Genomic DNA, 288358 nt, shown 5'->3' with positions numbered 1-288358 from the left:
GATGGAACATACTACTGGGAGTGGTGGTGTACTGGTAAGTAGATGGAACATACTACTGGGAGTGGTGGTATACTGGTAAGTTGATAGAATGTACTACTGGGAGTGGTGGTGTACTGGTAAGTAGATGGAACATACTACTGGGGGTGGTGGTATAGGCAGATACGTTGGGGCACGTGAGAGACTTTTGGATAGGTACATGGTTGAAAGAAAAATGGAGGGCAATGTAGGAGGGAAGGATTAGGTTCATGTCAGAGTAAGTTAAAGGGTTGACACAACATAGTGGGCCAAAAGCCTGTACTGTGCTGTAGTGTTCTATGTTCTATGCTTTATGTAAACATTAACTTCACTAGAGAGGATCGGAGTGGGGAAAACTGAGAAAAGAGAATTTTGTTTGTACAAACACAAGAAAATCTGCAGATGCTGGAAGCCCAAGCGACACACACAAAATGCTGGAGGAGCTCAGCAGGCCAGGCAGCATCGTTTCGGGCCGGGACCCTGCATCAGGACTCTTCTATTTGTTATTTGCATCTAGTCTCAACTTGAAAGACAACTGCAGAAAATGATCAGTGCTAAGGAGCTGCTGTTGACATGTGAGACAGATAATATCATGTCATGACACGGAGATGTCACTGCCTGATTTTATTTAAGTCCTTTGTCTGCATTACTTGAAAGTGGAAATTCCCCTGTGAAGTATCACGTCAAAGCGGTTGTTCCACATGCAGAACTGAAAATGGTAGTTTGGATTTAAATGTTATCAGCGATCTCCAGCATGGATTGCTCTGGGATATATACACAAAAATTGATTTGCTGTCACTTTTTCCAGGGTGCACTTTTTGACTACCTAACTGACTGCGATTTATTGCTGGATTAGACATCTGAGAGGGTTTCAATGCAGTTCTTGAATTGGTGAGTGTTACAGCAATGGCATGCACCAGACTAGGCACAGAAAGAGCTGATACTGTGCTCATTTGGAACAGGGAGATTTACTTTTTAATCTCCAAATTTGATAAAAATGTAAGCCAACTAGTAGGCATAATTCTAAATAAAATCACTATAGTAAACCTTGAATCAAATCAAGTCAAGCCAGGTCAAGTTTAATGTCACACGCACAAGCAGGGTGAGGTACATGTACAGCTAAAAGCTTGCTTGCAGCAACATCACAGACACATAGGTAGAGATAATGCACAGAATGCAAATTAGCCATAAATTACACAAGACGGCGAAGAAAGTGAATGAAAAAGACTGTGCAACAAGGCCTTAGTGCAAAGTAAAACAACGACACAATCAAAGATAGGTCTATGGTGGTGCAAAGGACGGTCCATAGTGTTTCATTCCTGAGGTAGGGTTTGGGCTGTGTAGGTCAGTTCAAGAACTTGATGGTTGTACCAAAGTAGGTGTTCCTGACCCTGGTGGTGTGGGACTTCAGGTTTCTGTACCTCCTGCCTGACGGCAGCAGTGAGAGCAGGGCCTGAGCCGAATTGTGGGGGTGCATGATGATAGATGCTGATGTCTTGAGTCACCACTTCTTGTAGTTGGCTGTGCCCATAATGCACCACAGGCACCTATGATTCTGCTTACCAGTTATAGAAAGCAATGGAAATGATCCCAAAAAAAATATCTACAAGGATGTTACCAGATATGGAGCTAAAGTTGTGATGGAAGTTTAGGTCACTTTTTGATTTATGTTTACTCTGCTGAAATCTATTATAATTTTAAAGATTGGTCATTGGTCCAACGGATGATTTTCTAAATATCTTTAAAATTACTGAAAGTTTTAATGGAGTAGACTTGCAGAGTCTAATAGAGTTAAAAGAGTGTCACCTTAATAGTGTTTGTGAAGTTCTATAAGGATCACAGTCTTCATTAGCAAGGTCCACAGAAGTAAGCTTTCTTAGTGTAGTCCTTTGCTATGGCATTCTATTCCTCTACCTCAAGGACTCATGGATGCCAGCATTCAGTCTGGTAGTTGTGATCACGGCAACTAATTCTTAAAGGGATATTCTACAATGCAAGTAATACTCAGTCTGCTCCAGGGAAAGCTGCAAAGTAACAAATGGAGGCTGAAGATGTGGTTTGAATATTTGAAATACTGTATGTTATTTGTCTATGCACCTGGGACCTGCATTTGCCCAGTGCACTCCCCCCTTCACTTGCTGATGGGGTATTGAGACAGCAGATCAACCACAAATGACTCAAATGCTGAATATCTGTGTTAGGGAGCATCCTAGAGTCATGTGAATATAGCAGATATTAATTCAAACAAGAACCAGGCTTCTGTTTTTATTATAAATGTAAAGAGTTCAGGAAGCCTGTAATTAGCCTTCAGTTATTTTGGTGATTGCAAGAAGTAAATTAAAATTGAAAGGATGAGCTTCTCCACAGACCAAGTGCCAAACATCAAGACAATGGGGTTGTGTTAATTGGCTTGCATCAAACCAGGCAACACAGTGAAGTTATTTGCACCATTGTGACCTGGGTGGAAACTGACAAATGTTGTCACTTAGCATATAAATCATGGCTAAAGGTACAGACAATCAATAGTTCTTTTTAATATTTACCGTATTTGTGTACTCGGAGACAGCCCTGACTACATTAGTCTGTAGGTGTCTGGCTCTCTGCCATCAAAAGGTTTTAGAATATTTGTGTTAATTAGTTTCTGACAAAGGCATTTGGGACCTTCAGAGGGGACTTATCAATTACAATGTGCTTCCACTATGTATCTCAAAGGAATCATTTGATAACAATATCATTGTAACTATTGACATTGTATTGAATCACCTGCTGTTGCCTTTGACCTTAAGGGTATAAAAATGTGATGTACCTTTGGGTCTGTGAGCCGCTACAGAGAGGGTCTCCAGTATGATGCCTGCTTCAGTATCAGCAACTTCAGTCTCTCTCTGGTGACTTCATTCAAATTAACAACACCTGAATGGCTTCTCTTCTCTTGCTCTCATTTTTCTGTGTTCTTTTATCAGAGAATTTCACAGGAGGCTTACTAAATGGTGGTGGGGGGTGGGGGACATGGGGGGAGGAGATTCTAATGGGAGAGAGCTCCTAGGGGAAGGAGGGAAATTAGATTAGATTAGATTAGATTATGAGGACACGCAGTCCTTTTTTATTGTCATTTAGTAATGCATGCATTAAGAAATGATACTATGTTTTTCCAGAATGATATCACAGAAAACACATGACAAACCAACTTAAAAGCTAACAAAAACCACATAATTATAACATATAGTTACAACAGTGCAAAGCAATACCGTAATTTGATAAGAACAGATCATGGCACGGTAAAAGTCTCAAAGTCTCTCGAAAGTCCCATCATCTCACGCAGACGGTAAACCTCCAGCGCCGCAAACTTGCCGATGCAGCATCCTGGAAGCATCCGACCACAGTCCGACTCCGAGTCCGTCTGAAAACTCCGAGCCTCTGACCAGCTCTCCGACACCGAGCACCGAGCACCACCTCTGCCGAGTGCTTCAACCCCGGCCCCGGCAACAAGCAATAGGCAAAGCCAAGGATTTGGGGCCTTCCCCTCCGGAGATTCTCGATCACACAGTAGCAGCAGCAGTGAAGCAGGCATTTTAGAAGTTCCTCCAGGTGTTCCTCCTTGCTTCTCACTGCTGTCTCCATCAAATCCGGATTGAGCACTGCCCCTAGTTAACGCATACGATATTCATTCGGAATGGCCACGCATACTGCGTCGTGCCACCATCTTCTCTCCCTCACCACAATGAAAAAGTGCCCACAAGACAAATGTAAGGTAACCAGAGAAGCAATCAGGTGCTTCCGGTAGGAAGATGCCAGGGAGATCCTTATAAGCGGAAAGACCACATGGATATAGTCCATAAATATTTGCACTTTGGGAAGCAGGGGAAACAGGAACCTCTTTTCTGCCTGCTTCTGTGGAGTGAAGGAAAAATAGATAAAGTCTCCTGTTCTTTAGTATGGAGTTAGCTGACCTCTCTAATGCATTGGGGTGCACTAAAATTTGGGATGTGGCAGTAATTACCAGTACCAGCCTGCATTGATGCTGAAAGTAGGAACCTGAGAACCCCCAGACAAAGCTGTCCAAGTGCCCACAGGGCCACTTTGTATGATCACACGTGGATGCAGGGCTCGGGGAACAAAGAATACAATTTGAACATTGGCCCTTCGAATGGGACATTTTCAGGAGAAATAAAGGTAGAAAGTGCTGGTTGTTCTGCTCGTAAACACACCAGAAAGGTTGACAATCACCCTGGAGTAGAATTTATTCCATTGTGTTGTTTGGGAAGAGAGTCACATCAGTCAAAAGGGTCTTGTGAAAAGTCATGACTTGAATTTTACAAATGGACTGGGTCCCAGAAACAAGTGCAGTACTTCTCTGGTTAGTGTTTCCCGTGAAGTTATGAGAAGAATTTCCAGTCCAAGAAAGTTTCTTTTTGTTGGGAAGAACAAACCACAGAAAAGGGAGTTTTGACGAAGTACTTCTAGTGGGCAGTGAATTCCCTGCCAGAGGCTGGCTGAGGCTAGTAGGAGTGATGGATTCAAACGGAAGCTGGATAAACAAAAGAACAGAGGCTCACGCTGATATGGTTAGATAAGGAAAGACAGGAGGAGGGAACAGAATCACTGGTGCGGATGATTGAACCAGATAGCCTGTTTCCATGTAAATTGTGTTATGATGAAAACTTTGTCCTCAATGTCCACTCTCCATACTAAAGAATGATTAAAAGTAAAAAAAGACTTTTTTAGTTCTATCAGCATGAGTGATAATTTTCCTCTTTTAAATGTTTAAATATTTTTCATATATTTTTGTCTATAAACAAACCTGCATTTTGTCAGTGCACCTCCAACAAGGTAGACCCTCACTGGACCCAGAGTCCTGCACTCCTTACTTGAGTGCTGAGTTTTAATGTCTAAACCAATGCAGGGAGTTTCAGAGGGATACTTGAGAACGGGGTGTGTGTGTGTGTCATGGTCATAGTCATAGTCATACTTTATTGATCCCAGGGGAAATTGGTTTTCGTTACAGTTGCACCATAAATAATAAATAGTAATAAAACCATAAATAGTTAAACAGTAATATGTAAATTATGCCAGGAAATAAGACTAGCCTATTGGCTCAGGGTGTCTGACACTCCAAGGGAGGAGTTGTAAAGTTTGATGGCCACAGGCAGGAATGACTTCCTATGACGCTCTGTGTTGCATCTCAGTGGAATGAGTCTCTGGCTGAATGTTCTCCTGTGCCCAACCAGTACATTATGTAGTGGATGGACAGGTGAGTGTGTGTGTGTGATCTGTTCACACAGGAAAGGGAATTATCTGTTAGAGACAATCCTGTTTTCAATACCTTTCTCAGAAGAGTCACCTGTTTGAAATCAGAATACAAACTTTAGTCAATTATTTTCTCCAAGACTTCTGCCTTAACCATGAGAATGAACATACAGAACAGTACAGGCCCTCTGGCTCATCGTGAACACGAGGAATTCTGCAGATGCTGGAAATTCAAACAACACGCATCAAAGTTGCTGGTGAACGCAGCAGGCCAGGCAGCATCTCTAGGAAGAGGTACAGTCGATGTTTCGGGCCGAGACCTTTCGTCAGGACTAACTGAAGGAAGAGCTAGTAAGAGATTTGAAAGTGGGAGGGGGAGGGGAATATCCAAAATGATAGGAGAAGACAGGAGGGGGAGGGATGGAGCCAAGAGCTGGACAGCTGATTGGCAAAAGGGATATGAGAGGATCATGGGACAGGAGGCCCAGGGAGAAGGAAAAGGTGGAGGGGGGGAAACCCTGAGGATGGCAAGGGGTATAGTCAGAGGGACAGAGGGAGAAAAGGGAGAGAGAGAGAAAGAATGTGTGTATATAAATAAATAACGGATAGGGTACGAGGGGGAGGTGGGGCATTAGCAGAAGTTCGAGAAGTCAATGTTCATGCCATCAGGTCGGAGGCTACCCAGACAGAATATAAGGTGTTGTTCCTCCAGCCTGAGTGTGGCTTCATCTTTGCAGTAGAGAAGGCCGTGATGTGCACCAGAATTACTGGTTATATTGTTATAACTCAGTGAAGGTTCCCCTTTATGGGATGAAATAATATTTTAATAGAACTTTAACACATTTAAGCAAACACAGAATATTTACATCTGTATTGCCAAAAAGTGATATTGCCCTATCCATTAAAACAAAATAAACTCCTAGAAGTTGAGTTCTTTGTTCTGTTGATAAGTATTGAGTCTGTTCATACGTTCACGTTTATTTAAGTTTAACTATTGATGTTTGCGCATGTGACTGTTCTGCTAATTGTTGATTGCTCATCGCTTTTTGCACTATTGTCTTGTAAGTTATTGGTTCCTATTGTGTTGTCTGTCATGGTATTGTCCTGTGTTTTATGCTTGGCACAACCAATTCTGGTATATTTCACATACTTGCAATAAAGTGGTTCTTATTCTAAAAGTAAGCATGCTTCTGTCGCACAACATAATCCAGTTAGGAGACAGGCTAAGAATTGATTCCTTCCCCATACCTCTAGCTACAGGCCATGCAATTATGCTCCAGGGGAGGTCTGACCATCACTTTACCAACAGTTAAGTGTAGCAAAAATCATATAATAGTGGATCTCATCTCTATTTATTCATATAAATGTGAGTTCATGACTGTTAGCATTCAAATATACATTGCAAACTGTGAGTTCAATTCCAAAAAGAGTAGGAAGATCATTATTCACATTTCTTGTTTTCCCACATAATTGCTCACATTTCAACTTTATGTCCATGTACATAACAGTAATTTCTATGAAAATGCTGAAATGTTTGACTGCATATGATTTTGTAAATCAATTCTAAGGGATGCATTAATATATTTCAGCTGAAGCTAATCTGAAAATCTGCATCTGATGCTTTCATATGTGAGCTATGCTCTAAATTAAATATTACGGGAATCCCACTAGGGAATTGCTGTTTCAATAGCTAGATCTCATCCTACATTCTATCATTACCTGATTTCACATTAAACAAATCCCACACATTGAACTGACATTTTGATGTCAATTATCAAGTTGATGACTCAGCAGATTCATTTTGCAAATAAGAAGGAAAGTACTTTAAGCTATTTATGCGTTTAAAAGTCATGAATATAATCACAACTAACGGTATTGAAACAAATCTATGTGGGAGTGTTTGTGGTATTACATTTGAAATAAATCAGGCGAGCCGCATCAGAATGAAAGGGATAATGTAGCTCAATATATGTGCAGAAAATCTCTTTGAGATATATATTATAATACCTCGCTGTTCTGGGAAAAACCATGTTGACAACCTACTTTAAAAGAAACACTTTTCTACAACACATTAAGTATACTTTCTGTTGCAGCAGAGCGCCTATTCCCCCTGAATGTAATCCATGAAATAATTTTAACGTAATTAATTTCCCGCGGCATGCTTTATAACTTCTCAACTGGGCCAGTGATTGAGAATCAAGTATCAGTTTTATTCGTTATATATGTTTTCATTTATTAGGAATTTGCTGTGGTGTGCTGTCTTGAAGTGCAACAAAAACAATATTAAACAATTACAAAGAATAAAGAGCTATATAAAAAAAACAAGGAGACTGAAGTCCGGATATGGAATACAATGAGCATAAATACTGGTACTTACAATGTAAACAGCATTATAAAAACTGAAGTAATAGATAAATGGGGGAGGGAGGATCCCCCACTTTTCACACAATCTCAGTACCCCCTCCCTAAATACAAGGACATCTAAATTTTTGCAATTTGTTTTCTATCTTATGCCAAGGCTGATACACACATGGCCTATATCGGCTCCTTCATCAAAAACTTCATCGTTTTAAAATCTTCTGTGATTTTACTCATTTATAATATTTGACACCTTTACAGCTCCCAGATCTGATTATTTCTCCTCTTCTACTGCTCATGTACCCATGATATCATTTATGCTACTATTATCAGATGCGTAGACTGGGTAGATTGCAGGAAACTTTTCCCTGTAGCTATGATGTCAAAAACCAGGGGGCAGATGCTTAAGAAAAAGGGTAAGAGATTTTGAGGGAAACTGAGAAGTTTTTCTCCCAAAGGGAGAAACTTTGCCCAAGGGGGTGGTGGAGGCAGATATTCTCACAACAGTTAAGAAGTATCTAGATGAGCACTTGAATCACCAGAGCACAGGAGACAACAGACTAAGTGCGTGGTTAATAATCAGCATGGATGTGATGGGCCAAGGGGCCTGTTTCTGTGCTAGTGACTTGATGACTCTATGACCATTGGGGACTACGTTTTCAGCTCCTAATAACTCAAGTCTGAAATTACCTCCCTAAAGTATTTGACCTCTTTACCTTTCTTTGGATGCTCCTTAAAATCTACCACTTGATCAAATATCTGCCTTATTATCTCCTGATGTGGAACAAGGTTAAATGTTAAGTAATAATACTCCCACTAAGTATCTTGGGATGTTTTACTCTGTAAGCAGTGCTTTGCAATTATAATTGTGAGAGGTTGTTGATGATGAGTCACACGGCTGCACTGTCAGCTCCGCTTCAGCTCCTATATCAGCAATGATCCCTGCAATTGCTGAAAAAGATAAGCTGCCTGATGAGTCAAACGAGCTGACAAACCGTGATAGGGAAACAATTTAAAACAATATGCTATCAGAAATACTCAGCAGGTCAGCTGCCTCTGTGGAGGGAGAAACAGAGTTAATGCTTCAGATCAAGGGTCTTTCTGAATTCAGATGAAAGATCATCAGCTGGACCTGGTAATCAATACAGATTCAGCCTGACCTACTTACAACACTGTGCTTTTATTCCAGATTTCCAGCACTTGATTGTTTTTATTTTGCTCAATGACAGGGAATTATGCTGGCTTGGAAAGAGAGTATGAGCTAATTGGGGAGTGGACACGTGACGGATTGGAGAAAGAAGCTGGAATTAAACGTCATGTCCATAATATCAATGTAGGGACATTAGAAGCAAGGATAGGCCATTTAGCTCCTCCACTCATTTTATCATTTAGTTAGATCATAAGCAAATTTATGAATCTACCTTTGCCCTTAATTGATGAGTTTATCTCACATAACCTACACTAATCTTAAAAGTTTCAAATATCCCAGCAATTATAAAACACTGTGTAGTTAGAAGTCTGGAACCTATGTCATTTGTCTGAAGGATTACTTCTTGATTTTGTCTTACCACTTCTTACCTGGAATGTGCAAAGAATAATATACTGTTCCCAGGACAGGACTTTCCATTCCAGGACATCGGAGATGTCCTCCTTCTTCAAAGAACGGGGTTTCCCTCCCTCCACTATCCGATGTTGTCCTTACCAGCATTTTGTCCATTTTCCAATCATCCGCGCTCACCCTATCTTCCCACCACTTCAACAGTGATAGAGTTCCGCTTGTCCTTACCTACCACCTCATGAACCTTCACATCCAGCACATTATCCTCCGCAACTTCTGCCATCTCCAAAGGGATCCTACCACAAAACATATCTTTACACCCGCTCCCTCTTCCATAGGAAACACTCCCTCCATGATTCTCTTGCCCACTCTTCCTTCCCCACTAACCTTCCTTCAGGCACTTATCCCTGAAAGTGGTCTAAGTGCTACACCTGCCCATTCACCTCCTCCCTCACCTCCATTCAGGACCCCAAACTTAAAGGTGAGGCAACACTTCACCTGCAAAACTGCTGGTGTCTTCTATTGTGTCCGGTGTTCCAGATGCAGCCTCCTCTACATTGGTGAGACTTGTAAATTGGGGGACCACTTCAAAGAGCACTTCCACACTATCCGCCACAAGTGGAACATCCCGGTGGCCAAACATTTTAATTCCAATCCTCATTCCCATTCCAACATGTCGGTCCATAGATTCCTCTTGTGGCAAGATGAGGCCACCCTATAAGCAACACTTTATATTCCAGCTGGGTAGACTCAAACCTGATGGCATGAAAATCAGTTTCTCCTTTTGGTAAATAAACTTCACCCCCCCCCCCGCCATTCTCTATTTCCCACTCTGACCTTTTAGCTCCTCTCACCTGCCTATCATGTCTAGCTGGTTCCCTTCCTCCTTCCCTTTCTCCTATGCTCCATTCTCCTCTCCTATCTGCTTACTTCTTCTCCAGCCCTTGACTGTTCCCATCCACCTGGCTTCACCTATCACCTTCTAGCTGTTCTCCTTCTCCTCCCCCCACCTTTTTATCCTGGCATGTTCCACCCCGCTTCTCAGTCCCGAAGAAGGGTCTTGGCTCAAAACCTCGACTGTTTTTTTCATTTTCATAGATCCTGCTGAGTTTCTCCAGCACTTTGTGTGTGTGCTTTGGGTTTCCCTCATCTGCAGAATTTCTTGTGTTTATAGTGTACTGTTGAAGGCCATTTGGCCCATTGTGTCCATACCGGTTTCCCAATCCATGCCCTTTCAGGTAGAATGAACAAGGCCACGGGGTGAATTTGAACTTACGGTAGTTTGTCACTTTAATTCTCCATCTGATTCTCAACTGGACCTGTCTTTCTTTGCCTCCTACACTGTTCAAATAAAACCTTCTATGAGCTCAAGGAATCCCATCTTCAGTTTAGGCAGCTCTCAAGACTCAACATTGAGTTCAAAGATTTCAAATAATTGTTTCACATCACATGGCTAATTCAGAGGTGAATCTTTCCAGCATTCTCTTTTATTCCAGATTTCCAGAAACCCCTGGGTAGTACATCTTACAGAAGCTCTCTTTTTCTCTAAGTGCTGTCATGTACCTCTCTCTATCCATAATCTCCAAGAAAGATCAGCTCTGATTATTCAGTTCCTTTAATTCAATGGCACCAAAAGTGATTGTGTCAGCTGAACAACCTTTCACAGACATTTGCTTTGTTCTCTCTGGACACCCCCTCAAATCAGTGATGCTTGCTTTCTCCCTTTTCGATTTATGAAAGAATATTAATGTACTTTCTCTCTCTACAGATGTGACCTGCCTTACTAAGAATTCCCAACATTTTTAGTTTTTAATACATCACTCATTTCATTTATATCAACAATAAATGCATTAACTCCAATTTCCCAGACAACCTACGGCATTGTCGATAATAAATTAATTTTTAAAAAGTAACTAATACTAACTGGGCCCAGAACCCACAAACTCTTACAACTCGAACATAATTTTATTTTACTTGTGCACAAGAGACCAGCATGGCTCCTTTCACCCACACTGTACTGAAGCCAGGACAGATACCTACTAGTTTTATACAGAATTGCCTTATCAGTTAGGAATATTAACCATTTGATAAATTGTACCTGTGTGTGTTTGAATTCCTTACATGCACAATCAATTGCCATTCAGAATAAATATGCTAAAAGTCAATCAAACTTCAAGCTGTCAACTGATGGTATTTTCAAGTCAGTAACACAATTGTCCCTTAGATATTGGATGTGTTTCACATCCTTCCATTATTCTTATTTTGTCTGTCTCTGGCACACCCTATTGTGTAAAGGGACGCTATGCTTCAGAAAGACCTTTCTGAAAGTCTCACAACAGAAGCCTCATTTTTCTGGCTTAAGTACACACTGTCGCAGTCATCCTGCCTATCTGTCTGCAATGGGCAAGGTTGACACTGGTGGTCTCACTTTAAAGGTCTCCCTTGTCTGGATTTGACTGCACAACACTGCAGTCGTCCTCGCCTTGGTGTTGTCTTTAACTATTGCCTCACGGCATTTCCCACACCTACACCCACTGTAATTTGCCTACCACTGAAACAGGTCTGCAGAGGACGCCATCTCCCTGGCTCTGCACTCATCTTCTGAGCATCTGGCCAGTAAAAACTATTGTTTATTGACTACAGTTCTGCTGTCAATACTATTACTCCAAGCAAACTCATCACCAAACTCTGGACCCAGCTCTACCGCTATCTACAAGCTTGCAGATGAAACCCGTGTAGTGAGCCTCCTCTCAAATAACAGTGAGTCAGAGTGCAGGAAGGAGATGGTGACATAGTGACCTTTCCCTCATTGCCAACAAAACAAAACAGCTGGTCCTCGACTTCAGAAACTGGGACCATATACATTCTCCTGTCTCTGTCAATGTTGTTGAGATTTAGAGAGTTGAGTGCTTTAGGTTACTAGGTGCGAACATCATCGATCAAGTCCAACCAGGAAAGCTCACCCTTGCCTTTATGTCCTCAGAAGTTTAAAGAAATTCGGCATGTCCCCATCAGCACTTCCCAGTTTTTACAGATACAACGTAGAACGCATTCTGTCTGGAGGCATAATAACTCGATATGGCAATAGTTCAGCATGTACAAGGAACTGCGGAAAGTTGTGGATACAATTTACTCCAGCACCACGGTGTCATCGTAGCATAGCGGTGAGCGTGACTTTATTACAACTGGGGACGTCGGAGCTGGGAGTTCCACTCCGGCGCCCTCTGTAAGGAGTCTCTGCAGTCCTCCCTGTGGAATATATGGGTTTCCCCTGGGTGCTCTGATTTCCTCCCACAGTCCAAAGATGTACCGGGTAGGTTAGTTGGTCTTTATAAATTGTCCCATAACTAGGTTGGGGTTAATCGGGTTTGTCAGGGGTTGTGGGTTTGCGTGGCTGGAAGGGCCGGAAGGGACGACTCTGCGCTGTATCACTAAATAAACAATAAATAAAATCACAGGAACCAGTCTCCACTTTATGCACTCGGTCTATACTTATCAGCACCTCAGTAAAAGCAGCCAGCATAATCAAAGACCCCTACCCACCCCAGGCATTCTCTCTTCTTCCCCCTCCCACTGGGCAAAAGCTACATCAGCCTGAAAGTACCTAGCAGCAGCCTCAAGGACAGCTTCTATCCCACTGTTATCAGACTTGTAACGGACCCCTTGTGCGATAAAATAAACTCTTGGACTTACAATCTTCCTCGTTATGATCTTGCACTTCATTGTTCACCTGCACTGCACTTTTTTCAGCAGCTTTTAAACTTTATTCTGCATTGTTATTATTTTACCTTATTCTAGTTCAATGCACTGTGCAATGATTTAATCTGTATAAACAGTATGCTAGACGAACTTTTCACTGTATCTTGGTATAAGTAACAATAATAAACCGATACCTATAACATTTGTTTATAACTGTTTTTCTGTGACTTTTGAGTGAACAACTGATGTAGATATTTTAAAAATAGTTTTAGTGTAGAAGCGAAATTTCTGTTTTCAATGCATGGTACAGAAATCGATCTCAGAGTCATTAGGTCTCTACTAATCACATAACTGAATTTACCAGTGGCTGACAAGAATTAATTAGAAAGCAAATTATTAACACTACTATTTGACGTTAATTTCAAACTGAAATATTATTAGGGTAGTTATCCTATTATACCATTAGTAATTTTGTGTCCCGGACGTTAAACATGAGCCTCCTTTGGTGTATTGTGTAATATTGAATCAGGTTTGCAGGTCTGGTGAGTGAGACAGAAAGCACTCTCTGCTAGTAGGTATATTAATCATTTATTTACAAACAGTAAAAATTTGACCAAACATTCATGTTCCCCAAGTTACAGACACTACAAAGCTGAATATTCAATAAGCATACATTCAACAAACAACACTTGATTAAAAGCGCGTGCAGAGCATACCTTCCCAATGGTCATGTGTGCTGCTTGCCTGAAAGCAAAGGGAGAGAGGCAGAACCTTCCAATCATCCTCTCTATATACCCAGGATATTTGAAACTGGACACCAGACAGTTAACCAATTGGAAAAGCAACTGCAGTTTCTAAACTAGCCAATCACGATAAAGTAACTTTCAAAATCAGGCACCCTTCCCACAGGACATATGGACAATGATGTGAGTCTGAAACCCACTAAGACTACGGGAAATTTAACATTTCTACAGTTCTTCTATAAGACAATGCCATGGCGGATGACAAAAGGAATTTACCAGTGGTTGACAAGAATTAATTAGAAAGCAAATTATTAACACTACTATTTGACATTAATTTCAAACTGAAATAATGTCTCAGAACCATTCTTATGACCTTCGTTTCTGGGATTTTTTTAACCTAACCATCTCAGACAACTCCTGGACTCAATATACTTCCCAAGTACACACAAGAGATTCTGCAGATGGTGGAAATCTATAGACTTACCTTCTCAAGTAGGTTGGTCTACATTGAAATAATTCCAGCTTCTTGCTAAGGCTGCAGAATTAATCGTGTGAGGAGGTCCATCATTCTGATCTTTGATACATAAAAGAGTCCAGCAATCCATATCTCTTTTGCACCTCTGATTACTCAGTTTGAGTCCAGCTTTAGAAGTCTCACGCAAATTTCTCGCAATTCTGTGGAATGCTCTGCCTCAGAAGGCAGTAGAGGCCAATTCTCTGGATTCTCTCAAGAAAGAGTTAGATAGAGCTCTTAAAGATAGCGGAGTGAAGGGATATGGGGAGAAGGCAGGAAAAGGGTACTGATTGTGGATGATCAGGCATGATCACAGTGAATGGTGGTGCTGGCTCGAAGGGCTGAATGGCCTACTCCAGCACCTGTTGTCTATTGTCTTTCTACAAGATGAATATCAATACAAAACCCAAGACAAAAAACAAATCCAACAATTCCTTTTCACTCATACCCAATTTTTAACATGAATAATTATGAACCACTTGGCTCCAGTCTCTGTATTTATCTACATATTCTAGAACATCTATAAGCCTCCTTAGTGGCTACACCTTGGGAGGACTTTCTGCCGCTGAGGGAATAGTCTCCCTCCAACTCTCCACACTTGGACTAGTAGAGATTGTGGCCTTTCTCAGACTTCTGTGCTGTTTCTTTCCTTGTGAAATTTCCTCCTGTTTCTCTGTGGCCTTAAGTGCACTTCCCCTATAAGATTCATCAGATGGTTTTAAGCTAAATTTTACCAGCAATAGATAAGACCACAAGATATCAGAGCAGAATTAAGCAATTTGGCCCATCGAATCCGCCCTGCCATTCAATCATGGTTGATTTTGTTGATTTTGATTTTCAGTCCCATTCCTCTTACTTCACCCCATAACTTTTAATTCCCAGTCTAGAACCTATCAATCTCTGGGCCCTGTGGGCACAAGGATGGCATTATCAGCTGCCTTCTTGAGTGAGGGTAAACCTGAGCTGGCACTGCATTCACCTGTTGTGTGTAGCGTAGTGGTTAGCAGAATGCTTTACAGTACCGGGTTCAATTCCCACCGCTGTCTGGGAAGAGTTTGTACATCTTCTCTGTGACCGCATGGGTTTCCTCCGGGTGCTCTGGTTTCCTCCCACGTTCAAAGACGTACTGGTTTGTAGGTTAATTTGTCATTGTAAATTTCCCATGATTAGCCTAGGATTAAATCGGGAGTTGCTGGGCAGCGTGTCTTGAGGGGCCAGAAAGACCCATTCCATGCTGTATCTCAATAAATAAATAAAGTCGTACATATGTACCTTTGACCCATGCACAATGTTCTTGGGCATTATTGAATTTCCAAATCTCAAATTCTTCTGCTTGGAGTATATTAATAGAATGTAAATTAACCTGCTGTGGCTAATGGGAACTTTATCTAGTATAAGTGGAAAATTATTACAATTGCGAAAATGGGTACATGCTCATTGCTTCATTGTCCGATAACTTGATTGCCATGTGACAGGCTCATAACTTGAATCAAAAGCCGATAGGGAGACAATTACACAGCTGTGTGTAATGTTCCCATGCTGACACAGGAGCATTTCAACTGCAAAACCACTCTTTGCATTTCAATCTTGCTTTACTATTGGCTAAAACAGAGTAGGTTTTGTTCAATTGTTTCAGCCTTTGACATTGTCCTGGAGCCAACTGTAAGCCTTCTGTAGATGTACACAATGTAAGATTCTGTTCCACTGACTCCAACGTGGATCCTATTGAAATTAAAAGGGAAAACACAGATACGTTGTTTTGCAATTGTTTCTTATCGGTTGACGAAAACAATGTATGGTTTGAACAGACGGCAGATTTCTCTGTGCACACCACAGGAGATGTTCAACACTCCCAGAAGGTCAGTGCTTGGCAGACCTTGTGGAAATAAGAACTGTCCTCATCACAGTGGATTGACTAAGACAAAGCACAAAAGGAAATAAGGGTTCAGAAAGATACGACAATTAGGCTGAATTTAAATACATCCGTCCATTAGCAATGCAGACACCAGTGCCATCAACTGTTTGTCACGGACTCCACTGGATTGGTTCCCCCAGCCGGCTCAGATCTACAGTCAACAGGACAAGAAAAAAGATGTAGTTCTGATTTTCTAGAAACTGTTCCTATAACGTTGATGACCATTGATCTTGCTAGCTGCCCACATTTATTTTGATTGTCAGTACCGTTTGAAATTCCTGTGCATTTGTAGAAGCCTTTTCCACAGGTATAGGTGCATATGAACATTGCATCCTGAGTGTTTTAAACAGCACGACAGACACTCAGCCACTGCAGCATAGTACCTGTGGGTCTGTGGTGCAGCAGGTAGTGCTGAAACCTCACAGCTCCAGTGGTCTGACTGCAGGCCTGACCGCCAATACTGTCCGCAGGGACTTTGCACATTCCTTTCTGGGACCACATGACATTTCCATTTTTACTCCCACAACCTAAAGACATGATTTTCAGTAAGTAAATCAGCCCTTGTCGATGATCCCTATTGTGCCCGGTTGTCACGGGAGCAGGGTTGATGAGTGGGCGACAGAGATTAGATTACCGGGAAATAAATTGAGCAATAGGATTATTTTAAGAGCAAGCACAGGCTCAGTGGGAAGAACGAACTCCCATATTGACAGAAAACTAAACAGAGAAAAACAATAACACAGAAATGTAATGAAGTCACAATGCCTCAACTGTTCTGTTAGAGCAACTGGATATTCCAAATCACCTCTCCTGACCTCTGGTTACATGACCAGCTTTAAACTTTCCACAATCTTTGATGACATCCGATTGAAACAATTTTGAAAATTTCCTGTCAGTGTATAAAATGGAATTAATAGCAAGTACAGTACATTTGCTAAGTATATAAGTATCAAGCACTACTGTTACTCACAAGATCTCATGTTCAGTTATGGCTTCATTCCAAGTATCTCTGCCCTTGCCTTCTATTTCAATAATGTTGTCTGTTTAATACAACATTCCCATGAAGTAACCTGTTTGTGACTGGCCTGCTAGTTTGCTGTGCCTCCCACTGCAACAGCTGCTGGGCTTGATTATTTCTCATATTCGATTCTGCATGCATTACCTTTCTCGTTCTTTGTGGTCAGGCCCACGCATTAATCCTGCCATCATCATCAACTTCTAATGGCTGTGGTTATTTGCTTCTTGTTCATTTGGTTATTCATCTTGAACACAGTCCACTGCAGAGCGAACACGTTTACACATCGAATTGAATAAGGTTTATTTAAAGGCTCTTTGCAGACCCTTTTTGGGGTGCAACAATGCTAAAGTGCAATTTTTCAACACAGAGAGCTGGCAGTTGGTCACATGACAGCCTTAAAAGAATAATCTTTGTCCACAACCAATATTACAGTTTCAACAGAGTTGGATAAAGTGATGTTATAAGACGAAGGAGGAAGATCTCCAGGAGATCTGAGGATACAGTCTGAGAAACAGCAGCTACAGCAGCTTGAAAATTGGCAGTAGAATGGTTGCCCTGAAGTGTCAAAAAGTTGCTGCTGAGGCTCTACATGATTGAGTCTGTAGGAGTGGCATGGTCTGAACTTGTGCCTTTGGCAAGGATCAGTTCAAACGCCTTCTAAGCAAAACCTGAAGGACATCATCAAGATGGAAAGATTGCAAAGATTTACAAGAAAGTTGTCAGAACCTGTGGGCCTGAACTATAAGGAGAGAATTATATGATGTTGTAGTCATTAGTGAAACTTGGTTGCAGGAGGGGCAGAACTGGCAGCTCAATGTTCAAGGTTTTGTAGTTTTAGACATGGTAGAGGGGAAGGTATTAAAGAAGAGGAATGTCATTCATCAGAAAAAAATGTCACGGTAGTGCTCAGAAAGTATATACTGGAAGTTTCATCTATTGAGGTAATTTGGTTGGACCTGAGGAATAAAAAAGGGATGACCATGTTAATGGGACTATATCATAGACTTCCCAATAGTCAGTGGGATTTAGGAGTGCAAATTTATAGAGAGGTAGCACAGTTACAGGAAATATAAAGCTAAGATAGCATGTGATTTTAACTTTTCACTTATTGACTAGGAATCCCATACTGTAAAAGGACAGATGGGATAGAGTTTGTCAGACGTATTCAGAAAAATTTTCTAAATCCATATGTAGAAGTTCCAACTCGAAGGGGGGCAATACTGGATCTATTAAGGAATGAGACAGGACAGGTGGCAGAAGTGAGAGTAGGGGAACACTTGGGATCTAGTGATCATAATGCCATTAGTTTCAATATAATTATGGAGAAGGATAGGTTTGGTCCTTGGGTTGAGATTCTAAATTGGAGAAAGGCCAGTTTTGATGGTAAATGTGGATTGGGGCAAGATGTTATGTGGCAAAGTTGTACTTGGTAAGTGGGAAGCCTTCAAAGGTGAAATTTTAAGACTACAGAGTTTGTGTGTTCCTGTTATTAAAAAAAACAAGGATAACATGTTTAGAGAAACTTGGATTTCAAGAAATATTTAGACCCTGGATGGAAATGGATAACAGGTATAGGCAAGAAGGAGCAACTGAGGTACTTGAGGACTATAAAAAATAGAAGAGAACATTAAGAAGGAAATCAGGAGGGCTTAAAGAAGGCACGAGGTTGCTCTAGAAACAAGCTGAAGGAGAATCTCAAAGGCTTCTACAGATTATGTAAGACCAAAAGGATAGCAAGGGACAAATTTAGTCATCTGGAAGATCAAAGTGGTAATTATGCATGGAGCCAAAATAGATGGGGGAAGATCTTAAAATGGACTTTTTGCATCTGTATTTACTCACAAGATGGATGCATATGTAACACCCTGGGAAAGGGTTCACTGCTAATGTAATGGTTTCTCTGTAGCAGTAGTGTTTGGGTTATGACTAGAGATAATGGAGGGTTTGGAATGTGTGCTGGCAGATGAGGGGAGGTATTTTTCTTTCTTATGTGCCTGAGAGAAGGGAATTCCTGGGTTTTTGGTTCGGGAGAAGATGGAGAGAGGATATGCCAGAACGGGGAAGTCGTAGTCTGCAGGACTGAAGGGACGTGGAATGGGGTCAGGAGTCGATGACACCCAGGGGGAAATCGATGGAGAACAAACAGATGGGAAATCACGAGCTCCAACGTGCATATTAGACTGTTTCACTAAAATATGCCCTTTTTCTTTTTGTTTCTTTACTAACCCTATAGTAAAATTAAGAATTATAAACCTCAGTCATTTAATTGCATATTGTGTACTGTTTGTTATTTCATGGTACTGATTTGTAACAGGGAACACTTCACGCAGCATCCACCCAAACAAGATTTCTCAAGTTTTGCCGGGCCAGAGGCTGTCTCCCCCTAGATGGGCACAGCTGGCTGAACCCAAGGGTTACACAGAGTATATAGAAGTGAGGCAAAGCAGAAGTGAGCTCATGGCTGTAAACAGATTACAGAGCCTCAGGTGTTTGCTGTCTTGAAGAAAATTAGAGGGTAAATATTGGTTGACCTAGACAGACTTGGCTGAAGGTACTATTTAAGTTCAAAGTACATTAATAATCAAAGTATGAATACTTCATACATCCTTGAGATTTGTCTCCTTACTGACAGCCACAAACAAGGAAACCCAATATACCCATTAAAACAAAAGAAGAACATAGAACAGCCAATGTGCAGAGAGAAAATAAAAACAAATTGTGCAAACAATTAAAGTAAGCAAATAGTATTCAAAATAGAGGTTTACAAAAGTGAGTTAGTTGCAAGTCACAGCCTCAGTTCAGCGCAGAGAGGAGTAAACCTTGCCAAGCAGCAAACTGAATGCCAGCCCAACACTCGACTCCAGCACCAACACCCTGACCTTTTCAATCGGGCCCGGTGCTAAAATCGTCCAAACCTCGGGCCGTTCCTCTCTCTCAGACCCAGGATCCATCTCGACTCTTCTACTGTACTATATATAGTACTTTCTGTACTGTAATACTCTGACTCAGTGGTAAAATCCACTTGCAACATGTCAAGGTTTTCAGATAACGACCAGCTTATATGCCACAGTGTCAATCCTGCAATGGAGATCAATTTTTTCTTTGTTAAATTTGGATGTGAATAAACCTACAAAAGAATTGTGCCTGTGGCTATTGTTCACATGAACCTTCGCTCATTTTGGTGTCAATGAATATATAATACTGAGCACAGTGCACAATATTTGCTTCAGCTTACACTTGCCCACAAGCTATTGCACGTACATAACAGAGAAAAGAACAATCTTCCTATATTTTCAATCATGTTTTTAACACCAGCCTGGTTACATTTTCCCCTGGAATGCAACTTGTTTTTATTCAGATAACCAAAGCACTAATGCACATCTCTATAACCAGAATATTTAATTTAAAGTCAAGGTACAAACTGTGGAGGCACAGTTCATGTTCATCAATCAAAGCAGATATTTGATGTAGTGGAAGGTCATATCTCACTAAGGGAAGATGTCTGCGGCAGCACCTAAAGCTGTGATTAATCTGTTTACAATTCAGTGTAGGCCAGCCACTTGCCTTGCTGATCCTCAATCTGTATTGAAGTGTTTCCATGGATCTCCTGGACTTTATGTAATGGGAAGGGATGTCTATCTGTAGAATGCAAACCACAGGACTGCTTAGTTTCAATAACTGCATTAACTGAAGGTAAAATGGTTATGATTCCTAACCATCTCACAATAGTACTGTATATTGAGGGTGAATTGCTGGAATTGTATTATTTTCCTCTGTGCTGCCTAAATTCAGAGATTTTTGACGTTGATTATGTTTTTTTTATTGTTCTTTCTCTTGTTTTATTTCCTTCTCCTTTGGGTTTCCATCCCGCATTCTTCACACCCAATCCCCTATGTTCTCAGGCATCTGCTCTGACTGTGTGCAAGCAAACAACAAAGAGCGGGACTTCAGTCTAATAATCCCGTTTTCCCTTCTCACTGTGGAGAAGGCAGGCCAGGCAACACAACCAGATCAAGCTCCTGTCTGGGAAGGTGTAAACATGAACCTGCATTCTTGTAGACTTGAGTTGCAACAGTAGAGAGTGTCACAGTTTAAAATCTCCAAAAAACAATCAAATCCTTCCCTTCTGCCAATCAGCTAATAAAGAATGCATTGCAGCATTTACCCTCCTCAAACAGTTTAAACTAACTGAAAAGCGTATGTCAATTAAACTTCTGTAAATGTGCTAAATAATAGTTTGTCTGATACAGTTTTCTTTTATTATCTATGAAAGCACAAGCAGAATGAATCAGAGCTCTGAGTGACAGAATGCAGAATTGTTTAACAGAAGGGGAGACAGATGTTGTGCCAGTAGATGCCCACAGACTAAGCATTGAGCAGCTAAACTGCATGCACACACATTCCCCATCAGGACCATTATATCTTTCTCAAGATGGGACTGGGAATTACCTCATGTGGTCATGAAATCTGTCAAAATATTCATGACTGCAGTGACTAGAATGATCAGATGCCAATTTTTTACATCTGAGTTAAATTAAAATAGGATCCATTAGACCTGGCATGTTTTATGATCAAGGCTATGTTAAGCACAAAATATTCTTTTTTCTATTATTTCTTCCATGCTTATTTTTCTGAAATTATAATTAAAATTGCATAGAAAGATGATGAAAGCACAAACCCTATGCAAATTTCCCATATGTTTCTTTTGTAACCAAGTTCTAATGACGTCGTAAGTGTTTTTTTCCAGAAAAAAATCTAACTACTTGACAAGAATCTTAAGGCTGAGACAAGTACAAGAAAACATTACAATTGTTAGGTCAATAGAAGTTTTGCAAATAAGCCCGGTCAGCTTAGAAAATGCAAAGTTAAACAAAGTTTGCTGTAAATAGTCACAAATAGGCCAATGAACATAATCTATCCTAACATTATTGAATATTATTTTTCCTTTTATACTATATTATGTTCCTGTTGAGAAGTTGCTAAGTCCAATATAGAGCTACCAGAAGTGATGCAACTAACAAGAGACATTTCACTTGGGTAGAGCTGGTGAGTATCAAATATTTTTAATTGAAGTCATAAATTTGAGGGGCTTAGAGTATTTATTTCATTTTATTCAACCAATCGAGTTGTGTGGATCACAATATATAATGATATTTGTTCCCTTCAATTAATCTGTGATATTCCTTTGATCTGAAAGATCAATTTGAATATATTATGATGATTTGCATTTGCATGTTGGATTCTGAGATGAAAGATATTTCATAATTTGACAAAGCAGCCTAAATATTTACCAATGTTCTTACCAAAGGAGTTTCTATCATCAACAGTTAAATGTTGGAAATAATTTTTGAATTTTGTCTCCAAATAACATTAAATGCATCGGTTGGCAAAGCTTTGGTTCATACAGCAAGGTGACAGCATTGGCTGGCAACTGAGGGGTTAAAAGGTGAGAACTGGAAAAGAACCATTTGTTTTAAGGATGGTCACTTACTGAACATGAAGCTGGGAGGTTGAAAACATTCACCATGCCATGATAAAAATAATGACAACAGAAAGAAGCCAGGTCAACAATAGGCAGTTTACTCAATGCAGACCTTTTCATGCAACCTCCTAGTAATTACTGATTGTCATACTTCATATTTGTTAATGCTATTTGTTAATAATTTTGTCTAATTTACCCATGCCCCATCCTGCACCACACTTTTCTCCTTTCTTTGCCTCCAATACCAGACAAAGATCTTTCGGTAGCCACCCTGCCTCCCTCAGTCTTTCCGCATTCCGAAAACCAAAAGCCTGTATGTTTGATCATGTTGTAAATCAGCAACCAGAATCCCCTTCGCTCAGTATCTGGTGACATTTGTCTCTGCATAACGTTGTGGGATATTCCATTAGTTTAAAGAGCCATATGAGAGCACACTGTTGTTTGGTGCTTTATATTTTATCAGCTGGTTGGGAAAAATCTGCTACTTTCGTAAACAAGCCAGAAGCATGGCAAGTGTGCTGCTGAGATAGGTACCTCTACAAGGAGAGGAAACAGGAAGGGCGCAACCTTTGAAAAGGATGAGGTCAACATAAAGGAATGGCTGTGAGTACCTTCGAGAAGAATGGTGACCAGGACTATAAAATGGGCAAAGTAAATGTCTATAAATTGCACATTGGTCCTTTTTAATACCTCGAACTTCTCACAGGGGAAGTGCCCCTTCTCCATCCCCCCACCCCCAACAATATATGAAGGACAGCTGGAGGCTCCAAAACTCAGTAATCAATGGCAAACAAATCCACAAACCAAGGCTTCTATGAAATGCCTGGCGTGAGTAAAGAAGTCCCCCTCATGTTGCCCCTAATCCTCTAATTCTCAACCCATGTCCTCGTGTTTGAATCTTCCCCACTCTCAATGGAAATAGTCTAACCACGTCAACTCTATCAATCCCCCTCATAATTTCAAATACCTCTATCAAGTCCCCCCTCAACCTTCTATGCTCCAAAGAATAAAGACCTAACTTGTTCAACCTTTCTCTGTAACTTAGGAGATGAAACCCAGGCAACATTTTAGTAAACCTCCTCTGTACTCTCTCAATTTTATTGACATCTTTCTTATAATTCGGTGACCAGAACTGTACACAATACTCCAGATTTGGCCTTACCAATGCCTTATACAAATTCAACATTACATCCCAACTCCTATACTCAATGCTCTGATTAATAAAGGCCAGCAAACCAAAAGCTTTCTTCACCACCCTATCCACATGAGATTCCATCTTCAGGGAACTATGCACCATTATTCCTAGATCCCTCTGTTATAAAGCATTCTTTAATGCCCTACCATTTACCATGTATGTCCTATTTTGATTAGTTCTACCAAAATGTAGCACCTCACATTTTTCGGCATTAAACTCCATCTGCCATCTTCCAGCCCACTCTTCTAACTGTCCTAAATCTCTCTGCAAGTTTTGAAAACCTACCTCATCACCCACAACACCACCTATCTTAGTATCATCTGCATACTTACTAATCCAATTTACCACCCCATCATCCAGATCATTAATATATATGACAAAAAACATTGGACCCAGTACACCGCTGAGGCACACCGCTATACACCGTCCTCCAACCTGACACACAGTTATCCACCACTACTCTCTGGCGTCTCCCACCTAGCCACTGCTAAATCCATTTTACTACTTCCATATTAATGCCTAATGATTGAACCTTCCGAACTAACCTAACATAGGGTTGAAACCTGAGAGGGAACTGTAAATCAAGTATTGTTCACTCCTTTCAGCATGGTGTACTTGTTTTATTATGAGTTAGTTACAAAGTATGTTGGTTGTGATCCAATTTCCATCATTAAGAAACACCTCAGCACCCATGTACCCTGGGTCAAGCTCCCCAGCAAATGGGACTTGTTATGCTTTGTTACTCCAAATCGTTAAACTAAGTGCAAGAGAGAGATGGGGTCCAGGAAAACCTGCCTAGGTTTCATTCTTACTTTTAGTGAAGCACTTGTGACATATTGGTGCAATGACAGTCACGTACCTTTACATATAACCTGTAATGAAATATTTAAACAACAAAGAACACTTAATCAAACAATATATTTACAATATTACTCAAATATTACTATGCAGTACACACAGTTTACTATACAATACAGCTTCTATATAGACAACCACAACATATTAAATTTTAAATCGTCTCATTCAGGCCTAAAATTTTAATTGCTGTGGAGGATTTCTTACTCTTGTGGGGGGCGGTGGGGTGCTCACTCTGTTTGGCAAGTAAAACGTGTGGCTATGAAACAATCTCAGGTTCTGGGGCCTTCTCCCTGGTGGTTGTAGGAGTTCACTCCGGGACTGCAGGAAGTGGTTCTGACAGCCCTAAAGTTGACTCTGAGCACCTTTCTCCTGGACGTGTTGGCATCCCAAACAGTGCATAGCAAGCTTCACTGGATGATGTGGATCATAATGCGTGAGTAGAATGCCTGACATCACCATTGTCTTTAATTTTTGGAAAACCATCTCACACTGCTCTGTCCATTGCTATTTCTTCCTGATCCGTAGTATTGAGCACAAAGGGTGGAGCACAGTAGTCAGGTTTGACAGGAACCCGTTATAGCAATTTCCAAATCTTCAAAAGGCCTGCAACTATGACATGTCCTTTGATCTTGGTGCATCCATCACTGTTTGAGTTTTCAAGCGCACTTGTGTAAAATCTTGCGTGTCAATGGTGTGACCACAGTAGGTGATCCTTAGTTTAAAGAATTCACGCTTGTTGTGTTGTGCTCTGAGCCCATGATCTCATTTTTTTAACGCAGCCTTGATATTGTTTGATGGTCCTTGTCACCCTTACCTGTAACAACTCAGGTAACACTGAGTGCCTGGGCAGCATTATAATGCCTGGTCCATAGCTTTCTGCCTGAGTGTAGGTGCAGATGCTACTCCAAAAATATGCCTATTACAGTGATAAAGCCCTTTGTTGGTGTTTATGATGAGAAACACTTTGGAGTCTTCTTCCATTTCCATCTGTAGGTAGGCCTCAGCTAAGTCCATTTTGCTGAAGTGTTTTCCTCTAGAAAGGTTTGCAAAGATATCCTCCATCCTGGGCAGAGGGTATTGATCTACGTTCCGTACTGGGATGACGGTGACCTTAAAAATAACCACAGATCCTGACAGACCCATCCTTCTTGGCTACTGGGACCACTGGCATTGCCCATAGGCTTCACTCAACTTCAGAAAGAATTCCTTCAGCCTCTATGCAAACTAGCTCACTGGATAATTTGTCACAGATGGTGTAAAGGACCAGACATGCTTTCCAAAACTTGGATGTTGCATTTTCATTTAACACTATTTTACCCTCGATATGTTTGAGTTTTCCAATGCCACCTTTGAACACTGCTGTGGCATCATCAAATACCTTTTTTATTTGCTTTCAGTTGACTCAATGTGGCTTGTATGTTCTTGTATTTCACTGTTATGAATGTCATTCCCACAGGAGTTATCTTTTCTCCAGTATAAGCTCTTAGTTGCATATCTGCAGACTTAGCTGTCTCTGAAATGCCATTCAAACTCATTTTGTGGAGTGACTGAAACTGCCAAGCCAGTGTCAAATTCCACTTTAATTAGTTTGATGTTCACTTCTGGTGTAAGCCATATTGCTTGCTTATTGTTAGTTTCACAGTGTAAGTCTAAAGGCTACTCAGTCCTGAGTCACTGTCGTCATTGTCAGATTTTGCATCAAAAGCATGAAGATTCATGCTCTTTTTGAAACTGCAGCTTGACTTTTCCTCTTTTTTTCTCTTCCCCGTGTAGTCCATTTATTTTTGTCTGCCCAACCTGCTCTTTGTATGTGTTCTACTTTGTTGCATCTGCTGCAAGTTTCGCCTTTATATTTGCATTGGTCTGGTGTATGTGCACTCCTGGCACAACAGTAACATGGTTTACAAACACGAGAAGGTCTGTAAATGCTGGAAATCCGAGCAATACACACAAAATGCTGGAGGAACTCGGCCCGAAATGTCAACTGTACTTTTTTCCGTAGATGCTGCCTGGCCTGCTGAATTCCTCTACATTTTGTGTGGGTAACACCGTTTGTTCGGCCAGGCCAGTTTCTGCTTAGACTTTGCAATTTTGTTCTCGCTCACTATCATCCCTGACTGTAACCCAGTTGTGTCTTTGTCTGCTGTTTCTATTGATACAGCTATTTTAACTGCTCATTTTTACATTTAAGAATGTAAGTTGTGCTTCAGTTAGGAGCTGTTTTTGAATCTTTTCTTAAAAGATTCCACAAACTAAATGATCTCTCCTTGTATCATTGAGCCCATTACTGAACTGACAACGCTCAGCCAACTTCTTAAATTCGGCCACATAAGCTGAAATGGATTCCACTTATGAACCATAAAGTGTTCTGCAATCAACAATGGTTTAGATTCTAAATGTTCTTACATTACTTTTAAAATTTCAGCAAAGCTCATTTTGACTAGTTTGGTTGGAGCATCAAACATCTAAGCAAGCTGTATGCCTTTAAATCCAATGTATTCTGTAAAATTGGTACTCACTTTTCATTGGCTATCTCATTTGCTTCAAAATACTGCTCAATTTGCTCAGTATACATAAGCCAGTTATCCGTGGTGCAATCGAACCCTGTACTGATTGTTTATGAACCCATTCGTCCATTTTTTAAACCCAACCATCTCTCTCTTCCAAATAACACATGTTGTGATTTTTTTAAACTAGTATATCTTGTTGCGTCTTTTTAAAAACTCGAACGTCTCGCTATGCTTCAAGAGGCAGGTAGTTGTCTCAGGTTTGTTTAAAACTTCCTCATCACCACTGTTATATTTTGTAACTCCAAAGAATTAAACTAATTGCAAAAAAGAAATGACAGGTTTCAGGAAAAGGTGTCTTAGCTTTATGTTTGTATTTTTACTTTTGATGTGGTGGCATAATGACGTTATGCCATTGAAATACTTTTACATATAATGTAATGAATTATTTAAACAACAAAGAATGCTTAATAAAATGATATATTTACATTATTACTCAAATTCTACTGAAATATTAAATACTCAACAGAACTTCCTGTGGAAATTACTGCAAACCATTCAAATTGGCACATTCTGTTCTTTTTTAACACATTTTCCACAAATAAAGCTGATGCAAATGGACTTAAATTTTAAACAAAGGAAACTGGTTCTTTATCGTTATATTGGTCAGCATTAGCACAGCTAGAAGAGCTGCTATCTCAGAGCTGCAATGAATTGGGTTCATTTATGAGCTCTGGCTCAGTCTCAGTGGAGTTTTACTGAATAGATTTCCTCTAGATGCTCCAGTTTCCTCCCACATGCCAAAGAGGTGTGGGTTGTTAAGTTAATTGGCCACTAGAAGTTGCCCCTTGTGTATAGGTGAGTTATAAAATCTGTGACAAGTTAATAGTAACGTTGGAAATATAGATTGCAGGAAAAAATAATGAGATGTGGTCAAATGGCAGAGACTTGCTAGCTGAAATGGTGTTTTTCTGAACTAAGGAAAGAAGAAACTCAAATAGATCAGTCTGCATCACCTGAGTGAACCTGCTCCAACAGTATAGTTGACATCCAGGCATATTGACCGGTATTCATTCATGGGTAACCTTCAATCATTCTGCGAGTATCAGTCACTTGTTTTGGGAAAAGATTATGTTATTTCATTCAGCTTTCAATGTTACTGCTTCAGAAATAAATTTCTGAGGAAACGGGTGACTCATGTATGTAAAGTCTAGAGCTCTTCCAGCCTCCTGTACATGGCAGGCATTTCTGATAAAACTGGGGAGACAGAATTGAGTAAGGGGGGTGGTGGAGGGTGGGTGAGCTGAGGAAGGACTTTGAGGAGACGATTTAGAAACTGATGAAGAGGGGGCACCAGGATGTTGGCATTTTGGGGCTGGTGCTAAATTCTCACCTCAATAGTTGATGCACACGATTATCACACAATCTGCTGTTAAAAGCTTTACAGTCACAGGCCAAATTAAACTGGTCGTCAGCTGGTAGTTCTACAGGTGCGACCAGCCTCCCATTCAGATACTGGGCTCAGCCTCAAGCTGAGTGGCAGAGCACGGAGATGTCATCCCAATTTTTGTCACCAAGCTGGTGACCATCTTCATGTGAATGGGGTTGCCTCAGGTCCCTTGTCAACCTTGTTAGCATTCGAAGGATTTTTAAAAAGTTTCTGACTATCAAGTGCATTTAATAACAATTCAAAAGCCTGTAAAAGCTGACAAGAGGCCAAAAGTTGTCAGGACAACCGAAGGCAGTGTTTCATCTGGATGCTCTGCACTCAGTGACTCTCTGGTGTGCAAGATATCTCTCAGGTGGATGGGGGCACATTTGTTGTCTCTCTCTCTGCATCTGGCAAAGATAAGACTGGCTGGGCAGACATCACTATTTCATCTGCGGACTTGTAATATGACAATATGCAAACCTTCAACAACTTCATGGCAAAGATGTGACTAACTTTAGTCCACAGACATATAGTATATGTAACTAATTCTTCAAATCTACCACAGCACCTTATATCACAAAGACAACAGGACATGAAGTGAACCTGACACCAGTGCTGAAAATATGTGATATGAAAACAACTTTCCCCATTGTTAGATTAGTTCATTCTGCCCAGACTGATATAACACATAAACAAAGAAATGGAACTTTCCAATAAGAACTGCAAATGTTCGAATACCCAAAAAAAGAAGCAAATGCTGACTCATTCAATGGAAAGAACTGAATACTTTTGCTTGGAAATGGATCTATTCAGCTCTCTGATGTGGAGTGAGTGCAACTGCCCTGCTAAGCAGTCACCCAGTCAGAGACCGGTTTCTCCAATGCAGAGGAGATCGAATTATGAACATAGAATTCAAAACACTAGGTTGGAAGAAGTACAATCTCTGCTTTTCCAGAAAGGAGTGTTTGGATCTAGTGGGAGGGAAAGAGACAGATGGGCAGGTGTCATTGGAAAAGTGTTGTGAAAAGGGCAGGTTGATTGGGATAGAAGAGGGAGCAGGTGATTAAGTAACAATCTATCAGATTATTTTAACATTAAACTAATCTATTCATAAAATGAGTTTTCATTACATCTTTACTACATTTTCATCCATCCTGCACTGTTTAGGATTCTATTTAATTCTCCCGGTTTCCCCATCTCCATCAAATGTATTCTGATGATAAGATTGCCTACACCAGTTGTCCTTGTTTTTCCACAATTTGCCTTGCCCTTGGTTATTGTTGACAAGGTTCTGAAACAACTTTTTCTCCATTTCCTGCTTTTCTGCTCTTTTCCCTCCTCTATGAACCAGAATAGGGGTTTATTTATACATTTATTTCATGATACAGTGTGGAATAAGCCCTTGCAGCCCTTTGAGCTGCACAGCAGCAACCTGCTGATTTAACCCTTGCCTAAACACGGGTCAATTTAAAATGACCAATTCAACCTACTAACTGGTACACCTTTGGACTGTGGGAGGACACTGGAGCACCTGGAGGAAACCCATGCATTCACGGGGAGGACATACAAACTTCTTGCAGATGACATTGGAATTGAGCTCCAAATTCTGACATCCCAAGCTGTAATAGCGTCGTGCTAACCACTACGAGTTTCCCTTGTTCTCACCTTTCATTACACCTTTCTCCACATTTAATGGGTCATAAGTCATACAGACATAGAGCACTACAGCACAGAAACAGACCATTTGGCCCATCTAGGCCATGTTAACCTGGTATTCTGCCCAGTCCTAACTACCTGCACTTGGACCATAGCTCTCCATTCCTCTCTCATTTATTTGCCCTAGCAAAATTCTCTTAATTGTTACAATTGAACCCACATTTACACTTCCGCCCTGAGAGTGAAGACTTTCGAGGCGCAGATCCATGGTCTCGCAAGACTAACGGATGCCTTAATTACCACTTCCACTGGCAGTTCCTACCACAATCGCACCACGTTATGAGTCAAATTGTTCCCCCTCAGATGCCCCTTAAACACTTTACCTTTTACTCCAGTTCCAACCTTACCCAAGCTGATGGGAAAAAGCCTTCATAATTTTGTATACCTTTATAAGATCATCCCTCATTCTCCTGTGGTCCAAGAAATAAAGTCTGAATCTATTTAACTTATCCTTTCAACTCAGGTCCTCAAGTCCCAGCAATTCTGTGTAAATTTTCTCTGCACTCTTTCAAGTTTGTTTGCATCTTTCCTCTAGGTAGGTGACCAAACTGCACACAATACTCCAAGTTTGGCCTTGTCAATGTCCTATACAACTTCAACATAAAACACCCTAATCCAGCTCCCCTCTTATGCCTTTTCTTCTCCTCACCTGGCCATTAACCATTCCTTTTTAACCTCAGTTCTACCCGAACTTAATCAGTTAGTGAGCCCTCCAGTATGACCTCACTGAGCACAGCCGTGACATTTTCCCTGATGAATATTGCCATGCCTCCCTCTTTAATCCCCCCAGTTCTATCATACCTAGTACAACAGAATTCTGGAATATTGAACATTGGTTCCTCAAACATGCAACACCCTCCCCCCCCCTTCACCATTCCCCATTCCCATTTCCCTCTCTCACTTTATCTCCTTACCTGCCCGTCACCTCCCTCTGGTGCTCCTCCCCCTTCCCTTACATCCATGACCTTCTGTCATTCCCTAATGGATTCCCCATTCTCCAGTCCTTTATCTCTTTCACCAATCGACCTCCCAGCTCTTTACTTCACCCCTCTTCCTCTCCCAGTTTCACCTATCACCTACTAGCTTGTACTTCTTCCTCCCCTCCCCCCACCTTCTTACTCTGACTTCTCATCACTTTTGCCAGTCCTGATGAAGGGTCTCAGCCTGAAATATTGACTCTTCACTGTTTTCTACAGATGCTGCCTGGCCTGCTGAGTTCCTCCAACATTTTGTGTGTATTACTTTGATTTCCAGCATCCGCAGGTTTTCTCTTGCCTGGAATAATGAGCTGCCACCCCTGCCTCTCCTGGAACCAAGTCTCACCAATGGCTGATGACGATGAAGATGACATCCATAAGTCTCAAAAGACGATGGAGTATTGGCACTGGAGTGACCTCTCCAGGGCACAAGCCTGGGTGTAAGATATGGATATCCTGGGATGCTCAGTCATCAAGATCCCCTTCTCGGCCTCACCGGTGCTGTCCAAAGGAAAGTGAAGCAATGTGTTTGGCACCAGTTTCGCTGCTGGACCTGGGGGAAGGATGTTCGGTGACGTCCAGCCACCTTAAGGGCTCCACTCTGGATTCGCTGCCCAGGTTTACTCCCATAGCCTTTGTCTCTCCCAAGGCTCCCCCACAAGGCAGTGGGGCTCTGGACCCATAGCTGGTTCACCGGCACCAGGACTTGTCCACGTGCCGGTGGGCCTGGGTTACGTGTGCAGGGGCCAGACCTCTGAATTGTGCTCTGTATCTCAGCCTGAGTCTGAAATGTGTTCAGTTTCTGTGTGTCGCCAGCGAGGAGGCACCACATGAGGCTTGCTGTTGCAGAGGCTACGTACAGGCAGGGAGAGACTTACGCATTCAGCTCTCCCTTTTGCGAGACTGCTAGCCAGCGGTGGAAGCTGAAAGAGAGAGTGACAAGCACTACTCACTACACTACCACACTAGACGCGTCACAACAACCATTTGACACACAGTGGCTGCAGCATCATTATTCACACACCGATCCGTCGTCTCAGTACATCTGCCTTACCTACTGTATAATACTCCTTACACTGAATTAGACACTACTCAGAACAGTTGTCCTATCTCCTCAATCTTTTGGTTTTCGTCTTTACTTGTCGCATTAACATTTACTTTCCCTCCAGCCATTCCATGCTGTCCTACCATCTGGTTCCCAACCCCCTGCAACTTTAGTTTAAAACCCCCTGAACAGCATGAACAAACCTTCCCACAAGGATATTAGTCCACCTCCAGTTCGTGTGCAAACCTGCCTTGGAAGAGAGCCCAGCGATCCAAAAATCTGATGCCCTCCCTGCATCATCTACTTAGCCACATGATAAGTTGTACTATCTTGCTGCATCTTGTCTCACCAGCACTTGGCACGGGTAGCAACCTTGAGATCTCCACACTGGAGGTTCTGCCTTTTAACTTAGCACCTACCTCCCTCAACTCACATTGCAGGACCCTGTCACTTTTCCTGCCCAAGTCTGTTGTCAATGTATACCGTGACCTTGGGCTACTCACCCACCCATTAAGAGTGCTATGGATTTAATTCAAAATGTCTCTAATCCTGACACCTGAGAGGCAGAATTCCATCTGAGATTCGTGTTCTTATCCACAGAATCTCCTGTCTGGTCCAGAAACAATGAATCCCCTGCCACTATCACTCACCTCTTCTCCACCCATCCCTTCTGAGCCAAAGAGACAGACAATGTCCAAGATCTGACCGCTGTGCCTTGCCTCTGGTAGGTCGCTTCCCTCTCCCTCACCCCAACACTAACTAAAATGAAGTGCTTGTTATTGAGGGGAATAGTCAGAAGGACAACCTACACAGACTGCCCTCGTATTTTCTCTCTCCTGACAATTGCCCAGCTACATGCCTCCTGTAACTTAGGTGTGGCCACATTTCTAAACTCTTGCCTATCAACCCCTCAGTCTCATGAATGCTCCAAATATCATCCAGCTCCAGCTCTTGTTCCCTAACACCATCTCACAGGAGCTGCCACCAGATCCGCGTCTCATGTGTAGTCATCAGGGACACTGGAAGTCTTCATGACTTTCCACATCATTCAAAAGAAGCTCTGTGCTGCCGTGGGCTTTAGTGAAGAAAGAGAGTGAACTTAACAGAACCTCACCTTGACCTCTTCTTATCAAAGCCTTTTGAGCCAAAACCTCAGCTTTTTCATTTTCCAAAACATTAAATAGATGGTACCACCAAGGATATCCACCATTCCTCTCTGTGCAATCCAAATGGAATGCTTTGTCTGGTTGATGACTGTAGCTCAATGTGTCTAATATGCCTTCACTTCCCCTTATAAAACTCTTCTGAACATCAAGTGACATAGTGTAACCAACCCCCAGGTTCCGCACTACTCCACAAAAATGCAACTCAGATCACAATAGTAGAAAGTAGTGAGAAAGCAATGGAACCAGTAAGGAACAATATGCTCTAAATTACACCAGCGTTGTGCGGATAGCCCCGTAGATTCATCTGAGAGTGGTGACAGCGACTGGGGTAGGAGTGACCACATTTTGTCTGTCACTATATCTCTGACTGAAAGGCTCCACCCAAGTTTACCCAGATACTTTGTCCAGTCAAGAGCTGAACTACAAAGACCAGAGACCAAGGTTTAAGTTCTGCATTTAAAGAAATCAGATGGATAGAAAGAATTTTTGAAAATCATAGCTCTGGTTTTGGTATTGATATTGTCTTCTCTGCTGTAATTCTTTCTCATTTTCCCATTTTTTCTTGGTATTCAGTATATTCCAAACACATGTCAAGCTTGATTTTCCACGCTCGTTACCTGACACAGTACACAACTGCTGCAGCATCACTCAGACTTTTTCAAATGCTTATTGAAGTCCATCCACAACTTTGCCGCTGTGGTTAAAGGGTGGGACACTGGGCTTTCCCCAAAACAGGAAAATCTTTCAGGAAACAGACATGGCAGTTGGCAACATCCTTCATCAGTTTAGCCAAGTTACTTATCTTCATCTGCATCTAGTCGCATCTTGCATGAAGTGACAGAAAAATGCTTTTAGAAAATTGTCAAAGGAATATCTTTGGCATGGAGGAAGTTCTCTGATGCCTAGAGACCCCAGCACGTCACATTTGAATGTGAGAAAATCTTAGGGGGTGAAAAAAAGTGACCTTAAGTAAACTCACCATTGTGCCTTCTATCTATTTCCTGTAAGCATGTGGACTACTGAGAGTAGCAGGCTGCTTAACCTGATGAAGTATAGGGGAAGATCAGACCTCGTTAGACAGTGGACTGCAGGAGGAAGGTGGATGAACTGACAAGATGGGATGGGGCTGGCATTGATCAGCAGTGGGGAGGAGGTGGGACGTAAAGGTGGCAAATTAGGAAGATGGATATAGAAACATAGAAACATAGAAAATAGGTGCAGGAGTAGGCCATTCGGCCCTTCGAGCCTGCACCGCCATTTATTATGATCATGGCTGATCATCCAACTCAGAACCCCGCCCCAGCCTTCCCTCCATACCCCCTGACCCCCGTAGCCACAAGGGCCATATCTAACTCCCTCTTAAATATAGCCAATGAACTGGCCTCAACAGTTTCCTGTGGCAGAGAATTCCACAGATTCACCACTCTCTGTGTGAAGAAGTTTTTCCTAATCTCGGTCCTAAAAGGCTTCCACTCTATACTCAAACTGTGACCCCTCGTTCTGGACTTCCCCAACATCAGGAACAATTTTCCTGCATCTAGCCTGTCCAATCCCTTTAGGATCTTATACGTTTCAATCAGATCCCCCCTCAATCTTCTAAATTCCAACGAGTACAAGCCCAATTCATCCAGTCTTTCTTCATATGAAAGTCCCGCCATCCCAGGAATCAATCTGGTGAACCTTCTTTGTACTCCCTCTATGGCAAAGATGTCTTTCCTCAGATTAGGGGACCAAAACTGCACACAATACTCCAGGTGTGGTCTCACCAAGGCCTTGTACAACTGCAGTAGTACCTCCCTGCTCCTGTACTCGAATCCTCTCGCTATAAATGCCAGCATACCATTCGCCTTTTTCACCGCCTGCTGTACCTGCATGCCCACTTTCAATGACTGGTGTATAATGACACCCAGGTCTCGTTGCACCTCCCCTTTTCCTAATCGGCCACCATTCAGATAATAATCTGTTTTCCTATTTTTGCCACCAAAGTGGATAACTTCACATTTATCCACATTAAATTGCATCTGCCATGAATTTGCCCACTCACCCAACCTATCCAAGTCACCCTGCATCCTCTTAGCATCCTCCTCACTGCTAACACTGCCACCCAGCTTCGTGTCATCCGCAAACTTGGAGATGCTACATTTAATTCCCTCATCCAAGTCATTAATATATATTGTAAACAAATGGGGTCCCAGCACTGAGCCTTGCGGTACCCCACTAGTCACCGCCTGCCATTCTGAAAAGGTCCCGTTTATTCCCACTCTTTGCTTCCTGTCTGCTAACCAATTCTCCACCCACACCAATACCTTACCCCCAATACCGTGTGCTTTAAGTTTGCACACTAATCTCCTGTGTGGGACCTTGTCAAAAGCCTTTTGAAAATCCAAATATACCACATCCACTGGTTCTCCCCTATCCACTCTACTAGTTACATCCTCAAAAAATTCTATGAGATTCGTCAGACATGATTTTCCTTTCACAAATCCATGCTGACTTTGTCCGATCATTTCACCGCTTTCCAAATGTGCTGTTATCACATCCTTGATAACTGACTCCAGCAGTTTCCCCACCACCGACGTTAGGCTAACCGGTCTATAATTCCCCGGTTTCTCTCTCCCTCCTTTTTCAAAAAGTGGGGTTACATTAGCCACCCTCCAATCCTCAGGAACTAGTCCAGAATCTAACGAGTTTTGAAAAATTATCACTAATGCATCCACTATTTCTTGGGCTACTTCTTTAAGCACTCTAGGATGCAGACCATCTGGCCCTGGGGATTTATCTGCCTTCAATCCCTTCAATTTACCTAAGACCACTTCCCTACTAACATGTATTTTGCTCAGTTCCTCCATCCCACTGGACCCTCTGTCCCTTACTATTTCTGGAAGATTATTTATGTCCTCCTTAGTGAAGACAGAACCAAAGTAATTATTCAATTGGTCTGCCATGTCCTTGCTCCCCATAATCAATTCACCTGTTTCTGTCTGCAGGGGACCTACATTTGTCTTTACCAGTCTTTTCCTTTTTACATATCTATAAAAGCTTTTACAGTCCATTTTTATGTTCCCTGCCAGTTTTCTCTCATAATATTTTTTCCCCTTCCTAATTAAGCCCTTTGTCCTCCTCTGCTGAACTCTGAATTTCTCCCAGTCCTCAGGTGAGCCACTTTCTCTGGCTAATTTGTATGCTTCTTCTTTGGAATTGATACTATCCCTAATTTCTCTTGTCAGCCACGGGTGCACTACCTTCCTTGATTTATTCTTTTGCCAAACTGGGATGAACAATTGTTGTAGTTCATCCATGCAACCTTTAAATGCTTGCCATTGCATATCCACCGTCAATCCTTTAAGTGTCATTTGCCAGTCTATCTTAGCTAATTCACATCTCATACCTTCAAAGTTACCCCTCTTTAAGTTCAGAACCTTTGTTTCTGAATTAACTATGTCACTCTCCATCTTAATGAAGAATTCCACCATATTATGGTCACTGTTACCCAAGGGGCCTCTCACGACAAGATGGCTAATTAACCCTTCCTCATTGCTCAAAACCCAGTCCAGAATAGCCTGCTCTCTAGTTGGTTCCTCGACATGTTGGTTCAAAAACCAATCCCGCATACATTCCAAGAAATCCTCTTCCTCAGCACCTTTACCAATTTGGTTCACCCAGTCTACATGTAGATTGAAGTCACCCATTATAACTGCTGTTCCTTTATTGCACACATTTCTAATTTCCTGTTTAATACCATCTCCGACCTCACTACTACTGTTAGGTGGCCTGTACACAACTCCCACCAGCGTCTTCTGCCCCTTAGTGTTACGCAGCTCTACCCATATCGATTCCACATCTTCCCGGCTTATGTCCTTCCTTTCTATTGCGTTAATCTCTTCTTTAACCAGCAACGCCACCCCACCTCCCCTTCCTTCATGTCTATCCCTTCTGAATATTGAATATCCCTGAACGTTGAGCCCCATCCCTGGTCACCCTGGAGCCATGTCTCTGTGATCCCAACTATATCATAATCATTAATAACAATCTGCACTTTCAATTCATCTACCTTATTACCAATGCTCCTTGCATTGACACATAAAGCCTTCAGGCGCTCTTTTACAACTCTCTTAGCCCTTATGCAATTATGTTGAAAAGTGGCCCTTTTTAATGCTTGCCCTGGATTTGTCGGCCTGCCACTTTTACTTTTCTTCTTTGTACTTTTTGCTTCTACCCTCACTTTACACCCCTCTGTCTCTCTGCACTGGTTCCCATCCCCCTGTTGTGAACTAACCTCCTCACGCATAGCCTCTTTAATTTGATTCCCACCCCCCAACCATTCTAGTTTAAAGTCACCTCAGTAGCCCCCGCTAATCTCCCTGCCAGGATATTGGTCCCCCTAGGATTCAAGTGTAACCCGTCCTTTTTGTACAGGTCACACCTGCGCCAAAAGAGGTCCCAATGATCTAAAAACTTGAATCCCTGCCCCCTGCTCCAATCCCTCAGCCACGCATTTATCCTCCACCTCATCTCATTCCTACTCTCACTGTCGCGTGGCACAGGCAGTAATCCCGAGATTACTACCTTTGCGGTCCTTTTTCTCAACTCCCTTCCTAGCTCCCTATATTCTCCTTTCAGGACCTCATCCCTTTTCCTACCTATGTCATTGGTACCTATATGTACCACGACCTCTGGCTCCTCACCCTCCCACTTCAGGATATCTTGGACACGATCAGAAATATCCCAGACCCTGGCACCAGGGAGGCAAACTACCATCCGGGTCTCTGGACTGCGTCCACAGAATTGCCTATCTGACCCCCTTACTATCGAGTCCCCTATCACAACTGCCCTCCTCTTCCTTGCCCTACCCTTCTGAGCTACAGGGCCAGACTCTGTGCCGGAGGCACGGCCACTGTCGCTTCCCCCGGGTAAGCTGTCCCCCCCAGCAGTACTCAAACAGGAGTACCTGTTGTTAAGGGGCACAGCCACCGGGGTACTCCCCATCACCTGACTTTTCCCCTTCCCCCTCCTAACCGTGACCCACTTGTCTGCCTCCCGTGGCCCTGGCGTGACCACCTGCCTTCCACTCCTCTCTATCACCTCCTCACTCTCCCTGACCAGACAAAGGGTAAGAATATGGGTAAGAATTAAAGTGGGGACTAACCTCCATTGGGATGGAGAGCGGCACTGATGAGCAGGGAGGAGCTTTAGAGACTGGGCGGAAGAGAATTCATTGTTTGGCTGCTGTTCCTCACGGCTTAACATTCAGGAAAGAATATTGTAAAAATGAAAGAAGTTGACAGCACCGGTCTGGCAGTGGAGACCTCAAACATCTGTTAGGTCTCTTATTTGCAAAATAAAGTCTCCCTTTCAGGCTTCAGTACCGGATGGCAATATTTTGTCTTACCGATATACAGACAGTCATACGCATTCATCATGTAATGTACCCAAACTCACACCTTTCTGGCTACAGTTATCTGAGACTGTTGATACCTGCAAAGATATTATTAAATAAAAGCACTTATTTAATAAACATTTCAGGTGGTGAGGTGCCAGTTTTTATTCCCTGCTCCTCAAGTGCTTCAGGCGTAAGCACAAGCAATGCCTATTCAATCCAACTTTGACCTCCAGAGTATCTCTAGCATTTTCTGACTTCTTTGTAGCCAATTCAGATGTATAAATAGGAGACGCGCGTGACTTTCCTGTTGGGTCCATCTTGTGAATGGGTAAGACAGGGTCGGTTGAGGCTCAGCGGTGTTTGTGGGATCAGGTGGAAAGGGGAAGTTTATTTTAAGCTCCAGCACGAACACTTCAGTATCCTCTTCCCTCAAGTCATGCATTTACAGTGCCGTACCCCAAGTGCAGGGATTCATAGCTCTGGTCGACAACAATGACATTTTACTGCCCGGATGTAGGCTCTCACAGGACTGGAACCCAACACTGGCTAAGTCTGATCAGATTCGACCCGGCACAGGAAATCAGAGCCTGTGCTGCTGGTGGGGGGAGAGTTAGTCTCATTCACCCATTCTATTCCAGCACCGCTAAACCACCCTATGTTATGACAGGTGAATCAACCTAACAGAATGTCAAAGAAAAATGCCCTAAATGCATTGGAAGGGTCTCGCATCAGTCATACATTCATTCACAGAATGCAATTATTGTTCTAATTGTCAAAGCTTTGCTTATTTTATAAGTGAGCGTGATAGGAGTGGAAATAGAGAGCATGTCAGACAGATAGGATTTCAGGCATGCTAATGACTGGAAAGGCTATAACTGAATCAGCATAAATATGCAAAATCAATGAGCAGATGTGACTGAAGCATCAACAGCTGAATATGAATAATCTTGTCCCTGGTGATATTTGCATAATTGGTGTCTGTTGGGCATTGAAGCCAGTACTCAGCTGCCTGGCAACACGGCGATTGTGATTATGAACAGGAGTAACAGATGCAAGGGAGGCTTGATGATGCAGCTGAATGTTTATCAACCTCTGGCAGAAAGCACGGCTTTATTCCAGTCTTTAGTGAGAATGTTGGAATGCTACAATTTCAGTAATTCAATTAAACATCAGTGGATTATGCTTCGTGATATCTGTACTTGAGAAACTCAAACTTCACTATCGCAATCCGGGCGGATCATTTAGAGGTAGATAAGTAATTGGGGGCCAAACCTTCCCACCATTAATAACGTGATCTGGGAGGTTTCTGATTTGCAAGGTATTTTAATCAGTCTCCAATTAGTGTGTAAATGACGCCAACAAAGACTTCCTATGCTCTATTCATCCTTCTGTGTTATTTTCAGGCTTATGTTTTATTGGGGTTTAGAAGGTCGTTCTGTTTCCTTCTCAAGTTAAGATTTAAACTAAAGTGTTTTAGCCAAAAAGCACAAATGCACCCATGATGAGAATGGTTCCTTGGATGGTGATCAATCCTCTCTGCATTGTATCTTGTAGATTTGTTCAAATCATTCGTCTGTGGTGTAAAAGCTTAACTTGGTTAATAAAAAGTATAGCTTTTACAACATAAGTGGAACTACAAATTACAAAACACCACAAATATTAAACTGTGCAGAGATTCCAGATGGGCTTCAAAGGCTGTCTAAAGTTACAATGCCTGAATTGTTTCCTTTTTGGAGATTCCATTTTTACTGGAATCTCTGAAGGTTACCTGTTCATTATTACCCAAGCACACTAACATTGTTGTGTTTACCTTCTGGGCAAGTGGAATGCTGGTATAATTTTACCTGTGGAACATTTTAAAGTACAGGCTTGACAAATATTATACAAAAGATATTATTCATGTCACATATGAACAAGGGGCACAGTGACACAGCACTGTTGTGGATTTATATTCATAAGCTCAATCTGGCACTTTCTCAATCAAGAGAAATTCTGCAGATGCTGGAAATCAAAGCAATACCCACAAAATTCTGGAGGAGCTCAGCAGGCCAGGCAGCATCTATGGAAGAGATTGAACATGCGATGTTTTGGGCCGAAGCTTTCGTCAGGACATTTTGTGTGTATTATTAGCACTCTCTGAGCCGTTTGATGAGGACATTTGACCAGGTCTTTGCCAATCATTTTCTATTGAATAAGAATTATGCATAGGTCATCAATCACTAAAAACTATTAACAACAAGCACATTGATGCCATTGTCCATCAGTATAATACCTGCATCCTGTTCAAGTGCTTGCAATGGACTAGCTGACAAATCTGATCTAGAAGATTTTAAAGATCCGTCAAGTGTTTCTATTTAAATGCTTTGCAAATCAATTGATGCCTAAGATAATTTCCTCCTCTATAAAGATGTGTCCTCATTAACCATCCCAATAGATTGCTGTCAGCAGTAATACAGTGAAATGATAACATCAGCATCTGAACTGTCCTAGGAAATTGAGCCTTGGCTGGACAATTATTGACCATTATTTCAATGGATGATCAAGTTAAATGGAGTACAAATGAAATAGATTAGTATTGACAGGTATGTTTGTAAATAATTGTTGAAAGACACCATGCACAAAATAATTCACTTTGCAAACTGACAGGAAAAAGGTAATTAGGTCATCCATTGTATTACCTAATTGGGTGTGTAGTAAGTATTCCTTCACAATACCTTCAGTATTAGGAAGACTTGCTGCTTAGATTTTTGTTAAGTCTGTGACAATATGTAACATAATGATGGAGGCACATGATCCCAATAACCTGTGACTCTGACTATACACATTAGGTTTACCTCAGGATCCTGCACAATTGTACATATTGAAAATAAATGGTTGAAAAATGCCTTAATGGAAGATGCAACTATTTTGATATAATTGTTATAATTTTGTTATCTATATTCATCATTGACATACTAAAGGATTCACCTTAAATTATTTTTATGAGTTTTAAGTAGCTTTCTTGTTCGTAAATATCTTTTTGAAACTCTGAGGTTTCCATTTTGCACTGTAGGAAATAAAATGCCTAGCAACGAGGACAAAAGCACACCAGAAACATTTCAAGCAAAGAATAACCCAAAAAGGGAAATGTGTTGACAGTAATATTGTGGCAGATATCTAGAACCTTTCACTGATACCACGGCAAGAGTTCTGGCTTCCAAGGTTTCTCACGTGCATTGTAATAGATTTTTGCAAATTGCATTTTAATGTTTCCCCATGCTGTTATGAAGACAGGGTGAAAACAGGCACATGCTATTAAACTTGATTGTATAAATGTCTACTTTAGCCAATTATTTAATGACTAATTGTTGATTATCATGACTTAAAAGAGCTCAGGAGATGCCGATGGGAGGCCTGCACATTTAGTATTTAAGTGTTGTCGGAAAGTAAATTTCTTGCTCACATTGCCACTGAAAGTGTGGAGTTCAGTGATTCACACACAACAGCTTGTCTTAGTAGTTTTTGGAGACAGAGGGGGGTGTCTCTAAGTTTCTCTGAAATGAACTGAAGGTCTTGATAGAGGACATGTAAAGGCCTCCAACATGGCCTGATGCAGGATTTGGTGCTTACACTTTCTAGGGTAGGTGAGACCAACCAATATCACCAGCGAGCAGAGAGATAAGATGATGTATCTCTAATGACTACAGAACTAGCAGCTTTAGTGGAATGCCAAATTATATTTAAGGAAAACCAAATGGCTTGTATAAGATAAGGAAGTGCTTCAATGCAACCTCCAAGAGCTTCTGCTATTTGCTCATACAGTGAATGTTTAGTTTGTTGCTAGGAGACTTCTTTAATAGAAAAAGATGCCAGAGTGATACCAATGCCCAGTGACCTGTTGCTCATTGATCAGTGGACTGGATGGACCGGAGGTACTGGTGGGGGGAATGAATCATGGAACAGGAAGCTATTGGCATCTCACGAGGAAATCTGCAGATGCTGGAATTTCAAGCAACACACACAAAAGATGCTGGTGAATGCAGCAGGCCGGGCAGCATCTATAGGAAGAGGTTACAGTCGATGTTTCATCCCTGAGCCCAGGCTGGAGACACCTGGGACTTTAGTCCATCAAGTGTAGTGGAGGTTGGGGAGAAGGTCACCTCTATTTATCTCCTCAGGCCTTCAGTAGCTGCTGACACATGTTCTTGCACTGATAGTGTCAATACCAATATGTTTGGTCATCAAAGCTCCACTGAGCCTTGAGAAAGCTATTTCATATTATTTCTTTAATGATGGTCTTATCAGGCATTGCTTTGCGAGAGCTTATCTTGGTCTCTTTTGAAACTTTGTAGCACTAGGTAAAATGACCGCTGTTAATTTTGTATTTGTCATTTCCATTCTTTGTTAGAAGGGTGGTCAAGATAGTGAGTAATTTGGAGTCATTATTGATGAAAATTAAATACTCTTAGGTGATGAAGCCACACAACATGAACAGCAAACCATCACCTACTCATCTTCCTCTCAACTTCATGTTTGTCACTGCTCCATCACTCTGCTGTCTCTTCCACAGACTTAACCAAAAGTTATATCTGACATGCCATGTAGACGTTCCTTTCTTGAAAATCTTGCTTCTGTCCTTACTGATTGCCAGCTGCTGTTGAATGGAGTGTTGTCTTTTGGCCTGGTTAATTACATGACCTGGGCTCAGCACATAGGTGCAATTGTGAAGAAGGCACAACAGCACCTCAACTTCTGTAAGAGTTAGTGGAGATTCAGCATGACATCTAAAACTTTGACAAACTTCTTCAGATGTGTAGCAAAGAGTGTATTGACTGGCAGCATCATGGACTGGTACAGAAACACCAATGCCTCCGAACAGAAAATCCTACAAAAGGTAGTGGATTTGGCACAATACATCACGGGTAAAGCCCTCCCAGCCATTGAGCACATCTACCCGAAATGCTGCCGTAGGAAAGCAGCAACATTACCAGGTAGAAGGCACAAGAGCTTCAGGACTTGCACCACCAGGTTCAAGAACAGTTACTACCCCTCAGTCACCTGGCTTTTGAATAGAAGGGGATAACTACACTCACTTGCCCATCCATTGAAATGTTCCTACAACCAAAGATCTCACTTTAAGGATCATGTCTCATTATTTATTGTTATTTATTTATATTTGCATTTGCACAGTTTGTTGTCTTCTGCATTCTGGTTGATCTTTCATTGATCCTGTTATAGTTACTATTCAAAAGATTTGCTGAATATGCCCACACACTAAAAGAATCTCAGGGTTGTATATGGTGACATATACTGTATGTACTTTTGATAATAAAATTTACTTTGAACCTTCTTCATTGGTGAAACTTCCCTCGCTCAGTTCTGTTTCTACCTATCACGCCGTAGCCAAAGAATCACTCCCACAATTTCTCTGCATTCCTGCATTTTCTTCCTTTGTCCCTCGTAGTTCTGAATTGAATTCTGCCTCTACGTGTAACTGAAAGTATGATGGCTGGTTGCACATACGCCAAGCTCACCTCTCCCTCTCATTTGGGTATGACTTTCTGTAGTAATATGGGATCCTTCTTAGCGTGTCGCACCAGACAGTCAGCCATTCTTGTCTGGCGCGTAGTGTCAGGATTGGTCTCCTTTCAGATTAACCGGGTCACAATATGAACGATCCTGACGCGACCCTTGTTTTTCACAAGGCCGAGTGGCTAGCTCGACGCTCAACCCGGCATGGATGGAAAGCGTGCTTGGGGGGGGGGGGTGGCCCGACTTGGATTCGAACTTAGGAGCCTTTGCTCTGAAGTCTGGCACTGATGTCACTGCACCACCAGACGGCCAGCAATATGGGTGATCACACACAATGGCTGCCTGAATGTACTGGTGGAAGATGTGACCTGATGTCATTAGCAGTCAATCTCAATAAAGGCAGCATAATGCCTTTGGACTAATTCACTACTGAAAGACATTTGGACCCAAAATTAGAACATCGCAGAACCATGAGGAGATCTAATGTCTGGTTGGTTGTGATCAAATCGACTCTTGCAGAACCTAAAGGAGCATACCTGCACCCCCTCTCCTCTGCAAACGCACACGGTGTACTTCTGTACCTGTGGATAGCCAGCTGCTGCTAAATGGAGGAAGTACGTTGTGCGCACACATTATGACCCGAAATGGCAATAGAGGATCAGTGTGCATACTGTGAATATCTGTCCTGGGCTGGCAGCGTAGCTGTGAAGTGTTAGTTTGGAGTGGAAGGTTTCAGCAGCTGCAGGAAGAATGCATTAAGTCATTTTAAAAGCACTCTGCCCCATCCATTAAATGGAGACCTCAAGTTCTGACTCCATAAAGTAATGCATCTCGGTCGGATATTCAGTTATTGCTTACTACTGGATTTGAATTTCTAGGTTTTTATTTCCTTGCCCAATGTTGCTTGTTTTCTTTGGTCATCACAAAGACTATCGGCTGAGAATGACCCAAGGATTCCTACCCTAGCAAGAACTCAATGCGAGTCAAAAACATCTCTGATTAACTAGTGATGGAAATTTTGCTAGACTGAGGCTGCATAGTGCATGAACATTTATATATGTGATTCAATGAATTAACAAAATGGCTAGAATTACGTTGCAAACGTGAGAAACTCTGCAGATGCTGGGAATCCAAAGCAACACACAAAAAATGATGGAAGAAATCAGCAGGGCAGGCAGCATGGAAAAGAGTAAACCGTTGACGTTTCAGGCCAAGACCCTTCATCAGGACTGGAAAGAAAGAGAAGAAGTCAGAGTAAGAAGGTGGGGGGAGGGGAAATTAGAAATTTATGTTGCTCACGGAAGTTCGACCGATATGAGGGACAATTAGGATTAAGGTTCAAAGGTTTAACAAAACAATTTTCTGAATGGAAATGTCGGAAATACTCAGCAGTTCAGGTACTATTTGTGATTGACACAAAATGTTAATTCAGTTCCTGTTTTCACACATGCTGTCTTAGCTTTTGAGTATTTCCGGAACATTTTTATATCACAATTTTTAGTTACTGTAGGATTTCTTTTTGATTTTCACTCCTGAATGGGAGTTTTTGTTTGTCTCAGTATCAGAGTTAACACTGAGAGAATAATTTGCCTAAAAGACATAGACATGAAGCAGAACTTGCTTAACAGCACTTACAAAACTGAAAATAAATCACAAGTTACGTTCCAATACACAGACCAAAGTCCTAAAAAGCAGAAACTAACCAAAGGAAACCAGTTCTAAAGTTCAATAAGCTAAATGTTGAGGAACTGAAAGAACACAATGTCAGCCAATTGCTGACATGATGTCAGCCATGACAGTGTTGGCTGCTGTCAGGATTACATGACCTGGGGAAGTTCTATTTTGAAATCAGCAAGTTTCAGCTGATTAAAGCTCCATTATTGACCGGTTGTTCAAGTTGACCTCTGTCTCTGATTGCAAGAATCCACTTTGCCACATATTGCAGCCATCAGCAAATGATACTACTTTATTACTGTCCTCTTCAGCAATGAAATAATTTTGCACCAAAGAAAAACATGACTCTGAATGAATAAAAATTGACTTTGCTTCAGAGAGTTGTCTGGCTCCGACATCTTTATGCTAAGAGGCTGGTCCCTATAGTTTTAAAAAATATTTTATCTGACTTCCCTGCTGTGGCAACTGACCTCAAGGACATTTCTGGGTCAGAGACAGGGGATCATATTGTGAACTCTTCCACCATTTTCAGCAACAATGCTGGTGTGTGAATCAGGTGACAGGAAATAGAATCAAAAGGGTGGGTAGCAGGGAAGATTATTCGCCAAGGTGCCCTGCTCCACCTACAGGCTGGCAAGAATGTTTTAAAAATGATATGAATTCTGATAGCAGGCTTAAAGAATAGGTTTAAAAAAACAAGATGACCATTAAGCACAAATGATTTAAATCACACTGACACATTTAAGAATGTTAGCAGTGGAACTGTGGGCAGTGTTCAGGATGAAAGCTCCATAATCTTCTCTTTTTGTGTCATTCAAGCAATTGCCAGCATTTACAGATCACGCTGTGACACTTCGCCATCACTGACTGTAACATTATTCTAGGAATGATGTTGTACCTTTCAGAACCGGAAGATAGAAGACATGAGGAACATGGAGGAAGCTCATAATCTTTCATTACATAACATAACGCAAAGCACAATGGGTTATCACAGCCAGGCAAAAGATTTTGCCAAATATTCTGACAAATAGTTAAAAACAGATCTCCTTGGCACATTGAGGAACTTTCATTATCAGCAATCAACGGGAGATTTTGTAACAATAGGAGAGTGACAAAGTGTCTAGGTGGAATTCTCAGGTCAAATGCGCCTGGGGCTGGTATGAGGAAGAGACCATCATATCCTGCCAATGTATTTCACTATTAAAACTCAAAGTGGGTTTTAAATCTAGCTTCATTGGGCATATGCTTATGTTGAATATTGTTAGTTTTGAGTAGTTCAGAAAGCAGAACTAGAATACAGACTTAACCTCTCCCGAATGAACCGTAATTATGATATAGACAGGGGCTAAGTATAGACTAGATAAGTCCTTGGAGATGTGTGGCAAATAGAATAAAGAACCCTGTGTCCTATCCCAAAATCAGTGTCCTGGTCAGAGCCACAAGGTTAAATGATTTTGTCATTGATATTTCATAAATTACTCTGACTTTATCCCGATGGAAAATGCAAAATTGGAGATTGGAGGAGCATTAAGTACTTCATTTCCAGAACAGGTACCATGGTGACACTTCAGTGAGAAGTACAGTAGAAGCAACACACACAAAATGCTGGTGGGACTCAGCAGGTCAGACAACATCTGCGGAAAAGATCAAACAGTCAGCCGTGAACCTTCATCAGGACTGTAGGAGGTGATCAACATGTCTTGTGTGAAGCAACACACTGCGGTATGTCTAATAGCCTATCAAAATCTTTGCATTATTGCCACCATTTGCCAAGTCTAAACATCGACTAAGGAAGGGGAGAGAACAAACTGTAATCTGAGTTTTACTTGTCAGTTCTTAGCTGGTGAAAAATGACCTTTTTAAAAAGCAAAGGTCAAATCCACAGTTCACTTTCATGTAGTTCAATGCAGCTGGTCACTGGGGAAAAAAAATTTCCCTGTTCAAATGTTTTACTTTTGGATTAATTAATGGCGAATATTGATTGAGTTTGTTCAGTTAGAGAATGGTACATAACTCTGGGAAAAGAAGTCAAAAATACATTTGATATAGATTAGAAATAAACACAATGTAACTTTACTGTTGCACAAGTTACAAAAATGAGCTTATGTTCAAACAATTTTATAATAATGGAATACTGTGGACTACATGTAATTAAATTCAGCAAAAACATGGGTTGAATGAAACAAACTGTTAGACTTTTTTTTTAGCCTTCTGGGAACTGGGCTTGACTCCAATCCAAGCTTTTGTGATGTGATGCCAGTGCTTCAAGACGATTGATTATAAAGGAAATCTTTTTCAAAAGAGTTATTCTACTTGAACTAGAAGGAAATGACAACATTGAAGATGCTATGGTGTTTCACACAGCCTCACTGCCCCAGCTCCTAATGCCCTCTGGGATTCCAGTCTATCTACAGATTTGAAGCTTCTATTGAAATTAAGACTCGTCATTTACACTGCACTGTGACGACTTGAGCCTAATACAGAACTAACATTTAGTGAAAACCACACACAAGCCTCATTGAAATATCAGTAGAAACCTGAAAAGAGTTTTAAAACCACATTTCAACCCCTAATATCTAATTTCTGTTCGAGCTTTATTTTTGTATTCAAAGTAAAATGACTAATGCTATCTATTTATTGACATTCCTCTGGAATCTAAATACTGCATCAGTAATGATGAAGCCATTGGATTATCATAAAAACTTCCAGATGAAGGGTCACAACCCAAGACATTTACTCTGCATTTCCCTCCACAGATGCTGCCTGACCTGCTGAGTTCCTCCAGCAGTTTGTTTTTTTATTCTGCTCCAGATTTCAGCACCTGCTGTCTCTTGTGCCCTGTCATAAAAATAAAACTTATCTTGTTGAATGAGAAGGAAATCTGTTCTCTTTACCCAGTCTGGTTCACAAATGACTCCAGAGATGGTATGTAGTAGTGTCATTGATTGTTAATTGGCTTCTGAAATAGCCCATCAAGCCATTCTTGGTGCAATATGGGTTGCAAGTTTATTAACAAATATTAATAATGGAAAGAAATGCTAACTTGCATGAGATGGCATGGTAAATATCAACAATCTGGATGATAACGTAGTAAACTGGATCAGCAAATTTGCGGATGACACCAAGATTAGGGGCACAGTGGATAGCCAAGAAGGTTATCAAGGCTTCCAGTGGGATCTGAACCAGCTGAAAAAATGGGCTGAAAAACGACAGATGGAATGTAATGCAGACAAGTGTGAGGTGTTGCACTTTAGGAGGAAAAACCACAATAGGACTTACACAGTAGGGCACTGAGGAGTGTGATAGAACACAGGGATCTAGGAATTCAGATCCATAATTCCTTGAAAGTAGCATCACAGGTAGATAGAGTCATAAAGAAAGCTTTTGGCACTTTGGCCTTCATAAATCAAAGTACTGAGTACAGGAGATGGGATATTCTGTTGAAGTTGTATAAGACATTGGTGAGGCCCAATCTGGAGTACTGAGTGCAGTTCTGGTCACCAATCTATAGAAAAGATATCAATATGTTTGAAAGAGTGCAGAGAAAATTTACGAGGATGTTGCCAGGACTTGAGGGCCTGAATTGTAGGGAAAGTTTGAATGGGCTGTGACTTTACTCCCTGGAACAGAGGACAATGAGGGAGATTTGATAGAGGTATATAAAATTACGAGGGACATAGATAGGGTAAATGTAAACAGGCTTTTTCCACTGAGGTTGGGTGTGACTAGAACTCCAGGTCATGGGTTAAGGATGAAAGGTGAAAAGTTTAAGGGGAGATGAGGGGAATCTTCTTCACTCAGAGACTGGTGAGAGTGTGAAACAAAGCTGCCAGTGGAAGTGGTGAATACAGGGTCGATTTCAGCAGTTCAGAGAAATTTGGATCGGTACATGGATGGGAGGGATATGGAAGGCTATAGTCTGGGTGCAGATCGATGTGACGAGGCAGATTAATAGTTTGGCATGGAAGAGATGGGGCAAATGGCCTGTTTCTCTGATGTAGCGTTCTACGGTTCCAAGTGGATGCACAATAAGGACCGAGATACATAGGAATTGTGGGGGGTTGGGGATTTAGAAGAGATTACAATGATAGGAAAGGGCATAAAATTATTTGAACATAAGTTTAGAAATATAAGTAAATGCATTTCAGCTCAGATAATGAACCAGTAATGTGCTATTATAAAATCCATTTGCTGATATCAGCGTTATTTCGGCTTTTAAGTCGTTTTGTCGAGTTTTCCAAACTTAAGAGTAACATCTAGATAAGTGTTTGAAGTGCTTTATATGAAATAAGCTTTACAAAATAATACTTTCACAACCTATACCAAATAGATAACATTAATCAATGTAAACTTTCAGTTGGAAATTTGGTACTCACTTGCAAATGAAGACATTCCCCTACCCTCTGCTGCTATTCCCCTCACTGACCTTTTACCTCTTCTCACCTGCCTATCATCTGGGTCCCCTCCTTTTCCCCTTTCTCCAGTGGTCCACCCTCCTCTCCGATCAGATTCCGTCTTCTCCAGCTCTTTATCTTTCCTACTGACCTGGCTTTACCTATCACCTTCTAGCCATCCTCCTTCCCCTCCACCCCCATCTTTTTATTCCAGCATCTTCCCCCTTCTTTTCCAGTCCTGAAGAAGGGTTTTGGCCTGAAATGTCGACTGTTTATTCATTTCCGTAGATGTTGTCTGACCTGCTGAGTTCCTCCAGCATTTTGTCTGTGTTGCTTCACCAAGCATCAGTCACCTCACCTATTGTTGGTACTGTCCCTATTTAATAATCATCAGCGAATATTAGTTTCAATGACAGGATCACTTATACTTTCTCAGTTCCTAGCTCTCTCTCTGATTCTTGCTCTTTAGCCTAACTAGATATTCTATGTGTAACTTAGTCGAAACACAAAAACAACCTGGAAACGCGGATGCATCATGTATTAAGCAGTAACAATTTAAAAAAAAACTATTGCAAACTGAGAGAAAGAAAAAATGGCGAATCAAGATTGTGCACAGCATCGAGTACAGGAGTATGAAGACAGACACTCAATGTTTCAGGAGCAGCTTCTTCCCTTGTGCCATCAGAATACTGAATGGACAATGAACCCATGAATATGACCTCATTACAGTTTTCCTCTCCTTTTGCGCTACTTATTTATATATATATTGTAGTTTATAGTATTTATCAATATGTACCATTGCCACATAACAAATTTCATGACATACGTCAGTGATATTAAATTTGATTCTGATTCTGAATTATAACTATTGATATGACTGATGCCAGATTACTATTAGCTCCTTTTTGAGAAATCTATTCATTGCATTCATTCCACTGCTCTTTCCTCATTACCCTATAAAATAGTTTACCTCAGGTGGCATCCAAGTTGCTTTTGAAAGCCTTGATCGACTGTTTTAGCCACCCTCACAAGCAGTGATTTCCATACAATAATTACATTTTGAATGATAGGATATTCTGACATTCTTCCTGCTCCTACAGCCCATCATTTAAATCCATGGACTGGTCTGGTCTCTCCCTTCACCCTAACCTATTGTGATTTTGTACCGTGCCCCTCTGTCAAATCTTCTTTTAACTTTCCATAGTTTAAGGAGACCACCCCCCCCCCCACCATTCTAACTTTGTAGCAGGTCTCTTGGGCTAGGAATCATTTAGTAGATAGAGCCAAAGAGTCATAGAGAAATATTGCACAGAACCAAACCCTTTGGCCCATCTAGCCTATGCCAAAACCATTTAAACTCCCTACTCCCAATGACCTGAACCAGGACCATAGCACCCCCATGTCTACGCAGATCTATTCTGCAACTTCGTCAGACCTTCACGTCTTTCCTAAAGAGAGTGTTTTATTGAACAAAACAACATAGTCTCCATCCTTTGGCATCCTGTGCCTATATTTATGAAGTTAAGGATCACATTTCCAGCAGATAAGCAGCTCCTGCCATCATCAATCATTTATTTACCTACACACCCAAGCTCTTCCGCTGCTGCACAGCCTCTAGAACTTAACCAGTCTTGTTTCTCTTCGTCCTTTTTTGCCAAAACACGTAACTGCAAATTGGCAGCAAAGCTAATATTAAACATCCATCTCTGGTTCATTGCCAGAAGCTGTTCGTTAGCATTAATCAGGAACTAACCTTTCCATGAGATGATGGTGCTCCCACTACAGTGTGACAGAATTTAATCATAATAATGGAAGTAGATCTTCCTTATAATAGAACAATTAATGCTCAGAGTTTTAGGTTAACATATAAAGAATTGTGCCATATATTGGAAGACTATGGGAGATATGGTACGTGAATAACTACATTCTATTGCAAATATATGGGTTTGGAAGAAGAAGGGAGAGAATGGGCAGGAGTTGCTGGTCGGGGGTAGGCGTGACATGTGAAAGGAGGAAAGCAATGTGGGATTAGTTCAAGTTTATTGCATACAAACCAGGGCGTAAGTGGCTTGAAAATCAGCTTTTAGCAGCAGCACAGTCCATTACAAACATAAGTTACATAAACTTAAATTAGCATTAAGTTATGTTTAGCAGTTCTTCAGGCTCCTACACCTTCTGCCTGATGGCAGGCTTGAGAAGAGGGTATGGCCTGGATGGTATGTATCCTTAACGATGGATGTTGCCTTCCTGAGACATCACGTCTTGGAGATATCCATGGCAGTGGGAAGAGCTGCCCCTCTAATGGAACCGGCTGACTCCAGCACTGTCCGCAGCCTCTTATTTCCCTAGGTATTGGAATTCTCCCACCAGCCCATGATGCAACCAGTCATAATGCATTTCCTGTACGTCTGTAGAATTGTGTTGAAGGAATGCTGAATCTCCTTAATATTCGAAGAAAGTACAGAATACATACATATTAACAAACAGCTAATTGAAGGTCAAAGGATTTAACTCTAACTTTGATGTTTCACAGTGACAGACTTCACCACTTAAAGAAGTAAATATAGTTTTATCTCAGATGTAAGTGACCCATTGATGCCAGCAAATGATTATACAGAACATATGCTAATACATAAAGCACAGTGGTAAGTAACAATGTAAAATTCCCAAAATCTAGGAAAAGCTAGATTATAGATTCAATGGCACTGAAGTCAACTTTTACGAGAACTAGGTTTAAGGCAGCTGAAATTTGTGGAAACAGTGAAAACTCATTTGGAAGAGGAACTCGGAATGTGGACTCTGGAAAATACTGTCTAGTCAACCTGATGTGACATGACATGCTGTTCAGCTTTTTTATGACTAGCAATTCACATATGTAATCCCATATGGAGTCCGTTTTGGATGAGGTCAGTTGAATTCACACCTTGCACATGTCTAGTTTCTACGAGCAAAGGATAAAGGCACATTAGCCAGCTGGAAAGAGCTCCTGTATGACAAACAGAAACTCTGATCTCTGATGGAGTGGAAACAGCTGTACAGATCTCCGTGTCGTTTCAGTAGGAAACAATGGAATTTTCCAACCATGGACAGATAAAGGTAAACATAACGTAAAAAAATCACATCAAGAAATCGATGCGTAGGCTGAAAATTCCAGTGGATATTTTGACAGCTCTTATATAGTTGAATGGAGTATCATATATCCGGCATCGGTTCAAAGGGTTTGAATACAGTATTGAGCCCAAGCATAGCTGCATAGATATGTTGTTATTCGGAAGTATTTATGTTCAAAAAGCTGTGGCTATAGCAATGGGGAAAGAGGGATGGAGACACATAATCATCTATGTTAATGGCAAAGAATATTCCAAATGCTGTGCCACTTTCCATGGGCATTATCTATCTATCTGTCTATCTATCAATCTATCTATCCCCCTATCTATTTATTTATCTATCTATTAATCAAACGAGCAATTTATTTATTTAGATAGATACATTGATAGATGGATACAGCACAGAATTGGCCTTTACTGTGCCCAGCAATCCCCAATTTAATCCTGGCCTAATGACGGGACAACATACAATGACCAACTCACCTACCAACCAATGCGCTATTGGATAGTGGGAGGAAACCGGAGCACCCAGAGGAAACCTACGTGGTCACGGGGAGAACATACAAACTCCTTCCTGTCAGTGGCAGGAAATGAACCCAGATTGTTGGTACTATTAAGCGTTGTGCAAACCAGTACGTTATCGTGCTAATTCATTATCGTGCTGCTTCATTACCAGTTATTTTTCCTTTGATTTTATTTTAGCTCTTTGCATTCCTCATGAAAAGAGGGCTGAGTTAGATAAATTTAGCTGAAGGAGACCCATTTAGTTTAGTCTACCAAAATTTTCAGCCACTGTATCTTTCCATTACAGAAACTACGTACATAGTGAAGAAACACTATTCCTCTACTTTGATTGAAAGATGTTGTATTTTGAATGGCATCACCCTTAGAAATTAAAATAGCACCATTTTTAGGCTGTTTTGCAATTTGTCTCCAACATTGTGTATATTCTGTACACTGGAAAGAAAAAAAACTGATGATGCACATACTGCATGATTGATTTTAAAAATAACTAGGTGTGATGTTGAATATGATTTTTGTCTATTAATAGGCATGTTACTTGATGTGTTTAATACAAAAGCTAAAAACTTTTGAACTACCCAAGCCAAACTGCAAATATGGACGGAAGGAAGTTTTTCTCTAAGTTGGGAGAATCTAAAACTAGTGGTTACAGATATATGGTGAGAGGGGTATCATCAGATTGAAGGGAATTTCAGAGGCAAGTTTTTCACAGTGTGGGAGGTGTATGAAGTGAGCTGACTGTGGAAGTGATTGAGGAGGGTACAATAACAATGGTTAAGAGAAGGGGAAAGGTTTAGAGTACTATGTGCCAAATGCAGGAAAGTGGGACCAATGTAGGCTGGCACATTGCTCAACATAGATGAGTTGGGCCACGATTCCCATTCCCATGCTGTGTAACTCCATGACTCCATAAAGACTCGATGCACCTTGAGCATTCTGACCCATCCTGCTGACTTGACATGAAAAGAAATTTTACCAATGGAAAGAGTACAGAGGAGAAGCATGAAGTTTCTATCTGGTGTCCAGATTCAGGAACGATGAGAAAAGATCAAAAGAAGCATGGTCCATTGAAAAGAACTGTCCTCACAGAGGGAGCGGATTTTCATTGCAGACTCAGAAAGTGAGTGAAAGCCCAGCTGCTCCTGCCAGTTCGGGAGCAAAGCTATTCTGAGGGCTTGACCTGATGTCTATGACACTGAGTTGGCAATCCACTTGCTTCAGGCCACACAGACTGATCCTCCCCAGAGCTTCAACCAGCTTAATGGGAAAAAGCCTAAGGAACTGGTGGTAGACCTGAGGAGAGCTAAGGTACCAGTGACACCAGTTTCAATCGGGGGGGGGGGGGTCAGTGTGGACATGGTGGAGGATTACAAATACCTGGGGATATGAATTGACAATAAACTGGACTGGTCAAAGAACACTGAGGCTGTATACAGGAAGGGTCAGAGCTGTCTCTATTTCCTGAGGAGACTGACGTCCTTTAACATCTGCCGGACGATGCTGAGGATGTTCTACGAGTCTGTGGTGGCCAGTATGAACATGTTTGCTGTTGTGTACTGGAGCAGCAGGCTGAGGGTAGCAGACACCAACAGAATCAACAAACTCATTCGTAAGGCCAGTGATGTTATGGGGATGGAAGTGGACTCTCTCACGGTGGTGTCTGAAAAGAGGATGTTGTCTAAGTTGCATCTTGGACAATGTCTCCCATCCACTACATAATGTACCGGGTGGGCACAGGAGTACATTCAGCCAGAGACTCATTCCACCGAGATGCAGCACAGAGCGTCATAGGAAGTCATTCCTGCCTGTGGCCATCAAACTTTACAACTCCTCCCTTGGAGGGTCAGACACCCTGAGCCAATAGGCTGGTCATGGACTTATTTCATAACTTACTGGCATAATTTACATATTACTATTTAACTATTTATGGTTCTATTACTATTTATTATTTATGGAGCAACTGTAACGAAAACCAATTTCCCCAGGGATTAATAAAGTATGACTATGGGAAGCTGGGGGCAAACGCACACTGAAGTGAGTGCTCAGTCAGGTATTAGTCCAACCCTGGGCAGAATGTTGGTGGGAGGAATTGTTGGGGTATAGTGAAGTCAGTTCACCTTTTGCCACAATGGTCAACTATTTATTGGGAGTCGATGTTACTCCCCCTTTCCTGTAACTTATTAACACAGCTGCCCGTCATTCATTTTGACAGGAATCTTCATTCTAAGTTTTTGGCATTGGACTTCCACAAAGTTCCTCCCTTCCTTCTTACATTTGATATTTGTGAAGTTGACAACGTTCAACGTGAAAATTTTCAGTGAGCTAGAGTAGAAGCCCAAGCCTCCCCCTAGCTGAGGCTGTGTTAGTCTAATGTTCAGAATCTGAATCAGGCTTAATATCACCAGTATACGTAGTGAAATCTGTTGTCTTTGTTGCATCCTGTGCTTCTTATCACTCCAACAATACTGTGCTTGTCCCTCACATTAGAGCTTCACGGTTTTATTCCCAGCAGTTTAAAGACCCGAAATATCAACCGCATTGTTTTTTCACGTTACCAAGGGACATCATCTCCCAGGATTAAACGATTTGATATCTGAAGGAAGTTAAAGAGGTATTGTGTTCCTGCGAGTGTGTCAGCAATACGGAAACAAAACAATTCTGGCAGAGAGCTGGACAGGTGTTTCAGATAAAGGACGTGGGGAGTGGGTTCTTACTGGATATGTATCCCGAAATATATCTGCACACTGACATGTACAGCTGCTGTTTTCCAAACAATTTGGCACCCTACTGCTGTTTATTTTTCTAGCATTAGATGCGCTGTAAAATCTGCCTCGTGGTTTGTTGCCAGAACGGAGCAGAACTGCACTTCAGGGAACAAGTGGTGGCTCCAGTTAATAAGTTGAATTCACCATGTCAACAAGCAGACGTCAGCCACAAGGAGAACATCCACAATCAAGGAATATAGCCAATCATGGGTAGTGGAACAGAATTCCATACAATGCTCCTAGGAGGTGAGAAAGAGAGAGTGTTATTCGTATGTTCTCACTCATAATGTAAACTGCATAAGATAATAACTGAGCCTCCTGGATAAACCAATAAACGTATTCACAACATAGAGCTAGAGGATAAATGAAGTTTCCATGTCATATCTTAAGGAGGAATTCAAAAGCATAGATTTATAAGGTGCATTTCCTGACTCAAGTGTATCCCAAATTGCTTTACAACCATTGAAGTACTTTTGAAATTCAGTGATTGTTTTAATGTGGCACTTCCAAGAGGACCACAACCTTGTGTTAGGGTTTGGAGGCTTGTGGGCCTCAATGTCCCAGGGTTATGGCCCTGTGCTTTGGCTCTTGGTAGGGTCACCAATGCAAAACAGGTCAAAGGGTAGAGGCCAGACTAAGAGTGGTCCACTGGTCCTCCAGGTTTGGGGGTTCAGCTCAGGGCTAACAAACCTAAATGATCAAAAAAAATTGTTACTGAAACAGCAATGAAGAATCCTTCCATGCAGACAGAGATGGAGGAGCTTCACTGTTGCCCTAAGTGCCAGCGGGGTAATGGGCAGTTAGTAAGTAAATTTAATGTGGCAAAAATGGCAGCCAACTTAGGTAGACTCCAACAATCAGCAATGGAAAATGACCAAGGAAAGTTATTTTAGATATTGGTTGGGGAATAAATATTTCACAGGATTCAGGAAATAATTTCTTATCCTTCAAAATAATAACATGGGATCTTTTACATTTGCCTAAGAGGGCAAACCTGGATTAGAATTTTACCAAAGAGATGACCTTGAGCTTTGCCATATTCCCTAAGTTTTGCACAACCTAAACTTTGTTGTGGTCTGAGGGACTGCGTATCCTCAACTGAGCCACAGCTGCTATTTTGGGTTTGGTTTTTAAACTACAGCCAGCATTATTCAATGCCTTATGCTGGCTGTTTATCATGTGTGGACCTCTGATACAGGAGTAGCCTAACACTGTAATTTTTACTGCAATCGGGAATGACGCAGTCGGGCAATTGGGCAATAAAAGACAAGCTTGCCATACTCAGTGGTGTGCAGACAGAAAAAGAATTGATGTAAGTGCTTGATAGGAGAATTAAAGAATACAGAACATAACATTCAACCTGGTGATAATCTGGTTTCCATTTACAGAAGTTGAACAAGTTGGAACATGAAAACTCGAACTGTCCTATGAGATTCTGTAGGTTCCTGCACTTATCTCCTGAGAAGGTGGTCAAGATTTTATCGGGCCTCTGGTTCCATTGTTACCTCCCCAGTTGAACTTTCCGGCTGTGCAATCCTTCTCCAACAACGCTGAACAACAGCAATGTGGTTTATTTAGCAGTTTCACTGTAACAACATGAACTAAAGTGCATTATAGGGACATTATCAGAGACAATGTGACATCAGTCCACCAGAGGCATTAAATATGATCCATTTCATTGGCTGTTCATTCAACTCTGGAACATCTACACTGCAAAGGTGCACACATCAGGATGCTCTTTATCGACTACAGCTTGTTATTTAATACTACCATCCGTTCAAAGCTAATCAATAAGCTTCAAGACCTTGGCCTCAATACATTCCTGTGCAATTGGATCCTCGATTTCCTCACTTGAAGACACCAGTCATTTCAGATTGGCACAACATCTCCTCCTCAGTCTCCATCAGCACAGGCGCACCACAAGGCTGTGTGCTTAGCCCCCAGCTCTACTCCACTTTAGACTGTGTGGGTAAGCACAGCTCCAATGCCATATTTAAGTCTGCTGATGACATCGCTGTAGTAGTCCGAACCAAAGATGGTGACAAATCAGCATATAGGAGGGAGATTGAAAATCAGGCCATCTTCTTACTCAATGTCAGCAAGACCAAGGAACTGATTATTGACTAAGGAGGAAACCAAAGGTCCATGAGCCGGTCCTCACTGGAGGATCAGAACTGGAGAGGGCCAGCAACTTTAAATTCCTCATTTAAGAAGACCTGTCCTGATCCAACACAAGGAACTATGGGGAAAGTATTACAGCACCTCTACTTCTCAAAGATTCAGCATCTGAAATTTTGACAAAACTCTAGAGATGTCTGGTGGAGAGTATATTGACTGGTTGCATCACAGCTTAGTATGAAAACAGCAATGGACATAAAATCCTACAAAAAATAGTGGATACGGTCCAGTACATCATGGGTAAAGTCCTTCCAATATTGAGCTTATCTACATGAAATGTTGTCGCAGGAAAGTATCATCCGCCATCAGGGACCCCCACCACACAGAACATGCTCTATTCTCACTGCTGCCATTGGGAAGAAGGTACAGGAGGCTCAGGACTCACTCCACCAGGTTCAGGAGCAATTACTACCTCTCAACCATCACACTCTTGAACCAAAGGGATGATTTCATTCAACATCACTTGCCCCATCATTGAAAACGTATGGACTCACTTTCAAAGTCCTTTCATCTCATGCTGTCCATATTCATTGCTTATTTATTATAATAATTATTATAGAAATTTATTTTTCCTCCGCTCAAGCTGGTTAAACGTAGGGTATGGGTATAGCCAAGCACGCTCATTCCTCAATTGCTAGGAACATTTTCATTGAGGAAAATATATCCTTAGAAATTAATCTGACTGTTGTGTAGATTTTACTTTTCCAATATTTTTATTAATTTATATATATAAGAATACAGAATACAGGAAAAAATATATATGTCAATACATTAAACTATATCGCATATAAAGACTCCTTACCCTATATTCGTACAAGTCAATTAGTTCGTAACATTGAAAAATAGTAATTTTATTATATAAAATAAATCTAACCCACTACCAAGACCGAAGCTGATTAGTAGGAAAAAAAAGAAAAAAGATTGTTAGTCATCATCTGTGCTTTAACAGCAAATCAAAGGTTTTGAAAATAATTCAGGAAAGGTCCCCACAATGTTTGAAAGTCTTGATTAGATTCAGAGGTTGAACATCGAATCTTCTCTAAATTTAAACATGACATCACATCACGTAACCATTGGGCATGAATAGGAGGGGCCACATCTTTCCATTTAAGCAAAAGCGTCCTTCTGGCCATAAGAGACATAAAAGCCCAAATGTGCAAATCAGTTGGCTCCAAAATAATGTCCTTTCCTCCAACAATACCAAATAAAGCTGTCAAAGGATTAGGCTTGAAATTTACTTTAAATGTATCAAAAAGGTTTAAAATACTTCTTTCCAGTATTTCCCAAGACTTGGACATGTCCAAAACGTACGAATGAGTGAAACTTCTCCATTATTACATTTATCACACTACGGAGATATGTCTAAATAAAAATGAGACAACTTATCCTTAGTCATATGGTCCCTATGGACCACTTTAAATTGAAGGAGAGAGTGACGGGCACATAACGATGAAGTGTTGACTAATTTAAAAATTTGATTCCAAGTTTCCTCAGAAATTGAAGTCTGTAAATCTTGTTCCCAAAGATTTTTAATTTTATCTAAAGGAACACTTCTCATTCCCAACAGCATATTATAAATATTAGATATAGATCCATTATAAAAAGGTTTCAGATTAAAGATTACATCTAGTAGATTCTCATCAGGACTTTTAGGAAATGTACTTATTTGAGACCGTAAAAAATCTCTTATTTGTAGATATCAAAAAATGCGCTTTGGGTAAACTATATTTAGTTGACAATTGTTCAAACAAAAAAAGACTTCCCTCTACAAACAAGTCCTGAAAGCATTTAATACCTAATCTATCCCATTCTTTAAAAGCCACATCAATCATAGAGGGTTTAAGAACATTATAAGTGTCTATTTAAAGAAAATTTTCTTACTCTATTGAATCATGTAAAAAGAATACTATCAAATTGGTCGCCTCTTTCGTTATCGTTAATTGGTCGAATTAACTCTATCAAAATGAATATATTACCTAAATTTATTTATTTTTTCAGGCATTGCCGGTTTTCATTCCTAAATCCTTTTTTGATTCTCTTGACTCTATTGTATCTTCTTATATATGGAAGAAAAAGCGTTCTAGATTAAATAAAATTCATCTTCAGAAAGATAAAAAGAAGGATTGGCCTTACCAAACTTTAGATTTTATTATTGGGCAGTTAATATAAGAAATCTTACATTTTGTTTATATTATATAAATTGTGAGGATTGCCTGATGTGGGTTTTTTTAGAAGCTAATTCTATTAATAAATTCTCTATTATTTCTCTTCTTGGATTCTCACTTCCTTTGTCTTTGAGTAAGTTAACTGATAATCTGGTAGTTAAACACACTGTGAGGATTTGGATACAATTCCGAAAATATTTTGGCTTATTGCGATTTTCTCTTTCGAGTCCCATTTTTTCTAATTACTTTTTTAAAACCTCTATGATTGATGTGTAGATTTTTAATGTCTGTTATTCCTTTTCCCCCTTATGTCCTAGGTAGCATTAATCTGAGCAGATTTGGAGTGTACATAATGTTTTCTGAAATTTGTTATTTCAGTTCTTATTTTTCTTTGTAAATTTTCCATCATTATTATTGTTATTATTATTATTTATTTTTTCTCTTGATTTTTGTATTTGCACAGTTTCTTATCCTTTGCACACTGGTTGTCTACCCAGTTGGCGCAATCTTTCATTGATTCTACTGTGGTTATTATAATTATTGAGTATGCCCACAAGAACAAGAATCTCAGGGTTGTAAATGGTGACATATATGTACTTTGATAATAAATTTACTTTGATCTTTGAAATTGGAATTGGAATTGGTTTATATTTGTCACATGTACTGAGATACAGTAAAAAGCTTGTCCTGCATACTCTCATACAGATCAACTCATTAAACAGTGCATTGAGGTAGTACCAGGCAAAAAATGACGGAATGCAGAATAAAATGAAACGACCATAGAGAAAATACACTGCAGGCAGACAATAAGGTGACAGACTGCGAGTTCAAGAGTCTGGGGAACAATTCAATAGTCTTATAACAGTGAGGTAGAAGCCGTCCTTTAGACTGGTGGTACGTCCTTTGAAGCCTTTGTATCTTCTGCCCAATGGGAGAGGGGAGAAGATAATGTTTAGGATGAGTGGTGTCTTTAATCATGATGACACAAAGGTTGGAGGCGTTGTAGATCATGTGGAGGGCTGTCAAAGGTTACAGCGGGACATCGATAGGATGCAAAACTGGGCTGAGAAGTGGCAGATGGAGTTCAACCCAGATAAGTGCGACGCGGTTCATTTGGTAGGTCAAGTATGATGGAAGAAGTAATGGTAAGACTCTTGGCAGTGTGGAGGATCAGAAGGATCTTGGGGTCCGAGTCCATGGGCACTCAAAGCTGCTGCGCAGGTTGACTGTGTGATTAAGGAGGCATACGGTACATTGGCCTTCATCAACCATGGGATTGAGTCCAAGAGCCAAGAGATAATGTTACAGCTATATAGAACCCTGGTCAGACCCCACTTGGAGTACTGTGCTCAGTTCTGGTCTCCTCACTACATGAAGGATGTGGAAACTATAGAAAGGGTGCAGAGGAGATTTACAAGGATGTTGCCTGGATTGGGGAACATGCTTTATGCGAATAGGTTAAGTGAACTTGGCCTTTTCTCCTTGGAGCAACAGAGGATGAGAGGTGACCTGATAGAGGTGTACAAGATAATGAGAGGCATTGATCATCTGGATAGTCAGTCAGAGGCTTTTTGCCAGGGCTGAAATGGCTAGCACAAGAGGGCACAGTTTTAAGGTGTTTGGAAGTAGGTACAGAGGAAATGTCAGGAGTAAACTTTTTATGCAGAGAGTGATGAGTGTGTGGAATGGGCTGCCAATGATGGTGGTGGAGGCGGATACAATAGGGTCTTTTAAGAGACTCTTTGATAAGTACATGGAGTTTAGAAAAATAGAGGGCTATGGGTAACCCTAGGTAATTTCTAAAGTTAAATACATATTCAGCACAGCATTGTGGGTCGAAGGGCCTGTATTGTGCTGTAGGTTTTCTATGTTCTATGATTTACTGAGGCAGCGAGAAATATAGACATGGTTGGAATGCTGGTTACCATGATGTGCTGAGCTGTGTCCACACCTCTTTGTAGTATCACACACCTCAGGGGTGTGTGCTTAGCCCACTGCTCTACTCTCTATATACACACGACCATGTGGCTCGGCATAGCTCAAATACCATCTATAAATTTGCTGATGATAGAACCATTGTTGGTAGAATCTCAGGTGGTGACGAAAGGGCCTGCAGGAGTGAGATATGCCAACTAGTGGAGTGGTGCCACAGCAACAACCTGGCACTTAATGCCAGTAAGACGAAAGAGCTGATTGTGGACTTCAGGAAGGGTAAGACGAAGGAACACATACCAATCCTCATAGAGGGATCAGAAGTGGAGAGAGTGAGCAGTTTCAAGTTCTCTGAGGATCTAACCTGGTCCCAACATATCAATGTAGTTATGAAGAAGGCAAAGCAGTGGCTATACTTTATTAGGAGTTTGAAGCGATTTGGTATGTCATTAAATACACTCAAAAACTTCTATAGATATACTGTGGAGAGCATTCTGATGGGCTACATCACTGTATGATATGGGGGAGGGTCTACTCCACAGGACCGAAAGAAGCTGCAGAGGGTTGTAAATTTAGTCGGCTCAATCTTGAGTACTAGCCTACAAAGTACCCAGGATATCTTCCGGGAGCAGTGTCTCAGAAAGGTAGCTTCTATTATTAAGGAAATCCAGCACCCAGGGCATGCCCTTTTCTCATTGTTATCATCAGGAAGGAGGTACAGAAGCCTGAAGGCACACACTCAGCAATTCAGGAACAGCTTCTTCCCCTCTGCCATCCAATTCCTAAATGGACATGGAATCTTTGGTTACTACCTCTTTTTTTAATATACAATATTTCTGATTTTACACAGTTTTAAAAAATCTATTCAATATATGTAATTGATTTACTTGTTTATTTATTATTATTATTATTTTTATTTTATTTTTTTTTCTCTCTGCTAGATTATGTATTGCGTTGAACTGCTGCTGCTAAGTTAACAAATTTCATGTCACATGCCGATGATAATAAACCTGAATCTGATTCTGATTCTTGCAATCATATGCAGAGCAGTTTCCATACCCAAGCCATGATGCACCTGGTTGAATTCCTCTAGCATCTTGTTTTCGTTGCTCTGGACTTCCAGAATCTGCAGATATCTCTTGCGCTCATGCATCCAGATAGGATGCTTCCTATGGTACATCGATAAAAATTTGTGAGGGTCAACATGGTCGTGTCAAATTTCTTTAGCTTCCTGAGGAAGTAAAGGTGTTGGTGAGCTTTCTTGACCATTGCATCTACCTGGTTGGACCAGGTCAGTCAACTGGCGATGCTCACTCCTAGGAACTTCAAGCTCTCAATCTTCACAACCACAGCACTGTTGATGTAAACAGCAGCCTGTGCACCACTCCTTTTCCCAAAGTCAATGACCAACTTTTGTGCTTAACTAACATTGAGGGAAAGGTTGTTCTCATGACACCATGTTACTAAGCTCACTATCTCCTTCCTGCACTCTGACTCATTATTACGTGAAGTACGGCCCAGTATGGTGGTATCAACTGAAAACTTGCAGAAGTTGGAGCAGAACCTGGCCATGCGATCACGTGCGTAGGAGGAGTAGATCTGGGATGCAAGGATCCAGCCTTGTGGAGCAACAGTGTTTAGAATAATCATGGCTGAGGTCAGTTGTTGGTCAGGGTGTTGAGGGTCTATTTGCAGAGGGAGGTGTTGATTCTCAGTTGTCCGAGTTTGGTGGTAAGTTTGCTTGGAGTTATAGTACTGCAGTCAGAGCTGAGGTCAATAAACAATAGTCTAATGTAGGAAGAGCTAGCTAGAAGTCACAAATTTAAGGAATGATTTGTAGGAAAGTACAAAGGCAAATTTCAGGGGGAGAGTTGAGTGAATGAGTGATTGAGACCATAAGATATAGGAGCAGAATTAGGCCATTTGGCCCATCGAATCTGCTCCACTATTTCATCATGGCTGATTCATTTTCCCTCAGGAAGTTGATTGAGGTAGTCATACGCTTCTGGCATTCTGTGACTATTTAAAGGGACTCTCAGTCAAATCCTGAGGTTTGTCATCCTCTTGTGATGCATTCCGAAGGACTGGAGCCAGGTGCGGAGGAAGGGCAGGATCCCCAGGAAGAGGCGGAAACAAAAGTTTAAACTTCAGATTCAGAGTCTCGGAGGAGCACCACGAGGTAACTCATCCTCTCCGGCCACAGTGAGAATACCAGCAGAGCCCTGGAGGAGCGACACCACGAGAATTCATTCTCTTTGACATAATGACCAAACCTCAGGCACTGACTGAGGGCCTTCTTCAAATAATCACAGAATGCCAGAAACATATGACCACCTCAATCAAATTGACAAGATTAACCAAAAACACAAGGGCTTAACCACTCCAATCAAGACCCTGATAAGTAAATTCAGGTGCTCATAAACCCAAGCACCTCAACACTCGATGCCGTGCCGCCAGGTTCACGACAGTACAAGGACTCTCAAGCCCCTCTGCACCTCAGCTTTCTGAATGTTCTCTCCATTTAGAAAATAGCCTATGCTTATATCTCTTCTACCAAAATGCATGGCCATACACTTCCTGAAATTGTACTCAGGAATGGGCAATTTCTTTGCTTATTCTCCTAAACTGTCAGTCTTTCTGTATCTTCTCTACTTCCTCAAAACTACCTGTCCCTCCACTTATCTTTGTATTGTCTGCAAACTTGGCCACAAAGCTATCAATTCCATCATCCAAGCCAGTAACATATAATGAAGAAAGAAGCAGTCCCAACAGAGACTCCTGCGGAACACCACTAGTCACTGGCAACCAAACAGAAAAGGTTCCCTTTATTCCCACCCTGTGCCTCCTGCCAATCAGCCACTGTTTTATTTGTGCTAGAATCTTTCCTATAATACTATGGGCTCTTAACTTGTTAAACAGCCTCATGTGTGCCACCTTCTCAAATGCCTTCTGAAAATCCAAGTATTCAAGATCTACCAATTCTCTTTTGTCTTGTTATACCGCTTATTATTTCTTCAAAGAATTCCAACAGATTTGACAGGCCAGATTTTCTCTTCAGGAAACCATGCTGACTAAGGTCTATTTTATCATGTGCCTCCAAGTACCCTGAAACCGGATCCTTAACAATCAGCTCTAGCATCTTCCAACCACTGAGGTCAGACTAACTGGTGTATAATTTCCTTTTTTTCTGCCTCTTTCCATTCTTAAAGAGTGGAGTTGAAGGTATGGATGATAGAGATAGAACACTTAAATTTGGGTAATTTGCATCTGGTGAAGAGACCACTGCACAGGATTGGAAAAAGCAGTGGGAAGTTGCAAACTCAGCCAGTTCCACCATGGGTACTAGCCTCCCCAGCATCCAGGACCTTCGAGAGGAGATACCTCAGAAAGGCAGCATGCATCATGAAGGAGTCTCATCACCAAGGGCATGCTCTCTTCTCATTGCTCCATCGAGGATCAGCTTCTTCCCCTCTGCCGTCAGATTTCGGAATGGACATGGAACCCACGAACACCACCTCAGACTTATTCCTCTCTTTCTGCACTACTTATTTAATTTAATCCTATATACAGTATATATTTTTTTTCTTATTGTAACTTATAGATTTTATTATTATGTATTGCAGTGTACTGCTGCTGCAAAACAACAAAATTTCACGACATATGCCAGTGATATTTAACTTGATTTTGATTTCAAAAAGGAGCAGAATTATAAATGAGGGCTTTAAAATCTGGTGCTAGGTTCGAAGTGCAGACCTTCAGACACAGGAGTTAAATATGAACGAGACTGTGTGAATTGGGACACTGGCAGCAGATCTTTGTGTGTCCTTTTATTCATGCAGGATGAGAATTGGTGCCCAGCCATGAGGGCACAGCATTGTTCGCTGTGTGTAGCTAGGCTTGACTCTATTGCATCCAGAGTTCTTTACAACCAAAATGTTTCTCTCTGGTCAGCAGTATAATGTAGAAACTGAGGGAGGTCACTCACACAGAATTGACCAGAGGAAATAGTTTCTTTCCAGATTATACTGAGAGACGATGATTATCCAAGAACTTCTGTCAGATTTTGGTGGAAAGGTAAAGCACCTGAATATTAAATGTATTCCCCTCTCTACTAGAGCTTTCTGACCTGCTGTGTACTCCAGCATGTTAGATTTATATTTCAGATTTCCTGCATCCTCTCTGCATTGCCTCACTGTTTATCATTTAGTATCGCTTTATCTCTGTGGATAACTGAGCCAATATGAAACCTTGCAAGTGGAACAAGTCTTACCTCACTACCATTCAGGGCTCTAAACGGTCCTTCCAGGTGAGGCAACACTTCACCTCTGAGTCTGTTGGGGTCATCTATTGTATTTGGTGCTCCTGGTGTGGCCTCCTGAATACCAATGAGACGCAATGCAGATTGAGAGACTGCTTTGCCGAGCACTTATGCTCTGTTCACCAGAAAAATTGGGAGCTCTGGAGGCCACCCATTTTAATTCCACTTCCCATTCCCATTCCAACATGTCATCCATGACCTCCTCTACTGCCACAATGAGGCCAAACTCGGTTGGAGGAGCAACACCTTATGTTCCATCTGAGTAGCCTCCAACCTGATGGCATGATCATCGATTTCTTGAACTTCCGGTAACCTTCACCATTCCTCATCCCTATTTCCCTCTCTCACCTTATCTCTTTACCTGCCCATCACCTTCCTGTAGTGCTCCTCCCCCTTCTGTCCTCTCCTATCAGGTTCCCCCTTCTCCAGCCCTGTATCTCTTTCACCAATCAACTTCCCAGTTTTTTACTTCACCCCTCCCCCTCCTGGTTTCACCTATCACCTTGTGTTTCTCCCTGCCTCCCACACACCCCACCTTTTTAATCTACTCCTCATCTTTTTTTTATCCAGTCCTGCTGAAGAATGTCAGTCAGAAACATTGACTGTACTCTTCCGTAGATGCTTCCTGGCCTAATGAGTACCTGCAGCGTTCTGTGTGTGTTGCTTGTACAAAGCAAGAGACGGCATTTTACTCCCAAAACTCTGGACATTTCAAAGCCACTGCATTGGCTGACATGTTCAATAACTCCAGAATTGTGCTAGAGCATCGGGGTCAGCAATGTAGGTTTTCACAAATGAAACAGTGGAGGCAACTCATTTGCAAAGCCGTAGCCACTCAGTTATTGAAGACCAAAAGACTGAACTCAAAGTACGGTAAAAGCCCTTTACGTAATTACATCATCATGTCAGACCAGCCTCTTAAAGTGAAATCCCCAACTCAATGCCGATGGTTGTGAATTATGTACATTTCCACCAATTACATTACCCTGCACCATCAGAAAAATGATGTTCTGTTCCTTAACTTTACACTGGATCTTGCTGGAGGAGTACAAAAGGCCACAAACACATGATCAGAGTTGGTGCAAGATGGAGAATTAAAATGAGGCAACTGGAAACTCAGGTTTGCCCCTCCAGACTGAATAGAGGTGGCATGAAAAGCAGTCACCCAACCCGCATTTGGTTTCTCCATTGTAGGAGATACCACATCATCAACACTGAATGCAATACACTAGGATGCAGAGGTACAGTTATTCTACTTTGGTGTGAGAAAAATCTGCTCTCTACTCCCCTTTCACTGCTGGACAACTCAGGGTCCTTTAGCACCCTCACTTATTATTGGTTGGCCCTGGGTATCAGTGTTTTAAATGGCCTAGGAGGTAGGGAACTTCAACAGGGTTTCAGGCCTTGTCCATTTGCTTGCCGAGCTTATGAAGCTCTGTTACATTTTACTCTACAGCAGAATGTCTAAGCATAAAGGTGCCATTGTGCTACAATCCAGAGATGTTGCTAACCATTGATTTGCCTGTGATGAAGGAATGACAGCAATCATCTGTTATATTCAACTTGCCCCTAGATTTCCGCAGATTAAACTTAACTTTTATTTAACTTCAGCAATAGAAGAGAGGACCCTAAGGACAGAGCTGAGTGAACAGAGCAAGCATCTATCTCTTGAACCTGTCATCTTGACCAGTCCTTAATGAGGTGTGCAGATTCTGAATAGGGAGTTCAATTGCAGGAGGGAAAGAAAGTTCAGAGAGGGAGAAGACAAAAGAGAAGGAAACTGTTTAAGATTATATTTTTAAAATTTCCAACAGGTTATTAAAATATGAAATGATTATATACTACCTTTGTAAAAGTTAATTTTTAGTTCTGAGTTGAGAGCATGGTGTTGGCAAGCAGTATTTGTGGAACAGCAGAACAACTGGACGGCAATCTTGATTTCTATGATAAACATGATTACCAGAAGAGGCTGTGAGATATACAGCAGTGAGCTCTGCTATCTTCCATTGCAACACACAAAATGCTGCAGGAACTCAGCAGGTCAGGCAGCATTTATGGAAAGGAATAAAGGGTCTATGTTTCAGGTTGAGATCATTCATCAGGGTACACTTTGAGTCTTTATCTTGTGTTTATGTGTGTTTCTGATATCTTCTGCTGTTATTTTCACACAAGATCCACCCCATTCCAACATCTATTGGTGTGAGCCTGCAATCTGTCATTTGGGCAACAATTGCTTGGTCTCATATTTTCACCTCCCAAGTCCATCTTCCTCAAAGCTCCAGACGTGAAACACTTCAATCAGGATTTCTCTCTGGCATGGCACTAAAGTAGCTAAGGAGCTGATTATTGACTAGAGGAGGAAGAAACTGGAACTCTATGAGCCAGTCCTCATCAGAGGATCAGAGCTGGAGAGGGCCAGCAAGTTTAAATTCCTCGGTGTTATCATTTCAGGGGATCTTCCTGGCTCCAGCACTTAACTACTATTATAAAGAAAGCACAGCAACGCCTCTACTCTATTAGAAGTTTGTGAAGATTCACCATGTTATCTAAAGCTTTGATAGACTTCTATAGATTTGCAGTGGAGAGTACATTGACTGGTTACAACACAGCCTGGTATGGAAGCACTAGTGACTTTGAAGGGAAAATGCTACAAAAATTGGTGGATATGGCCCAGTGCATCACGTGTAAAACCCTCCACATTATTGAGCTCATTTACATAGAGCACTGTCACAATAAAGTAGCATCCATCGTCAAGGACCCCTACCCCTATGCTCTCTTCTTGCTGCTGCCATCAGGAAAGGGGTACAGGAATCTCAGGACCCAACCACCTATGGACTCACTTTCAAGCACTCTTCATTTCATAACTCCCAGTATTTATTGCTAATTAATTTATTATTATAATCTTGTGTTTTTTTGTATTTGCATAGTTTGTTGTCTTTTGCAAATTGGTTGTTTGTCCGTCTTGTTCTGTGCAGTCTTTCAATGATTTTATCATATTTCTTCGCATTTACTGTGAAGACCTGCAAGAAAATGAATCTCAAGGTTATATCTGCTGACTTTGAACTTTGAACTTTAAATTCAGAAATCATATCCTAGGTAGCTGTCTTTTGCCACCTGACTGCAGCCTTTGATAGAGTTAATCTTCATCCATTTGAGTGAAGCTGCACCCGTCTGCTTTCATCCCTGCAGTATCTATTCAGCAAATCACCTGAAATGGATTCTTTCCCAGCACCCATTGTTTCCTCTGCTGTGTCCTTTCCATTACTTCTCCTCAGGCCGTCTCTCATCAAAGTCCTCTGAAAAAAATTGCAACATGAACTACAATAACACGCAGTTCTATCTTGCCAACACTTCAACAAAGTGGACACTTGAGAGGGAATCTTATGAAATGGTACTGCTGGTATTGAGATTTACAAACAAAAGCCCATACCAGGAAGCAGTGTCGGAATTCAGATGCAGGAATTAGGATATCTAATTTTTAGTTGTTATAGTGCTTGCATCCTTCTAAAATTACTGGAACAAAGTTGCTCTGGATCATGAATCAATTAAATAGCATTTCTTTTCTTCCTGATGTATACACATTAAAAGTAATTTCAGTACTGAGTGTGTTGGTTTTACCATAATGGCTCACTGAAGTATAATGTGTGTTGGAGAATGAATAGCAGCCTTGGGCATTGATGAAGATTGTGCTGAGAGTGTGATTGGACTGAACACTGATTAGTCTTTCTGAGCTCGTTGACTTCATTAACTTTGCCTCCAACTTTCACCCCGCCCTCAAGTTTACCTGGTCCATTTCAGATGCCTCCCTTCCCTTTCTAGATCTTTCTGTCTCTGTCTCTGGAGAGAGCTTATCTACTGATGTCTACTATAAGCCTATGGACTCTCACAGCTACCTGGACTATTCCTCTTCTCGCCCTGTCTCTTGCAAAAATGCCATCCCCTTCTCACAATTCCTCCATCTCCGCCGCATCTGCTCTCAGGATGAGGCTTTTCATTCCAGGACAAGGGAGATGTCCTCCTTTTTTAAAGAAAGGGGCTTCCCTTTCTCCACCATCAACTCTGCTCTCAAACGTATTTCCCCCATTTCACGCACATCTGCTCTCACTCCATCCTCCCACCACCCCACTAGGAATAGGATTCCCCTGGTCCTCACCTACCACCCCACCAGCCTCCGGGTCCAACATATTAATCTCCGTAACTTCCGCCACCTCCAACAGGATCCCAACACTAAGCACATCTTTCCCTCCCCCCCCTGCTTTCCACAGGGATCGCTCCCTATGCGACTCCCTTGTCCATTTGTCCCCCCCATCCCTCCCCACTGATCTCCCTCCTGGCACTTATCCCTGTAAGCGGAACAAGTGCTACACATGCTCTCACACTTCCTCCCTCACCACCATTCAGGGCCCCAAACAGTCCTTCCAGGTGAGGCATCACTTCACCTGTGAGTCGACTGGGGTGATATACTGCATCCGGTGCTCCCGATGTGGCCTTCTATATATTAGCGAGACCCGACGCTGACTGGGAGATTGTTTCGCTGAATACCTACGCTCTGTCTGCCAGAGAAAGCAGGATCTCCCAGTGGCCACACATTTTAATTCTACGTCCCATTCCCATTCTGATATATCTATCCACAGCCTCCTTTACTGTAAAGATGAAGCCACACTCAGGTTGGAGGAGCAACACCTTATATTCCATCTGGGTAGCCTCCAACCTGATGGCATGAACATTGACTTCTCTAACTTCTGCTAATGGCCCACCTCCCCCTCGTATGCCATCCCTTATTTATTTAAAAACACACACTCTTTTTCTCTCTCTCCTTTTTCTCCCTCTGTCCCTCTCACTATACCTCTTGCCCATCCTCTGGGCTTTCATCCCCCCCTCCCCCTTTTCTTTCTCCCTGGGCCTCCTGTCCCATGATCCTCTCATATCCCTTTTGCCAATCACCTGTCCAGCTCTTGGCTCCATCCCTCCCCCTCCTGTCTTCTCCTATCATTTTGGATCTACCCCTCCCCCTCCCTCTTTCAGATCTCTTACTAGCTCTTCTTTCAGTTAGTCCTGACGAAGGGTTTCAGCCCTAAACATCAACCGTACCTCTTCCTAGAGATGCTGCCTGGCCTGCTGCAGTCACCAGAAACTTCTATGTGTGTTGCTTGAAATTCCAGCATCTGCCAACTCCTCGTGTTTTAGTCTTTCCACAGCTTCTTCTGATTGGACGCATTTAGCAATTGGAGTCATTGAAACACCAAGAGGTTGTTTTTAAAGCTTTTCTCCAAGTATTTTGACATTGGCAACAGATTCTTTTTTTACATTCCGACATGCAATGGATTAAGGAGGAGGAGGAGGAGGAGGAGAAGATGGCAGTGCAACGCAGCACGCGCGGCCTCTCCGGGGAATGATATCTGTAATCTGTCAAGTAGGGTACCGTACACAATTCTGATTTGGGGGAGACAGACGTGAGAGTACGGAGGAACATCTGGAGAAACGACTGAAATGCCCACTTCGCTGCCACTGCTACTGTGTGGTAACCAGAATCTCCAGAGCAGAAGGCCCCGAATCCTCAGCTTTGCTTGTTTTGGTGGCCAGGGCTAGGTCGAAGGCACTCAGCAGAAGGTGGCGCTCGGGAGGCTGTATCAGAGGGGCTGGTCGGAGGCTCAAAGTTTTCAGATGGACGGACTCGGTGTCAGCTGTGATCGGCTGCTTCCAAGGCATCAGCAGTTGTCGGTGCCTGGAGGTTTATGGCAGGGAGTTTCTCCCTTTTGCCGCCTGCTATCAGGGACTCAGGAGTCGATCAGGACTTTGAGACTTTTTTTTACCATGCCCATGGTCTGTTCTTTATCAAATTATGGTATTGTTTTGCACTGCTGTAACTATATGTTATAATTATGTGGTTCTGTCAGTGTTAGTCTTTTGTTTGTCCTGTTTTCTGTGATATCACTCTGGAGGAACATTGTATCATTTCTTAATGCATGTATGCATTTCTGAATGACAATAAAAGAGGACTGAGTGTTCTCATAATCTAAAAATTCTAAGTGTGACCATGATAAGTTTAATTTGCTATCATACCACATATTTTTGCTGACTTCTGAAATTCTAAGTTCGCTCCTGAAATTTAATTGCTCAAACAACTCTGTAAATTGAAATAACACTTGAATATTCAATAAGAAATGGTGGCATTTTTGACTGAGTTTAGCTCACAGCTCTGCACATTCAAGACAAAATTTGGGAACAGTTAAGACATTAGCAAAATGATAGGAAACAATGAATGCTTGTCACAATAGTCATGCTGATGTGGGGGTGGGGAGAAGAGGGCCATGCTATGAATTGTTCCAGAGCTTTAAACTTGGAGCACTGCTATTTTCTAAATGGTATCAGCCACTTGGATTCAGAGGTGCAGTGTAAATCAGTAAAATTTATGGACAATGTCAAACCATGAAATGCTGTGGAATTGAATAGGCTGCTTGGAAAATAAATGGGACACTAAATATAAATGTGGACTGATGACATCTAATTCAGGGATATTCGTTGGACAAAGGCAGAAGAAATAACATGCACACTGATTTGAGTTAAAAGAGCTTATTTCAAAATATTAATTGTCCCAAAGTTCAAAATGCCTAAACAATAAAAACTTCTAACAAAATGTTAAGCTGCAAAGAATAAGTTGATAGAATTCATAATCAAATTTTGTGCTGCAGGGCTCAGATTGCATTCTGAGTACTGTGTCCATTTCTCCCTGCAGAACAACATGGAAGACTTCAAGCCCTGGAAACTGTGGAGACAAAAACTATGACAGATGCTTTTCTTTCAAAAACATAGCATTTTGAGATATAGAAACATAGAAACATAGAAAATAGGTGCAGGAGTAGGCCATTCGGACCTTCGAGCCTGCACCACCATTTATTATGATCATGGCTGATCATCCAACTCAGAACCCCGCCCCAGCCTTCCCTCCATACCCCCTGACCCCCGTAGCCACAAGGGCCATATCTAACTCCCTCTTAAATATAGCCAATGAACTGGCCTCAACTGTTTCCTGTGGCAGAGAATTCCACAGATTCACCACTCTCTGTGTGTAGAAGTTTTTCCTAATCTCGGTTCTAAAAGGCTTCCCCTCTATCCTCAAATTGTGGCCCCTCGTTCTGGACTTCCCCAACATCGGGAACAATCTTCCTGCATCGAGCCTGTCCAATCCCTTTAGGATCTTATACGTTTCAATCAGATCCCCCCTCAACCTTCTAAATTCCAACGAGTACAAGCCCAGTTCATCCAGTCTTTCTTCATATGAAAGTCCTGCCATCCCAGGAATCAATCTGGTGAACCTTCTTTGTACTCCCTCTATGGCAAAGAAGTCTTTCCTCAGATTAGGGGACCAAAACTGCACACAATACTCCAGGTGTGGTCTCACCAAGGCCTTGTACAACTGCAGTAGTACCTCCCTGCTCCTGTACTCGAATCCTCTCGCTATAAATGCCAGCATACCATTCGCCTTTTTCACCGCCTGCTGTACCTGCATGCCCACTTTCAATGACTGGTGTATAATGACACCCAGGTCTCGTTGCACCTCCCCTTTTCCTAATCGGCCACCATTCAGATAATAATCTGTTTTCCTATTTTTGCCACCAAAGTGGATAACTTCACATTTATCCACATTAAATTGCATCTGCCATGAATTTGCCCACTCACCCAACCTATCCAAGTCACCCTGCATCCTCTTAGCATCCTCCTCACTGCTAACACTGCCACCCAGCTTCGTGTCATCCGCAAACTTGGAGATGCTGCATTTAATTCCCTCATCCAAGTCATTAATATATATTATAAACAACTGGGGTCCCAGCACTGAGCCTTGCGGTACCCCACTAGTCACCGCCTGCCATTCTGAAAAGGTCCCGTTTATTCCCACTCTTTGCTTCCTGTCTGCTAACCAGTTCTCCACCCACACCAATACCTTACCCCCAATACCGTGTGCTTTAAGTTTGCACACTAATCTCCTGTGTGGGACCTTGTCAAAAGCCTTTTGAAAATCCAAATATACCACATCCACTGGTTCTCCCCTATCCACTCTACTAGTTACATCCTCAAAAAATTCTATGAGATTCGTCAGACATGATTTTCCTTTCACAAATCCATGCTGACTTTGTCCGATGATTTCACTGCTTTCCAAATGTGCTGTTATCACATCCTTGATAACTGACTCCAGCAGTTTCCCCACCACCGACGTTAGGCTAACCGGTCTATAATTCCCCGGTTTCTCTCTCCCTCCTTTTTCAAAAAGTGGGGTTACATTAGCCACTCTCCAATCCTCAGGAACTAGTCCAGAATCTAACAAGTTTTGAAAAATTATCACTAATGCATCCACTATTTCTTGGGCTACTTCCTTAAGCACTCTAGGATGCAGACCATCTGGCCCTGGGGATTTATCTGCCTTCAATCCCTTCAATTTACCTAACACCACTTCCCTACTAACATGTATTTCGCTTAGTTCCTCCATCTCACTGGACCCTCTGTCCCTTACTATTTCTGGAAGATTATTTATGTCCTCCTTAGTGAAGACAGAACCAAAGTAATTATTCAATTGGTCTGCCATGTCCTTGCTCCCCATAATCAATTCACCTGTTTCTGTCTGCAGGGGACCTACATTTGTCTTTACCAGTCTTTTCCTTTTTACATATCTATAAAAGCTTTTACAGTCCGTTTTTATGTTCCCTGCCAGTTTTCTCTCATAATCTTTTTTCCCCTTCCGAATTAAGCCCTTTGTCTTCCTCTGCTGAACTCTGAATTTCTCCCAGTCCTCAGGTGAGCCACTTTCTCTGGTTAATTTGTATGCTTCTTCTTTGGAATTGATACTATCCCTAATTTCTCTTGTCAGCCATGGGTGCACTACCTTCCTTGATTTATTCTTTTGCCAAACTGGGATGAACAATTGTTGTAGTTCATCCATGCAACCTTTAAATGCTTGCCATTGCATATCCACCGTCAATCCTTTAAGTGTCATTTGCCAGTCTATCTTAGCTAGTTCAAGTCTCATACCTTCAAAGTTACCCCTCTTTAAGTTCAGAACCTTTGTTTCTGAATTAACTATGTCACTCTCCATCTTAATGAAGAATTCCACCATATTATGGTCACTCTTACCCAAGGGACCTCTCACAACAAGATTGCTAATTAACCCTTCCTCATTGCTCAAAACCCAGTCCAGAATAGCCTGCTCTCTAGTTGGTTCCTCGACATGTTGGTTCAAAAAACCATCCCGCATACATTCCAAGAAATCCTTTTCCTCAGCACCTTTACCAATTTGGTTCACCCAGTCTACATGTAGATTGAAGTCCCCCATTATAACTGCTGTTCCTTTATTGCACACATTTCTAATTTCCTGTTTAATACCATCTCCGACCTCACTACTACTGTTAGGTGGCCTGTACACAACTCCCACCAGCGTCTTCTGCCCCTTAGTGTTACGCAGCTCTACCCATATCGATTCCACATCTTCCTGGCTTAAGTCCTTCCTTTCTATTGCGTTAATCTCTTCTTTAACCAGCAACGCCACCCCACCTCCCCTTCCTTCATGTCTATCCCTTCTGAATATTGAATATTCCTGAACGTTGAGCCCCATCCCTGGTCACCCTGGAGCCATGTCTCTGTGATCCCAACTATATCATAATCATTAATAACAATCTGCACTTTCAATTCATCCACCTTATTACAAATGCTCCTTGCATTGACACATAAAGCCTTCAGGCGCTCTTTTACAACTCTCTTAGCCCTTGTACAATTATGTTGAAAAGTGGCCCTTTTTAATGCTTGCCCTGGATTTGTCGGCCTGCCACTTTTACTTTTCTCCTTTGTACTTTTTGCTTCTACGCTCACTTTACACCCCTCTGTCTCTCTGCACTGGTTCCCATCCCTCTGTTGTGAACTAACCTCCTCACGCCTAGCCTCTTTAATTTGATTCCCACCCCCCCCAACCATTCTAGTTTAAAGTCACCTCAGTAGCCCCCGCTAATCTCCCTGCCAGGATATTGGTCCCCCTAGGATTCAAGTGTAACCCGTCCTTTTTGTACGGGTCACGCCTGTATGCATGAGTACTGTGTGATGCAGGAGGGAGCAGAGTCCTAGAGTTATAATGAAGCACCACTCGGTGTAAGTTCTCATCGTGACCATGACCCCATGGTTTCCTCCCACGTTCCAAGGATGTACGTGTTAATCAGTTAATTGGTCACATGGATGTAATTATGCAAAGTGGGATGGGCCTGTTACTGTGCCACACCTCCAAATAAAAATAAAAATGAAATAAAAACTTGCTTTTATGGAGCATCTTCACAGCTTACCATGCTAAAAACCGCTGCACAGTCAATGAAGTCATTTTGAAGTATAATTACTCAGGAAATATGTCAGCCAAATTGCACAGCAAAAGCAAAAGCAAAGTGGCAATGGTTAGTTATTGAGCCATGGTCTTGTACAGAATGGAAAAAAACCCTTCATCCCATCTTACCCCTTCCGACTTTTTCTACTAGCCCTATTTACCTGCATTTGGTCAATTTCCCTTTACGCTTTTCCTATCCATGTATCTGTCCCAACGTCTTTTAAATGCTGTGATTGTCCCTACCTTTACCACATCCTCTGACAGCTCATTCCATATCCACACCACCACCAGTCTGGGAAAGCTTGCCTCTCAGGTCCCCCTTATATTTATCATCTCCCACCTTAAACACATGTCATTTCAATCTCCTCTACCCTGGGAACATAAGACCATAAGACAAAGGAGCAGAAGTCGGCCATTCGACCCATCGAGTCTGCTCCACCATTTAATCATGAGCTGATTTAATCCCACTCCCCCGCCTTCTCACCATAACCTTTGATGCCCTGGCTACTCAGATACCTATCAATCTCTGCCTTAAATACACCCAATGACTTGGCCTCCACTGCAGCCCATGGCAACAAATTCCATAGATTCACCACCCTCTGGCTAAAAAAATTCTTTTGCATCTCTCTTCTGAATGGGCGCCTTTCAATCCTTAAGTCATGCCGTCTCGTACTAGACTCCGCACTACATGGGAAACAATCTTGCCATATCCACTCTGTCCATGCCTTTCAACATTCGAAATGTTTCTATGAGGTCCCCCCTCATTCTTCTAAACTCCAAGGAATACAGTCCAAGAGTGGACAAACGTTCCTCATATGTTAACCCTCTCATTCCCAGAATCATTCTAGTGAATCTTCTCTGAACCCTGTCCAACATCAGCACATCCTTTCTTAAATAAGGAGCCCAAAACTGCCCACAATACTCTAAGTGAGATTTTACCAGTGCCTTATAGAGCCTCAACATCACATCCCTGCACCTACACTCTATTCCTCTAGAAATGAATGCCAACATTGCATTCACCTTTTCACCACTGACTCAACCTGGAGGTTAACCTTAAGGGTATCCTGCACGAGGACTCCCAAGTCCCTTTGCATCTCAGAACTTTGAACTCTCTTCCCATTTAAATAATAGTCTGCCCGTTTATTTCTTCTGCCAAAGTGCATAACCATACACTTTCCAACATTGTACTTCTTTGCCCATTCTCCCAATCTATCCAAGTCTCTCTGCAGACTCTCTGTTTCCTCAGCACTACCGGCCCCTCCATCTATCTTTGCATCATCAGCAAACTTAGCCACAAAGCCATCTATTCCATAATCCAAATCGTTGATGCAACAATCCATCATATCTGTTCCCTGCTTAAAGGTCACCCATTAGTTTCCTCTGCTCTGTGAAAAACAGTCCCAGCCTGCTGAGTCTCCCCTTGTAATTCAAGCCCTCCAGTTCCATCAACATCCTTGTGAATTTCATTTGCCACTTCTTTCCCCATAACAAGGTGACTGGAACACTCAATATTGCATCTTGCTTTAGCTAGTACAATAAACTTCTTGTAATATTTTAATTGCAGACAGTCAACTAGCTGGGCCCTAATGGACATTATTGCTAATGTACTTGTGACACTATTTACCCTCAACCTACCCTCATCGCCCGAACCTATATTCAAATCCAACAAGACTTGAGCCTCACACATCAAAGTTGCTGGTGAACGCAGCAGGCCAAGCAGCATCTATAGGAAGAGGTGCAGTCGACGTTTCAGGCCGAGACCCTTCGTCAGGACTTGAGCCTTTCTGTAACAGATCCCCAAACCCTTGATACCAGTGACACCTACAGAAATCCAGTGTTACAGATCCAACTATCGACCTCTTCACCAGTCCCACTGACCCAATTCTCCTGCTGACACCCTTAATTTTCCATGTATATCAGACCTCAACAGCAGAGCCAAATTGGGAAAGGACTCATTTGCATGAATAGGGCCTCATTCTGTTGTTGGAGACCTCAAACAAAACCAGCACCTCCCCTCTTCCCCATTTCCACCCCACTGCTTTTATGAATACTGCAGAATTTCTAGCCTAGTTGTATGGTGGGAAAATCCTACGTTCTCCACTACCTTGAGAACAACACAAAATGTGACAAACAAAACAAACAAGAGTAAACTATTAAAATGTGAATAGTGAGTAGATTAGAATATAAACTCTGTCAGTTAAGTCATTCTCAAAAATTCACAGCTTATACTAATGTAACCTTTCTGAGTGGTGGAATGCTATAAACAGAGTAAAAGTAAAAATCATCTCAGCAGAGTATAAAATTAGGCATGCATTGAGGTGAACATTCACTTCCTGTGCCAGTGGGCCTTTTGTTTTTGCCAAGCTTGGCTTTCTAAACACAGAAGCTGCCACTTGCTGACCACGAAGTTCTAAACTCAAGCAGCGTAAGTTAAAATTTAAACAAATATCCATTGTTTAGCTTCTGGCTGTAAACAGGAGCCAGTCTTCAGTTAGACCAAATGATCATAAAATATAGGAGCAGAGACCATTTAGCCCAAGAAGCCTGCTTTGCCATTCATCATGGCTGATCCAATTTTCCTCTCAGCCCCAATTTCCTGCCTTCTCCCCATATCCCTTCATGTCCTGACCAATCAACAATTGATCAACCTCCGCCATAAATATACATAAAGGCTTGGCCTCCACAGCTGCCTGTGACAAAGAATTCCACAGATTCATCTCTCTCTGGCTAAAGAAATTTCTCCTCATCTCCATTCTAAAAGGATGTTCATCTATTCTGAGGCTGTGTCCCTTGGTCTAAGATCCTTCAGTTCTAAATGTAAGTGGAAAGCAGTAATCAGTGTGAAGTTAGTAAACACAGCTTTGCAAACAAGCTCTGTATATAGCAGATGCATTGTCTGTTGAAAGCAGGATGTTGGGTCTTATTGCTGCTCAAGAGGTGCAGTATAAGACAATGAATTATTTAGTGTGGCTTCTTTCAAAATACGGAATGTTGACTAAGTTGTTTAGTTCAAGGAAATCAGCAGACCAGATCGGGACAACTACTTAGCACATCAATAACTGAACTATTAATGTAGGAAGATTTATGTACCCAGAGAAGTTAGCTTTACAGTATTAATTGTAGATACCCAGGGTCATTCATCTGTTTTGTTGGTATGCCCTATTTAGCTTATAGCAATTGTACCTGTGTTTTGGAAGTCCTTTGTGTTTTAGAAACAGTTTGCAATTTTGCAATTTAGAAACGTTTTATAAGATAGAAGTCCTCTGTGAGTTTCAAACGTGCTTCAAGAATGTCGTTTAGATTTAAACGTGTATCACAGAAAATAATTGAGCTGTGTTTAAGCTACTTTGTTAGCTGGAAGTATCTTCTGCTTGGTCGGGAGCGGGAACCCACTGTTCAAATAGTGGGTATTGGCAGCTAAGCCTGCAGTGGAGTCTGAACAAGTCTCTGAAGATTGGGTAGTTTCTCCCTTTAATGGGGCACTCATGGCTACTTATATCCAACAAGGCTTTAGGTCTTCATCTGAGTTTAGAACTTCGTGGTCAGCAAACCCAGCACCATCACAGTCAGTGTCCAATGTGGTGACATTGTATCAAAGGTATTACTTTAGAAAGAATTTTTTCACAATAGCCCAACTCAGAGAGATCTCAATGAGTATAATGTCACCCCACCTAGTATTATACAATGGCCGACATCCTGGTTTTAGTAGTTGAACAGGCAAACACTAGTCTACATAATGAATGTGCTAATAATATATTAGAAATATGGGATATTTCTAATCCTGCTCTTCAAATTGAAAGTGATGAATATTTTATTCTTTGGTTCAGAGACTGGAATGATAAAGGGATAGAACACAGAGAGTAGGATGCAGATTAGACAGACCAAAACCCACTGTACTACCTGCTGGACTCAAACCAGCATAATTCATACCCAATCCCAACAATGCAGCAACAATTCATCCCTGGAGACAACCAATCGGCCTCTTTTTAAATATGCACCAAACAGCTGGGTGGGGACCACATGAGATGCGATATGTGGTATGTGGTAGAACCTGGTGATCCATATTTTAATCCGGATGCAGGGGGATATTGTGTGTTTTGTCCAGACACACGTGAGGTAGTGTCCACACCAGTGAACCCTCAAGGTACCAATGAAACCTGGAGACCAGATGCTCAGGAAGAACACAGGGACAAGTTCCTGTAAAGGGAGCGGCTGCAGCTTCCCAAGTACAAACTTCCCATCAGGTTTCTGGACTTCTGACCGTTCAGAGTTTGCAGGCAGTATGCACCACACCTCCAGTTGATGAGGAAGGAATTCTGAAGTGACTACTTCTGAATGCTGGGCAATTACAGGCCTTCTGAGCCAGTCATATTCCCCAACATGTACAGCAATTCTGTCAGTACTTTCAGCTGAATTTTGTCTTTTTGTGTGTTTTCCTCCTAGCCGTCAGTCTGTGGTTTGGTATTGCCATGTGCTCTTGTTTGTTTTCATGCCCCATGTGCTCTTGTCCCCGCTCCTGTTTTACTCCGGCCCCTGTATTACTGAGTACTCCACCTCTCACCTGTTTCTTATTATTACCTGTTTTGCTGTCTCTTCTGTCTCATTGTGCTCCACCCATCGTCTGCCTCTCAGTTTATTGCTCAGTGTATTTCAGTCCTGTGTTTTCACCTGTTTCTTGCTAGATTGTGCCAGTGAATTTTCCTGAGCCTTTCCAGCATTCGTATCTGAACTCTGTCCGTCCGAATATTGACTCTGCCCGTTTCCTGATTCTGGTTTTTGGATTTCTCTGGAATTTTTGATCTCTGCCTGAACTTTAACACTGACATTTTTTCCTCTTTGGATTTGCTACTCAGTAAGTATCACAGTGCACACAGTACTTGGTCTGCGATTGGGTCTCTGCTTCAGCGTCCTGACAAAATCTTATTAATGTTATTTCCAATAGTCTTGATACCACCTGCCCATAAGTGTGGAAATCCATGTCAGATTGGGCTTAATAGTGGTTTGTAAGATTAGAGAACAAATAACAAGGGCAGACTGGGACCTGGTTCCTTGTATAATGTTACCCCTTCACCCTAGTGAAAACCTCTGCACCATGTACAGAAAGGCCCTTAATCAACAGCTGATACACAAACGATTTCAAATTGTTGAAGAAATCCTGTGGACCCACATGGTGGTAGCAGGATTACTGCTTGTTCCCACACAAGGGTAATGAGGTACCAGCACAGAGTCCTCCCCTACCCCTCTGAAGGGAATGTAGAGTCAGTAGCAAAGTCATCAAACCTACTTCACTCGCTGGGTTCATCGTATCTGCAACATTCTCCTACATCAGCACCTTAGGAGGGAAGACGAGACTGGGAGGGGAAACAACACTGTAATTTAAACTTTCTCCGTAGATAACACCAAACTTGCCCCAGCAGGACTTGTATCCCCAGAATGCACGAAACCCTTATATTAAATCAGTTCGTGAGTCCACCAGAGAACCCCCGTACCCGATGGAAGGAGGAGGGTGAGATGTATCAAAAAGGTAAAACACATGCTTAGATCTGAAAAGCAACAAAAAATTCCTGTTCACGTGAGGAAGGACACATTGCCCAGGGATAATACACCTAGAACGCATTGTTGTTTTCGGAGTGAGACAGACTCAAACTCTGAGTTGCTGTTGTTTTGCATTTAATATTTGTGTTTATAATAACATTGTTCACTGCCTCCTTACTTACCAGTTGCTTTGTCACAGACAAAGTCGCATTTACTACGTGGTCTGGCTCAGACACCCCTAAAACACAATGACTCAGAGAATATTATTTAAGGGGATCAGCGAGCAATGATGATTCTAATTTAAATATCACTAAATGGTCCTTACTTCTTGGTTATATGTCAACTAATACACTAGAACACTTAATCCTTGCTTCTGGCAAAGTGTTCCTGTCCACTGAAACATTCCATCTTTGGCATTGCAGGCGAAATGAACATAGATATGTGGGAAGGCTAAGAAACAAAACAGATTGATTCCCACCCATAGAGGAGTCCCTTGACATGGATCCCTCTAGACGTAAAGAAAAGTATAGACACCATTATGTCATTGAATCGTCCAACTCATGGGAAAGTGACAATTTTCCGCATTTCTGCGTTATGTTTTAAATGGCTCAGCAAAGCCCTTTATCCAGTGTGGTGATGTCACGTGTAAGAAGGTGATTGGAGAAAGTTCTCAGTATGCACAGAAATGTTAGAGAATGATCCAGAACACATCTTGGTAAAAACGTGGTTTGGTTTTGTTGCTGTAAATAAAAGTTCTAATTCTTCCAGAATATGATTCTTTATTGTTAACCCACGGTGCTTATAAATATAAAGAACACAACATGGTGTCAGAAGTCGGTCTGGAAAAATAATACGTTTGTTAACATGGGAGAAGCGAAGATAATCAAAAGAAAAGTTCGTACTGTTTTGGTATTTGCTAACGGCTTGACAAATGGAAATTTTGCAAACCCCACCGACACTTCAGCTGACTAGGAACTTAGCTGAGAACTGGAGAAAATTCAAGCAGCGTTTTGAAATTTATTTATCGAGGATCGAAGCCGATAAAAAACGGGAAAAAATGAAAGCTGTGCTTCTACTCCATGTAATAGGTGATGACACAATTAAGGTATATAACCATTTTACTTTTGAAAATGGAGATCAGTTGAATCTAAAAGCGATAATGGACAAATTTGAAGCATTTTGTCTACCAAAGCGTAATGTGACGTATGAGCGGTATAAATTTTCCAAATGTATGCAGAGAGCTGCTGAAACAATTGATCAATATGTTACTGAATTGAGATACTGGAGCAAAACATACGAGTTTGCAGAACTGACACAGTCTGTCATTAAAGACAGAATTGTTTGCGGTATTCTGGATAACAGTCTGAGAGAAAGACTGTTAAGAGAACAAGATTTAGATTTGGAAAAAGCTTTGTTGCTCTGCAAAGCTTCGGAAACTGTGATATCGCAGGCTAAAGAGCTTTTTATTGAGAACTACAATGTACATACTGTGCGCGAACATATTAGAAAAAATAATGAAGCAACAACAAAACCGACAGAGACCAAGACGCCATGCATCGCTGTGGGCGGCAGCATCAACCAGGAAAGTGTCCAGCGTATGGGAAAATATGCAATGACTGTGGTAAGAATAATCAATTTTCACGCTGTTGCGGAAGTAGAAAGAAAATAAAACATGTAAATGCAGTGTTTGAAAATGAACTTGAGGAGTTTTACATAGATGTGCTTTGTGAAAACAAACAAAGTAAGAATGACTGGACTATTCCATTGCAAGTGAACCAAAACAATATTCTGTTTAAACTTGATACTGGGGCACAAGTAAATGTTCTTGCAGAATCAGAGTTTAATGCATTAAAGCCAAGACCAAAGTTACATAAGACAAATATAAAAGTGACTGGGTATTCAGGTGCAGACATTCCAGTTAAAGGAACATGTGTAGCAAAAGTATCACACAAAAATATTGTGCACACACTTTCATTCGTTGTGGTGCCAAAGAATGTACAGTCAATACTGGGTTTATCTACCTGTGAGAGACTGAATTTGGTGAAAAGAGTTTTAGTCCTGGGTAGTGACACAGAGTCAGAATACAGTGACAGAATGGAACGGTTAGAAGTCATAAAGAAAGCTCCCAGACCCTTCCCTTTGTTACCAGCATCTGACAAAGCATTGCCACCAAAACCAGGAGTAGCAGTTTTGCCCTCTGGAAGTAACGCACATGCATCAATGGGCCATGCATTCCATCACCATCTCACCACAGCAGGAGGACAGAGGCCAAACTTGCCGGTACAGTACAATACTGATCTGAAGCCAAAGAGTAACAAGAATCAGGATCCAATTGAAGAAGTGAAAGCACAAGTGAAGGAATTGAGAAGTTTTATTGAAATGATGAAGTCTCAGCAAAAAAAAAAGAGATTACACAGTTAATGAATGAATTAGATGAAGAAAAGAAGATTCGTATTTCATTACAAATGGAAGTGAAAGAATTAAGAAAACTACAGTACTTGAAGAAGTACAACCCAGATCATACATGGTCCAAACAGGAGAAGGAGCAGTGTTAAGAAGAAATAGCAAAGACCTTAAGAAAGAGCCAACTTCGGAGTTTCAGTTAACTGATGCAGACCAGACAAAACATGGAAATAACAATGAAACACAAGAACTGTGTGAACCACTTAGAAGGTCTACTCGTGTTTGTAAACCCCCAGAGAGACTGATAGAAACATGTTAAATTATGCATTTGCTCTGGTTAATGTTGCTAACTGTTTTTCTTTTTAAGGAAAAGAAGATGTGGTGATATCACATGTAAGAACGTGATTGGAGAGAGTTCTGAGCATGCACAGAAATGTTAGAATGATCCAAAACACGGCTTGGTAAAAACGTGGTTTGGTTTTGTTACTGTAAGTAAAAGTTCTAATTCTTCCAGAATATGATTCTTTATTGTTAACCCACTGTATGTATAAATATAAAGAACACAACATCCAGGTTTTTACATGGGAAGGTAAGATAGAAAGATGCACTGAAGCAGAATGCCTGATGAAATGAAAATGATTTCTTCCCTGGTCAAATGAAACTCATAAATCCAATAAGCTTTTTAGAGATTTTAGTCCCATAGACTATTGTATCTACCCAGATTTCCTATCTGCTTTTAGTCAAACAGTCATGAACAATTCATGCTACTGTGCAAATAATACTTTACAATGAAAATTACTACAGAATTACTGGTGTCTTTACAAATTTGCTACTGGTTAAGATGGTGCTACTGAACATGTGCAACAACTTTCTAGAAGTCAAAAATCTAAGTAATACAACTAAAAACATCATTAAAAATACCTTCACTGAGGCAAATTGTGTTAAATTATCGACGCAAACAATGAAGGGGCAAATGATCACGAGACAAGTTCGGGGAACGAGCTGAGATGGTGTGTTGCAGAATTAATGCAAATGGAGTTCCAAATGGAGTACAGGGGGCCAGGAGTGAGGTTGCATCACTCTGCGTGCCGAAAAGAGAAGTCGGGGCCTTGGCAGAGGAGATTTGGTACCCGTACAGCTGGCCTAGGAGTGTGGTTGCATCGCTCTGGGCATGAAAGGAGAAGTCGGGGTCCTGGCAAAGGAGATTATGTACCCATACAACTGGCCTGAGTGCAAGGTTTGATTGCTCAGCGCCAAACTGATTTGAAGAGCTTGAGAACATTTCAGGCTGGGCAACGGAATCCGGGCCCAGAGCAAATTGCTGGGTGGCATGGTCTAGGCCCTGAGGCCATCACGGTAGCCGGGTCCTAGTGCGAATTGTCCTGTTTAGACACTTTGAACGCTGGTCCAGGTTAGTGGTAAGAGCCGATTTCAATTGCTCTCTGCGATATTCATTCCTCTCTCCAGGGCACTGGAGCCTTTTGCTGTTCCGTTGTTTGGTCAACTTAAGCGCCAGCCCAAATAAACTGAAAACACAGAGTATTGGGATCGGGGATGAGAGCCGTTTTCACTCACACTCCACCAAATTCACTCCTCTCTCCAGGGCGCCGGAGCCTTTCGCCGTTCCAGTGTTGGGTCAATTTCAATGCTGGCCCGGATAGACTGAAAAGAAGGGTTTCGGTCAGGGCGAGAGCCAATTTCGCTCATTGTCTGCGAAGGTTACTCCTCTCTCCATGGCGCTGAGGATATGAAGATTGCCCCAGCTGCTGTGCTCCGTGTCCGCTAATATGATGAACCGATAAGTGAGGCAATCCACACAGAACGCTGGAGGAACTCAGTGAGTCTGGCAGCATCTGTGGAAGGCAGAGAACAGTCGACGTTTCAGGCCGAGACTCTTCATCCTGGGGCATCGACTGTTCATTTCCATGGATGCGGCCTGGCGTGCTGAGTTCCTCCAGCACTTTTTGTGTATTACTTTGATTTCTGGTATCTGCCGATGTTCTCTCGTTTGTGATAAGCAAGGCTTTGGGCCTACTCCAGGCTGCTCCGGGGTCTGGATCTGAGGACTCAATTTTAGTTCGGAATGCTGTTGTTCCCTTCAATTGTTTGCATGACTTGTGTTTCTTTTTCTTTCACTTGTTGGTCTTTTATTTTTTATTGTTATTCTTTTTTTCCTTTAATTGGGTTCTTTCGAGTTTCTTGCTCTGTAGCTACCTGTGAGCAAGCAAATGTCAAGGTTGTATAATTTATACATTCTTTGTTAATAAATGTACTTGCACCTAGAATTTAATTAAATTTCAGATAGATGTCGACTACCAGTTGCAAAAAGGGAAACAAGCCTATGACAAACTTTATTGTTGGAGACCAATTGATAATGGTGAGTTCTGGAGTTAGATTGCTATCCTGTATCATTGAAAATAAATGAACTGTATTGAAACACAGTTCGTTCATTTTCAGCATCTTCTCCTTGGTAGGGAAGGGGGACCCACTGCTCAAATAGTGGGTATTGGCAGCGAGACGCACCATGGAGAATAAACAGAGAAGTGAGCTAGTCTTTGAAGATTGGGTAGTTACAGTATTATTTCCCTTTAGTGAGAGTACTCATGGCTATTTATGTCCAATAGGGCTTAAGGTCTGTGTTTGAGATTAGAACCTCGCAGTCAGCAAACCCAATAAATTCACACATTTTGAAAGAAACAGACAGAAAATCTTTCTAATTAGCCTCACTCCAGATTCTGTGCCAGCATGAAAATAATACGATAAAAGGCATTGTGACTGCCAGGGTTTTGATTCAGCAATCCAAACTAAACTCTGCTGAGCACTGAGCTCATTGTGACTGCCAGATTTTTGATTCAGCAATCCAACGAAACCCCTGCTCTTTCCCCTTAGCCCAGTGACTGTCTTCTGTTTCCAATGTTTATTGGATTTGATTCAGTGTTACTTTTGGATGCTGTTTCATCACCCTTTAAGGCAAAGCATTCCAGATTGCAATGGGCCTGACCGTTAGCCAGCAGTTCTGTGGCAATCGGCCAGCTATCTGCACTGCATGTCTCTATGTACCTCAAGTCCCTGTATGTGAGGTCAGGTGTGAGCCCGAGTTGAGCTGGAGGTCCGAAGTACATGTTGCATTCAGTCCTTCGTTTTACATTTTTGCTGTTGCCATCAGGTAGAAGGTACAGGAGCCTCAGGACCCACACCAACAGGTTCAAGAACAGTTACCACCTCTCAACAGTCAGGCTCTTGAACAAACAGGGTTAATTACACTCATTTATGGACCCTATTATCTTGTTATTTCATGCTTGTTATTTGTTTTTTTTTATTATCTGCATTTGCACAGTTTGTTTACAGTTTAGAGTTCCTGTTTGCAGTTACTGTTCTATAGATTTGCTAAGTATGCCTACAGAGAAAGAAGCTCAGGGTTTTATTTGGGGCCATGTATATACCCTGATGATAAACTTCACTTTGAGGTGACTGGGGCACAAGACAAGTACACAGAAATAGCATTTCTGAACCTTTCCTGAAAAAGTAAATGAGAACAAGAGTTTTACTTTGCACTTACTTATTTTGCCTTTTTAAAAATAGTTACAGTGCTTATCAGAATAAGTGGAAAGCAAATCCCCGCAGCGGCAGATTGTCAAGGCATTTTGAGGATGGGGCCTTGCACAGCCAAAGCAGAGAATCTGCTCTGCCTTACAGGATGCCTCTCAAGTGCTAAGACCCAGCTCATCCAGCACAATGAGTGAGCAGCATTTAGACATGGGCTAAAGCCAGGTAACTAGGCCCATTAATCTATGGTGTGAGGTATAAAATGCTTCTTCATTTTGTCTTTAGTTCATTACTAATTACTCATGCCTGTGTCTTCTGGTTAGTTATCCTTTTACACCTTAGCACACACTTCAATATTAATCGAAAGGCTGACTGCTTTATCTTCCAGCTTCCAGGTGCTGCTAGCTCTAAGCTCCCGGTATTTAAATGGTGAAAGCTTGCAGCATGTCGTTACTCAGAGGTGCTTGAGAGTACTTGTGCATGAATGGCAAAAGGTCGTTTTGCAGGTTCAACAGATTATCAAGAAGGCAGTGGGATGCTGGCCCTCATTGCCAGGGCGATTATATTTGAGAGCAGGGAAGTTACGTGTAAAGGGTACTGGTGAGACCACGCCTGGAATTCTGCATGGAATTCTAGTCTCTTAATTTGAAGAAAGGTATGCCGGCTTTGGAGGAGATTCCCCATGTTGATTCTGGGAATCATCTGGGAATATACTCACTGGGATTCAGAGAAATGAGAGGGGATTTTATAGAAACATATACAATTATGAAAGGGATAGATAAGATAGAGGGAGGAAAGTCATTTCCACTGGTAAGTGAGAATTGAACTAGGGGATATAGCCTCAAGATTTAAGGTTAGGGCAGAGGTGAGCAGGAACTGCTTTCCCAGCATGTAGAGAACCTTGGATTTTCTGCCCAGGAAATAGTAGAGACTACCTCATACAAACAGTTAGATAGATGTTTGTATAGCTGGGTGCATTAGGGGTTATAGATCAAAGCACAGGTAGGTGGAGCTGAGTCCGTGGCCAGATCAACCTTTATATTTGGTCAAGATGGCACTTGCGTACAACACTCCTTCAGTCAACATCTTCTGGATAGATCGTGAAATCATATCTTTCACTCTTCAATGTCTTTTACATTTTTTTTCATCTTGAATGTGATTCTGGAACTGTTGGAGCCTGTGATTTGCAGTTTGGCGATTGTTTCAGTGCTCTGCAGTCTCCGAGGGGATTCCAGGAGACGGAGGCAGTGTGCAGGAGCCTCATGGCGGACAGGCAGTGGGATGCGGCGGGAGCCAATATTTGACTCTATTTCTCTGAGTAAAGCAACGAGGGAGATTGAAACATCAAGGTGAATACAGAAGATGGGTGCCAGCTGTTTGCCTTTTGATCACTGAGGGTCGCTCTGCTATGGAGATGGGAGGTGCTTTTTGGTTGCTGGGGGATCACTCTGCTGCCGGAGAGGGAAGGGCCCTGTCACTGTGCCTGGGGAATGTTACCCAGGTTTTCTGAGTTTTGGTAAAGGACTTGGACTATAGACTTCTTTTCAGCCTTATAATTTTGTTTATTCTGTGTTCTTCGCCTGATCTTTCTCGGTTTTTTCTGTGTGCAGGGGAGGGGGATTTGAGGGTTGACGTGCCTGTTACATTTTTGTTTGTTTTTTGTGCAGGGAAGAGGGATTTGGGGGTTGATGATCATGCTGCCATTCTTTTCTTTCTTTTGTGGCTATCTGGAGAAGAAGAATTTCAGAGTTGTATACATTGATAATTAACCTTTGACTTTTGATGTTATTCAATGGTGAAGCAGGATCGATGGGCCAGATAGCCAATCCTGCTCTTATGTTCTCATGTTTCCTCAGAGCCAATTTCAACATTCATTTGGAACTAGAGAGTGTGATGAGACTTGTAGGGATGTTGGAGAAATTTAGTTATGAAAGAGGCTCCTTTGGCTGAGGATGATTTCTTTGAAACAAAGGAGGTTGAAAACAGAGATTTAAGAGGTCTGGACCAAAAGAGTAGGAAGGGTCCATTCCTCCTGCCAGAGATGTCAGTAACATTGGGCATACATTTAATGGTTAAGTATTCAAGGGAAATGAAGCAAAAATAAATTGAATCAAAACATAGAGAGTGTTCGGAATCCATGGCCTTCAATGGTGTTGGAGTAGGAATATTTATACATTTAAAATATCTGAATGAGTATCTGAAATGCTGTAACTTACAAAGTTGTGAGCTATAAATAGGGAAGTACGATTAGCCTAAGTAGCACTTATGAAATCAGAATCACAAGGTCACATTGTTGTAGAGCACAGAAGCAAGTCCAGGCTTAGCATTGCACCCTTCTCTACGACTCCGGGTACCCACAATACCCACATAGCTTTCCACAGTGGTTCAGCATGAGATTTGTTCATGCCCCTCATTGCAATATTGTGCTGTGCTTGAGGCTAAGGCATTATGTGCAATAGGTTAGGCTGTGCCAACTTTAGATGTACATGGGCTTTTTCTCTGCAGGCTCTATCATTGAGGAGCTTTTAGAAGATATCAGGCCGCTGACCGGGGTTTCACAGTCAAGAAAAACTTAGAAATAGAGGGATGGGAATATTGAAGCTTTCGTTAGTGTGGACTGGAATTTCGAAGGATGGGGCTGATCATCATGTGGGATGATCATAGTGGGCATCAGGGTAGCCACTGGTTGGAGTGGGTTGCGACTGTGTGATAGAAGTTGGCATTGCAATGGCAAAGCTATACCATGGTGGGACCTTAGAAAGGAGTGTGCAACAAAGGATAAATATATGTAAAACTTAAGGAGACACTTAGCGGCGCCTCCGTGCAGCTCAAATTTAGTCAAGTTAGCCCCTTTAAGCTGGACTGAGCAGGTTAGCATGGGTGGTGTGAGCCTACCTCTGCCTGACTGGTAAAGCACAAATGAACAAAGACGTTTGGCATGAAAGCATACACCGAACACTTTGATTCCAGATGTCTCTGATTCCCTGAGCACATCACATTTGCAGAAGATGTAGAGAACTATGCTGTGAGTATCCAAACACATTTAATGCTTGGGTTTTGAAGTAGGTTTCTTTACCTAGCAAAGAGAAATACCAAGGCATTGAATGGAGGTTCAAGTCCTGGTTGTAACTGTCTTCAATGGCCCAGTTTACATTTTCCCTCTTTTACACATCACTTTCATATATTGTGTTGTACTTTACGCAATTTGTCCTTGAATCTCTTCTGTGCTGTAAAAGGGAGATTAACTGTGCACTACCTGACTGGACAGCTCAAGTTCTGTGTGAAGTCTATTAGTGTCAGTATTATTAAACCTAATTCTGATTCTGGTTCTGATTCTGAACTGTCTTCCCCATTCAGCATCTGCTCAGGTTGAATCCCTTTAAGTATTACTGAAGCCATGCCTCTTCCACTAGCATGATAGATTGTCTAAATATGTATTGAATTCACTTAATGCTGGTGAACCTGTCTTGGTGTGTTTGTGCATTGATGCATCATAAGGACAAAGAATCCAGAAACAAAAGAGCAAACATTGTGTTCTAGACACAGTAAACACTGTAATCAATTTTGCCATAAAATTCTATTACCTAGCACACACGACGCTTAATGGAATTTCTTGGCCTGTCTGCTCATACACAGACACTTTTACACAGCATCTAATTTATACATCACTAGAATTTACATATTTTCTTTTACACGTTATTTTGCGCAATATTGATTATGCACACTGCTCATTTGACACACAGGGCCAAACTGTGCTCAACCAAGGCCCATATTTACACTTGACCCTATTGAATTAGGGTGTAAAATTTTTACTTCTCTTTTATTTTTCTTGTAGTTTAACTTTCCTATGCTTGCTTATAATTATTATATAATCATCTATATACATATAATTGTTCAGTAATTCTTCTAGTAATCGTACGATAGCTGACTCTGTATCTCTCTAGAAGCTTCTCAGTTTTTCTACAGCATGTGTCACGCCATTTGAATCAGGTTATTTAATAAGTTAATTGTTATCACTGGAATGTAGTTATCTCTAGTCTGACTATGAGACAACTACATCATTTTCTTTGTCTTTTTTCTTTTTTAGAAACATAGAAACAATGAAAACCTGCAGCACAATACAGGCCCACAATGCTGTGCCGAACATGTACTTACTTTAAGAATTACCTAGAGTTACCCATAGACCCTCTATTTTTCTAAGCTCCATGTAACTATCCAGGAGTCTCTTAAAAGACCCTATCATATCCGCTTCCACCACCGTCACTGGCAGCCCATTCCACGCACTCACCATTCTCTGTGTAAAAATCTTACCCCTTACATCTCCTCTGTACCTGCATCCAAGCACCTTAAAACTGTGCCCTCTCATGTTAGCCATTTCAGCCCTGGGAAACAGCCTGCCTATCCACACAAGCAATGCTCTCATCATTTTATACACCTCTATCAGGTCACCTCTCATCCTCTGTCACTCCAAGGAGAAAAGAACCTATTCCTGTAAGACATACTTCCCAATCCAGGCAACATCCTTGTAAATCTCCTCTGCACCCTTTCTATAGTTTCCACATCCTTCCTGTAATGAGGTGACCAGAACTGAGCACAGTGCTTCAAGTGAGGTCTGACCAGAGTCCTATATATCTGTAACATTACCTCTCGGCTCTTAAACTTAATCCCACAGTTAACGAAGGTCGTTGATCCATATGCCTTCTTAACCACAGAGTCAACCTGCACAGCAGCTTTGAGTGTCCTATGGACTTGGACGCCAAGATCCCTCTGATCTTCCACACTGCCAAGAGTCTTACCATTAATACTATATTCTGCCATCATATTTGACCTAAAAAATGAACTACCTCACACTTATCTGGGTTGAACTCCATCTGCCACTTCTCAGCCCAGTTTTGCATCCTGTCAATGTCCTGCTGTAACCTCTGACTGCCCTCTACACTATCCACAACACCCCCAACCTTTGTGTCATCAGCAAATTTACTAACCCATCCCTCCACTTCCTCACCAAGGTCATTTATAAAAATGACGAAGAGAGGGGGTCCCAGAACAGATCCCTGAGGCACACCACCGGTCACCGACCTCCATGCAGAATATGACCCATCTACAACCACTCTTTTCCTTCTGTGGGCAAGCCAGTTCTGGATCCACAAAGCAATGTCCCCTTGGATCCCATTCCTCTTTACTTTCTCAATAAGCCTTGCATGGGGGTACCTTATCAAATGCCTTGCTGAAATCCATATAAACCAGGGGTCCCCAACCTTTTTTGCACTGAGGACCGGTTTAATATTGACAATATTATTGCAGACCAGCCGACCCGGGTGGGGCGGGGGGGGGGTAAGGTTGCAAACAGACAAGAGTAGCAGTCAAATACGTTGTGTTTACTCAGAAAAGACTACAATGACCATGAAGCCTTGCGCAGGCACCAGTGCGCATGCATGTACATGCCGATTTTTTTCCTGCAAATCCGTTTTGGCGATTCTGTTCGGGGCTGGGGGGTGTTAATCACGACCAGAATATAGGTGCTAAGTGGTTAATACACTCAATTTCCTTTCTAAAAGGATTTATCTAACGACTTTAATATTAAACACACAGCGCATATTTTCTTCGCATGAATATAGTGATAAGTCAATTATCAGGGGAGCTTGAAGTAAGTGTTCAACGAACTTCCAATAGAAGTGCCAGAAGCAGGTTCGATATTATCATTTAAAGTTAAATTGGGTAGGTATATGGACAGGAAAAGAATGGAGGGTTATGGGCTGAGTGCAGGTCAGTGGGACTAGGAGAGAGTAGCGTTCGGCACGGACTAGAAGGGCAGAGATGGCCTGTTTCTGTACTGTAATTGTTATGTGGTTATATAAGTAGGTCAATAGCATCATAACATTTTAAGTAACATTTGGATATTAAACACACAGCACATATTTTCCCCGTATGAACATATAAAATCATTGCAATACATCAATATCGCTGAATCCGTGGGAGCCCTGGGCTTGTTTCCCTGCAACAAGACGGTCCTATCGAGGGGTGATGGGAGACAGCGATACTCGAAGTGGGTTCCTTATGTCCAGTCTATTCCGCAATTTAGTTTTTGTTGCATTCATTGCAGAGGTATGTTGGAAATGGAAGCAACGTTTTCAGTGCTTTCCTGACTATCTCAGGATATTTAGCCTTGACTTTGATCCAGAATGCCGGCAGAGATGTTATATCAAACATACTTTTCAGCCCGCCGTCATTTTCAAGCTCGAGGAATTGATTTCCTTCCCGCGCTGACACGGATGACGCGTGGGTAATGACCTCACGTGTATTCAAGCTCAACAGTGCATGACAGGGAATGAGGAAAGGTGCAGCTGACTCATATCACCAAATCATATTGTTTCCTCGCGGCCCGGTAGCACATGCTTTGCGGCCCGGTACCGGTCCGCGGCCCCGTGGTTGGGGACCGCTGGTATACACTACATCTACTGCTCTACCTTTTTTCTTTCCTTATTCTTGTAACACTTAATAAAACAACCATAACCACCAAGTTTTATGCCTCATTCTTGAGATTTAAAGAATCTCTGGATCAACGTCACCAGATCCAACACCCTCATGTAGGAGAGGAAGAGAAGATGGCGGCGCGACGCAGCACGCGCAGCAGCTCCGAAATGATATCCTATTTGTTAAGTAGGTACAGTGCACAATCCTGATTTGATGGAGACAGAGGTGAGAAGCAGGGAGGAACATCTGGAGAAACTTCTGAAATGCCCGCTTCGCTGCCGCTGCTACTGTGTGATTGAGAATCTCTGGAGGGGAAGGCCCCAAATCCTCGGCTTTGCCTATTGCCTGTTGTCGGGGCCAGGGTCGAAACGCCCGGCAGAGATGGTGCTTGGTGCTCGGTGTCGGAGGGCTGGTTGGAGGCTCGAAGTTTTTGGATGGACTCAAGAGTCGGCTGTGGTCGGTTGCTTCCAGGGTGCTGCACCGGCAAGTTTGCAGCTCTGGAGGCTCAGGCCAGGGAGAGTTTCTTCCTTCTACCGTCTGCATGAGTTGATGGGACTTTCGAGAGACTTTGAAACTTTTTTTTTACCGTGCCCATGGTCTGTTCTTTATCAAATTACGGCATTGCTTTGTACTGTTGTAATTATATGTTATAATTATGTGGTTTTTGTCAGTTTTTTTAGTCTTGGTTTGTCCTGTGTTTCTGTGATATCATACTGGAGGAACATTGTATCATTTCTTAATGAATGCATTACTAAATGACAATAAAAGAGGACTGCGTGTCCTCATGATCTAATCTAATCTAATCCTCAGCAATTCCTGCAGCCCAGGTGAAATAGGCACAAATAATTAAAAAATAACTTTAGCATTTAATAAATTTATTTGAAAACCCATTTCACCAATCAACAACATGGATAGATGCTGCCTGACCTGCTGAGTTCCGCTAGTATTTGTGTGTTGCTCAAGATTTCCAGCATCTGCAGAATCTCTTGCGCTTTATACAAAACTGTTGAACCTACCGAATACTGACAGTGTGGACGTAGAGAGAATGTTTCCATCAGTAGGATTCTAGAATTCACGGGCAGAAGTAAGGTGAGGAAGCATTTCTTCAACCAGAAAATAATAAATCTGTGGAATTTGTTGCTATGGAGAGCTGTGGAGGTCAAGTCAGACATTGATAGGCTCTTGATTGGTAAGTAGGTGAAGGGTTATGGGAAGTAAGCGGAAGAATGAAGTTTAAAATACAATTAGCGTTGATTAAATGATGGAGCAAACGTGATTGGCTGAATGTTTTAATTACCCTCCTATACCTTGCTATCTGTGGGCTTCCCATATCCATTGCACCCCTTTCCCATGCTCAGTCCAGTGGTGGAGCAAGAGGTCACTATTAGCAACTCGCCCTCTTACATCCACACTACAAAACAGAGGCTCAAGAGCTGGGTCTCCTCTGACCCATGCAATGATGTTAGCTGATGATTCTCTCAAGGAGTGCGACCTGGGTGGTATTGGTTTACTTCCCTTGATTTTGAACATAGCCCATTTTATACACTCCAAATTTCGCACCTGTTGGTTAAATAGAATATTTCCATCTTCAAGTGTTTTTTTATATCAACTCCAACACAATTGATTATTCACAATCTGTTTTTATGTATATTATAAGTGGCAACCTTAAAAGTTAAGGTATATAAACTAGCTAAAATTATTTTCTCCTCTTCATTTCATGAGGATGCCTGATACCCTCCTCTGGCTTCCTCAATCATCATTATTCATAGATAAGATTAGATGGTGATTGGCAGCAAGCAACCTGCTCCCTAATGTAAGGAGGATCATTGCAGGCAATTGCAGTGATTGTCAACCTTCAGGCTGAATGGCACTGATCTGATCAAAAATGATCTCCGAAGTGTATTATTTGGTTATATCTAGTAGCAGTGGCCTGAAATTCACTAATTTTTATGCCTGACTCAGAAGTATTTCATCTATCGTAAATATAATTGTCTCTACACTTGGCACATCATACTTGGAACATCACTGTCTGTAAGACAAAAGTGTATTGATTAGTTGCTTAACTTTACGAACTTTGGATATGACCCTGGGGCAGGGATCAGATTCTAAAGAGCTGTTGTTATATATTGTAACCTTTAATTTATGCTTTAATGGTACAGCTCCATATCAGTGTGATAAATTAGAACAAAATAAAAATAATCTGCACAAGAAGTTCCTTTTAATCAAAATACAAATTCCAACTGTATCTGAATAACATCAAGTTTGTTACTGTGGATAAGACTTATAGCACCATGTATAGAAAACACTAAAAACTAGAACATTGGGACAGAAGTAGATTGAGAAGTTAATAGAACAATGCCCTTTAACTCAAGAAGGTTAAAATACAAAGGTGAGGTATGGTTGAGTGAGCAAGTTTATCAAAGCAGTGCAGAGTGGTGATGCTGCCTGGAGTCCAGGATTCAGATCCAAGCACCACATCCATCACAACACACTGGCTTGAAGAAATGGCACTTGCTGATTAAGAAGAATGATACAGGAGTTAAATGGGTTAACTTGTGAGAAGTTAAGTAGATTAAACTTCCATTGAGTACCAAAGATTAAGGTGTGATCTAATTGAGGGATTTAAAGTGACTAAATGATTGGATGGTGTAGGCAGAACTAAGCCACTGATAGTAGAAAACATTTCTTCACCCAGAGTGTAGTCGAAATTCACTGTTCCTTTTCTCAAGACCTCCAGGGTCTACATCAGGTGAAAATTTTGAAGCTTATACAGTAAATGGCAGAATCCTTGTGAAGATGAGGTACGAAGTGATCTTGGGGAGCAAGTCCACATCTCCCTGAGAGTAGTAACACAAGTGCATAAGGTGGAAAAGAAGGCATATGGAATGCTTGTTTTATTGGTCAGAACTTCCAGTATAAAGTTCAGGAGGTCATGTTACCACTGAATAAAAGTTCAGTTAGGCCCATTTGGAGTATTGTTGCCTTGCCACATCAAGGATGTAGAGCATTTAGAGAGCGTGCGGAAGAAGTTTACCAAGATGTTGCCCAGATTGGAGAGTACTAGCTATTAAGGAAAAGTTGGACAAACCTGATTCTCTATTCTGGAGTGTCAGAGGCTGAGGGGCAATGTGATAGAAGTATATAAAATTATTAGAGGAATAGAAAGGATAGATAGTCAGAGTCTTTACCCCAGAGTAGAAATGCCAAATACTAGAAGGCATAAGTGAGAAGAGGAAAGTTTAACGGGGATTTATGAAGAAAGTTTTTTTTTGCACAGAGAATGGTAGGTGCCTGAACCATGCTACCAGGTGTGCTGGTGGAAGCAGGTATTTATGTGAGCAGGTAGGGAATAATGGATACAGACCACCTACAAGTCGATAGGATTGGCATGATGGTCGTCACAGTTATAGTTGATTGAAGCACCCATTCCTCTGCTTTACTGGTGTACAGTATGTTCTAAGCTATTCTATCATGTTTTCCTTTTGCCATGATATTAAGCGTGATGCAGCCTAACTAGGTAAAGAGTGCTAAAGTTTACTGTGCCCAGTGAGTGTTGGAACAGGTTTGGGGAGTATGTCTTCTTTAATTCAGTTGATCCTTTTCTCCTTAAACCTGTGTCTCGTGCTGGAAAGTGGCAGTACAGAGGTGATTACTCACCATTAGAAATGAGAAGGGATCCTACTCGCACCGTCTGCTTCCTCTCTTGAAGTTAATGGGTGCACCTTTGACTGGATAGCAACCAAGACAGATGAATATGGCGCATCTTCCGTCCTGGCTGATCTTCGGGCATGTTGCTGGCTCCAAAGTGTAAAATAGAGCACCTGCACAAGAGGCCAGTTACTCCAGTGAATCTTCTGCACCCTCCCCTCTACCCAAATCAATGCCTGCATCCTCCCCTCTACCCAAAGAAATGTCTGCATCCTCCCCTCTACCGAAACAGCTTAAAGAAATGTCTGCGCCCCTCCCACCCAAAGAGATGTCTGCACCCTCCCTCTAACCAAAAAAAGTCTACATCCTCCCCTCTACCCAAAGAAATGTCTGCACCCTCCCTTTACCCAAAGAAATGTCTACACCCTTCCTCTACCCAAAGAAATATCTGAACCCTCCCTCTACCCAAAGAAATGTCTGCACCCTCCCTCTACCCAAAAAAATGTCTTGTCCTTGTTATAGGTGAGATTGAAAGCTCTAGCCGCTTGGAAAAATTTTTGGAGGTTGTTGTCGTGATCCTGCCAGTCATGACCGCAGATGGTGATGCTATCCAGATATGGGAACATGGCCTTCAGTTGGATCTGGTCCACCATCCGGTCCATTGCCCTCTGGAAGACAGATACACCATTCGTGACACCAAAGGGGACGCGCAGGAAGTGATAAAGTCTGCCGTCTGCCTCGAAGGCAGTGTAAGGGCGGTCCTCCCAGTGGATGGTAAGCGGATTTTAGGTCTACGGTCGAGTACACCTTGTACTGTGCTATCTGACTGACCATATCCGCGATGCGGGGTACAGGGTACGCATCGAGCTGCGTGAACCTATTGATGGTCTGGCTATAGTCCACGACCATCCTATTCTTCTCCCCGTTCCGAACAACCACCACCTGCGCCCTCCAAGGACTTGTGCTTGCCTCAATGACCCCCTCCCTGAGCAGCCGCTGCACCTCCGACTTAATGAAAGCTCTGTCCCCCACGCTGTACCTCCTGCTTTTAGTTGCCACAGGTTTACAGTTGGGGGTCAGGTTGGCGAACAGCGGTGGGGGAGGGATCCTGAGGGTGGAGAGGCCGCAAGTGGTGTCCGTAGTGCGGCTGTTGGCATGGTGTTGGGTGGGATGTGGGGGTCGGTGTGTGTGGGTGTGGTCAGTAGCGGGGTATGTGACATATCCCTACAAAACTGAGGATTTACGACAGTGATTGGTGGGAGGGGCCCATCATACTTCATTGTCACGCTTTTCAGGTGGCTCTGGAAGTCCAACCCCAACAGCACAGTTGAGGCAAGACCAGTAAAGTAAAGTCTCGATATTCTGTGCCCTGCACCACTAATGTCGCTACACAACCCCCCCGGATGTCTGTTGTATGTGACCCGGAAGCCATGGCAACCCTCTGACTTACTGGCCGTATCGCGAGTCCGCAATGCTGCACTGTGTCCGGGTGGATAAAATTCTCTGTGCTGCCTGTGTTAAACAGGCAGCTTGTCCTGTGCCCCTCCACCAGGATGTCCATCATTGGCCTTGCGAGCTGGTGGGGAGCACCTTGGACGAGAGTCATGGAAGCCAGGGTTGGGTCGCTGTCTTGGTCCGGCACGGTGGGGTGCTCCGTGAGCACCCGTGGGTTGTAGGCGGTGGGAGGTGGCACCGACCAAGATGACTGACCCCATGTCTCGCACATGGTGGCGGCGTGCTGGCAAGATGGCAACCCCCATGCCTCGCACGCGGCGCTGCTAGATCCCGCTCGCGGTTTGGATTTACAGACCTTGGCAAAGTTGCCCTTCTTTCTGCAGCTGGAGCAGGTAGCTTCTCGGCAGGGCAGCGTTTCCGGGGGTGCTTCTCCAGTCCGCAGGAGTAGCACTTTGTGGACTCTCGACTGTCAGCAGCCGTGGTCGATTTGCCAGAGGGTTGTGGGGTCTGCAGTGTCCACGAGGCCATTGGGGGATCGCATGCCTGGAGAGCCCCAGAGTTGTGCAGAGCAGCCTCCGGCGTGTCGGCCAGCTCAATCACCAAACTTAAGGTAAGAGCAGCTTGTTCCAGCAGCCGCTGGCGCACATACACTGACCTGGTCCCCGTGACACAGGCGTCTCTCACTAGGAGCTCCGCACGCTGTTCTGCCGTCAGTTCTCGGCAGCCGCAAGTCCACAAGAGTGTCAGCAGGACCTGGACAAACTCAGCACTTGACCCCCTGGGCCGCTGCTGTCATGTCGCTAAGCGATGTCGCGCATAAACAGAGTTTACTGGCTGCAGCCATTGTCTTCTGAGGGTGCTCATCACGCCGTTGTAGCTCGGCTGGTCTCTAATCATCGAGTAGACCCGTGGACTGACCCTGGAGAGGAGAACTCTGCGCTTCATGGTGGACTCGGTCACTTCAATCGCCTCTAGGTATGATTCGTAGCAGGCCAGCCAGAGTTCGAAAGTGGTCCCGGCTTCAGGTGTTTGCGGCTCGAGGTCTAACTTGTCGGGTCTCAGGACGTGTTCCATGCTTTAAAATTACTAGTAATAAAATTGATGCACCATCAATAACTCCAAAAGACTGGAAGTAGAGTAAATACTGAAAGGCTTTTATTAGCAGTAAAATGTGACCTCCACCATGCTGAGTATCTGCCCCTGGACTGAGAGGAGCAGCAATGGCGTAGTCGCCTTAATTCAGAGGTTTCTGGGAGGAGCCACAGGGGCAGTCAGCAGAGGGCCGTGCCCAGACAGGTAACCCAGTTACAACATATATATATGGTTTACCACATACTCAAAGAAATGTCTGCACCCTCCCTCTGCCCAAAAAAATGTCCGCACCCTCCCCTCTACCCAAAGAAATACCTGAACCCTCCCTCTACCCAAAGAAATGTCCGCACCCTCCCCTCTACCCAGAAAAAGTCTACACCCTCCCCTCTACACAAAGAAATGTCTGCACCCTCCCCTCTACACAAAGAAATGTCTGCACCCTCCCCTCTACACAAAGAAATGTCTGCACACTCCCCTCTACCCAAACAGCTTAAAGAAGTTTCTGCCTGATACATAATACCTTGTGTCTGTCGAAGTTTCATAATGAGTCACAGGAGAACCACTTCACTGTAGAACTTATTTTATAAATTCCACCAAGGAATTTTAGTTTTGTGCTCTCCTGTGCAAATTTTGAACCAAGCTGAAATATCAGGCTTTCAGCTCTTAGTTTATCCTATCGTGCTTTGGACTGCTATGAAGGATGGACTATAAACAAATCCTCTCAATCTTGAATGTATTTTAAATTTCCTACAATATCTATATTATTAGATATATAAAAAATACATTCAAGATTGAGAGGATTAATCTCCGGTCCATAACATTATTGGAATACCAAGCTCATTTTTCGTTTGACCCAATGGGAATTATTGCCGATCCTTCAACAGTTGCAATGCATTACTTCCAGCCAACACTTCCATAGACAACACGTAATGGCATTTCAAATCTAGTAAATTTAATTCCCACTTCCATAATGCCAATGTGTTTACCTATGTAATGCCCTGGTTAAGATTTTTACTGTTATGCTGTGAGGTGTTTCATTTTAGTAGTTTTCTGTAAAAGCAGTGTGTCCTGCTGGTAGAATGTTTTGGTTTTGGCTAACGATAAGGAGCTATATTGTTCAGCTTGGGAATGTTGTGTCAGCCAATCAGGATGGCAGGATTGGGAGAAGGTTCTAGAAAGAGCTGGGCAGAGAGAGATTTGTGATGGACAGTGGTGGGGTTCATGGTCTTTTGGTGGTAGTAGATGTGGAGAAGAGAAGACTCCCTCAAGATCTGATCCGATGGGAAGACGATATTGCAAGGAGTGCTTCACGAGACGAAGGAGTCCAAGGTGAGAAGCTCCTCTAGTGATTGGTGATGAGAATCAGCATCATGAGTAACAGCGATACTCCGCTTTCGGAAGAGATGAGCTCCAACGATCATGTGTACATTTAGACTGGTCTAACTGTAATGGGCCCTTTTACTTTTTCCTTCCTTTCTTTCTCTTAATAACTGTTTGATAAAGATGAAATTGGTAAATATACTTTCTTCATAATTTTACGCTGATGTATGACCTGTCATTTCTTGGTACCGGTGATTCTGTTGGGCAGCATTTACACAGTTTTCGCTCAAATCAAGGTTCTATTAATCAGAACATCCCAACGTTCCTGTTTGATTGAACCCCAGATCATACCAACCCAGACGTATACTGTTATAAAGGAGGCCTTCTCACTGTAGAGTCACATGGTTGTTGGCAGAGTTAGCTACCGAGCTGAGCCTGGTGACAGGGTTACATATTGAACTACAGGACCAACCTACAGGTCAGCAATATAACAGCAGAAGATATATTGATTATTATATGTAGAAGGTAACCATCAATGATCAAAGTACATTTATTATCAAAGCATGTACACAATATACAGCCTTGAGATTCATCTCCTAACAGGCAGCCACAAAACAAAGAAACACAAAAAAAATCCATATATATAAAAAAACCATCAAACACCCAATGTGTAGAGAAAAATTCATGCCCATAAAAGGAACCCATAAAAATTAAAAGAACCTATATTAAAAAATGACCATCGAACACCCAATGTGCAGAGGGAAAAAGTCAGCAAGCAGTGTTCTGATCTGAATTCCACAACAGAGTCTGGTCGTTCAGCATAGTTCAGTGCAGAGCTGAATAAACCTCATGGAGCAGCGATTGGAACTGACCCATCCTTCGCCTCAGGCCCCGGACACCCTGACCTTCTCAATCTGGCCCAGTGCTGACCTTCTCAATCTGGCCCAGTGCTGACCTTCTCAATCTGGCCCGGACACGCTGACCTTCTCAATCTGGCCCCGGACACCCTGACCTTCTCAATCTGGCCCGGACACCCTGACCTTCTCAATCTGGCCCAGTGCTGAAATCGTCCACCAGACATTGGGTTCAATCGCCCTGATGCACTATGGGGCCTGGACCTCACTGCCTCGATTCGGCCTGTAAGCGACCTTTCCGATTCGGCATGGCGCTGAATCCAAACATCGAGTTCAGTCGAATCATTGCGCTCTGGGGCTTGGACCTTGCCACCTCGATAATGTTGTATGAGTGAAGGCAACTGTTTGTTTTGAGGCTGACATGGTAGAGTGGTCTTGGGTCTCAGTCCCAGGCTTACCTTTGTTAGACAAGGCAGTGAGTTCAGGAGTCAGGTTGTTATGTTGGAGCTTTATAAAACTCTGAGAGGCATGGAGGGAAATCATCCGCTAAACAGAGGAACTCCGGATGCGTCGTACCTTTCCTTTCCTTTAGGTTGTATCTGGAGTACCGCATTTACGACTGTTTGCCCCACTATAGGAAAGATGTGGAGGCTTTGGAGAGGGTGCAGAAGAAGATTACCAGGATTCAGTCCAGATTGTAGGACAGGTGTTATAAGGAGATGTTGAACAAACCTGGATTGTTTTCTCTGGAATAGCAGAGGCTGAGGGGAGATCTGATAGAAGTTTATAAAATTATGAGAAGCAGCGATAGAGCAGGCAGCCAATTTTTTTTCCCCCAAGTCAAAATGCCTAATATGAGAGTCCATGCATTTAAAGTGAGGGGAGAAATTTCAGAGGAAATGTGTAGGGTGAGTTTTTTATAGTGAGAATGGTAGATGCCTAAAATGGGCTGCCTGGGATGGTGATGGAGGCAGATATGAAAGACGTGTTTAGGAGGCTCTTAGATTGACACAGGAATATGCAGAGAATGGAGGGGTATAGACCACGAACTGGCAGATAGGATTTGTTTAATTAGGCATCACAATATCATGGGTTGAAGAGCCTTTTCTGTGTTGCACTGATCGATGTTCTACAGTGCCGGAAGATCCCAACAGAAGCAACATTATGAATGAACATTATGCTCCAAGAATATCCTTGAAATGAAAAATACTTATAAAAATGCAGAACTATTTAATACAGGCCAACTTTCACAAATACTTCAGGAACAATGATATCTCTTTTGATGCAGTACATATGCCACTCTGCTACTCCCCAGTAAAAGGGAACGATTCAGATGTTTTATACTATTGAACATGACCCACACCTAACGCCCTCCTGAATGCTAACGAAGAAGAAAAAAATCAATTACTCTTGTCTGTTCATCCAGTCCTGCCTGAGCTATAAACAATAATGCTCTTCACGGAGACACAATTCCTGTACAGAACATGTTCTTGTTCATTCTTGTGGCCAGAAGATATCTTTATTCCCAGTCTGTTCCTGTTGCATTGTAGAGATGCCTTTTAAGTGGCTGAATCCTCTCAGCGTTTGAAGTTTGACGAATGCTTTTTGGGGTGTACTTTTATGTCCACGCTAATAGCCACTTTGGCAGCTTTAAGTGAACCACCAGCCCGCACATCCTGTGTTTGGTGATCTGGAGAAGAAGCTCCATCTGTCATTAGCTCAATGACGTCTTCATATGACACAGATGGGGTCACTGTTGCCTCGTGGACCCCAGTAGATTCAAATACATCTCACTCGAATTAAGAGATCTAACAACGCTGTGGCTTCCTGACAAAATACTGGGAATTATCAGTGTGAAATGTCAGCGGTCTTTATATTTAATATTCATGAAATAAGTTAATATAGAGCAGAAATAAGCTTGCTCAGGCTGATTAAAAATAATATGCGTCAAATCCTGAAATGTACGTGAGTTTGCACATAAAACATTAATAATTACATACTTTAAATAATTATAAATTACATTCATATACTTACAACTATCAAGTCTCCAGGTAGTTCCTTGGAGATGCAGCGATTGGGTTATCCACATGTTGACAGCAGGCAAGAAATTGACATTTACTCAGGAAATGACATCATTCATGGTGCAAAACTTGTTGGGAGTGTTTGCAGCTGAAACTAGAAATATTATGGGGTATTGGGGTACCCATAGCGACTTAGGCGCTACTTATTGAACTGTTCGGCCACCTTTCCTTTCCTTCCATAGCCTACTTGCCCAGCACATCATGAAAAGTTTTGCCCATGGTAGGGAACTGCGAGGTATTTCTGTGACCTTGGGTGAGGTGCACAGTTATTGCCTCCATACTTTAGGTTGTCTGAATGGTCCCACTGGGTGTCCTACGTGAACTGGAGCTACAGGGCAATCATCGGGGCCAGGATTGACTCCAAAGGCAATCAGCTTGTGTGCGTCCCGAATAAAGGTTTTCATATTTATCAGCTGTGTCTCTCTGGTGGCTTCAATCACAGTCATGACATACTGGTCAGAGACTTCAAGGGCAGAGGGGGAAAAAGGTCTTGTATTCATGGAACCCAAAGAACACTAAGAAGTTTCTTATAGCTCTCTGAGGAAGAGAGATTCCAGATGTTTTTTTTAAGTCAAGTAGGACAGAAATTCAGAGAGACACAAGAAACTGTAGATTCTGGTATCAGGGATGGAGTACGCAGTGCTGGAGGAACTCAACAGGCCCAGCGGCATCTGCGGAAGCAAAAGATCAAGTCAGAACCCAAAATGGTTTAATTTAAAGAGATGAAAGGGAGGGGTCAGGCAAAAGCTGGCAGGTGACAGGCGGAAGCAATGAATTGTGGGATGATGGGCAGTGTCTTCCCTACATAGATGTATGGACATGTACAAGTATGTCCTTGATAGTGGGTAGGCTGGTGTTGGTGATGCATTGGGCAGTTTTGACTACCTCTTGTAAAGCCTTCCTGTCTGCTACAATGATTCAGCTTGTTAGGATGCCCTAGAGAAGAATGTGAGTATAGATATGCATAGTCCAGCTTTCTTCAATCTCCTCAGAAAGTAGAGACATTGATGAGCATTCCTGGTAGTGTAGAATGTCTTCTGACACCATGAGAAGTTGTGTAAGATGTGCTTACCCAGGAGTTTGAAACTGCTCACAGTTTCCATTGCTGTGCCGCTGATATAAAGGGAGATGTGAGTGGTGTGAGTTCTCTGGAAGTCAATAACTATCTTCTTTGTCTTGTTGACATTAAGGAAGAGTTTTCTCCTGGCATCAGACCTCGAGCTCTTCCACCTCCTCTTTGTAGGCCAACTCATTATTGGACACCCCCACTGTCATGTCATTGGTGAACTTGACAACGTGATTACTCGGGTGTTTGGCCATGCAGTCATGTGTGAGCAGAGTGTACAGCAATGGGCTGAGCACACAGCCCTGGGGGGCACCCATGTTGATGATGATGGGGAAAGAGGAGCGATTGTGCATCCTGACTCTTTGAGGTCTGTTTGTTAGGAGATCCAATATCCAGTTGCACAGTGGTGTGTTTAGGCTGAGCAGGAGATTATTCACCAAGATCCGTGGGTCAATAGTGTGGAATGCTAAACTGAAATCCAGAAACAACATGTGTCCTTGCTTTCTAGATGAGTCAGGGCAAGGCATATGAAAAAAATATTACAGCATCTGTCGTAGAGAGAGTCCGTTAGAAAGCGTACTGGTGACTGTCCAATGTGGCAGGAATGGAGCTTTCCATTATCAGCCATTCAAAGCACTTCATGATGATTAAGGTCAGTGCCACTGGACGGTAGTCATTTAATTCTGAAGGTGTAGAACTCCTTGGTACAGGGATGATGCTGGCTGATTTGAAGTGTGTGGAGACAGCAGCCTGGAGGAGTGAAGTGCTGAGGATGTCCGTGAAGACCCCTGTGAGCAGGTGTGCACACTCCCTGACTACTTGGCCTGGGATGATGTCTGGACTGGCTGCCTCACAGGGGTTGATTCTCTGCAAAGTCCTTATCACATCTACTGCTGTTACCGACAGAGGCTGCTCAACCGGGAGCAGGTCAGCTTTCATGGCCAGGGTTGAGTTACATGCTTCGAAACATGCATAAAAGTTGTTTAGAGGGCCAGAAAGGGAGGTGTCAACACTGTTTCTCCATGTGTAGTCAGTAATGCCCTTGATCCCCAGCCACATGCACCAGGGTTCGTTATTGGAAAGGTGTGATGTTTCTGAAATTTTTGTGCATAGCTGGTCCTTTCCCTCTTGATGCCCAAGATGAGGTTTTTGTCATGGACCGGTCCATGAAGTCCGCATTCCGGTTCACGGACCAGTCTATCGATCCTCAGTCCAGGTTTTCCGGTGTTCCCTTGTTCTGTTGGTGCCTTAATTGAGGCACATGATTCTCATTTTGGGCTGACTACATAAACAGCTCCTTGGTTCAGCTTCAGTTGCTGGACTGTTCCGTTTCCTTTCCTTCCCCTTCCGCCTGAAGCCTCGCCTGCTACCTTCACCTGAAGCCTCACTTCCTACCTTCACTTGTGTCCTTGCCTGTAACACCGTTAGGTTCAACTGCCAAGGCAAGACCAGAACCTTGCTGTGTCTAGGTAAGGAACCAACTTTCATTGTTTGGAACTCTCTTTGTGTCCTCACCTTCGCTGGGTAGGTCCGGCCATTTGCCGCTACCTTGAGTTGGGAACTGTCTCTGTTTCCACACCTTCGCTAGGTAGGTCTGGCCGTTTGCCGCTACCTTGAGTGGAGATCTGTCTCTCAGTGTTCTGTGTAGAGCCCCGGCCCCAAGTTCTGTACCCAAGGAGGGGTCCTGGCTCTGTGTTCTGTGTTCCTGTCTCCCAAGATTACCAAGGCTCTGTGTTCTGCGTCCCTGTCTCCTAAGATTACCAAGGTGCTGTGCTCTACGTCCCTGTCTCCCAAGATTACCAAGTCGCTGTCTTCTGCATCTGTCTCTCAAGATTACCAAGGCTCTGTGTTCTGCATTCCTGTCTCCCAAGACCAAGGCTCTGTGCTCTGTATCCCTGTCTCCCAAGATTACCAAGGCTCTGTGCTCTGCGTCCCTGTCTCCCAAGATTACCAAGGCGCCGTGTTCTGCGTTCCTGTCTCCCAAGACCAAGGCTCTGTGTTCTGCGTCCCTGTCTCTCAAGATTACCAAGGCTCTGTGTTCCGCATTCCTGTCGCCCAAGACCAAGGCTCTGTGTTCCAGTTTCCAAATCCAAGTCTGAGCTTCGTGTCCTCATCCAGTTCTGGTCCCGCGTCCTGCCCAGGAGTCCCACGTCCTGCCACCACATCCAGTCCTGTTGCCTTGCCACATCTTGTCCTCACCTGGATCCAGACTCTGAGCCCAAGTCAAGACCTAGGTTCCGGGTCCCTGTCCAGACTCTGGCTCAGAGTCCTTGCTCAGGTTCCAAGTTCCTAGTTGCTTGTCCTGGTTCTGCTTTCCTAGTCAAGTCCTAGCCCAGGCCCTGCATCCTAGTCTTGTCCAGGGCCTGTGTCATGTCCAACATTGTTTCTTCCCCACTTCCCTCCACATCCTGTTCCTAGTACTTCAGTGTCTGTGTCTTGCATTTGGGTCCTCTCCCAGCGTCCCCACTTATGACAGATTTGCCTGGCTGCTCTTAGAGCTGTTCTGTCTCCAGACCTGGAGGCAGTGTCCCGGGCTTTTAGTGCACCTCTGTATTCAGCCAGGTCTTCCGTTTGGGCTGTAAGATGACTGCTCTTGAGGTATCAACATCATCTACGCATTTACAGATGTAGCTGGTGACAGATGAGGCTTATTCCTTGAAGTCTGTGTCTTCTCCATTTGTAGTAGCCTGATAGCTTGTACAAAACAGTCCTGAAGCATAGAGATTGCCTCATTAGGCCAAACAGTTATGGTCCTCTTGACTGGTTTCTCCATACTGGTTGGTTAGCTGGGATTAACATTATGGAGATGTGGCCAGTGAGGTCAAGGTTGGAGCGTGGGATGGCTTTGTAAATATGATAGGGTATGTGTAACAAAACAGTTACCTCTTCTGTGTTTGTTCACACTAACATTGAGGAAGCCACATTGGAGCGCTGAATGCAATAGACAAGTTCAGAGGAGATGGATGTCAACTTCATCATCTGGAAGGGCAGCTTAGGTCCCTGGATGGTGGCGAGGAAAGGTGTGTAGGAACGAGTGTTGCATTTCTTACAGTTGAGGGGAAAATGCTCAGAGATGGAAAGGGTTAGGTGGGGAAGGAAGAGCAGACCAGTAAGTTACAGAACGAGATGTCCTTGTGAAAGGAGGGCAGAAAGGCATGGCTGGTGGTGGGATCCCTTTGCAGCTGGTGGAAATATGTGCTGAATGCAAAGACTGGTGAGGTGAAAGATAAGGACCAAGGAAGCTATACTTCTGTTCTGTCTAGGGGAAGGGTGTTAGAGCAGATATCTGGGAAATGGGAGGGATGTAAATGAGAGCTCCATCAACCACAGCGGAGGGGGAGCAATATTTCCTGAAAAAGATGGACATTTCAGAAATCCCGGAATGGAAAGCTTCATCTGAGGAACAGATGCAGTGGAGATGGAGAAACTGAGAGAAACAGATAGCATTCTCATTGGAGATTGGGTGGGAGGAGGCGTACTCAAGGTAAGTATGAGGGGCCATGGGTTTATGGTAAATATGAATAGATGAGATGGAGATCCTGAGATAGAGAGAGACATATAGAAAAGGGGAGAAATAGTCCAGGTGAATTTGAGGACAGAATGGAAGTAAACAGCAAAAGTGATAAAATTGATGAGTTCCACGTGAGTGCAGAAAGCACACCTGTACAGTTGCTGATGTAGCGAAAAGAGTAGCTGAGGGGCACCAGAGTAGGTTTGGAACAAGGATAGTCAATGTAAAGACAAGTATAACTGAGGCCATGTGAGTGCCTGTGACTACAACTTTGATTTGTACAAGGAGGGAGGAATTGAAAGAGAAGTTGTCAAGAGTTCTGCCAGGCAGATGAGAGTGTTGGTGGTGGGGAACTTGTTTCTTTTAATTCCCAGAGACAGAACTTCGTCATATTTGGCAGAAATCTACAGTCATGTAGCAATGCCTGAAATAATTTGTATGTAGAAGTCACAATCATTTCCACTCTGAACATTATAGTTCCCCAATCAATTCAGATTAAACCAAGGAAAAAAGCAAATGGGAAGCCAGTGTTTTGTTTCCTTAAGCAGTGTCATTGATTGGAGGATGTAAGCAAATTCATAACCGTTACATAAAATCCGACATGTATAGTGCTTCAGGGTACACTTGAGAACCTAAAGCTCTGCACAAATCTCAAGGGCTTCTGCTGCTTCAACATCCAACCAATCTGCGCCTATGGAAATAAATGGCCCATGGTTAAGGCTATGTCTTGAGGAAGCCCAGATAATTTTTAAGCCAGTTAAAGAGTACAGATGCAGCCCCTGATGGAGAGCTGGATCATGAGGACAAGTGCTCCCTTGTCTTCTTTGATGCCTTCTGACTCCTGTGCTCTGGCTAATGCAGCTCTTAGCAAGAGAGCCAGACGAACACCAGGGGTCTAGCAGAGAACTCAACTGAGTTCTTTAAAATGGGATTCCAGTGACTTTGCTATCCGGGAAGCACTGCAGTATTCCCAAGGGACATGTTTGCATGCATGTTATGCAGCCTCACAGCATGGAGTGGAGTGCAGTCTTGGGAGAACAGAAATAAGGAGAAGGATGAGGAACAGACAGAGGAAGTAATAGAGGAGGAGATGTAGGGAGACCCACTCTTGACAATGCACTTTTCATCATCTAGAAGTTACTTGCTGACTGAAGTATGTGTCTATACTCCAAGTTAATGATTGGAGGCTACAATGGGATCTCATAACACAATCTGGCTATATGAATTGATGGTCCCGTTTCAATGGTATGAGCTGGTCTGACCTGCACCATACTCTTTATACACAACAGATTTATTCTACATTCACGTCTTAAAGCCTGACAAAATCTTATAATAAAATTGGTGACAAGCTTTCTGTTTTCTAACTGCCCAACATCTTCCAGCAAAGGGCTACCCATTCTATGGCCAAGTCTCAACTTCTTTTTAACCTTGAAGAAGATTTCCTGCATTAAGCTGTCAAATAATTAGGCTGGGTTTGAGGCAATGTATCAATAAAGAGATGGACTATTCAGTGGGCAGCTAGCCTTCTGAGATCCTCAAATCATACCCAGAACAACCATTTCTCACAATCAATTGAATGCATTACGGATTTTTGTTCATAAGAGTGATCATGAAATTTTTAGCACCGGCAGATGGACTACCTTCTAGCACGTGACTATTAGCACACTGTTGGAAGATTCTTTCAACTCACCCCTTATGGACTTGCAAACTGCCGTGGCACTTCAATCATCCTTTTTTCATGGTCCAGGCATCCAAGGGAAAAAGGCATAAACAGAATCGCAAGTATTTATTGCTTAATGATAATATGCATTTTTGCATGGTGGAATGCACTTTAAGTCCTTCCTGTCGCCGCAGAGTGATTAATGTTTGAACACATCTGGATGGTTTACCAGGATCATTTCAGAAGGCAGTTAAAATGCAGTCCTATGGTACTGAACTGAATCTAGGCTGTGTAAGGATGGCAGCTCTCCTTGAAATGACAGTTGGCTTTTTATAACAAATTGCATGTCTATTACCGATACCAGCCTTTTATATATTTCGGATGCATTTGTTATTTAATCAGTTCATCTCAATTTTGCAAACTGCCATTATCCTGTTAATTAAATTTAAGATCCCTGCCTGCTGCGGTGAGGTCTCATTCTCACAGCTCTAGGTTATATTAGCTATTTTAGAGAGTAAATTTTCAGACTAATACACTAGATGACCCAGTTCAGACACCTTGGCCGCTGTATTATTAAAAGTCAGTAGATGATTGAATTCATATTCTGCATTGGTGATGATTGGTAATCTATTTGGTCTTTAGAGCAATCATACTTCCTACATTGCTGTATGGAACTGAATCATGGACCACCTACAGTAGACATCTGAAAGCCCTGGAACAACACCACCAGAGAACCCTATGAAAGAGTTTGATGCTCAGCTGGAAGGCCAGACACACTAATACTGGATTAGACCAACATGAAGAGCATCTCCACCATGGTAAAGCAACACCAACTCCAATGGATAGGTCATGACATTTGGATGCCTAACTCATGTATCTGCAAACAGATCCTTTACTCCAAGTTGAAGGAAGGTCGACAAGTCCCTTTCAGACAAAGGAAATGCTTCAAAGATAATTTCACAATAAGCCTGAGGGAATACAGCATTACATTTAGAAACCGGGAAGACATTGCACTCAGTAGGTACACCTGGAGGAAATCTGTTCAAGAGGGAGGTGTGCTACATGAGAGTGACCTCTACTGTGTCACAGAGAACAAGCGGCAGCTGCAAAAGTAAAGACTGAACAACAAAAAGACGCAACCACCTCTTACACTTTCCCACATTGAGCTAGAATATGTGGATGTCAGATTGGCCTCTAAAGTCACCTGAGGATCCACCTAGGAGAACATCATACTCAACTTGAGTGGTCGCACTACTGCTATTGGTGATGATGGCTATGAAACAATTGGATTGTCGTGGTAGATAAAAGCCTTTCTACCAGTGCATCTGGTCTGTACTTGATATAATTACAGGTCTCTAAGTTTATAATCGTCTGCACAGGTAGTCACTGTCTGGAACAGTTTGAGTCAGAATTCATTCATGTGCTCAAGCCTGAATATTGTGTTGGTCTTGCTGCTTGTATGCACCGTCTGCTCCTTTGTTAACGGCTTGAGATTGGAATTAGATCGAGTGCAATCATCGGTGAACATCTCCACTTCAGGTCTCAGGTCTAAGGCTCCCTGATACACCACCAATATCAGACTGCACAGTCTTTCAAAGGTTGTGGAGGTGACCTAATGAAGGAAGGAAAGTCCTTGATGAAGCAGCCGAAGATTGTTGAATGTAGGACTCTTCTCTACAGTGATGGACTGGAGCTTGACCCCCCCTCCCCGCTTCTAAACAGCTAACTTTCCTCTTGATGTCTATTTTCACATCCCCTAATAATTCACTTTAGGCAGTTGTGTCTTGTTGAAAACATCTGTCACTCTTCAGCTACTTGGTTTGCAAGTCCGAAGCCAAGCTCTCTGACCAAAACCCACAGTGAGCATCAATGAGTAGGGTAATGGTGATAAATACATATCATATCATTATCAGTAATATCTCTCTCTCTCACTTCAGAGATGATTCAGAGAGATTCGGCAGTATGTAGCCAGATCAGATTTATCCTAATTTTTATGTGAACTAAGCCAACCTTGTTGGTAGATGTCAGTGTTATAAAGGAGCCAAAAAACACTGGCTAATTAAGGACTACAGTTCTTCAATGGTACATCCAGAATGATACCTAGTATTTTTGTTTTAATGCATTCAGTACTTGTATCAAACTATACTTTTTTCTCTTACATCACAAACAATGATTTACACTAGCTGATGACTAACTTCTGTAATGGCGAAGATCTCAGGAGGTATTGTCCTCAGCACTTGCCGTCTTCAGCTTTGCCTTTGACCTCCTTGTGGACTGGGCCCTACCATTGTGGAGGATGTGAATTTTCTTGAAGCCACTTCCTCCCATTAGATCTTCATTGTGCACCACCATTCCTGACTGGATCTGGCAGGTCTAAGGCTCCCTGATACACCACCAATATCAGACTGCACAGTCTTTCAAAGGTTGTGGAGGTAGAGTATGCCTTATGATTAACTCCTTGTGGTGCACAAACATGGCAGTTCTGTCCCAGACCTGCTCAGCTGACATGTAACATCTAGCGATCAACTATCATCCAAATACATAGAATACAGGGAGTTAGGAAGGAAGCTGAGAAGCAGTACCTCAAAGGTAGCAGGATTGTTGTCTGTGCCACATGATGGTGAGGATAGGAATAGAATGAGGTCACTGAAAAGTTGGAGCAGGGGACAGGGATTCAGATTTCTGGATAATTGGGACCTCTTCAGGGGCAGGTAGGACCTGTACAAAAGGGACGGGTTGCACTTCAATCTGAGGGAGTCCAATATTCTTGTGGGCATGTTTGCTAGAGCTGTTGGGAGTGGTTTAAACTAATATGGCAGGGGGATGGGAATCAGAATGATAAAGCTGAGGATGGGCCAGCAGGTTTACAAGTAGATGATGGCTGTAACATGAATGTAAGGAAAGACAAACCAATGATTGGGTACAAATGCAGATAGAGCAAAGAGTTAAATTGCACCACAAAGGCAAAATTCAAAAGGGTGAATAATGCAGGGCTGAAGGTTCTGTATTTAAATGTGTGTAGCATTTGGAATAAGATGGACGGACTCGTGGCGCAATTGGAGATTGGTTGCTATGACATTGTGGGCATCACTGAGCCGTGCTGAAAGAAGGCCATGGTTGGGAACTTAACATCAAAGGATATAATTTATATCAAAAGGACAGGCAGGAAGGCATAGGTGGTAGTGTGGCTCTGTTGGTAAGAGATGGAGTTGCTTCTTTAGAAACAGGTGACATAGAGTCAAAGAATGTTGAATCTTTGTGGGTGGAGTTAGGAAACTGCAAGGGTAAAAAGAAACAACATTATGGGAAACATATACAGGCCTCCAAATAGTAGCCAGGATGTGGGGTTGAGATTGCAAGGGGAGCTGGAAATGTCATGTAATAAGGGTAACGTCGCTATTGTAATGGGGGACTTCAATATGCAAGGGGATTGGGACAAGCAGGTTGGTGTCAGATCGCAAAAGTGGGAATTTGTTGAATGCCTATGAGATGACTTTTTAGAGCAGCTTGCGATTGAGCTAACTCAAGGAAAGGTTATCTCAGGTTGGGTGTCGTGTAATAACCCAGATTTTATTTGGTAGCTTAATGTAAAGGAACTCTTAGGAGGCAGTGATCATAGTATGATTGAATTCATACTGCAGTTTGAGAGAGAGTAGCATTAGTCACATGTATCAGTTTGCAATGCAAGAACAGGAATTACAGAGACACAAGAGAGGAGCTTGCCCAGCTGGATTGAAGGAGGATTTTGGCAGGGATGATGGCAGAGCACCGATGGCTGAAGTTTCTGGGAATAGCTCACAATGCACAGGATAGCTATGTCCCACAGAAGAAGTTGTTCTCAAATGGCAGGGGTAGACAACCATGGCTGACAAGAGAAGTTAAGGACTACATAAAAGCCAAGGAAAGGGCATATAAGGTAGTAAAAGTGAGTGGGATGTTGGATGATTGGGAAGCTTTTAAAATCCAACAAAAGGCAACTGAAAAAGCTATAAGAAGGGAAAAGATGAAATATGAGCACAAACGACCCAATAATATAAAGCAGGATACTGAAAGTTTTTTCACTTATATAAATTGTAAAAGAGAGGTAAGAGTTGATATTGGACCAATGGAAAATGATACTACTGAGGTAGTTTTGGGGGAACAAAGAAATAGCAGATGAACTTAATGCATATTTTGCATCAGTCTTCGTTGTGGAAGACACTAACAGTGTGCCAGAGGTCCATGAATGTCAGGGAGCTGGAGTGAGTGCCATTGCTATTATAAAGGAGAAAGTGCTAGGCAAACCGAAAGATCTTAAGGTGGATAAGTCACCTAGACCAGAAGGACTATATCTCAGATTCCTGAGAGAGGTTACTAAAGAGTTAAAGGATGCATTGGTCATGACCTTTCAAGAATCAATTAATTCTGGCATTGTCCCAGAGAACTGGATGATTGCAACTGACAACTGACACTCCACTCTTTAAGAAGGGAGGAAGGCAAAAGAAAGGAAATAATAAGCCAGTTAGCCTAACCTCAGTGGTTAGGAAACTATTATTAAGGATGAGGTTTCAGAGTGCTTGGAGACTAATGATAAAATAAGTCAAAGTCAGCATGGTTTCTGTGAAGGGAAATCTTGCCTGACAAATCTGTTAGAGTTCTTCGAGGAAGTAACAAGCAAGGTGGACAAAGGAGAGGCAGAGGATGTCATTTACTTGGATTTTCAAAAAGCCTTTGACAAGGTGCCACACATGAGGCAGAAGGCAGCGAGTGGGAATAAAGTGGGCCTTTTCTTGTTGGCGGCCGGTGATCAGTGGGGTCATTATTTCAACTGCGACTTTTCACATTGTTTGTCAGTGATTTGGATAATGGATTTGAGGGTTTTGTGGCAAAGTTTGCAGATGATACGAAGATAGGAGGAGGGGTAGGTAGTGCTCAGGAAGCAATGCATTTGCAGCAGGACTAAGACAATTTGGAAGAATGGGTAAAAAAGTAGCAGATGGCATACAGTATTGGGAAATGTATGATAATGCATTTTGGTAAAACAAACAATTGTGTGGACTATCATCTAAACGGGGAGAAGGTTTAAGCATCAGAGGTGTAGAGGGACTGAAGTCCTTGTGCAGGACTCCCAGAAGGTTAATTTACAGGAGTCTTAGGTAAAGAGGGCAAATGCAATGTTGGCATTTATTTCAAGAAGAATAGAATATAAAAGCAAGGAGATAATGCTGAGCCTTGATAAGACACTAGTTAGGCCATACTTGGAGTATTGTCAACAGTTCTGGGCGCCATATCTCAGAAAATATATGCTGTCATTGGAGAGAGTCTGGACGAGTGTCACAAGGATGATTCCAGGAATGAAGGGGTTAACATATGAGGTATGTTTAGCATCTTTGGGCTTGTACTCACTGGAATTTGGAAGAATGCTGGGAAATCTCATTGAAACCCACCGAACGTTGAAAGGACTAGATAGGGTAGATGTGGAGAGGATATTTCCTATGGTGAGGGTATCCAGAGCTAGAGGGCACAGCCTCAAAATTGAGGGGCATTTTTGAACAGAGGTAAGGTGGAAATTTTTTAGCAAGAGTGTAGCCAGTCTGTGGAATGCTCTGTCACAGGCAGCAGTAGAGGTCAAGTCTGTGGTTATATTTAAAGCGGAAGCTGATCGTTTCCTGATTAGTCAGGGCATCAAAGGATATGGTGAGACGGCAGGTGTATGGGGCTGAGTGGGATCCGGGATCCGCCATGATGGAATGGAGGAGCAGACTCAATGGGCTGAATGGCCTAATTCTGCTCCTATATCTCGTGGTCTCATTTTAACTGCCGCAGGAGTTTTCAGCCATTGTTTTGGGAGCGATGTTCATTTTACCTCAGGCATGTATCAGACTGGCTCCAGGTGAACTGAATGATGTAATCAAAAGACATGACGCAGCACACCCTGTTGCCTTCTCCATTAGTTTTGGTGGATTTTAACCAGGACAGCTTGAAGAAGTCTAAATAATTATAACGAACATCCCACTTGTGGAACCAGAGGAGCCAACACACTAGACCGCTACCTTCAAGTACGCTTACCATGCCATCCCACGCCCATACTGTGGAAAGTTGGATCAGCAGGCTGTACTTCTGTCCCCTGAGTACAAGCTGAGACTGAAGACCACAGAACCAGTAGAGAGAAGCAGGAAGCCATGCACAAGGCCGGCGGAGGAGCACTTGCAGGACTGTGCTTGAGTCGTTAGAGTAGACAGTATTCAGGCATTCATTTCTGAGTCCGAATGAATATGCCACAGTTGGCACTGACTTCAATAAAACCCGTGTGGATGAGTGTGCGCCTATGAGAACATACCGTACGTACCTGAATGAAAAGCCGTGGGTAAACCAGGAGATTCCTAGTCTGCTGAGGGCTGGATCTGTGGCATTCAAGTCTGGTGATCCAGGACTGTACAAAAAGGTCAGGTACGACTTATGGAGGGCTATCTCAAGAGCAAAAGAAAAATTCCATCTGAGGTTAGAGGTGCAATTAGATGCACGTCAACTCTGGCAGAGTTTTCAGGCCATTGATTCCTACAAAGTGAAACCTAACACCATGAATAACTGTGATGCTTCTCTCCCAGACGAGCTCAACACTTTTTATGCTCGCTTTGGAAGGGAGAATAAAACTACAGCTATGAGGATCCTTGCAGCACCCAGTGGCCCTGTGATCTCTGTCTCGGAGGCCAATGTCAGAGGGTGACCGTCGCAAGGTGTCAGGCTCTGATGATGAACCAGGGAGGGCTCTGAAAACCTGTGCCAAACAGCTGGTGGGTGTATTCAAAGACATTTTCAATCCCTCGTTGCTACTGTCAGAAGATCCCACCTGCTTCAAAAGGGCAACAATCAAATAGTCATACCAGTGCCCAAGAAGAGCGGGGAGAGCTGTCTTAACGACTATCGTCCAGTAGCGCTCACATCTACAGTGATGAATTGCTTTGAGAGGATGGTTATGGCTAGGATCAACTCCTGCCCAAGCAAGTATCTGGAACAACTGCAACTTGCCGGGCTTTTTACACAGCCTTGGATCACCGGGACAATACTAACACTTACTTCAGGCTGCTGTTCATTAGCTAAGACTCAGCATTTAACACAATTATTCCTACAGTTCTGATCAAATAGCTCAAAACCTGGGGTTCTGTACCTCCCTCTGCAACTAGATCCTCAACTTCCTCACGGGAAGACCACAGTCTGTGTGATTCGGACATAACATCTCCGCCTCGCTGATAATCAACACTGAATTGAATTGAATTGACTTTATTACTTACTTCCTTCATATACGTGAGGAGTAAAAACCTTTACATTACATCTCCATCTAAATGTGCAATGTGTAATTTATAATAAATAGCATGTACAACAGGATAGTCAATATAACATAGAAATACAGTTGTGTCAGCATGAGTTAATCAGTCTGATGGCCTGGTGGAAGAAGCTGTCCTGGAGCCTGTTGGTACTGACTTTTATGCTGTGGTATCATTTCTGGATGGTAGCAGCTGGAACAGTTTGTGGTTGGGGTGACTCGGGATCCAATGATCCTTCGGCCCCTTTTTACACACCTGTCTTTGTAAAACTATCCTGAATAATGGGAAGTTCACATCTACAAATGGCCTGGGCTGTCTGCACCACTCTCTGCAGAGTCCTGCGATTGAGGGAAGTACAGTTCCCATACCAGGCAGTGATGCAGCCAGTCAGGATGCTCTCAATTGTGCCCCTGTAGAAAGTTCTCAGAATTTGAGGGGCCATACCAAACTTATTCAACTGTCTGAGGTGAAAGAGATGCTGTTGTGCCTTTTTCACCACACAGCCAGTACCTACAGACCACATGAGATCCTCAGTGATGTTTACGCTAAGGAACTTAAAGCTGTTCACCCTCTCAATCCCAGATTCATTGATGTCAATAGGGGTTAGCCTGTCTCCATTCCTCCTGTAGTCCACAACCAGCTCCTTTGTTTTTGTGACATTGAGGAATAGTGGTTTTCTTGATACCACTGTGTCAGGGTGATGACTTCTTCTCTGTAGGCTGCCTCATCATTATTTGAGATTAGGCCAATCAGTGTAGTATCGTCAGCAAATTTAATTAGCAGATTGAAGCTGTAGATGGCAACACAGTCATGAGTATGCAGATAGTAAAGGAGGGGGCTTACTACACACTCCTGAGGGGCACCTATGTTGAGGGTTAGAGGGGTAGAGGTGAGGGAGCTCACCCTTACCACTTGCTGGTGATCTGACAGGAAGTCCAGGATCCAACTACACAAGGCAGGGTGGAGGCCAAGGTCTCTGAGCTTCTTGTCAAGCCTGGAGGGAATTATGGTGTTGATTGCTGAGCTGTAGTCCAAAGACAGCATTCTCACATAAGCATCCCTCTTCTTCAGGTGTGCAAGGACAGTGTGTAGAGTTGTGGCTATTGTGTCATCTGTTGATCGGTTGATGCACCTCAATGATGTATGCTTAGCCCACAGCTCTACTCTCTCTACACCCATGACTGTGTGGCTAGGCATAGCTCAAATACCATCTATAAATTTGCTGACAACACAACTACTGTTGGAAGAATTTCAGATGGCGATGAGAAAGCTAACAGGAGCAAGATGGATCAGCTGGTTGAGTGGTATCACAGCAACAACCTTGCACTCAACATCGATGAGACCAAAGAACTGATTGTGGACTTCAGAAGGGGTAAGATGAGGGAACACACACCAGTCCTCATCGAGGGATCAGAAGTTGGAAAGTGTGAGCAGTTTCAAGTTCCTGGGTATCAAAATCTCTGAGGATCTTTCTTGGACCCAACATATCAATGCAATTATAAATAAGGCATGACAGCAGCTATATTTCATTAGGAAATTGAGGAGATTTAGTATGTCACCAAAGACACTCGCAAATTTCTACAGATTTACTGTGGAGTGTATTCTAAGTGGCTGCTTCACTGTCTGGTATATGGGGGGCGGGGGTGAATTAAGCTGCAGAAAATTGTGAACTCTGTCAGCTCCATTATAGTCACCAGCCTCCCCAGCATCCAGGACATCTTTAGGGACCGATGCTTCAAAAAAGCAGCATCCATGATTAAGAAACCCCTTCACCCAGGACATGCCCTCTTCTCATTGCTACCAAATAAGGAGGAAGTACAGGAGCCTGAAGGTGTACACTCAACAATTCAGGAATAACTTCTTCCAGGAAGAGCAGAATTAGGCCATTCAGCCCATCATGTATGCTCTGCCGTTCCATCACGGATGATCCCGGATCCCACTCAACCCCATATCCCTGCCTTCTCGCCATATCCTTTGATGCCCTGGCCGATCAGGAAACAATCAACTTCTACCTTAAGTATACACATGAACTTGGTCTCCACCGCAGACTGTGGTAGAGCATTCCATAGATTCACTACTCTCTGGCTAAAAGAGGGAGGAGGAGATGGCGGCGCAACGCATCTCGCAGCGGCCACTCTGGTGGTGATGTCTGTTATCTGTCAAGTAGGGTCCCATGCACAATCCTGATTTGATGGAAACAGACGTGAGAGCACGGAGGAACATCTGGTGAAACTTCTGAAATGCCTGTTTCGTTGCCGCTGCTACTGTGTGATCCAGAATCTCCGAGGGGAAGGCCCTGAGTCCTCAGCTTTGCTTGTTGCTCAGTGGCCGGGGCGGGGTCGAAGCGCTCGGCAGAGGATGGTGCTGGGTGCTCGGTGTTGGAAGGCTGGTCGGAGGCTCGAAATTTTCAGACAGACCAGAGTCTGCTGCGGTCGGGTGCTTCCAATGGTGCTGCATCAGCAAGTTTGCGGCGCTTGGAGGTTCATGGCAGGGAGAGTTTCTCCCTTCTACCGTCTGCGTGAGATGATGGGGCTATTGGGACTTGAGACTTTTTTTTACTGTGCCCATGGTCTGCTCTTATCAAATTACGGTATTGCTTTGCACTGTTGTAACTATATGTTATAATTATGTGGTTTTGTCAGTTTTAGTCTTGGTTTGTCCTGTGTTTCTATGATATCATTCTGGAGGAACATTGTATCATTTTTTAATGCATGCATTTCTAAATGACAATAAATGAAGACTGAGTGTCCTCATAATCTAAAAATAAAATTCCTCCTTACCGTGGTTCTAAAAGGTCACACCTCAGTTTTGAGGCTGTGCCCTCTAGTTCTGGATACCCTCAGAGCAGGAAACATTCTCTCCACATCCACACTATCTAGTCCTTTTAACATTCAACAGATTTCAGTGAGATCCTTGTGCATTCTTCTAAATTTCAGGGAGTACAGGCCCAAAGTTGCCATTTGCTCCTTATATGTTAACCCTTTCATTCCCAGAATCATCCTCATGTATCTCCTCCAGACTCTGTCCAATGACAACACACCCTTTCTGAGATATGGGGCCCAAAACTTTTGACAATACTCCAAGTGCAGCCTGACTAGCGTCTTACAAAGACTCAGCATTATCTCCTTGCTTTTATGTTCTATTCCCCTTGAAATAAATGCCAACATTGCATTTGCCTCTTTACCACAGACTCAACCTGTAAACTAACCTTCTGGGAGTCTTGCACGAGGACTCCTAAATCCCTCTGAACCTCTGATGTTTGAACCCATTTAGATAATATTCTTCACTATTGTTCCTTTCACCAAAATGCATCAAAGTCAGAATCAGGTTTATTATCACCGGCATGTGTCGTGAAATTTGTTAACTTAGCAGCAGCAGTTCAATGCAATACATAATATAGAAGGAAAAAAAAGTAAAATAATAATAATAAATAAAGTAAATCAATTACAGTATACGAGAATTGAGTAGATTAAAAATAGTGCAAAAAACAGAAATAATATATACTTAAAAAGTGAGGTAGTGTTAGTGGGTTCAGTGTCCATTTAGGAATTGGATGGCAGAGGAGAAGAAACTGTTCCTGAATTGCTGAGTGTGTGCCTTCAGGCTTCTGTACCTCCTACCTGATGGTAACAGCGAGAAACGGGCATGCCCTGGGTGCTGGAGGTCCTTAATAATAGATGTTGCCTTTCCGAGACACCGCTCCTTGAAGATGTCCTGAGTAGGCTAGTATCCAAGATGGATCCAACTAAATTTACATCCCTCCGCAGCTTCTTTTGGTCCTGTGCAGTAGCCTCACCCCCATACCAGACAGTGATGCAGCCTGGCAGAATGCTCTCCGTGGTACATCTATAAAAGTTTTTGAGTGTATTTGTTGACATATCAAATTTCTTCAAACTCCTAATGAAGTATAGCCACTGTCTTGCCTTCTTTATAACTACATCGATATATTGAGACCAGGTTAGATCCTCAGAGATCTTGACAGCCAGGAACTCGAAACTGCTCACTCTCTCCACTTCTGATCCCTCTATGAGAATTGGTGTGTGTTCCTTTGTCTTACCCTTCCTGATGTCCACAATCAACTCTTTCATCTTACTGACATTGAGTGGTTGAGAGCCAGGTTGTTGCTGTGACACCCACTCCACTAGTTGGCATATCTCGCTCCTGTACGCCCCCTTGTCACCATCTGGGATTCTACCAACAGTGGTTCTATCATCAGCAAGTTTATAGATGGTATTTGAGCTATGCCTAGCTATACAGTCATGGGTACATAGAGAGTAGAGCAGTGCGCTAAGCACTCACCCCTGAGGTGATTGCTAGCAAGGAGATGTTATCACCAATCCACACAGAGTGTGGTCTTTTGGTTAGGAAGTCAAGGATCCAATTGCAGAGGGAGGTACAGAGGCCCAAGTTCTGCAACTTCTTAATCAGGATTGTGGGAATGATGGTATTAAATGCTAAGCAATAGTCGATGAACAGCATCCTGACGTAGGTGTTTGCATTGTCCAGGTGATCTATAGCCCTGTGAGGAGCCATGGAGTTTGCGTCTGCCGTTGACCTATTGTGGCCATAAGCAAATTGGAATGGATCCAGTCCTCACTGAGACAGGAGTTCAGTCTAGTCATGACCAACTTCTCAAAGCATTTCATCACTGTGGATGTGAGTGCTGCCGGGTGATAGTCATTAAGACAGTTCACATTATTCTTCTTTGGCACTGAAATAATTGTTGCCTTTTTGAAGCAAGTAGAAACTTCCGCCTGTAGCAGTGAGATGTTGAAAATGTCCTTCAATACTCCCACCAGTTGGTTGGCACAGGTTTTCAGAGACCTACCAGGTACTCCATCGGGACCCTCTGCCTTGCAAGGGTTTACTCTCTTTAAAGACAGCCTAACATCAGCCTCTGAGACAGAGATCACAGGGTCATCAGGTGCAGCAGGAATCTTCACAGCCCTAATTGTGTTCTCCCTTTCAAAGCAGGCATAGAAGGTGTTGAGTTAACCTGGATTACCATACATTTCCCAAAATTTATGGTGCCCAATGGCGACTCCTTGCTTGCAGATTCAAAAACAGTTCTACTTCCATCTTTAGTATCTCTATTTTTCCCTTTCAGTGTTCTTTTGAAGACCCTGACCTGGAGTTACACACTGACTACGGTTCTTTGCAGGAATGGGACCTGCTCTCAGGGTTCCACATCGGCCGCTATCTGGCATGCCAAAGGCTTGGCCTAAGATTTTGGCTCGGCTTCAGAAGCCTGGAATGTTGAGTAACTGGAGACAGGCAGATCAAGGGTCGGTGTCGCCACAGGAGACCCGTGTGTCACTGGGGGAGTTGGAGCATCTGCTGTGTGCCTGGGGACCCGGGATCTTTGCAATCTTCAGGCACAGAGCTCAAAAAAAGTGACATAACAGACTTTTAACATCGTAAACCAGCGAGTTGTTAGTTATGTCTCCCCGCTCGTTGGAAAATGGAGTAATCTCTTTCTCTCTTATTAGGAGAGAGAGAGCCTGCAGCGTGTTGAATTATTGGGTGAATAACATAGTCTTTGGGGTAACTGCAAGTCTGTGTCTTTGTTATTGCTTTGCTCACACGTGAGTGCTGGTAGCGGGTGGACTTTATTTTTGCTGGTGGGGCGGGGAGATCGTTGCTTGCTACCGCTTACCTGCGGGAGGGAGGGGAGCTGGGGGGGGACTTTGAGGTTCTAACATTTAACTGTCGTTCATTCTTGGGGCACTCCTCTGTTTGTGTGGATGGTTGCGAAGAAAAAGCATTTCAGGATGTATATTGTATGCATTTCTCTGACATTAAATTGTACCTTTGAATCTTTGAACCTTTGAACTCTATTCCATCTGCCACTTTTTTTGCCAGTTCTTCCAATTTGTCTAATCCTGCTGAAATTGCATTGCTTCCTCAGCACTACCTACCCCTCCACATATCTTTGTATCACCCGCACACTTTGCCACAAAGCGATCAATTCCATTATCAAAATCATTGACAAACAATGTGAAAAGTAGTGGTCCCAATACTGACCCCTGTTACCAGCAGCCAACCAGAAAAGGCCCCTTTTATTCCCACTCGTGCCTGTCAGCCATTCCTCTATCCATACCAGTATCTGTCCTGTAACACCATAGGATTTTATCTTGTTAAGCAGCCTCATGTGTAGCACCTTGTTAAAGGCCTTCTGAAATTCCAAGTAAATGACATCCACTGCCTCTCCTTTGTCCACCTTGCTCGTTACTTCCTCAAAGATCTCTAACAGGTTTGTCAGGCACGATTTCCCTTTAAAGAAACCATGCTGACTTTGACTTACTTTATCATTAGTCTCCAAGTACCTCGAAACCTCATCCTTAATAATTGACTCCAACAGTTTCCCAACCACTGAGGCCTATAATTTCCTTTCATTTGCCTTCCTCCCTTAGAGTGGAGTGGCATTTGCAATCTTGCAGTCCTCCAGGACCATGTCAGAATCAAGTGATTCTTGAAAGATCATGACCAATGCATCCATTATCTCTTCAGCAACCACTCTCAGTACTCTGGGATGTAGTCCATCTGGTCCAGGTGACTAAACTACCTTAAGACCTTTGAGTTTGCCTAGCACTTTTTCCTTTGTAATAGCAATGGCACTCACTCCTACTCCCTGACACTCACGGACCTCGGACACACTGCTGGTGTCTTCCACAGTGAAGACTGATGCAAGGTACCCATTAAGTTTACCTGCCATTTCTATGTCCTCATTACTACCTCATCAGTATTGCAATATACTCACGACATATGGCTGTGATACGAAACATGATTCTGACACAGATTGATTGTTAACGTTCCATTGTTAATTACACACCAATTCTACCTCTTTATGGTCTCTTAAGGTTGCTTTAGCCGGGGATGGTAATGGGAACAAGCTCCCACTGTCTATTAAATGCTCCCACATGGTGTGCACCTCAAATAGGTGACACCCAAGTCCTGCTCCCGGCCTTCACGTGTGGCTTAGCTACTAAACCCAGCAAAAATGTTTCTACTGATGGGAGAAGGGGCAAAGGCAGGTTACTGGCACCTTGAAATCAGTTGCTTTGGACAGATGGGGCTCGTTAGCCGTGGTTGGCAGCTCATCTAGGAGAAGGAAACCTGCGATCACACACCTCCACTGGCTCGCGGTTATACCCACTCATCAGGAAGGCTTCGAGAGTAAACCCCATGGGAAACATCCAGAGCAGGAGTTCCTAAGGCAGTTCTACATTGAGTTCAATGGTGACTGGCAACTCCTGCGATGCTGCTGGGATCAAACCATATTGGTTTCTGCCGTTCCTTTGGGTTTATCAGTTGCATGGAGAGGGGGAGCTTGCTACGTGAGCAGCAGCTTGCTCTCCATATTGTACTGCCCAGGCTTGTGTATCTGGAAAGCTGGGACACAATATCCATGGTGAACTCTGACTGACGGAGGTCTCAATCACTCACTCACTCACTCACCACCTCTTCCTAAATTCTTGTTTTCTGTTCAGTCTTCTTTTGTATAAACCAACACCACAACCCATCTGCTACAAATGATTTTTTATAATCTACACTTTGACACTTCCTGTTCTCATCTAAATCACTTCTGTAACTTGGAAACTACAATGACCACAGCACAAATCTCTGTGGAATACACTTCCCACCTTTGAAACTCAAGAGTATTTTTGCTAATAACTGTTCTCTTTGTCCTATTTTACACTTTATTACCCATAATCCTTTAATCTTCCTGAAATTGTACCATTCTCATTTTTGCTGTGTTCCTTGCATTCGTTTTACAATGCTTTTCCATACAATTTAAGATAAATTTAAATCCATTAAAGATATGACAGAAGAAGATGAAAGATCTTTGTTGCTTCTTTGTTGCATGCTTCTGCCTTAGCAGTGTAATTTAAGTTTTACTGTGTGTACTGATTATGAGCTACCAATAGCAGATACAGTATGTTACAGGGGAGCAGGAGAGAAACTTTCCTCCACAATTCAGGAGCACAGTGGTAACACTACTGTAATGCAGATGCCAGCACTAATATTCTAGGGGCATGAGTTCAAATGATATAATGATAAACAAGAACTTTAAATTCATTTAATTTAAACAAACTGAATACAAAACTGATGTCAGTAATGGTGGGCACACAATTCATTCTGGCTCATCAGTATACAAAAAGGGAGGGAAGACAGTTGTCGTTATCCAGAAAGGACCATACATGGCTTGAGTTCAAAGTTCAAAGTAAATTTATTGTCAAAGTACATATATGCCACCATATACAATCCTGAGATAAATGTTCTTGCAGACACACTCAACAAATCCATGATAGACTAATAACCATAATAGAGTCGATGAAGGACTGCAGCAACTTGGGTGTTTAGCCACTGTGCAAAAGATAACAGGCTGTGCAGATGCAAAAAGAAAGAAATAATAATAATAAATAAATAATCAATAAATATCAGGAGCATGAGATGAAGAGTCCTTGAAAGTGAGACAATAGTTTGTGGGAATATTTCAATGACGGGCAAGTGAAGTTGAATGAAGTTACTCCCTTTGGTTCAGGAGCCTGATGGCTGAGGGGTAGTAACTGTTGCTGAACCTGGTGGTTTCAGTCCTGAGGCTCCTGTACCCTCTTGCAGATGGCAGCAGTGAGAAGACAGCCTGTTCTGTGTGGTGCAATGGTCCAGCAAGTCATTCTGTTCAATTGCAATCAGGGATGAACAAAAGTGCAGATTTTACCACATGCTATGACAGAATAAAAAATGATAATTTTATTAACTCAAATGAAAACTCCAAAAGAGGCTGACAAAATGACGTGGCTGTTACACAAAAAGAAACAGAGAAGCAAGTAGTCCTGATGAAGGGTCTCAGCCTGAAACGTCGACTGTACCTCTTCCTAGAGATGCTGCCTGGCCTGCTGCGTTCACCAGCAACTTTGATGTGTGTTACATAGAGTGACTATTGATATGTAAGCCGTGTACATACAATGCAACCATAAACATTACAGCATCTTATCGTGCTGTGTCTCGAAGAAAAATAAAATAAAAACAACAGAAGTAGAAAATAGCTGCACTAGGTAATAATTAATCCGGTGTTGATAAACAAGCTTTTAATGTAGATTTGGCAATGCAACATCAAGAACCCAAATACTCTGAAAGAGATAGTAAGCATGAACTTGAAAGGATGCTCTATAAAAAGTTCCAAAAGTCAATTCAGGAATCAGGAAAACTTACCTGCAAAATCAAAGTTTTTGGGTTAGGATGACATTATTCTATCAGCTGAAGATTGCTCTTCATTATTACCTTCTGGCCCGATCAAATTCTTAAGCTACTTGTAACCTTTGACTGAGATATTGACTACAGACATTCATATTTAATAAAACCACATACTTACACCTTTGTATCTATGCCACTCCTCCCACCTACCGCTAAAATCCTTACACATGCTTAAATTTTAATCCAGGCATAACATTTCTAATTTTCTACTTTCCATAAACATTAGCTTGATCCCCAATTCTTTACCATCAGCATCCAGGCCCCAAAATCCTGAGCAACAGACACAAAATACTGGAGGAACTCAGCAGGTCAGGCAGCATCTGCAGAAGAGAGTAAGCAGTCGACGTTTCAGGTCAAGGCCCTTCTTCAGGACTGAGAAGGGAAGGGGAAGATAACAGAATAGAAGGATGAGGGGGAGGGGAAAGAGGCTAGCTGGAGGGCGATAGGTGAAGCCAGGTGGGTGGGAAAGGACAAAGGCTGGAGAAGAAGGAATCTGATAGGAGAGGAGAGGAGAATAGGAGAAAGCGAAAGAGGAGGGGACCCAGGGGGAAGTAATAAGCAAGTAAGAAGTGAAAGGTCAGGGTAGGGAATAGAGGAAGTGGGAGGGAAATTGTTCACCAGAAGGCGAAATTGATATTCTTGTGATCAGGCTGGAGTGTGCATAAGTAAGGTGGATAATATAAGCTGCTCCTCAACTTGGCAGAAGAGGAAGCCATGGATTGACACATCAGAATGGGAATGGGAAGCAGAATTATAATGTTTGGCCACTGGGAAGTCCCACTTGTGGCAGGTGGTGTGGAGGTGCTCGACGAGGTGGTCCCCTGATTTATAACAGGTCTCGCTAATGCAGAGAAGTCTGCATCGGGAGCAGTGGACACAATAGACAACCCCAGCAGATTCACAGGCGAAGTGTTGCCTCACCTGGAAAGACTGTTTGGGGCCCTGAATGGAGGTGAGGGAGGAGGTGTAGAGGCAGGTGTAGCACTTAGGCTGTTTGCAGGGATAAGTTCCAGGAGGGAGATTAGTGCAGAGGGACGAACGGACAAGGGAATCACGGAGAGAGCAATCCTGTGGAAAGTGAACAGGTGGGGAAGGTAGAGATATGTTTAATGGTAGGATCCCTTTGGCGATGGCAGAACTGCAGAGGATATGGAGGCTGATGGAGTGGTGGATAAGGGCAAGAAGATCTCTATCCCTATTACGGCAGCAGGGAGATGGGATGACCGTGGATGTATAGGAAATGGAGGAGATACTGGTGAGGGCAGCATCAATAGTGGAGGGAGGGAAACCTCATTCTTTAAAGAAGGAGGACATCTTTAATTTTCCTGGAACAGAAAACTGCATCCTGGAAACAGATGTGGCAGAGGCAAACAAACAGAGTAAAGGGAATAGCATATTTACAGGAGATAGGGAGGGAAGAGATATAGTCGAGATAACCATGGGAATCAGTAGGTTTATAAAAGATAAGCAGAGATGGAGACAGAAAGATCAAGAAAGGGGAGGGAAATGTCAGGATGGACTAAGTGAATTTAAGGGCAAGGTGGAAGTTAAGAGGGAAAATTGATCAAATTGATGAGCTCAGCATAGGTGCATGAAGCAGCACCAGTGCAGTCGTCAATGTAGAGCAGAGGGCCCATGCAAGTACCCATGGCTACCCTTCAAGCTGGGAGAAAGAGGGAGGTGCCGAAGGAAAGATTGCTCAGGTGAGGATCCGTTCTGCCAGACGGAGGGTGGTGGTGGTGGAGAGGGATTGGTTAGTTCTTCTGTCAAGAAAGGAGTGGATGGCTTTGAGAGGCCTTCCTGATGGGGGATAGAAGTGTATAGGGACTGAACATCCACGTGAAGATGAGCCAGTTAGGGCCAGGGAAGACTGAGGACATGAGAAGTGTCTCAGATGTCAGTGGGCAGGGACTAAACCAAGGGGGATAGAATGGAATTGAGACATGAGGATATGAGTTCGGTAGGGCAGGAACAGGCAGAGACAATAGGCTTACCTGGACAGTCGGATTTGTGGATCTTGGGTAGGAGGTAGATGATAGCACCTCAGCATAAGAAAACTATGAATTTGGTGGCATTCTTGAGGAGTTCTCTGGAGTGGATGAGGTCAGTGATGGTTCCAGAGTGGATGAGGTCAGTGCTGGTGATCCTGAGTTCTCTCCCTGAGTCTCAACATCTGTACCATGTTCTTCTTCTTTCAAGATCATTCTTCAAAGCTGCATCTTTGGGGAGGTATTTGCCAGCTCTGCCTTTAATACCATCATTCCAAATAAACTGATTCCTAAGCTCTGGAACCTGGGCCTTAGCACTCAGATTTGCAGCTGGATCTTCAACTTCCTCATAGACAGGACCCAGGCTGTAAAAATAGGGGACAAGCTCTCCCCTACAATCACTCTGAGCACCGGTGCCCCACAAGGCTGTGTACTCAGCCCCCTGCTGCACTCACTGTACACCCATGATTGTGTAGCCAAGTTTCCATCAAACTCAATATATAAGTTTGCTGATGACACCACAATGTAGGCCTTATCTTGGGTAATGATGAGTTTGAGTACAGAGAGGAAATTAAGAACCTGGTGGCATGATGCGAAGACAATAACCTATCCCTCAACGTCAGCGAGGCGAAGGCATTGGTTGCTGACTTCAGAAGGAGTAGCGGACCGCATAACCCAACTTACATCGGTTGTGCGCAAGTGGAACAGGTCAAAAGTTTTAAGTTCCTCGGGGTCAATATCACAAATGACCTGACTTGGTCCAACCAAGCAGAGTCCACTGCCAAGAAAGCCCACCAGCACCTTTACTTCCTGAGGAAGCTAAGGAAATTTTGCCTGTCCCCTAAAACCCTCACTAATTTTTATAGATACACTGTAGAAAGCATTCTTCTAGGGTGCATCACAACCTCGTATGGAAGTTGTCCTGTCCAAGACCGGAAGAAGCTGCAGAAGATCATGAACACGGCGCAGCACATCACACAAACCAATCTTCCATCCGTGGACTCACTTTACACCGCACGCTGTCGGAGCAGTGCTGCCAGGATAATCAAGGACACGACCCAAGCAGCCAACACACTTTTCGTCCCTCTTCCCTCTGGGAGAAGGCTCAGGCACTTGAAGACTTGTATGGCCAGATTTGGGAACAGCTTCTTTCCAACTGTGATAAGACTGCTGTATGGATCCTGACCCGGATCTGGGCCGTACCCTCCAAATATCCGGATCTGCCTCTCGGTTTTTTTGCACTACCTTACTTTTTCTTTTCTATTTTCTATTTATGATTTATAATTTAAATTTTTAATGTTTACTATCGATTTGTACTCCAGGGAGCATGAAGAGCAGAATCAAATATCGCTGTGATGATTGTATGCTCTAGTATCAATTGTTTGGTGACAATAAAGTATAAAGTATTTAGTCTGTAACGTAACCGGCAACAATGAATATCAATCGAGACAGGTTATATAAAAACAACCAAACATTTATTAAACACAGATAAACGATAGGGGACAAGAAAAATCGAAAACTTTAACCGGAAATTAACAGATATGCAGCCGTTCACCAACTCGCCACTCGACTGTGGTTCTTAAAGCGTTAAATGCGAAAACAGTTCTTAAAGCGATACAGTCAGATATAGTTCTTAAAGCGATAACTTTGAAAGTCCAACAGATTTACACGTTCAATTGGGAGAGACTTCTCTGGAGAAGGATTTCTTCACAGACGCACCTTTCCTGCTGGTTCTGTCCACAGGATTCACGCTGCCGAAAATAAACAGTTTAAAATCAACTGACCTTAAATTCCTTTAGACAGAGAGAGCACCTTTTTGCATGAACTCCTTGCTCTTTCTGGCAAGAGTTATCTCGATGCAGGTCGTACTCCTCCAACGAGGACTCAATAAGGTCGATCCTTTATTAAACTGCCAAACGATGCCGACTTCTCTTGATCCTTCGATTCTGTACTTCGATAAATTCTTCACTCTCCCTTCTACTGTTGGAATTGGGTAAATCAACACATCTAGCAAAAATTTCCAGTCCAATAATATGGTATTTTTCTATGGAATGCAATACTCCGTTTTAAAAATGAAACTGCATCACAAAAACAAACACGCAACAGAAACAGAGACACAACACTTTCTACCTGGAAATCTACAAACTAAAAAAAAACCCACTGCGTCACCTGGGTCGACCTTTATATAGTCATGGGTCACATGTCATCACATGACCTCACATCGGCGGGAAACTCACATCAGGTGACCTCCAAAAGACCATTACATCATTCTCATATAAAAACAGATTTCCTTGAGCATGTAACAAGTCATTTGCATTAGTATTTCATTACATTTCATTATCAATCTTTTATTCAGCAATGTTCTTGTGAAGCAGCTTTAGATGTTCTGCTATACAATTATTGCTTTTCTTTCTTTAAAATCCTCTTTAAAAACTACATCAAGTCAAATTTTATTCCACCTCCCAATATGACAATGTGAATTTCTGTGAGATTATATTTCTCTGAAGCATTTAGGAATGTTTTTTTTTAAAACTTTGAAGGTAATTAACAAATCAAAATTGTTTTCCTGATAAGCTTTTTATCTCTTACTTCTCCTTAACAGTTCTCAAGCTGACGCTGACTTTATGTGTACTGGCTGATTGGCTAAAAGGAAAATCACCTTTCATTTGAAATCCACATTTGGCTTTGTGGCTAACTCCAAGGTTGCATTTTTTATCAAAATGCTAATTTTTTGTCAATCCCCACACACTTAAGCGAAGAGGAAATGACTACAAATGCTGGTGTATTTTTTTAATGAAAACTAATGAACCTTACACTGTTGGAAAGTAGTACTGCAGATATAAACTTTTGATCACTTTCCCCACTGATTATTGGCTCGTCAGAAATTTCTGTCTTCACTCCAGACATATGTGCTTCACTCACTTGATTATCTGTGTGGAGAAATGCTACAGGTACCACAGAAACAGGGGGAAAAATACAATCCATCTGTTGGGGTTTAGTGATCTTACTTCAGCTGTTTGTGAGAGATTATTCTCCCGGCTCAGTACATAGAGCTATTCCTAATTCTAGAAAAGGCATCATATTGGACATTGCACTGTTGAAAAACAAAGTGTTCTTCATTCACATTTATTATAAAGAAAGATATTAAGCAATGATGACAAATTGATTTGGATCTGAATCATACTTTTGGCATGTGGGACGGATTTTGAAAATCTGGTTTAATGGTGCCAAAGCACCAACCTCTCACTCAATGTCAGCAAAAGCAAAGAGCTGGTGGAAGAAATCATGGGTTCCATGAGCCAGTACTCATTAGGAAATTGGAGGTGGAGAGGGTCAGTAACCTTAAATTTTTAGCATTATCAGACCTGTCCTGGAACCAGCAAGTAAGTGCCATTTCAAAGGAAGCGCAGCCGTGCCTCTACCTTCTTAAAAGTTTGCACAAATTCGGCAAGTCATCTTTGACAAGCTTCTATAGATGCACAGTGGTTCCATCGTAGCATGGAAACACCGGGGCCCAAGAATAGAAAACCCTATAAAAAGTGATGGATGGAGCCCAGTCCATCACAGGAAAAGGCCAGGCCATGCTCTCTTCTTGCTACTTCCATTAGGAAGAAGGCACAGGAGCCTTAGGTCCCACACCACCAGCTTCGGGAATAGTTATTACCCTTCAATAACAGGCTCCTGGACCAGTGTGGATAATTTATCTCACCACAACATCGAACTGATCACGGAGCTCAACCTATAGACTCACTTTCAACAACTCTACAACTCATGTTCTCTGTTTATTTGTTTGTTTGCTTCTTTTGCACATTAGCTGTGTGGCAGTCCTTGTGTGTATTTTTTCATTGATTCTATTGTATTTCTTTGCTTAACTGTGAATGCCTGCAAGAAAATGAATCTCAGGGTAGTATCTGGTGACATATACATACTTTAATTAGACTATGAGGAGAGATTGAGTCGCCTGTGACTGAAAGAAAGAGAAGAAGAATGAGAGGAAAACTTATAGAAACATGGAAATTATGAAAGGGATATATAAGATACAGGCAGGAAAGTTGTCTCCACTGGTAGATGAGACTAGAACTAGGGGACATAGCCTCAAGATTTGGAGGAGATTTAGGATGAAGAGAGGGGGAACTGCTTTTCCCAGAGAGTGGTGAATCTGTGGAATTCTCTGCCCAATGAAGCAGTGGAGGCTACCTCAGAAAATATATTTAAGACAAGGTTGGATAGATTTTTGCAGAGTAGGAGAATTAAGGGTACTGGGGGAAAGGCAGGTGGGAGGAGATGAGTCTATGGCCAGATCAGCCATGCTCTTATTGAATGGTAGAGCAGGCTCGACAGGCCAGATGACCTACTCCTGCACCTATTTCTTATGTTCTTATGTTCTTAATAATAAATTTACCTTAAACTTTGAACTTTGAAAATTTCACATTGCCATACCACATGATATTTCAGCATCTTGTCAGCCTTTGAAAATTGTGGCTATTAGTCATGACTTTCAAATTCATAACTTTTCGAAGGTGGAATGTATTGCTGGATTAAATTTGCTATGTGAAGTTTTGTGATTTTGTTAATCATCTGGCTTGAATCTTCAGTCATTGTTTGCCCTGAGGAAAACTGCAGCACACATTATGCCAGCCAGCTGGATCCACAAAGAACAACAGACACATGACAGGCAAAAATCTATTCAAGGACTTTCAAGAAAATGACTGTTAGGCTGGATTACCTCCTTCAATCAGTTCAGTATGATTTGTAATACATAAACTGTAATTCAATTTCCGATTAAAATAATTGTCGACATTATAGTCTGCCTCGGTTTAAGCTAGTGTTCTGTTAGATACCAAGTAACACCCTGACAGAGAAGTGGAGAAGATTAAGAATTTTCTATTCCCAAATGCTAGGTATAAATATTGATTCAGGCAAGATTCTTAGGGATTGTTACATGCTATGGGGTAAATAATCTTATTAAAAATGGCAGCACAAGTACAAACTAGTCATTTGCCAATATAAGTAATTTCATCCCTTGTTGTCCGATAATAAAGTTCCAAATTATTTTCCGTTTAATATGATGAATGAAAAAGAGGACTACAAAATAGGTGTCTTAGAGTTATGCTCTTTGTTTTAATTCATGGTGTCTTTCAATGCACTGTATTTATGTTCTTAGCTAATAGATGAGCAGTTTCATGTCTCCATTTGGCTTTCTTATACCTTGAATAAATGGGATAGTCTAAAGTAATTATATTTTTTTCAAAGTTGTAGTCCAAAGACTTAACCAATGTAATATCCACCATAACAAAACAGGTACCCTGAAGCCAATATTTAAGTTGTACTGGTTGAATTTATGAAGAAAAATTAAATAATAAGTAAATTAAAATTAACTTTTACTTATTTAAAAACAAGCTATTGAGATGCAAAATTAACAAGTAAACAATGATCTCATTTACATGATATTAAGATATTCCAAGAAAATATTTAAAATCTCTGCAGTTATTTACAGAACAGTTAAACCGATTAGTTTATGAATTAGTGAATGGCAGGTATCGTCTATGAAGTGTATCAATGTCATCTCTGCTGGAATCAGAAAGAAAAGGCCAGGTATTAAAATCCCTAGGACTACTGTTCAGATTGTCCTTTAGCTCTCTGAATTAGGTGGGAGCTCTGAACAATAAAGAGGTTATTTCTCAATCATCCACTAATCTCAGCACATATCATTTATATGAGCGAAGTAATTCAGGTGTAACCATAGTTTTCTTTTGTTGTTTGTGACACCTGGCCATGGCCTGAAATGTGCAAGCTGTAAATTTGACTGGCATGAACCTCCTCTGATTGTTCATCAATCAAAGATAATGAGTTTGGTCTTCTATCCCAGCTGGCAGCCTTGCATACATTAACATTTCAAGGACAAGAAGTTATTTCTGATGTAATTAGCTTATAAATGTGATTTAATTAACTTATACAGTAAATACTGTCAAAAATATCACTGTAGGAACCAGACAGGCTAAATAAGGGCATTTGGATGTTTCCATCCACATTGTGTATAGTTCTATCAATACACAACTCTTCTTTTTAAATGTTGTTAAAATGTCATTATAAAATCGACCAGATATGTCTTAGACTCCGTGAAGCTATTTGTTTTGATGTTTCTCCTGGAATTAGTTATCACAAGGAAATGTACCCCAATTCTTCCAAGTTTGGAGCATAACAATAATAGAGAGTGCAATGGATATACTGGGAAAGACTGAGCATATTGTTTCCTGTGTTGTGTTACAATATTAAAGATTTCAATAGATTACATCACTACTGCTGATAAATTGCACATAATTCTTTGGCCTGATAGAAAATTAATAGTATATTATGACAATAACCATTTTATGCTTCTGAAATAAAATAACTGAAAGTTATATACTAAATATTCTATATATTCTGAATAATGTTGAAGCCTATTTCAAATAACAACATGGTCCCAGGGCATTGTTACTGATGACTGACTAAAGCCAGTGGTTAGTGTGTGCTAGTATAATGTGATATAATGATTAAGTTCATTATATCACATTACACTAGCATAGGCTAGGTCCCGATGGAGTACCTGGTAAGGCTCTGAAAACTTGCACCAACCTACTGGCAGGTGTATTCAAGGACAATTTCAACCTCACACTGCTACACTTGGAAGTTCCCACCTGCTTCAGAAAGGCAGCAATTGTACCAGTGTCTGAGAAGAGTAGTGTGAGCTGCCTTAATGACTATTGCCTGGTAGCACTCATATCTACAGTGATGAAATGCTTTGAGAGGTTGGTCATGACTAGACTGAACTCCTGCCTCAGCAAGGACCTGGACCCATTGCAATTTGCCAATCGCCACAAGAGTTCAATGGCAGATGCAATCTGAATGGCTCTCCACATGGCTTTAGACCACCTGGACAACACAAACACCTATGTCAGGATGTTGTCCGTGACTGTAGTTCAGCGTTTAACACCATCATTCCCACAGTCGTGGTCAATAAGCTACAGAACCTGGGCCTCCGTAGCTGCCTCTGCAGTTGGATCCTCGACTTCCTAACTGGAAGACCACAATCTGTGCAGATTCGTGATACTATCTCCTCCTTGCTGACGATCAACACTGGTGCACCTCAAGGGTATGTGCTTAGCCCACCGTTCTACTCTCTATATACCTATGACTGTGTGGATAAGCATAGCTCAAATGCAAGTTGCATATAAATTTGCTGATGATACAATTGTTGGAAGAGTCTCAGATGGAGACGAGAGGGTGTACAGGAGTGAGATCTACCAGCTAGTGGAGTGGTGTCACAGCAACCACCTTGCACTCAACATCAGTAAGACCGAAGAGCTGATTGCCAACTTCAGGAAGAGTAAAACGAGGGAACATGAACCAATCCTCATAGAGGGATCAGAAGTAGAGAGAGTGAGCAATTCCAAGATTCTGGGTGTCAATATCTCTGAGGATCTAACCTGGTTCCAACATATCCATGCAGCTATAAAGACGACATTATTAAGGATCCCTATCACCTAGGACATGCCTGTTCTCATTGTTACCATCAAGAAAGAGGTACAGAAGCCTGAAGGAACAGCTTCTTCCCCTCTATCATCCAATTCCTAAATAGACATTGAATCCGTGAACAGTACTTCATTTTTTTCTATTATTTCTGTGTTGGCACTATTTTTAATTTAACTATTTAATATACATATATATACTTACTGCAATTGATTTACCTATTTATTTTTTCTCTATATTAGCATGTACTACATTGGACTGCTGCCGTTAAGTTAACAAATTTCACGACGTATGACGGTGATGGTAAACCTGATTCTGACTCTGAAATTCACACAGATGCACATTATATTCTTTATTCACAGACAAGAAGTATTCGGGCTCAACCTACAATTTTATGCCACCATTTTCTGTAATGCCACTGCAGCTGAGCTAAGTCCCACAATGCCAATTTAAAACTATCCAATATTATAAACTTCATCAAAGTTTGACCTATTAAAACTGAATTCCTGAAATGTAGTCAGAGATTTAGCCAATTACAAATCTCACCTGCAATATGGCATGTACCAGTCAATATGGAGTTTGTGTAGTGCTTTAGATTAGCAAGTCACAGTAAATGTAACTGAAGACTTGGAACATTTAGTGGGAGGCACCTGTGTCGTAGTTTAATTTTGAAGTTTGAAGTGATTGTGAATGGAATGAAGAAAAGATATTGACAGAGATATCTGGTGGATTATTTTCTTAGCGTGAGTAGGAAGCAAGGCAAGCCTAGGTAGTTACAAATGAGAGACAACACACACAAAATGCTGGAGGAACTCAGCAGTTCAGATGGAGGGAAATAAACATTCAACATTTTAGATTAGATTAGATTTAACTTTATTGTCATTGTGCCGAGTACAGATACAAAGCCAATGAAATGCATTTAGCATCTGACCAGAATTGCAAAGAATAGTGTTATTTACAAAATAACTGCGAATAAAAGAAGTGCTACAGCACACAAATATAAAAGTGCTGAGACAGTCCAATATGGATGCAATACTGCTTAGCGCTGTGATGTGAGGTTCAGCAGTATCACAGCCTCAGGGAAGAAGCTCTTCCTGTGCCTGCTGGTGCGGGAGTGGAGGCTCCTGTAGCGCCTACCGGATGGGAGGAGAGTAAAAAGTCCATGGTTAGGGTGAGGTGCATCCCTGATAATGCCTGATAATGCATGATAATCCCTGATAATTTTGGGCCAAGACTCTTCATCAGGACTGGAAGGAAGGAGCAGAAGCTGGAATAACAAGGTGGGTGGGGGGAGAGGAGTTACAAACTGGCAGGTGGTAGCTGAGACCAGGTGAGGGGAAAGGCGGGTAGGTAGAGGGAAATTATAGAAGAAGTTGAGAGATGATTGGCTTTGGCTCCCATCCTTTCCAGTCCTGGTGAAGGGTCTCAGGCTGAAATGTTAACTGTTTCTTTCCCCTCCATTGAAGCTGCCTGACCTGCTGAGTTCCTCCAGCATTTTGTGTGTGCTGCTCAAGATTTCCGGCATCTGCGGAATCTCTTGCGACTGTGACAAAGGAGAGAGCTGGGGATGGCTGAGGAAAGTGGAATGGATGAGAAGGTGAGGAAGGAGAGAGAAAATGGGGAGGGCATTTGCTGGATCTGTAAGCTGAAAGTGAAGTAGGAAGTGCAGACAAGGACAACAATTCTATGTGATGCAAACAGGGAACGATGCTGAAGGGGAAATAACTGAGGCACACAATACAGGCATGGATTAGAAGGCAGAATCTGGGGCTCCAAGAAACATTAAAAGGAGAACAATGAGTCATAGAGGGAACAGGCCCTTTGGCCCATCTGCTTCTTCTGACCAAGATCCCCACCTAAGCTAGTCCAATTTGCTCGTGTTGTCCCATATCCCTCTAAAGCTTTCCTACCCATGTACTTGTCAAAGTCGTTTTTAAATGTTGTTAATGCACATGCCCTAATCACTTCCTCTGCCAGGTCATTACATATACCGACCACCCTCTGGGCGAAAAGTTACTTCCTCAGGCTCCTATTAAATCTCACTGCTCTCACCCTAAACCTATGCCTTCTACTTATTGCTTTCCCAACCCTGGGAAAAAGACTGTGCACATTCACTCCTCATGATTCTATACCCCTCTATAAAATCACCCCTCATTCTCCTCTGCTCCAGTGAGGTTTCTAACTGCTGAAGAGCTCAGTCTCTTGTGTCAAGTATTTGAAAAGAGGCCGCAATATAATGTAATAAGGACCTCTTCAGTCACTGACAAAAACCAATATGATTCGAAATTTAAAATAAAACAACAAGCAGAATCAAGGGTAGAAAATAGCCATGCATTCCACATGGCGTAAATGTATTCTTGCTTGTACTCTGCTCCTGCACTGCTAACTGGTTCACTGTGTACAATGAACATTGTGTTAGCTCAGCAACCTAGCTTTGCAAATAGTTTAGAAACCATTTAGAAAATTCCTGGCTTGCCACTTTAGACTTTGAAAGGATTGCATTTTCATCTTTGTGTGGGAAGTATTAACTTACTGAGGTCGGTAGTTGGTTAATTAGTGAACTGCTCAGATCTAGGATCAGCAAAGGTAGAGTGGGAAACCTGTGGGGATTTCCCATGCAAATGATGGGTCTGAAACGCATGCAATAACATTGCTAAAATACCGCTCTTTACCAAAACAGGCTAATCATAATAGCTTGCAAGTCGAAAAGCAGACAATGTTGCAAATTGGAAATAAAATCAGAAAGCAATGGAAACATGCAGCAAGACGGCCAGAACTCTGTCAAGAGCGACAGAGCTAACACTTCAGATCAATGACACTTCATCAGGATGATAATGGATTTGTTGGAAACACCCTTGCAAACCTGAACAGCATGATATTATAGTCTATTTATAGTCTATCTACTGTGATGTAAAGGAGATAATGCTTATTAAGGTATTGGCTTCAGGCAGAAGGCATATTATCACATAGTCATTTATAATACAGTTTGTTGGCATGTAAACCATATATGAAGTTATCATAGCACATGATAAACCTGCTTCATTTGATACAAATCAATTTTATTACAAAGTGATTTTTGTGTTATTGATTTTCTTGTGTGACCGTAGGTTTGCAAGATTTCTGTTGTAACACCTCCCTCTGAGTCACAGATATCATGGACAATTTTGCAAATATTAAATATTTCCTCACTATGCATTATTAGGAGGTTGACAACAGAGTACTGTTACAGCTAATTGGGTATAATCATGCTGCAGAGCAACCCCTTCTGAGAGCGAGTAATGCAAGTCACGGAAAGTTTGATCAGAGCTGACTAAAGTGCGGATAAAACACCAGGTCAGAACCAACACTGCAGAGGTACCCTTGCTGCCTTTGCTGGAAATTCAGGAAAACTGGAAGATTCCTGTTTTGAAGGTTTAGCGATCAATCCGTGATTATCTCTGAAATACAGTAAATATTTGAATCCTCATTAGCTACATCCAAAGCTGCATTTTATGATTATTCTGAATTCAACTCAGATATTTTAGGAACAGTTATATCTCAGCCTGGACTTTTAAACTATTTGTTTACATGCTGCTTTGTTATTGGCTGAAGCCATAGATTGGGCAGAAGCCCGTGTATATTTTTGATTTGCAAATTCACTGCATGCAGCACTATACAAAAGATAGGCTATAAGCTTCCATGCATTAGTATGCACAATCAGTCGGCAAGAACACAAGAGCTCTAAAGATTCATTCAGACTGTGCCATTACTGGCTATGTCTCACTGCCTTAAATATAAATAACCCTTTAACTAGTCATTTGAAAACCTCCTGCTGTGGTCTACTACTCCACCCAGACAATACTGATTTAGTTTGAAATGGCATTCTGGCTGGTAAAAGGGATCTCTCTTTATTTCCTAATGTGCCCTAAATGTAGAGTTGGCACATGAAAGAATAATTTCACTTGTGTGAGGAAACACTCTCCCAGAATATGCTATGATACAGAATGTACTAACAGATACTTAGTGTCAAAGCAAGCAAATCTATGAACGACAAAGCTTCCACAGAATAGTTCCAAACAATGTGGTTGAATTAGAGCAGTGGTTCCCAAACCTTTTTGGGTTATCACCCCAACACACATCAAAGTTGCTGATGAACACAGCAGGCCAGGCAGCATCTCTAGGCAGAGGTGCAGTCGACGTTTCAGGCCGAGACCCTTCGTCAGGACTAACTGAAGGAAGAGTGAGTAAGGGATTTGAAAGTTGGAGGGAGAGGGGGAGATCCAAAATGATAGGAGAAGACAGGAGGGGGAGGGATGGAGCCAAGAGCTGGACAGGTGATAGGCAAAAGGGATACGAGAGGATCATGGGACAGGAGGACTGGGAGACCGCTTTGCTGAACACCTACGCTCTGTCCGCCAGAGAAAGCAGGATCTCCCAGTGGCCACACATTTTAATTCCACATCCCATTCCCATTCTGACATGTCTATCCACGGCCTCCTCTACTGTAAAGATGAAGCCACACTCAGGTTGGAGGAACAACACCTTATATTCCGTCTGGGTAGCCTCCAACCTGATGGCGTGAACATCGACTTCTCTAACTTCCACTAATGCCCCACCTCCCCCTCGTACCCCATCTGTTACTTATTTTTATACACACATTCTTTCTCTCACTTTCCTTTTTCTCCCTCTGTCCCTCTGAATATACCCCTTGCCCATCCTCTGGGTCCCCCCCGCCCTTGTCTTTCTTCCCGGACCTCCTGTCCCATGATCCTCTCATATCCCTTTTGCCTATCACCTGTCCAGCTCTTGGCTCCATCCCTCCCCCTCCTGTCTTCTCCTATCATTTTGGATCTCCCTCTCCCCCTCCAACTTACAAATCCCTTACTCACTCTTCCTTCAGTTAGTCCTGACGAAGGGTCTCGGCCTGAAACGTCGACTGCACCTCTTCCTAGAGATGCTGCCTGGCCTGCTGCGTTCACCAGCAACTTTGATATGTGTTGCTTGAATTTCCAGCATCTGCAGAATTCCTGTTGTTTGGGTTATCACCCCCTTGGCTCTCAGACCACATCCCCAGACTTTTCTTAAAATCTATAAAGAGTTTTGATTTACGATGTACAGTGAAAGAAGGTAAGTACTGCAAATCCAAAGCATGACAAATAATTGCAAAAGGTATTCAAATCTATTTAAAGCTACAAATAAAATTATTTCTTCATTAAATTACAGCAAAATCAATTTTCATCCACATTTTTAGAGTGTGTATCAGTAGTCTAACTATTCATTACTTTTTCACCTTTCAATGAGGTAATGGGCTCGGTGCAGTGATATCAGCTTCTGAACATCAGGCTGAGTGTTGGAAAGGCAATAAAGAACATCTTGACCTTTTTCCACAGTGCACAATAACATTCAGAGATTTCTTTCTGCAACCAAAAGTCTTGATATGATTTTTGAGCCTCAGCTTCAGCTCAAAGTCATTTTGTAGTGAGATCAGTTCTTCCCCAATCCTTCCTGTTAATTGCTCATTACAAGATTCAGGAATGGATTTATTACCCAGTCTGGAATTTGGATTGACAGAAGATCCTGAAATTTCTCCGACATGTCTTTATGTCACTCACCCAGGTTGGCAGAGAATACTTGAAGATTGTCATCTGGTTTTCTTTCTTTATCTTCCAACTCGGAGAGGCTCAGAAATTGGAAAATGTCACAATGGCCAGTGTTCCATTTAAGTCGGGTTAACTTGGACAGAAATGTGGAGCTGACTGGTTTGACTTTGTTAAGGCTCACGTAACTTCTTTGCAATTGAAAACTAATTTTATTAAACTTTGTGAATCGACATATAGTCATAGAGTCATAAAAAGAACAGTGCAGAAACAGGCCCTTCAGCCCACCTGGACCATGTTGAACCATTTAAACTGCCTATTCTCATCAACCTGCACTTGGACTATAGCCCTCTATCCAAATGGATCTTAGACCAAGCTTGCATGCAGCTCTTGTGCTGGCAGCTCATTCTACACCTTCACGACCCTCTGAGTGAGGAAGTTTCCCATCACGTTCTCTTAAATGTTTCACCTTTCACCCTTCTCCCATGACCACTGGTTGTAGTTCCATCCAACCTCAGTGGAAAAAGGCTGATTGCATTTACCCTAACTACACCCTTCATAATTTTGTGTACCTCTGCCAAACCTCCCCTCAATCTTCTATGTTCCAAGGAATAAATTTCTACCCTATTCAATCTTTCCTTATAACTCAGGTCCTCCAGTTCCAGCAACATCCTTGTAAGTTTTCTCTGCACTTTTTCAATCTTATTTACATTTTTCCTGTAGGTAGGTGACCAAAACTGTAAACAATACTCCAAATTAGACCTCACCAATATCTTATACAACTTCAACATAACATCCCATCTCCTGTACTCAATACTTTGATTTAAGAAGGCCAATGTGCCAAAAGTTTTCTTTACGAACCTATCTACTTGTGACGCCACTTTCAATGAATTATGGACCTCTATTCCCAGATCCCTTTGTTCTACCACACTCCTCAGTGCCTTACCATTCACTGTGTAAGTCCTACCTTGGTTGGGCCTACCGATGAGCAACACTTCGCTCTTGTCTGCATTAAATTCCATCTGAATTGAATTGAAATGAATAATTCTGACAAACATGCAATGTCATGCCTAATATACTTGACTTTATTAGTTAATGATGCATTTGAGACTTCAAAGAATTTTATCGCAGTTTCAAATCATGTATAAAGCACTTCAGGTAGTTTCATTTTGAGAGCCATCTGACTTCTGTGTGCAACAGCAAGCATTCAAAACTGTTCATTATTTTCAATACAAAGCTCTCAGAATAGTTGAGAATTGAGAGCATGGGACTTAATTTTATTTACCGCTGTGATATCGGTATTTGATGATGTGCAGCAAATCACTTGGGATTTTTGCAACATGTCGAAAGTTCAAAGTACATGCACATCACCATATACAAACCTGAGATTCATTTTCCTGCAGGCATTCACAATAGACACAATAGAATCAACGAATGAAAGACCGCTCCCAAAAGGACGGACAAACCATTGATGTTCAAATTGTGCAAATACAAAAGAAAAACGAGAAAGACAAACAAGCAAGCAAACAAACAAACAAACAAATAAATAAATAAATACATTAAGAACATGAGATGAAGGGTCTTTCAAAGTGAGTCCATAGTCCGTGGGAACAGTTCAGTGATGGGGTGAATGAAGTTGAGTGAAGTTATATCCTCTGGTTCAAGAGCCTGATGGTTGAGGGGTAATAACTGTCCCTAAACCTGGTGGTGTGAGTCTTGAGGCCCCTGTTCCTTCCTTCTGATGGTAGCAGTGAGAAGACAGTATGACCTGGATTTTGGGTGTCCTTGATGATAGGAGCTGCTTTCCTGCAACTGAATCCCATGTAGATGTGCTCAGTGATGGGGAGAGCTTTATCTGTGATGGACTGGGCCATATCCATAGCTTTTTGTGGGCGTTTATATTCAAGGGTAGTGCTGTTTCCATACCTGGCCACGTTGCAACCAGTCAATATACTCTCCACCACACATCTGTAGAAGTTTGTCAAGGTTTTAGATGACATACTGAATCTTCACAAACCTCTAAGAATGTAGAGGCACTGCTGTCTGTCTGTCTGTGAATGGTAAATATGTTAAGTACAGCTTTTTTCAAGAAATTAATAGCCCTACAGTTGTATCCTGTCATTGATAATGCCCTATCTGTTGCACAATCAAGATTTTTTGTGAGCGGAATGTCCTCCTCTTTGAGAAATTGCTCAACAACCTGAAATTTTGACTCCCCCTTCATATCTGTTTCTAGTCCTTTTGCAAGTAACAACCCTTGAATCATGCTTTTATGCTTTATGAAGCAACATAACCAAGAAGCAAAGATTGTTGCCTGGCAAAGTTGACTCATCCAACTCCAGAGCAAATTCTGTTTTCCTAAGTATGTTGCATAAAGTGTCTTCCACATCCTCAGACATTTAATCTGTTCCTCTTTGAACAGAGTTGTCGCTGAGTGGAATCAATTTAATTATTTGGTCTGGTGATTTATGCAAAACTGTACTCAGATCATCCCTCATTGCTGGTCGAATCAGTTCTTCTCCAATTGTATGGAGCTGTCCAGATTTAGCAATGAGCGATGAAACATTGTATGAAGCATGCAAACCATCACTGTTTTGTTGTGAAGTGCCATCAAACATGTTTTGAAGTGCTTTTCCATTTCCGAAAGTTTTCTCGAAATGAATGAAAATAAGCCAAGTTCCTGTTTGCCTGATCAGAGTGTATTCTTTCCAAATGTTTAAGGAGCCTGGATGATTTCATTGCCTTTTTGAGAAACACTGAATTACACAAACCAGTATATTTCATTCTCCACTGAATGCCACAATAGAATCTTTAATTTTTGTTGCATTTTTCAATCCTGCAAACTGTCTTGCTAATAAGTGGGCAGAGCAAACTTGTTTTTTTTAAATCTCACCATATTTCTTTGTAAGCAGCCATCCACAGCTGATATATTCTGCTTATTGACAATTTTTGCTCTGGCATACAAAAATTGATGTGCAATGGGGAAACTAAAGCCAAGGTGAATCCCAACTCTTTATGTCTTTTCTAATTTGTTCCATTCTTTTAAGCTAAAAATACTTCATTTTTGGGAATAAGTGGGTGATCAGTTCCCACTGATCAATGTGAAGAGCTTTAACACCGAGGGGTAAAATATTTTCTTTTTGAAATCTACATTAGAACCCTGAGGCCGAGTGAAGTAGAGATTGCACAGCCTACATATTAAAGAATTCCTTCAACAGTAGATACTCGTGCAATGTGTTAATGCCACAGGGTGCGCAGTTTAAACTGAAGGACAAATTCTAATTAAGGACTTGCCCCCACTCCCACCACTTCCCAATAGGGACAACTTGCAAGGTCAAAGAAGATTAGTGTTTACTCTTAGATTGATTCGTGACTCTTTATTACATTTATGTATTGTTTTTAAATTGTTATATTTACATACTTTACACCTGAGTTCCCCACAAGTGGGTTTTCTGATTAATTTCCCTCCTTAATTTATTTATAGTTTGACTCTGGGCATGGGTTTGGGTAACTCTAATTTAAACCAAATGCAGCAAGAAGATTTTAATCTTGCCTGAGCTTAGCAATTAACACAGATAATGCTAGTGACTAGTTATTGCTCTCTAAGCCCAGTAAATCTGATGCAAATAAAAACAGAAAATGCTGAGGATTGTTAGGTCAGGTACCTTCTGTAGGGAGAACACAGAGTTGATGTCTCACGTCCATGACTTTTCATCTAATGTTTTGACTTTAGATTTCTGGCATGTGCAGCCTTCTTGGTTTTTTAAATCTAAATCTGATGCCTTTCATTCAGGCTCATAAATGAATCTGCCAATTTCCTTGGTCTATTTGCTTCTATTTCCCCATTACAGATTTTTTGGTAACTCATTCGTATTCTTTTAAAAGATAGAAAGAGACCATTTGGAGTCTACCTTGGCTCTCAGCAACCACATCAGTCTCAAACCCCCTCAATACTCTACTCACTCTCAAATATCCATCAGCTCCACCCGGTTCTCCTACCATTCATTTTCCATAAAATACCATTCTCCAGTGGTCGATCACAGTAGTCCATTAACCAGTTCATTTTGGGATCTGGGAGGAAACCAAAGAATTTATAATCTCAGGAAGAATGAGTAATCTGTGCTACCTGTGAGCAAGCAAATCTCAAGGTTGTATAATTTATACATTCTTTGATAATAAATGGACTTGAAACTTGAACTTGGAACTGCACACTAACAGCGCTGGGTGTCAGTATCAAACCCAAGACATGGAAGCCATGAGGTAATAGCGCTACATATTGCCTAGATATGAGTTATCATGCTGCAAGTCTTCAGTCCCTATCATAAACAATGCACCTTAGTCATTGACTCCATCCAGACTGCTAAAGTCTGCAAACATATTTTTATAAACAGTCTTTGCACTGAATAATGATTGGACAGCAATTGCAGGAGCAAGGATGCTAATAGTGATTTATAAGTACATTATTTCTGCAGTCTCCAAACCCATCAGTCACATCTCATACAGCACATCTACAAACAGTTAATTATTTTCACATCATCATGGAAGTTTGGAGTATTGCCAAGGTATTCAAATTAATTATTTTGTTACTTTATATAAGAGCACAAAGAACTGGAGCAACTGCAGTGAATTGGAGCCCCTTGTTTCATTAGTAGTGGAGTAGTTTAATAATTGACAATGCAATTGGAAACTTAATAAACAATGTTGCTGACATTTTACTTGCTAGATAGGCATTATCATACCATTCATATCAGCTTCAGTTTCAACAGATATTCTGGCTGATCAGTTTGAAATATTATCCACAAGCTATTGTCAGACATTAAATTAGACCTTCATTATTTCTCAAAAATAACATCATTAGACTTCCTGCAAAAAAGATCTCTTTGCTTTAAATTCTTTATGCGTCCTCTACAAACATTTTGGATTAAGTTTCCAATGCAACTAGTCTATAGTTATTGTTAAGTATATTTAATTATAACAATGGTGAAAGCTGACTTGATTCAATGGTGCAATCATCCATAACCAGGTGTGCCTTGCGCAAATGAGAGCAAACATGTAGTCAACATTAGATATTGAATTGTCCTTGAATGTATATTGATTATGGAAAATAAATAAAAGTCATTTCATGAATAAACAGAGACAAATATACTGAAGATTGGCATGCCAGAAATGTTGCTTATGATTGATTTATCTACAGAAAGCACTTTGAATTTCAAAGCACCCAGACCCTAATTATAAATCAAAGGTATGCCTATAGTGCTCTGATCATTAATTTAGCAACCTACAATAAATTTAAATTGGGAAGACTTTTAGTAAATGTCAGATTATGTAATGTTTTGTTTTTTACTTTTAGTTAAAGAAAATGATGTTATGATATTCAAATTGCTAACAATAACACTTGTTAAGCTCCTGTCATACAGAAAGAAAATGCACAATTATTACAACTTTAAATGTATCCAGTTGTTGATCTGGTATTGGCTTAATGGTTATGAAATATCTAACACCCACTCTTATTATTGTAATTCCCAGGAAAACTTGGTATGCTCTGCATCTTTTCTTTGATTTGCAGATTGTTCTTTGATTATAAAATGTTTCCCAAGTGACTCACAAAGGCTGCAGGCTTTAAAAAACTTCAGCACTTAAAAAGTGCAAAATATCCCACATCATAGAGATGCCATTATCTTTGGCAGTAGGGTGCATAGAAATTATACTAATAATCTGAACAGCCACTTTATTTTTGCAGAATGTTATGTAGTAGAATCAATATTGGTAATTTCAGTATTTAAAGATTGTGTCCCAAATTAATTGATTTTCTCATGAAGACAAAACTAATTGGCTCTCGGAATAAAGGGAAAGGAAATGCAGAGCTATATAGGGAAAGACTGAGGAAGTAATTAGGCAACTCATTCAGAAATACAGCATAGACAAAATGAGTCAGACGGGGCTCCTCTATTTACAATAATTTGATTATATACAGATTAAAAGAAATATATAACTTTTCACTTGCTTCTGTGGATTTTATAATGTTATTTTTGCTAAGCAGTGAGAATTGTGGCCTTCTTCAAGACAAATAGGCCCCAAGTGATTAATAAACCATGCACCTTGAGGGAGCTGAGTTACCTTCATCTGATGTTATTATTCAAGTCCTTCAGCAGACTCAATGCTTCATGCTGTTTTCTATCACTGACATGATTAGAGTGACTAACTTCTCACAATCAAATTCCCTGGCAATGTCCTTCATTCCTCCTGTTTTAACCAAGATCATTTTTAAATCAATAGGGCAGAGAACACCGAATCACTAATCTCATAAACTTCTTAACAAAAGAGGAATGTCATTCCTAGAGACGTTATTTTTTCTGCAAATTTAGATTGCTACATTTGCTCAATAATTTTGCATGAGTATTACAAATGTTTAGTAACTGATTATAACTCCTTTAGAATTCTATTTTCTCTCACAGAACTTGGCATTTTACATGACTCAGGAACTCTAATATCTTGTAGTTTGAAGATATCCATATTGGCCTAAAACTCAAGATGTCCCAATCGTTCAAGGTGACACCTTGAGCTGCTCAAATCACAAATGAATACATACCAGAATCAAGTACATTTGCAGATTAAGTTCTTATCTCTGGGCCTGCTCTCAAATCCTTGAACGATTATCCTAGACCCAGTCTTGCAGGGTGGCCGGGACAGAACACAGTACGATAGAGCTGAGGATGAGCCAGCAGATTTACAAGTGGATGACGAATGTAACATGAATGTAAGGAGGGACAAGCCAATCAACACACACAAAATGCTAGAGGAACTCCCAGCAGGCCAGGCAGCATCTATGAAAAAAGTACAGTCGATGCTCCGGGCCAAAACCCTTCGGCAGGACTGGAGAAAGAAGATGAGGAGTAAATTTAAAAGGTAGGGGGAGGGGAGAGAGACACACACAAGGGGAGAGATAGGTGAAACCGGAAGGGAGAGGGATGAAGTAAAGAGTTGGAAAGTTGATTGGTGAAAGAGATACAGGGCTGGAGCAGGGGGATCCTGATAGGAGAGGACAGAAGGCCATGGAAGAAAGCTAAGGGAGGAGGAGCACCAGAGAGAGGTGAAGGGCAGGGAAGAAGTTAAGGTGAGAGGGGGAAAAGAAGATGAGGAATAGTGAAGGGGAGGGGAGAGGGGCATTACCCGAAGTTCAAGAAATCGATGCTCATGCTATCAGGTTGGAGGCTACCCAAACAGAATGTAAGGTGTTGTTCCTCCAACTTGAGTGTGGCCTCCATGACAATAGAGGAGGCCACAGATTGATGTATCAGAATGGGAATTGGATGTGGAATTAAAATGGATGGCCACTGGGAAATCCCACTTCTTCTGGTGGATGGAGTGTAGATGTTCAGTGAAGTGATCTCCCAATCTACATCAAGGACAAGCCAATCATTGGGTACAAATGCAAACAGAGCAAAGAGTTAAGTTGTAACTTAGAGGCAAAATTCAAAAGGGCAAAGAATGCAAGACTGAAGGTGCTGTATTTAAATGTGCGTAGCATTCAGAATAAGGTGGACGAAGTTATGACGCAATTAGAGATTGGTCTGTATGACGTTGTGGGCATCACTGAGTCGTGGCTAAAAGAAGGCCATAGTTGGAGCTTAACATCAACGGATATACTTTGTATTGAAAGGACAGGGAGAACAGCATTGACGGTGGTGTGGCTCTGTTGGTAAGAGATGGAATTACATCTTTAGAAAGAGGTGACATAAAGTCAGGGGATGTTGAAACTTTGTGGGTGGATTTAAGAAACTGCAGATGTGAAAAAAAAAACATTATGGGAATCATATATAGGCCTCCAAATAGTAGCCAAGATGTGGGGTTGAGATTGCAAAGGGAGCTGGAAGAGGCATGTAATAAGGGTAATGTCACAATTGTAATGAGGGACTACAATATGCAAGGGGATTGGGAAAATCAGGTTGATGTTGGATCGCAAGAGAGGGAATTTGTTGAATGCCTATGAGAAGGCTTTTTAGAACAGCTTGTGCTTGAGCCTACTCAGAGAAAAGGCTACCTTGGATTTGGGTGTTTTGTAATAACCCAGATCTTATTAGGGAGTTTAATGTAAAGGAACCCTTAGGAAGCAGTGATCATAACATGGTTGAGTTCATACAGCAATTTGAGAGGGAGAAGCCTAAGTCAGATGTATCAGTATCACAATGGAATAAAGAGAATTACAGAGGCACGAGGGAGGAGCTTTCCCAAGTGGATTGGAGGAGGATACTAGTAAGATGATGTCAAAGCAGAGATGGCTGAAATTTCTGGGAATAGTTCACAAGGCAGAGGATAGATATGTCCCACAGAGGAAGAAGTTCTCAAATGGCAAGTTCTCATGACTGACAAGGAGATTTAAGGACTGCATAAAAGCCAAAAAGGGCATATAAGGTAGCAAAAGTCAGTTGGACGTTGGATAATTGGGAAGCTTTTAAAATCCAACAAAAGGCAACTGAAAAAGCTGTAAGGGAAAAGATGAAATAAGAGGACAAACTAGTTGATAATATAAAGCAGGATATTGAAAGTTTTTTCAGTTATATAAAGTGGAAAAGGAAGGTGAGAGTTGACATTGGACCACGACCACTGGAAAATGATGCTGGTGAGGTAGTAATGAGGGACAAAGAATGGCAGATGAACTTAGTGGGTATTTTCCATCTGTCTTCACCATGGAAGACACTAGCAGTGTGCCAGAGGTCCATGAGTGTCAGAGCGCAGGAGTGAGTGCCATTACTATTACAAAGAAAAAAGTGTTACAAAGAAAAACTGAAAGGTTTAGATAAGTCACCCGGAACAGATGGGCTACATCCCAGACTCCTGAGAGAGTTTGTTGAAGAGATAACAGATGCATTGGTCTTGATCTTTAAAGAATCACTTGATCCAGTCATGGTCTCAGAGTACTGGAGAATTGCAAATGTCACTCCACTCTTTAAGAAGGTAGGAGGCAAAAGAAAGGAAATTATAGGCTAATTAGTCTAACCTCCGTTCTTGAGAAAGTGTTGGAGTCTATTATTAAAGATGAGGTTTTGGAGTACATGGAGACTAATGATAAAATAAATCAAGGCCAGCATGGTTTCTGTAAAGAGAAATCTTGCCTGACAAATCTGTTAGAGTTATTTGAGGAAGTAACAAACAGGGTGGACAAAGGAGAGGCAGTGGATGTCACTGGATTTTGAAAGACCTTTGACAACGTGCCACACATGAACCTGCTTAATAAGATAAAATCCAGTGGTGTTAGAGGAAAGATACTGGCATAGATAGTGGAATGTCTGACAGGCAGGAGGTGGTGAGTGGGAATAATGGGGGCCTTTTCTGTTTGGCTGTCAGTTCCTCAAGTGTCAGTGTTGGGACTGTTACTTTTCACATTGTTTTTCAATGATTTGGATAATGGAATTGATGGCTTTGTGGCCAAGTTTGTAGATGATATGAAGGTAGGTGGAGGGGTAGGTAGTGCTGAGGAAGCAACGCAAATGCAGCAGTGCTTAGACAAATTGGAAGAGTGGGCAAAAAAGTGGCAGATGGAATACAGTGTTGGGAAATGTATGATAATACATTTTGGTAAAAGAAACAATAGTGCGGACTATTATCTAAACGGGGTAAAAATTCAAATATCAGAGGTACAGATGGACTTAGGAGCCCTTGTGCAAGACTCCCAGAAAGTTAATTTACAGGTTGAGTCTGTGATAAAAAGACAAATACAATGTTAGCACAAAATAATCTGCAGATGCTGGGGTCAAAGCAACACTCACAACACGCTGGAGGAACTCAGCAGGTCGGGCAGCATCCGTGGAAAAGATTGGTCGACGTTTTGGGCCGGAACCCTTCGTCCTGACGAAGGGTTCCAGCCCAAAACGTCGACCGATCTTTTCCATGGATGCTGCCCAACCTGCTGAAATACAATGATAGCATTTATTTCAGGGGGATAGAATATAAAAAGAAGTATATAATGCTGAGTCTTTATAAGACGCTAGTCAGGCCACACTTGGAGCATTACCACCAGTTTTGGGACCCATATCTCAGAAAGGATGTGTTGTCATTGCAGCTAGTCCAGAAGAGGTTCACAAGGATGATTCCAGGAGAGAGGAGGTTAACATATGAGGAGCGTTTGGCAACTTTGGGCCTGTACTCACTGGAGTTTAGAAGAATGTGTGGGGATCTCATTGAGACCTACCGAATGTTGAAAGGACCAAATAGGGTGGATGTGGAGAGAATGTTATCTATGGTGCGGGTGTCCAGAACTAGAGAGCTCAGCCTCAAAATTGAGGAGGTGACCTTTTAGAACAGAGGTAAGGAGGAATTTTTGTAGCCAGGGAGTAATGAATCTGTGGAATGCTCTGCCACAGTCTGCAGTGGAGGCCAAGTCCACAGAAATATTTAAGGCAAAAGTTGATGGCTTCCTGATCAGTCAGGGCGTCAAAGGATATGGCGAAAAGGCAGGTGTATGGGGTTGAGTTGGATCCAGGATCAGCCAGGATGAAATGACGGAGCAGACTCAATGGGCTGAATGGCCTAATGCTGCTTTTAGGTCTTATGGTCTTATAGCCTTGTGGCCTTGGATTCTCTTGGAATAAAGAACTAGAAAATCATTGATGTATTTACAAAAAATTAATTCAGTGTTCACTCTCTTTCAATACTTTTACTTGTTGCTGTAAAAGTTCTGGAGATGAAGATCAGTGTGGACTGAGTGATTTAATCAGAACCTAAATTATTTTAATGGTTAGTACATTTGGCAGCAAACACTGTTAATCCACTGCTGTGCCTTCTTCCACACAATGGTCAGTCTGTGCATGAATTTGTTCTCGTGAAAGGTGGTCCTGCTCATTAACTAACTGACAGTAGATAGGAATCAGACCAGGGGTTTTTACATGGAGACACTGAAGAAGGAAGCGCTTGGAAGAATTGATCAATAGAAATTAGAGCCCAAATCGCACATTGTTGTACCCTCTACATCCATTTATGAAGAATGGAAATTCTAGATATATGGCAGACTTTGTAAAGTTCATGACTTTGTTCTGGATACCTTGGTGTGACTGCTGCTACAAAACAAAAGATTCCAGGCTACAGTGGCATCCAATACAGTGCACGTATATTTGGTCAACACCCTTGCTACTTTCATTTGGCAGAAAGAGGCTTTCTTGTTATCTGTGGGAGACTTTGTTGGGTAGGAAGACACTCCTTCTGTTCCCCTTCCATACTTCATTCACACCTCAGTCTTGCCTTATCTGACACACCCCAACTGTCCATCACCTGACTCTCTTCCTGCCCATTGGTTAACCGAAAGGAACCACCCTCACTATCATGAGGAATTCTGCAGATGCTGGAAATTCAAGCTACACACATCAAAGTTGCTGGTGAAAGCAGCAGGCCAGGCAGCATTTCTAGGAAGAGGTACAGTCGACGTTTCGGGCCGGGATCCTTTGTCAGGACCAACTGAAGGAAGAGCTAGTAAGAGATTTGAAAGTGGGAGGGGGAGGGGGAAATCCAAAATGATAGGAGAAGACAGGAGGGGGAGGGATGGAGCCAAGAGCTGGACAGTTGATTGGCAAAAGGGATATGAGAGGATCATGGGACAGGAAGCCCAGGGAGAAGGAAAAGGTGGAGGGGGGGAAAACCCAGAGGATGGGCAAAGGGTATAGTGAGAGGGACAGAGGGAGAAAAAGGAGAAAGAGAGAAAGAATGTGTGTATATAAATAAATAACGGATGGGGTACGAGGGGGAGGTGGGGCATTCGCGGAAGTTAGAAAAGTCAATGTTCATGCCACCAGGTTGGAGGCTACCCAGACGGAATATAAGGTGTTGTTCCTCCAACCTGAGCGTGGCTTCATCTTTACAGTAGAGGAGGCTGTGGAAATGGAAATGGGATGTGGAATTAAAATGTGTGGCCACTGGGAGATCCTGCTTTCTCTGGCAGACAGAGCGTAGGTGTTCACTATCCCCACCTTCCCCAGCTATCAGCCAATCAAATGGCAAACTGCACCTCCAACCCACAAACTACTGGCAACTTGCTACTCAACTCTACTGAACCCTTCATTAATCCCCAGGAGCTGACACTGCCCTGACTTCGCTCTTCCTTGCTGCCCGCACCTCTTCAATGAGAAGAGTAATATTTAAAGATTAGAAGCAAAAGAAAATCTGCAGATGCTTGAAATCCCAGCAACGCACACAAAATGCTAGAGGAACTCAGCAGGTTAGGCAGCATCTATTGAAAAGAGTACAGTCGACTTTTTGGACTGCTGAAAGGTCTGGCCCTAAGCGTCGACTGTACTCTTTTCCATAGATGCTGCCTGGCCTGCTGAGTTCTTCGAGCATTTTGTGTGCGTTATTTATAGATTAGCTTGTACTGTCACATGAGCATCAAAACATACGGTGAAATGTGGTATTGTTTTCACATCAAATCAGCACGGATTGCACTGAGCAGCCTTCAAGTGTCACTATACCTCTGGTGCCAGTGTAGCATGTCACAACTCACACAACGGCTAACGCTGGAGGAAACTGGAGCACCCAAAGGAGACCCATGTGGTCACAGGAAGGATGTACTGTACAAACTCCTTACAGACAGTGGCGCGGAATTTAACCGTGATCTTACAGCTTGTACTGTAAAGAGTTACACTAAACACTGCGTTACTCTGCCACCCCAAACTCAACCGTCCTCTCTCCCCATCATTTTCATATCACTGCACCTCAAGTATTGAAACCCATGAGCATATCAGGGAGCAGACACAAAATCACTGCTGCCACTCATCTGGTCTCCCTGGGCCATATTTTTGACTTACAATTTTTTTTTGCTGTATTTGGTCACACGCCTTATCGAGCGGAGAAAACAGTGAACTTGTACAGAGCTGTTCTGAATGGTTCGTGGAGGGCAGCACTCTGTCCTTCCTACAATAAGTCACAATCTGTGAGCTATGTCATTCTAAGTAAAGAACTTGTATTTTTATCATAACTTTTGTACCCTACAAATCTCACGGGCAGTGACACCCTGTTGAAATATGTCCCAGTGATAAAATCTCTATTATTGAGCTTATGCTGGACTTGAAATGTGCCAATTAAATCAAATATGCTGGATAACCAAGCATTATGTAATCTAATAAGTATATTAAAAATAAAAAAGATACAGTAAGACCAATAAGATACATGGGTTAATGGAAAGAGGATGCAGCTGGCCTTACTGTTAGTTCACACTGACCAGCAACAAATATAGTTTATATATATAAAAATCAATTATATCATTTCCTGAATCTTGCACATCGACACTTTCCTAATCCTGGGAACTCTGAGATCAATATTAATTCTCTCACCAGGAACAATGATATCACTGCAACCCAGGAATCAAACTGGTATAATATGACCCTGGCTTGTAGAAGGCGTTGAGCTAGAAAACAGGGAGAGCTGGTTAGAATGTCTATTCTGGCTGCTTTCTTGAGAACACTTGATTGTGGGAGCCAGAGTGGAACTCCCAATTAACTTTCATTGTCTTTTTTTGGGTTCTGACAGAATATTGATGTGAAGTGGGGTGGGGTCATTGTCGGTTGGGGGAGGTGTTTGGTTATTCCCTCACGTAGGGGTGAAAAGTGGGAAGAGGCTTGAAAAGCTGTTCCACTATTCTTGCAAAGTTATTAGTGTTCATGCTTGGAACTGCTGAATTATATGACCAAAGGAAAGTAAATGATTATGATTATGAGGACACACTGTCCCCTTTTAATGTCATTTAGTAATGCATGCATTAAGAAATGATAAAAATGTTTTTCCAGAATGATATCACGAAAACACATGACAAACCAACTTAAAAACTGACAAAAACCACATAATTATAACATATAGTTACAACAGTGCAAAGCAATACCGTAATTTGATAAGAACAAACCATGGCACAGTAAAAGTCTCAGAGTCTCTCGAAAGTCCCATCATCTCACGCAGACGGTAAACCTCCAGCGCCACCAACTTGCCGATGCAGCGACCTGGAAGCACCCGACCACAGTCCGACTCCGAGTCAGTCCGAAAAACTCCGTGCCTCTGACCACCTATTCGACACCGATGCACCGAGCACCATCTTTGTTGAGCGTTTCGACCCCGGCCCCGGCAACAGGCGATACACAAAGCCAAGGATTTGGGGCCTTTGTCTCCGGAGATTCTCGATCGCACAGTAGCAGCGGCAGCGAAGCAGGTATTTCAGAAGTTTCTCCAGATGTTCCTCTGTGCTTCACGGCTGTCTCCATCAAATCCGGATTGTGCACGGCACCCCTAGTTACACATATCGATATTCATTCGGAACGGCCACGCTGCGTCGCACCACCATCTTCTCCTCCCTCCAACTTTTTTGGTTTGTCAGGTTTTATGCAAAGAACATACACTGATCTGTCCAAATCAAAAGAGATTGTCTAGCCCTCTGAGTCTACATTGACAACCAAGCTCCTATTTTTACACAAATCTTACCCTGACCCATTCTAACCCACTCTACACATATTCTCCCACCATCTTCACCTCACTCTCACCCTCACCTCAAAATTCCACCATTCGCCAACACACTAGGTGCATTTAACTTGGCCAAGTTAACCTAGCATCCCACATATTTTTTGTAGATGTGGGAGGAAACCGGGGGGCGGGGAGGGGAAACCCTGCAGTCTCAGAAAGAATACGCAAACTGCACGTGGACAGCACCAGAGGTCAGGACAGAACCCAGTTTGCTGGAGCCATGAGGCAGCAATTCTAATGCTCACAGACGATAAACCACCCATTAATTTGCAGTCACAATTCACCTCAGAGGCATGTTAAAAGTTCAAAGTTCAAAGTGCATTTATTATCAAAGTATGTGCACGTTATACAATTTTGAGACTTGTTTCCTAACCGGCAGCCATGAAACAAAGAAACCCAAAAGAACCCATTAAAAAAAAGACCATCGAACACCCAAAATGCAGAGAGAAAAATAACAAATCATACAAACAAAAAATACAAGCAAGTAGCGTTCTGAACTGACGTCCACAAGGACAGTCCGAGACCCATGTTTCAGCACAGAGGCGGGTAAACGTCGTAGGGCAGTGAGCTGAAGTGGCCCATCCCTCATCTCGGGCCCTGACACCCTGGCCTTTTCAGTTTGGTCTGACGCCTAAGTCGTCTTCCAAACATAACGTTTGGTCGCTTCAGTACGCTCAGGGTGCTGGACTCTGTCGTCTCGATTCGGCCTATTCCCAACTTTTCTGATTCGGCCCAGTACTGGAGTTGGTTGAAACTCGGGTCTTCCTCCCTCTCAGCGAAGGGTCCGCTACCTTGTCTCTCCTCAGTTCTACCACATCAAAATGCCTCCAAGTCCAAGGGGAAGTTACAGGCTATTGAATCATTTGCCAGAAAAAAGAGTGATTAACGAAGTATTTGGTTGTTCTCTTTGTTTCATTGGCCACCAACTAGAAGTCGCTGAGATTCACCAGCGCCATCTTAAACCAGATGTGGGGTTTGCAAGCTGAGTGAGTGTGATTGAAAGGGCCCTAGATATGAATGCTTTGCTCTTTACATCATTGTTTGTGAGTACAGTAGGAGAGGGGGTGCTTTAACATATACATGCTGTTAACTCACACTGATGTTTACCATTTCACCTGGTGAAGGAACATCTCCTGAAGCAAGGCCACGGAGGTGAATTGAGGTATACACTGAGGACTGCTCCAGCACCAGAGGTATTGTACAACGATATTCAGCTCTTCAGTGGAAGATTTTCAATGTTCACAAAATTATCAGAGGGAACAAGTGAAGGTTAAGGTGCTTCCCGAGGACAGCTGGGAAGTAAAGAGCCCATTTCTAGCAAGGGGACGGAGACCAGTACTGGAGCAGACCTTTGGACAGGGGTCAGAATGATGTTTAATACACCATGATGTGAGTGAGGTGGGTGTTGGGGTGGTGTTGAAGTAGACAGTGGTAGAAGAAATAAGAAAATGTTTTAAAATAATTTATAAGAGCAACAGCAGATAATGGGACTATTTTCCCAGCTTGCCTTGCCTCAGCATTGACTGAACATCAGCAGGCTGCTACCTCCACTTACACTCTATGACGTTGTACTTCCAGTGATTAACTGAACACGGAGAAGGACTGCTTCATGAGCAGAGAAGGAGGTAATCAGTTGAAGAGCTCCTTGCTCATCTTTGACCTCATGCCACGAAATCCCATGGGGTGTGGAATCGATGTAGATCTCTCCTGTGATTGCACCCTACCACCTACGTAAGTTGATGAGAGACTTGATGTGCCTATCCTGCCAGGAGCACACAATGCATCAAGGATTTTGTCGGAGTAATCCAGCAAATTTTCTGTAAGCTATGACAATGTGATAAACCCTATATCAGGTTGCTGTTTGACTAATTTGGCACAACACACAACATTCAAAATTAATATACCGCATGTTTGTGAGGAGGATTTTCCAAATCAGCAGGGCTGGGACCAATTCTGCTACATCTGGGTTACTGTTAGACTGCCCATTCAATCATATACCTTTTGCTACTAAATGCATCACAGTTGTCACCAGTATACACCGATATACATATGTACCTCTCTTAACCCTGCCTCCCACCACCACTTACCCCACCAACATCTTGGTGGGTTAATTATCCACCCTATTCCGCGTTCCCGGAGCAGTTCTGGTACTCCAGAGATTCCACTGACACTCACCTGTCTCCTTAACCCTGCTTTCAACTGCAGCCTTCAGGGAGCAGTTAAATTGTGATGAATGTTGGGTTGTGACTAAACAGCAAATGCTGTCATTCTTTGTCTCCCGGAAGCACTCATTTCCTGTAAACAGAGAAACAGGAATGACTAAGCAATGTTGAAGGTTCTCGTGCTTATTAGTGGTGAGCAGCCAGTCTGATTAAAGGACTTTAATGCTGCCTCAGAGAACATTTTGCTTTAAGATTTTGCAGTGACAGCACAAGTTTGTTTTCTATTTACTTCATGCCCTGAAAATTATTGCTGGCTGGCTAATCGCAGCAGGGAGGATTTCAGATCATAAGGCATATGCTTAGTCACGATTAGCTGTGGAGATCTTGGAAGACTGAAGAACATAACAAAAATAAAATGGCAATAATTTTTTTAAAAAGTTAATTTGGAAATTCTTGCTAAAATGGAAAATTAGATGTGACAGAAAGATGATTCAGATAAAAATATCGTCTGGAACAAGAGCCAGCCTTTTTTTTTTCAGTCAAAGACAACATGCTGGATATTTCTGGCCAGTTCCGTTTTTTATTTAAGATGCGAACTGTGTCTGAGATAGAGTGTGAGGGTATTTAAAGGGCACAGCCATTGCAGCAGGAATTTCAGCACTGTCATTTACTGAAACAGCTCTGATGTACTCCTCGGAAAATCTTGTTATCTGGCTCCTATGGTAACCTCAAACTGCAACATGAAATGTTTTTGAGAGTAGCCTTCAGGAGCTAAAATTAAATCTAAAGGCAAATGGGATGATGTCACCAAATATCCCAGTGATCCGTATACTGTTTATGTTTTGTTAGAGTCAGCAACACACTTTAAACTATTTATTTCAGTGATAGTTGAAAGTTCACTTACGTTAACTTTACCATCTACTGATGAGATTGATACTAAAAGCACAGCAGGAAGGCAGGTATCATGTTTGCCTGAGAACACTTTGCTTTATGTACTTTGGCTTTGCATCAGTGTTTCTAGGTGCCCCGAATGCCAGAAGTTCAGTTCTTGAGTTCAAATGTTTCCTTCACTCCTGATGAAATATTATTAATAAATTGAACAACTAATAGCCCTTCAGAATACTACAGAAACAAATGAAGCAAATACTCCTGCTCTCAAAACACTACCGATTAGAGCTTGGCTTTGTGGGAGAAGCCAGTGGGAGAGGGGAGTGGATGGTTGCCTTGCTGACTGGAGGCCAGTGATTAGTGGAGTGCCACAGGGATCAGTGCTGGTTCTGTCTACGTTCTGGATGATCATATAGTGAACTGAATCCACAAGTTTGCGGATGACACCAATATTGAGGGTGTAGCATGGACAGCCAGGAAGACTATCATGGCTTGCAGTAGGATCTGGACCAGCTGGAAAAATGGGCTGAAAAATGGCAGATGGAATTTAACGGTATTGCACATCGGTAGGACCAACCAGGATAGGCCTTACACAGAAAACGATAGGGCATTGAGGACTGTGGTAGAACAAAGGGATCTGGGAATAGAGGTCCATAATTCATTGAAAGTGGTGTCACAGGTAGATAGGGTCGTAAAGAAAGCTTCCATAATCAAAGCATTGGGTACAGGAGATGGGATTTTTTTTTTTTTGAAGTTGTATAAGGCTTTGATGAGCGAGTATTATGAGCAGTTTTGGTCACCTATCTACAAGCAAGAAGTAGGTAAGGTTGAAAGAGTACAGAGAAAACTTACAAGGTTGTTGCCGGGTCTGGAGGACCTGAATTATAAGGAAAGATTGAATAGGTTAGGACTTTATTCCTTGGAATGTAGAAGGTTGGGAGGAGATTTAATAGAGGTAAATAAAATTATGAGGAGCATAGATAGGATTAATGAAAGCAGGCTTTTTACTTGGAGGTTGGGTAGGACTGTACCCAGAGGTCATGGGTTAAGTGTGAAAGGTGAAAAGTTTAAGGGGAACATGAGAGGAAGCTTCTTCACTCAGAGCATCTTGAGAGTGTGGAATGAGCTGCCAGCACAAGTGGTACATGCGAGCTCGACTTCAAAGTTTAAGAGAAGTTTGGATAGATCTATGGATGGTAGGGGTATGGAGGGCTATGGTCCCGGTGCAGATCAACGAGAGTAGGCAGTTTAAATGATTCAGCATGGCTTAGGTGGGCAAAAGGGTGCTGTACTTTCTATGACTATAGGACTCTATGTACCATTTGCATGTGATTTCCACTGTAGACTTTTCGGGGTTGCTTGTTCATGAGCTGGCTTGTCTAATCCAAACCAAGCTCCTATTCTAGTAGTAGTAGGTAGCCGTTGATCCCAGGGGATCATGGGTTTGTTCCTCTGGTGGACTGTGTCCTCTCCAGGGTGCAAGCCTGGGCAGGAAGAGTTGAAGAACCGGCTGTTGCCCATGCAGCGGGTTCCCCCTCTCCATGTCACTGATGTAGTCCAAGGGAAGGGCAAGCACCGATACAGCTTGGCACCAGAGTCGTCGTAGGGGTTGCCAGAGTGAAATTGTAAACAATATCACACTGCCTTAGGAACCCCAGCTCCGGATTTCTTCCTCAGGATCTTCTCCCGAAGTCTTGCCTATGGGTGGGTATGGCCACAAGGCTGCGGAGGTTTAAAATCAGAGTTTCCCTTCTCCTAGGTGGGCTGCTGTCCAAGGCTGACAAGCCCCACCTGTCCAAAGCATCTGGTTTTGAGGCACCAGTGGTCCATCTTTGCCCCTTTTCTGTCGGTAGAAATGATTTCATCGGGCCTAGTAGCTAAGCCACACATGAAGGCCAATAGTTGTACTTGGTTGTCAAAGGCTGTTAGAGTCGCACACCATTTGGAGAATTTTATAGGTGGTGGGAGCTTATCCCCACTACCACCCCCGGCTATGACAACCTTAGGAACCAGCTCCTATTTTATTCTTTTATTTGTTTCTTTTATTCTGACCTGTAAAACACTGTGAACTCCTGAACTTTTTTTTCCAATAGATTTCCAGTCAATTTTAGCTCAACATGAAACTACAATGCTTTTTTTCAAATAAATACTGGACAGATCATTCCTTTATCTCACACTATTATTATATGTCATGTAAATCATCTGTTGATGTGATACTTTACTGCCAGCTTTTCCTGACCGGTATTCTAGGTCCGGTCCCGGAGATAGTCAGCTTCATCGAGTACTCCAAACATGTGGCTTCAATGGATGCCTGTGGGTGAATGTCACCAAGTTAATGTGTTCATTGGATGGGTAGAGAGTCTCACAGCCATCCTGCATACTCTCATTGTCTACTAACCTCAAAACCAGTCCACCCCCATCAGTTTCAGCGGTCATTCCAAATGATGAATTTTCCTCCCCGTTTCGGCCTATATCACAATGGAGCCCATGTCTTGAAATAGAATATTTTTTCACCTGGAGTGCTACGCACAGTTAAGGTCCCCCTTTTTAAGGAAGGATATAAAGATTTGGAGGTAATATAAAAGTGATTCACTTGGCTAATTTCTGGATTAATTCTTTCACAAAGAGATTTTTGTTTATTTACTTACTTATTGACACACAGCACAGAGTAGGTTCTTCTGGCCCTTTGAACAGTCCTCCTAGCAATCCTCTACTTTAATCCTAGCGTGATCACAGGACAATTTACAATAACCAATAAATCTACCAACCAGGGCATCCTTGGAGTGTGGGAGGAAACCGGAGCACCCGGAGGAAACCCACGCGGTCACAGGGAGAACACACAAACTCCTTACAGCCGGCGGCAGGAATTGAACCCAAATCACTAGTACAGTGCTGTAAAATGTTGTGTCAACCACTGCGCTACTGTATCGGCCCAAACATATTCTTTGGAGTTTAGAAAAATGATTATCTTATTGAAACATGTAAGATCCTAAGGGAGCATGGCACGGTAGGCGTCAAGGTGTTACCACTAGTGGAAAAATCTGAAACAAACTGAAATGGTTACAAAATAAGGAGGTGGTTATTTATTACTGAGGTTTGGGGATTTATTCTCAAAGAGAGTGGTGAATCTCACTAGGGTTGTGGAGGCTAGATGAATGAAGGTATTTTAAAAGAAGGTGGATGCACTTTAGAAATATGAGAGATGTAAGAGCTATGGGAAACTGGCACAGAAGCAGGGGTGAGCCCAGTGTCTGATTGGCCATGATCATGTTGAATGGTTAGACAAGCTTGTAGGGCCAGATATCCACTCCTACTGCTATTATGTGCTACCTTCACTAAAAGTCAGGTATAAGCCCAGTGTGCATTAAACCTAGGAACTACTTTGATTGCAAATTTCATTCAAACCAGGTGAAATAAGTACTTCTACCCAAGGGGAACTATTAAATAACTACTGATGCTTTTTAGATTGCATCTGCAATCATTTCAAGGAACTGCAATTTCTATGAAATGATAACTATTTGATTCAGTTAATCGTGACATTGTAATCAAATTTGCACTTACTTTTCTCTTCTTTCTCGTTATACACATTGTCATTCTTGAAGACATGCTGTAAGGATATAGTTAGCAATGTGATTGTCACATAGAAAATCTGAAAGCATTGTGAAAACCAAACTAAAGAGGAAGCAAGGGAATCAAGTGTCAGAGTTGCCCGAGAGCCCTTTGCTCTATATTGTCTACTCTGGCTTTATGTCAGTGTTTCCAGTTTCTCTAATGGGGTTACAAGTGTATACAGCTCCCTCTAAAGGACAAAGTTACTAAGGTCACCATTAATTCCAATTCCCATCTTCATTCCGACATGTCAGTCCATGGCTTCCTCTTGGTGCCAAGATGAGGCCACCCTCTGGGTGGAGGTGCAATATCTTATATTCCGACTGGGTATCCCCCAATCTGATGGCATAAAGATCGATTTCTCCTTCCACTAAACAATTCCCCCCCCCCCACGCTTCTGTTCCCCATATATTCCTTGTTGAGTATTTTGTTGGTAGTCTCAATGCTAATAGCTTTTCTATCTCTTTTGCAAACTTTCCTTGTACTGTGATGTGGCTTGCTTGGCAGATTTGAGCATTTTGCCAGAAGTCTCAACCTCATAGCAGTCTGTGTCAATGAATTTGTTAATTTTGCAAGTCATCAGATTCACAAGTGTTTTGTGAGACAGCTGACTTCTGAATTCTGTCTTAATGTGATGCACCATGCTGAATGTCCTTTCTACATCACAATTAGAGTTTGGCAGCACCAGAAGCAGCTTCATCAACTGGCAGAGCTCTTTGAATCTCAACTTATCATGGAGTCATGGAGACATGGAGTCATTTTTTAATTCTATTATGACTTTAAGCAAGTCTACAGGGAGTTTGACCTCATCATGTAGGACTTCAATAGAGCAGCTTCTTAGCAGCTAGCCAGCTAGTTTGAATAACGTTAGCTATGCTAATAAACGAATAACACTTGTTAAACTCACCTCAACATGTCTTTTACAGTCATTTAACCCACCATGGGCAATAGAAAAGTCACTGTTGCAAACAGTGCAGCGAGCAACACTGTCATTATTTTCGACCCCTGTTAGGCAGGGGTACACTTTAGTGTAGTCTGGGGTGAAGTACGTTTTGTATTTACTTTTTTTGGAACACTCTGCCCTGGCGCTGTAGGACACTAAACTGAACTGATGTACAATGAAAGAGAGAGAGAGGTCAACTGTAAAGCCCACCCTCAGAGAAAACTGATAGGTCTACTTAGCACAAAGAGAGAGCAATCAGGATGCCCTCTCTGTCACTCTCTCACTACGTCTGTCTCTCTCTCTCTCTCTCTCCCTCCCTCCCTCGCTCTCAAAAAAAAATTGATTTACGGGATATTGTATATAATTTGCGGGCGTCAGGGAGCTGCTATCAATATGCGGGAGACTCCTGGAACTTCCGGAAGAGGTGGGATGCCTGCTTTTACCTTTTCTCACCTGCCTATTACTTCCCCCTCAATCCTTTCCTCTTTCCCTTTCTCCTATGGTCCACTCTCCTCTCCTATCAGATTCCTTCTTCTCCAGCCCTTGACCTTTCCCACATACCTGGCTTCACCTATCACCTTCCACCTTCACCTTCCCCCCCCCCCACCTTTTTATTACTGGCATCTTCCCCCTTTTCATCTCAATCCTGAAGTTGACATTTCAGGTCTTGACCCAAAACGTCATCTATCTATTCACTTCCATAGAAGAGGCCTGACCCACTAAGTTCCTTCAACATTTTGCGTGTGTTGTCTAAGGTCACCATTAAGCTGTGCCCAAAATGTTTGACTTCACCTGTGCTTAGTCATTTTGTTGCTACCCTAACTGTTGCTATGGTCATTTGACTCAGAATGACCATGTGACATTGGCTCCAAGATTAACCCAAGACTGGAATAAGCTGCCAGTGAAGAACAAGTCTCCAAGAATTCCACTCCTGGCACCAGGTCACTTTTCTTGCCTTCATATCTGAAGGCCTGTTTCACTTCCTTTAAATAGCTCCAGTGATCTGGTAAATTAAACCACCTTGAATTGAACTAATTATTTTAAATAATTTAAAAAAGCTCTTTAAACTTAACATCTGTAAATGAAAATAAAATACAAATCAGAGAGAAAGTTGGTTGAACATTAACAGGTGTAATTTAATCTAGACCAGTGCGAGTCATTTAGAGGTAGGGCGTATAGGGAAAATGTTGAATCACTAATGAATGTTGATGAACAGAAAGACCTTGGAGTCCAAGTCCATAATTCATTAATTTATAAATCAGACATTCACACCCAAATCATTAACATGCGTCACTATAATGGCTACAGCACCAGTCCTTGTGTTACACCTTCAGTCACTGACTCCTCCGGTCAGAGACATCCTTCCAAAATTACCCTGCGCTTCCTATCGCCATTTTGTTTGAGTCACAGGTTCTCAGATTCAGATTTATTTATCACATTTGCATCAACACATACAGTGAAATGTGTCATTTGTGTTAACAACCAACACACCCAAGGATGTGCTGGTGGCAGCCTGCAAGTGTCTCCACACAATCTCGCACCAGCATAGCATTTCCACAACACTCAGCAGAAGAACACAGAGCATACCAAGCAACAATGATCGACTCAAGTCCCATTCCGCCTTACCTCTCACTCACCATTCACTCACACATATACACAGTCCTTTAACCCCGGGACAGGCCATCTTCTTCAGCCTCCAGCCTCCAGAGGGGTCATGGCCCCAATTTCCCCAGCAGACCTTCACCATCTGGCTTCGACTTTTGGTCCTCCAATTGACTTCAGGACCTCCAGTCCTTTTGGGTTTTGGTTTTAGTTTCTGGTTTTCACATATGCCTTTCAAGTGAATATTTAATTTGTTATGGAATATAGATTTTAAAATCCACAATGAGGCAACAGTAAAAAAGAAACACTTCTCTTGATTCACCAGGACAGCAAAAGGATTTAGAAATGATTAAAGACAAAATTATGTTGTCACCTATGTAAATCAGCTAGTCATAGTTAATGCAGCACACGCAAAATGCTGGTGGAAGCGTCTATAGGAAGAAGTACATTCAATGTTTCAGGTTGAGACCCTTCGTCAGGACGAATGGAAAAAAGAGATAGTACGAGATTTGAAAGTGGGAGGGGGAGGGGGAGACCCGAAATGATAGGAGAAAACAGGAGGGGGAGGGATGAAGCCAAGAGCTGGACAGGTGATTGGCAAAAGGGATACAAGGCTGGAGAAGGGGGAATATCGTAGGACGGAAGGCCTTGGAAGAAAGAAAGGGGGAGGGGAGGACCAGAGGAAGATGGAGAACAGGCAAGGAGTTATTGTGAGAGTGAAAGAGAGAAGAAAAAAAGGATTAGGGATGGGGTAAGAAGGGGAGGAGGGGCATTAACGGAAGTTAGAGAAATCAATGTTCATGCCATCAGGTTGGAGATTACCCAGACGGAATATAAGGTGATGTTCCTCCAACCTGAGTGTGGCTCCATCGGGAGCTGAACAGAACAAGTGCTACACCTGCCCTTACACTTCCTCCCTCACCACCATTCAAGGCCCCAGACCGTCCTTCCAGGTGAGGCGACACTTCACCTGTGAGTCTGCTGGGGGGATATACTGCGTCCGATGCTCCCAGTGTGGCCTTCTATATATTGGCGAGACCCAACCGCAGACTGGGAGACCGTTTCACTGAACACCTACGCTCTGTCTGCCACAGAAAACAGGACCTCCCAGTAGCCACATATTTTAATTCCACGTCCCATTCCCATTCCAATATGTCAATCCATGGCCTCCTCTACTGTCGAGATGTAACCACACTCAGGTTGGAAGAACAACACCTTATATTCCGTCTGGGTAGCCTCCAACCTGATGGCATGAACATTGATTTCTCTAACTTCCGTTAATGCCTCTCCTCCCCTTCTTACCCCATCCTTAATGTTTTTTCCTTTTTCTTTCCCTCTCACAATAACTCCTTGCCTGTTCTCCATCTTCCTCTGGTGCTCTCCTCCGTCTTTCTTTCTTCTAAGGCCTTCCGTCCCATGATACTTCCCCTTCTCCAGCCTTGTATCCCTTTTGCCAATCACCTGTCCAACTCTTGGCTCCATCCCTCCCCCTGCTGTCTTCTCCTATCATTTCGGATCTCCCCCTCCCCCTCCCACTTTCAAATCTCTTACTATCTCTTCTTTTAGTTAGTCCTGACGAAGGGTCTCGGCCCGAAACGTCGACTGCACCTCTTCCTAGAGATGCTGCCTGGCCTGCTGCGTTCCACCAGCATTTCTGGGTGTGTTGCTTGGATTTCCAGCATCTGCAGATTTCCTCATGTGTGCATAGTTATAGTTCATTTTGCTTTTGGTGTAGTTTGGTAGCAATCTGAATACTAAAATTTGTGTCTTTGTGTAAATAGCTAAAAATATCAGTTTCTAGTTATATATACTTAAAATAAAAGAGTTTTCATGTGAGTGGGCCTGAGAAGTGATTGGGACTGTCATTCTGGGCTTTCACACAGAAACAGTTACACACATTTATTGCCCTGAAAGAATTTACTTTTGCAATTGCTTTAACTGGCAAGTTCAAAAGCAATATCAACAAAAGCATCAACATCTTTGTTTATGAGTAAAGAAATTCCAAAGCATTTTGCAAGGGCATCATCAAACAAATGGAAGATGCTAGTGCAACTGACCAAACTCTGTCGGGGAGGAAAGCCTTAAGGAGATTGTTACAGTTGGAGAGGATTAGGGAGGGACTTCCAGAGCTGAAACCCTTGGCTGTGGGTTGGTGCAGTGAATAAATTTAGAGCTGAGGAAGAAATAGGAATTTGAGAACTGCTGATAGCCCAGAGATTTACAGTGTGAGGGAGTATTCTGAAGTCATGTGAATATAGCAGATATCAATTCAAATGAGAACCAGGCTTCGGTTCTTATTGTAAATAAGTTCAGGAAGCTTGCAATTAGCCTTCAGTTGTTTTGTAAATTGCAAGCAGTAAATTGAAGTTCAAAGCACAGGCTACTCCATAGACTAAAAGAGTGCAAAAGCCAAATGTTAAAACAATGGGTTTGTGTCCACCTACTCCATAATAGCAACACACACAAGATGCTGAAGAACTCAGAAGGCCAGGCAGCATTTATGGAAGAATGCAGTTGACATTTCGGGTTGAAATCCTTCAGCAGGACTGGAGAAAAAAAGCTGAGGAGTAGATTTAAAAGGTCGGGTTAGGGGTGGGAGAAACACAAGGTGATAGGTGAAACCTGAAGGGGGAGGGATGAAGTAAAAAGCAGGGAAATAAACTGGTGGAAGGCCGTGGAAGAAATAAAAAGAGGGAGGAGCACCAGAGGAAGGTGATGGGTGGGCAAGGAGATAACATGAGAGAGGGAAAAGGGGATAGGAAATGGTGAAGGGGGGTTGTGGGAGCATTACTGGAAGCTTGAGAAATCGATGTTCATGCCACCAGGTTGGAGGTTACCCAAACTGAATATAAGGTGTTGTTCCTCCAACCTAAGTGTAGCCTCATCATGACAGTGGAAGAGGCCAAGGATAGACATATTGGAATGGGAATGGGAAGTGGAGTTAAAATGGGTGACCACTGGGAGATTCCACCTTTTCTCTACTCCACAATAGTTTCATGGGCCGGGGAGATGGATCGAAAGAGAGGGAAGAGGGGTCATGAGGTGACTATCACAGATGCAGCTGCTGTAAAAATGTAGGGATCTTACTTTATTTGCCTTCAACCAGGGCACATACCAAGGGACTGCGGCTCTAGACATAGAAGGGCAGAGGAGATCATATGTAACAGCTGCCGTCTCCCAGGCCATGGTTGGAGACTGTGTACTAACAGTGGAAGGGGACATAGAGTCACCCACCAAGACAGATAGGAACCACAGCAGCACCCAAATTCCTGACCCTGCCAACGCCCTCTCTGTCCAATCTGTCAGTTGACCAGATTATAGAATTAGTAAGAACAGCCTCAAGGTCAGGTAAATAGCTGGCAGCGGCCCCCATCATCAATGCTGGTGACCCAGGAATGTACATAACAACATTGTTCGGGGCTTCGGCAATGCGATGTGTTAGTGAACACAGGGGCCAGTGAATCACACTGGAGAGGTGATTTATATTACAGGTGTTAGGGGAAGAGGCCGGCTGGTGGCGTAGTGGCATCAGCGCCGGACTTCAGAGCAAAGGCACCCGAGTTCAAATCCAGCCGGCTCCCTTGCAACTTGGCCTCGTAAAAATAAGAAAGCCTGCTAAAAAAAACGCTGCCATGATGGCATCCCGATGTCTCCACTCAGAGTTAAGGGCTTTCTTCTTCTTCTTCTTCTTCTTCTTCTTCTTCTGGGAAGAATGGTGAAGGCAGAACAAATATTCCAAATCTGTGGAGTGTAGCTTCCAGTGTATTTCTGGGTCTGTCCAAATAATAAGGGTACTATCCTTGGAATAGACATACTGAGGGAGGCAGGGTCTGTTATAGACTCCAGAAAGGGAATAATAACATGGACAATTCAGAGGCAGCAAATACGCACAATCGATAGAGTACACAACCTAACCAGCATAGCCACACTGCTCCGATCAGCAGGGACTGGAGCCAGGATGACATCTATAGGTTATATTCTCAGCAGTTCCCAAAGGTGCAGGCTAGACACAAGCAAGATTATGGTCAGATGAAGATAAGCCCAATAAAATAGAAAGGGATCTGCATAACCCCTACAAGCAGTATCCCATAAAATCTGATGCACTGACCACTGTCCAGAGTATAGTGAGTAACTAAAGTACCAAGAGATACTAAGAGACCTCGGCAACCACTAACTTGCCTCTTTGGCCAGTAAAGAAACTGGATGGATCATATTGGTTCATAATAGATGATTCTGCCCTCAATAAGACCACACAGAGATGGCATCCCACTGCGGCCAGCCTTGGCATAGTCCTAAATGGACTATCTTCAGAACATGACATTTTCTCAGTCCTGGACATTGCTAATGGATTTTAGAGGATCCCATTGGCACCTGAGTCCCAAGACCAATTTGTCTTCATCCTGGGTGAGCAGAAGTATTCTACAATAGTCCAGCCATTTTTCATAAGGTCATGGCACAGACTTTGGGAGAGCTCAATTTAACAGCCTACCGCTCGACCATCTTACAGTATGTAGATGATCTACTAATTGCCGCAGAGGATGAAGCAGGCCACTTAGAGACAATGACCAGTGTTTTAGAAATTCTGCAGGGTAAGGGGTTTAAAATCAGCCCTCACAAGGCTTATATAGGGAAACACACCGTACAGCGCCTAGGAGACACGATTTCAAAGGGGAGGTAAGACATGTCAGATGACAGACATTCTACAATCAGCTCCATGCCCCACCCAGTCAACATAAGAGGAGTGAGGAAGGTAATGGGTCTATTCAGTTAGTGCCGTAATTTCACACCAGAGTTCTCAGCTGTAGAGGCTCTGATACAGGCTTTAATCAAAGGAGTGAGTCCCCCACTGGAGGAAATAAAATGGGGGCCAGATGAGGAAAAGGCTTTTACAGATATCAAGAAATCCCTGGTCTCTGCACCTAGGCTAGGATTACCAGATGTGGCTCACCCCTTTCACCTACACTGCGGCAATGAGGAAGGGTATTACAATGCCGTGTTTGTGCAGGCCCATGGGGACATACGGAGACCAGTGGCATATTATTCAACACTACAGGCATCTGTTGCAGCAGAACTTACCCGCTGTGTGGCAGCGTTATAATGTGCAGCACGGGCAGTGTGAGTAAGCGAACCAGTTGCAATGATGGGACAACATGTACTATACACTCCCCATACCATTGTAGAGCTCCTGACCACAGGGAGACTGAGAGCAGTCACAATGGCAGAAGGGCAGCTTGGGAATCAGCTCTCTTCCACAAAGACACGTCAGTAACAATAGTAAGGGACACTGGAATGAACTCTGCAAGCACTATCCTAAGTGCTGACGGTGCCAAATGGGAATAGCGTAGTAGGAAGATATCAGTGTGAGGGTAACACCTCTGGAAGGAGAAGCAGAATAATTTTCTATAGATGGGTCTTGGAAGTACACAGATGGGAAGTCACGGACTAGATTGACTGTGGTGAAGGAAACAGGTGAGGAATTAACTACACTTTGTAATGAAGGCTGGTTCTCTGAGTAGATGATTAGTTGTATAAATCAGAGTAGAAATATATTGGGGAAAATAGATGGGGAAGGGATCCGAGTTAAGTTTCACTACCTCAATGGCAAAGCAGACCAAGAAAGAGAGAAGAAATCGCACACAGCGTTGGAAGGCAGCCACCCCAACTGAATACAAATAAACTGGGGCCTTTCAGTGCTTGGTCCAGAGATCGAAAGAACTGTCAGGGAGGGGATGTCAACGGGGCAAGGTCCGTGCAGCTTTTCAAATAGAGACGAGACTGGTTGTCAAGATCATTCTAATAATCTTCTGTCATGGCATGGAATGTGAACCTCTGAACCTAAAACCAAGTTACAGTACTTTGTAAAAGCCTTCTGCACATTGGATTTTTTATATAGTTTCACATGGTACGGCCTCCACAGAGCCCTGATCTCAACATCATCGAGGCTGTCTGGGATTACCTGGAGGGACAGAAACAAGAGAGAGAGCCAGAGTCTGCAGAAGAAGACCATAAGACATGGGAGCAGAAGTAGGCCATTCAGCCCATCTAGCCTGCTCCACCATTCTATCACGTCTGATCTCGGATCCCACTCAACCCCATACACCTGCCTTCTCGCTATATCCTTTGATGATCTGACCAATCAGGAAACTATCAACTTCTGCCTTAAATATACCCACTGATTTGGCCTCCACTGCAGTCTGTGGCAGAGAACTTCTCCAAAATGCTTCTCCATTGATGCAGGTGAAGGTTCTCTTGGGTAATTTTGCCTTTGACTTTGAAAACCTTCAAAATTAACTTTAACTCTTCTCCACCTTATCATTTTTGTTATGTATTTTGTCCAATCAGAGTGCAAAACTTGGATTAAATCTCACTGTTCTCCTAGAGAATTCATACAATGACTGGTTCAAAGGAAATAACTAGAAAGCTTTTACATTTTGTTCCTAAACCTGATGCTTTATAGTTTTAGTAAGACTGTGAGAACCAAACTAAAATTAAACTATCAGAATGAGGTTTATTATCACTGGCAGGTGCCGTGAAATTTGTTAACTTAGCAGCAGCAGTTCAATGCAATACATAGCATATAAGGGAAAAAAAGTAAAAATAAATAAGTAAATAAATCAATTACAGTATATGTATATTGAATAGATTAAAAAGTCATGCAAAAACAGAAATAATATATATTAACAAAGTGAGGTAGTGTTCATGGATTCAATGTCCATTCAGGAATCAGATGGCAGAGGGGAAGAAGCTGTTCCTGAATCGCTGAGTGTGTGCCTTCAGGCTTCTGTACCTCCTGCCTGATGGTAACAGTGAGAAAAGGGCATGCCCTGGGTGCTGACGATCCTTAATAATGGACGCTGCCTTTCTGAGACACCGCTCTTTGAAGATGTCCTGGGTACTTTGTGAAGAACGTGTAACAGAAAGTGTAACTCCAGCTATTTAATGTACCACTTGTTAAATTCAACATTTACCATATCATGATATAGCATGTTGAAGCACAAGGTGATTTTGAACAGTTACGTTGCACAACCACTGAATAAAATGAGTAGGGAAAAACTAGAGACAGATTTAAGTCATGAAGAGAAGATGTTATGGACCACAGATATGGAACAGTTCCCATCCCTTATAGGATGCACAGACCTGTAACAAAGTGCAGCAGAGTGCGATCATGGCTTAGATTCAGGCAACTTTATTTTGAAGACTTTGAAACTATTAAAAAGGAATATATATAAACAAAAGCTGGAGGTGGCAGCTGGTGGCTGTCCTGCCACTCAATAAGATCATCGCTCCTCTTTTACCTCAGCACCATATCCTAATCTCATTGGCCATGATTCCTCAATATCTAATTAACTCATCAGATAAAAATTTACAGTGGGGAATGCATTTACATACTTCTTTTAAATCGAGCTTAGAAACAAATTTTCAGATTCTGCCATTAAGTGTTTGTAATAATTTGGACAAAGCACACTGAGGAAAATCAAGCGGGCTGGAGAAAACATGCAAGGGCAGCTGAACTAAAAGCAAGAGGCGAGCAATACTCAGCCAGTCAACCAGCATCTGTGGAGAGAGAAACAGAATTAGTGTTCTAGGTCATTGTCCATTCATCAGGAGTAATTGAAGTTCTGCAGTCTGAATAACTCCGTTTCATTTACCTCAGATGTCGACCAGAAGCTGATTTTAACTTGCAGTATCCACAGCGTTTCTTGTTTCTCAGTTCCAAAGTTAGCTGCCTCTTTAGATAGCTGAAAGATATAAAAAAGGCATGGGGCCAACTGATGAACACAATACTGTCTGCTGTCTCAGTGATGTCTCTGACATTATGAGTGATTGCAGCAGTATTGTGGCATTGATGGAATTTGGTTGCAGATGATCAGAGTGAAGCATTTTGCATAGTAACACCATCTAACACTTACCCCAATCAGTGGTGTTCCAGTTGATATTACTAACTTGCACCTTGGCCTACTCCTTCGACATTTTCTCCTCCTTTGAGCTTGGAGTTTTTTTTTCCACCCACCTTGCTTCTCATGTTTCCACTCTCCCACCTAATTGCCATAAATAACTGTGCAACAAGACCATTACATGACATTCCTCCTACATCTCTTATACTGTATTCACTAAGCAATTTCTCACTAATTTCCACCTCCATCTCAGTGAATTATTTTTCCGTCCTCTGACTTCATTGACTTTCCGTCCCCCCCTTAATATTCCACTTTATATACACTCCTCAGTCCAAATACATGGTCACCTCATGGACATGGCTTTGCTGCTCCTAACACGTCAATCAGAGATCACTTCCTTTCTATCTTTGTACAACCACAACCCCAGTCGCACTTCTAATCTGAGGTGCATTTGTATCCCGAACTACATTCTCATATTTCGAGTGGTTGAGACTTGAGCGTGCACCAGCACGAGCGTCTGAGAAACTCCTGTCACGTTCAGTCACAGCTCCACGTGGCTCAGTTCCCAATTCAAACAGATATTTCTCCTCCCTTGCAGGTGCTTGTATTTCTACTCCTGGCACACAGGCTGATGCTACAGAGCCTGTGATGAAGACCATGAAGGCATGGCCAAGGGAGGTGGAGGGTCACTTACAGGACTGCTTTGAATCAGTGGACTTGACCATACTCACGGATTCATGATTGTTTTCACTTTGATGCGAAAGAGTCTTTTTCTATTGGTCAGTGTCAAAAAAAGCCAAACTAAATCCACTGTGATTCAATGTTGTAAAACAATAAAACCAGAAAAATTCTCGGGGGAAGGGGGATGTGAATGCTTTTTATAGACACTGTATATTTTCATCAACAAAAACAGTATTCAGCAGAGCACACAAGCATGTGCAATTCTAATAAACACACACCTCTAAACTTAAATAAGAGCACAACCTAGAAAAATTAACAAATTATAATGTGTGGCTGAGAGACTGGTGGAGGGGGCAGGGCTTTAGAATCCTGGATATTTGGGGCCTCTTCTGGGAGAGGTACGACCTGTACCAAGAGGGTGGGTTACACCTGAACCTTAAGGGGTCCAATTTCCTAATGGGCACATTTAATAGAGCTGTTAGGGAGGGTTTAAACTAATTTGGCAGGGGGATGGGAACCAGAATGATAGGGCTGAGGAAGAGAAAAACAGAAATAAATCAAAGATAGCGTGCAACAGAGATTATAGAAAGAACAGGCAGAAGATGAGGCTTAGTCAAAGCCAGTGGCATGAGTTACAGGGCAATAGAAGTGTGGTGCAGTTAAAACAGAAAGCAACAAATACTGGACAGAGAGTGTTGTATCTGAATGCACGCAGAGTAAGGAATAAGATGGACCATTATGAAATTCAGCCACAGATTGACAAATATGATGTTGTGGCCATCTCTGAAACTTGGCTAAAGGATGGCTGCCATTGGGAGCTGAACGTCCAAGGATATACGGTATATCAGAAAGATAGGTTAATAGGCAGAGCAGGTGGTGTGGCTCTGTGTATGAGAAATAATATTAAATCATTGGAAAGAGATGACATAGGGTTGGAAGGTGTAGAGTCTCTATGGGTTGAGTTAAGAAATGTCAAGGGTAAAAGGACCCTAATGGCAGTTATATACAGGGCTCCAAACAGCAGCTGGGATGTGGATTACAAATTACAGCAGGAGATAGGAAAGGCGTGTCAGAAAGGCAATGTCATGATAATTGTTGGGGATTTTAACATGAAAGTGGATTGGGAAAACCAGGTCAGTACTGGACCTCAAGAGAGAGAATCTGTAGAATGTCTAAGGGATGGCTTTTTAGAACAGTTTGTTGTTGAGCCCACTAGGGGATCAGCTATGCTGGATTGGGTGTTCTGCAGTGATCCAGAGGTGATAAGAGAGCTTAAGGTTAAGGAGCCCTTAGGGAACAGTAATCACAATATGATCAGGCAACACACATAAAAGTTGCTGGTGAACGCAGTAGGCCAGGCAGCATCTATAGGAAGAGGTACAGTCGACGTTTCGGGCCGAGACCCTTCATCAGGACTAATGGAAAGAGGAGCTTGTAAGAGATTTGAAAGTGGGAGGGGGAGGGGGAGATCCAAAATGATAGGAGAAGACAGGAGCGGGAGGGATGGAGCCAAGAGCTGGACAGTTGATTGGCAAAAGGGATATGAGAGGATCATAGGACGGGAAGCCTAGGGAGAAAGAAAGGGGGAGGGGGGAAGCCCAGAGGATGGGCAAGGAGTATAGTGAGAGGGACAGAGGGAGAAAAAGGAGAGAGAGAAAAAGAATATCTATATAATAAATGATGGGGTACGAGGGGGAGGTGGGGCATTAACGGAAGTTAGAGAAGTCAATGTTCATGCCATCAGGTTGGAGGTTACCCAGACAGAATATAAGGTGTTGTTCCTCCAACCTGAGTGTGGCTTCATCTTTACAGTAGAGGAGGCCGTGGATAGACATATCAGAATGGGAATGGGATGTGGAATTAAAACATGTGGCCACTGGGAGATCCTGCTTTCTCTGGCGGACAGAGCGTAGGTGTTCAGCAAAGCGGTCTCCCAGTCTGCGTCAGGTCTCGCCATTATATAGAAGGCCACATCGGGAGCACCAGACACAGTATATCACCCCAGCCGACTCACAGGTGAAGTGTCGCCTCAGCTAGAAGGACTGTCTGGGGCCCCGAATGGTGGTAAGGGAGGAAGTGTAAGGGCATGTGTAGCACTTGTTCCGCTTAGAAGGATAAGTGCCGGGAGGGAGATCGGTGGGAAGGGATGGGGGGGACGAATGGACAAGGGAGTCGCGTAGGGAGCGATCCCTGCGGAAAGCGGGGGGGGGGGTGGGAAAGATGAGCTTAGTGGTGGGATCCCATTGGAGGTGGCGGAAGTTACGGAGAGTTATATGTTGGACCCAGAGGCTGGTGGGGTGGTAGGTGAGGACAAGGGGAACCCTATTCCTAGTGGGGGGGGGGGCGCAGGAGGATGGGGTGAAAGCAGATGTGAGTGAAATAGGAGAGATATGTTTGAGAGCAGAGTTGATGGTAGAGGAAGGGAAGCCCCTTCTTTAAAAGAGGAGGACATCTCCTTCATCCTGGAATGAAAAGCCACATCCTAAGAGCAGATGCGGCAGAGACAGAGGAATTGCGAGAAGGGGATGGCAAATTTTTTGCAAGAGACAGGGTGAGAAGAGGAATAGTCCAGATAGCTGTGAGAGTCCGTAGGCTTATAGTAGACATCAGTGGATAAGCTGTCTCCAGAGACAGAGGCAGAAAGATCTAGAAAGGAGATTGAGGTGTCGGAAATGGACCAGGTAAACTTGAGGGCAGGGTGAAAGTTGGAGGCAAAGTTAATGAAGTCAACGAGCTCAGCATGTGTACAGGAAGCAGCGCCAATGCAGTCGTCGATGCTGCGAAGGAAAAGTGGGGGACAGATACCAGTATAGGTTTGGAACATGGACTGTTCCACAAAGCCAACAAAAAGGCAGGCATAGCTGGGACCCATATGGATGCCCATGGCTACACCTTTAGTTTGGAGGAAGTGGGAGGAGCCAAAGGAGAAATTATTAAGAGTAAGGACTAATTCCGCAAGACGGAGCTAGAATCCAAAAAGAAGCGGAGAGCTTTGAGACCTTCCTGGTGGGGGATGAAAGTATATAGGGACTGGACATCCATGGTGAAAATAAAGCGGTGGGGACCAGGGAACTTAAAATCATCAAAATATTTCAAAGCATGGGAAGTGTCAGGAACATAGGTAGGAAAGGATTGAACAAGGGGGGATAAGACCGTGTCGAGGTATGCAGAAACAAGTTCGGTGGGGCAGGAGCAAACTGAGACAATAGGTCTGCCAGGACAGGCAGGTTTGTGGATCTTGGGTAGGAGGTAGAAACGGGAAGTGTGGGGTGTGGGAACTATAAGGTTGGTAGCAGTGGATGGGAGATCCCCTGAGCAGATAAAGCTGGTGATAGTGTGGGAGACAACGGCCTGGTGCTCCTTCGTGGGGTCATGATCGAGGGGTAAATAAGAGGAGGTATCCGTGAGTTGTTGCTGTGCCTCGGCAAGGTAGAGGTCAGTACGCCAGACTACAACAGCACCCCCCTTATCGGCGGGTTTTATAGTAAGGTTAGGATTGGCGCGGAGGGAGTGGAAGCAGAGCGTTCGGAAGGAGTGAAATTGGAATGGGAACAAAGTGCGGTAAAGTTGAGATGGTTAATGTCCTATTGGCAGTTAGCAATAAAGAGATCCAGAGCAGGCAGAAGACCAGAGCAGGGTGTCCATGAAGAGGAGGAGGGTTGAAGATGGGAGAAGGGGTCATCGGTGAGGATGGGAGAGTCCTTGCCGAAGAAGTAGGCTCAGAGACGGAGCCGGCGGAAGAAGAGTTCAGCGTCATGGCGAATGCGGAACTTGCTGAGGTGTGGGCGAAGGGGGACAAAGGCTGGGGTGATATACTGCGTCCGGTGCTCCCAATGCGACCTTCTATATATTGGCGAGACCTGACGCAGACTGGGAGACCGTTTCGCTGAACAACTATGCTCTGTCTGCCAGAGAAAGCAGGATCTCCTAGTGGCCACACATTTTAATTCCATGTCCCATTCCCATTCTGATATGTCTATCCACGATCTCCTCTACTGTAAAGATGAAGCCACACTCAGGTTGGAGGAACAACACCTTATATTCCATCTGGGTAGCCTCCAACTTGATGGCATGAACATTGACTTCTCTAACTTTCGTTAATGCCCCACCTCCCCCCCATACCCCATCCATTATTTATTTATTTATTTATTTACTTAATTACTTACTTACTTACTTATCTATCTATCTATTTATATTCTTTTTCTCTCTCTCCTTTTTCACCCTCTGTCCCTCTCACTATACTCCTTGTCCGTCCTCTGGGCTTTCCCCCTCCCCCTTTCTTTCTCCCTAGGCTTCCTGTCCCATGATCCTCTCATATTCCTTTTGCCAATCACCTGTCCAGCTCTTGGCTCCAACCCTCCCCCTCCTGTCTTCTCCTATCATTTTGGATCTCCCCCTCCTCCTTGCACTTTCAAATCTCTTACTAGCTCTTCCTTCAGTTAGTCCTGACGAAGAGTCTCCGCCTGAAATGCGGAGGTTTCCTCTTCCTATAGATGCTGCCTGGCCTGCTGCGTTCACCAGCAACTTTTATGTGTGTTGCTTGAAATTCCAGCATCTGCAGATTTCCTCATGTTTGCGTTTTTAAACAATATGATCGAATTCACATTGAAATTTGAGAGGGAAAAATTAAAATCCAATGTCTCGGTATTTCAGTGGAATAAAGGAAATTACAATGCCATGAGAGGGGAACTGGCCGAAGTTGACTGAAAGGGACATTTGCAGGAAGGACACCAGAGCAGCAATGGCTGGAGTTTCAGCAAAAAACAAGGAAAGTGCAAGACAGATATATTCCAAATAAGAAGAAATTTTCAAAGGGAAGAAGGAGACTACCGTGGCTAGCAAGTGAAGTCAGAGCCAAAGTAAAAGCAAAAGAGAGGGCATACAGGGACGCCAGAGCCAGTGGGAAGATAGAGGATTGGGGAGCTTTTAAAAACTTGCAGAAGGAAACTAAGAAGGTCATTCAGAAAGAAAAGATGAATTATGAGAGGAAGCTGGTGACTAATATCAAAGAAGATACAAAAAGCTTTTTTAAGGACATAAAGGGTAAAAGAAAGTCGAGGGTAGATATAGGACCAATACAAAATGACGCTGGAGATATTATAATGAGAGATGGCAGAGGAACTGAATGGGTATTTTGCATCAGTCTTCACAGTGGAAGATGTCTTCAGTATACCAGACATTCAAGAGTGCCAGGAAAGTGAAGTTTGTGCAGTGAAAATTATGACTGAGAAGGTGTTCAGGAAGCTTAATGGTCTGAGGGTGGATCAATCTCCTGGACCTGATGGAATGCACCCTCGGGTTCTGAAGGAAGTAGCTGGAGAGATTGGGGAGGCATTAGCGATGATCTTTCAAGAATCAATAGATTCCGGCGGCATTGTACTGGATGAAAGGAAAATTGCAAATGTTACTCCGCTATTTAAGAAGGGTGGGAGGCAGCAGAAAGGAAACTATAGACCTGTTAACCTGACATCAGTGGTTGGGAAGTTGTTGGAATCCGTTGTTAGAGATGAGATTACAGAGTACCTGGAGACACATGACAAGATAGGCCAAAGCCAGCATGGTTTCCTGAAAGGAAAATCCTACCTGACAAACCTAGTGCAATTCCTTGAGGAAATTATGAGCAGAGTAGACAAATGAGATGCAGTACTTGGATTTTCAGAAGGCCTTTGACAAGGTGCTGCACATGAGGCTGCTTAGCAAGATAAGAGCCCATGGGATTATATGGAAGTTACTAGAGTGGGTGCAGCATTAGCTGGTTGGCAGAAAACAGAGAGTGGGAATAAAGGGACCCTATTCTAGCTGGCTGCCAGTTACCAGTGGAGTTCCACAGGGGTCGGTGTTGGGGCCGCTGCTTTTTACGATGTATGCCAATGATTTGGACTATGGGATTAATGGATTTGTGGCTAAATTTGACGATGATACAAAGATAGGTGGAGGAGCGGGCAGTGTGAGGAAACAGAGAGCTTGCAGAGACACTTAGATAGTTTAGGGGAATGGGCAAAGAAGTGGCAAATGAAATACAATGTTGGAAAGTGTATGGTCGTGCACTTTGGTGGAAGAAATAAATGGGCAGGCTATTATTTAGATAGGCAGAGAATTCAAACTGCAGAGGTGCAATGGGACTTGGGAGTCCTTGTGCAAGATACCCTAAAGATTAACTTACGGGTTGAGTTGGTTGTGAAGAAGGCAAATGCAATGTTGGCATTCATTTCTAGAGCCATAGAATATAAAAGCAGGGATGTGACAATGAGGCTTTATAAGGCACTCGTAAGACCACACTTGGAGTATTGTGTGCAGTTTTGGGTTCCTTATTTTAGAAAGGATATACTGACGTCGGAGAGGGTTCAGAGAATATTCATGAGAATGATTCCAGGAATGAAAGGGTTACCATATGAAGAACATCTGGCAGCTCTTGGGCTGTATTCCCTGGAGTTCAGAAGAATGAGAGGGGATCTCATAGAAACTTTCTGAATGTTAAAAGACCTGAACAGATTAGATATGGCAAATTTATTTCCCATGGTAGGGGATTCTAGGACAAGGGGGCACGACTTCAGGATTGAAGGACGTCCACTTAGAATGGAGGTGCACAGAAATTACATTAGTCAGAGAGTTGTAAATCGGTGGAACTTGTTGCCATGAGCAGCTGTGGAGGCCAGATCATTGGTGTATTTAAGGCAGAGATAGATAAAGTTCTTGATTAGCCAGGGAGTGGGGGTAATGAAGAATTAGATCAGCCCATGATTGAATGGCGGAGCAGACTCGATGGGCCTATATCTTATAGTTTTATGGTCTTATGGTCTTATTATCATTGGAGAAGAAAAAGTTAACCAATGGAAGAGAATGACCACCCCCCCCCCCCATGGAAGACATCCCCACAATCTGAGCGGACTAGATATCAATAAGGAAGGATTGAACAATTATCTCAGAGTTGGAGACCTCTTCCCAGAAACAGAAGGGTTACTTTTGGCAACTCAGGACCAGGTGGTTAACACAAAAACTTATCAAAAGTACAGAACAAAAGAGCAACAAATTCAAGATGATAAATGTAGAAAAATCCAAGGGAAGCCAGAAACAATTCAACACATTGCAGGATCCTGCAGCAGTTTAACTCAATCTGATTACTTACATGGGCACAATCAAGTGGCAACCATCATTCACCAAAATCTTGCTTTAAAATACAAACTCATAAAAGAAATTTTACCTTTCTATAAATACAAGCCTGATCCAGTTTTAGATTCAGAATCACACAAATTATATTATGATTGATCAGTTATTACAGATAGGACAATCCATAATAACTGTCCAGATATAATAATACAGGATAAACAAGCAAGAACAACTTATTTAATAGATATAGCCATTCCAAACTCATATGAGACGTAGAAATCAATAAGTGAAAAATATGTTGAATTAAAAGAGGAAATTGAAAAACTATGGAACATGAATTGGTATACATCAGAATCAGGTTTAATATCATCGGCATATGTCGTGGAATCTGTTAACTTAGTGCCAGCAATACAATGCAATATATAATATAAGAAAAGAAATAAGCAAATCAATTACTGTAAATATATCTATGTATTTTAAATTGTTAAATTAAAAATAGTGCAAAAACAGAAATAATATTAAAGAAGTGAGTACACGAAGGGTCTCGGCCCGAAACGTCGACTGTACCTCTTCCTAGAGATGCTGCCTGGCCTGCTGCGTTCACCAGCAACTTTGATGTGTGTTGCTTAAAAAAGTGGGGTAGTGTTCATGGGTTCGATGTCCACTTAGGAAACTGATGGCAGAGGAGAAGAAGCTGTTCCTGAATCACTGAGTGTGTGCTTTCAGGCTTCTGTATCTCATTCCTGATGGTAACAATGAGAAGAGGGCATATCCTGGGTGATAGGGGTCCTTAATAATTGACACTGCCTTTCTGAGATACCACCCCTTGAAGATATCTTGGATACTACGGAGGCTAGTACCCATGATGGAGCTAATTTTACAGCTTTCTGTAGCTTCTTTTGATCCCGTGAAGTAGTCCTCTCACACCAGACAGTGATGTAGCTTGTCAGATTGCTCTCCATGGTATATCTGCAGAAATTTTCAAGCGTCTTAGATGACAGACAAAATTTCCTCAAACTCCTAATGAAACGTAGCTGCTGTTTTGCCTTCTCTATAGCTGCATCGATATGTTGGGACCGGGTTAGATCCCCAGGAATCTGTCCCAACAGTACTATCTACAACTGGTATCATTCCAAAGTCACTGCACAATAATTAGAGCTACACAGTAATAGCTATGTAAATCTCCAGAAAGCCACGATACAAAGCACCACTAGAATAGTCCGAAAGCTCGCAGCAATTGAGAAATGAGTGTGCTTGGCTATGTCCGTACCTCAGGTTTTACCAGTTTTAGCTGAGAAAACAATAAAAATATAATAATAATAATAATAATAATAAAAGTAAGCAATAAATATTGAGAACATGAGATGAAGAGTCGTTAGAAGTAAGTTCATAGTTTGTGGGAACATTTCAGTGATGGGACAAATGAAGTTCAGTGAAGCTTTCCTCTTTGGTTCAAGATCTAATGATTGAGGGGTAATAACTTCCTGAAGCTGGTGGTGTGAGTCCTGAGCCTCCTGTACCTTTTTTCTGATGGCGGCAGTGAGAAGAGAGCATGACCTGGGTGTTGAGGGTCCCTGATGATGGATGCTGCTTTCCTGCGCTAACGCTCCATGTAAATGTGCTCAGTGGTGGGGAGGGTTTTACACGTGATGGATTGGGCCATATCCATTACTTTTTGACCCTCTCCACCTCTGAACACCCAATGAGTACTGGCTCATGGACCTCTGGTTTCCTCCTCTTGAAGTAAAATATCAGTTCCTTGCCGGCATTGAGTAAGAGGTTGTTGTTATGGCACCACTCAACCAAATTTTCAATCTCCCCCCTTTATGCTGATTCACCAGTACCTATGATTCAGCCTATGACAGTGGTGCCATCAGCAAACTTGAATGTGGCATGGGAGCTGTACTTAGCCACACAGTCATAAGTGTAAAGCGAGTAGAGCAGTGGTTATTACACACAGCCTTGAGGTGCACCTGTGCTGATGGAGATTGTGGAGGAGATGTTGTTGCCAATCTGAACTGACTGGGGTCTGCAAGTGAGGAAATTGAAGATCCAGTTGCACAAGGAGGTATTGAGCCCAAAGTCTTGAAGCTTATTGATTATCTTTGAGGGGATGGTGGTATTGAACGCCAAGCTGTAGTTGATAAAGAGCATTATGATGTATGTTCCTTTGCTGACCAGATATTCCAGGGTTGAGTGAGATGGCACCTGTTGTAGACCTGTTGCTCCGGTATGCAAATTGGAGCAGACACAAGTCACTTCTCAGGAAGGAGTTCATATGTTTCATCACCAACCTCTCAAAACATTTTATCACAGTTGATGTAAGTGCTACTGGATGATAATCACTGAGACAGGTTACCATGTTCTTCTCAGGCACCAATATAATTGAAGCCTGCTTGAAGCAGGTCGGTACCTCAGACTGCCGAAGTGAGAAGTTAATGATCTCAGTGAAGACTCTAGCTAGTTGATCAGCACAAGACTTTGGTACTTGGCCAGATACCCCATCTGGGCCAAATGGTTTCCTTAAGTTCAGCCTCCTGAAGGATGCTAGCATGTTAGTCTCAAAGATTGAAATCAAAGGATCATCAGGGGCTGTGATGTCTCCTTCATGTTTTGACGATCAAAGCGAGCATAGAAGACATTGAACTGATCTGGAAGAGAAACCCTGCTATTGCCTATGTTGCTTATGTTACATACCCCATGGGTATCTTGTGACTGTCTTATGAGCATGATGTAATGGTCTTGTGCAGGTCACATGATGTAATTTTCCTGCCAGTGTGAGGTCACATGATGACCTATTGTCAACAGGTAAATAAAGGGAAATCCTTTTGTGACGCAGTTAGTTTTTCAGTTGAGTTGTTGTTTGCTTCTTTAGTTACTTCGTTATGCTATGTATTTGTCTCATGACACAGTTTCATTTTAAAGAGGAGTTCTACTTTCTATTGTAAGGTAAAATAGTTGGGTCGGCAGTTTCACCAATCAGCTTTGTTGGTGTATCTTTGCTTTACCTTTACAGTAGTATTGGAGAGTGAAGACCTTATTAAAGGACGGGAACCTGAAAGATCGGAATAAAGTTGAAGTCGTTCGGCGGTTTAATGAACAATCGACCTTATTGAGGTTTCGTTCAGAATATGCTGACCTGTATCTGAGATAACTCCTGCAACAGCAGGGCAGTTTGAGCAGAGTCTACTCGCCAGGAAAAAGTCAGGTCCTTTAAGCCGTTTTATTTCCTTCGTCGTGAATCCTTTGGAAAATCAGCAGTAACGTCACATCTTCAAAGAAATTTGTTTCCAGAGAAGTCTCTCCTTATTGACTGTGTAAATCACTTGGACTTTCAAATTTACCGTCTTAAGACTGGGTTTGAATTTACCACTTTAAGAACTGTTTTCACATTTACCTTTTTAAGAACTGTTCCAGAGTTGCTGTATAGCAGTTAACTTCCGGTTAAGTTAGTCGTTTGAATATTTTTCGCTATTGTTGAGCAGAGTTTAATAAATGTTTGTTTGTTTTTATAAAACCTGTCTCAATTGATTGTCTCATTGTTGCCGATCACATGACTCCTGATTTAACTTTATAGGAGCTGATAATATTCAGGCCCTGCCACGACTGTCAAGCATCCTTCATAGATTCAAGTTTAGTTTGGAGATGCCAGTTTGCCCATGAGATGGCTTCCCAAGCTTGTACCTGGACCTCATGTAACCTTCTTCATCACCAAACATGAATGCCACTGATCTGACCCTCAGCAGATTGCAGATCTCATGGTTCATCCAGGACTTCTAGTTGAGGAAGACTCTGAAAAGTACGTAACAATGATGGTGTATTCATTCAGATCCAAAGATGAGTCGTTGAACATGGCACAGTCCACCACCTCGTAGCAATCCCACAGCCACTCCTCTGCTTCTCATGACCACCTCTTTGTTGTCCTAGTCTCTGGAGCTTTACTGTATATACTCTGCCTGTATGTAGGTGGGAGCAGGACAGCCAAGAGATCAGATTTCCTGAAACTAAGTACACAAATTATCCTGGGCTCCTTCAATTAGTTTCTGAAGTTACGGAAGATAACAGGGTTAAATCGGGGTTGTTGGGTTTGCTGGGCGATGCAGCTTGAAGGCCCAGTAGGGTCAATATTCCACGTTGTATCTCTAAGTAGTTAAATAAATAAATCCCCAAAATGTCAGCTATCCATTATCCCCACGGATGCTGTCTACCTTACTGAGTTTCTCCAGCAGTTTGGTTTTGTTCATTACCTGCAAGTTGCTCATAAGCTGCAAGTCAAAAATTAGCAAAAACTATGTGTGGGAGAGCTGTGATGGGAGAGTGAGCAGGCTTAGAAAGAATGGTTGCCAGTGGCCTCATTGACTCAGTGAGTGAACACTTGAGAATTCAGATTAGAACTTGAAAGTTCAAAGTCAGCAGAAATCAAAATGAAATGATTAGTACTGTCTCTCTCTTATTTCACCTTCATAAATCTGGTTTCCAACAGATGCACACTTAAAGTTTTTCTTTGCAATCTCTGTGGCATTGACTTCAGTCACGGTGCCACACTTAATATAAAATAGGAGATAAATAATAAATAAATGATTGTTCATCTGCTAGATGCGTCAGTGACTCTTTGGAGCCTAATGATTAATAAATAGCTGTCATGTAATTCATATTAGCTCAAGGAAATTCGCAGATTGATAGTTTTTTGCTGGAGTTAGTCAGTTAGTCAAAACCATTGAAAGCTCATGGAACTATGAACCAGCTTGTACCTATAAGTAATATTCAGCATGTGTATCGTGTGGTTGAACATCTGGTTTTTGATATTACTAGTGGCTTGTAAGTGCTTCTCATGTCGAGTCAGAAACTGAGGTCTGTTGTAAGAGCAGGATCGAATATATTTGTCTTCTTTTGCAGTGTGAACTTGTGCTTTGTCAATGCCACAACAAATTCTGTTTTCTTGAAATAATTGTTCAGGTTGATTACATAGGAAACTTATTTTTTTATCCATTTTTCTGTCTCAGAATGCAACTGTTCTGTACTGTAGAATGCTAAAATGAAGCCAAATCTTGAAATAGTCTATTCAGTTATAAACAAGTCTCATGGTGAATAATTAATTCCTGTAAGCAGTGCAGAGCGGAATCAAAAGCCTGATCCCTGGCGTTAGACAACAGGAATTATGAGACAAGGTCAGATAAACCTGGCCTTTCCAACTTCGTTATGAGGTCATGGTTACATGTACATCGAAACCATGAAATATAAAGCTGATCTTCATAGTTGATTATGATATCAAATGGAATAGAACAAGTTATTTTTGGGGAAGATTCAAGTTAAACATTTACTGGAAGATGAGGAAGAAAATACAAATGAGTTAAAGTTAAGTCCCATTCTGACGCCCGGAAACATTTCATCGACTATTCAATAAAATCTGTAATAATTATTTGGGTAGGATAAGCAAAAATAACTCATCGACAATTAGATACTATTATAGAAAGACTATTGACCTCCAAAGTGAATACATTAGATGGCATGGCTCCCCTCTACCTATGTGATTAAGAATAATTTGATTCAATTAATTATTCAAATTAAATATTCCATGATTTTAAATATTGAGTGGTGCGCCAACACAAGAAAGGCCAGGGTCACCGTTACTTCCTCTGGAGTGTGCAGGCTTCTCCTTCACATGTTCTACCAGTCTGTTGTTGCCAGTACAGTTTTCCAAGCAGTGGTATGCTCGGGCAATGGCATCAACACGAGTGATTCCAACAGGCTCAATAAACTGATTAGAAAGACTGGCTCTGTTATAGGAGTCAAACTGGACACACTGGAGGCTGTGGTAGAACAAAGGATCCTTCAATCCTAGCAATTGTGGACAATGTTTCTCAGCCTCTGCATGCCACCTTGGCTGATCAGAGGATCAAGTTTAGTGATAGACTGAGACAACTGCACTGCCCAAAGAGCGCTATATGAGGTCATTCTTACCCTCCGCCATTAGGCTCTATAATGAGTCAACCTATGACCCCCCCCCCCGCCATTAGACTGTTTGAGGTAACTTATTTCTTATTCTTTCTTACTTCTCTTCTAATAATTGTATATCTGTACACTTGTGATTCTACTGTGACACTGTAATTTCCTTTGGGATCAATAAATTATCCATCTACTCTGGGGGTATCATTCTGGATTGTTTCCTCTTCAAAATAACTTTTCCATTTGACCTCAGCTGTAGCATCAAGGTACAATAATGAAAAGGTTCCATCCCGATTTTCATCAGTATTAGAAACCTGTTTATATGTTTCACACTAGTTTTTTTCTTCTCACTCTTTTAGGATCCAATGATACCAGGCATACCACTGGCATGGGAGTGAATTTTAATCGTCTATTTAGTGTAAAAAGGATGATAAGCAGTCAGCAGCTCATTTTATACCTTCAATGGGGACTGAAATTAGGAGAGATGTAAAATGGGCTGTTGACCAGCTATCACCTGCTCTACACTGTCACAATGAAGGTCAATCCCATTGTTCAGCAGAAGTGTTTTAAAATGTACATGTCGAGCACAACAATTGAATCAGGCAGTAATATCTGAAAACAAGAGATGCAGAGCTGCACTAAGGATTAATCGAATATTTATGCTGCTCTGGTGTTATTTACCCAGCCTTCCTGTGAATGCTTACTATGTGTCATGAAGAGATGGCTTGATGCTATTTGAAGGTTAACATTTAATTATTTACAGAAGAGCAAGTCAAAACAATCTTGTTTTATGGACATCAGTGTATCCAGGGACTCGTCTGCTGCCTGCAGTCTATACTGGATCTGTTTCAAGCATTCTGTTATTCCTAAGGTCACCATGGTAAAAAGTTTCCAACAAAACATTATAATTTTTAATCTCAGAGAAACTAAATGACACATGGTGTGAAGCATCCATGTTTAAAATAACAGAAGTTTTGTTTGGAGTGCTTCCCTAGTGAAGCACAAGGACCAAAAACAAAGCTCTGATCAATGTCCAGTCCAGTCATAAGGTAATGATGAACTGACCCAAAGATTTCAATGTTCAAAGTTCAAAAATTCGAAGTAAATTTTATTACAGGTCGACCTTCACTAATCTGCCACCATTGGGACCTGAGGAGTGCCGGATTAGTGAAAATGCCGAAATACAGAAGGATCACATTAAGCATAATCAGTGCCGGATTATCGAAGGAACCGGATTACAGATAGTCAAGATTAGTGAAGGTCGACCTGTATCAAATTAAATCTATGTCTTCATATACAACCCTGAGATTAATTTTCAGCAAATCTTTAGAATAGTAACTATAACAGGAGCAATGAAAGATCGATCAGAGTGCAGAAGACAACAAACTGTGCCAATGCAATTATAAATAAATAGCAGTAGATAATATAAACAGGAAATAATGAGATAAAGAGTCGTTAAAGTGGGATATTTGGTTGCAGGAACATTTCAATGACAGGCAAGTGAGTGTCGTTATCACCTTCTATTCAAGAGCCTGATGGTTGAAGGTAGTAACTATTCTTAAACCTGGTGATGCCCAAGTCTTGAGGCTCCTGTACCTTCTACCTGATGTCAGCAGCAAGGAGAGAGGGTGGTGGGGATCTTTAATGATAGATGCTGCTTTCCTATGACAGCATTTCATGTAGGTGTGCTCAATGGTTGATAGGGCTTTACTCGAGATGTACTGGGCCAATTCCACAACCTTTTGTAAGACTTTTCATCCAAAGCCATTGGTGAATCCATACCAAGCCGTGATGCAGCCACTACACATCTATAGAAGTCTGTCAAAGTTTTCTGCAGACTCCTAAGGAAGTAAAGGCGCTGCCGTGATTTCTGTGCAATTATATTTACGTGCTGGGTCCAGGGCAGGTCCTCTGAACTAGTAACACCCAGGAATTTAAAGTTGCCAACCCTCACCACCTCTGATCCTCTGATGAGGACTGGCTCATGGATGCCTGGTTTCCCTCTCCTGAAGTCTACGATCAGTTCCTTGGTCTTCCTGACATTGAAAGAGAGGTTGTTGTTATGACAACACTCAGCCAAATTTTCAAACTCCCTCCTGTATGCTGATTCATCATCACCTTTGATTTGGCCCACAACAGTGATGTTATCAGCAAACATGAACATGGCATTGGAGCTATGCTTAGCCACACATCAAAGGTATAAAGTGAGCAGAGCAGGGACTAAGCATACAGCCTTGTGGTGCACCTGTGTTGGAGGGGGTGTTATTGCCAAGCTGAATTGACTGGGATCTACAAGTAAGAAAATTCAGGTTCCAGTTGCACAAGGAGGTACTGAGGCCCAGGTCTTGGAGCTTATTGATTAATTTTGAGGGGAAGATGGCATTGAAAGCAGGGCTGTAGTCTGTAAAGAGTATCCTGATGTATGCTTCAGGATTTGTACTTATATAGCACCTCTCACGACCCCAAGCCATTCCAAAATGCTTCACGCCCAATCAATTAATTTTTTAAAAGTCTGCCATCAGCAAGGTTAAAATGTCAGAAAGTTGGGTTTCAGAAATATTTGAACTGTGGTTGTAGCTGAGGCAGACTCAGGGTGGTGGAAAGTAGTCTTTAAGACAACACATAGTTAGGAAACTAGTTTGAGGTCAATATAATACTGAGCTTGCAAAACATCTGTTTTAGGTTTAAGCATTTGCCAGAAAAACAAAATGTCAGCAGCTAGGGGTGAGATTTTCTGCTGGGATACAAGACACTGACTGTATTTTGCTCGATATTTTATTGAAGAAAATGTCTTCCCATCATTAATGGATGTCAGCAGAGGTGGACCTGAGTGTGTCTGTGGAACTTGGCATGCTTCCATTTGAGGATGACAAGTAAACTAGTACAGATAAAGAATGGGAAGCAATCCAAGGCTTTACTCTTGGAATACCAAAACTATTAGCCACAAATCATGTGAGGCGAGTGATATAATGCATATAGGAAGACAATACAGCACAATTAATCATGACAATAACCCATTCCCAAACCTGAGCCCAAGACTAGTGAGGCAGTTCATCAAGGCAGTGAGATTGATGCCTCAGGCTGACTGAGAATGGGATGTACTTGCAAACCATGAACTCCAGTGACTGGAGATTAATCTGGCATCTCTAAGTGTATGCAGAGTGAAGAGCACAATGTGGTGTGACAATGCCTTGCAATACCTGGCCAAGGTCAAGGCGGATGTGACTTTTCTACCGGAATGTGGGCTGCCACACCATCACAACTACTGGAGGTGGTCATGATGGTACTCCCAGAGATTGTCCATATGGTCAAGGGGTGGTAGTCACACATTTGGCCTGGGTATTCCACTGCAGGGAGGCGTCTTCTCAATCACTGAAGTTAAAGAGATGGTGTGGGCATTTCTTTGTGGCAAACGTAACGTACCAAAACATTCTACTCCAGCACCTCACCCCTGCTGCGTGAGCAGCTCCCACCACTTCTGCCAACATCCCTGCCAGGTATTTTAATCAGTGACTTCAACTGATACATTGATGCAGAAGGACATTTCAGCAGTGCACACAGGAGACAGGTCAACAGCTCCAGACTGCTAATGGAATCAGCTAATGATGCAAATCTGTCCAACATCTTCAGCACCTACACACTTGGACTGGACTGGGTATCTCACTATGGTCTTAGATAGTCTTCCTCTTCGTATCAAAGGCGGTTACGTTCAGATCCACCGACATCATACCAGTGTTCGTCTCTGACCACTGCTTCCTGTAACCTATGGGAGGACCAGAAGTCAAGCAGGGGGACAGGCTGCTGAAACCATGAAGTCCCTCCTTGATTCTCTGCTTCATTGATGGGAAGAAGTCAAGGAGAACATCAAGAAGTTCTTCACCCTCAAAGGTGTTCGTGAAATACTGCAGAGTTAGAGGGAATTGTGCTAACTCCAGACAGACTCGGAGCAGTTTCTCCTCCTGCAGTCGATGGAGGTGGATGTGAGAGAGGGGTTCTGGGAGCTGAAGAGCCTGCAAGGCGCACTCCCTGCGCAAGGATCCACCAAGGTCATCTACCAATTTTTGTGTCCACTTCGTGGAGCTGGACATGAAATTCTCACAATTTGTCTTCTGAATGCTTCGCAGGGGGAGCCGTGTGATCCACAGCCTCAAGTAAGAGAATGGCTCACAGGCAGACACAATGAGGATCTGCAGATCCCTTTATGCTGGTTTGTATGACAGTAAGACACCACTTTCTGCCCGGATTCATGATTGATTAGTACGTTCTCTATTTTTATCTGGGGGTAACCAGTTTGAGTTTGCATATGGCCCAGAATCAGTGGAAGAGTCAGTCCATGACTTCTGTAATCGGCTTGACTGATCTAATGTCCTCTTTGCTCTTGCATCAAAGTATTTGGAAATTCTGGATCTGATTCAGAGGGGCTGATGTTATGTCTCCTCTTTCCAAGGATTTGATTTCATTTTTACCAACAGAACCATCCCTCCCCCTCTGCCTACCTGCCTGTCCTTTTGATACAATATATATCCTTGGTCGTAAAGCTGCCAACTATGCGCTTCTTTCAAACACAACTCAGTGATATTCTCAACATCATACCTGTCAATCTCTAACTGAACTACAAGACCATTTACCTTATTTTGTATACTGTGTGCATTCAAATATAACATATGCAGTCCTGTTTTCATCACCCTTTTCGATTTTTGCCCCACTTGAACTTCCATTCCCATCCCTCTGCCAAATTAGTTTCAACCCTCCCCAACAGCTCTCGTAAACTTGTTTGCAAAGATATTGGTCCCACTTGGGTTCAGAGGTAACCCTTTCTTTTTGTACGTGTCATACCCTCCCCAGTAGATATCCCAATGATCCAGAAATCTGAACCCTTGCCCCCTGCACCACTCCCTCACCCATCCCTCATCCTAATCCTGAAGAGCATGTAGTAATGAGAACAATCCTGAGATTACTACCTTAGAGGTTCAGCTCTTCGGTCTCTTCCCTAACTCCCTATACTCTCTTCCCCCTTTCTACCTATCTCATTGGTGCCAATGTGCACTACAACCTCTAGCTGCTTACCCTTCTTATGAGAAGCTTCTGCAGCTGCTCAGAGACATCCTGGACCTTAGCACCTGGGAGGCAACACACCACCCTGGCATCTCTTTCACAGCCACAGCATCCCATGTCTGTATCCTAACTACCAAGTCTCCCATCACTACTGCTCCAATTGCATCTACAATATATGAATCTGTTATTGGTATTCATGTCCTCAATGCCAATTAGATTAATGTCCAAAGAACAGGATTTGCTTTACACAGTCAACAAATTGACTTATCATTTATTTAATATCTTTGCCCATTTATTTTCTGTGACTTTTTGCAATGGAAATTAAATTAGAGTTGAAAATAGCACATTGTCCTTTGAAGGAGGATATCTTGGATCTTTGTGAACAGTATGTTCCACCAACTGAACTACTCTGACTGAAAAGTTGGCAGACAACTAAGATCCTAAAACAGAAATTGTAACAGTGAGCAAGAAATTCATTGTCAAATCACACGTGGAAACCAAAATAAAGTGGGAGAGGGGAAAGAAAGAACTGATTAAGGGAGAGACAAAACAGATAGATAGAGAAAGTACATTTTGTATCAAAACAGAAGTTCCAACGATTAAAATCTGATGATTGAAAACTCCATTCTTTAGAAACTGAATTTTCGGAACCAAAAAGATCATCATGAGTTAACAGTATTAGTACCATGGAAAAATTCCCATTTTATTGAAATGCACAAACACCATATAGCTATACAAATTTTATGGACTAGTCTATATGTACAATGGCATTGTAGGAATTTCACCTCATTCAATTTTTGCAATGTTGGCAAATAAAAGTCAAAGAAAAAACAAGTAGCACCAATTACAGACCAGGAAGATAACCTACATGCGGAGTTAGAGAATTTAAAAGTCTTTATTTATTTAAATGTCTTCAAAGAGAATGGGTTGATTCTGATGTTTGGCCAAGAATGTGCAGTTCAATTTAGAAGTTTACAGAGGTGCTATTGGAAACAGTACAAAGCCATGTAGGAGTGTAGGTAGGCTGGAGTATTGCCACTGAAACAATCTAACCAAATTGTGGCATATTTAGTTCACATAGATATTGGACAGATGGAACTTGTCAGCCATGGTTGGCAGCTAACCTAGGAGAGGGGAAACTCTGATCTCAAACCTCCGTTGCCTTGTGGCTACATCTACTCATGGGGAAGGCTTCAGAAGTAAACCCCGAGGGAAAAATCTGGAGCTGGAGTCCCCAAAACAGTCTTACAATGAGTTTCATGCTGACTGGCAACTCCTGCAATACTGCTGGTGCCAAACTGTATTGGTCTTTGCCGTTCCTTTGGGTTCATCAGATGTGTGGAGAGGGGGAGCTTGCAACATGGGCAGCAGATTGCTCTCCATATCGTACTGCCCAGACTTGTGTCTCTGGGCAGCTAGGACACAATATCCATGGTTAACTCTGACCGACGGAGGCCTCAAACTCAGATATACAAGATTAAACTAAAAACAGAAAATGTTGGAAATTGTCAGCAGGTCAAGCAGTATCTGTGGGAAGGAAAATAGTATTAATGCTTTAGATTTTTAACTTTTTATCTGAACTTTGACCTTCTGAATCTTTCCAGCAATTTTTATTTTATTTCAGATTTCCATCTTCTGTGGTGACTTTGCTCTCCAATTTATGCAAAGTTATATAAACTTGGCTTAGCCTCCATCTTATATCTTTGGTGCATTCCACCTTTAGATGGGCCATAGCTCAAAAGCCCACTATGGGAGGGGGAAATTCAGGGAGCCAGTACCACTTACTGATCGTCCAGTGCTTCTAAACAAAAGAAAATCTGCAGATTCCGAAAATCCGTGCAACACACATAAAATGCCGGAGGAACTCAGCAGGCCATGCAGCATCTATGGGAAAAAAGTACAGTCGAAGTTTTGGGCCGAAACCCTTCGGCAGGACCGGAAGAAAAATAATCCAGTGTACTGTAACCTAAGTTTGTCCCTCCTGAATCCAGTAGTTCTCTTTCAAATCTTCCAGGTCTGAACAGATTCGTAGCTGGTCTATAGCTATGATCTTTAGTAAGATGCTATTCTCCACACTTTGTTATCACCTTGGACGTCAAGTGGCTCAGTTGACTTGCTGCTGTTGATCAGATGTACAGTATGAATCAGGTATACTGCTGAGCTGATGTGTGTTTCACTGCTTTGCTAAAATTTCTCTGATTGCATTTCACCCATGAAGAGTTTTATGTCATAGTTAGAGGTCAGTGGTGTGATTTGGGGTCAGTTTCTTTATATGCCCTGACCCACTCAGCCAACACATTTTTCATCCCTCTTCCCTCCCGGAGAAGGCTCAGGAGCTTGAAGACTCGTACAGCCAGACTTGGGAACAACTTCTTTCCAACTGTGATGAGACTGCTGAACGGATCCTGACCCGGATCTGGGCCGTACCCTCCAAATATGCAGACCTGCCTCTCGGTTTTTTTGCACTACCTTACTTTCCCTTTTCTATTTTCTATTTATGATATATAATTTAAAATTTTATAGAAACATAGAAACATAGAAAATAGGTGCAGAAGTAGGCCATTCAGCCCTTCGAGCCTGCATCGCCATTCAGTATGATCATGGCTGATCATCCAACTCACAACCCTGTACCAGCCTTCCCTCCATACCCCCTTGATCCCTTTAGCCACAAGGGTTATATCTAACTCCCTCTTAAATATAGCCAATGAATTGGCCTCAACTGTTTCCTGTGGCACAGAATTCCACAGATTCACCATTATTTGTGTGAAGAAGTTTTTCCTAATCTTGGTCCTAAAAGGCTTCCCCTTTATCCTCAAACTGTGACCCCTTGTTCTCGACTTCCCCAACATCAGGAACAATCTTCCTGCATCTAGCCTGTCCAATCCCTTTAGGATTTTATACGTTTCAATCAGATCCCCCCTCAATCTTCTAAATTCCAATGAGTATAAGCCTAGTCGATCCAGTCTTTCATCATATGAAAGTCCTGCCATCCCAGGAATCAATCTGGTGAACCTTCTTTGTACTCCCTCTATGGCAAGAATGTCCTTCCTCAGATTAGGGGACCAAAACTGCACACAATACTCCAGGTGTGGTCTCACTAAGGCCTTGTACAACTGCAGTAGTACCTCCCTGCTCCTGTACTCGAATCCTCTCGCTATAAATGCCAGCATAACATTTGCCTTTTGCACCGCCTGCTGTACCTGCATGCCCACTTTCAATGACTGGTGTATAATGACACCCAGGTCTCGTTGCACCTCCCCTTCTCCTAATCGGCAACCCTTCAGATAATAATCCGTTTTCCTGTTTTTGCCACCAAAGTGGATAACCTCACATTTATCCATATTAAATTGCATCTGCCATGAATTTGCCCACTCACCTAACCTATCCAAGTCACCCTGCATCCTCTTAGCATCCTCCTCACAGCTAACACTGCTGCCCAGCTTCATGTCATCCGCAAGCTTGGAGATGTTGCATTTAATTCCCTCATCTAAGTCATTAATATATATTGTAAACAACTGGGGTCCCAGCACTGAGCCTTGCGGTACCCCACTAGTCACTGCCTGCCATTCTGAAAAGGTCCCGTTTATTCCCACTCTTTGCTTCCTGTCTGCCAACCAATTCTCTATCCACATCAATACCATACCCCCAATACCATGTGCTTTAAGTTTGCACACTAATCTCCTGTGTGGGAAATTGTCAAAAGCCTTTTGAAAATCCAAATGTACCACATCCACTGGTTCTCCCTTATCCACTCTACTAGTTACATCCTCAAAAAATTCTATGAGATTTGTCAGACGTGATTTTCCTTTCACAAATCCATGCTGACTTTGTCTGATGATTTCACCGCTTTCCAAATGTGCTGTTATCACATCTTTGATAACTGACTCTAGCATTTTCCCCACCACCGATGTTAGGCTAACTGGTCTATAATTCCCCGGTTTCTCTCTCCCTCCTTTTTTAAAAAGTGGGGTTACATTAGCCACCCCCCAATCCTCAGGAACTAGTCCAGAATCTAAAGAGTTTTGAAAAATTATCACTAATGCATCCACTATTTCTTGGGCTACTTCCTTAAGCACTCTGGGATGCAGACCCTGGCCCTGGGGATTTATCTGCCTTTAATCCCTTCAATTTACCTAACACTACTTCCCTCCTAACATGTATTTCCCTCAGTTCCTCCATCTCACCAGACCCTCTGTCCTCTACAATTTCCGGAAGATTATTTATGTCCTCCTTAGTGAAGACAGAACCGAAGTAGTTATTCAATTGGTCTGCCATGTCCTTGTTCCCCATAATCAATTTACTTGTTTCTGTCTGTAGGGGACCTACATTTGTTTGAACCAATCTTTTTCTTTTCACATATCTATAAAAGCTTTTACAGTCATTTTTTATGTTCCCTGCCAGTTTTCTCTCATAATCTTTTTTCCCTTTCCTAATTAAGCCCTTTGTCCTCCTCTGCTGGACTCTGAATTTCTCCCAGTCCTCAGGTGAGCCACTTTTTCTGACTAATTTGTATGCTTCTTCTTTGGAATTGATACTATCCCTAATTTCCCTTGTCAGCCACGGGTGCATTACCTTCTCTGATTTATTCTTTTGCCAAACTGGGATGAACAATTGTTGTAGTTCATCCATGCGATCTTTAAATGCTTGCTGTTGCATATCCACCGGCAACCCTTTAAGTATCATTTGCCAGTCTATTTTAGCTAATTCACGTCTCATACCTTCAAAGTTACCCTTCTTTAAGTTCAGAACCTTTGTTTCTGAATTAATTATGTCACTCTCCATCTTAATGAAGAATTTCACCATATTATGGTCACTCTTACCCAAGGGACCTCTCACGACAAGATTGCTAATTAACCCTTCCTCATTGCTCAATACCCAGTCTAGAATAGCCTGCTCTCTAGTTGGTTTCTCCACATGTTGGTTCAAAAAACCATCCCGCATACATTCCAAGAAATCCTCTTCCTCAGCACCTTGACCAATTTGGTTCACCCAATCTATATGTAGATTGAAGTCACCGATTAACTGCTGTTCCTTTATTGCATGCATTTCTAATTTCCTGTTTAATGCCATCCCCAACCTCACTACTACTGGCCTGTACACAACTCCCACCAGCGCTTTCTGCCCCTTAGTGTTATGCAGCTCTACCCATATCGATTCCACATCCTCCCAGCTAATGTCCTTCCTTTCTATTGCGTTAATCTCCTCTCTAACCAGCAATGCTACCCCACCTCCTTTTCTTTCATGGCTATCCCTCCTGAATATTGAATATCCCTGAATGTTGAGCTCCCATCCTTGGTCACCCTGGAGCCATGTCTCTGTGATCCCAATTATACCATATTCATTAATAACAATCTGCACTTTTAATTCATCCACCATGTTACGAATGCTCCTTGAATTGACACACAAAGCCTTCAGGTTTGCTTTTACAACACTCTTAACCCTTATACAATTATGTTGAAAAGTGGCCCTTTTTGATGCTTGCCCTGGATTTGCCGGCCTGCCACTTTCACTTTTCTCCTTACTACTTTTTGCTTCTACCCTCATTTTACACCCCTCTGTCTCTCTGCACTTGTTCCCATCCCCTGTTGTGAACTAACCTTCTCTCTCCTAGTCTCTTTAATTTGATTTCCACCCCCCAACCATTCTAGTTTAAAGTCACCTCAGTAGCCCTCGCAAATTTCCCCACCAGGATATTGGTCCTCCTAGGATTCAAGTGTAACCCGTCCTTTTTGAACAGGTCATACCTGTGCCAAAAGAGGTCCCAATGATCCAAATACTTGAATCCCTGCCCCCTGCTTCAATCCCTCAGCCACGCATTTGTCCTCCACCTCACTGCATTCCTACTCTCACTGTCACGTAGCACAGGGAGTAATCCCGAGATTATCACCTTTGCGGTCCTTTTTCTCAACTCCCTTCCTAGCTCCCCATATTCTCCTTTCAGGACCTCATCCCTTTTCCTACCTATGTCATTGGTACCTATGTGTAGCACAACCTCTGGCTCCTCACCCTCCCACTTCAGGATATCTTGGACGCGATCAGAAATATCCCGGACCCTGGCACCAGGGAGGCAAACTACCATCCGGGTCTCTGGACTGTGTCCACAGAATCACCTATCTGACCCCCTTACTATCGAGACCCCTATTACTACTGCCCTCCTCTTCCTTTCCCTACCCTTCTGAGCTACAGGGCCGGACTCTGTGCCGGAGGCACGGCCACTGTTGCTTCCCCCAGGTATTATATTTACTATCGATTTGTACTCCAGGGAGCGCGAAGCGCAGAATCAAATATGGCTGTGATGATTGTACGCTCTTGTATCAGTTGTTTGACGACAATAAAGTAATAATAATCTCCTGACAAAATAAACAGTGTGCTACAAGTGATGGAGTCAAAGCAAATATGAATGCAGAGAACACTGAGAATGGACAAACGTGGCTGTTATCTGCCAGCAGCCAGAGAGTAGGCATTACAATACGGGGTAGAAAGCTGCAAAGAGAAATGGACATACTGTATGCTCAAGGGAACAGATGTCAGAGATTACGGAATCTGCCAAGGTTAGATTACCTTGAAAGACAACCAGCTCAAATTCAGCTGATATTCTGCAAAAGTGCTTCTGCATCCAATGTTATGATCCCACTCACACACTTGGAACAGTCAGGAACAAATTCATCAATTTTGAAATATTTCCTGTTTTACTTTCTTGATTCTCCAGACATATAGAAAGCTTTTGTTTGTGACCTTGTTTACCCTCATACCAGCTGCAGCCACCATTTCACTGAGCACTGAAAATCAATTGCAAACCTATGACTAAGAAAAATAGCATACAGGCAGGTGATGTTATGTTTGATACACTGCATAAGTAGGAGAGGAAGGGGAAGAGTTGAAGGAAATTCAAACAATTGTAGGGTCTGAGAAACAGAAAAGGAAATGAAACAGCATTTTTGATGTTGTTTTCCCAGATTTTTCTTTCCTTCCTTCATTTCTTGTTCCTTTCTTGAGAGTGCTGACTCTGGCTGGGTTATCCAACCCACATTAGATCAATGGTACCTTTCCTAAGTGGCTGCATTTCACACAGGAGGTGAGACACGGGTTGTCCGGTTGCCGCGGAAATGGAACTTGGTTGAAACATAAACCAGGCTGCTGTTTATCTGCTTTTGCTATCAGGCAAAGACAAGATCACAGAATCAAACATGGAAACAGGGCCATTGTGCAAACATCAAACTCCCATTTAACCAATCCTACCTGAATAAATTCATTTTCCATGTATTCCAATCAAGTCAACACCCCCCCCCCCGATTGTATCACTCACCTACACACGAGAGGTAATTTACCATAAGCAGTTAGCCTACCAACCCGCACATCTTTGAGATGTGGGAGAAAACCAGACCCCTGGCAGAAATACCCACAGTTCAATATCAAAATCAGGTTCATTATCACTGTCATATGTCATGAAATGTGTTCCTTTGTAGAGTACTAGACATAAATAATTACTGTAAGTTACAATAAAAAAAATAAATAATGCAAAGCAGGAATAGCTCATGGGTTCATGGACCATTCAAGTATCTGATGACAGACGGGCAGAAACTATTCCTAAAACTTTGAGCGTGCATCATTAGGCTCCTGTAACTCCTCCCAGTTGGTGGTAATGAGTAGAGGGCATGTTCCAGATGGTGAGGGACTTTAAAGATGGATGCCACCTTCTTGAGGCGTGCCTTTTGAGGACATTCTCAGCGGTGGGGAGGGCTGTGCCCGTGACGGAGCTGGCTGATTCTACAGCCTTCTGAAATCGCTTTCAACATGTATTGGAGACTTCATACCAGGCTCTGATGCATCCAGTCAGAATGCTCTTCCCAGTACATCTGCTGAAGTCTTTGGTGACATACCAAATCTGCTCTAACTCCAGATGAAGTATAACTGCTTGTGTGCTTTCTTCATGATTGCATCCCAGGAACTTGAAGCTGATCACCCTTTCAACCACTGACCCCTCACTGAGGACTGACGTGTGTTCTCCTGACTTCCCCTTTCTGAAGTCACAGTCAGTTCCTTGACCTCGCTAACATTGAATACAAGGTTGCTGCCGCAACACCATTCAACCAGCCGATCAAAATCACTCCTGTATGCCTCTTCATCGCCATCTATGATTCTGCCAACAACGCGATGTCATCGGGCAATCTATAGGTGGTGTTTGAGGTGTGCCTAGTCACACAGTCATTAGTGTACGGGGAGCCGAGCAGAGCAGTGGGACAAACGCCCATGTTGACTGTCAATGAGGATGAGATGTTATTTCTAATCCGCATGGATTGTGGTCTCCTGATGAGGGTATCAAGGATCCACACACAGAGGAATGTCCAAAGTCCACACCAATACCATCCACTGGAGGTCAGGTCCCTGGAGCTGTGTGAAAGTACTGTACTGTTGCACCAAACTGCACAACTCTCCTTTGTCCTTTTCTTCTTTATACTGCCGGGCATTGAGCATCTTACAGCTATATTAAAGCACATTTTGCATACTTTTTCATATCTCAATGCTTACATTTTGTATTTTAAGGTATATATTTCTGACTGAGCAACCTTGCAACAATAATTTCCTTTGGGATAAATAAAGTTTTATCGTTTCTTATCTTATTCATTATCTAAATTATCTTGCTTCTGGTTTTCATGACAGTCAGTAGTTTTGAGGTCACCATTTCTGAGAGCAACAATTAAAAAAAGGATGCAGATTCTTAACAAGCTGAATTTTCAGAACCTCCCACGGTGGGATTTGAACACATTTGTCCAGATAGTTAGTCCAGGTTAGTGGTTACCATTCTGATAATTTAATAATTATGCCACTTATCATTATCAAACTTCATTTCACTGGAGGACTGATAGATTATGAAGACACGGAGTCCTCTTTTATTGTCATGTAGTAATGCATGCATTAAGAAATGATACAATATGTCTTAAGTTTATGTCAAGTTTTATGTAATTACAGCTAAACCTATTGATGCAATCATGCATTGGGAAATTATTTCATCCTGAATTTTATCTTTTTTCCTGTAAAGAACAGTACAATACTGAAGAAAGCCATTCAGTCCATTGTCTGCACTAGCTCCTTGAGAGGGTAATCGATCAACACCCTTTTCATGTTCTTCCCTGTTCCAAATTTAAAGTTGCCATTCATGTTTTTAAATCTCTGCACCTTTCCCCAGTTTAACTCTTCAACACTACTGAATTTCAGAAGAGGACTACAATATCTAACTGCTGAATGTGACAGAGACAGGGTACCTGGCTCTTGACATTCCTCCAGACCAACACCTACTGTGATCTCTGCATTCATTTAGCTCTGGATCAATGCCCACACTCCTATCCACTGCCTCCAACCACTACCACAGCTCACCAAGTTCTCCACAGTAAGCCATTGACAGCCATGTGTGTCTGTGGAAGCGTACCTGAATTAAGGCTTGTCATTTGGAAAGATTGCCAGTATGTAGCAGTACAAGGAAAGGGTGTAGGTGAGAGTGGAAGCAGACATGGGGAAAGATAATGCTGGACAGATGGAATCAGGGGTGGGCGGAAGGAGGCAGAGGGGTGGAGTGAACAAATTCAAAGTATGTTTATTATTAAAGAACATATATAAGCCTGAGGTTCATTGTCTTTCAGGCACATGCAATAAATCCATAATAGAATAATAACCACAATAGACTGAATGAAAGATCGCACTAACATTGGTGCTCAATCAGTATGCAAAAGCCAACAAACTGTGCAAATACAAAAAGGAAGAAATAATAATAATAAATAAATAAGCAATAAATATCAAGACCAAGAAATGAAGAGTCCTTAAAAGTAAATCCATAAGTTGTGGGAACATTTCAATGATGGGGCAAGTGAAATTGTGGGAAGTTATCCCCTTTGGTTCAAGAGCCTGTTGGTTGAGGGATAGTACCTGTTCCTGAAACTGGTGGTGTGTGTCCTGAGGCTCCTGTACCTTTTTCCTGTTGGAACATAGAGAGAATAAACATAGATGTGTGTATTCAAGTTCACATGTATTGTTATTCAACCATTAACTACACATGTTTACCACCAAATGAAACTACACACCTCCAGGCCATCGCACAACGCAGTACATATAACTCACACACAATACATAAAGTAATATTACCACAAATAAATGAACAAATAATAAAATGTATTCCAGAAGATTGACATTTAGCATAAGGTGCATTTACGACACAAGGTAAAAAGTAAACAGTACAATGCTACTGGTGCTTGGTCCAAAGGAAAGCTTTTTCCACTTGATGGCATACATGTATATAGCTGAATGATAAGAAACTTGAGTTGAATTTGATAAGTGATGAGACCTGGCTGGTGGCAGGGAGCCACTGGAGATGGCCGAGGACAGATCAGTGTGGAAGTAGAAACACAGCAAGTTGTGTTTAACACTAACCTCTTGGAAATGAAAAGTACCAACAATAATAACAAGTTATATTTCTGTAAAATTAACAAAAGCAAGAGTATTATTAAACAAATTGTTGTATTAAAGTAAAACAAAGGGAAAACCTTTCCACTGATCGCTTTTGTATTTTGCTAAAACATCTGTTTAATTATGGAGATTTTTGCAACACAAATATTTTAGTAGCCCACAGAGGACCCCTGTGATCCAGCATATTCAGTAGAAGAAAAGGTCTTTATTAAATAGATCCCTGGTTTTCATTTGGGGAGGGGGAAGGTTTTTGGAGGGTGTCTTGGTAGAGTTAGGAGGTGAAAACAATGGGACGGAGGGGTGGTTGGAAACACATAAATAATAAAGAGGGCAATGTGTAACAAGACAAACAAGGTGCAATGATGTTTTTAAAAAGCGCATGATTTTCTTGTAGTTGACACTAACAGGTGACACATTTTAAATAATTGACCATCATATCAGTTCTCCTCCTTTGTCTTCCTGCATTGACTCTTCTTTAGTGGACAAGATAGCAACAATTTAAGACTAGTTGACAGCTGCTGAACTGGTGCTTGACCTCAGTTCCTCTTTAACCAGAGTCCACAGCATTGATAACATTCACAGGATATTAAATATGGTCCTCATTCAAACTGACCTTAATTTGCACTCCATAGCCTTTGGTTCGCTGGCTCGCCGAAAGAAAAGTGGGGACGTTTTAATTAGTGTCATCAAGGACAGGAAACCTTGAACTTTTGTATAAGCATTTTTGCTGACAAGATGATTTATACAGTCACTGTCACAAGAACCCTTCCTATCAAAAACCCACTTTAAAATATGTAGTGCTAAGAGGCTGATTAATTGTCTGGTTGTATATTGGTGGTTGCTGTGCCTCATAATTCTATGGAAAATGACTAGAAATACTTTATAGATAATGAGAAAGCATAGTATGAACTTAATTTAAATAATTAATTTAGCTCCCAATGCATTTAAATGAAATTTTGTAGCAATAGAACAAGAATGTTCACATCAATAATATTTTTCTTGCTGCCCTGAACTAAGTGCTTGCAATAATGTCTTACCATTTAATGGAATAATAATTAGAGTTCATATAAAGATAACCTTTTCATGAACAGTCCACCACCGATGTGCAAACAGAGGCTTAGGCATGTAAAATGCCATTATCATTTCTCTCCTGAATTTTCTCAAAATGCCTCACACACAAAATACTACTACAGACATTGTGGTTATATATGCAAAGGCAGACATTTTGCAGAAGTAAATGTCTCATAAAGATCAGTGAGAGGAATAGAACATAGAACAGTACAGCACTGGATAGGCCATTCAGTCTGTGATGTTTTGCCAGTCTTGTTCCCAATTTATACTAAATGTCCTCCTACTGCTTATTATCCATATCCCTCCATTCCCTTCATATCTACCTGACTATCTAAACGGCTCTTAAGCCCCATAAAACTACCTGCATCCTCTATTCTACCTGGTAACCTATTCCAGACACCTACCATTTTCTGCGTAAAAATCTTGCCCCTCATGTTACCTTTAAACTCTTCTCTCTAAAGCTTGTCCTCAGTGTTTGACATTACTACCTGAAGGAAAAGGTTCTGTCTAACCTATCTGTGCTCATATCTGTAACTGCTCTACATCCCACTGCTTTCTTTTATAATCCTTTACACTGTCCACAACTCCACCAATCTAGGTTTCATATGCAAACTTGCTAATCCACTTGTCTACATTTTCATCCAAATCATTCATACATATAACCATTAGAGATCCCAGAATCAATCCATGTGGAACAGCACTATTCATGGACCTTCAGCCAGAGTAACTGCGATATATTCCTACTCTTCACCTTCTCTGGGCAAGCTATTTCTGAGTCTAAACTTGCCTTCATCCTGGTTACCATGCATTTTGTCTTCAGAATCAACCTATATGAGGGACCTTATCAAATGTCTTACTAAGGTCCATGAAGATAATATCCACTGCCTTACTCTAATCAAGCTCCTTTGTCACCCCCTCAGAAAACTTGATTAAGTTAGCATGACCTGCCCTATGCAAAGCCATGCAGGCCAAAACCTATCCCTCAGTATCCTTTTGAATTGCTTCCCTACCACTGGCGTGAGACTCACTGGCCTATAATTACCTGGATTATCCCTAGTTCTTTCTTGAACAAAGGTATAATGTTTGATACTCTCCAGTCCTCTGGGACCATGCCTGTTGTTAGTGAGGACACAAGATCTTTGTTAAATCCTCAGCAATCTCTTCACTTGCTTCTTTTAATATTCAGGGATGCATGCATCAGGCCCTGGCGACTTATCTACCTTAATGCTTTTCAGAAGACCAGCACTAAATATTCCGGAGGGCGGAGCTTAAGATGATGGTGGCTAACAGCGACTCCCTCGCTTGTATCTTTGGAAACAGCTCTATTTCTATCTTTAATGTCTCTTTTTTTGCCCTTTCAAGTTTCTTTTGAAGACCCTGACCTGGAGTTACATGCTGAGTTCAGTTCTTTGCAGGAAAGGGAGCCGCTCTCAGGGCCACACGACCGGCCGTTATTTGATATGCCAAGGACGCGGCCTGGAAGACTAGCGCGCCTTCTGGGTGCCAGATTTTCGTGGCTCTGGAGACAGGTGGATTCGAGGTCGGTGCTGCCGCTGAAAATTGGTGCGTCGTGGGAGATGGAAGATCATAAGCAGTGAACTGGCTGCTGGCTATGTGCCCAAAGACCCGAGATCGAATTACTGGGTGAATGAGTTGTCTTTGGGGTACTGCAAGTCTGTGTCTTTATTGATGCTTTGGTGCACGCTTGAGTGCTTGGTAGGGGGCACCGATGCGTTTTTGCTGGTGGGGGAGGGGAGGTCGTTGCCTTCCTGCTGCTTGTGCGTGGGAGGGGGAGCTGGGGGGGCTTCGGGGTGCTAACATTTAAATGTCATTCATTCTTTGGGGCATTCCTCTGTTGTCATGGATGTTTGCAAAGAAGAAGAATTTCAGGATGTATATTGTATACATTTCTCTGGCATTAAATGTACCTACTGAAACTATTTAACCTATTTGCTCTTTAATCTTAGACTGTCCCAGCACATTAGCATGCCCTAGTCTGTATTCACTATCCTCCAAATCCTTCACCTCAATAAATATCGACACAGAGTACTCATTTAGTATGTCTGCTCTGACACCATATGCAAATTTTCTCCTTGATCCTTGAGTGGACCTACACTCTCCTTAGATATCCACTTTTTCTTAGTACAAGTATAAAATGCCTTGGGATACTCTTTGATTCTTCTCACCAAGGACATTTCATGACCCCTTTTGGCCAACTTAGTCACCTGCTGCAGCACTTTCCTACTATCTTTATCTTCCACAAAGTCCCAGTCTGGGATTCTAGCTTCCTAAACCTTGCGTGAACACTATTTTCCTAGCACGTAAGAAGAGACTCTGCTTGTCCAACAAGAAGAGCCATCATCACTTTGACGAGAAATGTGCGATAAATGTGCACACATCCAGTATAATTGGGGAGAGTGGAATAAAAGATTTGGACATCTTTTACAGGTTGACTATGACTCAAGGTTATTCGTAGCCCCACACACAAATAGAAAAAGGACCCACCCATACATTAGTAAGCTTTTGATTGAATCGATAAGGGTGATTGTGAAGAATAGAGGAATTAAATGGAAGTGATGTGATTGAGAGCGGGTGGTGATTGAGAGCGGGTGAAATCAACAGACAAACTCGATAACTGAGATCAATGTGAAGTGTGAGCGGGGGGTAATTAAAAGGCAACAAGAAGGATAAGGTCTAAGTGGAAACCTGGTCCAGGACAGATTTTGATGTCTTCTGTGGTCCATGTTCTGGGAGGTTTATTTAAGAAATGTTTATCTTGATGGGGAATTTTACCAGTTCAGCCAAACAGACCTGGTTGACCCGAACACAGGTGGTATATTAAGACCAAGTAATCATGTTCTCTGCCAACACTCAGAGTCCAAGCAACGTAAAGATACTTTTGTTAACTGAATATATTTTAACGTTGTTCTGTCCCCTTTTGCAAAAAAAAACAGAGCTCTGTGGAGAGCATTCCAATTCATATCTGCAAGTCGGCTCAGCTCGTGAACTGGTTCCCGGCCAATCTAGCAGACGGGTACATGACCAAAATATTAAGCTATTTCAACCACCAGCTGTCTCACTGCCTGGTGTGATTTATTTTACTCTGACAGCTACGGGTTATTGTAATGAATAATACAAATAAAGAAAATCTCCAAATGAGACACAGAAATTAAACCTAAATGAATATTTTATCAGCTTATTTTATTCCGGTGCTGATTCTGGATCAATTTTTCTCCTGTGTTATATGTTACATAATGAAATACCCTGTGGGAGGCTGAAGTGATAGGAATGGCCTGTGAGTGTAGCATTCGGGCCTTTCAATTATCATCATGTCAGTGGAGAGAATCTGAAGGTCAGTTTTCACAAAAATCTAAATGGTGCATAGAAACGATGCTCTGCGACTCTTTCAATATGTACAATGGAAATTGGGAAAAAAACAACTTGCATTTATATAGCAACATTATTGTAGTTAAATATGCAAGGCACGACACTGTGCCATTAGAGAAAATTTAACACAGTGTACTGTAAGGTGTTAGGGACAATGCCCATAAATTGAGTGAAACATCCAGGATTGATTTGAAGAACCAAGGTTATACAGAGAAAGGGAAGAGAGAAATCAGAGCAATCTAAACAGAAGGATAGGAATTTTAAAGCCAAAGTGAGTTTTTTAACTGGGTACCAATATAGATCGGCATATCCATAGGTGACAGGTGATGGTGTAGAGTCTGAGCAACAGGGTTAGGAAGGGGTATTATCTCTGAGATAGAAAACGACAATCTGAGTGTTCAGTACATATAAATTTGAAGGAAGTTTTAGCTGTCTTGTTTCTTTCTCCGCCCATCTATTCAGTTCTTCCTCCATTCACTCCAGCACCCATCACCCACTCTTTCCACCACTCCTTTCTTGCCTCACTGGACACTCACCAATATGCTTTCTGACAGAACTGCTATACAACAGGCACCACAGCATCGGTCATGCACCTGGCCCTCACACACCTAGAAAGCAAGAACACTTATGTCAGAATGCTTTTTCTGTTCGCCATTCATCACTGTTTCCCACAGACCATGATGAGCAAACTCCTTCACCACAGTGTAAACACACCACTGTGCAACTTGGTGTTGGACATCTTAACCAACAGACCTCCGATAGTCAGGGTTCACAACCACATCTCACTCCCCATCACCTTCAGCACAGGTGCCCCCCAGGTCTGTACACTGAGCCCACTGCTGTACACTGCTCGCACATGACTGCACGTCCAAACACTCGAGTAATTGCATTGTCAAGTTTGCCGAAGACACGACCGTGGTGGGGCTTATCGCCAACAATGATGAGGCGGCCTACCGAGAGGGATTGGAAGAGCTCGAGGCCTGATGCCAGTCAAATAAGCTTTTCAGTACAGTCAGATATGGCCAAATAGCAGAGAGAGAGACACTAATGCGGGACAATACTTCACATACCTTCATGTGAACAGGGTTTAAGAGAAAGGAAAACAATAAAGGCTAGGCCAAACAGGGCCATTAACTAAAACTTCCAAATGGAAAACCAGATGCTTACACCAAGGCTGAAAGGAATATCTAAATATAAAACAAATACCACTAGTCTTCAACGTCAATTGACTTGACGGTCCATTTTCTCATGCAAGGCCAAATGCAAGCAGGCAGCAAAATGTTGCTATGTTTTGCTCGTCTTGACAAGTGCTATGATGAAAGGAAGGGAGCTAAGTACCGTCACAATGAAAATAATTAGCTGATACATGCATGCTCACAAGCACAATTGCCGTATCTGCTGTGCTTCTGAGTCTGTGGTTGTGATAGGGCCCCCCTGCCCCCCACGAGGCTCAGCTCCTGAGGCGCCACAGACCTGTGCCTGCTGGAAGGCCCGGATGAACAACTTGTCAAGATATTGTTATAAATCAACAGCAACAGAGATGAATTTGAGTCGAGTTTTTATAAAATAAACAACGACATTTATTAACCTCTGCTCAAATCATCGAAAAGTAAACGAACGACTAACTTAACCAGAAGTTAACAGTTAGGCAACTATATAGAACAGTCAAACTTATTAACTGTTCTTAACAAGTTCTCATCCAAGCACAGACTTAAAGTGGTAAATTCAAAAGTCCATATGATTTATACAGTCATTAAGAAGAGACTTCCCCAAAACAACAAATCCTTCAAAGTAATGACGAATCTGCCAATCACAGCCCAGAACGCCTTGTCCAAAGGAATCACGAAGAAATAAAGGAACTGACCTTTTGACTGGAGAGTGGTCACTGCACAAACCTTCCCGACTGTCATGGTCCGGATCGGGGTCCCTTTAAATTTACCTTGTTTATGTTACGATCTGGACCGTTGATTCCCTGTTTTCCCGTGTCCCTTGGCTTTGGTGATTAGAGGCAATTAACGCTCGGCTGAAACGATAGTTTATAATCTCCGGCTTTCAGCCATTCGGCACGGGAGCGTCTGCAAAGTCATTCAAAGTACGGTGTGCCGATGTCATCTGGCCGGAGCAAGCCTAGTCTCTGCCGAAGCGAGTGCCGGTAATTCGCCTCTCCTCACCGGAGCAACCCTGTCCAGTTACCTCGCCAAAGTGAGCCTGCAAAGTTTCCTCATCAAGGTGGGTCCGTCAGTTAACCCAGCGGAGAGAATCAAGAACCACTGTCTACTATTCCCGGGCCAAGTCGAGAGCTCGCCACTACGCGGAGGCTCCAAGTCAAGTCCTGGCTCTGGCGGCATTCAAGCACCAAGTCAAGTCCTGGTCCTGGCGACTTCCCAGTTCTGAGTCAAGTCCTGGCCCTGGCGGTCTGTGATTCCTGTCCTACCCCCTTGTCTGAATCCCTTCTCTGTCCCTCTCGCCTCTAGCCCTTGTCTGAGCCCCCGCCTGTACTTCGGTCTAGTTCCATCACCGGAGCTAGATAGGTACTGTCTGGTGTTCAATCGTGTTAGTCTTGTCTTGTCTTGTCCTCGCCTCCATCGGGTAAGTCAGGCCATCTTGCCGTTGCCCCGCAGAGGGACATGAGTCCCGGCCCTATGTCCTGTACCCAAGGAGGGGTCCTGAGTCTGTGTTCTGTGTATGTGTCCATGGTTCCATGTACCTGCTCTCCCAAGACTGAGGCTCTGTGTTCCCATGTTCCTCCTCTCCCTAGCCCATGTCAAGTCCATGCCTGGTTCTGGGGTCCGAGCTCGAGGCAAGACCCAGGTACTGGGTCCTTGCCCAGTCTCTGGCTCAGAGTCCATACCCTAGCCTCTTCATGTCTCCTCTAGTTCTGGGAGTCGATTCCGGGTCCTAGCCTGGACCTTTGTTCCCAGCCTAGTCGTGGTCCTCAGTCCTTGTCCAGTTCGCTATTTCCTGCTCCTGCCTTGCTCTCCTGGTATCGAACAATAAACTAAATCTAGGTAACCTCACAAGATGTGTCTTGCATTTGGGTCCACCCTTGCTCCCTATGCCCCCACCATTGTGACACCGACCTTGCAGGGGTTTAACTGAAATGTGCAAGCCATAATTTCCATACGAATTCAAAAAGGTCGATCATTCCCAAGATGCTCAATGACATTAACTTTACCCAATCCTTTGCTCGGATAACTCTGGTAATGTCTTCACTCTCCGATACTGGACTGTAAGGGAAAAATACACATGCAACAAACAAAACCGGTAGCGCCTCCAAACATCCGACCGGCAACAACAATGTTGCACTACAAATAAAAATGAGAACTGCGTCACATTGGCGGGCTTTGTTTAAATACTGTTTGAAACATGCCATCATGTGACATAACATCACCCCATGGTCATGAGACAATTACATCATGCCCATCACGAGATAATTACATCAAGCTCACAAAATAATTACATCATGCTCATGGGATATGTAACAATATCCTTCACTGGGATCCAAGGACATTCTTCAGGACCATACCCTTCCCAATCCACAAGGTACTGGACCTTACCACGTACCCAGCGAGATACCAAGAGGCGCTGAATGGTATAGACCAGGAAACCATCTACCAAGCAGGGAGGAGAGAGAGGTGGGGTGACTGGGGCCAGGCTTCCCTGCTGCACATCCAGAAACAACTTCCCCTGCAGGCTGATCGGCTTCGCTGACAGGTAAGGCCATTCAAGCTCGGAGAGGAGGTCTGGTTGGCATTAAGGGATCTTCCCCTGGCTCGTCTCCAGGTGCGCTTCTAGTGTTAGATCAACTGTTCAGCAGCAGGAACTCCTACATCAATCTCCTGATCAGGGAAGAGCGGAGACTGGAATTCCTTCTGGCATTCAAAGGGAGACATACCCATGGAGGATGACTAGAGATTATTGTGGGTGATCTCTGCCAAAGCTAATTGAGAGCTGCAGGATATGGGGTTGGAAGAGGCAAGGCAACACCAGGTTCTCTCTTGGTTCCCTCTGAGTCTGGCCAGTGGATTGTTGATGGAAACCAGGCAAGAGACTGGCCATGGCTCCTACCAAGAAAGCAGAAAGCATTCCAAAAGTGGGAAGTGAGCTGTGGTCCACAATCAGACACTTTGCCTTGAGGGAAACCATGGAGCCTGAACACATGTTGAACCATGAGTGTGACAGACTCATGAGCTGATGGAAGCTCGAGGAGGGCAATGAAGTGGGCAGCCTTGCAAAATTGATCTACAATGACTAAAATGGTGGTGTTTCCATTAGACGTGGGCAGCCCAGTGATGAAATCTATTGAAAGGTGGGACCAGGGGCAGTGGAGCACAGGCAGTGGACCTGCATGATGCTGAGTGTGATGTCTTGTTCTGAGCGCAGGTGGGACAGACGGATACAAAGTCATGGACATCCTGGGACATAGATGGCCATCAAAATTGTCTCTTTATAAACTCCTGGGTCCGTTGAATTCCTGGATGTCCAGCCAGACGGGAGGAGTGACCCCATTCCAACACTTTGGAATGCACTGCAGCAGGGACAAGCAGCTGGTTGGGAGGTCCCCCACCAGGGCCTGGGTCTGACTGTTGGACGGCCCTCACCTCTGCCACTATTCCCCAGATCACTGGAGCAGCGATACACAAGCGAGGAAGAATGGGCTCTGTATAGACATTGTCCCCTGATCCGTCGAACTACCTTGAAAGAGCGTTGGCCTTTGTATTCTTGCTGCCAGGACAATAGGTGAAGATGAAATTGAACTGTATGAAGAAGAGAGCTCATCGGGCTTGATGAGAGTTAAGTCTCTTTGCATCCTGAATATAGGAGAGGTTCTTGTGATCTGTCCAGACCAAGAATGGATGCTCTGCCCCCTCCAGCCAGTGTCGCCATTCCTCCAGGGCCTCCTTGACGGCCAGAATCTCCCGGTTCCCAACATCGTAGTTACTCTTGGCCAATGTCGAGCGACGGGAAAGAAAGGCACAAGGGTGCTGCCGGCTATCCACAGATGAGTACTGAGAGAGGACAGCTCCAATGACTACATTGGATGCATCCACCTCGACAATGAATGGCTGTGATGGGTCTGGGTGGTGCAGCAGTAGGGCAGTGGTGAAATGTCGCTTTAGCTCTAAAAATGCTTGGTTGGTACCATCCATCCAGTGGAGTCCTGCCGAGGTCTTCTTGGTGAGTGCATTCATGGGAGCCGTGTTAAAGCCGAAATTCCAGATGAAGCGGTGATAAAAGTTCAAAAACCTCATGAAGCGCCGTACCTGTTTGACTGTAGATGGTTTGGGCCACTCTGCAACTGCCTGAACTTCACTGGGGTCTATTTGAACACTGGATTGGGTAAGTATATAGCCCAGCGATGACACCTGGTCTTTATGGGCTTTTTCAGGCTTGGTGTACAGATTATTTTCGAGGCGCCATCTGAGAACCCTCCTGACATGCTGCATGTGTTCCTGATGAGAGTGGGAATAGATATGGATGTCACCTAAATACACAGACTGGTTCAACATGTCCCTGAGCACATCGTTAACTAAAGCCTGGAATACTGTTGGCCAGACCGAAGGGCATCACCAGGTTCTCATAGTGGCCATTAGAGCTGTGAAAAGCTGACTTCCACTCATATCCTTCTCTCATACAAACCAGATTGTAGGCATTGCGCAGATCAATTTTGGAAAATATGTTTGCTCCCTGGAAATGTTCAAATGCAGACGCCAGTAGATAAAGAGGGTAGCGGTTCTTCACAGTGATATTGTTCAGGGGCCGAAAATCAATGCAGGGACGGAGTTTGCCATCTTTATTGCTCACAAAAAGTAGCCCGCTCCTCCCGGGAAGGTTGCCAGAGGGATAAACCCCATGGCCAATGCCTCCTTGATGTGTTCCTTCAAGACAAGAGAAGGAAAAGAGTCAGTATTGTGTATTCAATACTTCAGTAATATTTGTGCAATATTGTAAAAATATTGCTTGATTAAGCATTCTTGTTCATTTAAATAATTCACTATGAGTTCTATGTCAAAGTACATTGATGGTACATCTCATCACACCACCAAGTCATACGTGCGCGTCTCGCTAAAAATAAAAAAAGAAATTAAGCATCCCCGCTCTGTGCTTTTGCTTCCAGTTAGTTTAATGTCTTGGAGTTACAAAGCATAACACTATTCAAAAGCCAGATGAGTGCAATGCCATCCAGACAGAGAGGTGTTGGTGAAGAATCAGGTGACCATCCACATCAAAGGAAGCATGAGAAATGACAACTTATTTTTCTGGAGACAGAACACACTTCCGTAACTTTGGTAAGTAATTTCCTGGTACTGGAAATCTGAGTGTAAGGATTCCGATGTACTTGGAGATCTCAGCGGGAGTTGTACAGTGACAGCGGGATCACGAACTCTGATGGGAAAGCAAGAATGGGGGTAATTTCCTGAAGCAAAAGGGGTCAATTTTTTTTGGTTTGCAGAAACATGTGATGATGATGGATTTGAATGTTTTCATTTTGTATTAGTGGCATCAGAGATCTTGGCTAGAAACATCAATCCTTTGTTCCCTCCATAGGTGCTGCTTGATCTGCTAAGTGCTAAAACAATTAATATACTTACAATTAATATACATCACTCATTCAGTCAATCCTCTTCATGTCTCAAATGACACAAATGGTTACAACAAGGCAGCATCATCACTGCCAATATGTGGTCTTTCCAATGATGAGCCACATATCTCTTCTTTCCCTTCTGACTTCGCCATGTCTCCCTTGATGCCCCCTCTTTCATCTGTTTTGGATAATCTGTCTAGTGACAGGTTATATATCACACAAAGCCACCTCTCCTTTTACAGTATTGTTTAGCCAGCATTTGCTCACCAAAATAACTCTTGGCCTCAGATACTTTCTGACCAAGAAGTTCAAAGAATCTGTCGCAGACACACTTTTGAAGGCCTCTGGCCTGTCAGCTATTCGTGCTGTGAGATTCCAGTACTCCAAGCAATGGAACAACAGGTTGAGGCTATTGTTGTTGAGGAATCTAAATATTATTTTCATTCCCATTTATCAATATCTTTATTGATAGACAATAGAAACATCATAAATGAAACGTCTAGAACTGTAATTACTATTGTGTAAACTAAACAGTTAATATATTCACAAAACAAAAGAGCAGAAGTAGGCCATTCAACCCATCGAGTCTGCTCCGCAGCTCCCCTATGAGCTAAACTATTCACCCATCTAGTTCCAATTTCCGGCTTTTTCCCCATATCCCTTGATACCCTGACTAATTAGATACCTGTCAATCTCCTCCTTAAACACCCACAATGATCGGGCCTCCACAGCTGTATGTGGCAACGAATTCCACAAATCCATGACCCTCTGGCTAAAAAAAATTTCTCCTCATCTCTGTTTTAACTGGGTACCGTCTAATTCGAAGACTCTGGCCTCTTGTCCTGGACTCACCCACCAAGGGAAACAACCTTTCCACATCTACTTTATCCAACCCTTTCAACATTCAAAATGTTTCTATGAGATCCCCTCTCATTCTTCTATACTCTAATGAATACAATCCAAGAGTCGACAAACGCTCCTCATATGTTAGCCCCTGCATTCCAGGAATCATCGTCATAAATCTTCTCTGAACTCTCTCCAACATCAGTATATCCTTTCTAAGATAGGGGGCCCAAAACTGCACACAGCATTCCAAATGAGGTCTCACTAATGCCCCATAGAGCCTCATCAACACCTCCTTACTCTTATACACTATTCCTCTTGAAATGAATGCCAACATAGCACTCGCTTTCCTTACCGCCAATCCAACTTGATAGTTAACCTTTAGGGTATCCTGCACGAGGATCCCCAAGTCCCTTTGCACTTCCGATTTTTGAATTTTCTCCCCATCTAAATAATAATCTGCCCGATTATTTCTCCTTCCGAAATGTACAACCATACATTTGTCAACGTTGCATCTCATCTGCCATTTCTTTGCCCACTCTCCTAAACTGATTAAGTCTCTCTGCAACCTTTCCATTTCTTCAACATTTCCTGCTCCTCCACTTGTCTTGGTGTCATCCGCAAACTTAGCCACAAAACCATTTAATCCATAATCCAAATCATCGATATATATCGTAAGAAGAAGCGGCCCCAACACCGACCCCTGCGGAACACCACTAGTAACGGGCAACCAATCAGAATAGGATCCCTTTATTCCCACCCTTTGCTTTCTGCCTATCAGCCAATGCTCCACCCATTTCAATATCTTTCCTATAATTCCATGGGCTCTCATCTTATTAAGCAGCCTCATATGCGGCACCTTATCGAAGGCCTTTTGAAAATCCAAATACACAACATCCACAGCCTCTCCCTTGTCAATCTTATTTGAGATTACCTCAAAAAATTCCAATAGGTTGGTGAGACAGGATCTTCCCTTCATGAAACCATGCTGACTTTGGCCTATCTTGTCATGCACCTCGAGGTATTTCATAACCTCGTCCTTGAGGATTGACTCCAATATCTTTCCAACTGCCGATGTCAGACTAATAGGTCTGTAATTTTCTTTTTGCTGCCTCCTTCCTTTCTTAAATAACGGAACTACATTTGTGACCTTCCAGTCCTCCGGAACCATGCCAGAGTCTATTGATTCCTGGAAGATCATTTCCAATGCTTCCACAATCTCCAAAGCCACCTCCCTCAGAACCCTTGGGTGCACCTCATTCAGACTGGGAGACTTATCTATTCTTAGTCCACTTAGCTTCCCAAGCACTTTCTCTCTAGTAATCTTGACTGTACCTAATTCTATTCCCTGATACCTCTGGCTATCAGGTATATTGCTCATGTCTTCCACTGTGAAGATTGATGCAAAATACTCATTCAGTTCCTCCGCCATCTCTTTGTTATCCATTATAATTTCTCCAGCATCATTTTCAATCGGTCCTGTATCTACCCTTGTCACTCTTTTACTCTTCACATATTTAAAAAAAACTCTTAGTATCCTTTTTCATGTTAATCGCCAACTTCCTTTCACAATTCATCTTTTCTTTCCTAATGACTTTCTTAGTTTCCTTCTGTAAGTTTTGAAAAGTCTTCCAGTCCTTATTTTTCCCACTAATTTTTGCTTCCTTGTACGCCGTTTCTTTTGATTTATTTTAGCCTTAACCTCTCTCGTTAGCCACATTTATGCCATTTTTCCATTCATGATTTTCTTTTTTCTTGGAATATATTTTTCCTGCATTTTCCTCATTTCTTGTAGGAATTTCATCCAATTCTGCTCTGCCGTCCCTCCATTTAGCTTACTCTTCCAATCGACTTGGGCCAGTTCCTCTCTCATACCACTGTAATTTCCCCTGTTCCACTGAAATATCGATACTCCTGATACCAGCTTCTCCTTTTCAAATTTGAAACTGAATTCAATCATATTATGATCACAACTTCCAAGGGGTTCTTTTACCTCCAGCTCCCTAATCTCCTCAGGTTCATTACACAGCACCCAATCCAAAACAGCCGGTCCCCTGGTGGGCTTCTGGACAAGCTGCTCCAAAAAGCCATCCTGTAGGCATTCTACAAACTCCCTCTCCTGAGATCCATTACCTTTCTGACTTTCCCAATCCACTTTCATATTAAAATCCCCCGTAATTATCTAGACATTTTCCTTCTGCCACGCTTTTTCTATTTCCAGCTGCAACTTGTAGTCCACATCCCAGCTGCTGTTTGGAGGCCTGTATATAACTGCTATTAGTGTCTTTTTACCCTTGCCATTTCTTAATTCTACCCATAAGGATTCTACCTCTTCTGATCCTATGTCCCTTCTTTCTATTGATTTGATATCGTTACTTAGCATCGGGGCCACAGCATCCCCTTTACCTACCTTTCTATCTTTCCTATACACTGTGTATCCTTGTATATTTAGCTCCCAATCACATCCATCATTTAGCCATGACTCGGTGATGGCCACAACGTAATATCTTTTAACCTGCAGCTGTGCAGCAAGGTCATCCACTTTATTTCTAATGCTGTGTGCATTATTGAAGAAAGCTCATATGTAGATTAACCACAACTCATAATCATTGTTTCTGGAAAAATGTGATGTTTCATTTTCTCTTTGGCAGTTCAGTTGCTTTATTTTAAAGTATTGTTTTGAATATCGAGACACTCTAACCTTTGCACTTATGTATAGATTTCTGCCATCTAAATGGCAGAAATGATCAGAAAATGTGATTTAAATGCCATGTTTCTATGAGTACAATTATATTGAATTCACAGACCCCAGTCAACTCAGAAAAACATTGGAATTATGAGAGACAATCACTTGTTATTGAAAATGCATAAATGCAAAGGCCAAGTAACAGTTTGAAGAGATGTATATCCAAATAAAGCTCGAGGGAATGCACAGATGTACAGGGAAGAAATATATCATGGCCACAGAAACACTTAACAAACAGGTTTTTGTACAAACAGAAAGGACTGCTCAGCAGTCCTTCGGGAAAAACTAAATCGGGTTATTTTCATCAAATCAGTGTGTCATTCTACGGAAGTTAGTATTCCTATTTTAACCCCTCAAATTTTAAGCTAATGTATTAATTTGAGTAGTTGGGCCAAAAAAGTGGAGCCCACTGTAAAATCATCACAATAAAAGGGAAACAAAAGTTCTTATTTATAATTAAAAGCCATCAAGCTGATACCTTACCTTTGTTCTTCTCTCACCTCAGCTGCTGCTTGTGTTTTCTGTTTCTATTTCAGAGCTCCAGCATCCATTGTGTTTGCTTTTGAAAAGTCATCATCCTGCCAGTACACAGGAAGGCTCTGAGAGGGACATGGACATTGAATTCTCCAATTTTCGGTAATTTCCTCCCCCTCCCTTCCCCCATTCCAGTTTCACTCTCCCCCTCCTCCAGCTGCCTATCACCTCCCTCATAGTCCCACCTCCTTCTACTACCCATTGTGCTTTCTTCACCTTTCCTGCCTATCCCCTCCCTGCTTCCCCTCCTCCACCCCATGATCTTTCCCCTTACTGGTTTTTCACCTGGCATCTACCAGCCTTCTCCTTCCCACCCTCCCCCCACCTTCTTTATAGGGTCCCTGCCCCCTCCCTCTTCAGTCCTGACGAAGGGTCTCGGCCTGAAACGTTGACTGATCGTTACCACGGATGCTGTCCGACCTGCTGAGTTCCTCCAGCGTGTTATGCGTGTTGCTTTGACCCCAGCTTCTGCTGAGTATTTTGTGTTGTGGATAAAATATTCAGAAAGTGGTCTCATGAGAGAGGGGTGGAACAGCCAGAAAAAGAAGGAAAAACATTCTTCTCTGATTCCGGGACCAGTAGAGTGTGAGAGATGACGGTGGTAAGTGGCGACCTTTTTGCGTGCAGCTCTGATAGAAATCATCAAATATTCCCATTTAGGCTACTACAGCTGAAATCCACAGTCACAGCCATGTGTACTTCAGTAAGCAACATTGTTTTAAGATGTTTAAAAAACCTATCGATCCTCAAAATCAACGGACCCCAAACGGCAGAGTCAGGACACGAGTGCAGTTCCCTTTTAAGAAAATGGAAGCAGGGAAGGCACACTGGGCTACAGGTTAAATTGAAACTATAGACCCTCATTCCTGACTGTCCTGCTGGTGAAAGTACAGTCTTTAAAAATTAAAATTGAAGATCACAGAGCAAGATTACAGTACCAGAGGGACACCAGAGACTGCTGTGTACTTTGCTTCATGGAAACGTGGCTCACCCCCAGAATTTTGAACACAGTGCTGCAGTCCGATAGCTTCACCATTCACCATAAAGGCAGGTCAGTTGAGTCCTTTAAAAGTAGAGGAGGGAGATTATACTTTGTAATTAACTCAATGTGGCGCACAGATGTGACGTTTCTGTCTCAGTCCTGCTTACCTGACCTGGAACATCTAGTGGACAAGTGTCTTCCACTTTATCTGCAGAGGGAGCTTTCGGCCATCATCCTGGTAGCAGTCTACATTCCACCTCAGGCCAACGTCAGGCAGGCACTGAAGGAGCTGAGAATTGTTATCAGCAGGCACGGAACAGCACAACCTGATGTCCTCTATATTATTGAGGGGGATTTCAACCAGGCCAGCTTGAAGAAAGCTATGAACATCTGTGAAACCAGGGGAGCCTATACACTCAACCATTGTTCCAGCACCATCAAGAACACTTACTGTGCAATTCCAAGCCTGCATTTTGGAAGGTCTAACAACACACATCAAAGTTGCTGGTGAATGCAGCAGGCCAGGCAGCATCTCTAGGAAGAGGTACAGTCGACGTTTCGAGCCGAGACCCTTCGTCAGGAAGGTCTGATCACTTGGCTACTCCCGGTGCACAGGCAGAGACTACAGATTGCAGCACCAGTGGTGAGGACCAAGAAAGTATGGTTAAAGGAAGCAGAGGAGTGCTTGCAGGATTGCTTTGAGTTGCAGCACTGGAAAATATTCAGGGATTCATCTTTGAATCTGAATCAATATGCCACAGTTGGCACTGATTTCATTAAGACTTGGTGTGGATGAGTTTGTGCCTTCTTGGACATATTGTCCACACCCAAACCAAAAACCATGGATGAACCAGGAGATTCATAGCCTGCTGAGGGCTAGATCTGTGGTATTCAAGACTGGTGGTCCATAACTGTACAGGAGCTCCAGCTACAGCTTACAAAAATCTATTTTAAGAGTGAAAAAAACTATTCTGATTAAAGTTAGAAACAGAATCGGATGCACAACAGCTCTGGCAGGGTTTGCAGGCCATTACTTCTTATAAGGTTAAACCTAACATTGTGAACAGCTGTGATGATTCACTCCCTGATGAGCTAAATGCCTTTTATATATGTTTGAAAGGGGGAGTAAAACTCCACCCGTGCAAATCCCTGCTGGTGAACCTATAATCTCTGTCTCAGAGGCCTAATTCACAGCATGTTTCAGGAGGATGAACACTTGCCAGGCGTCAGGCCCTGATGATGTACCTGGTCAGGCACTGAAAACCTGTGCCAACCAACTGGCAGGGTGTTCAAGGACTGCTGCAGTCAGAGGCTTCCATCGGCTTCAGAAGGGTGACAATCATACCAGTACCCAAGAAGAGTAGGGTCAAGGTGAGCTGCCTTGATCACCCAGTTGACTCACATGTACAGTGACAAAGTGCTTTGAGAGGTTGGTCATGGCCAGAATCAACTCCTGCCTAAGCAAAGACCTGGACAAGCCACAATTTGCCTATTGCCACAATAGAACTACTGTGGATGCAGACTCACTGACTCTCCACTGTGCCTGGGATCGCCTGGACAATAGCAATATCTATATCAGGCTACTGTTAATTGATTACAGCTCAACATACAACATAATCATACCCTCAGTACTAATCAACAAGTTCCAAAGTCTGGGCCTCTGTACCTCCCTCAGCAATTGGATCCTTGTCATCCTCATCGGGAGACCACAGTCAGTGCTGTTCAACACTAGTGCACCTCAAAGATGTGTGCTTAGCCCACTGCTCTACTCTCTCTACATCCACAACTGTATGGCTAGGCACAACTCAAACAGCATCTATAAATTTGCCAATGACTCAACTATTGTTGGCAGAACTTCAGCTGGGGATGAAGAGGCTACAGAAGTGAGATAAATCAGCTGTTGAGTGGTGTCACAACAATTTTGTACTCAATGTCAGTGAGACCAAGGAATTGATTGTAACTTCGGGAAGGGGAAGTCAAGGGAACACATACCAGTCCTCATTAAGGGATCAGCAGTGGAAAGGTTCAGCAGTTTCAAGTTCCTGGGTGTCAATATCCCTATGCTGGGCTCAATATATTGACGCAATTGTAAAGAAGGCATATCATCAGCTATATTTTATTAGGAGCTCAAGGAGATTTGACATGTCACCAAAGACTCTTGTAAGTTTCTACTAATATACCATAGACAGCATTCTAACTGGTCGCATTACCATCTGGAATGGAGGGGCCACTTCCTAGGATTAGAAAAAGCTGCAGAAAGTTGTAAAATCGGTCAGCTCAATCACAGGCACTAGCCTCTCCAGCATTAAGGACATCTACAAAAGGCAGTGCCTCAAAAAGGCAGCATCCATCATTAAGGATCCCCATCACCCAGAACATGCCATCTTCTCATTGTTACCATCGAGGAAGTACAGGAGCCCGAAGATTCTGATTCTGAACACATAAGTGTCATCACAAAGAAGACATGACAACATTACTACTTTCTTCGATTCAGCATGCCATCTAAAACTTTGAAAACTTCTATTGAAGCACAGTGGAGAAACATCCTGACTGGTTGCACCACAGTCTGGTATAGAAATACTACTGCCCAAGAATGGAAATGTCTACAGAAAGAGGCGTATACAGCCCAGTCCATCACAGGCAAAACACTCCCCACCATTGAGCACTGCCAGAAGAAAGCAGCATCCATCATCAAGGACCCCTCCATTCAGGCCAACAGGCTCTGAACCAGTGAGAATAATTTCACTCACCTCACCTCCGAACTGATTCCACAACCTATTCAAGGACTCTACAACTGAATCCTCTACACAAGGCATTGGAAATGACCAGGTCTGTCAGCTATGTTGAATTAACATTACTAGTGATGTTCTGTATTTTGAACACCTGTTATCAAGTAAACTTGAACTTGCATCTATAATGAACACTGGGTCATTCCCTCTTCTGATTACCACCATCAGGCAGAAGGTACAGAAGGTTAATTTCTACAATAGTCAGGGTATTGAAACAACCTGCACAACCCTAATCCTACCTCAGCAAAAGAACACTTTGGACCACCGCTTGCACGATTGTGGACTTGTCTCTGATTGTGTATATTTTTACAGTGATATCCTGTTGCGCTCAGTATGCTTTTCTGTTCACTGTCTTGTATCATTTATATATAATTTGTATTCTATGTGCTGTCCGAATCTAGGTGCCGGTGACGCTGCTGCAAACAAGCCTTTCATTGTACTTCCACCTCACCCCATTTGTGCATATGACAAGAACTTCTATGACTTACTTCTTCCTGTGAACATTTTCACAGATAAACTCAAGCACCACCACCAAGATCAAAGCTAACGACGTACTGACTTGACTACTATCAGGGAGATTTAACATGAAAATTAACTCATCACTTCATAGTGATCAACTAAAAGGGAGACTACGAGAACACAGATATTTCATCAATAAGGCTCAGCAGCCCTAGCTATTAACTTATCATTAACCCTCCAGCTATCAGAGTTTCCTGTTGTCGCTGTGACCCTGGGAACACAAGCCAGTTTGTCCATCTCCAATGTGTGTTTAATTGATAAATCCATGCAGATGCAGTGGTGCCATGAAAGTTGACAGGGGGTTGGATCTTTTCAGGGTTCATACTCCCACCTTGCGACAGTACAAAGTGTGAAGTTAGAGCAAGCTGACCTGTGATGCCCTCTAATGGCTGCACAAGCTCCCTGCATCCACCCTTCATATACATTCCGTAGGTGCCGTAACGCTGCTGCATTGCACCTGTGCGTACATATATCCCTGCATGTCACGACAAACAACGCTGAATTTGAAATATCAAACATAGCTGATTGCCTAAATAAATTAGCAGGGTGTTGGAACCCATAATGGCAGTTTCAAAAAGCTGAAGTAATGGAGATTTGAAGAAGTTGTCCTTTCTCCCACTTTCACTGGTAATGATATGGTCCAGCTGTGAGTTCACCAGACAGTGAAAACTCACTGCCATTTTTCTCTGCAGCCTTTTTTGATTAGCACAGAATTGGGACTGTGACTGAAGTACCTGTTGGTTGTTTTTTTTGGTATTGTTATGTATCTCTGTAGTATTGCTCTAATAAAAAAACTACTTCTTAAGGACTATGAAAGATGAATAGTCTTTCCTTATGCAGCCTATTAATCCTGCTGTCAATTATATCTATTTCTGGAATAAAGTGTTCATCAGAGTGTGCCAGCAGTTTCCTGCATTAGTATAGCTCATGTCTGGGATTCCTGCTTATTTGTACATGAAGACACAAATTCAGCCTGTCAGTAACTGTCCACCAACTTCTCCTGACTATGCTCTGGTGTTAAACTCCGAATCAGTGAATCAATCAGTTAACTTTAAGGATTTTGTATCCTTGCTAATACATAGATTGAGCTCCTCAGGTACTGTAGCTGCTGTTCACAATATAAAATCTCTCTAATGTTAACCTCAGATAGCTGCCAGGACTTGGACTTCTAAGGTGCCTTGGGCTACCTGCTCTTAGAAATCTGCCTGAAAACCCAGGAGTTTGAGAAGGCCAGGACCTCCCCTTGTTTGAGTGGGATGGATTGGCTTCAAGGAACCAAAGAAGAATCAGGGTTGTTATCAATGACCCATGTTATAAAATTAGTTTTTTTTTTGCAGCAGTACAGCACAATATATAAAAATTAATATAATTTATAATAAAAAAAAGTAGCACAAAAGAGGGAAAAGGGTGAGAAAATGTTCATGAGTTCATGCAATTTGATGGCGGAGTGGAAGGAGCTATTCATAACATGAGCTAGTGTACCTCCTCCTTCATGGTAGCAATAAGAAGAGGGCATGGCTTGATGGATGCCGCCATCTTGAGGCATTGCCTATTAGGGAGGTTAGTGCCCATAATGGATTGAGCGGCAACATCTACTGATCCCGTGCATTGGTGCCTCAGTATCAGACAATGATGCTGCCATTCAGAATTCTCCAAACCATACATCTGTCAAAATTTGCTGGAGTCCTTGGTAACATACCTAATCTTCTCAAGCTCCGAATGGAATGTAGCTGCATCAACATGTCAGGCCCAGGATAGATCTTCAGAGATGTTGACACACAGAAACTTGAACCTGCTCACCCTTTCCTTTGCTGATGTCTTAATGAGGAGAGGTATGTGTTCTCCCAATTCCCTCTTCCTGAAGACCATTATTAGCTTCTTGGTCTTATTGATGTTTGAGTGCAAGGCTATTTTTGCAATGCCACTCATCCACCGATCCGTCTCATTCAAGTATTAGACAATTGATATTTTTCTCAGTTAATAGAATTTAGTTAAATATATTAAATAGTTTCAAATGTTTTGAGTATTTTTGTTTTCTTTCAATATGTTTTAAAATATCATGTAATTTTTTTTGCAGTTTTGTATATGGTGTACATTTCTAACATTCAGAACATTGAAGATTTCTGACATAAACAGAAGGTGATGGGAAGAATCTAGCTGCCAACACTTTTCCCACTGTTTAGCCTGGAATCTTTATTCTAACACTTCAAATGCATGCATTTCTACCCGTAAAGACACTGTCACCATGGAGAGCCTCATTAATAATGCTAGTGGCATCACTTTGCAGAAATTTGATGCAGGTGGTTCGGTAAATTTAACTGCAGACTTATCCTATAAACTAGCAACAGGTGCTAATGGTTTGCTGCTGATGCAAATATTGGGCTAATATTTACTCCCAATGTAGCTATGCTGTTGATACACTGTTAATGTAATAAATTAAGACTTTTTGGGATATTCCAACTTTTCCTGAATCTTCAGCCATGTTTATTCAGTCAAATCATTTCTTCGCAAACACGAGGAAATCTGCAGATGCTGGAAATTAAAGCAACACACACAAAATGCTGGTGAACGCAGCAGGCCAGGCAGCATCTATAGGAAGAGGTACAGTCGACGTTTCAGGCCGAGACCCTTCGTCAGGACTAACTAAAAGAAGAGATAGTAAGAGATTTGAAGGTGGGAGGGGGAGGCAGAGATCCAAAATGATAGGAGAAGACAGGAGGGGGAGGGATGGAGCTAAGAGCTGGAAAGTTGATTGACAAAAGGGGTACAAGGCTACAGAAGGGAGAGGATCATGGGACGGGAGGCCCATGGAGAAAGAACGGGGAGGGGCGCGCCAGTGGATGGGCAAGGAGTTATAGTGAGAGGGACAGAGGGAGAAAAAAGAGAGAGAGAGAAAAAAAAGGGAATAATAAATAAATAAATAGATAGATAGATTGATAGATAAATAGATAAATAAATAGATAAATAAGGGCTGGCATAAGAAGGGGAGGAGGGGCATTAATGGAAGTTAGAGAAGTCAATGTTCATGCCATCAGGTTGGAGGCTACCCAGACGGAATATAAGGTGTTGTTCCTCCAACGTGAGTGTGGCTTCATCTTTACAGTAGAGGAGGCCGTGGATAGACATATCAGAATGGGAATGGGACATGGAATTAAAATGTGTGGCCACTGGGAGATTCTGCTTTCTCTGGCAGACAGAGCGTAGGTGTTCAGCGAAATGGTCTCCCAGTCTGCGTCGGGTCTCACCAATATATAGAAGGCCGCACTGGGAGCACCGGACGCAGTATATCACACCAGCTGACTCACAGGTGAAGTGTCGCCTCACCTGGAAGGACTGTCTGGGGCCTTGAATGGTGGTGAGGAAGGAAGTGTAAGGGCATGTGTAGCACTTGCTCTGCTTACAAGGATAAGTGCCAAGAGGAAGATCGGTGGGAAGGGATGGGGGGGACGAATGGACAAGGGAGTCACGTAGGGAGCGATCCCTGCGGAAAGCAGAAAGGCGGGGGAGGGAAAGATGTGCTTGGTGGTGGAATCCCATTGGAGGTGGCAGAACTTACGGAGAATTATATGTTGGACCCAGAGGCTGGTGGGGTGGTGGGTGAGGACAAGGGGAACCCTATTCCTAGTGGTGTGGCTGGAGGATGGGGTGAGAGCAGATGTATGTGAAATGGGGGAGATGCATTAGAGAGCAGAGTTGATAGTGGAGGAAGGGAAGCCCCGTTCTTTAAAAAAGAAAGACATCTCCCTTGTCCTGGAATGAAAAGCCTCATCCTGAGAGCAGATGCGGCGGAGATGGAGGAATTGCGAGAAGGGGATGGCATTTTTGGAAGAGACAGGGTGAGAAGAGGAATAGTCCAGATAGCTGTGAGAGTCAGTAGGCTTATAGTAGACATCAGTAGATAAGCTGTCTCCAGAGATAAGAACAGAAAGATCAAGAAAGGGGAGGGAGGTGTCAGAAATGGACCAGGTAAATTTGAGGGCAGGGTGAAAGTTGGAGGCAAAGTTAATGAAGTCAACAGGCTCAGCATGCGTGCAGGAAGCAGCGCCAATGCAGTCGTCGATGTAGTGAAGGAAAAGTGGGGGATGGATACCAGTATCGGCTTGGAACATAGATTGTTCCACAAAGCCAACAAAAAGGCAGGCATAGCTAGGACCCATACGGGTGCCCATAGCTACACCTTAAGTTTGGAGGAAATGGAAGGAGCCAAAGGAGAAATTATTAGAATAAGAACTAATTCCGCTAGACTGAGGAGAGTGGTGGTAGAGTGGAACTGGTTAGGTCTGGAATCAAAAAGAAATGGAGAGCTTTGAGGCCTTCCTGGTGGGGGACGGATGTGTTCTACCAGGAGCCAGTGGTGCTCAACTGAATAAGTGCAATTGTACAGTATGTTGCTTGAAAATGTATAGATTTATGGATCTGGCTATCACCTGCTTAGTTGTAACCTCTATCCTTACTTCTGCTGAAGTTTCAGGAATACACAATCCATGACACACTGATTCAGGAATATGGAAACAATTTAGCTGAAATTAGTTGAAAACTATTGCAAATATATTCAGAGCTAACATTGCAGTATGGTATCTCTTCCCCATGCTCCCAAGGAATAGCAGGTTTTAAGTGTGAAACTACCTGTGGTAACTATCAGTACATTCCAAACAAGTTAATGCCAGTAGGGCTTTTTAAAAGAGTTTGAATAAGAAACTGGCAAAAATATAATATTGTTTTTGTTTTTATAGCTGTTAAGGTTAATGACAAAGCTTATTGCTGTGACTCAACTACCTTCTCAAGTTAAAAATGCAGCAATAAAAATATGGAATCAAACCAAAGCGTGCAAGTAGTCTTAGGTTTTCATTAATGTTACGACTTTAATTTCAAAAAAATCTTGACAGAATTATTTTACATAAAAGAGCACAAGCATATTCACACATATTCTCAAGAAGAAGAGGTAAATTATTTTTGTCCAGTGTTTATTATTCAGTTATCTTCATTTAAAAATGTAACTTGTGTTTGTGGAATCTTCTCCGTACAAATTGGCTACCAATTTTGCTATATTACAGGAACTGGCTTTCAAAGGAAAGAGTCATATTGGCTGTAAAATGCTATATGAAGTTCTAAGGTAATGAGGAAAGCACTACATCAATGTAAATCTTTATTTATTAAAAGATTCCGACAACTGACCTACTGATTGGCTATAAACGCCATCCTCAGGTGCAAAGGAGGGTACAATTCCACCCAGGTTCCTGCTCTTGAGTGCCATCTTCTGACTCCTTGCTTACATTTGTGAATGTTGTAAGAAAAGGTCTGACCCTCCATGCCACAATTGGCTAATGAAGTTCCCTTTCTTTCTCATGCAGAAAGAATGGAAGTTAAATGAGACAATGGGAGAAAGTTGGCAGCCAGAAGCAATTTATTCACATAGGTCAGCACTGGCCCTAAATGTTTCTTCTCATGCAAATATATTTAAATTGATAGGAAGTAGTAGAGCATTTCAAAGATGCACAATCCGTTCATCTCACTCTTCATCAATCAATCCTTTATCCTGTAATTGCACCTGCCAGTTCTAGGCACCAAGAAAGCAAAGGAAATTTGAACAGTCCATTGCAGATGAGCAGCTCTTAGCTGTACTTCCGTTAGATAATACAGCAAATAAAGAGGAAGCAGTCTTTAGCAGAGCAGCCATTTTGGAGTGTGAATTTTGAGAAGGACTGCCCTGATGTATAAACTCAGTTGGTAAGTTAAAAGTGCAGGCTGTTGAATGCCAGGCTTTGGTGACAAGGTCGAGCAGCAATAAGGTAAGGTACGTCCACAGGTTAACTAAAGAGGCAGAACTGGCAGTCAATGGAATGGTATGCTCCTCCTCTGAGATCTGGGGGATCAAGTGTCCCAGACAACTATGTCTGCCCAAAATACATCCCACTGCAGCCCCTCGCAGATCACATGGACGAGTGGAACAGCAGCTGGATTCAATGAGGAGGCAGGAAGTTTAAGGGAAGTGGTCACACCAAAGATTCAGTTGGATAGATGGGTGACTGCCAGGAGGGGTAGGCAAGTAGTGTAGGATTCTTCCCTGGCTGCTCCCTTCTCCAATAAGTCTATCTGTTGGGGAAAATGGCCTCTCTGGAGAAAATTACACCAGTAGCAGGATCAGAGGTTCCACAATGGCTGTGTTACACAACAGGGTAAGTCAAGCAATATTGATAGGGGACTCCTTAGTCATGGGCATAGACAAACAATTCTGTGGCTCTGTAAAGAATATAAAATACGTCCAGTATGTCAGAGTAGGCACAAGACATTATGAAAGGGGAGGGATGCAGCAGAGGTTATGGTCCATCTTGTTATTGATGATACAGGCAGGAAAAGAGATGAAGTCCTGTAAAGAGAATTTAGGGAGTCAGGCAGTGTTAAAAAAGTAGGACCTCTAAAGATGTGATTACACCGCACGCCATGTACGAACAAGGTTAGAAACAGGACGACAGGTCAGATAAATGAGTGCTAAGGAGCTGGTGCATAAGGAAGGGATAAAATGGGTTCTCTCCCTGGGCACCTGCACAGAAAGGAGAGATTGTATTGAAAATGGATGTCCTTGCCGGGGGGGGGGGGGGTTGCTAGTACTATTCACAACAGTTTAAATTTGTGTGTTAGGGAATGGGAATCAGAGCAGTTGGTCAGCAAGTTGGGAGAATGAGGGGAAGTCAGAAGTTAGGCTATCTAAGGCTGACAGGAAGAACAGGCAGGGCCAGCTTAACAAATACAGTGGGATTGATGGTCTGAGGTGTACTTTTTATTTCAGTGCAAGATATTCTACGGGTAAAACAGATGAATTTCAGGATTTGGATTTGTACATGGAATTGTAGTGGTGTAGCCATTACAGGGGTTTGGTTGAAAGAAGGCAGGACAAGCAGCTCAGTGTTCCAGGACTCAACTGTTCCAGACGTGATAGAGAGGGGTGTAATAGAGGCGGAAGATGTAAAACCGACAGGGTAGTTGTAGTGGGTGACTTTAATTTCCCCAATATCGACTAGAACTTCTGGCCACAATTCAGGACCAATATGTTCCCTGGATGAAAATGTCAAATAATAGAGGGCATAGGTTTAATCCGGGACAGGGAAAATTTAAAGGAGAGTTATGAGGCAAGTTTTTTATTTGAAAGAGAGTGATAGGGTTGTGAGACACACTGCCAGAGGAACTCGCGGAAGCGGATACGATGGCAATGTTTAAAAAACATATAGATTAACAAGTCGGGAATGAAGGGATTTAGCTCATGTACAGGCAAATCAGATGAGTTTGAATTGGCATCATAGGCAGTGCAAAACAATATGTGCCGAAGGGCCTCTTTCAGTGTTATATTACTCCACGGTCTATGTTTGTTCTCACAGCATCTACACTATCAAGCTCCCTTCGAATTTATAGAATTCAATGAGATCATCCCCTCATCCTTTTAAAGTCCAAAGAGCACAAGGTCCTCCATTGCTCCAAGGAGGAAAGGCCAAGTTCACTCAACTATTCTCATAAGGCATGCTCTCCAATTCAAGCAACATCCTTGTACATCTCCTCTGCACTCTCTCTATTGTATCCATATCCTTTCTGTAATGAGGTGACCAGAACTGAACACAGTACTCAAAGTGGGGTCTAACCAAGGTCTTATATACCTCACACTTCTTGAACTCAATCAACGGTTGATGAACAAGGTATGGTCCAACAGAACATATGCCTTCTTAACAATACTGTCAACCTGTGCAGCAGCTTTGAGTGTCCTATGGATATGGACCCCAAGATCTTGTTGATCCTCCACAATGCCAAGAGTCTTACCATTAATATTATTTTCTGCCATCATATTTGTCCTACCAAAATGAACTACTTCACACTTATCTGGGTTGAAGTCCATCTGCCACTTCTCAGCCCAGTTCTGCATCCTATCGATGTCCAGCTGTAACCTCTGACAAACCCTCCAGACTATTCATAACACCCTCAACTTTTGTGTCATCAGCAGACTTACTATCCCACCCTTCTACTTCCTCATCCAGGTCATTTATAAAAATCACAAAGAGGAGGGGTCCCAGAACAGATCCCTGCAGAGCACCACTGGTTACCGACCTGCATGCAGAATACGAACCATCCACAATCACCCCTTGCTTTCTGTGGTCAAGCCATTTCTGGATCCACAAGGCAAGGTCTCTTTGGATTCCATGCCTCATTGCTTTCAGGTCAATAATTTCCTGGGTTTTCTCTACTCCCTTTCTTGAACAAGGGAAAACGTTTGCTACCTTTCAATCCTCTGGTACTTCTCCCGTCCCTATTGATGATGCAAAGATCATTGCTAGAGGCTCAGTAATCTCCTCGCTGGAAAATACTGAAGCAAAGGTACTTAATAAATAATTTGCTTCAGTATTCATCAGCTACCATTTAACTGAGTAACAAATTTTGAATTTAAATGAAGTACAGAACAATTTAGAACACTACCAATACTAATGGTGGTTGTCCATCATATCTGACGATGACAGGAAATTTGTGCGGAAGTGTTTTTAAAGTGGAAAAGCTGTTGCACTGGGGCAGTTCCATTTTCTTGAAGTCAGAACTCTGGTCCAGTGGGACAAGTAGACGTCACAACTGGAGTCTTCCATGGTTGCATTTGATGACCTTGACTTCTTCTATTCCCATTCGTACCCTGCGCTTTCGACGTAGCGTTGCAGAAATGCCTTTGGATCTCACTGTGGATCTCATCTACCCAGTCTGCGAGAGCTGACTTTGCGTGCTAGGACAAGCATGTCCCTAGGTATGAGACACACCAGCTACCCACGCCCAGTTTAGCCCTCTAGCTGAAGCTGTGACCCAAGGTGTGGCCACATGCAAACAGCTGCTTGGAGCCACAGGGGAGAGCGGAGTGTCCTGTGGGGACCAAAGGTAACATACATTTAAAAACCGGTTGCTGTATGCACGGTGTAGTGTCTAGCGGCCACACGATGTGCACGATGCTGCTTAGAAAATGTTTGCAACAGTCTCCTGCCCCAGATAAATGAAGGGAACCCCAGCTATTTTCTCCATTTGTTTTTGGTCTTTAAGAGTCGTCCCAAATAAGCGGCTGCCCCAGTTAACCACTGGCCCAGTTAACCAGAATCCAATGTATTTAGAATCCTATTAAATGTATCTGATAAAATATGAGAAAAATGTAAAACTGGTTTATCACTCAAGAACTCTGTGTTAATAAATTTTAATACCTTAAAGAGATACTCTGAATTATTAAAGCATAAGAAGTAACGTTGATTGGCAATGACACATTATGTAACCAGCTGGGTCACATTTCTAGTCTTGAATCCATCGGTTTTACACATCTTAGCAATTAGAAAGGAGAGATACATATAAGACTGCTACTAAATGCTTATGGTATCCAACAACTTTATGAAGGCTTTTTGAAATGCAAATGCAAATTGAAGTGGAGGGAGCTTGTGAAGGGGGTGGAGAGGGATGAAGGTCACAGATCTTGCAAATAAGGTTACAGGTCTTGCATATAAGGTTAAATTATTGGCAGAAGGCAAGAAAGCATAATCAATTAACATGACAGTTTAACATGAAAGTTTTAGTAGAGGAAATGTGAGCAATTGCTTGGATTTCCTGCTGTATGGGTGTTAAATTGAAGTTGTCAAGGCATGATTGAAGTCTTCATGAGCTACAGCATTACTAAACACAGAAAGTTGTTTTGCTGTCTTTTGATGATCTGTAATTTCCACACTCTACTGCTCTGGCTAAACCACTGCTTCAAATGTTGAGCAATGTTGCAATGGCAGCAGGAGGTTAATGTGGAGACACCAATTTTTGTTGCATTAGCACAACTCACCCTGCAGTCTGTTAACCAAACTCTTGCATGTATTGTACCTGGATGAGGATATAAGTGAAAACAAAATGCCTAAGGTCCCCAAATGCAGCCACTTCATGTTGCCTGATATTAAATTTTTTCTATCTTTAAGAAAGTAAAATTCTGCAAGGCTATCATTGCCAGGTACCATCCAAATTTTATTACTCCCTTCCAATGAATTCCACTCAGTTAAACATCTCAACCAGGTGAAGTCAATACACCATTGAAACATTTTAAACATTTTTGCTATCTTCTGAGTGTGGCAGAGTCCCAGTTTTAATTGTCCTTAAGACAACTATTGAATAAATGTCAAAACATGAATAAAATGGAAGTAAAACAGAAAATTCTGCAAATATTCCACAGGTCTGTTAATATATGTAACAAGAGAGATATACTCAGTGGCCACTTTATTAGGTACACCTGCTTATTAATGCACATACTGTATCTAATCTGCCAATCATGTGTCAGGAACTCAATGCAGGAAAGAATGCAGATGTAGTCAAGAGGTTCAGTTGTTCTTCAGACCAAACATGGGGAGAATGGAGACAAATGTGGTCTTAGTGACATTGACTGTAGATTGATTGTTAGTGCCAAATGGGATGGTTTGAGTATCTCAAAAACCGCTGGTCCCTTGGGATGGTCATGCACAACAATCTTTAGAGTTTACAGAGGATGGTGTGATAAATGGAAAATATTGAGTGACAGTTCTTTGGGCAAAAGCACCTTGTAATTGAGAGAAGAATTGACAGACTGGTTCAAGCTGACAGGGAGGCCAGTAACTCAAATTACCACATGTTAAAACAGTAATGTGCAGAAGAGAATTTCTGATGCACAACATGTTGAACCATGAAGAGGATGGTCTACAGCAGCAGAAGACCATGAACATACACTCAGTGCTCCTTTATGAGGTACAGGAGGTACCGAATAAAGTGGCCCTGAGTGTAAATAATGTTTAAGGCAATAACCTTTCATCTGAACTGAGAAAAGTTAGAGATAAACAAAACATAAAGAAAAGATGAGGGAATGGTGTGTGAAGGGAAATACCTGCAATAAGATTAAATATTGAAACAAAGGGAAGGGCTACCTATTACTGCATTATAGACTCAAGGGTAAAGAAAGTAGTAATTCATCACAGGGACAATAGTCTACTGATAACATCCTATATTGATCTGGAGGCATAGTAAGGTTTGAGAAGTCCAAGTGGAGAGGGGTAATGGTCTCAGGATGAGCTGTAAAGGATTTGAAAATGCCTGATCTGGGAATGCGAAAAGAACTCAAACAAGGAAACTAACTAGAGTGACCACCTTCGTCTTAAGCAGACTTTCACTAAGCTTTGTGGATATTTCATATATAATCTCTCATCACATGCACGGTAGCATAGTGGTTAGCACAACGCTTTACAGTACAGTCGACCTGGGTTCAATTCCCGCAGCTGCCTGTAAGCATTTGTACGTTTTTCCTGTGATGGTGTGGGTTTCCTCCCACAGTCCAAAGACTTATTGCTTGGAAGACTAATTGGTCATTGTAAATTGTCGCATGGCTGGTCTAGGATTAAATCGGGGGATACTGGGCGGCGTGGCTCGAAGGTCTGGAAGGGCCTATCCCATGCTGTATGTCAATAAATACGTAAACATGTGCACTAATTTGTTTATTGCTCCACCTGCATTTTCCTTGTTATAGTTAGAACATCTGGATTGGAACAAAGCCAAGATGGATTTGGGTCAATCTCAGACAATGGAAATAACTCAGATAGACACTTGGATCAGCTTGCATGAGTTGGACCAAGTGATCTATTTAACTCTACATCTTTATTACTCTATAATGAGTCATAGAAAGAGACAATTTATCCCATTCAAGTCCATGTCAAATGCCAGGAGTTCCATTTTACTTTTCCCATTTTGCTTGCAGCTTGGCCACTTATTGCCTCTTGACCTTGCTCATCAATTCCTCTTTAAGCTTTTTACTTTTCATTAACTGACACTAAGGGGCAAATTGAAGTGGGTAGTTGGCCTACCACCATACCTTTGGGATGTGGAGGTAACTGAGGTCTCCCACATAGTCACAGCGAGAATGTGAAACATATACACAGAGGTACCTGTGTTCAGGATTGAACCTGGACTAACTTCTGAAAGCCTGTCAAGAGTGTTCCTCAGTTATACCCAGCCGTGAAAAGCATTATAACCATGGCTGTAGTATATCAAAGTACTGGGTGAGTTTTACATATTTGTTGTTTGCTAACAATGTGGCTGAGAATATTTATATGCAGTATTAGAAAGAAGAGAAAACTGTTGCTGTCAGAAGTTCCTGAAGTGTTGTAGAGTCAGTATTATGTTTTGGACATTTATCACGACTGCAATGTAAAACTGTGAAATTATGAAATTTTTGACAATGTCTTCTTTTGCTTATTACTGAATTGATTTTGATACTTCCACTGTTCCAACACTGGATTTTTTTTTTTTGCTGTATAAGTCTTGGAATGCCCTGAGGTTGTGAAAAGCACTAAATAAATTTATGTATGCAACATATAAAAACATATACATTTATTTAGTGTTTTTCACATAATGCAACATATACTTCCATGAGGTCCGCAACCTTGTCATGTTTTGGAGAGCTATGTTGGCTGCAGTCAGGGCTTTATGCTTTGGCTCCTAGTAGCATCACCCAGGGCAATCCAGTCAAAGCGTATCGAACAGACTAAGAGTGGTCCACCAGTCCTCCAGGTTCGGGGGTTCAGCTCAGGACTAACAACCCTGACTGGCAAAACAAAGTTGTTATGGAAACTGCAATAAAGAATCCTACATCTGAGTGCATTGGTATTCCTGAGTCTCCACCTAGGACTTGCATGACTGACAGTAGTGAAAACTGAGAGGAAGCTACTGACATGATGAAAGAAGCCATGAACACTGCCCGAGATGGAGGACTATCACTGCCACTCTGAACGCCACTGGTGTAACAGGCAACTTCCAGCTTATGCAACATATAATGTACGTCAATGGTCAGAATTTGACCATCATAGGCTATTTTATATATTAAATAACATGTTAAAGAAATGACACGTTTAATTGCCATATTACATAATTACTTATTTAAGCAAATGTATGTTTCTGTTGAATCAAATGTGTGTTAACAAAAAAAATGTTCCCACAATTTACATTTGTATGCAATACAATGAAAATAATCTTTGTACTGAACTGGTGTAATAGCTGCCATTGTTGTCATAGTACTGCTTTTTTTTATTGGAAATGAAGAACTCTGAATAGCTGAGATCAGGAAAAGAAGAAAATTTTTGGATCTTAGAATAGATCATAAAATTTTAGAATGGGTCTTAGAAAATAATGGTCAAAATACATAGTCCAACCTTCACAAAGATTAATTTTATTTAAAAACATCCATTTTGATTCGTGTAAGGGTTACCATTTTCAAAGTTCAAAGTTCAGAGTAGATTATCAGAGTCACCACATATGTACACCAGTATGTACTCTGAGATTCTTTTTCTGAGGGCATACTTAGCAAATCTATAGAACAGTAACTGTAAACAGCATCTGTAAACTGTAAACATCAAGAACTGTAAACAGTAAACAAACTGTGCAAGTGTAGTTATCCCCTTTCGTTCAACGGCCTGATGGTTAAGGGGTAGTAACTGTTCTTGAACCTGGTGGTGTGAGTTCAGAGGCTCCCGTACCTTCTATCTGATGGCAGCAGTGAGAAAAGAGCATGGCCTGGGTGGTGAGGATCTTTGATGATGGATGCTGCTTTTCTACAGCAATGTTTCGTGCAGATGTGCTCAATGGTTGGGAGTGTTTTACTCATGATGTACTGGGCTGAAACCACTACCTTGTGTGGGATTTTACCCTCAAAGGGATTGGTGTTGTGTTCCCATACTCAGCCGTAATGCACAGTTTCCACCTCACATCTAGAGAAGTTTGCCAAGGTTTTTCATGACATGCCGAATCTCCGCAGATTCATAAGGAAGAAGAGTTACTGTTGTGCTTTCCTTGCAATTATATTCATATGATAGGTCCAGAATGATTCCTCTGAGATAGTGACACCCTGGAATTTAAAGTTACTGACCCTCTCCACTTCTGATCCTCCGATGATTACCGACTCATGGACTTCTGATTTCCTTCTTCTTGGTCTTATCAACATTGAGTGAGAGGTTGTTGTTATTACACCACTCAGCCAAGTTTTTAATCACCCTCCTGTATGCTGGTTCATCACCACCTTTGATACAGCACACAACAGTGGTGTCATCAGCAAGCTTGCATATGGTGTTGGAGCTGTGCTTAACCACAGAGTCATAGGTGTAAAACAAGTAGAGCGGGGGACTAGGTACACATCTCTGTGGTGTTCCTGTGCTGATGGAGATGGTGGAGGAGATGCTTTTGCCAATCTGATCCAACTGAGGCTTACAAGAGGTGAAATCCAGGATCCAATTGCACAAGGAGGTATTGAGGGCAGGTCTTGTAGTTTACTGATTAGTTTTGATGGTGTTAAAAGCTGCACTGTAATCTATAAGAGTATCCTGTTGTATGCATTTTGCTGTCCAGATGTTTCAGGATTGTGTGAAGGACCGAGATAGCTTGTACTGTAGACCTGTTGCTTTGGTAGGTGAATTGGAGCGGATCCAAGTCACCATTCAGACAGGAACTGACATGCTTCAACAACAGCCTCTCAAAACACGTCATTACTGTGGATATAAGTGCCACTAGGGGATTGAGCATTTTGAAAAATACTCAAAGTTTCTCAGAATAAATAAGCCTAAGGAAATTCATGGATATCTTGCAAAACATCATACAGACTGGGGTAAATTAAAATACAGTAACATCTCTCATTGTAATAAATAATTGAAATATATTGTTACTGTAACTTGTACAGAACTAGGTTTAAATAAAATGTAATGTCTTGCAGTTGACAACAGATTTTACTAAGATGTGTTTTTAATTTTTTTCAAATTCTCAGAAAGAAAATCATAAACTTATGTGTACACGGGCAGATTAGATACCAGAGAGACGGAGGTACAATTTATTGGCATACGGAAGATTCATTCCTTTTATAGTTTCTTTCTAGCCCTATAGCTTGCCTCAGGACTCAATCATTATGAGGCTTTGTCTTTTTATATGTTTACATGTTCTTAAATCCTTTCTGGAATTAGAATAAATTTATGTTGATCTATCAAACCAAGTTGAAAAGAGAGGTATTTTCATTCAACAGTTTCTGTGCACTAAGCCTTTTCAGATAGCTAACTAATCTCTATCATTCTTATGTACGCTAAAGGATTATTGGGTTTCAATATCCAACAGCCTCTTTGTCTTATTGCTGCTGATTGTTCGGCCTATGGCTGTCTTGGCAGCAGTTCGAGTTTCCATGGGAACTGCACAATATGTATGTTTTATTTCACTTGAATAAAGCACACAGCTCACCTAAATTAGTGTGCTGTACATAATTGGGAATTCAACATGAATAAATATGATTAGAATCTTGAAAAATAAATTATTGTTAACTAATTTTGAAAAAATTATTTTTAACTAGTTTAGCCCTTTGAAGTAATTAAATTTTGATTGTAAATATACTAGAGTGCAAAATCAGAAGATGTCATAAAAACACAATGTCATAGTCAAAAGTGAAAAAAGATTATGACATGTTTCAATAGACTTCATAATTACACAGGTTGGTATACAGGTAATTCTATGGTGCTAATGAAAGAAAGCACATACCCAGGAATCAAATTTTACCCCTCACTTCACAACCCAATGTTTTCAATTCATTCCCATCTGGGTTACCAAGTCAACAAAGAATAGAAGTAAATTTTAAAACATTGTCACAGAAGTCGTAACTTGCCTCCCCATATGATAGGAGTCCATTGTAGGATACACAAATATTACAACAGAATGACATAATATTCCATTTTTCACATTTTATTTATTCATTTCTTGGGACATAGACATTATTGGCAAACAACATTTATTGCCCATTCTTCGTTTGCCACATGAAGGTGATAATTAGTTGTTTTATTAAACCACAGCAGTCTTTCTGTTGAAGACCTGCATAATGCCATTGGGTGGGGAATTTTGAGAGTTAAACCCAATGATTATGAGAAACCAGTAATACAGAATGATTGCAAGTTATAGAGGAAATTGGAGACAACGATGTTTCCATTGTGCCATCCTCTATTTTGGCTGAGGTCACAGGTTGGGTGATAGGGTGTTAACATCCTAAATAATCAAATGCATTGCATTTGGTATACTGTGCGTTGTAGCCAACAATGCAATAGTAACTTACCTTGTTTTTCTTAGGCACCAGAATGATAGTGGACTTCTTAAAGCAGATGACCTGGTATGGGAATACCAATGCCTTTGAGCGGAAAATCCTACAAAAGGAAGTGGATTCGGCCCTGTACACCATGGATAAAACCCTCCCAACCATTGAGCACATCTACTTGAAATGCTGTCATAAAGAAGCAGCATCCATCACCAAACATCCTCACCATTCCATTTGCTCACTACTGTCATCATGTAGATGGTACAAGTCCCTCAGAACTCACACCGCCGGGTTCAGGAGTAGTTATATCCCCCAACCATCAGGTTCTTGAACAAGAGTGGATAACTACACTCATTTAAGGACTCTTTTATTTCATACTCCTTATTTATTGCTAGTTATTTATATCTGCATTTGCAGTTTGTTTACATTTTACAGTTCCCGATGTTTGCAGTTTAGAGATCCTGTTTACAGTCACTGTTCTATAGATTTGCCAAGTATGCCCACAGAAAAAGAATCTCAGGGTTGTAGGAGATGACAAGTATAATAAATTTTACTTTGAAATTTGAAGCAAGGCAAGGTTAAAATGTTACTAAATGTAATGAGGGATAAATATTTTGGGTAATGGATGGGATGGACTGCTAATCAGCAGATTTCTTTTGACCTATTTGAAACAGAGCCCATTCGGCACTGTGTAGAGCTGCACTCATCTAGGTAACTTGAGAGTATTCCATCAGAATCAGGTTTAATATCACCAGCATATGTTGCGAAAGTTGTTAACTTTTAACTTTACAGCAGCAGTTCAATAAAATTGCATGATAAATAAATATAGAGAAAATATCTGAATTACTGTAAATATATCTATGTCTATTAAATAGCCAAGTTTAAATAAATAGTGCAAAAACAGAAATAAAAAAGTAGTGAGGTAGTGTTCATGGATTCAATGTCCATTTAGGAATCGTATGGCATAAGGGACAAAGTTGTTCCTGAATGGCTGAGTGTGTGTCTTCAGGCTTCTGTACCTCCTTCTCAATGGTAACAATGGGAAGAGGGCATGTCCTGGGTGGTGGGGATCCTTAATGATGGACGCCGTCTTCCTAAGGCGTGGCTCCTTGAAGATACTACAGAGGCCAGTACCCAAGATGGAGATGACTAATTTTACAAATTTCTGCAATTTACTTCAATCCTGTGCAGTTTCGCCCCAGCCCCCACATACCAGATGGTGATGCAGCCAGTCAGAACGCTCTCTATGGTACGTCTGTAGAAGTTTTCAAGTGTTTTAGTTGACAAACAAAATCTCCCCAAACTCTGAATGAAATATAGCCACTGTCTTGCCTTCTTTACAGCTGCATCAATCTTGCTCCTAACTGATAGCTTATAGATAGTGGAAAGGCTTTGGGATGTAAGGAGTGAATCAGTCGCCACTAGATACGTCACCTCTGTCCTGCCACCGAATCTGTACCACTGGTTGATGTTGATCTCCAGCAAACTGATCGTGTGGGAGTAAGTGATAGTAATATCATTGCCTACAGAAGGTAAGCATTCAGTCTCTCCCTTGTTGGAGATCCTCATTGACTGGTAATTTTGTGACACACATATATATTATGTGTACATTTTCTAGCTCTTGTTCCATGTCAAATTATATTCTGCCAGTTATGAACTTCAAGCTCAAGAAACAAGCTGCTAGGGGAACACAGCTCCTCAGTCTTAAACACTTCAGTTAACAGTGGTGCTACCAAGCCGCTGTTGGTGAAGGCCATTGAATTCCACCTCCTGGAGTATAATTGTGTCCTTATCAATTGAGCATTTCTTCCAAGTGTTGTTTAGTGAGAAGCAGATTGTATCATCAGCTAGGGAGAGGACAGTCAGGAGATTTCCTTGTTCATGTTTACCTTGATGCTGTAAGACTACATTTGTCTGGAGTCAATGTTGAGCACTCCCAAGGCTGGTACCATTGCTGGTGAGGCTGTACTGTCCCTGAGCTGTACCGCAGGACTGCTGTGATGAAATCTAAGGTATAATTCTGATACTTCATTAGTCTATGGAACAGCTCTTCCAGTTGTGCCACCACTCCATCATGTTTATAGAGAAGCTTTTGCAAAGCTGAGTGGGCTAAGGGAGTGTCTCAGTTCCTGCGACTCTGCCACATCTGTTCCCTGAATGAAGCTTTCTTTTCCAGGACATCAGAGATGTCCTCCTTCTTCAAAGAACAGTGTTTCCCTTCCTCCACCATTGATGTTGCCCTCACCGACATCTCCGTTATTTCCCGGACATCTTAATGATTTTCAGCTTCCTTAACAGGGGTAGAGTTCCTCTTGTCCTCACCTACCACTCAGTGAGCCTCTGCGCATTCTCCACAACCTCTGCCATCTTCAACGGGACCTTACCACCTACATCTTTACTCACCCCCCACCCCCCACATTTTCTGCAGAGATCATTCTCTCCATGATTTCCTTATCCCAACTGATTAATCTCCTTCTTCTTCTTGGCACATATCCCTGCAAGCAACAAGAATGCTGCACCTGCCCATTCACCTCCTCCCTCCCCTCGGTTCAGTGCCCCAAATAGTTCTTCTATGTGAAGCAATACTTCACCTGCGAGTCTGTTGGTATCTGAAGCTCCTGATGTGGCTTCCTCTACATTGGTGAGGCCCAGCATAAACTGGGCTTTAATGAGCACCCCTGCCGAAAGTGGAATTTCCCGGTGAGGTAAGGATGAAGGGGGAAGGCATCAGAGTAAGAAGGTTGGGGGAGGGGAAGGAGGACAAGTTAGAAGATGGTAGGTGAAGTCAGGTAGGTGGGAAAGGTAAAGGGCTGGAGAAGGAATGGGATAGGAGAGAAGAGTGCACTATAGGAGAAAGGAAAGGAGGGGCACTAGGGGGAGCTGATAGGCAGGTCAGGAGAAGAGGTAAGAGGCCAGAGCAGGGAATAGAAGAAGAGGGAAGGGGGAAAAGAAAAAAAGAAGAAACACCCGAAGGAGAAGTCGATGTTCATGCCATCAGGTTGGAGGCTACCTAGACGGAATATGAAGTGTTGCTCCTCCATCCTGAGAGTGGCCTCATCGTGGCAGAAGAGAAGGCCATGGACCAACATGTCAGAATGGGAATGGAGATAGGAATTAAAATTTTAATTCCTATCTCCATTCCCATTCTGACTTCTCCTTTGGGTGTTTCTTCTTTTTTTTCTTCTCCCCCTTCCCTCTTCTTCTATTCCCTGCTCTGGCCTCTTACCTCTTCTCCTGACCTGCCTATCAGCTCCCCCTAGTGCCCCTCCTTTCCTTTCTCCTATAGTGCACTCTTCTCTCCTATCCCATTCCTTCTCCAGCCCTTTACCTTTCCCACCTACCTGACTTCACCTACCATCTTCTAACTTGTCCTCCTTCCCCTCCCCCAACCTTCTTACTCTGATGCCTTCCCCCTTCATCCTTACCTCATCCTTGGCAAGGAGCATGAGGCAACCATGGCTGACGAGGGAAGTCAAAGACAACATAAAAGCAAAAGAGAGGACATACAATATCGAAAAAAAAATAGTGGGAATTTAGGTGATTGGAAAGTTTAAAAAAAACAACAGAAGACAACTACAAAGCCATAAGGAGAGTAAAGATGAAATATGAAAGGAAGCTAGCCAATAACATAAAAGGATACCAAAAGTTTTTTCAGATATATAAAATGTGAAAGAGAGGCAAGAGTGGATATCAGATTGCTGGAAAATGATGCTGGAGAGGTTATAAAGGGGAACAAAAAATGGAAGATGAGCTTAATAAGTATTTTGTGTCAGTTTTCGCTGTGGAAGATACAAGCAGTGTGCCAGAAATCCGAGAGTGTCACAGGGTAGAAATGAGTGTTGCTGTTATTACGAAGGATGAAGTGTTTGGGAAGCTGAAAGGTCTGATCTAAAACATCGGACAAGTTAAAACCACACGTCAGTTCAGTTTAGGTCCAAGTACATATCGTTCTTGCCTGAAGTATTTATAAGGAGAAAACATGAAACCTCAGACTAGATCCAAATCGGTACCATTTCAGTTGCACTCTGAAAGATTGATGCTGTGCAGTATATATTATACCAGTTTTACTTTTCCAATTTAAAGCTACTTACAAATTTTAACTTTACACCTGGGCATAAGATTATTCACTTTCTTGCTTCTGGGATAGGGTAGTGGCACAGTGATAATGCCATTGGGACTGGTAACGCTGAGGCCTGCACTAATAATCGGGAGATGTGAAATCAAATCTCACCATGCGTTTTAAATTCAGTTAGTAATCTGGAATCAACAACATAAAAATCACTATTTTCTACAAAACTATTGGATTTTCCTAATACATAATCTCTTTTTCTCACGCCTTTTAGACAATGAGATCTGCCATCCTTGCCTGCCTTACCTATATGTGATTCCAGACATACAGCAACATAATTAACTCTTAGTTGCTTGCTCTCTGAAATGAAACCAAAACCGTTCAGTTGTATCATAACCTTTTTATTTATTTGGGACACTATACTGCTTAACTGGGACAGGAGACCGTTGCTGAACAATTTGAAATTAGTGTCAGCCGAGTATACTTGTGCAGCCATTGGACACTACACTGAGCTTAGAGCGAACAGTTTTTAAATAGCTACAGTTGCATGTGTTTGAGTTCAAAAAACAATATGTTTTGTCACTGATGGTTGGCAAGAGAGAAATAGTAAGACAATTCAGAACTGTTTTCTCATTGCGGTTTCAACCATTCAGGCTTGGAGATGTGGGAAGTGGCCAGGAGTGAAAATGAAATGATTTCCCTACTAAAGCAAGTTAGGAACCACAAAGAATTTCAAGATATTGACAATCATCTTGAATGTTACAATGATAATGAAGATTTGGAGGATGTAACAGTTTCTAACTAGTGCCAACCTTGTGCACTTGCGTGGTTGTTAGACACTACACTGTGCTTAGAGCGGACAGTTTTTAAATAGCGTCAGTTGCATATGCGTGTTTTATGTTATTCAATTGGGCCAACCGACACCGAGTTAAAAACTGGTGATTTTTGACACTACTTCATGCAGGAAGGCGCTGACGGCGGTCCATTATCTGCACTAGGTGCTTGTGCTGATTTTGTTCATTTGCACTCAATCAAAAGAAGACTGCAGTGTACGCCGTATGAATTCCTCCATCGATAACAATTAGGAATAACACGATTTTATAATACTGTGGTAATATTGATAGTATTCTAATTTCTCAGTCTTCCAGCTGGGTACAGGTATTGATTATAACTGATGTTTCAATGACAAACTCTGCCATCTTCATCAGAGATTATCATCCCTGATGGAGATGGCAGAGTTTGTCATCGAAACGTTGGTTATGATCAATACCTATACCCAGCTGGAAGCCTGAGAAGAAATGATTTGTCATTAACTCTGGGAAAGTACTGGATCTGTGTTCTAATTTGTCTTTATTTCATTTTAATACACAATTTATTACACAGTTAAACGGTAGTTTGCCTTTTTTATATATTTTTAACTATTTCCTTGAAACTTTGGCTAATTGGGGCAGCTACTTACTTAGGCCAAAATGTACTGATCCCAATATGTCCAATTAACCAGAATCCACTGTATTCTAAAACAACATGTAATTATAAACTTTTTTTAACAACATAGCCTTCTCCATTGAAGGGTAAATTCAAAAATGAAAGTAAAATCTTTCATATTGTATAAAATACCTCTCAGAAACAACTTGGTAAAATTCCCTAAGGTATAGTGAAACTGTTTAAGGACATTAGCAGCAAAATCTCATGAACAGGAATTGGATGAATGATTAATAAATCCCCTTTGATGTTGATGGGTGGAGGAGCAATGTAAATCAGGCAGTCGGGAGAAGCCCCTGCCTTTGGCATATGAATTTTAATATTCCAATGAAGCTACGTGAAATTATTTGTAGCACACTTTCTGGAAATGTGTGTCAACTACAACATTGCTCCACTTCCTAGGTTTCCAGTCTACTTTAAGTTATCATTACATTCCTATCAATTCATATTTTATATACGAAAGTCTAGCCCAGTATACAGGATGATATTTTCCTCAATATATGTCGTCAGAATGAAAGTAAAGAAATTGAAGTATCCTTTGCAGCAGATCAATTTGCTACTTGTTGGGGTTCGGTCACTATGTGATTACCTTATTAGTCAGCTCAAAATCAAATGCAGATAAATATAATTTTAGGAATTAAATATTTGGATCGACTGGAAATTCCAAACTGGGAACAAAAGCAGAATAATGTGTAAAATAAAGCTGCTTTATTTCCCTACTCAGTTGTTTAATTTTGTTCCAACTGTTGACAGTTATTATAGTATCACACCCATAAGGACAAGAAACAGTAGTCGTAAACACAAGACATTCTGCAGATGCGGCAAATCCAGAGAAACACAGAAAAAAAATACACTGGAGGTCAAGCAGCATCCATGAAAATGAATAAACAGTCGACTTTTCAGTCTGAGACCCTTCATCGGAACCGGAGGTGGGGGGGGGGAGGAGGAAGCCAGAATAGGAAGGTGGGGGAAAGTGTAGGAATACAAGCTAGAAGATGAAATGTGAAGCCAGGGTCAGTGGGGGAAGAGGGATGAAGCAAGAAGCTAGGAAGTGATAGGTGGAAAAGGTAAAGGGCTGGAGAAGGGATCTAATAGGAAAGGAGGGTTGACCCGGGGAGAAAGGGAAGAAGAAGGGGAGGTACGTGAGGAGAAGAGAAGAGGTAAGAGAGGGGCCAGAGTGAGAACTGAAGACGAGGGGAGGGGGTAAATTGATGTTCATGCCATCAGGTTGGAGGCTAACCAGACAGAATATGAGGTGCTGCTCCGCCAACCTGAAAGAGGCCTCATCGTGGCAGAAGAGGAGGCCATGGAGTGACATGTTGGAATGGGAATAGAGATTAGAATTAAAAGGGCTGGCCACTGAGAATCCTGCTTTTGGCGGATGGAGCGAAGGTGCCCGACAAAGTGGTCCCCCAGTCTATATTGGGTCTCAACAATGTAAAGGAGGACGCATCAGGAGCACTGGATACCAACAGATTCACAGGTGAATTGGAGGGACTGTTTGAGGCTCTGAGTGGAGCTGAGAGAGAAGGTGAATGGGCAGATGTAACAATTCTTTCCGTTTGCAGGGTTAAGTGCCAGGAGGAAGATTAGTGGGGAGGTACAAATGGACATGGGAATCACGGAAGGACTGATCTCAACAGAAAGTGTAAAATTGGGAGGTAAAGATGTGTTTGATGATGGGACCTGCTGAAGATGGCAAGGGCTGTGGAGAATGAACTGCTGGATGTGGAGGCTCATGAGCTGGTAGGTGAGGACAAAAGGAACTCTATCCCTGTTAAGGTGTCTTGAAGATGGGGTGAAGGCAGATGACTGAGAAATAGAGGAGATGTGGGTGAGGGTAGCATCAATGGTGAAGGAAGGGAAACACCACTTTTTGAAGAAGGGGTATATCTATGACGTCCTGGAAAGGAAAGCCTCATCCTGTGAATAAATGCGGCGGAGACAAAGGGAGTGACATTTTCTAGGAGACAGGTGGGAAGTAGTCAAGATAGCCATGCGAGTTGGTAAGTTTGTTTCCAAAGATGGAGACAGAGAGATTGAGAAAGGGGAGAGAAGTGTCAGAAATGGATCAAGTGAATTTATGGGCAGCATGGAAACTGGAGGCAAAGTTGATGAAATTGACGAACTCAGCATTGGTGTATGAAGCAGAACCAATGCTGTCATCAATGTAGCACAGTAAGAGTTAGGGAGCATTACCAGGGTAGGCTTGGAACATGGGACTGTTCTACACAGGCATAGCTGGGGTCATGGCTACACCCTGAGTTTGGAAAAAGTGGGAGAAGCTAAAGAAAAATTGTTGATTTTGACTATATTTTGTCTACATTTAGACTACATTGAGTTTCACTGCACATCGAAAACAGTTGGTTGGATAAATTAGTTGGAGGTGCTTGTAAGTTATTGAACACAATATAAACGCACTGTTATCATCAAAAAAATCTGTTTCACTCTGCCTCACAATATATTAAGCTCTTTACAATGTTTCACTAATTTGATCTGGACATATGGGATTTCCAGTATTTTAATAACAAAAGTCATTCTGGAGCGGTGTTACGAGAATACACATAAAATTAAGATGTTTGCTGACCTGGGCTAGCATCAGTGGCATCAGCAGTTGGTCTGCCACCTGCCCTCAGGGGAAGGAGAGATAAGGAACAATGGAGCAGCGTCTGGAGATGTGTAATGAAGGGATGTGGGAGGAAGAGCTGTCTGGAGCGGCTCCCCCCCTTTGAACCCTGAACTGTTTGAAGTGATGGACAGGCGATACCCCAGCAGGGGGATAAAAAGGGACAGGTTCGCTAAGACAGACACACACGCCACCCGAGGTAACGAGACCCTGGAAGCGGTGCGCTTCTCACGAGTGGGTGAGAAGTCCCAGACAACGACAAGGGTGGAAAGGTACGATCAGCGGGAACCCGGTGTGTGTCCGCCCTTGCCTGGGTGCCGGGTTCACTGCAGAGGATCGACCGCATCTGGAGGAGGGGTCACAGTCGGTGACCTCAGGTGACATCACCAAGGACCCGCCCAAAAGCTGTTTGTGAGCCATCTCGCTGGTCTGTGAGTGAAGCCGTGTTCTGAATGATCAGTTGTTCCTATTCTGTCTCTCTCCCCCCACCTTGTCCATCGCCATGGCAACGATTACTGCGAACTGAACTACAAACTGGACTGAACTTTGAGTCATTTTGAAATTGGTCATTTAACCCCTAGACAACGATAGAGCTTGATTGGTGCTGTTATCTTAATTCTGTGCACATGTGTGGTTATCATTGTTGAATTGTTGCATTTATTATCCTTTCGATTACTGTGTTGCTTGTCTCTTTAATAAAACTTTCTTAGTTCTAGTACTCCAGACTCCAACTGAGTGATCCATTTCTGCTGGTTTGGCAACCCAGTTACGGGGTACGTAACATAACGGTGACCTCAGGTGACATCACCAAGGACCTGCCCAAAAGCTGTTTGTGAGCCATCTCGCTGGTCTGTGAGTGAAGCCGTTCTGAATGATCAGTTGTTCCTATTCTGTCTCTCTCCCCCCACCTTGTCCATCGCCATGGCAACGATTACTGCGAACTGAACTACAAACTGGACTGAACTTTGAGTCATTTTGAAATTGGTCATTTAACCCCTAGACAACGATAGAGCTTGATTGGTGCTGTTATCTTAATTCTGTGCACATGTGTGGTTATCATTGTTGAATTGTTGCATTTATTATCCTTTCGATTACTGTGTTGCTTGTCTCTTTAATAAAACTTTCTTAGTTCTAGTACTCCAGACTCCAACTGAGTGATCCATTTCTGCTGGTTTGGCAACCCAGTTACGGGGTACGTAACATAAGTGGGGGCTCGTCCGGGATTTTGAACGCTAAATTTGGGACGGAGTAAATTGATTGGGTTAAAATTCCCGAAAGAAAGAAAAGACAAACAGCAGAAATGGAGGTTGAGGAATTTATAAAGGCGCCGACCTTGGAGGCATTAGAGGATGCCAGGAAATCGGAATTGATAGCTGTGGCAAAACGGGTGAATCTTGCTAAGGTGAAGTCGACAATGAGGAGAGAGGAGATACACAGAGCTATTGTAGAGCACTATGTATCTAAAGGTGTGTTTCCCCAAGGTGAGCTGGGGGAGGTGTCTATTGAAAAACCTGCTGGAGACGCGGTACAGGTACAGCTTGAAAAACTGAGACTCGAGCACGAGTTCCGGGTACGGCAGTTAGAAAGGCAGGAGAAAGAGAGAGAGTTAGAAAGGCAGGAGAAAGAGAGAGAGTTAGAAAGGCAGGAGAAAGAGAGAGAGTTAGAAAGGCAGGAGAAAGAGAGAGAGTTAGAAAGGCGGGAGAGAGAGAAAGAGGTAGAAAGGCAAGAGAGAGAAAGACAGTTGGAGAGAGAAGAGAGAGAGAGGGACAGACAGTTGGAGAGAGAAGAGAGACAGAGGGAAAGGGAATTTGAGCTGGAGAAGTTAAAGATAAGGGCCGAGCAGGGGCTCGTGCCGAACCAAGGTGGAGGGTTCCGGGCGACCCAGGAGGTTAGGCTGGTTCCCCCATTTGACGATACCGATGTGGATCGGTACTTTCTCCACTTCGAAAAAGTAGCTATAAGTCAGGACTGGCCGAGGGATAAGTGGGTTGTCTTACTTCAGAGTGTACTGAAAGGGAAGGCCCAACAAGCTTACTCCGCCTTATCCGCGGAAGATGCCCAGAAGTATGAGGTGGTGAAGGAGGCCATCCTCAGGATTTATGAGTTGGTCCCGGAGGCATACCGGCAGAGGTTTCGGAATGCGAGGAAGCGGTGGGACCGCACGTATTTGGAGTTTGCTCGTGAGATGCAAACATATTGTGAGCGTTGGTGCGCCTCGAAAGGGGTAGAGGGGGATTATGACAGACTGCTGCAACTGGTTCTGATTGAGCAGTTTAAAGGTTGTGTCCCTGAGGGTATGAGACCCTACCTCGATGAGAAAGAGGCAGCCACGTTAGCCGCAACTGCTAAGTTAGCGGATGAGTATGCGTTGACGCATAAAATGAAGTTTGCCCCGAGTAAAGGCTACCAGAAGGGTAGTCAGGACGGCGGGGGGAGTCCACCGGAAAAGTCAGAAAGTAAGCCGGGGACTAGTGAAAAGGATAAGGTAGACCGGGAGCAGTCTGGTAGGAAGTCTCCTGGGGTCGTCTGTTATAATTGTGGGAAAGTCGGACACTTTGCGTCCAGGTGCTTTGCCCCAAGGAAGGAGACGGGGAAAGGAAAAGCGGAAATTTTGAATGGCTGTATTGAGCTGTTAAGCGAACCGCTAGGGAAGGACAGGTCTGAAAAAGTCCAGGAAGGGCGCGAGAGGTTTATCTCGGCCGGACTGGTGTCAGTGAAAAAGAGGTTAAAACCAGTTCCAGTGCTGATCTGGAGAGACACGGGAGCGTGTCAGTCACTAATACTGAAGAGTGTATTAGAGTTTAGCTCAGAGACCCAGACTGGGGAGGTAGAGGTCAAAGGTGTTGGGGAAGGGACAGAGTCAGTCCCTTTGCACCAGATACATTTACAGAGCAACCTGGTCTCTGGACTAGTCACGATTGGGGTGAGGTCCGAATTACCGATGAAAGACGTGGAAGTCTTGCTCGGTAATGACATCGCCGGAGGAATCGTGTTCCCAGTCGTGAGATTGACGGGTCAGCCTGCCAGCATGGAGGCCCCGCCCGCGATGGTGAATTTGGCTGAAACATTTCTGCCAACCTTGTATGAGACAGGGTGTAGTGAGATAAGAGGTAGTGAGGGAGCTGGGACGGACGTAGCAGTAGCCAGGAAAGAATTTGTGCAGACGCAGGAGCGAGACGAGGGGCTGATGGTTTTGGCCGAGACTGCTCTCTCTGACACAGCCTTGACAAGCTATTGTGCGGATGAGGAGGTGCTAAGGAAGAAAGGGAAATCAAGTACAGCATCCGCAGATGAGGAGTGGGGGGTGGTGCAAAAGAGTTACGGGGATGAGGTTTTTAACATGGCCCACGAGGTACCCCCCGGTGGACATTTTGCGGTGCTGGAGGAAACAGTTGGTGGAATCATGAAAGAGATTTACCGGCTGCCCAGGGGGAAGAATGTTATTGATCATGACCGACGCGAACTGAGACGGTCACCGGCTTTTGATATGCTAACAAACCTAGTCGGTGTTAGCGTGGAAATCAATGATGCTAGGGGCCCCTTGATAAGAGGAAAAAACCATTTTGAAAAGATTAGGATGGGATCGGTCAGATGGGAGAAGGCTATTGTTTTGGCCAGGTCTACTGATAAGGTCTCTCCCTTAATCCCCGAAGGAGTAATTAAACGACTCGCACCCATGTGTTTGATTGTCCCGAGGAAATGCAAAGAACTGGGACGTTGGGTTATGTCTGTTACAATAGGGCAGCCAAGCAAACAACACCCATATTTTTTGAGTAATTCAGTGACTAAAGGGCTGATGAACACAGAGGTGTGTATTGGCAATTTAACACGGCTGTCTGAAGCCAGCGTGATAGTGAGCCTTGGAAAAAATGAATTCGGCCACACGAGAGTCACTTACCTGGGAATTGTGGTGACACAGGGGCAGCTGGCAGTGATGCAAGCTACAGTGCAGGCTATCGCTGACCTCCCAACCCCGACAGACAAGAGGGCCCTCAGAAGGCTCTTGGAGATGGTGGGGTACTGCAGGAAGTTTTGCAATAACTCTGCGGTCAATACCCGTCCCCCTCCTACTAAGCCCTTGCGAGAGAAAACTGAGTCGGAATGGGACGACCCTTGTTATTGTGGTCCGGGACAAAACCAAATGAGAGGTTACATTGGTCGCAATTCATCAGTGTTTTTGGCCACTATGAAGTTTGCTGAGTTGGAGCCTGGTCTAAGGGATTATTAATAACACGTGTAAAAGGAACAGAAAATGTGATGACTGTCTGTCAAGGTGTTGACAGCTTCAAATTCTCCGTATTAGCTAAATAACTGTTAAAGATGTATATTGTGTATGTATCAGATAATGTAGTCATGTTTGTAATTTTTACCTCCCGGTAAAAATCCTTAAAGGGGGGAAGTGTTACGAGAATACACATAAAATTAAGATGTTTGCTGGCCTGGGCTAGCATCAGTGGCATCAGCAGTTGGTCTGCCACCTGCCCTCAGGGGAAGGAGAGATAAGGAACAATGGAGCAGCGTCTGGAGATGTGTAATGAAGGGATGTGGGAGGAAGAGCTGTCTGGAGCGGCTCCCCCCCTTTGAACCCTGAACTGTTTGAAGTGATGGACAGGCGATACCCCAGCAGGGGGATAAAAAGGGACAGGTTCGCTAAGACAGACACACACGCCACCCGAGGTAACGAGACCCTGGAAGCGGTGCGCTTCTCACGAGTGGGTGAGAAGTCCCAGACAACGACAAGGGTGGAAAGGTACGATCAGCGGGAACCCGGTGTGTGTCCGCCCTTGCCTGGGTGCCGGGTTCACTGCAGAGGATCGACCGCATCTGGAGGAGGGGTCACAGTCGGTGACCTCAGGTGACATCACCAAGGACCTGCCCAAAAGCTGTTTGTGAGCCATCTCGCTGGTCTGTGAGTGAAGCCGTTCTGAATGATCAGTTGTTCCTATTCTGTCTCTCTCCCCCCACCTTGTCCATCGCCATGGCAACGATTACTGCGAACTGAACTACAAACTGGACTGAACTTTGAGTCATTTTGAAATTGGTCATTTAACCCCTAGACAACGATAGAGCTTGATTGGTGCTGTTATCTTAATTCTGTGCACATGTGTGGTTATCATTGTTGAATTGTTGCATTTATTATCCTTTCGATTACTGTGTTGCTTGTCTCTTTAATAAAACTTTCTTAGTTCTAGTACTCCAGACTCCAACTGAGTGATCCATTTCTGCTGGTTTGGCAACCCAGTTACGGGGTAACAGCGGCCAAAAGGGGATTCTTTGTCTTTGACCTGTTCTCACCTGCATAGGTCAAATCAATAGGCAAGAGATAAAGTGCTATGAATTGACTAGTTAAATTGTACTCTTCCCCCTCTCTCCAGTTCCGTTTCCCCCCCACCCACCTCTCTCTTCCCCTTTCTCTCTCCACTGCTCGTCTCCCACTCTCCTGCCAAGTGCTGGAGTTTCTCATTCTCATTCCTAGTCCTCTCTAAGTTCCAGATTGCGCCAGGTACTCAGAGTCAGCATTGCCTGTTTTATTGCATGCTATGACACAGGTTGGCTCTTCCACACTCTCAGCACTGGGTTATGGCTGATGATAGTTCTCCTCCATTCCAGGATTGTGCTAGGTGTCCACACTTCTGTGGGTGTCTGTCTCAATTCCGCTATGCAATGGCTCACCTCTCCCTCACTACAGTTCCAGGCTTAGCCCTGTCGCACTTGGTGCCCGGCTCTGACAGCAGGCACTTTGTGCTACCACCCTCCAGCTGTTTTCTGTTGGCATGGAGCTCCACATTGCTACTTGAAGAGAATACCAATCAGAATTAGGCACTGCAGCAGGTGAAAAAAACATTAACTAAGAGATCTTGCCTTATTGCAAGCAGCATCATGTAGTGAACTGAGAATAGAAAGAATGAAATATGAGGGCAGGCTAGCCAATAATCTGAAGCAGGATACGAAAAGTTTTAAAAGAGTAAAAGGGAGGTGAGAGTTGATAGTGGACCAATGGAAAATGATGCTGGTGAGGTAGTAATGAGGGACAAAGAAATGGTAGATGAACTAAATGGGTATTTTGCAACTGTCTTCACTGTGGAACACACTAGCAGTGTGCCAGAGGTCTGTGAGTGTCATGGAGTAGGAGTGAGTGCCATTGTTATTACAAAGGAAAAAGTGCTAGACAAACTCAAATGTCTAAAGGTGGTTAAGTCACCTGGACCAGATGGATTACATCCCAAATTTCTGAGAGAGGTTGCTGAAGAGATAACGAATGCATTGGCCATTATCTTTCAAGAATTACTTGATTCTGGCATGGTCCTGGAGGACTGGAAGATTGCAAATGTTCACCCACATCTCCACTCTTTAAGAAGGGAGGAAGGCAAAAGAAAGGAAATTATAGACCATATGACCATAAGACCATAAGATACAGGAGCAGAAGTAGGCCATTTGGCCCATCAAGTCTGCTCCACTATTCAATCATGGGCTGATGCAATTAATCCAGTCATCCCCTCTCCCCTGACTTCTCCCCATACCCTTTGATGCCCTGGCTAATCGAGAAACTATGCCTTAAATGCACCCAATGGCTTGGCCTCCACAGCCACTCATGGCAACAAATGCCACAGATTTACCACCCTCTGACTAAAGTAATTTCACCGTATCTCTGTTCTAAATAGATGTCTTTTAATCCTGAAGTCATGCCCTCTTGTCCTAGACTCCTCTACCATGGGAAATAACTTTGCCATATCTAATCTGTTCAGGCCTTTTAACATTCAGAATGTTTCTATGAGATCCACCCTCATTCTCCTGAACTCCAGGGAATACAGCCCAAGAGCTGCCAGACGTTCCTCATATGGTAACCCTTTCATTCCTGGAATCATTCTCATGAATCTTCTCTGAACCCTCTTCAATATCAGTATATCTTTTCTAAAATAAGGAGCCCAAAACTGCACACAATACTCACAAGTGTGGTCTCACGAGTGCCTTATAGAGCCTCAACATCACATCCCTGCTCTTATATTCTGTACCTCTGGAAATGAATGCCAACATTGCATTCGTCTTCTTCACAACTGACTCATCCTGGAGGTTAACCTTTAGGGTATCTTACACAAAGACTCCCAAGTCCTTTTGCAGCTCTGCATTTTAAATGCTCTCTCCATCTAAATAACAGTCTGCCCATTTATTTCTTCCACCAAAGTGCATGACCATACACTTTCCAACATTTTATTTATTTGCCACTTATTTGCCCATTCCCCTAAACTATCTACAAACACTTTGTAATTCTCTCTACAGGCTCTCTGTTTCCTCAACACTACCTGGCACTCCACCCATCCTTGTATCATCAGCAAATTTAGCCACAAATCCATTAATCCCATAGTCCAAATCATTGACATACATCATTAAAAGCAGCGGCCCCAACACCGACCCCTGTGGAACTCCACTGGTAACCGTCAGCCAGCCAGAATAGGGTCCCTTCATTCCCACTCTCTTTTTCTGCCGACTAGCCAATGCTCCACCCATGTTAGTAACTTCCCTGTAATTCCATGGGCTCTTACCTTGCTAAGAGGCCTCGTGTGCTGCACCTTGTCAAAGGCCTTCTAAAATCCAAGTACACCACATCTACTGCGTCTCTTTTGTCTATAGGCCAGTTAGCCTAACCTCGGTGGTTGGGAAAGTATTGGAGTCTATTATTAAGGGTGAAATTTCAAGGTACTTGGAGGCTAATGATAAAATAGACAGCATGATTTCTGTAAAGGGAAATGTTGCCTGACAAATCTGTTAGAGTGCTTCGAGGAAGTAACAAGAAGGGTGGACAAAGGAGAGGCAGCAGATGTCATTTACTTGGATTTTCAGAAGGCACTTGATAAGGTGCCACACATGAGGCTGCTTAACAAGATAAAATCCTGTGGCGTTACAGGAAAGATACTGGCATGGATAGTAGAATAACTGACAGGCAGGAGGCAGTGAGTGGGAATAAAAGGAGCCTTTTCTGGTTGGTTAGTGGTGTTCCTCAGGGGTCGGTATTAGGACTGTTGCTTTTCACATTGTTAGCAATGGAATTGATAGCTTTGTGGCAAAGTTTGCGGATGATATGAAGATAGGTCAAGGGGTAGGTAGTGCTGAGGAAGCAATGTGATTGCAGCAGGACTTAGACAAATTGGTAGAATGGGCAAAAAAGAGGCAGATGGAATATAGTGTTGGGAAGTGTATGATAATGCAATTTGGTAAAAGGAACAAAAGTGCCGACTATTATCTAAATAGGGAGGGGAGAAGTTTCAAACACCAGAGATTCAGAGGGACTTTTTCGTGCAAGACTCCCAGAAGTTTAGTTTACAGGTTGAGTCTGTGGTAATGAAGGCAAATGCAACGTTGGCATTTATTTCAAAGGGAATAGAATATAAAAGCAAGGAGATAACGTTGAGTATTTATAAGCCACTAGTCAGGCCGCACTTGGAGTATTTTTGACAGTTTTGGGCTCCATATCTCAGAAAGGATATGTTGTCATTGGAGAGAGTGCAGAGGAGATTCATGAGGATGATTCTGGGAACGAAGGTGTTAACATATGAGGAGCGTTTGGCAGCTTTGAGCCTGTACTCACTGGAATTTAGAAGAATGCGGGGGGTGGGGATCTCATTGAAACCTACCAAATGTTGAAAGGACTACTTGGAGAATGTGGAGAGGATCTTTTCTATGGTGGGGATAGCCAGAACTAGAAGGCACAACCTCAAAGTTGAGAGGTGACCCCTTAAAACAGAGGTAAGAAGGAATTTATTTTTTTTTTTAGCCAGGGAGTAGTAAATCTGTGGAATGTTCTGCCATAGACTGTGTTGGAAACCAGGTCCGTGTATACGTTTAAGGCAGAAGTTGATCGCTTCCTGATCGGTCAGGGCATCAAAGGATATGGCGAGAAGTCAGGTGTATGGGGTTGAGTGGGATCTGGGATCAGCCATAATGGAATGGTGGAGCAGACTCAATGGGCTGAATGGCCTAATTCTGCTCCTATGTCTTATGGTGTCATGGTCTTAATAAAACTAGATTATCTAAATACTGTGTGTTTTTCCATTGACCTCTTCTTGGGCATCGGTCTACTTTTCTAATCCTTGGCAGGGCTACTGGTAGCTACTGGAAGCTGAGAGCAGGATAAAGGGTCATAGAGATACTGAAGGAGAGAAGGCGCAGGAGTACAGAAGGATTAAAGGGAGAGGTGGTGAAGGAGATAGCATGAAGTGGTAACAAAGGCAAAAATGAAGCAAATATCTCCACAAGGGCCTTGGCAATTTTCTCTTTTGCCTCCAGCGAAGTCCGAGAATGCACTCAGTCAGACCCTGGGGATTTATACAACTTAATATATTGTAAAGCTATTAGAATAACATATGACTCAGTTACATTTGTAAAAGTAGAACATACCTTAAATTGGTTTACAATTTTTGAAACCGTTTTGTATAAGAAATACTGGCTGAAAACAGCAACTGTTATTTATAGGTTGTCACCCATTAAGGATTGTGTGTTCTGATTATCTGCTCAGTTGGTTGTAACAATAATTTATAGAAAGCTCCAAGGATAGTCTGGATAAACTGCCCATTATCCTTATGTTTAATGTCCATTTCTCCTCGTGACTATTCAGCCCATCAAGTCTATGCCAGCTGTCAGATAATTCCACTTCTCCCATTAACCCATTCTCTCTCAGATGCCTAACAAGCACATCCTGATATTTTTTACACCCTCCAACCAAACCATCCTCCCCCGTAAAACAAACAAACACACACACACACACACACACACACGGGGTACTTTACAGTTGACAAGTACATTATGTCTTTGGAATGTGAGACCAAATAAGAGCAAGCAGGAGAAGCCGCTGAAATCACAGCTGCATACAGACAGCACCAGAGGTCAGGGTTGAACCCACCTCTATGGAGCTGTGCACCACCTACACTCCTTGCTGTGCCATTGCGCCACCAACTGGGTCTGCACGTTCGGCAATGGTTAGGAAACCGCAGAGCTCAACGTGGCACCGAAGAGGAGATTTATCAGGATTGTTGTGGTGGAGTGTTTCAGTTATAAGGAGAGACTAGATTGGCTGAGTTTGTTCCCCCGGGAACGGAGGAGATTGAGAGTACCTGGCAGTTATAAAAAATTATGAGGGGCATAATTCATAGAATTTAGGAAATGTTCCCCATAGCATAAGTATCTAAAATGATAGGGCATGGTTTCAGGGTAAGGGTTAGCAGACTCGGAATATAAGGTTGGAATCTGGAACACACTTCCTGAGTAGATTAGTTTTTTTTAGAGATATAGATTGAGACATAAACATTGGTCAATATACATAACAAGATGGAAGGAAATGATTTAATTGGAAGTGGCAGAAGTTTTTGATATCAAAGAAATGTGTTGTAATTGGGTCAAATCTGAGATAAAAACCAAAATGATGGATGCATCACCCCATCTGTTGAAAAGTGTTTCTGTCTTCACAGTTGCTATCTGACCTGCAGAGGATTTCTAGGAATTGCTTACCCTTGCACTAGCACTAAGTTTGCTAAAAGGGACTTAAAAGGTGAGTAAAACCAGGGCTGTGTTATCATCTCAGGTACAAATTTAGCTTTACTATTGTAATTAGATTGATCATTGATAGCTTTCAAACTGTAATTGATCCCAGTCTGTCACTACTGACAATTTACTGTTATATTTTCAACATAGCAACAGAGCGGGAGGAGAATATGACGATGCGACGCAGCGCGCACAGCCTCTCCAGTGAAATGATATCGTGTTTGTTAAATAGGGGCCGTGCACAATTCTGATTTGATGGAGACAGATGTGAAAAGCATGGAGGAACATCTGGAGAAACTTCTGAAACGCCTGGTTCGCTGCCGCTGCTACTGTGCGATCGAGAATCTCCAGAGGGAAGGCCCCAAAATCCTCGGCTTTGCCTGCTGCTGGCGGCCGGGGCTGGGGTCGAAGTGCTTGGCAGCGATGATGCTCAGTGCTCGGTGTCGGAGGGCTGGTCGGAGGCTCAAAGTTTTCGGACAACTCAGAGTCGGACTGTGGTCGGGCATGGCGGGAAGAGTTTTCTTCCTTCTCCCGTCTGCGTGAGATGTGGGACTTTCGAGAGACTTTGAACATTTTTTTACCGTGCTCATGGCCTGTTCTTCATCAAGTTACGGTACTGCTTGCACTGTTGTAACTATATGTTATAATTATGTGGTTTTTGTTAGATTTTCAGTCTTGGTCTGTCCTGTGTTTCTGTGATATCACACTGGAGGAATATTGCATCATTTCTTAATGCATGTATTACTAAATGACAATAAATGAGGACTGCGTGTCCTCATAATCTAATCTAATTTTCATTTTTGATCTTATGATATCACTGACTTCACCTTGCAGTATATTATTAGTAAAATATTTTCAGCATCAATATCAGTAGCACTTTGATATCTGCTAGGTATAATTAAAATATTTGAAAAAGTTGCATTATAAAATAATATACAAATAAATATTCTACTGAGAATAATTGCCTTTTGTCAAACATACCTCAACCTGAACATTCAATCTTAAGTCACTCACCACCAATAGTCTGAAACTGAACAGGGGCAAGCATAGAAATATTGTGGCTACAGAAGTAGGGTGTGTTCTGGCAAGTGATTCAACCTCTGACCCCAATGCAATTCCACTTTCTACAGGCTACAAGGCACCCGACTATCTTGGTAACTACAACTCCAACAGCACTCAAGAGTATCATATCAATTGAGCACAAGGCTGCCAGCTTGATTAATTCTATATTCACCATCTTTTTTCATTCCCTCCCCCACCAGCAAAATACTGTGTGGACTCACTGAACCAATTCTGACAGCATCATCCTAATATGTTTTATTTCCCACTAGAATCAGAACCAGCATGTGACGTGAAATTTGTTAACTTAGTAGCAGCAGTCAATGCAATACATAATCTAGCAGAGAGAAAAAAAATAATAAATAAAACATGATAATAATAAATAAACAAGTAAACAATTATGCATATTGAATAGCTTTTTTTTAAAACATGCAAAAACTGGAATACTGTATATTAAAAAACAGTGAGGTAGTGTCCAAAGCTTCAATGTCCATTTAGGAATCGGATGGCAGAGGGGAAGAAGCTGTTCTTAAATCGCTGAGTGTGAGCCTTCAGGCTTCTGTACCTCCTGCCTGATGGTAACAGTGAGAAAAGGGCATGCCCTGGGTGCTGGGGGTCCTTCATAATGGACACTGCCTTTCTGAGACATCACTCCCTAAAGATGTCCTGGGTACTTTGTAGGCTAGTGCCCAAGATGGAGCTGACTAGATTTACAACCTTATGCAGCTTCTTTCAGCCCAAGGACAAGAACTTCATGCACAGGAAACACCAACGACCGCAGGTTCCCTACCAAATGATACGGTGGCCAATTAACCTAACACTTTGCACTCTTCAGGAAGACACAGAGGAAAGTCATTTGGAAAACATACAAACTCCACAGAGACAGCACCAGAGGCCAGAGTCAAACGCGGACCACGGGAGCGTTGAGACAATTCCACTACCTACAGCACCGGTCCTGCCTCAGAAATGGCCTGTAAATGCCTGCTGTGCCTGCGATTCCCACATCACAAAAAGACGAGTGAGGAACTGTTCCAGCAAGTCTAATTTTAGAAGCTCCTAGAAGTGACTAAGAGATCTTAAAGCAAAAATGCACCATATTAACACACAGCCCCTTGGGGATATCATAGAGCATTTGAGTGATTCTGTTGTACATTTCAACAGAGTCCTATTAGTATGCCTGGCAGCATATTTTGTTGCTGCCCAGATTTACCTTTTCTACACATCCACTCAGTAATGGATGAAGTAATAAAACTGTTAGAATATGCAGTAAATAATTGACCTTTTAATCTTGCAGTTAATCGTTGTTTGAACATTACTATACACAATGTCAAATACATAGGATATGCTGTACAAAAATTTCACCGAAACAAGCCATTAGTCACTCTTGGTTGTGTTTTTATCTCCGTTGCACTTTTCAGTATTTACTGGCATATCCACTACTGTAAATTCAATATTTATTTCACATCTTATGCAAAAGGTTACTGATATTTTATTGTCTAGTTTCCCTCTTAGCATTCTCAATAACAGTTCTTATTTATTGCCCTGACCACAAAGTGACAAAGACGATGTAATGTACCTCGTGACATGATCTGATTCAAACAGATTTGGAACTTCTCAGATCGTATTACTGCTCTGTGAGAAGTCAGCTAATATTAGCTGCAACACTCATGGGTGCAGTCAATTGCCCTCAGAAGCTTGACTAGAATTAGTACAAAGTTCACTAAGACTTGCTCACTGGAACTTCCTTGACTCACTGCAACTAAAATTGCCCGTGTCTGCAAGTGCGGGTGTAAGTAAAATTAAAATTGGCTGCAGGGATTCAAGTATTTATACTTCAGCATTAAATCAGCTGTAGGCAGAGAAAAGGAACAAATGTGTGGCATTACTGCCTTTTCACTGTTGGCTCTTGGTTTGAAACTGCTGTAGGTTAAGAAACTGAAAGCACCTTCTGATGCCTGCCTCATTACCTCCTGGAATCAGCGATGAATCCCCAAAATTCACAATCCACAAGAGAAATTACTGTGATTTTAACAGATCTTTGTGCTACTAACATTTTCTTTGGGTGCTATTACTCATTATAAAAATGTTGCAGACGGGCACAAGTAACTATTTGACCAGGTGAGGCAAGTGGAGGTAGAATGTTTTGTATGTTCAAGTTTAAATTTATTGTTTTCACAGGCATAAATGCATAGGATATAAATAACATGAAAACTAGCTTTTGCGGCAGCAACATTATTACAAGGACAAACACAAGTTAACATAAACTTAACTGAACATGAATTATACATAAATTACACATGTAAGTCCAACTACTATTGACATGACAAATAGATCCTGTATCCAAATCCACATTCTAATGAAGAGTTTTTGAACTGAAATGTTAACTGTTTCGCATGTGTAGCTGCTAACCAACTTTCTAGATATTTCCATCTGGATATTATGTTTATTCTGCCTTTTAATGGTCAAATCCAATGCACAAGAATATCCATAACTTGTTTCTGTCTGTTTAACAACAAAGCTACAGGAAGAGCAGGAATGGAAATAACAAGTAATCGTGTACAGGGCACTGATCAGTTCTGAAGATGAGGGAAGATTAATATTCTACATTTAATCCTGTCTGAACCCTGGCTAAATCATTGTGACCACATACGGAATTAAAAATTTACTTGTGATTGGAATGTACGTATATTTATTTGGTTAATTCACAGGTTGCATCTGTGGTAAAGAAGGCAAATGCAATGTTGACATTTATGTCAAGGGGAATAGAATATAAAAACAAGGATATAATGCTGAAGCTTTAGAAGACACTAGTCAGGCTGCACTTGGAGTACCATCAACAGTTTTGGGCCCCTTATCTCAGAAATGATGTATTGTCATTGGAGAGAGTCTAAGATGACTCCAGGAATGATGGGGTTAACATATGAGGAGCATCTGGCAACTTTGGGCCTGTACTCATTGGAATTTAGAAGAATGCGTGGGGATCTCATTGAAACCTACCAAATGTTGAAAGGACTAGATAAGGTGGATGTGGAGAGGATGTTGCCTCTGGTGAGGATATCCAGAACTAGAGGGCACAGCCTCAGGGGCAACCTTTTAGAATAGAAGGAGGGAGGAATCTTTTTAGACCAAGAGCGGTGAATCTGTGAAATGCTCTGCCACAAACTGCGGTGGAGGCCAACTCTGTGGGTATATTTAAGCGGAGATTCCTGGTTGGTTGGGGCATCAAGGGATATGGTGAGAGGGCAGGCGTATGGGGTTGAGTGGGATCTGGCATCAGCCATGATGAAATGGTGGAGCAGACTGAATGGGCTGAATGACCTGATTCTGCTCCTATGTCTTATGGTCTTATGACCTCTGTCATAGGCTGGATCAAAGTTAGTGATAAATCAGCATATAAGAGGGAAATCGAAAATCCGGCTGAGTGGTGCCACAACAAAAACCTCTTGTTCAATGTCAGCAAGACCACGGAGCTGATTATTGACTTAAGGAGGTGGAAACCAGAGGTCCATGAGCCAGTCCTTATGGGAGGATCAAAGGTGGAGAGGATCAGCAACCTTAAATTCCTCAGTGTCATCATATTAGAGGAACACTCCTGGGATCAGCACATGAGTACAATGACAAGGAAAGCACAGCAGTGCCTCTACTTCCTCAGGAGTTTGCAAAGATTTGGTACACCTAAAACTTTGACAAACTTCTATAGGTGTGTAGTAGAGAGTATATTGACTGGCTGCATCACAGCCTGGTATGGAAACACCCAATGCCCCGAATGGAAAATCCCACAAAAAGTAGTGAATTTGGCCCAGTCCATCACGGGTAAACCCCTCCCCATAATTGAGTGCATCTACACAAAATGTTGTCACAGGAAAGCAGCACCCATCTTCAGGGCCCCCCACCACCCAGGACATGTTCTCTTCTCGCTGCAGCCCGGAGCCTCAGGACTCAGACCACAAGGTTCAGGAACAGTTATTATTCCTCAACCATCAGGCTCTTGAACCAAAGGGGATAACTTCACTTGCCACATTATTTTTCATGTTCCCACAACCTATGGACTCACTTTCAAGGTCTTGTCATCTCATGTTCTAGATATGAATTATTTATTATTATTCTTTCTTTCTTTTTTTATTTGTACAGTTTGTTGTCCTTTACACAGTGGTTGAACTCCCAGTTGGTGTGGTCTTTCACTGATTCTATTATTGTTATTATTCTGTTATGGATTTTTAAATATGCCCACAAGAAAATTAATCTCTGGGTTGTATATGGTGAGATATATACACACACTTTAACAAAAAATATACATTCAACTTTGCCTGAATCCAAGAGGAAAGGAAGAATAAAATGATTAAGCAGCTCTGCTGCCACCAAGTGGATGATAAAATATAAATTCACACGTTTTGTTTTCCAGAATTTAAACTTCAACAAAACATAATTGTTTTGTGCTATTCATTACTTTGCTGATTACTTTTAGAAAATGGAAGCAAGAGCATCAGACATTGGAATAGAATTAGGCCATTCAGCCCATTGAGTCTGCTCCCCCATTCCATCATGGCTGATTTATTACCCCTCTCAACCCCATTCTCCTGCCCTCTCCCCATAACCTTTGACACCCTGACTAATCAAGAACCTATCAACCTTCGTTTAAAATACACTTAGTGAATTGGCCCCCCACAGCAATTAATTCCACAGAATCACCACCCTCTGGCTAAAGAAATTCCTCCTCATCTCTGTTCTAACTGGACATCCCTGAGGCTGTGCTCTCTAGTCCTAGACTCCACCACGATAGGAAGTATCCTCTCAACATCCACTCTATCTAGGCCTTTCAATGAGATCCCCCCCCCCTTATTCTTCTGAACTCCAGTGAGTACAGACCTCGAGCAAACCATCAAATGATCCTGTTAACCCTTTCATCCCCGGAACCATTCTCGTGAACATCCTCCGGACATGACCGTGTACGTTTCCTCCCACAGTCTAAAGACGTACCGGTTAGTAGGTTAATTGGTCATTGTAAATTGTCCTATGATTAGGCTTGGATCGAATCGGAGTTCACTCGGGTGGCGCAGTTTAAAGGCCAGCTCTGCACTGTATTTCTAAATAAATAAATTATGAAGGATCCTATCCACACTGCTCATGGACTGTTTGTCCCACTCTCATCAGGATGGAGGCTACGTAGCTATCTTATGTATTTAGATTTATTGTGTGTTTAAATCACTGTGTTCTTAGTGTACTTTTTATATGCTGCACCAGATCCGAAGTAACAATGACTTGGTCCTCCTTTACACTTGTGCACCGGAAATGACATTAAACAATCTTGAATCCACTGACTTTGAGAGAAGTTCAAGCACAAACTAGCGGGACGCTAACTGGATCTCAGCAAGTGCTCACTTGGAACCCAAGCAGAGGTGGAGGTGGGGGTGCGGCACGAATGGTTGCACCGCCACCTGGGAATTGGAGTTTATTGATCTCGGCCAGAACCTGCCAGCTGTAAACTACACTTCCCAGAAGGAACCGCAGTCCATCGGTGCATGCTCGATGTTCCGTTTCTCTCGGCTACGGAGCGGAAGTAGTAAATGATCAGCAAGTGAACCCGAGTGGGATTCATGAACAGTCCACCCTCTCCGCACCGCTCACGGCTCCGTTATATTTAAATCTGCATCCTCCGTTCACCGCCCGACTGCAATGGCCAAGAACCTGCCGCCTGAAGATCCGAACTTGATAGCCAAGATCGTGGATCACCTGAAGAACCGCGGCCTGTTTGACGAGTTCCGCAGAGACTGCCTGGCTGATGTCGACACCAAGGTGAGAACGGCAGCCCCCAGCCTAGGCCCTCTCCTCCTCCTCAGCGGCGATGGCTGGGCTACGGGCTACGGACTGCCGGCCGCCGGCGACCTGTTGCGGGGCTCTCCGACCGTCGGAAGTGACGCCATCGCGGTTTGGGTTGTGGAGCCGCGGAACTCGGGCGGTGATGGACCTCCAGCCGCGCCAACGTCGGCCGTCGCTTCCTTCACGTTTAACCCCTCCCCTCGAGCTGCCGTGCGGGCGGGGTGCGGAGCCCTAGGCCTCGGGGCGGCGATGGAATTCCAGCCGCGCCCATGTCGGCAGTCCCGTCCTTCACGTACAACTCCCCCCCCCACCGCCTCCCCATTGCCCTGGCCTCAGTCCATTGTTTGTCCTCTGGTCCCTGTCCTTCTATTGTGGCATTTCTAGGTCATGCGAGTATAAATTAAATTGAGCAGAACATGTACGACCATTGAATAATTAAGTTTATGGCTGATCTGATGGTTGCTTCAACTCCTTACCTGGTAACATTTAACCCATTCGTTCATCAAGAATCTCTACGTATCTAACTCTACCTTAAATATACCATAAGATATAGCAGCAAAATTATGCTATTTGGCTCATCGAGTCTGTTGTGCCAATCAGTCTTGGCTGACGTTTTCAGCCCTATTCACTTTCTTTCTGTAATCCTTAACCCTCCATGCCAATCAAGAACCTATAAATCTCTGCCTTAAATGTAGCCAATGACTTCGCCTGCACAACACTCGGTGCCAAGAAGTTCCACAGATGTTTAAGCACTCGCTTTTGAGGGAGAGAGGTCTCTCACATTTTCATCCTTCGGCTACTTCTCCTCTGCTGTGTTTCCTCCATCTGTATTCAACTCAATGACTGACATTCTTGGAGAAAGAATATTAGAGATAGCCACCCCAGGGAACTTTCTCACAATGCTTAGCAGTCAAGAAATTGTGATTGAGACCTAACAAACTGATCCAGTTGCATAAATTATCCAAAATAAAAGGAATCGATATTTAATCATACGTGACTAAAATGATAGCTGTTCATATTTCTTTTAAACTTCGCTATTAATGCAAAAATAGGATAAGTGCTGTCAGTGAATCAGAATGTAATGATCAATTGCAAAGTTCAGCTGACGGTATAAATTGCTTTGCTTTTCTAATTTATCATTCTCCAAGGCACTGAATTGCTTTGCATCTCAGTTTGCTGATAACCATCCGGTCGACATCTGATATGAATTCTGTTTGAAGTTTTCCCAGAAAATATTGCAAATTGTTCAGCAAAATGTTAAGGCCCTGCATGATATTTTTAACAAATAGAAATCCTTTTTATTGAAACAAGCTTTTAAAAACTTGCAGGGTGCTGACTGAATTGTTTAAATAAGATATAACAGCAGGCACAATGTAACCCCCAGTAACTGAACTCAGCGACGTGGGTCACTTGAAAATTATTTGAGTAAATCCGAAATGTGTGAATAAAATATGGTGTGAAATTTATTACCATTATTTTTTCAACTTCTATATTTTACAGAAAGATTATTTGAAAATAACTCAAGAGAAATGCTGAATTGTAGCGATTATGAGAAGGGGTGAAATAGTATTTTTAAATTAGCTGCATTAATTTTCTGGATTGGATAGAATTTGGGAGGAAATACGTATTGTTTAATATTAGTAATTTTGCACCTCGTAAGTAGATTGATTGATTTGCAACAGCCACCATAACAAGAAATGTGGCGTTCTCCCTTTTGAATGTTGTATTTATCCTTTTTTGACACTTTGTGTGTGTGTGTATATAAAAAAAAGCACCATAAAATGATTTCGGAGCCACTGCATAAGTGTGTAAATCTATCCCTGTATTTATTTACACTGCATGGCTTTTACGTCAAACATTTATAAAAGTTACTTGGTTAGTGAATTTGAAGATAAGATATAAATTATAAAAGCAAAATTTCTGGCGTTCAGTTTTATTTCTAAAACAGTGTTCAGCTCTGTTGCCCTTGTAGGAAACTGGTCTGAATTCAAAGTCAGAACTTTTTTCATTTAAAAAAGATAGCTTGCTCTTAAAGCAATGAGCACTCAAGAAGCATATATGCAGAGAGCATATATGCTCTCTGTTAAGATTGTCTGTTAAGATTTCTTTTGGGCAGATTTTAAACTCTCACAAATAGTGAGCTCTGAAACTTGCTAGGTGATTCCTATGCTTTCCTCAGTTACATTCCAGATACCTTTTTGGATGCATTATTACCAAAGATGGAAAAATCCCTGTCTGTTGTTTTTAATTGGGGCAGCCATGTCACCAGGCAGACCAGTATCCTTGCTGGACGTCAACCCTAGATTTAGAGCTGTCACCATTTACCGAGGATGTCTGAAATGTGACCTAAAGCCATCTGTTTTGATCTGATTAAGCACACTGCAACCAAGCTAGTGATAACATTGTGGGAATGTGAGTATCCTGCTGAATGTTGGCTCAACGTTTTCATCCACAAACGTTTGTACATGGGAGGCAAGAATATCACACATTTATAAAAATTCATCCAACAGTTTAAGTACATTGCCAGATGTTGAGTTTCCCAACTCATCTATTTGTATCAGATTAAACTGTAGAGTAAGATGATTGTTGAATGCTGTCCTGGTATTTCTATTGGTCTCGGGCAACAAGTGATATTTATACAGCACAGAAACAAGCTCGATTTTCCCTCGACCACATCGAGTTACTTCACATTCTACCACTCATCTCTACATGCTAGGGGCAATTCACAGTGGCCAATTGACCTATTCGTGAGGTAATCTTTAAGAGGTGAGAAGAAAGCAAGGCCCCTTACAACCCTAAGAAAACTTCCCAAGTTTCAGGGAGAACATGTAAACTGTGTGCTGTGTGGGGAGGGGAAGGCTTTGTATCAGTTTTGAGTCTTCTGAGACTTTGGGAAGAAGCATGTTGTGCATAAATATATTTTTGAACTATTAACATTTTTAATCTAATTTTATGTAGCCAGCATATCAGAATCTCAGACAGCGAGTTGATAATTTTGTCTCCAATCATTTGGCTAATCATGAGTGGAATCCAAGCCTTAACAAAAATCAGCTGCGTAATGAGCTTCGACAAAGGGTCTGTAAGTGAGTACATTAAGTAAGCTCCACAGAATTGTTAATTTCTTTTTAAGTTCAAAGCAAAACATGTTGATTGGCCCTGCCATCAAAGGTAATACAGCAGTACTTAATTGCATTGTTATTCAGTGTAACAAGAGACATGCTGCTATCATCTGTTTAAATTTCTGCAACTAATATCAGCTGACTTCTCACAGAGCAGCAATTTTTAGGTTAATAGTAAAAATGATTTTAAAGGATTTATGAAACCTTTACTGAATTCAAAGGTTTACTTTTAATTGTTAGCACGCAAATTACTTTGGTACTTTTTAAATATTTACTTTTTTCCCCCTCATACAAAAATGATGAATCTTAAACATAGAGCTTGTTTGATGAAGGGTTGCTCATTTGAAACATTAACTGTTGCTGCTTAACCTGCTGTACTTTTCCAACATTTTGTGTTTGGTTTGTATTTCCAGCAGTACAGTTTTTGTTTTGCTCCAATATCAAACATCACAGTGGTATTTTTTTCTTAAGATTTCCTCACTTGCCTTTCGTGCTGCTACTTGTGCTGTAATGGTATCTCTGCACATTTTTCAGCTTGCTAATTCCTTCAACAAAGGGGCATTTGTTGGGAGGGTTAAGGAATGGGGAGGGGAGTTAGATGTGTAAAAAATACATTGTAACCTTTGACCAAATTAATCTTTTCATTGAACTACTGCTTTCTTTTTGTGCAAATGTACAAAGGAGTCAATTTTGAGTTCTATTATTTTCAAGCTTTGTTTAATCATGGTCTAGTTAAAATTTAAAGATTTATGTAGGCCAAATTGGATTTTGTTTCAAATTACACTTGTGCTTTTGAGATTACCTGCAAATTTTCTTTCTTTTAGTTAAAATAGCATTTCTCTTTTTTTTTTATCTGGTATTCAAAAGTGGAAAATGTTGCTTACCAACTTGTGCCCTAATAACTTCTACTGAAAACTCCTTTCATATAATTTGTGTATTATAATTTTTGTTTTGAATGCAGTTATTGCTATGAAGATCTCTGATAGTGGCAATAAAAAGCACTGAGCTTTGCTTGATAGGCAATTGAATGCTTTTAGTTTCCAATCCATCTTTATTGTGTGCTCAGCTTTGCCAAAACTGTTCACAGCTACAAGAAGTTTTTGTAACATTGGTTTTGGTTATGTGTTACAAATGACATGGTAATGTTAGGCATTTTCAGTTTTCTGCATGGAATTAGTGTTCCTTTTTCTTGCATATGAAAATTTGATTCTGAGAAAGTTTGTTTCATGAGTATGCTAAAATTAATTACATTTGCACCTCACAGATCAGGAATGTTGGAATCTGGCGTGGACAGAATTATTTCTCAGGTCGTAGATCCGAAGCTGTATCACATATTCAAACCTCAGATAGAGAAGGCAGTTCATGAATTCATGGCGACAGAAATGAATGAAGAAATTGTGCCAAATCCTCCACAGGAGCCTGAAAAACAGGAGCTCTCTGCTCCAGCTTCAGGTACACCTTGAGGTCTTGTATCATGTTTGTTTTCTATTTATAATGCCTCACTTTTAGTCATTAAAACCCATTTAAAGCCTCTCTGCATCTTTATCACATCTCTCATTTTTACTCCTACTTTGTATCACCAGTAAAATTGGAAGTATTATACTTGGTACTCTAATATAAATATAGATTATGAACATTGGCCCCAACATTAATCCTAATAGCACCCAACCAATTTTAGCCTCCAAACTTGAAAATCGACTATTTATTTTCGATCTATATTTTGTCGTTAACTAATATATAAAACCACAAATCCTATTTATTCTAAATAATAGCCACTTGTGGCACTTAAAAATAAAATATTCCAGTTCTCACTTATCTACAACTAGTTCCAGCCTCAAGAAATATAATAGATATGTTTCTGATCAGCTACTATCAACATATCACCTGTGGAACCAGACGAGCCAGCACACTTGGCCACTGTTATACCACCATCAAGAAGCTTACCGTGCCAACCCACACCTGCAATTTGACATATCCGATCACCTTGGCTGTACTTCTTTTCCTGGCATATAAGCAGAGACTAAGGACTGCAGTTCCAGTGCTGAGGAGTGTGAGTGTATGGTCAAAGGAATTGTGGATTGGACTATATTCTGATCTGAATGAATATACCACAGTTGTTACCTACTTCATCAAGACTGGTGTGGATGAATGTGTGCCTTCGAGAGCATACTGGACATGCCCAAACTGGAAGCAATGGATGAACCAGGGAATTCAGTTTGCTGAGGAATAGATCTGTGGTGTTTAAGACTGGTGATCCTGAGCTCTACAAGAAGTTCAGATATGTCCTATGGAATGCTACCTTAAAGGGAAAAAAAGCAATTCTGAGTGAGGTTAGAGACAAAATCAGATGTACGTCAGCTATGACAGGGTTTGTAGACCATTACTTCCCATAAGGTGAAACCTAACATCATGAATGGCTGTGATGTTTCTCTCCCCAATGAACTGAATGCCTCTTATGCATACTTTGAAGGGAGAATAAAACTATACTGTGTGAATCCCTGCCAGATATGGCAACTCTGATATATGTATCTCACAGGCAGGAGAGTGAAGAATCACAAGGTGTCAGGTCCAGATGGTGTACCTGGCTGGGCACTGAAAACCTGTGCCAACTAAATGGCGAGAGTGGTAAAGGACATCTTCAATCCCTCACTGTAGAAATTGGAGGTTCCCTCCTGCTTCAAAATAGCATCGATCGTACCAGTGCGCAGGAAGAGTAGAGTGAGCTGCCTTAACCACCATAGCCCAGTAGCACTGACATCTACTGTGATGAAGTGCCTTGAGATGTTGATCATGATTAGAATTAACTCCTGCTGGAGCCACTGCGATTTGCCTACAACCATAACAGTTCTACAGTAGCTACAGACTCACTGGCTCTCACTCGTCTTTGGATCACCTACACAACAGCTGTACATAAATTAGGCTGCTGTTTATTGATTACAGTTCAGTGTTCAACACCCTGATCTCCTCAATACTAATCAACAAATTTCATACCTCCCTCTATAGCTGGCTTCTTGAAATCCTTATCAGGATTCCACAGTACGTGCAGGTCGGAAATAACATTTTACTGATAATCAACTTGCATAGCTCAAGGATGCATGAATAACCCGCTGTCTTACTCTCTACATTCATGTCTGTGGCTAGGCACAGCTCAAATGTCATTTCTAAATTTACTGATGACACAACTGTTGGCAGAATCCCAGATGGTGACAAGGAGGTGTACAGGAGTGAGATAGGTCAGCTGGTTAAGTGGTGTCACAACAAAAACCTTGCACTCAATGTCATTTAGATGAAGGAATTGATTGTGGGCTACAGGAATGGGAAATTAGGAGAACACAGCAGTTTTCACTGAGGGGTCAGCAGTGGAAAGTGTGAGCAGCTTCAAGTTCCTGAGTGTCATTGTCTCTGAAGATCTATCCTGAGCCCAGCATATTGCTGAAGTTACAAAGCAGGCTTACCAGTGGCAATATTTCATTCAGGGTCTGTTACATCACCAAAGACTCTAGCAGATTTCTACAGAGTACAATGGAGAGCCATCAGACTGTTGGCATCTCCGTCTGATATGGTGGCACCAAATGTACAGGATTGGAAAAGCCGCAGAAGGTTGTCAACTGAGGCAGCTCCATCATGGGTACTAGTCTCCCCACCATCAAGGACATCCTCAAAGGGTGATGCCTCAAGAAAGTGGCATCCAACATGAAGGACTGGCACCATCTAGGACATGCCCTCTGCTCATTGCTACCATCAATGAGGAAGTACGGGATCCTGCACACTCAATGTTTCAGGAGCAACTTCTTTATCTCTGCCATCAGATTTCTGAATGGTCCATGAACATCATCCCTCTACTTTGCTCTATTTTTACACTATTTATTTATTTGTTTTAATTTATAGTGATTTTTGTGTATTGCATTGTACATTTGCTGCAAAACAACAAATTTCATGATATGTCACTGATAATAAATCTTATTGGTCAGGGCATGAAGGGATACTGGTGGGAAGGCAGGAGATTGCAGCTGAGAGGAAAAATGGATGGGCAATGCTGGAGCAGATTCGATGGGCCAAATGGCCTAATTCTACTCCTGTGTCTTATGGTCTTACTCTGATTCTGACCTTTGTACAGATATGCTCCACATTAACAGTTTGGGGCCTATAATTGTTTTATGCCCTTACTGTTTCAGCAACCCACATTAGTTCTACTTAGCTTTCCTAGTTAATATTCTTTCACTCTGATTGTTGACCCATGTTCATAGTCATTCCTTTTGTTTCACTTGAGATACTTCTTTTCTAACATTTATGTATCCTGCTATATTTAATTCCAATCTTATTCATTTTGCAACCACATCTCTGTAATAGCTATTGTATAATATCCATTCATTTCTCAGTGCTTTTAATTCAGCTGTCTTTTTATGAATTCTCTATGCTTTTAGTAAAAAAAAATAGTCTTCAGTTTGGACTGACTCTAATTTGAAATGTTCCCTTTTTCTTTGGTGCTCCATTCCTTCCTGAGTGGTTGTGGTTGTTAATGGAGTATGATATCTCCTTGTCTTTTATGCCTGTAAATTTCCCTCAACGGAGCCCCAATGGCCATTGGGTTATCCCCACACCCCTACCTCCCACTTATCTACAGCCCTAGTGATTAGTTTTTCTAAGCCATAGATTGCAGTTGCATCTTCTTGCGAGAATAGTGCCAATGTCCATGAAATAAAAACACTGAACAGGTCAGGTAGCAATCATGGAAAGAGAAAGAGATGGTTTCAGTTTTGATACTCTCCATCTGAATAAATGATACTTGATGTGCTGAGTGTTTCCAACATCTTTGTGTTTATAATAGATGTCCATTATCTGAATCTTTTTTCTTTTCTGGTGCTCATGAATTACAACCAATTCCACCACAACAAATCTTTGAATCACACATGGAAAGCTTTTTTTAAAATTCCATAACCTGGAAATTAATAGTTGAAATGTGTTACTAAGCAGGTTAACTAATTTTGACTTAATATACTAATTTGGTTTATCTTGATTAACGTGAATGAAAGAGTATATGCCAACTTTGTTAAAATAGATAAAGCTCATATTTTAAATCTAACTGTGTATTTAGTATTGATTTTTTTTTTCTTTTACAGGTAACTCTTCAAAGGCCCTAGCACCAGCATAAAAATGGCTCTTTTCTACCTTCAACTGTAGTTGCACAATCAGTTAAGAATAAATTTGACTATGGGACAAAGATGCTTATCTAGGATTAACCAAGATAAATGTTGTTTATAGTTTACACTAGCATTGCTACGTCATTATATGGAATAGGAAAAGTGATGAGAACTAAACAATGAAGAAAAAGTATTATTTGATGGATCTTAATTACTGTCACAGAGATTCAGTAAGAACAGATGCTCAGATGCTTTTGGCAATGCTTGAAATTTTGAAGAGAAACTAGAGTGAATGAAGAAATAGCTATAGTATAACTGGACTTTCATTGAAGGAGGACATGTACTGAAGAGATTTTTTTAAAATGAGAAATAGGCAACCTTCCCAAAAAGGTAGTTCACTTTTCTCAGAGCATATTGCGCATTTAACCCTTTGAGGATGGCAACAAATTTTTATGGGTTCAGAGAATGCTGAAAATATCTATTCTGTGGCTTTGTTGTCATCCCTGAAATGCTTCTGCACTGGAGTTTCTATCTCCAAAGGATTGATGCAGTTGTTATAATTTATTTCCTGTATTTCAATTAGATCATTAAACATTGAAAAGTAGTTAATTACTCAGCTGCTTAACCTGTCCAGCACTGTATTTGGATACTTTTTTTCCTGTGTTACACATTTTTGTAAAAACCTTGAGGATAGATCGGGTGATGTTTAATTATTACAGGTGACATACTTTTTCCCCCTTTGGTTCTGTTCAAAACAAGCACATAATGTCATAACATCTTGAAGATTATAAGAACAATAATTATTGTGAGACAATTATTCTCAAATATTTTGAGAGAAATACATCACTATATACTAGTTTCTGGTAGCAAAGAAACAAAGCTACAGCTTTCTCCATCCTTCCTTCTATACCATAGCAAAAAGGTATAACCTCCCAGTTACCAGTGAGTTTATGGAAGTACACACTTGCCGTGCCTGGAAATTTATTTTCTTCATAAATTTTTAAATTTACTCTTTCCTTTGTAATACGTGACAGTTTAGATTTTATGCAACTATTTCTGCCTGTTTTTCACTGAAGTGCATAATATTCCACAATCTAAATACAACAGCACTTTAGGCATGAAAATGAACCTGGTGGTTCATATTCATGAAGTAGTCTTGCAGCATCTGGGCATACCATCATGTTGTGTAACTATAATTTAAAAACTTGGCACAAGGATGAGACAATTAGAAAATTTCAAATTTGATTTCTGGTCTATGGTAACTTGAATCTTTATCAGGATGGGCCATGCTAATTGTTTCCAAGATAAATATTAGTATGATTTCTGCTCCTGGCATTCTCAAGTTTACAGTGAAATCAAATGAGAATGAGTTACGCTGCTACATTGTCCAGACAAATTGCAACTGTTTGGTTTCATAGTTGCTAATTTTCCATATGCCAGTGAATAGTCTAATGTGATTGGGGGGGGGGGGGGCGGAGGCAAAGTTATAAACCCCTAAGTTGTATGCATCTTTTAACTTAATATTTTATTTTGGTTTGTTTTTCAGGATAGTTTGAAGACTAATCTTGAAAACCTCCCTAGACATAACAGTTTTCCCCCACCCCCTCCCCACACCCCTTCCACAGGTTTGTTCATACTTTTTCTGAGATTTCTACATTTTCATTTAATTGTACTATCTTGGTTCTCATTGAGAAATTAACCATCTGAAATAAGCTGTTGTACCTTTTTGCTGCAGGTTTTGGCTTGTTTCAGAGAAAATGTCTTCATTGGTATTTATTTTAATATATACTCTGAAATGTTCTCTAAAACATCCGAAAGTGTAAGATTCAATTTGCTGCCAGTCTTATTTTTAAGTATCTACTTTCAAGTAACTGGAATTTGAAGTCATATTTGGAATGTCCCAATATTTCATTTTGGGACTTCCAAAGATAAAATGCTGTGCTTAAGCATTTAGATCTTTAAAGTAAGAGACTCTCTGATGAGTAGTGAAAGGAGTAGGTCTCTTTCATCGGCAGATCTTAAGAGTGCTCACCTGGTTCTTGTATGATTTGCAGATTTGTAGGCTTGAGTGTGCCAAATAATCACTAATTGACAATAACAGGTTCTGTTGAACTATTCAGACTGGTTTTGGTCAGCAGCAGAAAACCGGTAAAAGGAAAAAAAACACCATCACCAAATATGTGACATTTACAAAATATTTTTGTCTTGTTACCACTCCATAATTTTTAATCAAATCATTTGAAAAGTTCATGTTATTATTTTCAGTCATGGATCTTGATTTATAATAAGGCTAGAACTTCTAATGTGAAATAGAATATGGGAGTGAAATCCCAATATCTCAGGGGGTTTTCAAATTTTTTTTCAACATATATTTGATCTGTGGCCAATGTGTTGGTTGTTCCATTTTATGTTACATTCTTATAAAGATGAAGACATTATTGTTCCTCAAAATAAGTGGGTTACTTGCATTAGAAAGAGCAGTACTACACTTTGACTAGGTTAGGTACCTCCTAGTGCTTCCAAAATTTTGTACAGCTTCCAAATTTAGTTGAATCACTGGATCACCAAGATTATGCTCTGAGAATTTTGCACACTGGTAGTCCTTACTATTACTGGCAGTCATAACTATTCTTTCCATCTAGATTAAGAATGAACAGGGTATCCATTTTAAAAAAAAATTACAAATAATGTTGAATTATTGGTTCTAAACAAATTGTCGGGCTGGTCCCCTGCATATGATTACACATAGTTTGGTTGTTATTCACAGATGCACAGAGAAGCACCAGAGATTCTAGGATCTAGTGGTTATGATTTAAACTGTAGTACAAACCAAACTGGTTCATTGGGTCGAGTTGACCTATGTAATTTTGTTGCAGATTTTGTATGCGGGTTCTTTAATGCCCTGAATATCTTGTGACTTTGCTGTAATAGCTTACCTCCATAAATTTTCTACATGAGCTGCTAAAATTGTTAAAAGCAATGTTTGAGTCAACTTCACTTTTTTCTAGATAAGCTTCAGTTGAATTCTAGGTTCATTCATTCCACCTGGTAATAAAATGTTATATTGCTGTTGTATGAGGTTTACTGCTGAATCTTAACAGCTTTAATCTTTGAAGTTAAAAAATCCGCCTAAAAAATGAATCTAGTATCGATACTGAAATGGAGTACTGTGAAGTTCAATTATGTTTGATTTGTTTTTTAGAACCTAATCAACATTCTTTTGTATTTGAAAAAGATACCAAAATGTGATATTTGATTATTGTTATACTTTAAAAGTATATAGCTTTTCAGTAAATTCAATAACATTTGGAGCAATGTAGGTTGTCTTTTACCAAATAAAAATTTACACTTACATGAATTGTTCTGTTTAATTGTAGACTATACCTAATAAGCAATGTGTTTGTTTGTCACAAAACCCTTAAATGTAGATCATATCTGTCACTGTTACTTCTCAAGGATGTACCAGGAATAAAACTTATACTGTGGAAATGGTGACAGGGCAAATTCAGCGGTGTCAACTAATGACCTGGAGATAAAAGCTCAAATTCCATTATGGGCAGCCATGAAATTTCCATTTGATTAACTAAATTTATATATTTTTCAATAGACCAGTTTCAGGTGTGTTGATCAAGAAACTATTTGGATTTTTTTTAAGCTAGATTCACTAATATCTGGGAAAGGTAGTGTAATAAGTCGGCCTTTGTGAATCCATTCCACAGCAGTGTGATTACTGTAAGTGGCCAAGCAAGATGTAGAACTGCTGTGTTAATGAATGACATGGTTTATCACCTTTTCCTCCATGTTTGAAGGACAGCAATGCTAGCTGTGAGAACAGAACCCACATTCTGTCACTAATTGCTTTTCCAATAATGGAATCACCGTTGCCATTATACAGTAAGCGAAGTGCCTCATTGTAGAACAAACAAAAATGTTAACTTGCTCATACTGTTGCTGAGGGATGTTCAATCAAGAAAAATTAAATACATTTTAATAGATCTCCAGCTTAAAATGTGCAGGTTGCATAAATGAAATTCTATTTTTATCATAATTATGATTGGAATACACAAAAGTACAATTTTGCTATAGTAAATCAGATAAGTTACAAGCATTAAAATATGAACAGCAGGGAAATGAAGAACCTAAAGAAACACTTCTCCATTTTAATAAGCATTCTGTTAAATATTTTATCATAAGCCTTGCTCTTAATAAATATTGCCCACAGATTTTGTTATGGTTTGTGTTAAAGAATGCTGTGGATGAATATGACGGAGGGAGTGGCAGGGTTGTTCTTATTAATTGATAGTGCTGAAATAAAATTGTTAAAGTTGTAACAAACTCAAAAGCTGCAATATCAGCTCACTGCTCCTCACTGGAATCCTGGATAGTATGATTAACAGTTCATTCTGAAAAGAAAGGAATTTTAAAAATAAACTGGCTGTCGATTATTTATAATTGGTGATCAACCTATATTTTGCCAAACTGGATTAGACTTTTCTATTGTTAGCATTTAATAAAATGATTGACATGTTTGAGTTTTCAAGGGCTTGATTGAAAATTGTATTTTTAAATCACCTCAGATCATATTTTAAACAAAATAACATTTTTACAATATTGATGCCCCCATCTGTCAGAGCTAGCAAATGCCTACAAAGTTTAATATTCACATTTGAGATAAAAATGAATCGCCAAGTCAGTTCTCTGGCTTTGAGGGCCCTCACTGTAGCTTTTTTAAGTGAACGCACGTATGAAAATGCAAATGAGAAGCAAAATGAGGGATCTTGTTTCCTGCAGACTTCTCTGTTCTGTAAAAATTATTGCTGATTTGCATTCAAGTTGATTAGCACCTTTGCCCACTAACTCCAGCACCACTTTATTCTTTCCTGTCAGTCACCTTATGTACAGCCTAGTATCACTTAACTATCTTATGTTTTCATATTTTGGTGTTATGATTGTGTTCTTTACCTTTTGTGGGCTTTTTGAGGTGCATCGGATCCAGAGTAATAATTAATTTGTTCTCATTTTCTGAATACAAGTGTAAAGGACATTAACCAATCTTGAATCTATAAATCTAAGCCAACCAAAAATCTACCTATCTCTGTCGGTTATTTTCTCAATTGGTTTTTGAGTTGTCCCAAATAAGTAGCTGTCCTGATTAACCAATTATCAATTAACTGGAGTCCACTGTATTCAGAAGCATTAATTCCACTCCCCTTTGATGAGAAGAGTAGCAAAGACATTTTGCCATATTTTTGCTCATATTTTTATTATTTAAATAGTGATAATTAATAATGCCAGGTCATGCTCCTTCCTGTCCCCCACTCTTCCTTTCTAGTCCTGATGAAAGGTCTTCGTCTAAAATGATGACTGTTCATCTTCATCTATATCTGTTGTTGCTTTGCTGAGTTCCTCTAGTGTTTTGTGCATGCTCCTCCAGATTTCCAGCATCTGCAGTCACTCTTGGATGAGATTCTTTAGGGCAGGGGTCCCCAACTGGGGATCCATGGACTCCTTACTTAAAAGTATCGTTCCATGGCATTAAAAGGGTTGGGAACCCCTGTCTTAGGGTGGTGTTCACATTTATTTAAACCCCACTTTATGATAGTGTTCAAATCCCTTGACCAGTTGGGAAATGATAGCTTTCTTCTTCCTTCCCACTGCTCCCATAACAAAGTGAGCTATGGATTCAGGTTAGACAAGGCCTTGTTAAAGGTAATATTTTAATTGACTGCAAACCATTCAAATTACTTGTCACAAGTTCAGTATGGCAGGGCACTCAGGGAAGCAAAGCTTTCTGCTGGTTGGAGATACTCTGGGATTAAGTTGATGAAGGCTAAACTTAAACTGGAAAATGGTAGTAATGCAGAAATTCCTTCATAGAACATTGTATTATCTGAATTGAAGAAGCATATAGGGAAAGAAATGGGTGAAGAAATAGCAGCAATATTTATTACCTGATATCTACCAGGGATTGTAGAAAATCTGACATATTAGGAAGCCATTTGTTCCAACATGTCTGTTCAGGTCAAGAAGAGCTGCTCAGCCTACACTCACTCTCCTTCCAATTTGGAGTCCATGTCCTTTTGAATATCACAATATACATGCAAGTACGTTGTAAATGTGATGAAGGTTTTTGTCTCTACTACCCTTTCAGTCAGCAAGTTCTAGATCTTTACCAATTGCTGGATCATAAATATTTTCATTTAGCTCTTGCACCAAATACTTAAATGATATCGTTTGTGTAATCTTTCAATAAGCTCTGCATGATGTATTTAAAACATTATGAAAATAGTATGAATGCATATACAATTTAATTTTGACAACAGATTTCATTGTTTATCTTGTATCTGCTTTTGGCTAAATTGCTCAATAATAATATACAGCAAACAAAATCTATTACATTTTACAAAATGTTACCTTTCAATTTGGCGAGATTCTTCAGGTTTGTGTGTCTGAAGCCTGAAAACAAAATCCAACTAAAGTCTTTATATTCTACATAACTTAGATGAGGCCAAGTATTTTATGGTTCAACTGTAAAATCTTAAAATAGAATTAGAGCACATTTGGAAAGCGTTAAATGTCAATAGTTTACCTACCAATACAGACCCAGCTTGTAAAGTCACATTTCATCAGCACATCCAAGATTATATTCCATCTTAATGTTGCAATGAACTTTTTCTGGAATAGTATATTAACCTCTAGAAGTTGTCCTGTACTATTCCAAAGAGTTGAATGATGAGGCATGTAGCCTCATTCTTCAATTAGTGTTAACATGTTTGCTGATGCATCTGCATCTATTAACTACGTGTTAATATTAGCAAGTAGGTCTTGGGAAATTTGCAAAGAACACTCTGTTAACACTGTCAAACTTGTACACAAAAAAGACACATTTGATGTCAGCTAAGTGTAATAAGCTGTATGCCAGTCAATTTTCATGAAGTGAGGTGACTTGATAGAGATGATGAGGGATAGACTGAGTGAACAGCCAATGACCTTTTCCAGGTGCAGAAATGACTAATACAAGGGGGCATAATTTAAGGTGATTTGGAGGAAAGTATAGGGGGGATGTAAGAGGTACGTTTTTTACACTGAGTGATGAGTGTGTGGAAAGGCCTGCTGGGGCAGTGGTAGAGGCAGATGAGTTAGGGACATGGACCTGGATTGTGCTGTAATATTCTATGTTAAATAAGATGGGGGTAATGCCATTTGGAACTGTTGGTTGATAGATAAAGATCACCAGAAGATTGTGGTTGTCACCCCTACTTATTTTTTAATGGTGTTTGTGTTTGCACCAAGTACAATACATGGTTTTACACTTACTTTCATCTAAAACATGACACCTCTGGGAATGTGACATTTCTTCAGTATCCTGGAGGATATTTGGAAATCATCTTGTTTAACCTGTAATGACTAACTGATGTGGAAAAGTATGATGTGTACATAATTTTGGATTACATAAAGGTTGCCTGTACTGTTTTGAATTAAATGTGTGATCTCAATGGCTAAATTACTGTGGAATTAAACAGCTTGCTGATTCATAATGGCCTAGCTTGCTTAGCTACTGAGGCTTCTGTTGAAGAGACTAAAGAGTTGCATGTGATGAATACATAAATGTCTGGTGTGGGTCACAATGGGCCACTTTGTTACGGCTCCCAAGCTGCTTAATTATATAAGGAGACATGGAGCAATAAGGAACAACAAATCTCACAAAAGTAAGATTTTGGACAGCTAGCATGAAGAGCTGATAAAAGTGAACTTTACAAGATTAGCTGACCCAAACTTTCATTTATTTTGTCCATGCCTGTGCGTGCATCTATGGTAGATTTGTGAAAAGGGTCTCTTGTTTGAAGTGCATCAGAGATATTTTAAAAGTAAGTCATTATAGATTATAGAAGGGAAATTACACTTGACTGAATTGAGAGCTTTTGGTGATGAAACAATAAAAATCATTAATGATATGGACACTTGATATGCAAATTAACTTTAAAAGTTTGTCATTTATTTAGCTTTGTTGGCAGTAACATTAATTCATATGGGATTAAGGGAATGTGGAAATATGGCACAGAAAGCAGAACATGATGAGTTTTTCATCCTGGAGGTATGCTTGCAGTAGTGTCGGAGTCTGTTTTGGGGCCAGCTGTTCTTTTTGAAATGCATTAGTGATGTGAGTTTGGGAATAAAGGGTGTAATGTCAAATTCTGCAAATTCAAATGAAAATAGTAACAGGTTGCATCAATACAGAATGGTGAAATAGACAACACGCCAGATGAAATTTCAAGCCGAGAAGTATAAAGTGAAATACACCGGTGCGGAAAAAATGTAATATGAACTAATTAGCTCAGTTTTAAAAAAGATCTGCAAAAAAAAGGTTAAAGCATTCTTTGTTTTCATATGCATGGAATAAAGAAGTACATAAGTGAGTTGGGAGGATTATGCAGAATAGTGATGTTGTGGATAAAGGAAATAAGTGGCAGACGGGTCAGTAACCAGAGGACATTAATTTGTGTTGATTAACAAAAGATCAGAGGAAACAGGAAACATTTTTACACAGCTAATTAGTATGGGCTGGAATACAATGCCTGAAGGATGATAAAACCATATTCAGTCGCAAAATATACTTGGATAGCTACCAGAAGCCAAAAATATATTTATACAAAGCACTGAGAAAAGATTTAGAGAATAAAATTTACTGGATAATCCCACCATAAAGTCAAGCAGTTTATTCTTATTTCCTTTATCCAAAGCATTCACTGTTCTGAATGCCCCACCCCCGCATAAATCAATGTGGATATTAGCCAATCATATTATGATTTTCCAAGTGTCTTACCACTAATTAACATACAGTGGCATGCAAAAGTTTGGGCACTGCTGGTCAAAATTTCTGTTACTGTGAAGTTAAGTGAGTAGAAGATGAACTGATCTTCAAAAGTCATAAAGTTAAAGATGAAACATTGTTTTCAACATTTAAAGCAAGATTAGTGTATTATTTTTGTTTTGTACAATTTTAGAGTGGGGAAACAAAAGGAAAGGAGCACCATGCAAAAGTTTGGGCACCCCAAGAGATTTGAGCTCTCAGATAACTTTTACCAAGGTCTCAGACCTTAATTAGCTTGTTGGGGCTATGGCTTGTTCACGGTCATTGTTAGGAAAGGCGAGATGGTGCAAATTTCAAAGCTTTATAAATACCCTGACTCCTCAAACCTTGTCCCAACAATCAGCAGCCATGGGCTCCTCTAAGCAGCTGCCTAGCAGTCTGAAAATTAAAATTAATAATGCCCACAAAGCAGGAGAAGGCTATAAGAAGATAGAAAACCGTTTTCAGGTAGCCGTTTCCTCAGTTTGTAATGTAATTACAGTTAACAGGAATGGTGGAGGTCAAGTCAAGGTCTGGAAGACCAAGAAAACTTTCTGAGAGAACTATTCATAGGATTACTAGAAAGGTAAATCAAAACCCCCATTTGGCTGCACAAGACCTTCAGGAAGATTTAGCAGACTCTAGAGCAGTGGTGCACTGTTCTACTGTGCAGTGACACCTGCACAAATATGACCTTTGTGGAAAGGTCATCAGAAGAAAACTTTTCCTGCGTCCTCACCACAAAATTCAGCATCAGAAGTTTGCAAAGAAACATCTAAACAAGCCTGATGCATTTTGAAACAATTCCTGTGGACTGATGAAGTTAAAATAGAACATTTTGGCTGCAATGAGCAAAGGTATGTTTGGAGAAAAAAGGGTGAGATTTTCATGAAAAGAACACCTCCCCAACTGTTAAGCATGGGGGTGGATCGGTAATGCTTTGGGCTTGTGTTGCAGCTAGCGGCACGGGGAACATTTCACTGGTAGAGGGAAGAATTAGTTCAAATTAATACCAGCAAATTCTGGAAGCAAACATCACACCGTCTGTAAAAAAGCTGAAGATGAGAAGAGGATGGCTTCTACAACAGGATGATGATCCTAAACACTCCTCAAAATCCACAATAGACTACCTCAACAGGCACAAGCTGAAGGTTTTGCCATGGCCATCACAGTCCCCTGACCTAAACATCATTGAAAATCTGTGGATAGACCTCAAAAGAGCAGTGCATGCAAGACGGCTCAAGAATCTCATAGAACTAGAAGCCTTTTGCAAGGAAGAATGGGTGAAAATCCCCCAAACAAGAATTGAAAGACCCCTGGCTGGCTACAGAATGCGTTTACAAGCTGTGATACTTTCCAAAGGGGGTGTTACTAAGTACTGACCATGCAGGGTGCACAAACTTTTTCATTGGGCCCTTTTCCTTTTTTTGTTATTTTGAAACTGGAAAAGATGGAAATAAAGAAGTAATCTTGCCTAAAATATTAAAGGAATGTGTCATCTTTAACTTTATGCCTTTTGGAAATCAGGTCATCTTTTACTCGCTTAGCTATTCACAGTAACAGAAATTTTGACCAGGGGTGTCCAAACTTTTGCATGCCACTGTATGTCAAATTGACCTTTTTTTTCCTCTTTCCTTTCTTGAATGGTGGGATTGAAAGTAATGAAATATTGGGTGTCTTCCAATCCATTGGGCTCATTGCAAAATCTGGAGAATTTTAGAAGATCAAAGCCAATTATCTCAGCAGCAACCTTCCTTAAAACCTTAGATTGTAAGTAAGCAAGTTTGGAAAAATTTTTCAGTTTTTAAGTCCATTAATTTCTCCTGATAGCAGGACCACTACCCCTTATCATCTGACTGAGTGTGAAAGACCTGTGCTGATCAACTGCCTGAAATATTCACCAATGTCTTTAACCTCTCTGAGGTACCCAGCTTGGCATTCAATACTATCATTCCCTCAAAATTAATCAATAGGTTTCAAGACCTTGGCCTCAGTACTTCCATGTGCAATTGGATCCTCGATTTCCTCACTTGCAATCCCCAGTCAGTTGGGATTGGTAACAAAATCTCCTCCACAAGCTCCATCAGCACAGGTGCACCACAGGACTGTGTGCTTAGCCCCCGTTCTACTCGCTGTACACTTACAACTTTGTGGCTAAGCGCAGCTCCAATGCCATAGATAAGTTTGCCGATGACACCATGTCATTGGCTGAATCAAAGGTGGTGATGAATCAGCATCTAGGAGGGAGATTGAAAATTTGGCTGAGTGGTGCCACAACAACTACCTCTCACTCAATGTAGACAAGACCAAGGCTGATTATTGACTTCAGGAGGAGGAAGTCAGAGGTCCATGAGCCAGTCTTCATTGGGATGTCAAAGGTGGAGAGGGTCAGCAACTTTAAATTCTTTGGTGTTATCATTTCAGAGGACATGCACTGGACCCAGCACATAAGTGCAATTATGAAGAAAGCATGGCAGTGCCTCTACTTCCTTAGAAGTTTGCGAAGATTCAGCATGACATCCAATATTTCGACAAACTTCTATCGATATGTGGTGGTGAGTATATTGATGGGTTACATCACAGCCTAGAATGGAAACACCAATGCCCTTGAATGGAAAATCCAACAAAATGTAGTTAATATGTCCCAATCCATCAGGGGAAAAGCCCTCCCATGCATTGAGCATATCTACACAGAGCACTGACTCAGGAAAACAGAATTCATCATCAGGGACCCCCATCAGCCAGGTCATGCTCTCTTCTTGCTGCTGCCATCAGGAGGAAGGTACAGGAGCCTCAGGACTCTCACCACCAGGTTTGGGAACAGATATTACCCCTCAACCATCAGGCTCTTGAACCAGTGGGGGTAATTCATTCAACTTCACTTGCTCCATCACTGAATGATTCCCATAGCCTATGGGCTCACTTTCAAGGACTTCATTTCATGTTTCCAATATTTATTGCTTATTTTATTATTATTATTATTATTTTCTCTTTTATATTTGCACAGTTTGTTGTCTTTTGAACATTGGTTATCTGTCCACCCTGTTGGGTGCTGTCTTTCATTGATTCTATTATGGTTCCTGGATTTACTGAGTATGCCCACAAGAAAAAAAATGTCAGGGTTGTATATGGTGACATATATATACTTTGATAATAAACTAACTTTGAACTTTTGAACTTTCAACCATTCTTTATCCTCACAAGACCCTTAGTTTCCCTTTACTTTCACAATTATCTTTTTGTCTTCCATGGTAAAAACAAGTAGAAAATACTTATCTAATGTCACTATAATTTTATTATTTATTATTAGATAATTGTTGAACTCTTTACAGACTGTTTTAGGTCTCTTGCAATTTGAATCCCATATTCTATTTCCTCCCATCAATTTATTGGTCTAAAATCCTACCAAATATTGTGAATTTAAAAATCTTACATAGCCTTGTTATACTGTTCATTAAATGTGTAGTTCTCCCTGTTGAAGTTGACATAACTAAATTCTTCTGGGGAGTAAATGATTGCAAGTTCTTCACTGTGGGACTGTCGTGGCTAAACTGTTATGATTAAATAATAATATGTGCTTGGTCTGATGTTTATTTTCATGTTCGACCATACTAAGATATAACTCAGTCATCGTACTTTTGCCAGTTACCAGTATTTGTCAAGTGCTACTTCAGATGATCGTTAAGAATGCTCACACCAATGCATAAAACAACTACCAGCTGGAAAATTACAGTAATTCCATTTTAGGTCTGCATTATCTGATTTCTCCTTTTCTGTCAAGAAAGACAAATCATTATTGTCTTCAAAAATGCTTACCTTCTTCAGACCAAATAGGAATATTGCATCATAATTGTGGGTGGCTCGACAGCATAGTGGTTATCACAAGTGCCTTACAGTGCAGGTGACCTGGGTTCAAATCCCACTGCTGTCTATAAGGAGAGTGTATGTTCTCCCCGTGACCACGTGGATTTCCTCCAGGTGTTCCGATTTCCTCCCACGGTCCAAAGTCATACCGGTTGGTACATTTGTAGATTAATTAGTCATTGTGAATTGGTCCCACACAGGAGATTAGTGTGCAAACTTAAAGCACACGGTATTGGGGGTAAGGTATTGGTGTGGGTGGAGAATTGGTTAGCAGACAGGAAGCAAAGAGTGGGAATAAACGGGACCTTTTCAGAATGGCAGGCGGTGACTAGTGGGGTACCGCAAGGCTCAGTGCTGGGACCCTAGTTGTTTACAATATATATTAATGACTTGGATGAGGGAATTAAATGCAGCATCTCCAAGTTTGCAGATGACACGAAGCTGGGCAGCAGTGTTAGCTGTGAGGAGGATGCTAAAAGGATGCAGGGTGACTTGGATAGGTTGGGTGAATGGGCAAATTCATGGCAGATGCAATTTAATGTGGATAAATGTGAAGTTATCCACTTTGGTGGCAAAAATAGGAAAACAGATTATTATCTGAATGGTGGCCGATTAGGAAAAGGGGAGGTGCAACGAGACCTGGGTGTCATTATACAGCAGTCATTGAAAATGGGCATGCAGGTACAGCAGGCGGTGAAAAAGGTGAATGGTATGCTGGCATTTATAGCGAGAGGATTCGAGTACAGGAGCAGGGAGGTACTATTGCAGTTGTACAAGGCCTTGGTGAGACCACACCTGGAGTATTGTGTGCAGTTTTGGTCCCCTAATCTGAGAAAGACATCTTTGCCATAGAGGGAGTACAAAGAAGGTTCACCAGATTGATTCCTGGGATGGCAGGACTTTCATATGAAGAAAGACTGGATGAACTGGGCTTGTACTCGTTGGAATTTAGAAGATTGAGGGGGGGATCTGATTGAAACGTATAAGATCCTAAAGGAATTGGACAGGCTAGATGCAGGAAGATTGTTCCCGATGTTGGGGAAGTCCAGAACGAGGGGCCACAGTTTGAGGATAGAGGGGAAGCCTTTTAGGACCGAGATTAGGAAAAACTTCTTCACACAGAGAGTGGTGAATCTGTGGAATTCTCTGCCACAGGAAACAGTTGAGGCCAGTTTATTGGCTATATTTAAGAGGGAGTTAGATAAGGCCCTTGTGGCTATGGGGGTCAGGGGGTATGGAAGGAAGGCTGGGGTGGGGTTCTGAGTTGGATGATCAGCCATGATCATAATAAATGGCAGTGCAGGCTCGAAGGGCCGAATGGCCTACTCCTGCACCTATTTTCTATGTTTCTATGTTCCGTGATTAGGTTTGGTTTAA

The 288358-nt window shown here is 42.1% G+C and overlaps 1 protein-coding gene and 2 long non-coding RNA genes across 10 annotated transcripts; 2 read left to right on the top strand and 1 right to left on the bottom strand.

Moving 5' to 3' along the window:
• Positions 1-70259: 70259 nt before the first annotated feature.
• Positions 70260-150710, bottom strand: LOC134349367 (uncharacterized). 2 transcript variants are annotated; one of them, XR_010018659.1, is made up of 4 exons: positions 150612-150710; positions 147986-148093; positions 70503-70684; positions 70260-70408 (listed from the first exon to the last, which is right to left on the bottom strand). It is a non-coding gene; the product is annotated as an uncharacterized LOC134349367 (long non-coding RNA). The 2 variants fall into 2 exon arrangements; XR_010018658.1 differs by having other exon boundaries at positions 70597-70684.
• An 87-nt stretch (positions 150711-150797) lies between these two features.
• Positions 150798-176492, top strand: LOC134349366 (uncharacterized). Of its 2 annotated transcripts, XR_010018656.1 has the most exons (4): positions 150851-150928; positions 159637-159705; positions 160091-160243; positions 176210-176492. It is a non-coding gene; the product is annotated as an uncharacterized LOC134349366 (long non-coding RNA). The 2 variants fall into 2 exon arrangements; XR_010018657.1 differs by lacking the exon at positions 159637-159705 and having other exon boundaries at positions 150798-150928; positions 176210-176491.
• An 85705-nt stretch (positions 176493-262197) lies between these two features.
• On the top strand, positions 262198-288073 carry bod1 (biorientation of chromosomes in cell division 1). Of its 6 annotated transcripts, none has more exons than XM_063053561.1 (5): positions 262198-265982; positions 268965-269089; positions 270390-270577; positions 274246-274317; positions 275813-277637. In XM_063053561.1, the coding sequence occupies exons 1-4, from the start codon at positions 265863-265865 to the stop codon at positions 274275-274277; spliced, it is 465 nt and encodes a 154-aa protein (XP_062909631.1). In that variant the 5' UTR covers positions 262198-265862; the 3' UTR covers positions 274278-274317; positions 275813-277637. The 6 variants fall into 6 exon arrangements, 4 of the variants coding, with proteins under 4 accessions (XP_062909631.1, XP_062909633.1, XP_062909632.1 ...); XR_010018653.1 differs by adding an exon at positions 285542-288073 and having other exon boundaries at positions 262205-265982; positions 274246-275891; XR_010018654.1 differs by lacking the exon at positions 274246-274317 and adding an exon at positions 285542-288073 and having other exon boundaries at positions 262215-265982; positions 275813-275891.
• Positions 288074-288358: the final 285 nt, after the last annotated feature.

Source organism: Mobula hypostoma, chromosome 7, assembly GCF_963921235.1.
Source record: "Mobula hypostoma chromosome 7, sMobHyp1.1, whole genome shotgun sequence".
Taxonomy (NCBI): Eukaryota; Metazoa; Chordata; class Chondrichthyes; order Myliobatiformes; family Myliobatidae; genus Mobula; species Mobula hypostoma.
The sequence above is the reverse complement of the archived record's forward strand: the minus strand, read 5'-3'. Positions and strand labels throughout refer to the sequence as shown.

Excerpts from the sequence above, each read along its gene's own strand:
- bod1 (XM_063053561.1), top strand. The coding sequence starts at position 265,863 with ATGGCCAAGAACCTGCCGCCTGAAGATCCGAACTTGATAGCCAAGATC. Across the intron at positions 269,090-270,389 it reads CTTCGACAAAGGGTCTGTAA|ATCAGGAATGTTGGAATCTG; the intron begins GTGAGTACATTA and ends TGCACCTCACAG. Across the intron at positions 270,578-274,245 it reads GCTCTCTGCTCCAGCTTCAG|GTAACTCTTCAAAGGCCCTA; the intron begins GTACACCTTGAG and ends TTTCTTTTACAG.